Source organism: Macrotis lagotis, chromosome 7, assembly GCF_037893015.1.
Source record: "Macrotis lagotis isolate mMagLag1 chromosome 7, bilby.v1.9.chrom.fasta, whole genome shotgun sequence".
NCBI classification, from domain to species: domain Eukaryota; kingdom Metazoa; phylum Chordata; class Mammalia; order Peramelemorphia; family Peramelidae; genus Macrotis; species Macrotis lagotis.
This window is the reverse complement of record NC_133664.1, coordinates 106,473,514-106,761,871: the sequence shown is the minus strand read 5'-3', so window position 1 is coordinate 106,761,871 and position 288,358 is coordinate 106,473,514. Positions and strand designations below refer to the sequence as shown.

At 35.9% G+C, this 288,358-nt stretch overlaps 7 protein-coding genes and 4 pseudogenes across 13 annotated transcripts in view; 4 read left to right on the top strand and 7 right to left on the bottom strand.

Annotated features, from left to right (window-relative positions):
• LOC141494123 (taste receptor type 2 member 3-like) overlaps positions 1-2,924 on the bottom strand; it is a 22,078-nt pseudogene extending 19,154 nt beyond the window's left edge.
• Positions 2,925-9,495: 6,571 nt separating this feature from the next.
• On the bottom strand, positions 9,496-10,404 carry LOC141494122 (taste receptor type 2 member 3-like). The gene has a single exon (XM_074195267.1). The coding sequence runs from the start codon at positions 10,402-10,404 to the stop codon at positions 9,496-9,498; it is 909 nt and encodes a 302-aa protein (XP_074051368.1).
• A 12,417-nt stretch (positions 10,405-22,821) lies between these two features.
• LOC141494121 (taste receptor type 2 member 3-like) lies at positions 22,822-23,748 on the bottom strand. Its single transcript, XM_074195266.1, has one exon. The coding sequence runs from the start codon at positions 23,746-23,748 to the stop codon at positions 22,822-22,824; it is 927 nt and encodes a 308-aa protein (XP_074051367.1).
• Positions 23,749-43,050: 19,302 nt separating this feature from the next.
• TAS2R4 (taste 2 receptor member 4) lies at positions 43,051-43,990 on the top strand. The gene has a single exon (XM_074195120.1). The coding sequence runs from the start codon at positions 43,073-43,075 to the stop codon at positions 43,988-43,990; it is 918 nt and encodes a 305-aa protein (XP_074051221.1). The 5' UTR covers positions 43,051-43,072.
• A 16,479-nt stretch (positions 43,991-60,469) lies between these two features.
• On the bottom strand, positions 60,470-66,410 carry LOC141494120 (putative inactive serine protease 37; annotated as a pseudogene).
• A 10,181-nt stretch (positions 66,411-76,591) lies between these two features.
• LOC141493783 (putative inactive serine protease 37) lies at positions 76,592-81,622 on the bottom strand. 3 transcript variants are annotated; one of them, XM_074195118.1, is made up of 5 exons: positions 81,591-81,622; positions 80,303-80,608; positions 79,327-79,580; positions 78,204-78,340; positions 76,592-76,822 (listed from the first exon to the last, which is right to left on the bottom strand). In XM_074195118.1, exons 2-5 carry the CDS (start codon positions 80,497-80,499, stop codon positions 76,682-76,684), a joined length of 729 nt encoding a protein of 242 aa, XP_074051219.1. In that variant the 5' UTR covers positions 80,500-80,608; positions 81,591-81,622; the 3' UTR covers positions 76,592-76,681. The 3 variants fall into 3 exon arrangements, with proteins under 3 accessions (XP_074051219.1, XP_074051217.1, XP_074051220.1); XM_074195116.1 differs by lacking the exon at positions 81,591-81,622 and adding an exon at positions 81,271-81,582; XM_074195119.1 differs by lacking the exon at positions 81,591-81,622 and adding an exon at positions 81,271-81,582 and having other exon boundaries at positions 80,303-80,444.
• A 59-nt stretch (positions 81,623-81,681) lies between these two features.
• LOC141492850 (S-phase kinase-associated protein 1 pseudogene) lies at positions 81,682-137,549 on the top strand (annotated as a pseudogene).
• Positions 124,902-179,607, bottom strand: CLEC5A (C-type lectin domain containing 5A). Of its 5 annotated transcripts, XR_012470063.1 has the most exons (9): positions 179,428-179,607; positions 178,551-178,658; positions 175,667-175,735; positions 174,165-174,221; positions 173,254-173,322; positions 169,730-169,866; positions 166,922-167,028; positions 125,599-125,681; positions 124,902-124,997 (listed from the first exon to the last, which is right to left on the bottom strand). XR_012470063.1 is itself a non-coding variant. In XM_074193537.1 (8 exons), the coding sequence occupies exons 2-8, from the start codon at positions 178,636-178,638 to the stop codon at positions 125,663-125,665; spliced, it is 546 nt and encodes a 181-aa protein (XP_074049638.1). In that variant the 5' UTR covers positions 178,639-178,658; positions 179,428-179,607; the 3' UTR covers positions 125,595-125,662. The 5 variants fall into 5 exon arrangements, 4 of the variants coding, with proteins under 4 accessions (XP_074049638.1, XP_074049636.1, XP_074049637.1 ...); XM_074193537.1 differs by lacking the exon at positions 124,902-124,997 and having other exon boundaries at positions 125,595-125,681; XM_074193535.1 differs by lacking the exons at positions 124,902-124,997; positions 125,599-125,681 and adding an exon at positions 164,299-164,756.
• LOC141493549 (putative inactive serine protease 37) lies at positions 146,787-154,576 on the top strand (annotated as a pseudogene).
• A 6,399-nt stretch (positions 179,608-186,006) lies between the features above and the next one.
• TAS2R38 (taste 2 receptor member 38) lies at positions 186,007-186,948 on the bottom strand. The gene has a single exon (XM_074195115.1). The coding sequence runs from the start codon at positions 186,946-186,948 to the stop codon at positions 186,007-186,009; it is 942 nt and encodes a 313-aa protein (XP_074051216.1).
• A 9,982-nt stretch (positions 186,949-196,930) lies between these two features.
• Positions 196,931-288,358, top strand: part of LOC141492847 (uncharacterized) — a 319,801-nt gene continuing 228,373 nt past the window's right edge. The window contains exons 1-40 of the mRNA XM_074193534.1: positions 196,931-197,043; positions 213,798-213,915; positions 217,242-217,450; positions 226,882-226,999; positions 228,526-228,635; positions 229,668-229,819; positions 230,490-230,661; positions 231,330-231,429; positions 233,110-233,222; positions 235,731-235,856; positions 242,314-242,445; positions 242,540-242,647; positions 244,568-244,681; positions 246,711-246,795; positions 249,470-249,587; positions 258,717-258,888; positions 259,221-259,337; positions 261,476-261,630; positions 263,230-263,314; positions 263,717-263,773; positions 264,762-264,886; positions 269,219-269,307; positions 269,887-269,936; positions 271,792-271,959; positions 273,816-273,968; positions 274,274-274,474; positions 274,591-274,745; positions 275,614-275,782; positions 276,075-276,171; positions 277,776-277,888; positions 278,379-278,504; positions 278,848-278,976; positions 279,226-279,336; positions 280,497-280,559; positions 282,426-282,560; positions 283,783-283,870; positions 286,829-286,967; positions 287,455-287,588; positions 287,860-287,894; positions 287,990-288,106. Of these exons, the coding sequence (XP_074049635.1) occupies positions 213,798-213,915; positions 217,242-217,450; positions 226,882-226,999; positions 228,526-228,635; positions 229,668-229,819; positions 230,490-230,661; positions 231,330-231,429; positions 233,110-233,222; positions 235,731-235,856; positions 242,314-242,445; positions 242,540-242,647; positions 244,568-244,681; positions 246,711-246,795; positions 249,470-249,587; positions 258,717-258,888; positions 259,221-259,337; positions 261,476-261,630; positions 263,230-263,314; positions 263,717-263,773; positions 264,762-264,886; positions 269,219-269,307; positions 269,887-269,936; positions 271,792-271,959; positions 273,816-273,968; positions 274,274-274,474; positions 274,591-274,745; positions 275,614-275,782; positions 276,075-276,171; positions 277,776-277,888; positions 278,379-278,504; positions 278,848-278,976; positions 279,226-279,336; positions 280,497-280,559; positions 282,426-282,560; positions 283,783-283,870; positions 286,829-286,967; positions 287,455-287,588; positions 287,860-287,894; positions 287,990-288,106 (4,758 nt within the window). The 5' untranslated portion in view covers positions 196,931-197,043. The remainder of the gene's footprint in view (positions 197,044-213,797; positions 213,916-217,241; positions 217,451-226,881; positions 227,000-228,525; positions 228,636-229,667; positions 229,820-230,489; positions 230,662-231,329; positions 231,430-233,109; positions 233,223-235,730; positions 235,857-242,313; positions 242,446-242,539; positions 242,648-244,567; positions 244,682-246,710; positions 246,796-249,469; positions 249,588-258,716; positions 258,889-259,220; positions 259,338-261,475; positions 261,631-263,229; positions 263,315-263,716; positions 263,774-264,761; positions 264,887-269,218; positions 269,308-269,886; positions 269,937-271,791; positions 271,960-273,815; positions 273,969-274,273; positions 274,475-274,590; positions 274,746-275,613; positions 275,783-276,074; positions 276,172-277,775; positions 277,889-278,378; positions 278,505-278,847; positions 278,977-279,225; positions 279,337-280,496; positions 280,560-282,425; positions 282,561-283,782; positions 283,871-286,828; positions 286,968-287,454; positions 287,589-287,859; positions 287,895-287,989; positions 288,107-288,358) is intronic.

Sequence of the window (288,358 nt, the reverse complement as noted above, 5' to 3'; positions counted from 1 at the left end):
TTGCAGATGTTTTCAGGGACACTCTCCAGGAATCTGAATTCCTCCAAGGTCTTATGAGAGGCTCTGACTACTCTCCTGCCTATGCTTTTGTCTGTGGATGACCACAAGCCCTCCCCTCTGCCCTGGAACTGTGAAGAGGGTCCCTGCTCCTCTATGGCAGTATAGAACCTCAGACTTCAACCTGACTGAGTATGGGCAAAACACCAGAATACTGCCTCAAAGATAGCAAAAAGACCTCTGCAGTCTCCCCTGACCCCTTTATTGTCTGTTGGCTGAGTGCTCTGGAAGCAGCTTCCAGGTGGTTCTCCAGGCCTGCTCTGGGTTCCAAGGAGCTGGGTCTGTGTTGAGTCCTATGCTGGACTGGGTTCTGTTTTCATTATGGTGCAGCAGAGATTTCCTTCTAAGCTTCCCAATTAGACTCAGGTACCCCATGGTTTGTTTCTGGATGGCTGGAGCAGGTTTACCCCAGTACAGCTGGGTTGCTCTGTGGGTCCTTTTTAACCCCAGTGTACCAGATCCTTTCCATGGATCTTTCAAGTTGTCTTGGGATGGAAAATTGTTTCACGTGATCTTTTTGTGGATTTTGCCACTCTAGAATTTGGTTAGAGTCATTATTTAAAGGTATTTGGAGTGGTTTAGGGAAGAGCTTGTGGGAGTTTCTGTCTCCATTCCTCCATCTTGGCTCTGCCCCCCCCCCCCCAATTCTGCCTTTTCTCTTCAGAGGAGGGGAGTCACAATAGTTCGTAAAAACATCCCAAGGAATTTCTCATTGCCTATTTCTTATGGCACAGTAATAGTAATATACCACAGTCAATCATTCCCATTGATGGGAAACTTTTATGTGAAAATTGTATGATACACAATAAGAGTTTAAAAAATGCTTTTTTCATTCAATATGTTGTTCATTCAACTTTTGAAAATGCTCTGTTAATGATCCTGATGCTGAAGAACAGATGAATCAGTGTCTGTCTTTAATGGTTTCAAGTGGAATCTGATGATAAAAGGTCAGGTTCCAGACTGAGCCACAGGATGGCCAATTCCATTTCTGCTTTCCAGACTTATCTATGGGATGAAGGCCTGTCTTTCAGATCCTATCTGGAACATCCTCAGGAATGCAAATTTCAGCTTATTGTTGTCCAAAATGAGGATCAATGAGTGTACAGAAGGATTGATGGCTGTAATAACCTCCCCAATCATCCATGACAAATTGTTATCTGGCAGGAAATCGCTTAACATAAGTATATAAAAAGCGACAAAATATACTAGGTAGAGAAAGAAAAAGAGAGAATGATTCTGGTGGCTCTTAAATGTGCCTCAATGATTGGATCATTGGAGCCAGTGATATTGTTCTTCATCTGCTGGGTATGTTTCCTCAGGGAAATAATGAGCAGGAGAGATGAGCATAGAATTACAACAAGGGGGATGACCATCCAGAAGGCACTAAAAATTAATTGGAATGAAAAATTATTTTTCTTTATTTTTTTCAGTACAGTTTGTTATGTGTCATTTGTTTGCTGCTACAATTAACAATGAATCGGAGATACTATACAGAAAAAAGAAAAGCACAGAGCTAAGCAACATCCAGATAACTGCACAGGAAACTCTCCACTTGAGCCAGAGGAAAGAAGAGTGGGAGAAATTGGCAATCTTCAGATAATAATAGACACTGAGGCAAGTGGTCAGACAAATACTTAAATGGTTAATAAATATCCAAACAATTTCAAGAATTTGATATGCTGTTATTTCCTTATAAAAGCTGGGATAGAATATTGTTAATATATCAATTATCAGAAACCAAAGCAAGCATATTCTGGACAGGACTAGACTGGTAATAAGGAAATCTGACAAAGTTATCCTCTTGCCCTTGATCCAGTCAATGCAATTCATCAGCCCTATGAAGCTATTACAGCAAAAACCCAAAATTAACTCAATGAAGAAGACCATCAGATAAATACTTTTTGACTAAATTCAACATGATTGAAACAGGATAATCAGCCTTGATTTTTGAATTTCCTATTGATCTGTCCCCACCTTTTTTTTTAAAACTTAGATTTCTCTGACTTGGGTCTAGAAGTTTAAGATACCTATTGTTCCATTCTCATGTTAATTTTTTCTTTTTTGTGTTGGGTGGGTTTCAATGTTTGATCAGAGTGTTGTCAAGCTTGAAGTTATCCTTTGGTGATCTCCCTTGACTCCTTTCCGGCAGACCTGTTAGTGATCATTGGACTAGCCTCAAATCTTTCCTCTTCTTAGTGATCTGAGTTGACCCTTTTCATTATAGATGAACAGAGAAGCTCTTTGGTAAGATGCAAATAGATTCAGTGTCACATTGTGCAAGGAGAGATCAGAGTCACATGTGTCACCTAACAGAGGAGTATCTAGTTCTATATAAATCAATTAAATGAATTTCACTCTTATCTGAACCTGACAAAGAGGAGTGTGAAATCTATTATCTATGGAACAATGGAAAAATTCTAGAATATATTACTTAAGAAATGAATGGTAGGGGTGGCTAGGTGGCATAGTGGATAAAGCACGAGCCCTGGAGTCAGGAGTACCTGGGTTCAAATCCACTCTCAGACACTTAATAATTACCTAGCCGTGTGGCCTTGGACAAGCCATTTAACCCCATTGCCTTGAAAAATCTTAAAAACAACAACAACAACAAAAAAAGCATACAGTAATTTCCATACACTATTTTCAAATCTTCCCTGTTTATCTCAACTTGGTTCTGAACTTCTGCTCCTGTCTATGTAATTAAAATAGCTGTTTCAATAGTTCTATTTTTTAGATATCACTATTGCTAAACTCTCCATCCCCCTCTACAACACTCCCAATTAAAAACAGAGAAAAAGAAAACTTCATGTAACAAAAAAGCATGGTCAAGCAAAATGAACCCTTACAGTGGTAGTAGCCAAAAACATGTCTTTTCTACACCTTGAATTCATTACCTCCCTGTCAGGAGGTAGGTAGCATGTTCTATCAGAGGTCTTCTTGAGATCAATTTGATTATTGTATTTCTGAGTTTGGAGTTGTTTTTCTTTGCAATATTGTTTGCCCATATGCAAACTGTTCTCCTAGTTCTATTCAATTATTTATATAAATTTATAACACCCAGAATTTTCTGAAATTGTCTCTTATTACAAATACACTTTACTATTTCATTACATTAACAGATCATAACTTGTTCAATCATTCCAAATTAATGGGTAGCTCCTAGTTCCTGATTATTTGAATTTCTTTTTTTTCTCCTTTTGATTCACCTTTCAGAATCAGGAAATTTGTTTTGCTTGTGACTATACTCTCATCAATATTACAACCCCTTTTCTACTCAATCTCTGTTTATTTCTCTTTTGAGTTTGAAAACTTGCTGTACAAAAATAGTATGGGTCCCTGTGGATTTTAACAGAGAGTGAGGTTCATCTGATGCCCACTTCTTCCCCACTACACTTCCACTAACTCCACTCCTTTCACATTGTATACACTTTACTCACACTCCAATTATGAGAAAGAGTAAATTTCATCCCTTCCTTCCTCCTTTCTACAGTTATGCATTTCTTTTACCCTTCCTTTTTTTTGCCTTCTTAAAAATCTTCAGAAGGGACCCAATCCACCACTAGGTCTTCTGCTTTTCTCATTGTACTCCTTCAATACTCTAAGCAAAAAACACTAAGGATCTGATGTGACTTTTGTTCTCTCCTTCTTAGAGGGTTTTTACTGTGTTATCCTAAAATTATCTCTAAATACTCAGATGACTCTATTTCTATTTTTTAGATTTTTCAAGGCAATGGGGTTAAATGGCTTGCCCAAGGCCACACGGCTAGGTAATTATTAAGTGTCTGAGGTTGGATTTGAACCCAGGTACTCCTGACTCCAAGGCTGGTGCTCTATCCACTGCGCCACCTAGCCGTCCCAACTCTATTTATTTATTTTTTAGGTTTTTGCAAGGCAAATGGGGTTAAGTGGCTTGCCCAAGGCCACCCAGCTAGGTAATTATTAAGTGTCTGAGACTGGATTTGAACCCAGGTACTCCTGACTCCAAGGCCGGTGCTTTATTCACTACGCCACCTAGCTGCCCCCAACTCTATTTCTAATACATGAAGCATGGTGTCTTTTCTGGTATCTGGTATCTTTTTTGAATGAGCAGAGTTGGTCACTGAAGTGTCAGACCTGTGGGGAGAGAAACCTGGACCTGTATCACCACTTTTGGACCAGGGTTTTCCTTTCCATGCTGAGGTCATGATAGATACTTATTTTGGTTTCCCACCAGCAAGACCAGCAGTGGAACCCTGGAGTAGCTGGATCAGGATGAACTGCATCAGGTCTCTCTATCCCAGGCTCCTGGGAAACTTGGAGGCCATGGTTAGGGTGCTCCTTCCAGGGACTGATGAATTCCCCAATCATCCTGATGTAATCTTAAAAGATGTCAGCTTTTGTTTGTTAGCACTTGACTAACCTATTTCCTTGGGGTGTAGGTATGACTAGTGGTGTGTCCTGGTAGGACAAAGAATTCTCTTACATTGCTGGATAAGACTGAGGAGGACAGATGCTTATCCGAGTTGCTGCTGTCCTCTGCAGGCAATAGAAAACAGAACAGATTGTTCTCTTGGCTTTTGAAAGAATAGATTACTGGGTAGCAGAGTGAACCTAAGTTCAAGACAGGTGTATGAGAAAGGAGGAAAGAAAGAACTGTGCTTATATACAGTGTTCTATCTATATTAAGAAACTAGAGGGGCGCAGAGCCAAGTTGGCAGCAGGAGAACAGCCTTTCCTAGGAGCTCTCTCCAAAATATTCCAAAAATCTTAAAATTAAGGCTCCAACTAAATTTTTGAGACACAAAACCCACAGAAAGATCCAATGAGGCAATTTTCCAGCCCAAGGTAACCTGGAAGATTGTGAGAAAGCTCTGTTCCACAGGAGTGGAGGGGGCAACAGCACAGCCAGGAATATTGCAACAGAGCCAAAGGAGCTCCAGTCTTCCAGTAACAGCCAGCAAGGTGCCTGGGTGCCTGTATCATGTGGAACTCCAGCTACCGGCAGCAGAAGTAGTTTCCTGACCTGCCAACCCAGGAAGCACCAAGTACAACTTGGAATGTCAGTGAAGAAACATCTGCCAAAGTGAGTGGGAGCTGGCATGGCCCTCAGTACAGCCCAGATCCCAGGAAACAGAATCAGGCCCACAGAACTATCCAGCAGGATCTACCTGGCAGTTGCTTCCAGAGTTCTCAGCCCATGGAAGGTAAGAGAATGGGGGAAACTGTCAAGGTCTCTCCTTTGTCCCTGGGACAGGACTCTTGTGCTTGTCCATATTCAGACTCTGATTGCAGTCTGGGACCCCCCATTGTCACAGAGCCAGGGGCCCTCCTCACAGCTTTGGGACAAAGGGGAGGGCTTGTGGCCATCCACAGATCAGAGGACAGGCAGGAGAGTAGTCAGAGCCTCTCCAAAGACCTTGAAGGAATTGAAGTCCTTGGGGGGGTATCCCAATAATACTCAAAAGCTTGGGAAGCACCCCCAAACCAGGCACAGGCTGGGGAAATGAGTAAACAGAAAAAAAAGAACCTGAACATGGACAATTAATTTGGTCCCATGGAGGACCAAAACACACACTCTGAAGATGAGAAAGTCCAAGCTCCTGCATCTAAAGACTCCAAGAAAAATAGAAGTTGGTCTCAGAGCTCAAAAAAGATTTTGAAAATCAAGTCAGGGAGGTAGAGGAAAAATTGGGAAATGAAATGAGGAGATGCAGGAAAAACATGAAAACCAAGTCAACAGTTTAGTCAAGGAGATCCAAAAAAATGCTGAAGAAAACAACATACTAAAAACTAGTTTAGGTCAAATGGAAAAAACAGTTAAAAAAGTTAAGGAGGAGAAAAATACCTTAAGTAGCAGAATTGGCCAGACAGCAAAGGATATAAGAAAGCTCTATGAGCAAAACAAATCCTTCAAACATAGAATAGAGCTAAAGGAAGCTGATGACTTTGCGAATAATCAAGACAAAATAAAACAATATCAAAAGAATGAAAAACTAGAAGAAAATGTGAAATATCTTATGGAAAAAACAATGGATCTGGAAAATATATCTAGAAGAGACAATTTATAAATTATTGGGCTACTTGAAAGTCATTATCAGGAAAAGAGCCTTGACTTCATTTTTAAAGAATTTCTACAGGAAAATTGCCCCTAGAAGCAGAGGGCAAAATAGAAATTGAGAGAATCTACTGATCTCCTCCTGAAAGAGATCCCAAAAAATAATCCCCAGGAATATTATAGCCAAATTCCAGAACTCCCAAGTAAAAGAGAAAATATGACAAGCAGCCAGAAGGAAACAATTCAGATATCATGGAACTACATTCAAGATCACACAAGACTTTGCAACATTCACATTAAGGGTTCATAGGGCTTGGAATATAATATTCTAGAAGGCAAAAGAGCTTGGAATACAACTGAGAATCAACTACCCAGTTCAGGGGAAAAATGGACTTTCAGTAAGACAGGGGAATTTCAAATGTTTCTACTGAAACAACCAGAGCTAAACAGAAAGTTTGACCTTCAAGTATAGGACTCAAGTGAAGCATAGAGAGTGGAGGAGAAGGGTAAATTATGATGGATTTAATGATAATGAACTTCATATATTCCTGCATGGAAAGATGATACAGACAATACTCATATGAACCTCCTCATTTATTAGAGCAGTTTGAAGGAGCATATGTAGACAAGGCATAGGAAAAGAGCTGAATTTGAAGGTATAATTTTTTTTTTAAATGGAGTCATTGGGTGAAAAAGGAAATGTACTGGGAGAGAGGAAAGAAGAGGTAGAATAGGCTAAGATATCTCATGTAAAAGAGTCAAGAAATAGCTATTGCAATGGTATGAGGGTGATTGAGGGAGTCTTCATTCTCATCAGAAATAGCTCAGAAAGGAAACATGTGTGTGTGTGTGTGTGTGTGTGTGTGTGTGTGTGTATTTAATAGGGCATAGAAATCTAGAAGAAAAAGGGGAGAAGGGGATGGGAGAAAGGAGACGGGGAAGGGGGGTGTAGGGAATAGAAGAGAGGGTAGATTATCAGAGTGGATAGTCATATATAACATATTTTCTTTTTAAGTTTTTGCAAGGTGGTGGGATTGGATGGCTTGCCTGGGGCCATGGGGCTGGGTGGTTGCTGGATCTCTGGGATGGGATGTGGGCTTGGTGTCTCCTGGCTCCTGTGCCACTTGGCTGTCCCATAGTACGCTTTTGAAGAGGGACAGAATGAAAGGAGAGAGAAAATATAATTTGTAGTGGAGAAGAATGGATGGAGGGAATTACAAGCAGCAACAGCAACTGTGGAAAAATAAGGAAGTAACTTCTCTGATGGATTTAGGATAAAGACTATGATCCACCCCAGAGACAGAGCTGATGGTATCAGAACACAGACTGAAGCACATAAATAGGGGATTGGAAGGAAAGTACCTATGTGGAGGCATACTGACTAAAGAATTCCAGAGAGTCAGTAGTGAAACCCATAGAGGAATGAAGGAGTGAACAAGACTGACCTGAGCACTTTCCATCAAAATACAGGGTTCTGGGAAGAACTGAACAAGTAGAAAGAAGACTCTGGGGGAGGATTGATCTTTCAGGGTAAGAAGACTATTGGGAATGGTGGGAACAGAAGTTTGGAGAGTTAAGAGTGGCATTCAAAGAAGAATTAGGGTGTGAACATGAGTGCCTTAGATTCTCTATAGGAGGAGGCAAATGCAAATTAGTCCATGGGTCAGTTCATGCCTACATGGCTTGATCACCCTCCAGTAGATTGAGAGGGGTAGAGGCATTGAAAAGAGTGTGATATGCGGTAGCATTTTCCACTATTAATTATGAAGGCTGTTACCTTGTTGGGTATCTTGCTTTATTTTTTCTGTGAATTCAGCTGAAATTGTTGTACCTCAGCACATTTTTCCCCTCCCCCTCCCCCTTTCCCAGAGTTAGTAGGGATTATAGAAAATGTCTAGGTCTCCATTTTGTTATTCACATGACCCTAAAGTCCCAGAGATCAGACCTTTTGAGCAAAAAAGAGTCTCCCAATGCAGCAAAGCTCTTGGAAAAAGAAGAGCGTCACCTACATATTTTTTGCACAGCATCTTTCTTGGTGAGCAGTAAATGAAGTACTGAGACATTACAGGGCCAGTGGGGAAGATTCTAAATTACAAGTGATAATTTAAGTTTTGGTGGGGGGAGGGGTACAGTGAAGGATTCTAGGAGGAAGAAGATTCACAGGATTGTCAAAGGGTTGCTCCATAGTCACTCCTTTTTCAGTTCCCTTATGGAGGGAGCCAAGAGTTATTTGTGGGTTTTTTGTGTGTATTTGTTGGGGTTTGCTTGTACTTGTTTATTAACACCTATAATTTCTTTGTATCTCTTGCTTGTGTTTGTAGGAGTTTGTGTGTATCTATTTTATGTAGGTCTGTGAGTTCTTTGTGTCTTTTTCTTTTTTTAGGGTGAAATAAAGGTTCAAGGCATTGCTGTCTTGAGTGTATATTCAGAAACTGGGGAGTGCTTTTATTCACATTTAGAGAAACTTAGAAACGAGCTATATTGTGAGCATGCCTCTTCAGGTGGGAGCAATATGTCAAAGAGAAAAAAATCATCCTTTTGTTGTTGTAATCAGCTTCCAGGATCCTATTTGTTATAGAGCAATCTCAGCTTCCTGGTCACCTGGTATTACCTTGGGGTAAATATACTTATCTACCTTTCAGCATTGATCTGATGAAGCTCTCTATAAATATATAAATATAAAGCACTATATAAATAAGAGATAGTATAATTATTATTATTCTCCCCCCCACACACACCTGCTTATTTCAAAGACATTAGTCCTTGTCCCTGATCATTGGTCATCCTATCACTAGTATTGTCCAAATAGAGGAACACCATAATAAACTGTTCTGCCCCCAGAGGGGAAAACCCTTGATTTCTACCTATGTATTTAATCTAAATCTATATTACATATGTACATATATTATTTAATACATTTGAATGATTGGATAACAAATACAACCTTTTAAAATAAAATTCAGATTTTATTGAATGTCTCAAAACCATTTAAAAAGCTACTTTTTATAAAGGAAAATATGAACAAATGGTCATTATTCTGTCTCTAAATGCATATATGTTAAATAATTATAATAATAATAGTAGCCAGTATTTATCTGCACTTTAAATTTTGCAAATAACTTTAAACACATTTTCTCATTTTATTCTCATAACAATTCTGTGAGGTAGGTGCAAATATTGTCAGTTCCATTTTACAGATGAGGAAAGTGAGGCAGACAGAGGCCAAATGACTTGCCCGGGTTCATGCAGCTAGTAAGTGTCCAAGTCAGAAGTTGAATTCAGATCTTTCTGGCTCTAGGTCCAATGTTCTACCTTTTGTGCCACCTAATTATCCAGAATAGTAGAATTTTAAAGGACTTGCCAAGCCCACACTGCCCTCCCCTTCTCCCCTAATACACTAGGGGCTAAAGGATCCCCTTCAACCACAGAAGCCCCAGGAATGCTTGCTTCAGGTTTTTGTTTTGCAGAATGAGGATAACTGAATGTACAGAGGGATAGACAGGGGAAACCAATTCTATAATCAATATGATCATCTTGGTATCTTTCAGAAAATAGCTTGATGTCCCCATTAACATAAGGATACAATAAAAGACAAAGAAAAAGAGGAAGGAAAACATTACTTTGGTGGCTCTTACATGGGCCTCAGTACTTATGTCTCTAGGGTCAGTTTTGTAGTGCTTCATCATTCTGGTATGCCTCCTCAGGGAGAGGATGAGTAAGATACAGGAGAATAGGGATATAATGAATGGTATCAGTGTCCATGAGAAAGCAAGAATATGGAAAACTTTTAATTCGCTTTCCTTTCTTCTGACATTTTCAGTGTCATTTGACATTTGTAGGAGGTTAGAATATATTTTGAATTTTTGGATCAGAAGCATTGTATTGAAGAGACAGAGGAATACACTACACAGGAGAATGCAGGTAATCACCTGGGAAATCCTCCATTTAAGCCAAAGGAAGGCAGGGTGGGAAAAATTGGCAATCTTCAGGCAGTAGAAGATACTGAGGCAGGTGGCCAGCCAGATGCTTAAATAGTTAGTAAAGGTCCAACTAATTTCACGAATTTGATTAAGTGTCTTTTCATTATAAAAGTCAGGATAGATTACCAGGATAGTGCCATCAGAAGTGATCACACACTGCAGGATAATCCTGGAAAAGGCTAGATTCATAATGATGAAATCAGATAAGGAAATCTTTCTCCTTTTGATCCAGTGGATGCAATTGAAAAGCCCAAGAAAGCCATTCACCCAAATCCCTAGAATGAACTCACTGAAGGTCATAAACAAAAAAAAGGTTTGGAATGGGTTCAGCATATCTTCAGAAGGATTTTCCTGCCCTTTGTAATCCCTCTGCTAATCTGCAGCCTTGTTCTAGTCTTACAGCTTCTCTGCTCTGAGATAAAACACTCATAGATACCAGCTTTCCCCTAGTGTCCTTGTCTGACTTGCTCGTGTTCCTGCCTCTGTCCAGAGTACTCAGAAACTCTTTATGATCAGTCCTGCAATTGTTCCTTCCAAAAGTGATCTGTTATCGTTTTCTAGATCGGACCCCAGGCTTGGAGTTTTCTCAATTACTTAAGTAATAAATGTCATTTAGTGGATGAAAGACCAATAGCTCTTTGCTAAGATGCAAATGCTTGCAGGATTTAGTATCACACAGAGAAGGGAGGGGTCAGAGTCAGACAAAATGGAGGGTTCATTTTCATACAGAGAATATTTCTATGTTACACAGTATGTAAACTTGTGGGCTTTTTTCCCCTTAAAAACTTTTCCCTTCCATTATTTTGAACTTGATGAACCCCAACAATCATATCCACACATAAAGAACCAAAAAAGAGGATTGTATGCGAAACTAAAATTTTGATTACAATACAGTTTATGTATTTAAAAAAACCCCCATAAAATAAATTCACCACACTAGTTTCAAAGCTATCTTGTGTCTTCTCCACTTCCTTCTGTTACCTTTCTTGTGTTTAAAATAAATGATTCAATAACATTTTCCTTTTCTTCCTCTTATCTCCTCCTTCTCCTTCTTTCTTCTTTATCTTCAGTACTTCCTTTGGCCCCTTGATCCTTAAATCTCTTAGCCCCCTCCCCCCAATTTAAGAAAGCAAAACCAAGGATTTCTGTTATAACAGATATAACTAGTCAACAAAACAAAGTCACACACTTACCATGTCCAAAAATCTATGTTTCATTATGCTCTTCTGTTCTTTTGGTAGGCAGCACACTTCTTCATAGGTTTTCTGCAATCACGATGGGTCACTGCAATGGCCGGAGTTCTATAGTCTTTACAATGTTGTATAAAATATACATTTGTTCATACAAGTTTTTTTCCAAATTTCTCCGAATCCACACTTTTCATCATTCTTATGACACGAAAGTATTGTACTACACTCATAAACCATAGCAAGTTCAGCCATTTTTCAATTGATAGGTCCAGTTTTAGTTTCTAGTTCTTTGTTACAAATAAAAGGTGCTACTATGAATATTTTTGTACTTTTGAATCCTTTCTTTCTTTTTATCTTTTTGGGTATGCACATAAACTTACACACACATGTGTATTTATATCTCTACATACATACATATATATATATATATATACATATAGAATAATAATAGCTAGGACTTATAAAGTACTTTAAGGTTTGTTTGCAAAGCATTTTGCAAATCAAGATTAAATATACTTTAATGCTTTCAGCATAGTTCCAAATTGTTTTTCTGCATGATCAGATTAATTCATTGCTTCACTAACAGTATATTAGCATGATTGTCCTCCCCACTCCATTCAGCAACTTTCACCTTCCTTCCTTCCTTCCTCCCCCTTTCTCCCTTTCTCTCTTTCTCTTCCTTCCTTCCTTCCTTCCTTCCTTCCTTCCTTCCTTCCTTCCTTCCTTCCTTCCTTCCTTCCTTCCTTCCTTCCTTCCTTCCTTCCTTCCTTCCTTCCTTCCTTTCTTTCTTTCTTTCTTTCTTTCTTTCTTTCTTTCTTTCTTTCTTTCTTTCTGATGGATGTAATATGAAACCTCAGATTTCTTTTAAATTGAATTTCTATTATTTGCAATTTTTATTATTATATTAGTATGATTGTTGATATCCTGGATTTTGCTCTTCCATGTACCTTTTTAGTTCTTGTAGTCCAAAATTTTTTCTTTGAGTCATTTTTTTAATATTTAATATTTATTTATTCTCATTTTGTACAAATAATGTATTTTTATACATTAATAAAATATTCTTGTTTAAGAGTAAACAAAATACCCCCTCCCCCCAAAAATATAGACTCACTTGAGTGATAAGGTAAATGGGAGAGAAAAAAAATTAAAATTAAAAAATAATAGTAATAATTGTAGGTATGGCCAAGTGGCGCAATGGACAAAGCACCAGCCCTGCAGCCAGGAGCACCTGAGCCCATATCTTGCCCCATACACCCAACAACCCACTCGTGTGACATGCAAGTCACCCCAACCCCAGTGCACTGCAAAAACCAAAAGAAAAAAGAAAAAAAAGACCCAAAATAAAATAAAATAGTAATAATAGGGGTGGCTGGGTGGTGGACAGAGCATTGGCCCTTGAGCCAGGAGCATCTGGGTCCAAATCCTGCCTCAGACACTCAAAGAGCACCGTGTTATGTGTCCCCAGGCAGGCCACCCAGCCCCATTTGCTCTGCACCCCCCCCCCCCCCCAAAATAATAATAATAAAAAAATGTGCTTCAGTCTTTGTTCCAACACCAACAACTCTGTCGTGGGTGGATCACATTCTTTATGATAAGTCAATCGCAAAAGTTACTTCCATATTTTTCCACCGTTGCCATTGCTGATTGCAACTCCCTCCTTTCATATTTCTCCACTACCATGTACTATATTTTCTCTCTCCTTTCACTGACTCTGCTGTAGGGTAGCTGAGTGGCGCAGCAGACAGATTCCCGGCCCTGGGGCCAAGAAGGCCCAAGTCCCCCTGCCACTCCTTAGGCCCAGCATACACCTGGCCCTATGGTCCCAGACAGGCCATCCAATCCCAGCCCCTTGCAAGAAGTAAAAAAGAAAATGTGTTATATCTGACCACTCTCCCCCCATGGTCCATCCTCTCCTCCATCACTCACATCCCCCCTTCCCCCTGTCCCCCCCCCTCTCCTTCTTACTCCAGATGTCTCTACCCCATTGAGTATATACGCTGTTCCCTCTCCTAGCCACCTCTGATGAGAGCAAAGATTCCCTCATTCCCCCTTGTCTTCCCCTTCCATATCATTGCAATAGCTCATTGTAACAAAGAAAAATCTTATTATATGAAATATCTTGGCCTATTCCCCCCTCTCCTTTTTCTTTCACCCATTACATTTACCTTTTTTTTCTATTGACTCCATTTTTACACCATATTTTATCTTCAAATTCAGCTTTCTCTTGTGCTTCAAGTATAAAATCTCCTTCTGCATTCTCTATTAACTGAGAAGGTTCATATGAGTATTATCAGTGTCATTTTTCTATACAGGAATACATGCAGTTCATTATCATTAAGTCCCTCATATTTTCCCCTTCTCCTCCAATCTCTATGCTTCACCTGAGTCCTGTATTTGAAGATCAAACCTTCTGTTCAGCTCTGGCCATTCCAACAGGAACATTGTAATTCCCCTGGTTCATGGAAAGTCCATCTTTTTCCCTGGAAGAGGACATTCATTTTTGCTGGGTAGTTGATTCTCGGTTGCATTCCAAGCTCTTTTGCCTTCTGGTATATTATATTCCAAGCCCTATGAGCTTTTAATGTAGTTGCTACTAAGTCCTGTGTGATCCTGACTGCAGCACCACGATATTTGAATTGTGTCCTTCTGGCTGCTTGTAATATTTTCTCTTTGACTTGTGAGTTCTGGAACTTGGCTATAATATTCCTAGGGGTTGGTGTTTTGGGATCTCTTTCTCTGGGGGATCGGTGCATTCTCTCCATTTCTATTTTGCCCTCTGCTTCTAGGATATCAGGGCAATTTTCCTGTAGTAATTCTTTGAAAATGATGTCAAAGCTCTTTTCATGATCATGACTTTCAGGTATTCCAATAATTTTTATATTATCTTTCTTAAATCTGTTTTCCATATCAATTGTTTTTTCAATGAGATGTTTCACATTTTCTTCTAATTTTTCACTTTTTTGGTTTTGAAGTATTGAGTCCTGATTTCTCATAAATTCATCAATCTCCCTGAGTTCTATTCTTTGTCTGAAGGTTTTGTTTTCCTCAGAGAGTTTTCTTATCTCTTTTTCCATTTGGTCAATTTTGCTTTTTAAAGCATTCTTCTCCTCAATAACTTTTTGAACTTTTTTTATCCATTTGACCTAAGCTGGTTTTTAGCATGCTATTTTCTTCAGCATTTTTTTGGATTTCCTTGACTAGGCTGCTGACTTCATTTTCATGTTTTTCCTGCATCTCTCTCATTTCTTTTTCCAGTTTTTCTTCTAACTCCCTCATTTGATTTTCAAAGTCTTTTTTTGATATCTGTCATAGCTTGAGCCCAATTTCTGTTTTTCTTGGAGTCTTTAGATGTAGGAGCTTGTGTTTCCTCATCTTCAGACTGAATATATTAACCTTCTTGGGATCATAGATAATGTATTTCTCAATGGTGTTCCTCTTTTTTTCTCTGCTTACTCATTTTCCCAGCCTAAGCCTGTTTTTGGGGTGCTTCCTGAGCTTTTGGGACACTCCCACAAGGGTCTCAGTGTGTGAGGCTCTGTCCTCCCTCCTGGTCTGTGAATGACCATAAGCGCCCCCCTCTGCCATGGGGCTGATGTGGGGGGGCTGCTGTTCTATTGGGGGGGGGCCTAGACTGTGGTCAGGATCTGAATGTGGTCAGAGCCCCAGAGTCCTGTTCCAGGGGCAGAGGACAGAGCTCAGCAGTCTCTCTTCACTCCCCTCCCTCAGCTCAATGGGCTCATGCCATGGGGACTCCTGCTTACTGCTCTGCCTGCTTATGTTTCCTGGAATGCAGTGGCCACTCTGCTTGCTGTGTGTGCCCTGAGGGCTGGACTTCATGTGCTTGCTCTGGCAGAGGTCCCCCCTGCTGTTCCCCCAATTTGTGTCCAGTGTTCCCCTGGGTGTAACTCAGGAAACTCCTCCACTGCTGTGAGCTGCAGCTCCCAGTGCCCTGGAGCTGCTTCTGGGAGGTTGAAGTTCTTTCACTCTGGTGGGCCACCTCTCCAACCCCGGGGAGCAGAGCCTTTCTGCTCTTTTCCAGTTTACCTTGAGTAGGAGAACTGCCTCACTGGGTCCCTCTGTGGGTTTTGTCTCTTGAAAATTTAGTTAGAGTCCTTAGTTTCGAAGATTTATGAGAGTGCGCCTAAGACTTCATCCGCTCTTGTCGCCATCTTGGCTCCACCCTCCAATTATGAATTTTTAAATCCCCACCTATAAGACTAAATCCTTACTCTTTTAACTTCTTACATTTTGGAGAAACTTCGAGTCATTTTAAATATTATATGATTACTCACTTTTTCTAGGTACATCTCTTGAGTATCTATTGATCTATAATATTTATTGTTTGTTTTCTTTTTTTTGACTCATATCTCCAGCGTCACCTCCTGATTTGGGTCTGTATACTAAGGCTAGACTCTGAATCTTCTTGCAATGTTAGATGTCTGGTTAGATCCTTTTTGGTCCTGACCTTGATTACCTGGGCTCCTTTCACTGATTCTACCTCTTTTGATGTGTCTATCCTTAGTGTGTATGGATTCAGAATACTCTGGTCTTCAGAGTCCTCTAAGGTATCACAGTCAGATTGCTGGAGATTTCTGGCCCCTCAGATAATCTTGTTCAAAGTGCTGCCTGCCTCAGTGTTTCACATCCATAGTCAAAATTGTTATAAAAGTTATATTATGGTAGGTCATCGACTCTCCTGGGATCTCTTCGTCCAAGCACTCTAGACTTCCTGTACCTTGCTAATGCTTTACAAATATTTTATCACAAGAAAAATGGAAGATTATTATCATAACCATTTTAATTCAGAAAACTGAGGCAGAAGGAGTTTAAGTGACTTGTTCATTATTATACCACTGGGAAATATCTGAGGTCATATTTGAATTCAGATCTTTCTTATTCTTGGACCAGTACTCTTCCAATACATTGAGCCACCTAGTTGCTTCTAGGGTTAAGAGAATCTAGACAATACACACCCTTTAGCATCTTCCCCCCCCCCCCCAATATCTTTTTTTATTTATTTTTGTTAAATATTTCCACAGTACTTGTAAAATTTTTTAATATTCATTAAAAATTTGTTTTTGAGTTCCAAATTCTCTTCCTTTTTTCCTCCCCCTTCCTTGAGATGACAAGCAATTTGATATTAATTATACATGTACAGTTATACAAAACATATTTTCATATTAAGCCACATTGCAAAAGAAAACTGATAGAAAACTCCAAGAAAAATGGAGAAAGTATGGGGTGGCTAGGTGGCACAATGGATAAGAGTACTGGCTCTGGAGTCAGGAGTACTTAAATTCTAATCCAGCCTCAGACACTTAATAATTACCTAACTGTGTGGCCTTGGGCAAGCCACTTAACCCCATTGCCTTGCAAAAACCTAAAAAAAAATGGAGATAGAAAAAAAAAAGTATACTTTAATCTTCATTTGGACTCTATCAGTTCTTTCTTTGAAGGTGGATAGTATATTTGGAATTGTCTTGAATCATTGTCTCGATCAGAATATCTAAGTCTTTTATAGTTGATTGTTGTACAATATTGCTATTGCATGTGCAGTGTTCTTCTGGTTCTTTTCCTTTTATCTTGCATGAGTTCATATAAATCTTCCCAGATTTTTCTGAAACCATCCTGCTTGTCATTTCTTATAGTACAATTAGATTATTCCATATGCCAAGTCTTGTTCAGCTATTTCCTAGTTGATGGATATACCCTCAATCTCCAATTCTTTGCCACCATAAAAAAAGAATTTCTGTAAATATTTTTGTACAAAATAGTCATCTACTTTTTTCTTTGATTTCTTTGGAATCCAGATCTAGTATTGGTATGTATGGTTCTAATGCCTTTTGAACATAGTTCCAATATTTTTTTCTAGAATGGTTGGACTACTTCATAACTCCACCAGCAGTGCATTAGTGTCCCGATTTTTTCCACTTTTCTTCCAGAATTAGTCATGTTAGTCAATCTGATAGATATGAAGTGGTATCTCAAAGTTACTTTGATGTGCATTTCTCTAAGCAGGAGTGATTTAGAGTATTTTTTCATATGACTATTGATAGCTTTGATTTCTTTTTCTGAAGACTGCATCATGCTTGATAGTATCTGCAGCTCAATTCAGATAAACCTGCATCTACTTGATGTACTAGTAGTTGCTAGCATTGCCCTAAATCCAACAGAAGTGGCACTCTGTGGTCTGACAAATAAAATCCAAAATCCAAATTTCTTTGACTGATATCTAAGATCCTCCAGGTTCTGGTTCTATGTTACATTTCCTAACTTATCTCATCTTACTACCAAGGCATAGTTTGTTCAAGTCATAGTGGTCAGCTTTCTTCTCCAACATGTGTCATGAATTCTTCTTTCTTTATTCCTTTCTCATGTTGTGCTTCTTCTTCACCTCTCCTCTTCTTCACCTGTTGAGTTCCTGCGAATTCTTTCATATATAATAAAAAATGCCACTTTCAACATGAAATTTTCTGGGATTTTTCTCAATTATAAAAGCACCTCATACTTTACTTTGTAACCCTCAGATGCACATATTTATTTACATATTTATTTATTCATTTATTAATTAATTTATCCATTTATTTATTTGTTTGTTTATTTATTGATTTATTTTTAGGTTTTTGCAAGGTAAATGAGGTTAAGTGGCTTGCCCAAGGCCACACAGCTAGGTAATTATTAAATGTCTGAGACCGGATCTGAACCCAGGTACTCCTGACTCCAAGGCTGGTGCTTTATCCACTACGCTACCTAGCTGCCCTGCACATATTTATTAAATGTTGTGTTAGTTATTTGTGTTTGTGTCTCTACTAGCTTATAAATTCCATAAGAGCATGGACTGGATCTTAATCTAAATTTATACTTCCCTTAGAACTTAGCATAGAGTTCTGTCCACAGTATATTCTTTACTGGTATTTGGCAGATGAATAAAAATGGAAAGAGTGAATGCAATCATTGAATGGAGAGCTGAAAGTAAAAAATTCATCAATATTTATTACATGCATTCTCTATGACAGTTGCTGTGTTGGGTGGAGGAATAGGAAAGATTGAAGAGTTGGGGATGATTTCTCAATGGCAAATCTGAATGACTAGAAAAAACACTGGTTCTCCCTTGGCAGGAAGAGGAAGAAAAATGGGTTCAGAGAGAAAGAGAAAGACTTCAGTTTTGTATGCACTGAGTTTGAGATGCTCATGGAACAACCAGATGAAAGATTCAACAAACATTTGGAAATGCAGGTTTGGAATTCAGGGGAAATGAGGCTAGATATCTAAGTTTGGGAGTGATCTGTAGGAGATGATGAATCCAAGAGAGCTGATACATCACTGAGAGAAAGAATGCAAAGAGAAGAAAGACGAGGTCTTAAAATAGCAATCTCAGACATCATTTAATCTAATGCTTCATTTTTGTAGATGAGGGATCTGGCACCTAGAGAACTTAAAGAGGGTTTTGAATCATTTCTTGGAATCTCAATATAAGAGGCCTAGAAATTGAAAAACTAGGGCATCCAATTGAGTGAGATATTTCAATCTCCAGGTAATACACTTATAACCACAATCTCTAATCTGAGAAAGCTGAAAATCAATGTACACCTCTCCTTTATTTATATTCTTCTTATCTATCATGTCAAAAGGAGACATTCTTTTTTTTTCTAAATTTTATTTATTTCCAGCAATGGGGTTAAATGACCTGCCCAAAATCACACAATTAGGTAATTATTAATTATCTGAGGTCAGATTTGAACTCAGGTCCTCCTGACTCCAGGGCTGGTGCTCTATCCTCTGCACCACCAGCTGCCCCTGGATACAATTTTTTTTGACAAGCATTAATTGTGAGTATTAAGACCACTTTCAGTTTCTTTCTTTTTGGTTTTGGCAAGGCAATGGGGGTTAAGTGACTTGTCCAAGGTCACACAATTAAGTAAGTATTAAATGTCTGAGGCCACATTTGAACCCAGGTTCTCCTATTTCCACAGCCAGTGCCCTATCCACTGCACTTCCAAGCTGCCCCTTACTTTCATTTACAATAATTTATTGTCTCTGTGCATTCATTTCAATTTGTTTTTCAATGCCAGAGGTGGAGAAATGCACCTTCAATTTTAGAATACTCAGAATCAGCAAATCTGTCACATTTCTGATGGAAAGCTGCCTTTTTGTTCCTTAATTCCTACTTGGGGTATTTCTTTTTCTATGACTTTACGTTCTGGCAGCGAATAATTGTTAGTGGCTTCATTTAATAACTGGAATACAAACATCTGTCTCTTCTTCCTACTGCAGGGATTCTTTTTCTTTCTTTTAGGTTTTTTGCAAGGCAAATGGGGTTAAGTGGCTTGCCCAAGGCCACACAGCTAGGTAATTATTAAATGTCTGAGACTGGATTTGAACCCAGGTACTCCTGACTCCAGGGCCGGTGCTTTATCCACCTCGCCACCTAGCTGCCCCTTAAGTTCTTTTTTTAAACTCTCTCTACTTGGCAACTGCAATGTCTCTGGGTACCTTGATTATGAATGATTGAGTTTTCTCTTAGATAATATCAACTTTCAAATCAGGAACACATGTAAAAATATTTCAAATCATATTTAGTTTAGTCAGTATCATATAGATATTTTTTAAATGACCTCATCAAATAGACAGCATGTTTGTTAAATGCATTGAATGCCAATAGATAAACATTTAGTTAGAATCATGGAATTTTAAAGGTGGAAGGAGTACTTGAAATTATGTTGTTCAAATTTCTGGTCTTACAGATGAGTAAAAGTAAGAATAGAAAAATGAAATAACTTGTCCTATTTCCCCAGTTAATTGGACCACTCTCTGTGGCAATTAGAATAAAGGCTCTCTGATTTTCAGGAGTTTAAAATGAGAAAAAGATTTAAACTATTTCTCCTACTCATTTCAATTCCTTTTTGAGGGGACAAATACCTCTTCAATGATATGGTCACCCAGCATCCACATTAAAGAGAGAGGAAAAGAAAAACTTACACAACAGTTATGTGTCCCAAATTATTAAAGGATTTCTGTTGTATTCTGGAGTTGGAAATGGGATGCTGCCAATCTCTGTGCATAATGGTGTGGCAATTCCCTTAATGTGCACTTCCAAAGATGGTTTCTTAGCTTTCCTTTTTATATGGAATAAGTCCCATCTCCAGCATTTCAGAAATGTTTCTTCTGTAGGATTCCAGGATGCTATGGGGAAACAAAGTGTTATCTGCTACCTCTTCTTCCAAATCTATTATTGGAGAAAAGTCCGGGGGAGGGCACAGAAGATTTTAGGAATGAACCCCCCCCAACAAAAAAAAATCTAGAAATAATGAACATCAGTCAATTTTTGATATAAATATAAATTTCCCAGGAAGTTCACTTTCTAAACTTCCTTGGTAAACACCAAGGTTAGTAAAATGAACTTTGATCTTTCTCTCAAAGTGAGTATTAGCAACTTAAGGAAGTGTTTATAGGTTTTCTCCCTTGGGAATCTACATATGAATGCTAATTGATTCTGTAGGGGATGGAAAATGACTTTCTAATACACAAAGATCCATATAAGGAAAAAAAAAGACTTTAAATATTAATATGTGTTTGACTGCATATATTCTATTGCAAGCAATATTTATTAATTTATGTTTTCCAGAGAGAGAAAGAACAGCACCTATAGCTGCAAAATTATAAGAAAGCAAATATACTCATAGATACATCTTAAGAAAGGATTATAAAACTATGAACTGGATGCTATGAAATGAATTGCAACAGTCATAGTTTAACAGTCACACTTTATAGCTTTGTACTTGTGGTGGTTTTACATGTAGCATCCAGAATCACCCTAACTCATAGGCCTATAGAAAGCCTGAAGTCTGTGAATAATCAATTCATTCAAAACCATCTCTCATTATATATGACAATTATACATACCAATAAATAGCAAAATCTGAGTGGTTTGTAACATATTTTAGTTAGTAAAAAGCCTCAGTGTTCCTAAATGTTTGTAAACAAAGTTTATTAAAAAGCAAGAAGTATATTTCATAAAGTCCAAATATTAAAATCTTAGTGTGATGATTCTTTTTTAAATTGGAATCTTAGATGAGATGAGGCTACCTTCTGTTGTTCCTTGTTCACTCAACTGACTCCAATGATGGACTGCTTTCAGCCATGAACTCTTTTGCATAGCTTGGCTATGAGGAGTGGCTCTGTTTTGTTTCTAGTTGGTGACTCTTCATGTCCTTTCTCAGCCATCAAGGAATTTGATCCATCAACTCATGGTGCTACTGGAGAAGCAGAAGGACATTAAAAACATTGTTCTTTGTCTGGGCAGGTGACAGCTCTCCCTGACTCTAGTTTATGAATAATAGAATTTTAGATCCAGAGATGCCACTTGCCTAGGGATAGAACAAGGATTCTTCTTTGATGAATTTTATCCTTTTCATGCACACAGACTCAACTATCAGAATGAGATCCACTTTTGCACCTAAATGCAATAGGAAGGAAGAAGGAGAAAGGGAGAGTTGAGTGTTGCAAAAATCATTTATATCTTTCCTATTGTGGTTGAGATTGCCTCTTGTAACTACACTGCCACCCTCCCATCCAGGAAGCATGTTATTAATTATTAATTTTATCTCCAGTGGTGCTATGACTTTATCAATTCATAAATCTTAACAGTCCTGTGCCTTATCTACAGCACAATTAAAGTGAATGATTACAATCAGAGTTCAGTACAGAAGAAAGAATCTTCATTGTCCACAGCTACATGGTTATAGGACTGTGTTCAAATATTGCCTTTGATGCTTAATGTCTGTGTGATCTTGAACAACTCTTTGGTTGCCATTTTCCTTTTTGTTAATGATGGCGTTGACCTAGTTGACTTTTAAAGTTCCTTTGAGCTGTAGGTCTATCAACCCTCTCTAAACCTAAGAAGTATACTCTTATGACTTTCATGTTGTAAATAGACTCAGTATGACCATATTATAATGATTTTCATTAAAATATAATTTCAATGGCTAAAGGCAATGGACAGAGTTAAATTTTTTGGTGTTTTTTTTTTGTTTGTTTTTTAGATTTTTTCAAGGCAATGGGGTTAAGTGGCTTGCCCAGTTTTTGGTGTTTTCAAGGACTTCTTTCAGAGAATTGGAATTTGTGTTTTCAAGTACACTGAGGTCCATTAAGAATCTGTAGGAAGTTTGGACTTTACCCAGGTTATATTCACTGGAGAGGGAAGAAGAGAGAAGGAAATGGACTGAATCAGTGTCTCTGTCTTAAGAACTTAGAATAATTGGATTTCAAAATTACAAGGGATTATAGGGATCATCTCTTCCAATATTGTCTTTTTGTCGATGGAATGAAGGCCAAGAGTTGTAAAATAACTTGTCCAAGGTCACCAAGCACTCTAAATCTTCTGAATTCAATCCCAGGATTCTTTCCATTATATCATACTACCTCCTTAATTTTTGTCAAGTAGAAAGTCTTATGAAATGGGAAGAGACAATGGAGGAAATGACAGAAGAACCAAGTCTTGAGACAGACTGAAAGACAATGAAACTCTTTTTCTCAAGCCTTGGGTAGAAATTTCCAAAGTTTAAAATTTCAGCCTCCATTTTTTGACTTGGAACATCCCAAAGAATGCTTGCTTTAGCTTCTGGTTCTCTAGGATCAGAATGAAGGTTTGAACAGAGGGATAAAGGGCAAAAATCAGGGATCCAGCCATCCCTGCCAACTTGGGATCTGGAAAAAAATGACTAGCCATAGCAAGAAAGAGGGCAAGAAGGTATCCAATGAAGAGGAAGAGAGAAGAGAGGATGACTTTGGTGGCTTTCACATGGGCCCTGATGCTGAAATCTCTCATGCCAAAGGCATAATGCTGCATTTGCTGGGTATGTCTCACCAAGGAGAGGATGAGCAGGACAGAGGAGACCAGGGAGATGGAGAGGGGAATGACTGACCAGAGGGCCCCAAGAATGTGCATGATGTAATATTCAATTTCCTTTCTTTTGGCGTCTTCAGTATAGTTTTCTGAGAGTTTCATCTGATCCATGTCAGAATAAACACTGAAACTCTGGATCAGTGGCATTGTGCTGAAGAAAGAATAGGGCCCTGAAGCCACAAGAATCCAGACAACCACATGGGAAACTCTCCACTTGAGCCAGAGGAAGACATGGTGGGAAAAATTGGCAACCTTTAGGCAGTATAGGACACTGAGGCAGGTCATCAGACAGATGCTCAAATTATTGATAAATATCCAGAAAATATCAATAATTTGCATCACTATGCCAATGTCATGTAAATGGGGATAGAACACTTTTAAAATATGGTCAAACATTAATAAGCTCTGAAGGATGATCCTGGAGAGAGTCAGGTTTAGGATAATGAAGTCAGATGAAGAAATTTTCCTGCTCTTGACCCAAGTGAGACTTAGCAGCCACCCAATGAAACCATTTACCCAAATTCCCAGGAAGAACTCACTGAAGGACAAAAATAAAGTCACCTTTGGAATTATACGCAGCATGTCTGCAGAAGGGCAATGATCCCTGATTCTGGTTCTCCTTGTAAGTCTTCTGCCTCCTCACAATTCAATATCTTCTCTGACTGGGATTAGGAAGACAGAAATACCTGCTGCTCTATGCTAGTTTTGCTTTCCTCTTCTCAGTCTTGCAGGGTGCTTCTATCACTGACCAGAAAGGGACCAGAAATCCTTGTGACCTGCCCCAGTTTCTTCCAAGAAAGTCAACTGGTGTTTCTGGAGTCCAGATTCCAGATTCAGTTGGTCAGGAAAAAGACTAAGCCGCTTTTCACTGAGATGCAAATTGGTGCAGTGTCACCTAGAGAAGGGTTGGGTCAGTCCCTTGGAAGATGGTGTTTAGTGTTTGAAATTCAAAAGGTTTCATTTTCACATAGAAGGTAGGGTTTCATGCCACCTAACCAGAAGGAGAAGCACCAAAGCTAAGAGACAGAGTGCTGATCTTGGGATTAGGGAGATCTGAATTCAAATCTTACTTCAATTGCTTTATGTTAATATGACAGGTACAAGTTATTTAACTGATCTGAGTCTCAGGATAATAATTACACTTATTATATAAGGTTGTTGTAAGGATCAAGAAAGATGATTTATGTATGTATGAGTGAATGAACAAAACACTTAGCATGCAAAAACTGGAAATACAAGTAGAAAGACAAGATATTCTTATAATTAAGGAGAGCATATTCCAATAGGGAGAGATAATACATGTTGATTTTGGCTGCAAGTTATATGGAATGAAAAGCCCAGTGATCCTTAGGGTTGCTGGCAAGGCAGCTTGTAATCCATCTTCTTTAGTATCATTTCAACTAATAAAACCTTATCTGTTTATTATTTTAAACCATTTTCATAGTGCCAAGGCTATTCTTGAGAAAAACAACAAAAAGTTTTGCAAATCCTAGAACACTACATAAAAATTATTTCCTTAGAGTACTCTCTCATAGTTTTAAGGTGTGGAAGAGTCACATTGAAGAATCATTAATAAGAGTGATTCCTATTGTACACAGGAACAGCAATATTATACTAAGATCAGATGGAAATGACTTACATACTCTTAGCAATACAGTGATCCAAGATAATTTCTTTCTTTCTTTTTTTTTCTTTTGGTAAATAACATTTTATTCCCTGCCCCCAGTTATGTATTTTTTCTTTTTAAAGATTTTATTTATTTTGAGTTTTACAATTTTCCCCCTAATCTTACTTCCCTCCCCCCACAGAAGACAATTTTCTAGTCTTTACATTGTTTCCATGGTACACACTGATCCAAATTGAATTTGATGAGGGAGAAATCATATCCTTAAGGAAGAAACATAATGTAAAAGAGATAGCAAGATCAGACAATAAGGTATCAATTTTTTCCTAAATTAAAGGTAATAGTCCTTGGTCTTTGTTCAAACTCCATAGTTGTTTCTCTGGATACAGAGGGTATTATCCATTGCCAAGAACCCCAAGGTTGATCATTGCCCCTATATTGCTGTTAGGGTGTACAATGTTTTTCTGGTTCTGCTCATCTCGCTCAGCATCAGTTCATGCAAATCCCTCCAGGCTCCCCTGAATTCCCATCCTTCCTGGTTTCTAATAGAACAATAGTGTTCCATGACACACATATACCATAGTTTGCTAAGCCATTCCCCAGTTGAAGGACATTTACTTGATTTCCAATTCTTTGCCAGCACAAACAGGGCTGCTATGAATATTTTTGTACAAGTGATGTTTTTACCCCTTTTCATCATCTCTTCAGGCCCAGTAAAGGTATTGCTGGATCAAAGGGTATGCACATTTTTGTTGCTCTTTGGGCCTAGTTCTAGGCTGCTCTTCAGAAGGGTTGGATGAGTTTGCAACTCCACCAGCAATGTAATAGTGTCCCAGATTTCCCACAACCTTTCCAACAAAGATCATTGTCCTTTCTGGTCATATTGGCCAGTCTGAGAGGTGTAAGGTGGTACCTCAGAGATGCTTTAATTTGCATTTCTTAAGTAAGTAATGATTTAGAGAAATTTTTCATATGACTATGGATTGCTTTGATCTCCTCATCTGTAAATTACCTTTGCATATCCTTTGACCATTTGCCAATTGGGGAATGGCTTTTTTTAAAATTTGACTCAGTTCTCATATTTTAGAAATGAGTCCTTTGTCAGAAACACTAGTTTTGAAGATTGTTTCCCAGTTTACTACATTTCTTTTGATCTTGGTTACAGTGGTTTTATCTGTGCAAAAGCTTTTTAATTTAATGTAATCAAAATCATCTAGTTTGTTTTTAGTGATGTTCCCCCAGTTATATGTTTAGATAGTTTTCAACATTCATTTTCATAAGATTTTAAGTTTCAATTTTTTCTCTCTCCCTCCTTTACATCCCCCTCCCCAAGATAATAATTAATCTGATATAGGTTATACACATACAATCATATTAAGCATGTTGTGAAAGAAGAAACAAAATAAAAGGGAAAAGCCAAATAAAGCAAGTGAAAATAGTATCTTTTGAACTGCATTCAGACTCCATAGTTCTTTCTCTGGAATTGGATAGCATTTTCCATCATGAGTCTTTTGGAATTGGATCCAAGACATTTTCAAAGAATTCATGGTGAAAAACTCTAACTCCAGAGAAAGAAATGATGAAGTTTGAATGTAGATTGAAGCTTACTATTTTAACTTTATTTTTCTTTTGCTTTATCTATTTAATCTATCTAATCTATCATCTATCTATCTATCTATCTATCTATCTATCATCTATCTATCTATCTATCTATCTATCATCTATCTATTTGGTCTATGTTTCTTTTATAATATGATTAATGCAGAATTGTTTTACATGATTACACACATTTAACTTGGCAGCTAAGTGGCATAATATGTAAAGCTTCAGATCTGGAGTCAGGAATATATCTTCTTGAATTCAAATTTGGTCTCAGATACTTTACTAGCTATGTGACTTTGGGAAAATCACTTAACCCCATTTGCCTCAATTTCTTTATCTGTGAAATGAGTTTAAGAAAAAAAATGACAAACTATTCCAATATCTTTGTCAAGGAAACCCCAAAGAAGGCCAAGAGTTGGACAGATTGAAGCAATTGAATGACAACAGTACATTTATAACATATATCAAATCGTTTACTTTTTCAAGAAGAGGATGGGGAGGGAGGGAGACAATTTGAATTCAAACTTTTAAATAATAAATTCAAAAATTGTTTTACATGTATTTGGGAAAAATTAAATATTATTCTAAATAAACAAAGAATGAGTTCTAATTTTACTATAAAAAGTGAACTTTTTTGTCAAACATACAGGGAGGTAGAAATAGTATTCCATAGGATCATACTGTCCATGAGATTTTCTTGGCAAAGATACTAGAGTGGTTTGCCATTTCCTTCTCTAGGGGAGAGATAAGTAAATGTCACAAAGAAGAGAGGATAGTGTCATAAACACAGAGTAGAAGGCTAAATGTCGCACAAAATAGAGTACTAATGAAATACCAGAATAATGGGAGGAATATTGTTTAATCTCTAATTTTAACTTTTAATGTGATACATAACAGTACAAAATTTAAAGAAACATAAACATTTAGGTACAACTCAGGGGCTTCCATATACTTTGTAATCAATCAAAGACCAATGTGGTATAAAGGACAGAAAACTGACCTCAGATCCAAGAAGACTTGGATTTTGATGCTACATTTGATACATCCAGGCTGGGTGATCTTTAACCTTCCAGTTCACTAGGCCTTTAAATTTCAGAGAAGATGGTGATCTGCCCAAGCAGAGGACTATTCCTAGTTTAAGAGTTTCCTATAGCAATGAAATCCAAGTCATATTGTATTTGGTATATTCATATTAGAGAGTATTAGAATTGGAAGATTCTTCAGTAGTCATCAGGTAAAATCTGTTAAATCTGAACAGGAATTCTTTTTACAACATCCTTGATAAATATTTAGATAATTTTTTGCTAGAAAACTTCCAGTGATAGAGTTACCATATGAAGCATACCATTCAATTTTTGAACATAGTATTGGTTAGCAATATTTCTATTATATAAAACTGAAATATGCCTCCCTCTACCTTCTAACCATTCCTCCTATTTTTTGTCCATTGGGGTCAAGGAGAACAAGTTTGATTTATTTTCCACAGGTAAGTAGCAACCTGATGCTATAGAATCACAGAATGTCAGACCAAGTTGGAAAGTGTCTCAGATGCTAATTAGTCTAAACCAAACCTAATAAATTAGGCTCTTTTCTGTATCACCAACTGATGGCTATCCACTGTCCACTTGAAATCTTCCCTTAACTCATTTTGAACAATAGTCTTCTGAAAGTCTATCTACAGGACTATGCTTTTATTTTTGTCTTCTTCCTCTGTAATTTTCCCTGGCCTCTCAACTTTTATATGCCTTTTAAAAATTTTAATTGGATAATACTTTTTTAGACTCTCTTTCTCTTCATCAGAATCATTTCTAGTTATGTCTTTAGTGCAAGTCATTCTTGAGACTTTCTTATTCCTCTTGGGTTGACTAACCCCATAGTATTTTAGTGCATGAGAGTCTTTCTCTGAGCTCTGAAATTTTAGAAAGTCTGTGTCTAATTACAAGAAGCTTTCCTATAATAACTATAGAATACTGAAAGTCTTGGACTTAGGACCATAAAAGCATAGGATCTAGTGCTAGACCTTAGAGATCAACTAGTCTAATGCCTATATTTTTCTAGTAAAGTTGCTGAAGTTGTGATGAAAAGTGACTTTCTCAAGCTATACAAGTAGTATGTGTGATGTGCTGGGAAAACTAAGATTGATTCCCAAGTCTTGCAACTCTAAATACAATATAATTAAAAAAAATCAAAACATTTCTTGTTAACAATGAACCAAAATAAATCCAAGTAGAGAATGATATAACTACAAATGCTCACTACTAACATTCGTCTCTATTTTCTTCTTCCTCCTTCTTCCACCAGGCATTTAAAATAATTTTATTTTTATATTGCTTTATTTCTCCTGAGAGCTATAAGGTCTCCATCTTATATCTGATTAGGCTTACAACTGACTAAGGATATCATCTGTTTTCATTATTGGAGTTTTCTTCCCAGACATGGACATCTTCATTGAACCTAGTTTAGTTGGGAACTCCTCAATCTTGTCTTTAATCCTATGTTCACCTGTTTTTTTCTCCCTGACATTACTACTGACATGCTGCCTTGCCTCATCTCACTCCCTGCCTTTGACTATTTAGTCTTCTTTCTTTTTTTAAAAATTAATTAATTTATTTTTCATCCATTTGTACATGCATATTTCCAAGTTATGAAATTTCCTTCCACCCTCCCCTGAGCAGGGAATTTTACATACATATTTTGTTAAATATATCTACAAATTATTAATTTTTGGCATGAGGAGTTAGGACCAAGGGAAAGAGACACATAAGAAATACTTTTTAAGAGTGTTAATCAGATTCGGAAGGTTTTTTTTCTGTGTGTTTTGCGTTTTTTTCTTCCTCTGGTTGGGGATAATATAGTCCATAACCAGACAAATACAGTTATCCTAGCTCTCTGGACTATTGAGAGGAGTTGCTTCCATCAAGGTTGTTTATCTCATAATGTTGTTGATGTGGACATTGTTCTTTTGGCTCTACTCCTTTCACTCAGTATCAGATTCCGTAAGTTATTCCATGCTTTTCTAGAGTCCAAACATTTATGGTGTCTTATGGAACAATAATATTCCATAGTATTCATGTATCATAACTTATTTAGCCATTTTCCAATTGATGGGCATCCCCTCAATTTCCAGTTCTTTGCTGCTACAAAAAAAAGCTGCTATGAGTATTTTGGAACATGTAGGACTTTTTCCATTTTTTACAATTTCTTCTGGCTATAACCCTAGAATTGGAATTGCTGGGTCAAAGGGTATGAACAGTTTTATTGCTCTTTGGGCATAGTTCCATATTTCTCTTCATAAAGATTGAATCCCTTTGCAACTGTACCAGCAATGCATCAATGTCTCAATCTTCCCACACTCTCCAACAATGATCATCTTCTCTTTTTCTCATCTGGGCAAATCTAATAGGCATGAGATGATACCTCATTGTTGTTTTAATTTGCATTTCTCTAATCAATAATGATTTTTTCATATGATTATATATAATTTTAATTTGTTTATTTGAAAGCTGTTTGTTCATATCTTTTACTTAGTCTACTTTCTACTTGATTGAATCAATTTCTAGCTTTAGCTTTTGAGGTTTTGCTGCTTTTCTCCTTTTCCACATCTGGCTTTTGCATTATTTCTGCACTTCAGGATTGAGTAGTTACTGATTTTAGTTAGTTGGTTTAAAATTAAAAAAAAATGAGCTGACTTAAAATATCCCAGAATCTAAATCCTATTTACCTTGTATCTTCATAGAGTCAGTTGATGCATACTTTGAAGGCTGTGTTATCTGAGAAATCATTGCTAGGTCCAACTAAACTCAAAAAGCTTTGAATATAGACTTCAATTGTCTTTTGCCTAAGAACCAGAATCAGTAAGTTTAGAGAGGCTATTCTTCAGAGACTGATTCTATCAATCAATTAGAGATCTTTACTACATCCACAGCAGTTCTTGAAGGCATCTACCAATGTGCAGAGATGTTGAAATCCCCTACCAGTTGATGCCCATTGGCATGAAATCATGACTTTTTGAAGTATTGATGATTGTGATCATAAAATATAATTGCTAAAAACACTTAAAACATATTATAATGATATTTAAAATCTGAGTCACAGTAAATTATAAGATTTTAAATTAGACCTAAAGTGAATTCTCCATATTTAGATATAGGGGAATAGTTAGTGAAATAGTTTGCCATAGTGGATAGTATATTTCAGCATTGGACTTTTTGAATCATGCATAATTGTATTGATTGTACTAACAATTTTCAAAGGTGTTTGTATTTATGATATAAAGGTTATTGTATAAATTGTTCCCACGATTCTTCTCATTCAGATTTATAAACATTAAAACCATTCCCTAATTGATCAATGATCTAAGAATATGAATAGGCAGTTCTCAAGCAAAAAAATTCAGATTATCTATGTTTTATGGAAAAAATGTTCCAAATCACTGCTAGAAAAATACAAATTAAAGCAATTATTAAATTTTTGAATCATACTCATCAAACTGTCAGATTCCAAAAAAGAAAAATGAAAGATATTGGTGGGATTGCAGGAAAATAGGTACATCAATGCATTATCAATGCACTTGTGAATACAATCATTCTTTAACATTAAAGCATTATCAGTGCACTTGTGAATAAATACAATCATTCTTTAAATCAACTTGGAATTGTACACAAAAATTTACTAAGCAGAGCACGTCCTTTGACTCAGTTCTACTACTGCAAGGCCTATATCCAAAAGAGAGAAAAGAAAAAAAACAATCCTCTCCCTCTGTGTGTGTATATATATATACTACAGTACTGTAAATATTTTCATATATAAATGATTTTCATATATATATATGAAAATATTTATAGTGATTGTTTTTGTGATTGAAAAAATAATTGAAGTGTCCATCAATTGAGGAATGGTTGAATATTTTCCAAGAAATGAGGAAAATGATTTCAGAGGTGTGGAAAGATTTTAATGAACTGACACAAATATTTTTCTGCTTAATCCATAAAATGGAACCAAGATAAAAATTGAAAAGCATAGCCTTTTCTCTGTCTTCAGTTATCTTGGTCCCATGCACTCTATGAAAGGTCTTATCTTTCTTTAGTCCTCGATCTATCTCCTCTCCCTTCCCTATGAACACACCCTAGCCCATAGTCCTTAGTTCACTTTTGCAAACCTCAGTTAATTCTGAGTTTTGGATCTCCTGACACTATTTTTATAGGATTGTGCCTATAAAAATTTTATTCAACTTCTGCTCTTACTTCCTTTTTCTGTACATTTCTTTTAAAAATCTAAGTTGGTCAGCAACTTTTCTTTGCAGCTAGATATCTTTTCATATAAGTCCTATTTTTTCTTCTCATTCAAATTGTTTTCTTTTATACCTTTAGAATATATCTACCCTGTCTTCATTTTCATTTCCCACTGCCTCCAACTTTCTCGAATTAGTTCCTTCAAATCTTGAATTCTTGTTCTAGTCTCCTTTTCTACTATAGCTACATTGGTTGATTCCTTCTGTTTTTGCTTCTATGTCTCTCCCTTTTCTTCTTCTCTCACAATACTTGAACACAATTATCTTTTCAATGGTCCCAAGACCTCTATTTTATCATGAAAACCAATTAGCTTTTGTCAACCCTTATCTGTGCTGGAACTTCAACTTACTAGAGGATAATCTTGACCTGGAATAATAATGCCAGTTCAAGGTATCTTCACCTATAACTGAAAAACATGGTTAGTTTTTTTCATGAATAGGGAACTTTATGATTCTAGAATATTCTATTGTTAGGGCAGAGGTGTCCTTATTGGTGGGGATGAATAAGTTTTGCCCATCTAAGAAAACTGTTCTTTTTTTTTTTTTTTGGTCAGGGAAAACACATTCTTGACCAAGAAAGGCATATCTTGTTTTGCATCCAATATTCTCCAAACTCTGCAATGAGGTGAGTATGTGTTAACCCCAAGTGCATTGACTTAGCTTCTCTCCCTCAACCATAATGAAGATGAAGCCAAATATAGGGTGGGAGACTTATAAGTCCTATAAGACTCTATGAGAAGTGTTACATCAACATCAATTCTGCACTCCTCCTTCTGAACTTTCTTGTTTCTGGTGGCATGCCAGATTGTTTCTGGTTTTTTATAATTATGACAAATCTAAGGAACACAGAAAGTATAAATGAAGAAACAGTAATGTAATTCTTAGAAGACTGGCATCCCACAAAAAAAAATCTAGTCTTTTAATGATTGATGCTGCATCAATCTCATTTGGATCTCTGGGGAGAAAAGATGTAAGACTTGGCTCTATCTTGTTTGGAACCAAGTACAAACCTGATCAGTCCCAGCATTTCTCCCTTAACATGAAGTGGGGAATCCTGGGCAGACAGGGATGCTTCTGTCCTTTTCTATTTTCTTTGAGATATTCTTCAACTTATTTCCACCAATTCAGCTCCTCATAGGGATCACTGGAAATCTGTTGATGATTGTGGTTAATTGTAAGACCTGGGTCAAAAATTAAAAAAATAAACTTTCTTTGTTAGGATGCTGTCTAGTTTTTCCATCAGCAGATGCATAAGTCTGAGTCTAATGTTCCTGAACTTAATGTCCATCTGTTTTCTTCTAAAAAACAAATGGTCAGAGCCTCTTGCCAAAATAATTTCATTTTCTTAGACTTTTTGGATTCTTGCAGCCTCTGAATTGTGACCTTATGCAACAGCTGGTGCTTTATCCACTGCACCACCTAGCTGCCCCTTTTATTTCTTTTCTTTACAAATCTTATATAATTCTTGCTTGCTAAAAGCCTTACCTCAACCAGTTTCACTCAGGATCATATGAGAATATGATCATACTCAATACAATAGTGCCTTCTTCTTTTTGGGGTTTTTTGTTGACCTGGGCTCAAGCTTTGAGTTCATAATCAATTTGGTTTCCTTTCTCTCCTTATTTCTTCTTAGTCCTCTAGGGTCCTTCTTCTGTTGCTCGGGTATGGATTCCTAATTTCTGTGTAATTATCACCTCTGATTACTTTCCAGGTTATATTTTCTTCATTATTCTAATACATCTTGAACTAAAAGAGAGAATGAAGAATGTTCTATTGTGCAACAGATGGTGGCATTTCATGAGGAAAACTTGACTTGGGCATCCAGACCAGTCTTCTACTCAATTCTTGAAGAGTTCTTTCCGTATTATTTTAGGAAATAATTTTTATTGTTTCTGATTTCATATCTTTCATCCAAGCTTTTTAGTTTAGTTGTTCAATACAATTTGATTTGATTCAATTCATCAAATATTTAGTTAGCTCCTTGCATGTGAAAGAAACTATGCAAAGTTCTGGGGGATAAAAAAGTTGAAAAGACTTTCTCTCTTTGTCACATAGATTCATGCATTATCTTTCACTTTGCTACTTCCAGAAAAATCAATAATTCCCCCCCCCCCCAGAAGTTCTGGAATGAACAGTGTACCTTGGTTAGTCATTTAGTGTCTGCACTTTGCCACTGGAGAAGCTACTACCCCACAGCATTCCACTGATGATTTAATAAGAACCTCCCTAAAGCTGAGATATTGCTTAGGAACTTAAACATCATTGAAATGTGGTAGGGTAAACAAGCTGGGGCCCTTAGTGCAGATCAGTAATGATTTTATGATGGGGAAGCATTGAAAGTTACTTGCAGATTTGAAGTATAGACAGGGAAGGCAGAAGAAGAAGAGAAAGAAGAAAATAGAATGAGAAAGAAACATGGAGGGAAAATGGGAGAATAGTGTACTGGAAGGATCTGTTTCAAGTTAGAATTCTGTTAAAGATGGCTTTTGTCCTTTTGTTTAGCAAATGTTTCATATTTAAAACTTCCAATGAAGAGAACTGAAAAAATTTCAGAAGGCAACACAGATAAGTAGCACAGTTTTGAAAGTAACATGTTGAATTTATTATATACTTTTAAAATAAAGAAAATCAAGTTATAAGTAATATTCACTTATTCATAAATCATTCTCTTTTTCTATTCTACTTTGCATATGTAATATTCTTTCTTGGTATTTGTTAAATTCATAATTAAAAAATAAAATTGAGACAATGTGTTATTGTGATTGTTTTGTGTGAATGGGAAGTATACTGTAGCTCAGGAGCTACAGTGTAGAATAGTGGATATGTATCCTTGCCATAACAGGGTTATCCCTAGAACCTGAGAGAATTTAGTCATATCCTATTGGCTACTTCACTGAGGACACTGCTCCAAATTGTCAGAAGAGAGTACAGGGAAGGTGAATGTGTCAACACCTAGGGAGAGAGGAAAGCCTAAGAAGAGCTGTGCCCTTGTTAACAGAATTTTACTGGACCATTCTGTAACCCAGAAATGTCTGGAGATGAGACAGAGCTGATCAGAGATAGGAATACTTAATCAAGTAGTGGTTTAATTAATTAGTTTCAGAGTAGGGAATGGAGTTTGCAAAACTTAGAATTTTCCTTAGAATAACTCCACCTGCTGTTGTAAAGGCAGAGGTTGTATACAAACATCAGAAGAGGGAAGGGAGGAAGAAGATGAATTATAAAACAATCATTCCAAGGACTAGCAGTCAAATTTACAAGTGTAGGATAATACAGGTATAATAATTCTTGGGGAACAATTCTTCTCAAGTCTTGGGGTCATTACTTGGGTAGGGCAAAGAACTGTGATGGGAACAGGTTCAACAGTTTTTGATATACTTCACTTAATATACAAAGATACAATAAAGCACAAAAATGTAGTTATTGCCAAGAATTGATAGATTACTTCAATTTTCACTGTGAATTTCTGACTTCCAAGTCAGAGTCTGTTGGGACAATGAATCTCAAAAAAAATCTAAATTATTAGTAAATTAATTACACATATATCAATCAATATGAAAATCATAATTTCCTTTTACACCTTTTATATATGCCACTTCTGCTTCTGGTTTTCTTCAAGATTTAAATACAACCTCCTTCACAAAACCTTTCTTGCTACCTCTGGTTGATAGTGCCTTGTAACCCATTGCATGCTAAAATTACTTAGTACTTTTCCTCTATTTTTGTTTGTATTTATATATATATATATATATATATATATATATATATATATATATAAAATTATTATTACTTCAAAATACAGTGTAAACTTATTGAGAGCAGAGTCCATTTTTTTGTCTTTGTGTTCCTAGCATCTCTGATAGTGTCTAAAATGTAGTAGGTTTTCAATGAATGCTTGTTGAATTAAATGCAACTGAATCAGAAATTAGATACTTAAGGGCACCATTTCTTGATTTAATGTAGAATTTCCCTAGCAATGGGTTGTGTGTTACATTGAAAACTTGACTGGAGCACTTGTGATCAGAAGTTGAGACTGTTAGAAATGTACCTAATTTATAGTGAAGGAGGAGTCCTTGGTGATAGCAGTACTAAGTTTGTCCAGGAACTGGTCTCTGGCATTCTATAAGTTACCAAATAGAATAGAAGTATTCTTGGATGATAAGATATCATGAGATGAAATAGGAAGAAGATGAAGCTTACAAGGTTTGATAGCGCTTTGAGCATGTCATAAAATACTGAAGACTCTAATTATCAGTCCAGTGTAATTAGGTGATAGGCATTTTTCTGAAGGAGGAAGCTAAGGTGGCTCAGTGGATAGAGCACTAGATCTTGAGTTAGGAAGACTTGAGTTCACTCTGTCCTCATACATTTACTAGTGTGTGACCCTGGGCAAATCACTTAACCTCTTGTTTGCCTGAATTCCCTGGAGATATGTTGTGTACTGTTCCACACTTTTCTGTCTGGATGATTTAGACTACTGAGACACTGTAACTGGAACCATATTCCTGGCCCCTGTCTGTAGACTGCTGCTGCTGGAACTGGGTATGATTTCTGTCTTTGGGAGTTTAGATCTCTGAGACTCTGAGGGGAGTGTGTTGTGATAGAGGATTGAATTCTGTTGCAATCCCAGACATGTGTGCAGATGCTTTCCCTCAGTTTATCTTCTCTCTTGCAGAGATCCTATCCATCACAGAATGCTTACTCCTTGGTGCTCTTGGAGGTCCCAGCAAGCTTCCCAGACAAACCTGCATCCTGAAGCTGGGATCTCCTCTATCTTGGGAAGAGGAAAGGGAGACTATGGATAAGATTGGGTATTATTGCAAGTCCCTGTGTTGGATCTGTGGATTAGCTAGTTCACTTTTGCTTCCAGTAGTGGGGGAGGTGGGAAAGGGGTGCCAAGTGATTGCAGGATAAAAAAAGTTTCTTTTGGATTCTGAGTGTTCTAGATCATGGAGACAGCTGAAGTTACTTTACCTTTGACACTTTTTTTTAAAGTTTGGTGTGGAGAAGTTTGATGCATAATAGGAATCAGAAAAAAGATGTCTTGTCCTCATTTGTCATGTAACTTGGAAGTATGGTGTTGGGTATTCAAAATTGTGCTCCCTAGGATTTTTTTTTAAATTTATTTTTATTAAAGATATTATTTGAGTTTTACAATTTTCCTCCCAATCTTACTTCCCTCTCCCCACCCCCCGCTGAAAGCAATCTGTCAGTCTTTACTTTGTTTCCATGTCATACATTGATCCAAATTGAGTGTGATGAGAGAGAAATCATATCTTTAAGGAAGAGACAAAAAGTCTAAGAAAAAACAAGATCCGACAATAAGATATCTGTTTTTTTTCTAAATTAAAGGGAATAGTCCTTGAAATTTGTTCAAACTCCATGGCTCTTTATCTGGATACAGATGGCACTCTCCTTTTCAGACAGCCCAAAATTGTTCCCAATTGTTGCACTGATGGAATGAGCGAGTCCTCTAAGGTTGAACATCACCCCCATGTTGCTGTTAGGGTGTACAGTGTTTTTCTGGTTCTCTTCATTTCACTCAGCATCAAGTCATGCAAATACCTTCAGGCTTCCCTGAAATCCCATCCCTCCTGGTTTCTAATAGAACAATAGTGTTCCATGACATACATATACCACAGTTTGCTAAGCCATTCCCCAATTGAAGGATATTTACTGGATTTCTAAATCTTTGCCACCACAAACAGGGCTGCTATAAATATTTTTGTACAAGTGATATTTTTACCCCTTTTCATGATCTCTTCAGGGTATAGATCCAGTAGTGGTATTGCTGGGTCAAAGGGTATGGTCATTTTTGTTGCCCTTTGGGCATAGTTCACAGAGTTCACAGCTCCACCAACAGTGTAATAATGTCCCAGATTTCCCACAACCCTTCCAACAATGATCATTATCCTTTCTGGTCATATTGGCCAATCTGAGAGGTGTGAGGTGGTACCTCAGAGAAGCTTTAATTTGCATTTCTTCAATAAGTAATGATTTAGAGCAATTTTTCATATGGCTATGGATTGCTTTGATTTCCTCATCTGTAAGTTGCCTTTGCATATCCTTTGACCATTTGTCAAATGGGGAATGGCTTTTTGTTTTAAAAATATGACTCAGTTTTCTGTATATTTTAGAAATGAGTCCTTTGTCAGAATCATTAGTTGTAAATATTGTTTCCCAATTTACTATATTTCTTTTGATCTTGGTTACAGTGCTCCCTGGGATTAAACAACTATTATTAGTGTAATTTGAAGGTGCAGACCAGTTGGTATCTTCCATATAATAGGGACACATTTTCATATTCATTGAATGAATGAATGAATGAATAAACTTATAAGGGAAAAATGTTCATGAATGGAACTGATTATTTCATGATGTTATGATAGAATTAGTCAAATGGTTTAAGTTTAGGCTTCCTCTTCAGCAAAGGCTTCATGGATCTAGTAAAGACCACTTTTAAATTAAAGATCTTTGAACCTCTCAGTTCAATGAAATTCAATTCTTTTTTCAGTATGGCAGTGGCTACCAGATGGAGCAGCGGAAAGAGTACAAAACTCAGTCAGTAAAAATCTGAGTTTGAATTCTGCCTCAGATACTTCTGGCTATGTGGCCTTGGGAAAGCTATTTAACCTTATTGTGCCTTAGTTTTCTCATCTCTACAACAAAGAAGTTGTATTACTGATGTTCTGCAATATCTCTTTCAACTCCAAAAGTAGGAAACTATTAACTTAAAAGAGAGGCCAATAGATGGAGAAATCTTTCCATAAAAATATTGGCTGTAGTTTTCAAAAATGATTAAAATCCTGCATCCTGTGAATTGGAAGATGCTCACTCTGGGAAGGCCCATTTTTAATGGTCCATGCAAAGACAAAATGTACTCAAGATAATCTGTTGTCAGTTGAATTCACATTTCTATCTTGATATATAGTTGGTTCTAGAGAATCATATGTGTGTGTGTGTGTGTGTAATATATAGGTTTCTTTTCACCTTTTAAATTTCTATTATTTTAAGCCCTAAACAAAGTTACCTTTTTTTTGATCCTCTCTGTAGGTAACTGCATTCCCTTTTCACATAGCACTTAAACAAAAATGACCTTTCTGATACACTTAGCTGAGTATTATAGACATCCGTGCTTGTGTCTTATATTTCTGTTAGATAGGAAACTCTCATGAAAGCATGAGCTCTATTTTATTTAAATTTTACATTTCCCTCAGGGTTCTATCACATGGCTCCACAAATAGCAGGTGCTTAATACATGTCTAAAGATTTATTTTCAGGTACTATATAACAACAAGCATAAGAAGCGATAGTATCTAACATTCAAATGGCACTTTAATGAGTTCCAAAGTGTTATACATTTTGTTGATAACTCAATATTCCTTCGATATTTGCAGTTTGGACATTGTGATCCTCAATCAGTAAAGAAGGAAACCCAAGTTTGAATGACTTGTCCAAAGTCATATAGATATTAGGGGGCAATGCAGAATTGGAAATTTGGTCTTTTGACATCAAATACAGCTTTCCAACTCAACTGCTGCTGTGTATTGTTTGTTATCTCAACAAGCAGCCTTCTGTTTCTTGTTTCTTTTTTTTTGTTTGTTTCTTATGTCAACAAACAAACCTAACTTGCTTCCTATTAGAAGTTAATTAAGACCCTTAGGGATCAAAATCATTCTCTGCCATTTGTCCTACTTTTTGCCCCCCTTGAAGTTTTCTATTAATAATCAAATTTTGATAGATTTTTTCATTCTAGAAAATACTCTGTTGAATATCATATACTAAGTATTTTTATGTTAGTTGCTAAATAAGATAGCTTACCCTGAGGTTATCCTGAGGGCTTTAATGTTGACTAGATGAATAGGTGAGGGCAAATAGATCCCTTTTCGTCCTCCTCACTTTTTTCTACCTCACTTAGAGGTAGGGTATAAGTCCATCAACCTCTTAGTTCAGGGCAGTCTCTTAGACCTTGCCTAAGGTTCTACCAGTTAAAGGAAGGGGGAGCTCATCACATTTTCTCTGAAATGTCCAATTTCAGACTTTGAGAGGACCAGGCAACAACTTCAAAACTCATTATGTTCTACTTAGCACTATAGAAATGAATGTAAAATGAGTCAGGAATTAACATAGGTAGAGGCAACAAATGAAGGGTGGGGAGTGGGGATTGTAGGAAACTATTGATATACTTTGTTTAAATATAGTTTGAACAAAGGCAGTTTCTCAGTTTTAATCAGGAAACACACAAGTATTTAAAAATTTTCTAGGTTCTAAACAAAGAGCTTAAATTCATATAAATGGTCCTACCTTGGACAGGTTTCAGTGAATTCCCTATTTGGATTGTCCTCATGTGATACTGAGAATTCCTGCTACAATTAGCCATAAAATAGCTCTGTTGTTAAAAGTAAAGGTTCCTCAATTCCATGAATCTTTTTCTATCCCTTTAATAATGTCCATTTTGCTACTACTTTGAAGTTTTTATTGTCTTTATGGTCTGAATGTTTCCTGGGTGTCTGTAAAAGAGAAATTTGGTGTATTCTGATTGCATGCAGATTGGTAGTTTCTTCACCATGAGCAGCTTCATTTTCATCATAAATGGTTTAAAATCACCTCAAACATCCTTGATGGCAGATTACCTGTCACTTCAAGATAATGGAGAATAAACAGACAAAAGATAGAAGTCAACAATTAGACAATGGTAACAAAACTGGATTTATTTAGGAGACTTCAGTTCCATTTGTGCTAAATATATTTTATATAGATATAGGTGTTTGCATATTGTCTTTTCCTCTTAGACATGTGAGCTCTTTGAGGGCAGAGAAAATGTTTTTGGTAGAGTTTTTATATCTCTCCCCCCACCCCTGCACCACCCCCCCCCCAGTACTTAGCACCAGATACCACATACTTAGCAAATGTTTGTTTACTTTTACTGACTAGTCTTAGTAAATAGGTGAATAACTTTTGGAAAATCACTTCATCTGACTTTTCTTTCTTTTTCTATTTTTCCATGAAAATGAAATGAGAAAATGAGACTGAATCAGTGTAAATCTATCATTCCTATTAGAAAAATATTACATAATGCTTTCCATGCTAATTGTTGATTTATAGTTATTGTTATATACACACATACACACACACACAAACACTATGTAAAATTGAAAATCCCAGAGTGATTGAGAATTGAGATGAACAAGTATGATATCTGGCAACCTATTTCAAAGTACACCTACAAAGTAGATCACTAACTGAAGACTCCCAATGGTCTGAATAGAATGCTAGATAACTCAGCGAATAAAAGGCTGGACCTAGAATCAGGAAGAATTGAGTCCAAATCAAGAATACCATAGTGGGGGTTCCTGTACAAGTATGGTTTGAAATAAATGATTTCTGAGACCCTTTCCAAATATGAGTTTCTTGTTCTGTAAGCTATAAAATAAATGGATTTGACTAGATGATCCCTAATATCCAGAAATTCAAACTCACATAACAAGCAAGATTTTATGCTAGGTGCTAGAGATACAAGGACAAAATGAAGGAGCATCCTCATACTCAAATAACTTTCATTCTTCCCTCTGCTTCTGTCTCTCTGTCCTTCTGTGTCTCTTTCCCTTTGTCTTTCTATCTCTGTCTGTCTTTCTCTGTCTTTTGGATATCACTTCTACCCTTGATATTTTATACTGTCTTTCCTTTAGGAGTATCCTTTGTTCATTAATGCAGTAAATATTCACTGAATTTCTAAACTTCATTCAGAATTATATTAGAGGAGCTAGTTTGTAGGAGGAAACTAATGAAGGGGACTCAATAGAAGGTGGAGACAAAATCTGTCTGAATTCCATCATTTCTGACCATGGACAATGCCAAGACCAGATAGAAAAATTCACAAGTTGTTAAGAATGTTGTTATCAATGATTTTTTAGTATAATACATATCATGCAACCATTCCTTATTCTCCATGCCCAACATTTGCAACAACTTATAAGTGCAACTTGGGGTCACAAGGATTTGTGAGGGATCTGCTTTGCTGCCACCCTTGTCAGATATCTTGATTATTTATTTCTCTACTTCATTATTTTAGATTACCTTTGATAGCTCTCAACTCTTAGCTTGTAATGTAGAAAGCATTATGAGTTTCAGGGGAAGGAGATAAGTAGCAGGCATGGGGACAGGTGACATAGCTAGATTGGAATCAGTAGACATGTTCTTGGCTATTTTATTTTTTCTGTTTTTCTCTTCATTTGGAGTGCAGATAGAAGGGAACAACTCTGCATCTCCTCAGGCTTCTGGCTTTATGTGTAAGAAGGGGAAGAAAAGACAGGGGAGCAACATGCTCCTTGACATCTCAGTATGGAAGGTGAAAAGGAATGCCTTTCAATTTCTGTTTGTGTTCTTTTTTGGCAGGAGGAATGGTCAGCAATCTATCTATCTGTCTATCTCCCTCTTTCTCTGCTATGATTTGAAAAGTTAGTGTAGCCTCACACATCAGACCTAGTAGAGGTAATGCAATTTCATTGTCTCCTCAGGAATACTTGAGTATCTTATAACTATAAAACCTATACCTGTGATTTCACTAATATAGGGAGCTCAAAGTGAGAGAATCCCCTCCAACTACTGTCAAATAATTTTACAGCTCTAGAGAGTTGCTTGAGTCACCAAGAGTCTACTTGATTTGCCCAGGGTAATACAGCAAGTAAGTATCAAAATCAGGATGATTTCATTAATGTGTTACTGGGGAGAGGACAAAATCCATCCCCAGTGATACATATTCTTTGTTATTTTAGTTTAGAGAGTTACATGGCCCAGGGTTACATGGTGAATATGACTCATAGGTAGGACTTGAATCCAAATTTTCTTGACTTTAAGATAGAAACTTTATTCTCTACATCACAGTGCTTCTCAAGATACCAATAAGAATTATAACTAAAATTTATAAAAACTATGAGACATAGACTAGTCAATATCTAATATTTTCTTTCCTCTGCAGTAAGGAAGAGTTGAATTTATACCAGCTATTCTGACTAATCTTTTACCATAGGAGCATGAAACTAGTACAGGATGAAAGATTGAAAGTATAGTCTTAAAGGAAGAAAAGGATAAACCCTAACTCTGACACTCTTCCAACTGACATGTTCCTTCCTTCATGCCAAGATTTTCCTTGTTTGATATAATTATATTCCCCCTAAGGAAAATAGAGAGGATGTGAATGAAGGAGCAGTAATGTAATCCAATCCTTGGAAGATTTGCATCCCAGAAAAAGCAGCTGGTCCTTAGCTAATACCCTAATCTCATTTGCAGTTCTGGGAAAAAAGAATAGTTTTGTCACATGTGCAGATCTGAACAGTACTGGAATTTCTCCTTTTACATCACAACAAGTTGAGAATCCTGGACCCACAAAGATGCTTCTGCCCATTTCATTTTTCTTTCAGATTTTCTTCACACTTCTCTGCCTAACTCAGCTTCTGATAGGAATTGTTGGAAACCTATTAATCATGATAGTCAATTTTAGGACCTGGATTAAAAGTAAAAGCCTTTGCTCCTTTGATATGATCCTGTCCGGTCTCTCCATTACCAGATGTATAAGTCTGTGCCTAATGTTCCTGCACTTATTGTTCAGTTTAATTTCTCTAGACAGTGAGTATCATGAATTTATCACTGTGATAATATTGAACACTTGGATATTCTTGGATTCCTGTAGCCTCTGGATTGTAACCTTGCTCAACATTTTTTATTGTGTGAAGATTGCCAATTTCAACTATTTTTTGTTTTGCTGGCTAAAGCGGAATGTATCCTTGAAGACACCTTGGCTATTGCTAGCATGTCTACTGGTTCCTGTCTTTCTGAATTTTCTGTCTATCTTGAGCAGCAAAATCCCTAACTCATTTGGCTCCACTCAGGAGAATGTGAGAAACAGCACCATGGTCAGCACCAGGGACTCCATCTTCCTTATGTTTGCCCCTGTAGTACTGAGCTTCAGCCTTCAGTTTGTCATCAATTTGGTTTCCTGTTCTGTGTTAATCTCTTCCCTGAGGAGTCATATGCAGAAGATGCTGAAAAATGCCAACAACTTTTGGAACCCCCAGACCGAAGCTCATGTAGGTGCTATGAAAGTTATGATTTATTTTCTCATTCTCTATGTTCCTTATTCCATTGCTCAAGTGATTATCTTTCTCCCTTCCTTTGGGATAAGAAATTATTGGATCAAAGTCATATTGATGATGATCAACTGCACTTACTCTCCAGGACATACTATCTTTATTATTCTATTGCACCCTAAACTCAAAGCAAGAATAAAGAACATTCTTTGGTGCAATTGAAGATAGCATTTGTGAGAAAATGTAGACTGCAATGAGCCACCTCTAACCTGAGTATCTAGACCAATCTATTCCATCCTGCTTCTTCATATCTTGGCTTCCTTCTACCTTTCCAGTCCACCAAAAACCCAACTTACTTTGTAATTTAGTGACACTGACTTACCTGCTATTCAAAGAACAAGACACTCCATCTCCAGACTATAGATATTTTCACTGGCTGTCCTCCATGAATGTGATTATTTCCCTCTTCAGCTCTTTATCCTGACTATCCTGGATTCCTTCAGGTTCCAGCTAAAACTTGACCTTCTACAAGAAGACTTTTCTAGTTCTTCTTAATGCCAATGCCTTTCCTAAATTGACTATCATCAATTTATCCCACATATATCTTTGTACATTGTTGTCTACATGATATCTCTCCCATTAGAGCTCCTTGAGAGCAGAAACTGGGGTTTTTTCCCTGTCTTTCTTTGTATATTTGAAATTTAGCACAATGCTTTGTACAAAGTAGGTACTTAATAAATATTTGTTTGCTTGTCTCCAGCATAATTTTATTCATCTTATGAAATTATTTTTATTTCTAATTATTCATATTTTTATTAATCTTTTAGCATTTATGTTCATTTTCATTTGATTTGATTCATTTTGGGGAACATTTAATTGGTACTCAGTAAGTATAAAATTCTATGTATGTTCTGGGGTTATTAAAATTGAAACAGCAAAAACCCTGATCTAAAGGAGCTTAAATTACTCAACAAGGTTCTGAATTATGAATAAATTTGTCTATGTTCTTTTCAACTGTGTCACTGGTAGGCATAAAATTTATGCAAGGAAGTGAAAAGGGACAAATGAAGAAGAAATGGAAGTGAAAGAAGAGGAAAGAAGGAAGTGATAAAGGGAAAGAAGAAAAGAGAAATGTAATAGAGAAATATATAAACAAACAAATTTCCAGATTATTGATTGGAAAGATGGGGGTGGGGGTGGGGGGGGTAGGAGGTAAAGTTGAAAATAGAAGAGAATATCTTCTCTAAATAGGAAGATTCTTAGGACTTTCTTGGTCCATAGATCTTAACTGAAATCAGAAATAAATATCAAATATTAAAATAATACAGTATTAACAAGTTCATTTAAAACAAAACTTATTCTCCAGAGAAGTGATAAGGTACAATGGATAGTATGTGAGAGAGTCTGGTGTTATTGTCACAGCTGTCATCATTGTTACTGTGTCCTGCTCATCATCAATCTGTATTGATGCACTATGCAAGTGGTATGCATCTCCTTTTTCTTTCTTTCTTTTTTTTTTTTTTTTAAGGTTTTTGCCAGGCAATGGAGTTAAGTGGCTTGCCAAAGCCACACAGCTAGATAATTGTTAAGTGTCTGAGGCCGGATTTGAACTCAGGTACTCCTGACTCCAGGGCTGGTGCTCTATCCACTGTGCCACCTAGCCACCCCAGTAATAAAATATTTAATGAAACTGCACAGTAAAGATTGGAAGACAATCCAGAAGGCAATACAGATAAGTGAGACAGCTTTGAAACTAATGTGCAGAACTGAGTGCATTCTGTCTTTAAAAGTGCCAAATTTTATCTAATAAGCTATATAGTTTCATATACAATTTTCTTTTTTTTGTTCTTTGTATTATTAAAACTTTTGTATTTGTGGATATTTGTCAAATTCAGAGTAAAGAAAGTTACAATAAAAATTATTAAACTTTAAGAAATGATGAGAGTGACAGATTCAAAGAAATTGAGAAAGACTTATAATGAACTATTGCGGATTGAAGTGCAGAACTAGGGCAAGACTTTATACAATGAGTACAATATAGTAAATTAAAAACAACTTTGAAAGATTTAAGAACTCTGATCAAGGCAATGACTAATCATGGCTTCTCCTCTCTTGAAAGAGCTGATATGATGTTGGAACAGAGTGAGATTTAAATTTTCAGACAACAGATGTAGGAATTATTTTTTTGCTAGATTCTATTAGAAACAAAGACTTTCATTTTTTTTTTCCTTGGGAGGAGGGCAACGGGAAGAATTGAGAGAGAAAGTGATAATGATTTCAAAAATAAGAAAAGAAGGAAAAGAATGTCAATGTCATTGAAACATTGGAAAAATTCCATGGAAGTGAGAAGGAAGTTCAGAAGGGGACACAGACAATGCAATGTGGATATTATTATGTTAAATTTAATAAGTATCTTAAAAACATCTGTATGTAATAGAGAATCTCAGTTTTACTTTCTTTTACTTTCTTTCTGCTCTTCTTTGTAAATAGAAGTATTCATGCTTGTTTATATTTGTCAATTTAATTATAAATAAAAAACCAGGGGTGGCTAGGTGGCGCAGTGGATAAAGCACGGGCCCTGGAGTCAGGAGTACCTGGGTTCAAATCCTGTCTCAGACACTTAATAATTACCTAGCTGTGTGGCCTTGGGCAAGCCACTTAACCCCATCTGCCTTGCAAAAACTGAAAAAAAAAACTAATAAAAAAACCAAATGTATGATATAACTATGGAGATTTCCTGTTTCTATATTTAATATTTTTTTCTCTGAAAATCTAAAATTCTTTTTTTAATGTCATGAGTTCTTTTACTTGTGGTCTTGGTATGTGTTAATGTGACCTTTCTGGGGTACCAGACATCTATTTGCTGGCATCTTTGGGGCTAAGATTATGGCTTTGTTTCATAGAAGGCTATAAGGGAGTCTATGGCTCATGTGGATGCAAATCAAGGAAAGATTGTTATCTCAGAGACTGCTTTCCTTGGATACAGCTTTGTGGATCTAAGATAATAGCATTTAACTTAACTCATAGTCTCATCCAGGCTTGAGGAGAGGGAAAGTTACATCTTAATGGACAATTAAGGACTATGCCATTCCAAAGAGTCCTGGAATCTTAATTGGAAACCTTCTGTATTCCTATTTATAGAGTATCATCCATGAAGAACACCTCTTGGCTGGGAATAGATGAGAAAATTGCTTTTACTCTACCCCAACTATGCTGACTGCATCACAAAACTTGCAGTTTGTAGTGGCTATGGCTGAATTTCTCATTTCATTTGTGGGGAATGGAATCCTAGTGGCTTGGAGTTTCACAATTGGTTCAAATGCTGCCCAACATCCCCTTGTAACCTCATTGTTCTGGGACTGACATCTGCAGATTTCAACTCCAGTGGTTGATCCTGATGGACTTAATTTCCTACTCTTACTTTTTAGGAAGTTTCTGGTTATACTATCCCAATATCTGTTGGGTCTTTTTATGCCAGGTAAACCTATGCTTGGCAACCTGCTTCAGTATCTTTTATTACATAAAGATCACAAATTTTGTTCATCCTGCTTTCATGTGACTGAAGCAGAGAGCCATGGGATTTAGATTCTGTTTTCTTCTGGGGTCATTCTTGACCACTGTGTTCCTTGTACCCATTCTAGGATGCAACAATGTTCCAAGAAACATGAATACCCCACTCCTAATCATTGATCAGCATTATTTCCAAATACTCTGGCTCAACATGAGAAGATGGTCTCTTTCATTGTGTTTCTCCTTTCTTCCAGCATACTGATCATCAGTTTGAAAAGACACCATAGTAGAATGTGACATCACACAGAGGATAGGATTGATGCTCCAACAAAGACTTATGTTGCTACTCTAAAGTCTCTTATCTCCTTTCTTCTCCACTATGTTATTTGCTTCCTGGCTACTCCTTTCTCCCTTATCTCCAAAATTGCTCCTGCTAATCTCACTGAAGTGCTGATCTTGGAGATATTCATGACTGTTTACCCCTCCTTTCACTCTACCATCTAGATTATGAGGAATCCTGAGATGAAACAGCAATTTCAGAGAATTCTGTGGAAGATGATGTGTCTTTGGAGATCTTAGCAAATGTGATTTAGGAAGAAAGACTTGCTCATAGCAGGTCAATCTCTTCACTGTTTTGAATAGCTACCAGAAGTAAAATAAATTTTATGTATAATAATTCTCCATTTTCTTCCTTAATCCTATATGAATTATGGGGGACTGGAAGGAAGAATAGACATTATAAGCAAAATACATTCTTGTAATTAATTTTGAAGATCATGAATGGATTAAGATCCTGGATGGAAAGCTCTTGATATGTTTGAATTATACTCTTATCTTTTCTAATATAAACAAGTTTTATCTTCCCATATGAAGAGAGGTGATGAATTAACCTAATTAATTATAAAGACATCAATTTTTTTTCTTAAAATTAAAAATTTTTTCCAATGTAAAGATAGTTGTCAACATTCTTTTTTGTAAGTTGTTGAGTTCCACATTTTTCCCCCTCTCTTTCCTCCCCACTTTCCTTGACAATGAGTAATCTTGTTGCCATGTACAACTATGTACATGTACATAGGAGGGGACAGTAATAAATGCACAACTATATTAAACATATTTTCTTATTAGTTATATGTGAAAGAAGAATCAGAAAAAATGAGAAAAACCATGAGAAGGAAAAAAATATAAAACATTTTAAAAAGTGAAAATAGCCTGCTTTGGTTTGCATTCTGACTCCATAGTTCTTTCTCTGAATGTGGATGATATTTTCCATCACAGGTATTTTAGAATTGTAAAGGCATTGATTTAGAAATCAAGTTGTACTCTTTCATCAATTTCAAACATTGTAAGCAGGCAAGCTTATTCTGAATTGCGCATCTTAATATAATTTCTTTTTTTGTATGTGTGACTATAGCCTTGAATTTCCTATGTCAATAACACGGTGGCAAGGGGTGAGCTGGCAAAATTTTTGGTGATTGGTTCTCTGGAAAAAAAATATACAGTACACTTTTAAATTTAATTTGCATTATCAACATGTAAAAGATAATGTAATAAGATTTATGATTCAAATCCCAATAAGAGAAGGGATGGCACTCTTATTCACTGGCCCTGGCAATTGTGCAGCCATAAGCTTATCTTATGGGTGAGTGTGATATAGGTATGCTGGTGGTAGAGGGGAATTTTCTCAGATGTTGCAGTGGGAGTCATTTATCAGGGGAGCTTGCATGGTAGTGATAGGAGGGGACAGACTGGGGAAGTGTTTGGTAATATTTGGGTAGATTTAGTCTAGGATGTTACTTTGAGTCATAGATATTTATAAGATAAAATAAGATAGGGGTGGCTAGGTGGCGCAGTGGATAGAGCACCAGCCCTGGAGTCAGGAGTACCTGAGTTCAGATCTGACCTCAGACAATAATAATTACCTAGCTGTGTGGCCTTGGGCAAGCCACTTAACCCCTTTGCCTTGCAAAAAAACTAAAAACAAAACAAAAAAAAACACAACCCCCCCCCAAAAAAAAACCCAAAGATAAAATAAGATATTGCTCTAGTCTGAATTTAGGAGCAATATACATAGTCCAAAAGAGGGAAGAGCTCTGGTGCTAGCTATAGAGGCATAAGCAAGGAAAGGCAATGGGGATGTAATCCAGGTTCTAAGTCTCCTCCAACTACTTGGAAGGTTCTACTATGACTGTAAATAGCCTTGGAGAAGATGCTACCCTCCTATGAGGTCCCAATCTTGTCTAGTCAAACTCTCCAGTGGTAAAAATAGGATCATAGGAATTGCAGCTGGATGGTTTTAGACACTGACTAATCTAAATTCTTTATTTTACAGATAAACAAACTTAAGTCCAGAGAATTTAAGTCATTTGCTATGGTAGCAAAGTAGGAGCAGAATGAAGATTAATCTCTCAGAAATTTGACTATGGATTCTAGTTTCTTTCCATTACACTGAACTCTGTATCTAAAGCACAAGAAATGAGGCACTTTTTCTTTTTCTGATATCTGTGATAATCTTTCCATCTCTAGGCATTCAGATATTCTCTTCTCTTAGCTTTGCCTCCCTCATGTAACCACTGAAGTGAGAAGCACTACAAACAAATTTGGAAGATTAGTCCTAGAGTGAACTTTTATTCCACTGAAGACGTTGTCTGAGTATGAGTGGGTATAGTATCTCACTTTCTCTTTGGTTCTACTTTGAGAGAGCAGAAAAAACTTGGACCGGGGCATGAGACCTCTCTGTAAGTATTTGATGATCTTGTCTTATGGAAGACTTGAGATTAGTGTGACTTTTCAGAGGACAGAACCAAGGAGGATCATGGTTAATACATTTATCTAGGCTACTTATAAGGCAAAATGACGTAATAATGAGAGACGTTTAGACGTTTAGAAAATGTCTCAAGGTAATGAGTTCCCTGTTACTGCAATTCTTCAAATGAAGACTGGCTACTATATGGAGATGTAAGAGAAGAGATTCTAGGTCAATTAATGGTTAGGCTTAAAAACTTAAGATCTCAGTTCTGTTATATACAAAGAGAATGCTATTGGTCCACTTTTAGTAAGTAGCATATGAATTCTAAATTGTATTGCTCAATTATCTTCTTTATAAGTTAAGCATAAAGATAGTTAACCTGGATTCAGAGTGTAGCTCCCTGAGCTAACATCATTAAAAATGTAAACTGACCAGGGAAAAGAACTGCAGCCTGATGATTCCATGGTCATGGGATTCTCTCAGTATTGCTCTAAGGGACCGATACCATTCTTTACTTGACCGCAATTTAGACTGGTATAGTTGGTGCAGGATTGCTGTTTATTTTTAGCACAGGAGAAAGTGATATTGTTGTTTTCTCTTAGGAATGGATTAGGCAAATCTGTATTTCTGAAAGGGTACATTGGTAACTAGAGCTTCAGTGGTTTGCATCCACTAGAGTAAAAAACTTGAGCTCGTTTGAGGGAGCCAAGAATTAATGAATTTGAGATTGAAAGAGACTTCAACAAGTCAATTAGTCTAGGGTTTGACAAATGATGACCTGAGTACCAAATCTGACCAACTGCCTGACTGTGTATACCTAAGCTAAAAATGGTTTTTATTTTTTAAAATACAACCAAATTTAATTTTAAAATGTTAAAAAATAAAATTTCTTACTTTGCTTATTGTACAAAAGTGGGTGGGCCATGATTTGACATCCCCTGATTTAGCCCAACCCATAGCTGAAGAAATCCCCATTATAATAAACAGCACTTGTGGTTGTCCAACTTGCACTTGAAGGCCTCAAAGGAGGGAGAACCCATTACTACTTGAGATAGCCAATTACACTTTTAGAGGGAGTTTTTTTCTGACATTTAGTCAAATTTTACTTTTTACCTCCATCCATAATTCCTGGTTCATGCTCTCTGGGGCTATGCCAAACAATTCTAATCCCTCTTCCAAATAAATGATGACCTTTCAGATTCTAGAACAGTGACTATAATCCTTCCTGAATCTTCTTTTCTCCAGCCTAGACATACCCAGTTCCTTCCAATGACCTTCACAGGCCATGATCAGAATGCTCTTAATCCCACATTACTATTATAACTACTTACCAAGCTTCTTCCCTTCAGATCTGCCTCCACTTAAGTTTTCCTTTATGATAATGTTATCTCATCTGACCCTTACAACAATCCTGTGAGGTAGGTACTATTTTTATTCCCATTTTACGGATAAGAAACTTAAATTGAGAAGTCTGGGCATTCAAAGACAAACTTGCTAAGGATGATAGAGTTAATATATGCTAATATAGGATTGGAACTCAGCTCTTAACTGACTCCAAGTCAAGAAGTATTCCACCCACTATGCTACTGAGATGATTTTTTTTTTTACCAGGGAGTTGTTGAAACCATTACTCCCTGGGGTCTGTGAAGATGGTTATGAGTGATCTTATTAGATACACTGGAAATATTTTTCTACAGATCACATGTGCATATTATATTCAAGTGTGATAGCTCCATAATTTTATCTTAAAATCCTAAATGCTTTCAAAGCTCTCAGTGGTGGTACCAACACCACCAGATTGGGAAGATGGGCTGTGGGCCCTCCCCTGCTCACTGAAAATTAGTTTCTGATTTCTTAGGGCAATTAACTGAACTTTCTAAGGGAAATAAACTATTATTACAAAAACCAGTGATTTGTGTACTTAACCTGTGTGTATATGCAAACCTGTGCTTATTAAAGTCTGAGAGAAAAAGAATCCTCACCTAATTTACATGTATTTTGATACCTTGCAGTTCCTCTAAAGGAAAATCATCCCAAAGAATATTTAACCCCTGCTGAAGATCAGCTGTGCTCCAGGGATAATCTGGACATTTTGAGACTGCTTATTGGAATTGACTGTTATTGATGGCTCTGTGGATTTCTGTCTCACTTAAATCCAATTCACATACAAGTTAAGACACCATCCTATGATGTCATTGGTCTTCATAAATAAATCAACCATAAAGATGATGACAATGAAGACTGACTGTGTAAATGACAAAAAACCAACAAGGAAAAAAATCATCTTGGTTTTTCAATTCTGGTAACTGGAGCTCTAGGGAAGAACTGAGATCCAAGGTGTAAAACCAATTACTCAATAGAATTTATTAAGAACCTACTACATGTTATGTTCCATAGTTTGAATTAGGGTCACAACAAAAAGCAAAAAGAGCTCTTGCTCTCATAGTCTGTACATCCTTTTTTTTTTTAAAGAATTTTATTGTTATCTTTTACTGCCAAATTTCTTTCAATATTCCTACCCTCCCATCTTATATAATAAACAATACTTTTAAAGAACAAAAGTAGAAAGAAGGGAAAAAAGTTAGCAAAACCAAACACTATGGAAAACATGAAAGTAAATGCAATGTTTCACATCCATGAACTTCTTACTTCTGAAAAAGAGTGGGGAGAAGTATCTTCTCAATTGTCATCTTGAGGGGCATGCTTATTCTTTGTAATGCTATGATATTTCAATTGTTTCAAGATTGTTGTTATTTACATTTACCTTATTGTAGTCATTGTTCATATTGTTTTCTTGCTTCTGCATCAGTTCATGTAAGTTTTTCCACAATGCCTTAAGGGTATTTGTCACATTCATCATTTATTACAATACTAATATTCCATCATATTAATATTCCATAGTTTGCTTAACTGTTCCCCAATCAATGGACATCTTTTCTATAAGGAGCTTACATTCTAAATGACTTACTTGTCAGTGTATACAAGTAGTATATGGCTGAACCAGAATCTGAATCTAGGTTCTATGACTCTGAAACCAGGGCTTTTCCCATAACTCCAGGGTGACTCTGCATGTTTTCTCCATCGATGTGAATCATGAGATTTAAAGCTGAAAAGAACTTTAGAGAACATCACATCTGATGTCTTCATTTTACATAGTTTAATGAAACCTAGACATTTAGTTAATTTCAACAAGAATTTATTGATTATATTATCACTATGCCAAACACTGTATAGGGAATAAAAAGATAGAATATGATGTCTTCCCTTGGAAAATTTCCAGCCTCATTGACTAGATAAAGCTGACAATCAAATATAATTTAGTACAACCAAGAAAATCAAATGTCATTAAGAGAGTAGACAAGGAAGTAGATAAGGAAGACAGCTTCTCTGAATTGCAATACAGAATTGACTTCCAGGAATTCTTTTTGTTTTCTATCAATTTCATTATCTCCTCTCTTGCCCCCAGCATAGAATATCAAGTGAAATCCTACTCATAGCTTAGTACTCACTGAGCATTTATTAAATAAATTATACCTCTAAAAGACTAACAATAACAGTATCTTATAACTTGTTAGTACTTGAAGGTACCTTAAAGATTGTTGCCAACTCTCATACCTGTGAGATTTTCATTGTATACTGGTTTTTTTTATCCTAGAGAATCCTAAAACAATCTGTAGAACTTTAAGGGGAAGGGGAATAGAAGTAGGGGGAGAATAATTCTGAACCCTTAGGGAGTTGTTTATTAGTGATAGGAAAAGGCCCAGGATGTGATAAGTTGTTTATTGAGATTCTAATCATGTTCTCCATTTCAGTCAATCTGTCAGAATTTCTCTCTCCTAAATTAAAAGTTCCATTTCCCATCTCTGTGCCTTTGTATATGATCTCCTTCATTACCTTTACTAGAGAGAATCTTTGGATTCCTTCCTCATTGTGACTCTTTGGGGTACTAGTTCAACTCTATACTGTTTTCTTTTCCCAAACCCCCTTCTACTGTAACCAATCTTCCCCTGCCAATCCTCGACCTTGAATTACTATAATTTGCTACCTTTGCTCCTATTCAATATACTACTGAAAGGAACTAGAGAAAATCCTAGAACTGTACTAACTGGATCCATCACAAATATACTTTACATAATCTCAATCGGACCCCAATCCAACAGGACAATCTTTTTTCACTTCCTTCTGATTTACCACAGAAGCTTTTCCAAACATTTTCATCCTTCCTCAAACATCCCTTTCTCTTTCCCTCCCTGCCCCCATCAGCTAGAAATCCTGCTTTATATTTCATTGAAAATAATCTCCACTCATAGAGAGCCTCTCTCTTTTCCTCCTCCTCAGTTTACATATACCTTCTACCATTATCCCTTCATTCACCTCTCTTGAATGATTCTTTTCCTTTTTGAAGAAAGGCAATCTAGATGTATGAGCAATCCAATTTCTCCCTTTCTTCTCTAGTCAATTGTCCCCTTTATCATCTTCAATCTCTCCTTGTCTTCTGGCTACTTCCTTGTTGCTTATAAACATGTCCATGTCTCCTCCATCCTCAAAAAACCTTCAATTGACTCATCCAGCATCACTTTCCTTTCATCTTATCTTTCCTTGCTTTTGTGACTAAACTCCTTGAACAGATCATCTACAAAAGGTGCCTCCATTTCCTTTCTTCTCACTTTCTTTTTTTCTACAGTCTTTTTTTTACCTCATTATGCAACTGAAACATCTCTCTTTATTCATCAATTATCTTTTAACTGACAAATAAAATGACCTTTTCTTAATCCTCATCCTTGATTTGCTGCTTTTGACAGGAATGATTACTGACTTCTCTTTGTTATTCTCTTGTCTCTAGGTCTTCATAGCATTATAAGCAGGTTCTTCTATGTGACCACTCATTAGTCTCCCCAGATGTCCCTGAGGGTTCTGTCTTGGACTCTCTTTTATTCTCTCTCTATAAATCATCACTTGGTGATGTCCTTAATTCCTGTCCCATACAATTTTGTCTATGTTGATGATTCTGAAATCTCTAGCCTAACTTCTTTGCTGACCTTCCACCTCACATCTTCAATTGCCTATTGGATATATTTAAATAAATATCTTGTAGTAGACATCTTAAACTCATCATGTCCAAAACTCAACTCATTATCTTCCCATTCCTCCCCTATTCTGAACTTTCTATTGTCAATTATATCACCATTTACCCCAATCACCCAGGCTTACAACCTTACTATTTTTCTTGATGCCTCACTTTTCCCCCACCCCTCTTATCCAATTTAGTGTCTGTCATGATGATTTTACTCTGTCAGAATTTCTCTCTCCTAAATTAAAATTTCCATTTTCCATCTCTGTGCCTTTGTATATGATCTCCTTCATTATCTTTGCTAGAGAGAATCCCTGGATTCCTTCCTCATTGTGACCCTTTGGGGAATCAATTCAACTCTATCCTTCTATCATTTATGTACCATTCTCTTCTCTGACAATGACACCACTCTGGTGGAAGCCTCATTACTTCACACCAGGATTATCACAGTAACCTTTTGGTTTGACTTCTTGCTTCAACTCTCACCTCATTCCAGTGGATCCTCCACTTAGCTGTCAAAGTGATCTTTCTAAAGCATAAGTCTGACTAAGTCTTACCCTGCTCATCCTCCAGTACTACTCAATAAACTCCCATGGTTCCCTATACTTATCTAGGAGCAAATATAAAGTCCTTTCTTTTGCTGTTCAAAGATCTTTATGATATATCTCCTGCCTACTTTTCCATTCTTCTAATACCTTCCTCATCACCATGTATCCTATGATCTCCTTACTATTCCTTGAACAAGATAATCCAGAAATTTTCACTGACTATATGAAATATCCTAGGTCACCTCTACTTCCTGACTTCCCAACTAAAATTTCTTCTACAAGAAGTCTTTCATAATCCTCCTTCATTCTAGTGCCTTCCTTCTGTTGATTATCTCCAATTTATGCTGTGTGTAGCTCAAACATAAGTTTTCATACTGTTTCTCCCTTTGGACCATGACTCTTTGAGAGTAGGAACTGCTATTTGTATTCCCAGTGCTTATCATAATTCTTGGCACAAGTAGACAGAAACCTGGTTTGTAAGTCAGAAAGACCTGATTTAAAGTTTCATCTCTCCATATATTTTATGACTTTGGACCAGTCACTTAACCTTTTGGTGTCTTGGAAACTTCCTAAGACTGTTGTTTGCAGAGAAAGTCTCTTAGGGAGAGGAAGTTCTTCAACCAAAGTTCCCTCCCCCAACACAATCATAGGTCTAGTGCCACCCTTATTCTCCTTTTCTCCCCTTTAAGTATCTAAATCTGATTCTTAAATTGTTCAATGATTCAGAAGGTAATAAATGCTTAAACCATGTGACATGACCTTCAAGGGATCTGTGAAATTTAGTGCTGCCTGGTACATGGTTGATATATCTAGTTTGTTCTAAAATGGTTTTATGTATCTTGTCTCTCCCTCTTAATTATAATGTCCTGGTGGAAGAGAATATGTCAAATACATCTTTTCGTAGTTTCCTCAGCACTCAAAACAAAGCTGGGTCTATAGTTGGTACTCAGCAATAGTTGACTTTTAACTTTTGTTCTCTCACTCCAATCCCTCACCGCCCCCCCCCCAGTATAATGTGCCTTTGTATATATGCAAATATCAAACTTTTATATTTATACAGTCCAGGGGCCTTCTGTGAAAACCATTTTGATGTTTTGATGTCATACATTCTTTTCCACTTGGCAGTTTAAGATAATTCAACTTGTGTTAATGCTTGGATAATTTAGGTCTGTGTAATGAAATCTATTGAACTGAATTCCCAGCCCCTTGAGAAACTGTGATCTTGTTTCCTAATCCCAGAATTCAGGCCAAAATCCATGTGGATGCAATTCAGGGAGAAATTGTTATCTCTAAGGACACATTTCCTAAACATAGCGTTGTATTCTTTGTCAGAAGGCAACATCAAGAGAAACCAGCAAACTCATCCTAGGTTTGTGAAAAGGAAAATTCCACTTTGATAGACTGATGTCATCCCAGGGGAACCTAGAATCTTAGCTAAGAGCTTTTCATCTTCCTACTTCCAGAACTTCATCCTTTAACCATCCTTGCTCCATGAGTGAGAAACTTGTATTCACCACTCACCCTACTCTTCCCCCACTAGCCATGCTGTATGCACCACAAGACTTGCTGACTGCTGTCACCACAGCTGAATTTCTCATCGGGATTGTGAGGAATGTATACCTTGTGGTTTAGAGCTTCAGATCATCTCCTTATGGTCTTATTGCTGGAATTGGTCATTTGTAGATTTCCCTACCATGACCATGGTAGACTTAAGATTGAACTCATTCTTCTGTGGAGTTTTTTGTTAAACTGTCAATATTTTCTGGCACTTTTTATAAATGAGGTCAGCTTCTGGTTTGCTACCTGCTATCTTGTTTTCTTTTGCATAAATCACATTTGTTCATCTTGCCTTCAAGTGACTGAAGCAGAGGGTCATGGGATTCAGACTGTTTCTTTCTGGAGTCTCTCCTGGCCATCTTGATTACACTGGGCCATCTTGATTACACTGATGAGCTTAAAACCTTTTTACCAAGTTCCAGGAAATAACAGAACCTTATTCTTTTTCCATAGGCCAGCATTATTTTTCCATATTTTGGCTTGACACAGGGATTTCAATCCCTTTCACTGGATCTTCTTTCTTTTGAAATGTTAATTTTCCCTTTGAAGGGATAGCACAAGAAAACCATGACATCAGGGAGATGACACCATGACAAACATGTGAATTGGATTTGAATGAGGGGGCACTGGACTAAAGGCCTCACTTTTCTCCTCTGGAGCCATCTGGATTCAGTGGCCAGAAAAGAATCAAGACAACTGGAAATCACCCTGGATGTGAGATAGTCAGGATTAAGTGACTTGTCTAAGATCACATAGTTAATAAGTATCTGAGGTCACATTTGAACTTGGATCCTCCTGGTCCAAGGTTCAATGCCCTATCCACTGTATCTCCAGTTGCCTACAGTACAGATAGGTGGGATGCCTGGACAGAGGCTCATATTGTTGTTTTAAAGTCTTTCATCCCATTTCTCCTTTATTTTATTGACTTTCTGGCTACCCCTTTCCCCTTCATTAAGTTTGGTCCTATTAACCTCTTGTTCCTCCTTATCCTTGAGGAGGACCAATGGCATCTGAAAGTGATATGTTGATTTGCATGTGAATTGGATTTGAGTGAGGTAGAGAAGGGTAAAATCATTAGCTTCACTCTGTCCTCCAGAGTCATCAAAATCCAGTGGCAAGACAAAGGTCAAGATGACTGGCTGATGGCCCAGGTTACAGTGAATTACCTTCATCTTTCTAAATTAAGGCCTTTCTCAGGTTTCAAGTTTGTCTGAGGCCATGCCCATTCAATGTCTAAGGGTTAGGTAAGAACTGAGATAAGAGATGGTCCAACTTACCATCAGAAAGATTGTCCTTCAAAGAAGATCAAAATGACTTCATTAAATTAAGAGTCAAATTGCAGTTCATCTGTGACTGATAAGACCATTATGAGTTTGGAATACTCTAGTCAAATTATAGCTTGTCTAACTGTGACTCATCAGATCATTATGAGTTTGAATGCTCTACCACAGGTCAGGCACAAATAGTTCATGTGAACATTTGATGTGGATTCTCTTAAATTTGTGCATCTCATGATGTCTTTGAGCTACTTTAATTCTGTTTTGCTTATAGAGTATATAGCACCTTCTTTGATGTAGGTACAATATTGTGGGTTGTCCTTTGTCAATGGCTCCCATGTCACACAATCAATTCCAAAGTTGTTCTGAGACACCTCCAGAGTGTCTTTGCATCACCTTTTCTGACCACCAAAAACTGGGAGAAGACCCTCTGTTAACTCACCAAGGTACCACTCTGAGATTGTGAATACTTACACTTCCTTTCTTTCACATTCTGTCTTAACTAGGGGAGTCCCAAGATGAAACAATTCCAGAGAATTCTGTGGAAGACAGTGTGCCCTTGGAGATAATGTTATCTATAAACTATTTTAGATTACTGATTACTTTACTGTGTGTCAGTTCATAGAGATCTTTCTGAAATAGCTCATTTTGTCATCCTATGTCACAATCATAGTGTTATATTTACAAACCATAAATAATTTTTTAGTCTGGCCATAGATGCTAGTGGTTTGACCTTGTTCAAGTCACTTAGACCTGTTTGCATCAGTTTCCTTAATTGTAAAATGAGCCAAGAAGGAAATGGCAAACTCCTCCAGGCTTTTTACCAAGAAAACTCCAAATGAAGTTATGAAGAGTTGAACAACACAACAGCAATAAAAGCTTACTAACTAAAACAGATTGTGGCCATTCTGGAAATAAATTTTGAATTATGCCTGCAAAGTTACTGTTTTGACCCAAATACTTCTAGCCCTATACCATAAGAGATTAAAGAAGTAGGAAAAGGACTTACATCATTGTAGTTCTTTTTTTGTAGCACTCAATTGGAAACTTAAGGGATGGACATCAGTTATAGAATGGCTAAAGGAACTATATATATATATATAGTACATGAATGTAATGGAATATTATTGTGTTATAAGAAAGGATGAAATAGATCATTTCTTTTTTCTTTTTGAAAGGCAATGGGGTTAAGTGACTTGCCTAAGGCCACACAGCTAGGCAATTGTTAAGTGTCTGAGTCCGCATTTGAACTCAGGTCCTCCTGACTCCAGGGCCAGTACTCTATCCACTGCTCCAACTAGCCACCCCAATGAAAAATATTTAGAGAGTAATAGAGGATGGTGCTGGTAAATGTTTAGTTTAGTTTAATACACATACACATACTTTTCAGTTTAATCTGCATTATTAAGACTTTCCATTCCTTTGATTTTTGTTTTCCAGGGATATTAATGCTCAAATGAGAATTTAAAGGGTTATAAAAATACCAGTTATGTCTCCCAATCTGGTAATGACTTCATTTTCTGAACCCTCAATTGAACTACTGCTGAGCTCCAAGCCATGTTTATATAGCAATATAGGGGTATAAGCCCCAGGAAAAAAAATTGTTAAGGCACACATTTCTCAGTTTAATTTACAAGGACACAATCTTAAGTCTAGAAATCATTACAACAATAAATCAAACCCTGATTTGTAGCTTATTGCTAATTTCTTAGATGTAAATGCTTACATTGAAAATTTAATAATAACTATCTCTAGGTTTTTTATTTCTAGTCTTTTCTGGGTTTCTTTACATATGGCCACATTTTTTGAGTATATGATAAAAAATTAGATCCAATATACTATAATTGACACATTAATAATAAGAGTTCTGGAAGGATGACTACTGAGTCTTTAGACTGATTAGTAGTCCTTTTAATACAACCCCATGTTTAGTCTTTGGTGATTTTTTAAAAAAATTTCCGCCATATGTTAGAGGGAACAGAGGGACAGGGTTCATCTTGTAGATTCAATATTCTGTATCCAAGAGAGGTATTTGTAAATATTAGTGTAGATGCCAATATTCTCTCCTATGAACTGCCTTGCTTCTATACCTTGAATTGTGTCTTGTCATATGACAGTAGCAATGGCAAGCTTCTAAAGGGAGAAAAAATAGAGATCGTGATAGTCAATTCTCAAATTGAGTTATCCAAACCCAGAACTAGAAAAGGGACCAACTTCTCTATCATTCTTAACCTCCAATGGAAGTATAGAGTGAAAGTTATGGAAATTCTATTAATTTTTTGATTTTTATGTTTTGCCATCATAGATTTTGTTTTCCTCATTGATCCAATGTGTTATGATCTCTTGAGGGTCATTGTCCACATTGGAATATTCTACAATTCTATGATGCTTCAATAAGAGGTCTAGGAATTGATACCACATTGTTCCTGTAGAGAAACCTGGTGATATGAGAGAGTCACAGTAAGAACAGCATTAGTTACCCCCATTCAGCCTCAGTCTGAAGTATAGCTGGAAGTACTGAGAATAATCCATGGGTCTCCTTTGCTTCCAACTCCCCCCAATCCCCATATTCTATCTCTACCCAAGTATCTAAATATGTGTGTTGTTTAAATATGTATATATATGTCCATAATAACCTTGCATACATTTACATTCATAAGCAATATAAAGTCATGTAGTTACACATTTATATAAATATACACATGTACTTATAGATACATTTGTTTATACCTATACATTTACAAAAACAAATACATAAATACCCATATAAGTACACACACACACACACACACACACACATCTAGGCCTGGATCTGCGATTCTATTAATACAGTGATTTCCTGGAATGGAAACTCTTGCCCCATTGACAGCATATTGACTAATTATTCATCTACTTATAGTCTTAAACAATTGTTAGGTGACTCGTCCATAGTCACAGATTATCAATCAACAAAATTATTAAGCATCTATGTGTTTAGCAGCATGTATGAAGACTTCAGAATCTCTAAAAACTACTTTTGCCCTTGATAAATTAATGAATTTACAATCTAGTTGGTATAGACAAATAGATACATATAACTGGGGGAAGGAAGAAGTCTTAAGTACAGCTGTGGGCATTAGAAAAGTCTTCACGTACAATCTAGCACTTGAACTGAGCTCCAAAGAAAACCAAGGCTTCTAATAGACAAGAAGGGACATCACTCCAGTCACAAGTGATAACCACTGTAAAAGTGTGAAAAAAGATTGAGTAAAATGTAAGAAAATGTAAGAAAGGAGGTTTGATGGTATCAAAGTTAATAGTTGTACATGGAGGTGAGTGATATGGAATAAGGCTGGAAAGGTAGGTTGGAACCAGGTTGTAAAGGGAACTGCTGTAAATTATTGATACAACATGTCAGACCAAAATGAGGAAAATCACTTTGGCAACTGAGTATATTGGAATAGGGAGAGACTTGAGGAATTATCAGTTGTAGAGACTCATGGAGAGCTGATGAGAGCCTATCCTAGTTTGGTTGTATGGTTTTATGAATAAAGAAAGAAGAAGAGAGATGCTAGAGAGACTTGTGACAAAGATAGTTTCCATTTACATAATTATCCTTCAGTGTTAGTATCTCAGCAGATTGACCCTGTGTATCAATAAGAAGACTTAAAGACACTCAAGATTTGCTATGTTCAACAAGGGAGAGAAAAATGCCTCTCATTCCAAAATGAGCTTTTGATGATCTCTTAATTCCAGTACTCCCTGGACAACTTCCCCCACCCCAAACGTCTAATATCTTCATTAAAGAAGAATCTAGACCCTTGATGAAAAATGAATTGCTAGCATTGCAGAAATAGTTACTCAGGAAAGCCTGTGTGATATATTTACTCCTTTGTCATGGTTACCTTCGAACTTCATTGCTCTTTATACCTAAAGGCTGGGGTAAGGTAAGACTGATGGAAACATTTATAGAAGTTCATAACCCAATTCCATTTAATGGCTCCATGATGCCAGTTTGGAAATGCTAGGCAGCTAAGTGATATCATAGAAGAGGAGAGTACTGAACTTGAAGTCAAGGAGACCTGTGTTAAAAATACAGTCTCTGTACTTACTAACTATAATCACCCTGGGCAAGTCATTTAAGCCACTATTCTGCTAGTTTCCTCACTTGAAGAAAATAGTAATGGTACCTACCTCCCAGGGTTGTTAAAAGGATAAAGTGAGATATTGTAGAGAACTTTGAAAACCTTAAAGCACCATATAATTGCAATTATTTTTTTGTTGCTGTGGCCACTGTTGTTATTGTTACAAGTCTATATGAAGTTGCAATGTGAGGGCACAATTTAATTCAGATTTTATTCCAAGATATTCTAATGGGAAACAGTATCCTATTCATGCTAGTTGATTAAGGTTGTAAGAGACCTAAGAAGCTACCTCTTCCAACTAATGGCAGGTTTCCAACCACATTTTTCAACAAGTGATGAAGCAGCCAATTCCAAGTATGACAGCTGTTAAGTGTTAAATATTTTTTTACATCAAATCAAATCTGCCTCTCAGTAACTACCACTTATTGTTCCTAGTTGTGTTTTTAAGGGGCTGTGTAGGACAATTTTCATCCCTCTTTTACATGCTGGTTATTCAAATATTGTAGGACAGCTATCATTTGCCCAGTTACCAGCTATCTTCCTTTTTCTAGGCTAAAATATCCTTAGCTCATTAGGTACCTAGATTTAGAGCTGGAAGGCAATTTAGATAATTTAATGCTCAATTCCCTCACATTGTATATAAGGAAATTAGGGCTCACATTGTTGGGAGATCAAACAGGTAATGTATTATGGGAAAACTATTTCTTTAATGTGTTAGCATGGTGACTTCCCATTTTTGTTAGATGGTATTTCAGAGTCTCAGAAGAGAAATCTTACTGAAATACATTGTCAGATCTTATTCATTTAGATTAGATAGGGAGAAAATGGAGTCAGTTCAGTTAATAAAAATGTCTGAATGATATAGTAAATATTGTTCTTTGTTTTATGATACATGCTGATATGAAAAGAAATGGCTGGAAAGATTCTGACCCGGATTACCAGAAATTCTTTCTATAAGGTGCATTTTTTAATGGACAAGGATAGCTTGGAAGAAGTACATTAATTGACAATATGCAAATGAGTGCTGCTTGGTATGCAATTGCTATTCTCTTAAATAGGTTAAAATTTTCCCTAGCAATTGGTTTTCACATAGCTAATTTGCTTAGCAAATTCTTTCTTTACAGAGAGTGTGTAGTTTTAAATTTCAGACCTTCCAGGACCTACATTCTCATAAATTTGAAAGTTGTGGGAGCTAGTTAAAAAGGAGCTAGGTATTGTAGCCATAAGACCGCTGAAATACAGTTAGGAAAGTTTGAGTTTAAATTAAGCCTCAGATACTTACTAAATGCATAACATTGGGCAAGTTACTCAACACCTCTTTCTGCCACAATTCTCTTAATTATAAAATGGTGATGACAATTGCAATCACCTCCAGGTAGTTGAGATAATCTTTCATTAAGTGCTTGGACACAGTCCTCCCCCTCCTCCCCCCCACTTCCCTCTCTCCCTTTCCTCCTTGCCTCCCTCCCTCCCTCCCTCTTTCTTCTCTCTCTCTTTTCCTCCCTCCCTTCCTTCTGTGAGAGCAACAGAAAAAATTACTACGAAGTCTATTTAATGACTTCAAAAATTTGGCACATATTCCATGCTTGATGATTTGTCCTTGCCTGGTTTTCTTGCAATCTTTTTCAGAGATCAGAGATGCAAGTCTTGGTGTTTGCCTGAAGGCAAGATGGAATTTCTTCAATGCTGTTGCCACTGTCCAGACCAATTTTTCCTTTTAATTTTTCATGATTCTTTTAAAATGTTCTTTTTCTGTATAGAAGATATAAAATTTATACCACATTACCATGATTAGAATGAACCAAGGCTAAGTAGATTGATGGGAACAAGGAGGCAATAATTGCTGCCAAACATTTTTAAGAGGACACCATGTTTTCTCTATTCTGAAGCTATCTGTAAGAATTGTAAAGACACTTTTTGGCTGAATAAGCACATACATGCACAAATATGTCCTGTTGTTCAGGCTGATCCTATCATCTTATAGTTGTAGCCAATTGAATGATTTCAGTTGATTAAGTATCTGAGGCTAGACTTAAACTCAGGTCCTCCAACTCCAGGGCTGGTGCTCTATCCACTGCACCACCTAGCTGCCCCAGTTCAGATCTTCTTGAAGCAATATCTAAGGCTTTATTTTATATCATCTAGCTGCCTCTATTTCTTTTAACCCTTAAGACATTAGTTTTCTAAAGCATTTAAAAATAATCAACAAATGATGATCACTCTCAGAATCTTGTATACTATAGCTTTAAATTACATAACAATAAAGATGCAGTCTGCTATAAAATGTCATCGGCAAAAGTATGACTTTCCCCTTTCCCCTTCCCCAATTATCTGTAAAAACAATTGAACATTTAAAAAAATTTTTTTGAGTTCCATATTCAGATATTTCCTGCCCTTCCTTTCCCCTTCCCTGGGATGATAATCAATCTGATGGGTTATACAAACATGTAAAATATTTATAAATTAGTCATTTTGTGTAAGGAGTATTGAATAAAAATGAAAAAAGAAATAAAGAGAAAAATAGTATGCTTCAGTCTGTATTCAGACAACACAGATTCTTTCTCTGGAGGTGCATAGCAATGAATCCTTTGGGATTGTCTTGGATCATTTTATAGCAGAGAATAGTTAAGTCATTCACAGTTCATCATGTGATATTACTATTACTGTGTACAATGTGCTCTTGGTTCTTATATTTCACTTTGCATCAGTTCATGTATGTCTTTCTATGTCTATAAGACACGTATGCCATAATTTCACTTTGTATCAGTTCATGTATGTCTTTCTATGTCTATAAGACACGTATGCCATAATTTTACTTTGTATCAGTTCATATATGAAATCATCCTTCTTGTAATATTCCATTGCAATCATATACCATAACTTCTTCAGCCATTCCCCCAAATGTTGGGCTTCCCCTCTATTTTCAATTTTTAGTTACCACAAAAAGAGCTGCTATAAATATTTTGTATAAGCAAATTCTTTCTCTTTTTTTAAAAATCTTTTTTTGATGCATACCTAGAGGTTGAATTGTTGAATTAAAGGGTATGCCCAGTTTTTGTAGCTGCCTCCTTAATAAGGATCTGAGTACATACATCACTTAGGGTAAATAGCAGTGAGAAGCTGCCAAAAGCCATTGTTGATGAATAATAAGGGCTCCCACACAGGAATTTATATAGGATCAGAAGAATACCAGGTAGGGGGCAACATCTTCTTTCTGTTCAGCCTTGTCATTAGAAGAAAATGCACCTGGAAAAAGAAGGGAGAAGGTAGTCAATAGCATCAAAAATAAAATGTTAATTTAGGTGAACTGCTGGAATTGTGGAAATGTTTCCCATATTGGAGGTCTTCCAGGGGGAGCTAGATGACTTGTCCTAAAATAAATTCTTGTTTAGGTATGGATTAGATTAGATGTTTGGCAGTTCTGTGCTTCCTCTTAGCTTATCCCAGTGTGTGTCATTGTAGCCTTCAGTTTAAGAAGGGGAAAAAATGGGATAGTGGAATGGAATTACTTCTCCACTCCCTGGTCCTCCCCCTAGACCATCTCTGCAGGTAATCTCCAGAATTGGAGGGTGGGTGGATAGAAAGGAAGGAAGCAGTGTCTGAATCAGGTTTTCTGAACCCAGGTTCTCTGATCTCAAATCCAACCAAGTAACACTTTATTGTTAGATACCTCTTGCCCTGATCCCCACTCCAATCCCCATGCCCTAAGTCAATGCCCATGCTCATTTTTCCTGAATCTTAAAGATAGAATCACCTACTGATTACTCACCAGCAAAGAGAACAAAGACAAGGATGGACTTCATAGACATGTTAGAATCTTATTTTATTGCGGACACTGGAGAGGAAAAGAGGAAGGGAAGCAGCAAAGTCTTAACTTAACCTTTCTCCTTTACTGATACTGATGGAAGCAATGCATTGAATCAGAGAGGGAGTTCTAAATGGATGAATGAAGTTTAGAGCCCAAACAGGGGACTCCAGGATTCAGAGGTTTTTTCCCTCCTCCAGAGAAAAGAGTTCCAGAGCCAGGCAACCTCCACCATTCTTTTTTTTTTTTTTAAGATTTAAATTTAATATTTATTCTCATTTTTGTACAAATAATGTTTTTTTACATTAATAAAATATTCTTGTTTAAGAGTAAATGAAATACCCCTACCCCCATAAATATAGACTTGATTGCATGATAAAGGGGAGAGAAAAAAAATTAAAAAAAATAATAGTAATAAATGTAGGTATGGCCAGGTGGTGCAATGGATGGAGCACCAGCCCTGGACCCAGGAGCACCCGAGCCCACATTTGGCCCATACACCCAACAATCACCCAGCTGTGTGACATGCAAGCCACCCGAACCCCACTACCCTGCAAAAAAAACAACAACAATAAAAAAAGAAAAAAACCCCAAATACAATAAAATAGTAATAATAGTAGGGGTGGCAGACAGAGCATTGGCCCCTGAGCCAGGAGCACCTGGGTCCAAATCTGGCCTCAGTCACCCAACGATCACCTTGCTATGCAGCCCCAGGCAGGCCACCCAGCCCCATTTGCCCTCTACCCCCCAAAAATAATAATAATAAAAAATGTGCTTGAGTCTTTGTTCCAACACCAACAACTCTGTCACGGGTGGATCACATTCTTTATGATAAGTCCATGGCAAAAGTTACTTCCATATTTTTCCACCGTTGCCATTGCTGATTGCAACTCCCTCCTTTCGTATTTCTCCACTACCATGTACTATATTTTCTCTCTCCCCCTTCACTCTGACTCTGCTGTAGGGTAGCTGAGTGGCACAGCAGACAGATCCCCAGCTCTGGGGCCAAGAGGCCCTGAGCCCCCATACCACTCCTTAGGCCCAGCATCCACTTGGCCCTATGGTCCCGGACAGGCCATCCAATCCCAGCCCCTTGCAAGAAGTAAAAAAGAAAATGTGTTATATCTGACCACTCTCCCCCTATGGCCCATCCTCTCCTCCATCACTCACATGCCCCCTTCCCCCTGGCCTCCCCCTCTCCTTCTTACTCCAGATGCCTATACCCCATTGAGTATATATGCTGTTTCCTGTCCTAGCCACCTCTGATGAGAGCAGTTTCCCTCATTCCCCCTTGCCTTCCCCCCTTCCATATCATTGTAATAGCTCATTGTAATAAAGAAAAATCTTATTATATGAAATATCTTGGCCTATTCCCCCTCTCCTTTTTCTTTCGCCCATTACATTTACCTTTTTTTCCTATTGACTCCATTTTTACACCATATTTTATCTTCAAATTCAGCTTTCTCCTGTGCTTCAACTATAAAAGCTCCCTCTACCTGCTCTATTAACTGAGAAGGTTCATATGAGTATTATCAATGTCATTTTTCTATGCAGGAATACATGCAGTTCATCATCAAGTCCCTCATATTTTCCCCTTCTCCTCCAAGCTCTATGCTTCACCCAAGTCCTGTTTCTGAAGATCAAACCTTTTGTTCAGCTCTGGCCATTCCAACAAGAACATTGAAATTCCCCTGGTTCATTAAAAGTCCATCTTTTTCCCTGGAAGAGGACGTTCAGCCTTGCTGGGTAGTTGATTCTTGGCTGCATTCTAAGCTCTTTTGCCTTCTGGTATATTATATTCCAAGCCCTACGAGCTTTTAATGTAGTTGCTGCTAAGTCCTGTGTGATCCTGAATGCAGCTCCACAATATTTGAACTGTGTCCTTCTGGCTGCTTGTAATATTTTCTCTTTGACTTGGGAGTTCTGGAACTTGGTTATAATATTGCTAGGGGTTGGGTTTTTGGGATCTCTTTCTCGGGGAGATCTGTGCATTCTTTCCATTTCTATTTTGCCCTCTGCTTCTAGAATATCAGGGCAATTTTCCTGTAGTAATTCTTTAAAAATGATGTCAAGGCTCTTTTCCTGATCATGACTTTCAGTTATTCTAATAATTTTTAAATTATCTTTTCTAAGTCTGTTTTCCATATCAGTTGTTTTTTCAATGAGATATTTCATATTTTCTTCTAATTTTTCATTTTTTTTTGGTTTTGGAGTATTGATTCCTGATTTCTGGTAAATTCATCAATCTCCCTGATTTCTATTCTTTGTCCAAAGCATTTGTTTTCCTCAGAGAGTTTTCTTATCTCTTTTTCCATCTGGCCAATTTTGCTTTTTTTAAAGCATTCTTCTCCTCAATAACTTTTTTAAACTGTTTTATCCATTTGACCTAAGCTGGTTTTTAACATGCTATTTTCTTCAGCATTTTTTTTGATTTCCTTGACTAAGCTGCTGACTTCATTTTCATGTTTTTCCTGCATCTCTCTCATTTCTTTTCCCAGTTTTTCTTCTAACTCCCTCATTTGATTTTCAAAGTCTTTTTTGATCTCTGTCATAGCCTGAGCCCAATTTCTGTTTTTCTTGGAATCTTTAGATGCAGGAGCTTGTGCTTCTTCATCTTCAGACTGAGTATTTTGATCCTTCTTGGGATCATAGATAATGTATTTCTCAATGGTGTTCCTCTTTTTTTCTCTGCTTGCTCATTTTCCCAGCCTAAGCCTGTTTTTTGGGTGCTTCCTTAGCTTTTGGGACACTCCCACAAGGATCTCAGTGTGTGTGAGGCTCTGTCCTCCCTCCTGGTCTGTGAATGACCATATGCACCCCCCTCTGCCACAGGGCTGAGGTGGGGGGGGCTGTTGTTCTTTTGGGGGGGGCCCTAGACTGCTATCAGGATCTGAATGTGGTCAGAGCCCCAGAGTCCTGTTCCAGGCGCAGAGGACAGAGCTCTGCAGCCTCTCTCTCTCTTCACTCCCCTCCCTAGGTTCAATGGGCTCATGCCCTGGGGTATCCTGCCTACTGGCTCAGCCAGCTTCTGTTCCTAGAACTCAGCTGAGGCTGCTCTGGCCATACTGCTAGCTGTGTGCCCTGAGGGCTGGGCTCCACATTCTCGCTCTGGCAGAGGTCCCCTGCTCTTCCCCCAGTTTGTGCCTGGTGCTCCCTGGGGTGTAGCTCAGGAAACTCCCCCGCTGTTGTGAGCCACAGCTCCCAGTGTCCTGGGGCTGCCTCCGGAAGGCTGAAGTTCTTTTGCTCTGGCAGGCTGCCCCTCTGGCAGGCCACCCCTCCAACCCCAGGGAGCAGAACCTTTCTGCTCTTTTCCAGGTTACCTTGGGTTGGAGAACTGCCTCACTGGGTCCCTCTGGGTTCTGTCTCTTGAAAATTTAGTTAGAGTCCTTAGCTTATGAGTTTTATGAGAGAGCGCCTAAGACACGATCCTTTCTTGTCACTATCTTGGCTCCAACCTCCACCATTCTTAAGATGACTTTCTGCTTGCTACCTTCTGGTATCTATAAGAGTTATTATGCTGTACCCTGGTCCCTCTCCTCTTTGTGACAATGACCCCTGTTGCTATCATCATCACTACCATCATCTCCTCCATCAGCCCCTTTTCATCCTCATCATTTTGACCCTAGACAAAGAGATTAGGCTAAAATTAGTATGACCCCTAAAAGAATTGTGAAGGCATGTTGGAAATGACCCACGGTGAAGTCAAATCAGTTCTTATACATTAGTCAGGCTTTTTCTAGAATTAGGGACCTCTTCTCTCTGGATGGTTATATGGAAGATAACATTTCTCGGTACCATTAAATTACTTGTATTATAACTAATAGATTTCTATTCCAATGATAAATCATTGGAATTGTCTGTGATAATGAATGCTTACAAGTTCTGAACTATAAATAATAAAAGACTAGTTTACACCTCATAAGAGTTTACTTGCTCATGAAAACATGCTAATAGCCAGTGCCTCGTTCCATTTTCATAAGCAGCTTGACATAGTGGATAGGACTGGCCATGTAGTCTGAAAGATCTGATTTCATGTGTCATTTCTGACATATATCAAGTATAAGACCCTGAGCATCTCATTTAACCTCTTTGTTCTATACCAATGGTGCCAGCTCAGATAGAGATAGGGGCTACTAATCTATGCATCAGGATCTCCAAGGAGCTTTAGATTAATTTAGTTTTTAAAATGTAATTTTATCTATGTTATACTTCAATTTCCTTTATTTTGTTAAATATTTCCAAATTCCATTTTAGTCTGGTTTTAGCCACACTCAGGAATGTTGTAGGCACCTTTGTAGTGTCCTTAAAACTTCTACATTTTGAAACAACTTCTACAATTCTAAAACTGTAAATTGCAGAGATAGAGTGGACTATAATGGTAAAATGAGCTTTCTTGTACAGTAGTTCCTTGAACCAATGAAATTATAAGTTAAGTCTCTATCCTCTCTTCTGGGTCTCCTGTCCCTCCCCACTCCTACTCCCCCACATCCTCCAAGTAGGTCAGTGATATTCAAGAGATGTAGTGGGCTGAGGTGGAAAGTATATTAGAATAGATTGTAATCAGTAAAATCTAGGTTTAAATCTCAACTTTAACCTTGAGAAAATCCCTTAACATCCCTGAGCCCTGGTTTATTTGTCTGTAAAATGGAGATATTACTAGTAGTGCCTACTTCAGAGATTTTCCTGAAGCTTAAATAAATAATTCAATGGAAAGCATTTTGTAAACTTTACAATGCCATATAAATGTCAGCTATTGCCATTATTCTCCCCAAGGTGATCTTTCTAAAGTATGATTCTGATTAACTTCTCTCAATAAAACCTAGTGGCTCCCAAATTGCCTCTAGAATCAAATATAGATTCTGTTTGACATTTAAATTTTTGAATAACCTTGTCCTTTCCAGTCTTCCAAAGTATTCCTTTCCCATATACTTTTGAAGCCTAGCCATCCTCACTGATTCACTTCAGACCTGATGCTCTACCATCCAACTCTATGCCTTTGCCTCTCCTTGAGCCACATACATGATGCTTCTTTAGGACAGGCTGTCTGTTTTAGCTTTTCTTGAGGCATCTGTCTTGCACTATTGGTTCATCTTGAATTTGTGTTTTTCTAAATCCCCTCTCCCCTACTGGGTCTTTTTCATTAAATTATTACCAAAGTAGGTTGTCTTCCTGCAGTACTTGTATGATTTATTTTCTTAATCTCACTGAGTATGTGTTTTGGGTGAGCTTACTGTTTTCAAGAGAAGAAAAATGCAATCCTAGTTGGAAATAAAAACCAGCTTCCATTGGAGAAGGGGTCTCTACAGGGAGATCTCTGTTAAAAATAAAAGAAATTTTTCTTAAAGCGACAATACATAAAGAGAAAGAACACAACTTAAGGACAAGATTATGTTTTTAAGACAGTAAAATCTCACAATTCCATTCTAGAATGTGCATTCATCATTTTCTGAGGAGATAGATATATCTGATGCACCAATAAGCATGCCAAGACTAAGTTGGGAATCTCTAGATCAGGGATTCTTTTTTTTTTTGTTTATAGATTAGATTAGACCTGGTCCATGTGAGTGCAGGTGGTTAACTTTAAACTATGGGTTACATGTTATTTTGTTATGATTTATTATAAAAGTAATTTTCATTTTGGAATTCTGGTAAAATGAATACTTTAGAACAAGATGCTTCTCTCATTTCACTAACATATTTTTTTCTTTTTAGTTTTTTTTTTGCAAGGCAAATGGGGTTAAGCGGCTTGCCCAAGGCCACACAGCTAGGTAATTATTAAGTGTTTGAGGCAGGATTTGAACTCAGGTACTCCTGACTCCAGGGCCAGTGCTCTATCCACTGTGCCACCTCACTGCCCCCACTAACAATTTTCTTAAAAACATTTAGTGATGTTTTTTTAAAAAATTTTATTTGCCAGTACCCTATCAATTAAAGTTTCCCTTGAAAGAAGTACATTTAAGCAAAGCAAGCCAACATGCTGATCTTATCTGACAGTATTTATACCTCATTCTGTATCAGTATTCTTAGAAGGAATATTTCAGCAGTTCTTTGAATTCAAAATTAATTATTGCATTGATGAGTTCTGATATCTTTTGCTTTCTTTTATGAGTGTTATTGTAGATTGTTCACTTAGTTTAAGCTTATTTTGCTCTGTATCAGTTCATATTGAGGAAGTTGCTCTGAATTCTTCAGCTTCATTGTTTTGGCTACACAATAATATTCTATATCTTAATTGTTCTTAATCAATGAGTACCCCTTGTTTCCAGTTTTTTTCTACCACTAATTCTGTGCTTTCAATAATGTTTGTCCTTCATTTTTTTTTTTTTTTTTTAGGTTTTTTGAAAGGCAACTGGGCTTAAGTGGCTTGCCTAAGGCCACACAGCTAGGTAATTATTAAGTGTCTGAGACCGGATTTGAACCCAGGAACTCCTGACTCCAGGGCCGGTGCTTTATCCACTACGCCACCTAGCCGCCCTAAGCATCTCTATATTTTTTTAGGTTTTTTTCCCAAGGCAAATGGGGTTAAGTGGCTTGCCCAAAGCCACACAGCTAGGTCATTATTAAGTGTCTGACACCAGATTTGAACCCAGGAACTCCTGACTCAAGGGCTAGTACTTTATCCACTACGCCACCTAGCCGCCCCTATCCTTCATTTTTGAAGAAGACCATGACATCAGGGAGGTGATGCCATGACAAGCGTGTGAATTGGATTTGAGTGGGGGTGGGGGGGAGTCTGTGCTAAGTCACTTGCCTCACTTTCTCCTCCAGAATCATCTGGGTCCAGTGGCCAGATATGAATCAGGATGACTCAGGGCAGCTAGGTGGTGCGGTGGATAGAGCACTGACCTTGGAGTCAGGAGTACCTGAGTTCAAATCTAGCCTCAGACACTTAATAATGACCTAGCTGTGTGGCCTTGGGCAAGCCACTTAACCCCATTGCCTTGCAAAAAAAAAATTGAATTAGGATGACTGGAGATGGCCCTGGATGAAGGGCAATCAGTGTGCAGTGACCTGCTCAAGGTCACACAGCTAATAAATGGCAAGTGTTTGAGGCCAGATTTGAACTCCTGTCTTCATGAATCCAAGGCTAGTGCCACCCTTGCTCTTTAAATATTTTGGCATCTATCTTTACCTTCTATCTTTAACTTCTTTAGGGGTAAATGCTGGAAGTAATATTTTCATGCCAGAACACTAGCCATGTTCCTAATATGGTTTGAAATTGTTTTCCACAAAGTTGGATCAATTCATACCTTGACTATCAGTATTAATGTGCCTATTTTCCCACAATTCTTTCAACCTTTATTATATTCACATTATATTCACATCTTTGTCAAATTCCTGGGTGTGAAGTGAAATGTAGAGTGTTTAAATCTGCATTTTTTCATTATTATTTATTTGGAACATTTTTCTTATAAGTTTATTTGTCATCTGCATATTATCTGGAAACTTTATAGACGTAGGCCATGTATTATGCAGGAATGTCTCCACTCTTGTTGAGACAATATATTTGTTATAATTTTTGCTTCTCTTCTTCAGATTGTGGCCTTCGCTTGTATATTTGTACTCCCAATCAGTTGTTCTTATCATTGTGGATTCAGATTTTTCTATTCTTCCAATTATTTCTGCTGGACAGGTCATAGATTCTGTTTTCAAAATTCTCATTTCTATTTTAAACCACTTTAGAAAGTCTGTTGTGGTTCCATGTTCTCCTCAGAATTCAGAGTCTCTTCCTCATCAGATGAATCATTTTCCTTTGTTTTCTAGTATTTATTCATAGATGCCTGAATTTGTTTGCCAGATTTGGAGGTCTTATTTTCTTATGTTAATATTTTCTCTGTTTTCTGTCTTTGCTTAAGGTCTTTGTTTTATTTTCCCTGAGATTTGTGGTAGTTTCAGTTTTCCCCCTTATTTTTTTGCCTATCACTTTTTTTACTTTTCCCCTTTGAGGATGGATCTCAAAGCATTCTCAACCTTTTCCCATGTGGGTAAATTCATGGTTCACCAGCCTAGGTTGTTTCTGCCTCCCTTTGAAGAGACAAAACTGGTCTCATCTGGATGCTGGGTACTTCCCTCTGGCTTGACCACATAGCCCCTCATGATATCTGCCTTGTTTTTTCTCTTCATTTATCTGTAGCATCCATATAGAATGTTGCCACACTGATGTTATTGCATAGAGACAGAATGCTGCCATTTGAAGTCTGGATCTCTGAGTTCCCAAAAGGATATAGGGTTAAGAATATAGATTGAAGCATGTGTCTGGACCATTTTTTCTTTTCATCCATTGGCTTATGGAATTCTTTTGTAGCACAGAATACTGCCATGGCACTATTGCCGTCTCAATAAATTTCTGCAGTTTGAAGTCTGGCACTGGAAAGGACGAGGGAGGGAGTGTTAAGATATAGAATTATGCATTCATATGAGCCTGTGTTAATGCAACTTTGCTGCTGGGAGTGTGATGGGTCCTGAGGAAAGGGATGATGAAAGAGTATTAGCCATTAGTCAAAGGAGTTTCTACTTTTAGATTCTTGGAGTCTGAGACCATGGAATTATTTGAAACAGCTGAAATTGCAGCTGAGATTGCTTTCTCTTTTGTGTGTAATTTATTTTTTAGAGAGATTTAGAAGTCTTGGGGATCAGAGAAAAATATCTAGACTTTAATCTTGCTGATTACAATCTATATATTTGTTTCTCTTCTAAGTCTAACTATGCAAATTTTTGTTCATGGAAAGTTTTTTAGTTTTATATAATCAAAATTGTTTATTTAACCTCTTGTGGTCTTTCTTGTTTGATTGTGAATTTTTCCACAAACCATAGATTTGTAAAGTTTGTCCTTCCATTTAAGTGATTTGACTAAGATCCGCTAAGCAAAAAAAAAAAAAATTAGTGAAAGTAGAAATTGATTAAAAATTAGAACTAAACAAATTTCTCCATCAAATCTCATGGAAAAGATACAGACCAAATATAGAAGATTAAGATTCATTTCCAAATAGGCAAATATTCGAAGGATACAAACAGGCAGTTTTCAAAGGAAAAAATCCAAGCTACCAAAAATGTGAAAAATGTTTTCAATCACTAATAGAGAAATGAAAATTAGAACAACTCTGAGGTTTTACTTCATATCTATTAGATCGACAAAGATGACAAAAGAGAAAAATGACAAATATTGGAGACTTTGTGGAAATGCAACATGTTTTTGATGAATTGGTCTAGCCATTTTTGGAAAGTAATTTGGAACTAAAACCTAAAATATTGCTGAATTGCGTATACTCTAACTCAGCTATACCATTACTAGGCTTTATCTTAATGCAGTTAGAGTAAGATTTGGAATCCCAAGATGCAGTAAAAGGAAATATGGAACACTTAATAAGAGAGAGTCAGCAGAGAGAATGTAAATCAAGTCAGTTTTATTGAGGAGAAATGCAATAAAGAAAGAAACATGTCAGATTCCCTTGACCCCAGTGGAAGGGAGTACCCCAAACCAGAAAAGGCAGAATTTCTTAGAGTTGCTATCAGAGTCAAGCAGCACTGGGTATTGGGGAAAAAAAGAGTGAAGAACATGGATTGTCATTCATGTTGTGTTGTGGAGAGATAGCTAAGGAAGGCTAGTTGATATTCAAAAAGGAGGGGAAAAGGGGGCTTTAGACTGGGAAGGGGGGTAGGGAGGCTTCTGAAGTCTTTGTAGGCTAATACCCCAAAGAGATAAGATCTTGTATGTACTCAAATATTATAGTAGACTTTTTTATTTTGTTTTTGTTTTTTCAGTAGCAAAAAATGGAAACCAAGGAGGGCAATTCATTTACATCTAATGAACGAAGGAAAACACTGGTCAAGAAATTCTATCTTATTTTTAACCACCTCTCTTCTACTTAAATCATCTTCTTCTTACCTTTACTCCTTCAGGGCCAAAAAGGAACATCTACTTCTTCTTTTCATATAATCCTTTGATTTTACTTGAACATGATATTGAAGTCTTCCATTAGCCATCTTTTCTTCAAGCTAATGAATAAAGATAGTCTTCTAATTTTTCCTAACCATTTAACATCTCTTCCCTATTATTTTCTAGAACTATTCTACACTCTACACTCATCATTCTTTTGGGAAAAAAAATGGTGTCCCCAAATTAGGCAATGTATTAAGATGCTTGTATTTAAGGATATGTTCAATGGAAGGATTCTTTTCAGGGTCTTGAATGTCATAGTTCTTTTAATAAAAATGAAATATCACATTAATTTTTCCCTCATAACAGCATAACTCAGGGGAAAAAAACAAAGGAACTTATCTTGTAGACATAATTTTCTGGATCCAAGGGATATAATGGAAGATGTTAGTATAGACACCAATGTTATCTACCAGGAAATTCCCAACCTCTATCCCTTGAATCTTGTCTTTGCAGACCACTGCAGCCAGTACAGCTTCCTGGGAAGAAAGAAAAAGAAAAAACAAGAAAAAGGAATTGGAACTTCTCTTTGAACTTGGAGATCTCCAATTAACAAGGTTGGGCATGACACTTTGCCACCTTCCATCAAATCTATCAATATAGTAGTATAGCAGACAGACTATTATAATAAGAATGAGGAGATGAATTAAGATTCCCCACTCTGCTATTACCAAAGTATTTATCCTGTAAGGTCTAGTTAAACCAAGTATCAGGTAAAAGGATTAGATACCCCATGGTGCAAAGAAATCTCTTGAGCATTTTTAAGGTTCTGAAACTTGCATTACTTTGTGAAATCCTAAACAACAGGGGTCAAGGATCAAGACTTACTGTCACTATAAGAGGCTAATGTTGCTGGGATCATACTGAGACAAGCTTTTTAGTCAATCCTAGTGATCTTACACCTGGAAATAATTTGAGAAAAAGCATGTACTCCTTCCTATAGGTCTACTTGCCCCGAGACTTGTCCTATAACTCACCAGTGAATATCTGTTCTCAACACAAGGATGGGAGGACAACACTATTTCCATCATATAGTCATGCACTACTATAATGTCACTAATTAGTTTCATGAAAATTCAGTGTTAGTTAAAACAATAGTACAGGTTTAATGAATAATGGGAGATGTGGTTTTTACCAGGACAATGTTATAAGCAGGATATATGTTTTGAGTAACCAAAATCAGTATTAGAAAAATAAAGGAGAGAGAGATGTGACTGGAACACTGCTATTCTCTTGGGTAATAGTTTTCTTTGGAAAACCATGGCTTGTTTCATCACCAGATAGGGAGAAGGTAGAATCATTTTTATTTTTGCTTTTGTTGGGCAGTGGGGTTAAACTTGACTTATCCAAAGACCCATAGCTAGTAAATATAAAGTATCTGAGGTTAGATTTGAATTCATGTCCTCCTGACTCCAGGGTTGATGCTCTATCCACTGTAACACCTAACTACCCACAAGGTAACTTCACCTTCACGGTCTTTACTGACTGGGATTTCTGCCTAACCTCACACAAAGCCTCAGAAGTACAGAGAAAGACAAGAATGATAATATTTATTGGACATTCAGAGGTCATGGAAGGGACCTCAGTTGAACCCCTTTATTTTATAGGTGAAGGAAACAGTCTAGAAAGGTTAGGAGACCTGTCTAAAGTTTTGGACAGCCTTGGACCTAGGTCCTCTAACTCCAGAACCAGTATTCTTTACAAAATACTTCATTGCTTCTAGTCTTTGATAGAGGAAACTGGTTGCTTCTTGTCCTTTATTAACTAAGAGAACCAAAGTGACATCACTGTGTTAGAGATGAGTTACAGAGTGTCTGATTCTGAGTTCCTGACAAATTGTGAAGAGAATAGATAAATTACCACAAAAAATCTCTCAAATGTCTTTGGGAATTTCACACATATTCTGTTCTTGCTGACTTTTCCTTGTTTTGTTTGCTGGCACTCTTTGTCTGATAGCAGAGGGGCTGTGAGGGTTTGTCGAAGGTCAGGGTACTTGCCTGAGAGATAGAAATAGAAATAATTTCTTATTACTCTCTGATGATTTACCATTATTCTTTTCAAATGATTCTTTTAGTTCTCCTCCCCCTTTCAAATTATCCCATGTTTAATCTTTTGGATTTACTTGTATTTATTGTCTTTAGATTTTTTTTAATAGATTCTTGTATTCTCCCCTCCCCCCCATTAGAATGTAAGTGCCTACTATATGCTAGGTGCTGTGCATAGGCAATCAATTTTTATTAATTGATTGTAATCTAATGACAGTTTTTGAACTAGAATGATGAGATCACACATACATCTTGAAGCTATATAGGCAAAATTTGTGAGAAAGAAAGGTGAGAGAGAGAGAGAGAGAGAGAGAGAGAGAGAGAGAGAGTCCAGTCAAAAACCTATTCAGAAACAATGTCTAAAGTCCAAATTAATGCTAATGGAGGGATTAAATGGGGTTATGTAGTAGCTGCTGGCCTTTTGGGTTCAGTTCTACCTATGAGGAAATCATTATTCAGACTTGGGAAAGCATGGGTGAAAATAAAACAAAAATTTATTAAAAAGGTTACAAGACATAGGAAGGGCTAGGAAGAGAGAGAGAGATAAAGATACAAGAACAGCCAAGCAGTGTTGGCTGGGCCATTGTCAGAGAAGAAGACTGAGGTGACCTTGAACCAGGGTCCAACCCAGGTTTTTATGTCTTGCCTCTCATCCAGAGGGCAAAAGGTGAACTCCCTTCCCCTATACTGGACCCAGAATTAGGTAGAGAGTAAAGCCCAAGGAGATCTGGATATAAATTTTACATTAAACAATGAATCAATGGTACATTAAGAATGGAGGAGGGAGGGGGTCTCTACCCCAAGCAACTTTTAAGATTATAATTGTTTCTGTTACAATTATAATTCTCTACTTCTAGTCAATTAATATCTTAAAAGTGGGTGGTAGACAAAAACATCTCCACCCAAATTCTTTCCCCTGCATCAATAGGAGTACTCACCAGTATTTTTTATGCTCCAGTCTAAGCCTGAGATAACACACTTTGTGCCTGCAGGGATGTTTTTAGTGGGCAGGGCCATGGGCTGGACTTTCTCATTGAGAACTGCAGGTTTGGATAGCTTAATGAGCATGAGGTTGTGTTCAGAAGAATCTGTACTCAAATTCCAATAAGGAATGATTTGGACAGAATTAATGGTCTGCTCGGTCCCATCCCTAACTCTTTTCTTGAAATTTCCCAACTTCACTTTGAGGCTTCTGTAATAGTGATGGAAAGATTAAGTGTAAGGAGATAGAACACTTATGAATCTACTCATAACCACACATCTTTCTTTGAGGCTTTCTTAAAACATACTTTAGCTAACTGTCCTCTGACTTAGCTCTACTTGAACTATCTTCATTTTCTACATTCTCTATTCTTCTCAATTCTAGAAAGTCCTTTTAATTAAAATAAAATTTTCCTTATTTCTTCTGTAACTGTCTCAGCACAGAGGCTGTATGTTCTCATTAATTGACCTTACAAGTTCCATGACCTCCTCAACTCTTATCACCTCCCATCTTAACTTGGTTTATTAAGCCTCTTTTTTTGCTCATCAAGCTCAGAACTTTGCCCACCATCCTCACTCCTCTTTTATATAGTCTATTGATCTGTTCAAAGATGTGTGGTTATGAGTAGATTAAAAAATTAATAAGACACAAGTAAGCCTTCTATTTGATCCTGTTACTTCTTGGATACTTCTTGGGCAAAGGAGAATGTGATAACTTTAAAAATGTTTTCCAGGGGTGGCTAGGTGATGTAGTGGAGTCAGGAGTACCTGGGTTCAAATCTGGTCTCAGGCACTTAGTAATTGCCTAGCTGTGTGGCCTTGGGCAAGCCACTTAATCCCATTTGCCTTGCAAAACTCTAAAAAAAAAATATGTTTTCCAGATAGAATTCCCACAAATATAGGCTGAGAGAGAACTATATTTTGGGAACTTACGGTAAGTAGCAATGAGCAGCTGCCAGGACCCACTGCTGATGGATGAGAACACCTACACAGGGCCCAAATTTATTTTTGATATTTACAAGGTACGGTGCAGGATCATCATTCTGCTCATCTGTATAACTAAAGGAAAATTCACCTTGGGGGAAAGATAGAGAAGAAAGCCAGGTTATAGGATTAGAAAAATAGAGCATTCTTCTATTCACTCAGTTGCTCCAGTTGACAATAGTCTTGATCTTGCTTCTTCATTGCTTCCATACTCTACAATCTATCAATTGAAGCAGCCAGGAAGATCAATGGGACCTAGGATGATGGGAGGAAGAGAATTCAATATAATCTTTTCAGCTACTAGGATTTGGAGATGGGAATAATGTTCTGAGTTTCATTTTGCTGATACTGAAAAAGGAGTTCCCCAAAGAGCAATGGGAGCCATCTTTTGAATAATCTTGAATAGAATTGGGAAAGAATATTGTGCTCAAAGATCTCTAAGTTTCCTTCCAACTCTAAATCCACGATCCTAAATTTTTATACTATTTACACACCACTGGCTTGGGAGCATGAAAATGTGTCTGACACTTCACTAAGGTGGGGAGAGTCAAAGAGTAGGAAGCATACATCTCTGCCCATAACTTTCTCCACATTTTCCTTATTCTTCCCGCCTCTAATACCTCCCAATCAAGAATAACTCAGACTTTTCCTATCACATAAAGGAAACTAGTTGGTATAGAGGTTAGAATATTCAGGAGACTAATCTTCATGAGGTCAAATCTGTTCTCAGACACTTACTAGCTATGTGAATCTGAACTTAACCCTATTTACCTCAGTTTTCTAATCTGTAAAATGATCCAGAAAAGGAAATGGTGAACCACTTATTTTTGCTGATAAAACCTCAAAATGGGTTCATAAAGAGTTTGACACTACTGAAACAACATGATAGAAAAGGATAGAAACTCATGAACACTCACCAGCAAGGAGAACAAAAAGAAAAATGTACTTCATATTTAGGCCAGGATATTTATCTATCCTAATGATGAAGCTGAGTACTACAGGAAAACATGGAGTTCAATTTTCCCTTCCACATCTGTTCCCCATAGTACTGAATAGAAGTGGATGATATTGGAAAGGAGTATTCAGTGGGTTAAGACTCTGAGCATGAGCTGGGAATTCTAAGGCTTAGAAGTATTTCCTTCTTTTTCAAAATAGAGCATTACAGAGGCAGGTTAACCCTAACTTTTTCCTTTTTAAGTAGTAAGAAAGTTTATACCTTTCTCTTTATAACACTCACCTCTCCATTCCCTATATCATCACCATACCCATTATCAACATCACTACTGTTGTCCCAAGCAACAGACCACACATTCTGAATGGATCTCAAACAGGGCAAAGCTACATGTTGGAAATGAAATAAAGTCAAACCAGTTATTTGCTTAATTAGAAGTAGTTTCATGGATATTTTAATAAACCAGAAGATCTGTCATGATGGGTTATCAATTCAGGGAGGTAATGCCAAAGACAATGTAATATGATCGAAACAATTCTACACTTGGGAATCTTACAGATCCTTCAGGTATCTTGGTTCTTGTCTCATCTCAGCCCATCCAAGAAGTAGCTGTGTCACAATGTGCTAGAAATATTTAAGCTTTCTGGGACTAAAGTTTTCTCAAATAAAAAAATGTAAAGGATGGATATTTTATTTCAAAATCTCTTATAACACCAAATTGTTATGATTCTATAATTTCTCTCATCCTCTGAAAACTTGTCTTATCTTCATGAGATGTCTATGGTGATGGTGCCATTTTTTTGTTGCCCTTAATGTCTCTCATTCTCTCTGATTTTTCAAGAATTTCCAACAGTGACTCCTAAGAGTTATTAGGATTTCCAACAGTGACTCCTATTAGAGTTATAAATTATTTAAGTATCTTGGGAGATAACTCATTACTGTCCAGTGATCTCCAGACAAAGGATTCCCAGATTTAAGATCTAAGGACTTGCAAAAGACAATTTGTCCCAGCCCCATCAGAGCTTCCTTTCTATTCTGAGGATATAACATTGTCTCACACATCTGTCCCAGAATATTACAAAGAAGGTGAAGATACAACTCTCAGCAATAACTCTTTTGGGAGGTGGGTTCATTTAAGGCAAGAGTGAGGCTATTTCAAATGCCTCGAGGCACTCATTTAAAAGGCTCAATAGAATGGTCTGACTGCTGCTCCACGTGCCCCGGGGCCTTGCTCTCTTGTCGCCCACCCTGTAGTAGCCCACCTGGCCTTCTGGGCTCTGCCAGCTTGCCCACCGGGGTCCCCGGGGATCCGGAACCATGTCTTCAATTAAGTTGCAGAGCTCTGATGGAGAGATATTTGAAGTTGATGTTGAAATTGCAAAATTGCAAAACAGTCTGTAACTATCAAGACCATGTTGGAAGATCTGGGAATGGATGATGAAGGGGATGATGATCCAGTTCCTCTACCAAATGTTAATGCAGTAATATTAAAAAAGGTAATTCAGTGGTGCACCCATCACAAGGATGATCCTCCCTCCTCCTCCTGAGGATGATGAGAACAAAGAGAAGCAAACAGATGATATTCCTGTTTGGGACCAAGAGTTCCTGAAAGTTGAACCCTTTTTGAACTTATTCTGGCTGCAAACTACTTAGACATTAAAGGTTTGCTTGATGTCACATGCAAGACTGTTGCAAATATGATCAAGGGGAAAAACTCCAGAAGAGATTTGCAAAACATTTAATATCAAGAATGAGTTTACTGAAGAGGAAGAAGCCCAGATACACAAAGAGAACCAATGGTGTGAAGAAAAGTGAAGTTTTGTGCCTGTCGACACTGTAACAATGTAAGGATCATTCCAAATAACTAGTTGCACAGCTCTGTTTATAATTGTTAATATTAGACAAATGCAGCAGCAAATCCGTTGTATTAGCAGGATATCAATCGTTCCCATTGCATGTGTAGTGTTTTTTGAGTCCAGAGTCTAATCCTATGACTGTTTTAACCAGTATAATCAAAAGTCTTTTTACTTTGGTCTGAATAAAACTGAAACTGTGTGGGTTCTGTATGGAAAGTGGCACTTTTGGCTTTCCTTTTACTTTGTAAAGCAATTTGTCCAGTTATTGTCTAGCTTTAAACTTCAGTTTTCTTGCCATCTGACTTGCCCTTTAAGGAACATTGGCATTGTAAATAAAACCACTTGGAAAAGTTTTCCACAATAGAATTAGCAAAATGTTATCTTTATTCATGAGCTTGAAACAGGCAAAAGGCTAATTTAGGTAAATGTTTTGAATGGTTTTTCTCCATGGATTTTTTTTTCCAGTTCCTCAGAGTGAAAAAATAGAGAACTACTGGTATAGATTAGACTAGCCCTGAGGTTTCCTTAAATGGGATGTATCTGTTTTGAATGCTGTCAAACTTAAGAGTGCTTTTTGCAAACTGGAGGCCCAGTTACTAACCAGCAAGCAGCTTGTGGTTATTTGGCAGAAATGTGAATTAGATAAAGTTGTTAAGTTTTTCATAATTAAACAAGACACTTACCCCACCCCCCAAAAAAAAAAATAAAAGGCTCAATATCACACCAAAATCATACCTCATCATTCTTTTCTCTAGAGTGAAATCATTGAATTGTTGCCTAACTTCTAGGTGTCTTTCCTTTCCATCCCCTAATTCCTTTTATTTCTCACTTGTTTCTTGTTCAATTACCTCTATTTGCTTTGTCCAGTATATTTGAAGCCATCTGAGAGCTAAATCCACGTTATTTCCATCTTAGTAGTAGGAGTGGAATCTTAAGAACTGGAAAGAATCATCTAGTTCCATTCATATACCTTCCCTTCTCCCAACAAATAATTTTTCCCTTCTTAACAAATCTAGCCTTTGTTGGACACCAGACTGAAGCAGCTAGGTGGTAATAGGGAATAGAGTGTTGGAGTAAAAGAGACCTCAGTTGAAATGCTACCTCAAGCACTTAGTAGCTGTGTGAATTTGAACGTATCATTTACCCTCATGTTTAGTTATCATTCTTGTTGCTGTGGTGTGTGTGTGTGTGTGTGTGTGTGTGTGTGTGTGTGTGTGTGTGTGTGTAAGTGTGTGTGTTCTTCTAGTAACTGATTTAGAGGATAGTGAAGTTTATGTACCTCACCTTCTCCCACCCATTTCTTCGTTCATAAATATCCATTTGTATGTTCAAATTTTAAGATAATTCCTTCTTATTTTTTCCTCTTCTTTTTATTGGATTCTTGTTCTCATTCTCCTCTTATTCTTAAGGCCATCAAGACATAACATAACCCTTCCCACACCTTGTCTAATTGGACATCTTATGAATCCTGATAATGGCAGAGTTTAGAGAGGACACATATGTATCATCTCCCTATATTTGAATATAAATGATTTATCATTGTTTAATCCTTTATCACTGTTCATTTATGTTTGCCTTTTTATGTTTCTCTACTCCTGTGTTTGAACTTCAAAATTTCTCTGTAGCTATGATCTTTTCTTTAGGAATGCTTGTAAATCTTTAATGATCCATTTTTACCTTCTAGTATTATATAAGTTTTTCTGGGTAAGTCATTCCAAGTTCTCTGATACTTTTTAGTGGTGGATCCTGAATCACATTGCTTCTCTAGTGCTTCTTTCTTTCTGACTATTTGTAGTATTTTGTTTAAACTGGAAGCTCTGGATAATGGCTGATCCTGGAAGTTTTCATTTTGATATTTCTTTCAGTGTCACCTAGTCACCCTTGAGGAGCTATTCTTAACTGAACTTCCTCCTTAAAATATTAAATAGGGGTGGCTAGGTGGTACAGTGGATAGAGCACCTGTCCTGGAGTCAGGAGTACCTGAGTTCAAATCCGACCTCATACACTTAATAATTACCTAGCTGTATGGTCTTGGGTAAGCCACTTAACCCCATTCCTTGCAAAATAAAAAAAAAAAACTAAAAAATTTATTAAATATACTATATTAGGTGTGTGTGTGTGTGTGTGTGTGTGCTTAAGCATTTTTTTTCCTGAAAGACTACAATAAAAATATGAAGGTGATGTAAAAAGTGCATGAAATGATATAAAGTAGCAGAGTCAAGTGAATATTGACTTTACAACTTTAGAGGACCAGTCAGAGGGTTAAAATTTTATTCTCAAAGAGAAGTAAAGGTTACACTTTCAATTCTTCCACATAACTCTTATAAAAACTGTTTATGATTGCAATTGATTTTTCATATTTATTAAACACATACATTTAAAAAGTTTATCACATATAATTAATTTCAACAGAAGTCTTACTGAATATGGGATATGGATAGGGATTAGAGGCTGCTGTCATAAGTGGTTGTTTTTCCTACATTACTCATTCAATGATAACAAGCAATGAAGTGCCTTCTAAAATAAAAGGAGAAAGAAAAAAGGTTGTAGTGGAAATTTTTTCTTCATTGATCTTCAACACTTTGAATTTGACATTTCTGAATATGGGTAATCCTCTTCCAATAATGCAAATTGGAAACCCATTCATATCATATCACTACATGTGACTTTCATCAATTGTATTTCCATCAATTCTTCATAAGATGGTTGATTTTCTATCAACAGTCTGAGGACCTTTGTCAACCAAAAAAAGAGGTATTTATTAAATGCCAATGGCATCAGCTACCTTCTGGTGTGTTTTTGTCCATTAGATTGCAAACTCCTTGAGGGCTGCACTGTCTGTTTTATTTGTAGCCTTAGTGCTTAGCACACTCCCTTGGCACATTAGTAGGATCTTAATGTTTATTGAATTGAATCAGGTATGTACTTTGAATTAGATTCAAAGAATACAAAGGTTTCTTTACATTGTGCAGGATTGCAGTGTAGATGTGGGCTGACCATTGGTTATCTCATTTAGTCTAGTGCTCATTTTACTGACATATTTTTTGTCATCCTTTATGCTGCCTCTCTGTTCATTCTTGGTTAGCCCACTCATGCCTATCAATCCTCCTCCTTTGCATTTTGGGTGATCTGTGTTTTATAAATTTGATGAATTAAGAAATAAATTAAGAAAATAGTACTATTTGGAGTCCTAAAGCATCTTTTACAGTCTTTTGGTTGCTTCTGCTAGTCTGCAGAAAAGAAAACTATTCACACTAAATAAATGTAACACAACTTCTATTACCTATTGTAGTGCCAGACTCTAGACATTAGACAAGATAAAAACTGCTAATTCTCTTTTCTCTAAAGAAACTTATATTGTATTTGGAAGAAGTGGTACACAAATATAAAAGCAAGATGGAATCTAGGGGCTTCCTCCAAGTGATGAAGAGGAGGTGCAGGAATTTTCTAGGTATGTTTGGATATTGTGCAAAGACTGACAAGAGGTGGAATATCACTGTACTAAAAGTTTGGATCCTAATTGTAAAGAGTCTGAAATGTGCAACAGTATTATTTTCTCCTAGAGAATAGGAGACCCACTAACACTTTTCTTTTGGACAGAAGTCACAGTGAGATGAGACATGTTCAAGTGTGTGTTCTAGGAAACTATATATGAACAATGTAGGGAGATGGTGTTAGGTCCAGGGAGACAGACCAATGGAAAGGTTATTGCAGTAATACTCCAAGGTGTCTTATTCTATTGATAACTGAGGTAGCATGAGATTCAGGGAAGATGGTTTTGAAATATTTTTTTTTCTGCAAGATGGTCCATATAAACTAACTGAAAGACTTTTAGAATTTATTATTGTCTGACAAAATTGATGTAAGGAAATGAATGTATAAAATATAAAGTGGCATCTTATAGGGGACTAAAAAAACTTCTAAGTAACTGAAGCTCTTGAGATGGAGCTCCTACTCCCCAATCTCAATTTCATATCAACAAGTCTTATAGAGCATCTTGTCTGAGCATCTATTCTGCATTGTCTATGTTCTCCTTAGTTCTACATTCTTGGCTATAATTCAGATTCTGGAATTCGATTCTACTTGTCTCATTCTTTGAATCTTATTTCACACCCCCCCCCCCCACCTTCCTTATTCTCACAGCCTGATATCAATGAGTCCCAATAATATTTCTTCAAAGCTGCTATTACTACTATGATTATTACTACACTACTACTACTGCTACTGCTACTGCTACTGCTAATGCCACTACTATGGCTACTGTTACACCACACTACTACTTATACTGCTGCTGCTGCTGCTGCTACTACTACTACTACTACTACTACTACTACTACACTATACCAATACTATTGATGCAACTATGACTTCTGCACTGTACTACTAATACTATTGCTGCTGTTGCTGCTGCTTCTCCTTTTCCTCTTTTTTCCTTCCTCCTCCTCCTCCTTTTCCTCCTTATGATTTGTCTATTGTAGAAAACTCTTATTAGCACACCTCCTCTACTAATATCCAGATTGGAATCAGCTTCAACACCAGTCTTAAAGAGAGTTGCCTGGGGCATGCTGTTAAGTGATTCAAACAATCCAGTTCGGTTCAGGACTTTCTAGGTTTTGTTCACATCAAGAAAAGGCATCTTTCTGTCTCACTATGTATGCACATATTACATTGATGCCTCTCAGCACTTCAATAATAATATTTAGAATGCAATATAAAAATCTTTGAGACTCAGATGCAATCTCACATCAATATCAGTATGTTCTTTTTCCCTAGGAAAGCAACCTACTAAGTGCTTCATTTGGTGTGTAGAAAAGTAAGTCAATGTAATTTACTGCCAGTCCCTGGAGAAACAGAAATGAGATCCTACAGATAGCCTTTCATGTTATATTACTTTTAATATGACGTTTCTTTTTTTTCTGACAACAGTGTAAGTCAGAGGGAATAGAAGCAACTCATCCTGTAGACAGTTTTCTGTATGCAGAAGATATACTGGAAGATATCAATATAGAGACTGATATCTCCCAGGAAATGCCTACACTTTCTTCTCCTAAATCTTGTCACCACAGATGATATCAGCCAATACCACTTCCTAAAAAATAAGAGGGGGGAAAAACAATGGTCAGAGTAATTTCTTCTGGCTGAGAGAACTCTTCATCTCCCAAGAATGGGAAAAAGAAACCTTCCAAAGTTCCATTTCTTTATAACCCCCAGAGGCAGCATGTAATGGAAAAATACTATATTGAGAAAATTAGGAGAAGATTTAAGTTTAAATCTGAATTCTAATATTAACTAGCATTTTGGTTTCTGAGCTTGAGACACTTTATGAGAACAGTTTGTCTAAGGAAAAAATGTCTAAGGTTTTGTTTAAAATATGAATTTATTAATTTATGATACCCTAGGGAGCTTATAAGAGTATGAAAACTGAGTTCCATCATGGGTTCTGCATTTGAGCACCTTCTCAGTGACAATTTTATCATTCATTCCTAAGGAGAAAAATTTCTAAGATTAAATTTTAATTTAATTAACTACATATGCTAACTTTGATTTTTCTGATACCCTAGACCATAAGGGTATTGTACATTTTATGATACCTACATATTTTCTGGTACCCTAGAAAAGTGGAATTATGGGAATCTTTATTTTGAAATGAGATTGCCCACAACTCAATTCATACCAGACTTTGAGACTTCCAAATACCAATCTAGAAACAGCCAAATATTTCTCTGATCCCTAAGTATTATTTTACCTTCTTTATCTCTCCAGAAATCTTCCCTGTCTCTCAATGCAGGATAGCCTTTGGAGAATTAAGAATAACACCTCATCAATAGTCAAGTACCATTTATGCCATTGAAGGATCCTACAAAAAAAAAAACAACTGGTGGACCACCCAATCCCAAAATTAACAATGATAAAATGAAAACTTCATTACTGGACTACAGTCCTCCTTTAAGTTATATAATAAAAAGAATAGAGGAGAGAAACTAATTAAGCTTGAATACAGTACAAATTGAGTACACAAATCTTTAATCTTCATACCATAGAGTCAAATTTGAAACCAGTAGAGTATTAACTTAAAAACATATAAACACATTTCAAGTTGAGAAGAGACTAGAATGTAAGACAATTACCAGGTTTCCACACAAAGTTTCTTGAATGATTTTAAGAATTCCACATCTCTCTTGCTTTTGCAGCTGACTTTTCGGAGGTCTGGTTTCTGACACTCTTTCTTTGTGATTAGGGAAACTTTAAATTTTTTCTTAAGGTCAAACTGCTTTCCTAGAGAAAAGATTTTTCCATATTGTACACTGTAACACCCAATACATCCTCACCCCCTTTCCCCTTTCCCCCAAATTACTATAATTCTTTCTACCTTGGTCTTTTTTTTTGGTGCTCAGATATATAGAAAAAAAGACTTTATTGTGGTACCATGAAAAAATATCTTTATAAATTTTACTTCCCTTTGCTGCCATCAATTCCTCCTCAAGAGTCATATCTGAAAGCTATATTTTGCTAGTCTTTTGATCAAGAAAGTGACATGATCTGATAATGTCTGCCTTTAATTTTGTTGAGTTGATGGGGTTTTGAAAGGGGACAAACTTGGGAGACAGAATGATCTATTTTTAAAATGCTAATGGAAAATATTTATATCAAATGCTAAAAGCCCAAGAATTGCCTTCAGAACTATCACTTTGATATCCATTAAGGACAATCTGTTGTGCTGAATATTAAGTAGCTTAATATTTCAGGGAACAAATCCAGATAGCACATTTCATTGCTGGGGTATAATCCCTGCTGAGTTTCATGGATCATATTTTCCCAAGGAAGACAGTTCCAAGTTTCTTACCCTGATAGGGGTCCCAGGAAGAAAAGGAACTTGTTTCTTCAGGAATCTAAGGAAATTGAGAGGAGACATAGCCTAATGGGGATTTGGAAGCAGGGTAGATACACAAAGCTCCTTGCCAACTTGTTTCTCTTCAGATGTCTCTTTCCTGGAATTCCATCCCATTGTGCAAAAAATGAAGTAATTTGCTCATGAACAGTTTATGAAGTGTCCACTGGGTGTCTCCCAAAACCATTGTGGCAGATAGACTAAAATCTAGAGACCAAGACATTCTTTTCACTATGTATACACAATGCAATGTATATATTTTTTCTTTCTTCCTCAGCAGGAAAGTTCATTCTATTGGCTATGGATTATTTTGAAAGGAAACACATTTATTACCATTGTTGTTGTTGTTGCTTTTTCTTTTCTTTTTTTTTTTAATGAAGATTTTATTTTTGAGTTTTACAATGTTTCCCCTGATCCTACTTCCTTTCCTCCACGCCCCACAGAAAGCAATTTGCCAGTCTTTACATTGTTTCCATGTTGTACATTGATCCAAATTGGGTGTGATGAGGCAGAAATCATATCCTTAAGGAAGAAACAAAAAGTCTAAGAGATAACAAGATCAGACAATAAGATATCTTGTTTTTTTCCCCCTAAATTAAAGGAAATAGTCCTTGGACTTTGTTCAAACTCCACTATCTGGATACAGATGATATTCTCCATTGAGGACAGCCCCAAATTGTCTCTGATTGTTGCACTGATGGAATGAGCAAGTCCATCAAGATTGATCATCACTCCCATCTTGCTGTTAGGGTTAGTGTTTTTCTGGTTCTGCTCATCTCACTTCATGCAAATCCCTCTAGACTTTCCTGAATTCCCGTCCCTCCTGATTTCTAATAGAACAATAGTGTTCCATGACATACATATACCACAGTTTGCTAAGTCATTTCCCAATCGAAGGACATTTACTTGATTTCCAATTCTTTGCCACCATAAATAGGGCTGCTCTGAATATTTTTGTACAAGTGATGTTTTTACCCTTTTTCATCATCTCTTCAGGGTATAGACCCAGTAGTGGTATTGCTGGGTCAAAGGGTATGCACATTTTTGTTGCCCTTTGGGCATAGTTCCAAATTTCTCTCCAGAAAGGTTAGATGAGTTCACAACTCCACCAACAATGTAATAGTGTCCCAGATTTCCTACAACACTTCTAACAATAATCATTATCCTTTCTGGTTATATTGGCCAGTCTGAGAGGTGTCAGGTTAGATATCTCAGAGAAGCTTTAATTTGCATTTTTAAATAAGTAATGATTTAGAGCAATTTTTCAATATGACTATAGATTGTCTTGATCGCCTCATCTATAAATTGCTTTTGCATATCCTTTAACCATTTGTCAATTGGGGAATGTTGCTGTTTTTAAAACTCTTGAATTTTGAAAGAGAAGAGAAAGCCAGGTTGGAGTCTTAAGAGGCATAAAATAATTACAAGAAAAGCCTATAGTGTTGAGTCCCCCCCCCCATTTCCTCCCCTGTCTAAGTTTCTCCCCTCTCTAAATAATTACTAGTCTGCTGCCAGATGAATAGAACTACTTACCTGCACCGTTTTGTGTGCTCCAATCCAAGCCAGAGACTGTGCACTTGGTGATGCCAGGGATGACACTGATTCATTTGGGTAAGATCAAGGGCACCTTGTTGAAGTGCTTTGAAGAATCTGTAAAGTTCCAGTAGTGAATGATCTACATGGAATACATTTTCTCTATTCTGTCCTTAAATTTCTTTTTGAAATTTTCTATCATAACTTTGAAGCTTCTGTGTGGATGAAGGGGGGCAATATTTGCAGGGGGTTGAACATGGGAAGGGGAATGACTTTTTAACAACTTAATATCTTATTCCTTTAAAATTTATCACCATATCTCTATTGCTCAATGCCTATAAACCAGACCCAACAAACTTGACTTTCTCCTCATTCAGGTTACCCTGGGAACTTCTTTTTCATTCTTACAATTCCACTGAAAATAGCTTTATCTTCTTTAAAAAGAAAACCTAGGACTTCTAAAGGCCTTCTTTGTTTCCTTCTGAATAAATAAGAGCCCTTTGTAGTCATTTTTTAGCGTGAAAACTATATTGAATATCTTCACATTTCCAAGTGAACCTTGAATCACTGTATATGTATATACTTATATAAATTTATAAATATATACATTACCTATAAACCTATGTATAAATGTACATATTTATAATCTATGAGGCATAATGATCATTAAGGACAAAGATTAGAATTGTGACTATATCATTCTATCAATCATCTATCTCTATCTATCTATCTATCTATCTATCTATCTATCTATCTATCCATCTATCATCTTTTCTAGCTATTTGTAGATATCTAGAGTGTGTGGAGGCTGAAGGCATGGATGTCCATTGGCTGTAAGGTTGGAGGCCTCCTTCACTCACGGTAAGCAGCATTGTGTAGCAGCCAACGGAGATTGTTGATGCAAGAAAGCAGCTATGCAGGGGTGAAAATGGTTTTTGATAAAGACCAAGGAAGGTCTTCCTCCTTTTCTGAATTATAATTGAGGAAAAATGCACCTGTTGAAAAAGGGGAAAAAGGTAAGATTATAGAAACAGAAGAAACACATCCTCTATTTTGTTTTCCAGTACATTTTGGTTAATCACATTCCAGTCATCTTGGTCTCTGGTCTTGCCTTTCATTGGTTATCAAAAAGTACAATGTGGTTCTCCTATGCACACAGAAGTACACACACATATCAACATACACACACATTTGTGTGTGTGTGTGTGTATGTTGATATGTGTGTGAATCTGTTTACAGCCATTCTCATAAATGTAGGGGATAGAGTTTTAGGGGGACCAACTACTGGTTTGTGAGATTAGAGAAGCATCAGAGATCTTGAATTTCGTTTTCCTGTGATCAAGAGCAGGATTTCTGCAGATAGTTGTGTGATCCATGTTTATAACCTGAGCCTTGGGAAAAAGCATTTTTCCCCCTAGGGCAAGAATGAAATTCAAAAGGGACATGGAGACATCTTACAAAATTCATAACTGTCTCCAGATTCTCTTTATACCTTTTGGATATCTTGCCATGTACACTTCCATTCCTCCTAACTCAGATTATCTTGATAAAGATGGAAACCCCTAAATAATTACCTGAAAGGAGAGTAAAGAGAAAAATAAGGAGGAATAAAATGATGGTAGATACTCATCACTATCTCTATAACTCTTTTTTTTTTAGTTTTTTTTTTGCAAGGCAAATGGAGTTAAATGGCTTGCCTAAGGCCACACAGCTAGGTAATTATTAAGTGTCTGAGACTGGATTTGAATCCAGGTACTCCTGACTCCAAGGTCGGTGCTTTATCCATTACGCCGCCTAGCCACCCCCTCTATACTCTTTATAGCTCTCCACTTTTTATTCTATATACCCTTGCTCTTCTAAATCCATTATTTTTTGATAAGATAGGAAGCTATAGACACTCAAGACACTCACCCATAAGAAAAGCAAAAAGAAGAATAAACTTCATGATTATGTAAGATTCAGCCCTAGAGTTGAGACTGGGGAGTTCAGGAGAACATGGATCTTAGTTTCCCCACATCCTTTTCAGTGGTAGTGGGTTAAAGAAATGGAATGATAATGGGAAGAAGTTTTCAATGGGATATCTGGGCTGGATATCCAGGGCTTAGAACTCTTATTCCCTGAGTAGACCATCCCAGAGTCAAGCTTTCTACAGCTTGCCCCTAGGAACCTGTGGTCCCACTTCTCTTCCCACTACCTTTCCCCCTAACCACATGGATTACTTACATTCTACACTGAACTCTCCCTTCCTTATGACACTGGACCCTCCCATCCCTGTTAACCTCATTGCAACCGTTGTTCTGAGTAAAAAGACTATAATGTTTCTCAACAGCAAGTCCAATGCAACATGCATGTAGTAAATCATCTCTAAGAGTTTAACTAGGGTTCATGTGGGAATTGAGACACAGATCAAGCCAGATAATTGCTTTGAGGCTTTTTTGTTTACAGTTATTTTATTTTTCTGTTAATATTTTTCCAATTTCATATAGTTTTCAACATTCATTTTTTTTTATCAGATATGGGTTCCAAATTTTTTCCCCTCCCTCCCTTCCTTCCTTCTCCCCTCCCCAAGACAGTAAGTGATCTGAAATAGGTTATACATGTTCAATTATGTTAAACATATTTCCATATGTCTTTCTTTGAATGTGGATGGCATTTTCTATCACAAATGTTTTGGAATTGTCTTCTATCATTATATTGCTGAGAAGAGCTAAGTCTTGGTTACTTTGAACAGGAAAAGTAAAATGGAAATTTAACAAAAGAGAATTTGTTATGGAGGGGTGACAAGAAGTTGGTATTTGTCAGAGGCAGTGTAAATGTAGCTAGAATAGTATTGGATTTAGGAACCAGGAAATCTTGGCTCTTTCCCCAGCCCTTTTAAAAAGTATGACTTTCAGCAGGATTATTAGATTTTCTGAATCTCAGCTTTTTTTTCAACTGTAAAATTTAAAGTCTGAACTATAGGATTTCAAAATCTGATAAATAACTCCAAAGTTCTATGATTTTTTGGTTTTTATATATATATATAGGAACTTATCATATTGCTAGGACAGTTCTTTTTCAACAATACATTTTTTGCATTGATCTTTTATGTCTCTTCTGTTTTCCATGATTTGTTTATTTCTTTTTGGGAGAAAAGGGTCCTTTTAAAAATATAAAACATTAGCCAGATGAAGTAAAATATGCAATACACAAGTTATCACTGATCAAAGCTCTTTTAAAACAACCATCAAGGGTTGTAAAATATTTAAAAGTTCTATTTTCTTTTAGATTAGTAGTGATTCTATTTTCACAACAACAATATGCTATCTGCTTTACTAACTGCCCTCAGAGACTGTTGCTGTTTTCTAGACATGATGTCTTTTAGTTACAGCAAATATATCAGCTTTATGAACATGGAAGATTCAATTCTTAGTATTAATTTTATTCATTACAAATACTTGTGTGAAATGTGCACATAATCTGACATAGACTGGGAATTGACCTTATGATGTTGGATTACATCCATTTCATTGGGTTCAGATGTTTAAATTCTAATTCTTAAATGACTTATTTTTATCAACATTTTGGTAAAGATTTGGTTTCATGATCAGAAAGTATAGAAATTTTATTATGAAATTGTTCTTTTTTTTGAAATATGTTTAATTCTTCTTATAGGTGTCATTAGGTCTGCAAGAAATCTTGAAAAGTATGGAATCCAACCTTGGGTTTTATGGGGAGGATGAAGATCATAGATTTAGAAGTAGAAGGGACCTTAGAAAATCATTTATTCCAATTCTTTCATATTAAGGAGAAAAGAGACTTGCCCAACAGCAATAACTAATTTATGCCAGAGTCATCCCTTTTGATTCCTGATCATTTTATCTTCTTCCACATCATGCATGCTGCTTCTTTCTATTTCTTTGGAAATGATTCTTTGGAGGTGTAAGAATTCCTATTGCACATAGAATGAATTCTTATATCAAATAAAACCATGCAGCCAGTAAAGGTTTCCTATAATTCGTTTCTATAATATGATCTCACTTTTTCCTTCCTATTCCAATGCTCACTCTCTCTGAACCTCCTCTTTGCTATCATGATCACCTCCAATGTCTTCATTGCTCCTTAATAATTTTAGCCCATTATCCCTATTCTTTATTTCCTTTACCTTGGTCTTGAACCTTGATTCATGCATTGATTTTACCTATTTCTACCATGAAACCCAACTCTTGTATCTCCTTTGATCTTCTTTCTCTTTTCCTATCTCCAAGTTGTTGAAATCTGCTGGACTTCATATCACAAAACAAAGCTACCAGGGGTTTGCTATAAGTTTTGCAACCTACATTCGAGTGAGCCTATACTGTTGTTGAATAGGAATCTTACTAATCATCCTCTGTTCTTTTAACTGTTAAAATCTGAACATTATTTTCAAATCCCTAAATCTCCTTTCTCTTAGCAGAGACATTTTTTCATTTTGCATTATGAAGAAGATCAAAACTCTTCGTGAACAATTCATTCCCTCCCAACTTCTGCCTCACACAGTTCCTAGTTTCCTTCAAAAATTAGCTCAAGAGCTACTTCCATTATGGAGTATATCTTGTTTTCCTTTCTTTCTAGTTGGTAAGAGCCTTGGAAGATCTTGCAAGTTTGTTGAATTGAATGACATCCATCCATTCCTTCTTTCTTATCTCAGGAAAAATATGTCACTTCTGGCTAAGGCTATTATTTCCACTTGATCTTTTGGTCGTTAGGACTCCTATTTTCTCAGGCAGTTGACTCTCTATTACCTCTTTCTCTTTCATCTTTTATTTCTCCCTCTCTACTGGATCTTTCTCTTGTGCCTTCAAACATGCAGACCTTCTTATCCTAAAATCCTGATACAATATCAGATTATTCTCTTTGCTCTTTCCTTCTATTCACTGTCAAAATTTTAGAAAGAACCTTATTCTATACCTTACTTTCTAACTATCCACTTTTCAATACCCAACAAATGTCAATTTTGGCCCCAACTACTCTTTTGAAACTGCTGCATCCAAAATCATTCATGAGCAGATTCTTATCAAGCCTAATGCTCTGTTCTTAATTCATCATCTTTGATCTTTCTGAAACATTTTAAAAAATTGATTCTGCCATCCTTATAAAGTTTTATCAATGTTTTCAAAATATCAGTGCTCTCTTCTCTCAAGAATTCTTTCTTGAAGCAAAGGAAAATGGTTAAAAACAAATCAGCAGAGGAACCTTATGATGTTATATATGTATTTGACAACCAAGGTATAATATTTCTCTATTGAAAAGGATAGAAATACACACACACACACACACACACACACACACACACACATACTAAGACACATGCATATATATATATATATTATTTTTAGTCCTTTATAATCAAGATTATTTGTTATATCAATTTAATTTTTTTGTCTTTAGTATAATTTTCTTTTTTTTATTGTTGTGGTCCTTCTGACCTTTGAACCTGCTGAACCCAGAAAAGTAACACCTATAGTAGATAAAGAAGTCAGTTAACTTGCATTTATCAAGTAAGCTCTTCCTATGAGTCATGCTATGCTAAGTGCTGGGATTGCCAAAAAAAAGATAAAATGCCCTTACAGAGTCTACATTCAAGTGGGAGAGACAACACTGAATTGTAAAGTATGTGCAAAATATATTATTATATGAAATTATTACAAGAAATTGTTATGTACAACAAATTTTCAGAGGAAAAAAGGAAGATTATCTGAAAGGAAAAGGAATTTAAAGGCATTTAAGGAGAACAAGGAAAGAAATGGTAAATGGTGACTCAATGCTGAACATAACGTAATGACTATTTGTCAGACGGACATACACTGTGAAAAGTCTAGTGTGTTCTGGGTCTTCACTTTATGTCCTCATGAATATATTGGAAAGTATCCTAAAATGTATCCAATCTGATAAACATTGAATCAGTCCTCATTGGGGTTGAGTAGTCTTCAAATTTAGTATGTCAATCAGAGGAACAAGTGAACAGAATAAGGATGGTGATCCTGATTAGACCACATCATCAATATTATGTTAGGTTCCAGGAATCAAAATGATGTGGACAAGCTGGGGTGTATCCAAAAGATGGAAGATAGTAGAATGAGGTACCAAAGATGACACCATAAGGACAGGTTGAAGAGGTTAGCTTGAAACATGCTCAAAGTTTTCCAAAGAGGCTTTTACTTACATGGACTCTAATTTTAACACTCAGATAGCCTATCCATTATTCTTTACTCTCTCTGCATTTTGAACTTCTCGTTTCCAGTCATATCTCTCCTGCATGATCTCATTTTTGCTTTTTATTGCTTATAAGACCTCACTGATAACATACTATGTTTTATTTTATACATAATATGAACCTTTACATTGACCTTTGAGTCACCCACAATTCTGATTCTTTGGAGGTTGGTTGTGATTTTCCATGATTCCTAGCTGTACAGTATCACCAGGGTTAAATTTTGCTTCAGGGAACAGATTGAGAGTGTTAAAAGTACTCTAAGAGGTCAAAGGTAATAATGATGTGTAGCAAAGCTAACAAGTTCTTCAAGATGATTGATTTCCCAATTATTAGTTTATTGGGAGCACGATGGAGAAGTTTAAGTAGTTCAAAACCACAATGAGTGCAGCCAAGTAGAAAATGAGATGTCTGAACAAAGAAACTATGAGTAACGATGGTCAGATTAATGGGTATTTTTTATAAGACTCCTTTAAAGGAATTTGTTTGCCCAACAAGCCAGACTTCGAAGACAGAATCCCAAATAGTCATTTCAAGAATGTTCTCTAATCTTGTAGGATGAATATTTTGCAGCTGCCTCTACTTCTATCTCTGAGTGATGGTCACCCATATCTGTCTGAGTTTATCAGTAGGACCTCGGCTGTACCCTTTATGCAGAAAAGTCTCCTGGTATATATGTTATCCAGGATCCAGACAGAGAAGGAAGAAAGGAAGAACTTTGAGGACCAGTTGTGTTGTTGGTTGGTCAAGTATCTGGCTATTTCCTTTTCTTTCTCTTCCTCCCCCCCCACTTTAATTCTGTGTCTCAGTTTATCCTATCAGTGATAAAATTCTCTTCCTTGGTCAGAAGGCAGGTATTTCCTTTGTAGAGAAGGCTGACCCATCTTTGTCCAAAAGACTGAATATTTAGAAAAGCTAATTAAAATCCCCCAAGGATGAAGATGAGATTTATAAGTTCCACCTGTTAACTTTGAGAGACATGGAAGACCTCTGATTTCATGGAAAAAAAAGAATGATGATAAATTTTAACAAATGTGTGAAAATCTTTAATGCCATGTTACCCCTTCCCCAAATTATTTCACATATTTGAGAAATTTGTAGGTTTAATAATCCAGTTAATGTTGAAAATTGACTAACCCTAAAAATGTCAAAGTGATTGTGGATTCAATTATGAAATAAAGGCAATTTGACACATTAAAAAAAGAAATAGTAGTTCTATGAAATTTCTCAAAAGCAATTCACCTACTCTCTCTTATATAGAAACTGGGACAACCTTAATTTTCCATCTTCAGTATAGTATGTTCCTTACATATATCTACTCATACATAGGAATGTATGTATGCTTGCAGGTATAAATGTGTATGTATAAAATAGAAATTTCTTATAGGTGATGAAGTCCTGCAGATGCTCTTGTTTATGGATAATATTATACTGATTGCATAAAGTTGAAGAGGATAATATCCATGAGTTTTTTACCTTTCAAAAGAGTTTGGGTTTAATCCAAACAAGAAATGCCATGAAATGGATATGGGTGGACAGTATAGTGAGTAAGTTTTACAGTTTGTATGTGATTTTGTATATACTTGACTATATTCAAAAGTGATCCTGAAATAAGAAAACAAAATGAAGATTTATTGATTTGTCAGTAGACAACAGTTCTGTGTATATAGAAGTCAGCTAGGTGGTACCCTGGATAGGGCCTTGGACTTGGAATCAGAAAGGCTTTATGAGTTCAAATCTAGCCTCTGACACTGACTAGCTGTGCAACCCTGGGCAAGTCACTTAAACCTATTTGCCTTAGTTTTCTTATCTGTAAAATGAGCTTGAGAGGGAAATGGCAAACCACTCCAGTATCTTTGCCAAGTAAACCCCCAAATAAGGTCACAGAGAGTCTAATACAACTGAAAACCAAAACAAAAGATAGTGCAGTGAGATGTGTAGTAGATGGAGATCTGAGCCTGGAATCAGAAAGAACTGAATTCAAATCCAGCCATAGATCCCTACTAGCTGGATGATGCCTTAGTTTCCTCATCTGTAATATAGGGATAATATGAGAGCATCAATCTCCTGGGATAGTTGTGAGAATCAAATGACATAAGTTTAAAGTGATCTGGCATATTACTGAGCACTAAATAAATGTTGACCACCAAAATCATTCTTACATGCAGGTAGTATATATGTGTGCATGCACATGTTTGTGTTTGTGTAATATTCACTTGTGTAAATATAAATATATACATGCATATCCTGAAGATCTATTTTATCCTTTGCTTAATATTGATAGTCAGATGATCACTGCCTATTTGGAATGTCTGGTCCAAAGTGTCAGCATAAATCATCACAGATTATATTCTGTCTAATGCTTTTATGGAAGCAGTGATTATACAGTTACAATACTGAAAACAGTTTTGAGAGAAAGGGATGAAGAAGACAATATAGTTCTATTGGGAAGGGCTATAACAGGTATGTTAAGGAAGCCACCCCACCACCCATCTCTTGTTTCAAATTGTATCTACTATCTAGTGTCATATTTTTAGGTACCATGGATATAACTTTCATGGTTGCCCCCAATTTTTTCCCATGCATAATATTTTTAAAAAGCCTTTTAGTTTTTAGTTTTTGACAGTAAGAATTTTTAACATTGGGTACTTTTGTTTTTATATTATCTTTATTTCCTGATATGTTTTTGTCCTTTCTCAAAGAGATAATACAATAACAAAGATGACATTAAATATAACAATATAATAACAAAGATGTTAAAAAATCATTTTGGCAAAAGAATCACATCATGAAGCCTGACATATACTATTCTATACTTATAGTTCCCTACTTTTACAAGGGAGGGGGGAGAGAGATACATCCTTATCTCTTTCTTCTTTGAGACCAAGGTTGATGCTTTTAAAAAGCATTTAGTTTGCATTTTCATTTTTTCCTTGTTATTATTCATTCCATTTGCATTGTTGTAGTCATTGTGTATTTTTTTTCTGATTCTAATTACTTCAATTTCACATCTGTCCCTATAAATCTTCCCATGCTTCATTGTCTTCTTCTTAGTATTATTTTTTACAGGTCAGTAATAATATTACATTGAATTTCTGTATTACAATTTCAACTCCTTCATCATTTGACAGGTAAGAGTTTCAGGAAAGTTAAATAACTTTCCCAAGGTTACACATCTTGGACCTATAACTTGCTAGAGAGTGGGAAGCATCATAAGATGAACTAAACCTACAAAAAAAATATGTTGTGGCTGTAGTAGAATTAACCCTTCCTGAGATGGATAGAGAACCTCAGAAAAAATTTGGATTAGATTGAAGATTGAACCAAGGTGACATAAGAGAACAGACTTTTCTTTTTTTTTAATTAAAGATTTTATTTGTTTTGAATTTTACAAATCCCCCCCAATCTTACTTCCCCCCCCAACTCCCCCAACAGAAAGCAATTTGTCAGTCTCTACATTGTTTCTATGCTGCACATTGATCCAAATTGAGTGCGATGAGAGAGAAATCATATCCTTAAGGAAGAAACAAAATATAAGAGATAACAAGATCAAACAATAAGATAGCAGATTTTTTCCTAAATTAAAGGGAATAGTCCTTGAACTTTGTTCAAACTCCACAGTTCTTTCTCTGGATACAGATGTTATTCTCCATTGCAGACAGCCCCAAATTGTCCTTGATTGTTGCACTGATGGAATGAGCAAGGCCATCAGGGTTGAACATCACCCCCATGTTGCTGTTAGGATGTACAGTGTTTTTCTGGTTCTGCTCATCTCACTCAGCACCAGTTCATGAAAATCCCTCCAGGCTTCCCTGGATTCCCATCCCTCCTGGTTTCTAATAGAGCAATAGTGTTCCATGACATACATATACCACAGTTTGCTAAGCCATTCCCCAATTGAAGGACATTTACTTGATTTCCAATTCTTTGCCACCACAAACAGGGCTGCTCTGAATATTTTTGTACAAGTGATGTTTTTACCCTTTTTCATCATCTCTTCAGGGTATAGACCCAGTAGTGGTATTGCTGGATCAAAAGGTATGCACATTTTTGTTGCCCTTTGGGCAAAGAGAACAAACTTTTTCTTAGATCCAAGGAGATTAGAATCTAGATTAACTGGCTTAATTTAATAAGAGGAGACTAGAATTGATGGTTGATGATTTTCTGGTAAATAGTTAATGTGCCATTAAAAATAGAGGTCCTACAATGATAAATGTTGGAAGGGATGTGGGAAATCTGGGACACTAATACATTATTGGTGGAGCTGAGAACTCACCCAACCTTTCTAGAGAGCAATTTGGAATTATGCCCAAGCGAGTGATGACAAACCTTGAAGGACTTGCTCATTCCATCAAATGCATCAATCAGGGACAATTTTGGCCTGTTCTGCATTGGATAATACCATCTGTATCCAGAGAAAAATTGTAGAGTTTGAACAAAGACCCAAGACTATTACCTATAATTTAGAAAAGAAAAAACCATTATCTTATTATACAGTGCTGCTATCTCTTATACCTTCTTTTTTTATCTTAAGGATCTGAGTTCTCTCTCATCACATTCAATTTAGATCAATGTATACCACAGAAACAATGTAAAGACTAACAGACTGCCTTCTGTGGGGGGGGGGGGAGGGGGGAAGGAAGATTAGGGGAAAAATTGTGAGACTCAAAATAAATAAAATATTAAAAAAATAGAGGTCCTAGCACATGCATTTGGAATTTGATGAAAACCTCCTGTGATATTGCATCACCTACTACTGGTGGTTCATGTGGAAATGAAGGATAACAATAAGAAACCAAGAATGCACAAGAAGTTAAGGAGCAAGAAACCAAGACCTTAGAGGAGATGATGGAGTTTTTTTTTCTTTCTTTTTTTAATCATTGTTGACAATTAAATGTAGGAGATTATTTAGATATGAAAGGTAGATTAGGGAAGTAAACAGTGCTTTAGAGATGATAGTACCAGAAAGCAGATTATGATTATGTCACTTAACAAGGTTTGGTAATGATATATCAGCTGCTTTGTTCAATTTTTCAGTTATATTGAATTCTTCATGATCTTATTTGGAGTTTTGCAAAGATCATGGAGTGCTTTACCATTTCCTTCTCCAACTCATTTCACAGATGAGGAAACTGAGGCAAACAGGGTTAAATAAAAAACCAGGGTCACACAGTTAGTAAGTGATTGAGGTAGGATTTGAACTCAGGAAGCTGAGTCTTCCTGATTCCAGACTCAGAACTTTTATCCTTTGGACTACCTAACTGCCCAGTATATTGATTTAGGAACTTAAACATCTGAAAAGGCTAAACACTAAATAGGGAGAGGGAAGAAGAAAAGTATCTATCTATCTATCTATCTATCTATATATCTATCTATCTATCTATCTATCTATCTATCTATCTATCTATCTATCTATCTATCTATCTATAGTCAATTGTACCTAGCAGGTACATCATTAGAAGAATATGTTTAAAGATAGCCAAAGTTTCACAGGAACCAGGAATAAAACAAGTCACACTAGAGATCCTAATGTAATGAGACAGATTTGGCCCCCAAGATATCACTCAGACTAGATAGGGTAAGACCCATGACTGAAGAGTGTGCCTTATTCATGAGGATGGTAGGTGAAGTGGGTGGACAGGAGCCTAGATTAGAAAATTAATTTTACAAGTTTAGGATGGAGTAGACAGGAGTTCCTGCCTAGTTAGATGGCAGTTTCTCTAAAGGTTATGTAGGGATCTTAAGTGATCTGTTATCTCAGTGTGAGGGAGATATGGCTCATAGGAAACATAAAACAAACTGATTGCTTAAATAAGACCACCAGCATCTAGGCACAAGGATTATACTCTGCCCTGGTCAGCAACATACCTGGAATATATGCTCACTTTTCAACATGCCAATTTAGGAAGACACTAGAAAGATCCATTAGCTATGTGGTACAGTGGATAGATAGCTGGACCTGGAGTTAGGAAGACCTGACTCCAAATGGAGCCTTAGGCATTTACTAGTTGAGTGATCCAGGGTAAGGCCACTCTTATTTTTTGCTTGTTTCACTTATAAAATGGAGAATTTTTGTTGTGAAGATAAAATATCTATAAAGTATGTTGTCAATCTTAAAGTGATAAATAAAAGCTAGTTTATCAGCATAATTATTATTTATTATTATTAATATTGTCATTCTAATTATTATTTAGGTGAAGGTAGACAGGCTAGAGAAAGGTGCCTTCTGTTCATGTCATGTGATGATTGACTGAAAGAACTGGAGATGTTTAACCTGGAGAAGATATATAAACAAATAAAACTTTGGAGGTGGAGGTGGAATGGGTTTGGATATAATCTCACTGTCTTTAAGTGTTTGATAAATGAACCCAAGACAATATCTAATAACTTCTTCTGTGAAATTCCAAAGGGCAGAACTAAGAGCAGCCCCTGGGAGTTCTGGATCCTGAATTCCCAAAAGACAGCTATTCTTCTCTAGATTCCCCCTTCTCCCTTTGGGAGTCAAGGAACATCTCTTCAGTAGCACTCAGCCCCACAAAACACTTCTTTCACACACCTTGTAATGAATTCCTTAACTATGATATATTGCATGAATAAATCTACTCATGCTTCATCTTTTTATTCTCACCACCCTCCAGGAAGTCACAAAACCTCACAGACAGACCATATTCCCAAACTCATAATTTCTTCTTTGTTTCCCTTTAGCAAATCTAGAAAGCCTCTCTGCTGCCCAGGTTTGGAGAATTCCTAATGTATGTGTCCCTGATTGGTTCTGATTTCCAGAAGAAGTGAGCAGTATTCAACACCCATTGTGGGGCCTCATAAGACTGAGGGCTGGATCTCAGGCAAAAGAAGAAAGACATAGTATTATTATCAGTATAGGATGACCAGACAACTAGAAGGAGAAACACATTTCAAAACCTAGCTGAAGGGAATTATTCATAATGGTTACAGAATGTTAACCATTACCCCCCCCCTTCCCCAACATATTCCATATTCTCCCTCTTATTTCTGGTCCTTTCTTGTCATGATATCCTACTTTGCTAGCTCACTGCATTGTCCTTAGGAGTACAAAATTAATTTCTTTTTTTTTTAGGCATTGGGGTTAAGTGACTTGCCCAAGGTCACATGGCTAGGCAATTATTAAGTGTCTGAGGCTGGATTTGAACTCAGTACTCCTGAATCCAAGGCCAGTGCTCTCTCCACTAGGCCACTTAGCTGCCCCTAGAAATTAATTTCTTAAAAATTCTTTATTTTTTTCCTGGCCTACCCTCTATCCAATAACTGTCAGGAGAAACTGTCAGGAGATAGAGCAAAAGGAACCCCAGATCTTGTCCTGCTGATGAGACCAAGAGAGGGTGCTAGCAGATTAGAACTTAACTGCTTGCCTAGGAAATTGCAACAATAACAAAGAGACTGGAAAAGCCTTAGGTTGTGGTAACTCTTTAGACTTAGGAGAGCCAGCTGGTCAGCTGATAAACCACACTGTCTTTTTTTTTTAAATTTATTTTTAGTAAAGATATTATTTGAGTTTTACAATTTTCCCCCAATCTTGCTTCCCTTCCCCCACCCCCACCCCAAAGATAGCACTCTGTCAGTCTTTACTTTGTTTCCATGTTGTACCGTGATCCAAATTGGGTGTGATGAGAGAGAAATCATATCCTTAAAGCAAACAGAATTCTCAGAGGTAACAAGATCAAACAATAAGATATCTTTTTTTTTTTCTAAATTAAAGGGAATAGTCCTTGTACTTCGTTCAAACTCCACAGCTCCCTATCTGGATACAGATGGCACTCTCCTTTGCAGACAGCCCAAAATTGTTCCCAATTGTTGCACTGATGGAATGAGCGAGTCCTTCAAGATTGAACATCACTCCCATGTTACTGTTAGGGTGTCTTTCTGGTTCTGCTCATCTCACTCAACATCAGTTCATGCAAATCCCTCCAGGTTTCCCTGAAATCCCATCCCTCCTGGTTTCTAATAGAACAGTAGTGTTCCATGACATACATATACCACAGTTTACTAAGCCATTCCCCAATTGAAGGACATTTACTGGATTTCCAGTTCTTTGCCACCACAAACAGGGCTGCTATAAATATTTTTGTACAAGTAATGTTTTTACCCTTTTCCCTCATCTCTTCAGGGTATAGACCCAGTAGTGGTATTGCTGGGGCAAAGGGTATGCACATTTTTGTTGCCCTTTGAGCATAGTTCCAAATAGCTCTCCAGAAGGGTTGGATGAGTTCACAGCTCCACCAACAGTGTAATAGAGTCCCAGATTTCCCACATCCCTTCCAACAATGATCATTATCCTTCCTGGTCATACTGGCCAATCTGAGAGGTGTGAGGTGGTACCTCAGAGAAGCTTTAATTTGCATTTCTCTAATAATTAATGATTTAGAGCATTTTTTCATATGGCTATGGATTGCTTTGATCTCCTCATCTGTAAATTGCATTTGCATATCCTTTGACCATTTGTCAATTGGGGAATGGCTTTTTGTTTTAAAAATATGACTCAGTTCTCTGTATATTTTAGAAATGAGTACTTTTTCAGAATCATTAGTTGTAAAGATTGTTTCCCAATTTACTACCTTTCTTTTGATCTTGGTTACAGTGGTTTTATCTGTGCAAAAGCTTTTTAATTTAATGTAATCGAAATCATCTAATTGGTTTTTTGGTGATGTTCTCCAGCTCTTCCTTAGTCATAAACTGTTCCCCTTTCCATAGATCTGACAGGTAGACTAGTCCTTGATCTTCTAATTTGCTTATATTATTGTTTTTTATGTCTATGTCCTGTAACCATTTGGATCTTATCTTGGTAAAGGGTGTGAGGTGTTGGTGTAATCTAAGTTTTTTCCATACTAACTTCCAATTATCCCAGCAGTTTTTATCAAAGAGGGAGTTTTTATCCCAATGGCTGGATTTTTTGGGTTTATCAAACAGCAGATTACTATAATCCTCTCCTGCTTTTACACCTAGTCTGTTCCACTGGTCCATCACTCTATTTCTTAGCCAATACCAAACAATTTTGATGACTGATGCTTTATAATATAATTTTAGATCGGGTAGTGCTAAGCCACCTCCATTTGCACTTTTTTTTCATTAAGCTCCTGGCAATTCTTGACTTTTTATTTCTCCATATGAATTTACTTACAATTTTTTCTAACTCATTAAAGTATTTTTTTTTGGAATTTTGATTGGTAGGGCACTAAACAGATAGTTTAATTTTGGTAGAATTGTGATTTTTATTATATTAGCTCTCCCTATCCATGAGCAGTTGATATTTGCCCAGTTATTTAAATCTGATTTAATTTGTGTGAGAAGTGTTTTATAATTGTTTTCAAAAAGATTCTGAGTCTGTCTTGGCAAATAGACTCCCAAATATTTTACACTGTCCGAGGTTACTTTGAATGGCATTTCTCTTTCTAGCTCTTCCTGCTGTTTCTTGCTAGACATATATAGAAAAGTTGAGGATTTATGGGCGTTTATTTTATAACCTGCAACTTTGCTAAAATTGCTAATTGTTTCCAGTAGTTTTTTAGATGATTTCTTGGGATTCTCTAGGTAGACCATCATGTCATCTGCGAAGAGTGAAAGTTTTGTCTCTTCCTTCCCAATTCTAATTCCTTTAATTTCTTTTTCTTCTCTAATTGTTGCTGCTAACATTTCTAATACAATATTAAATAGTGGTGGTGATAATGGGCACACTTGTTTCACCCCTGATCTTATTGGGAATGCCTCTAGCCTCTCCCCATTGAATATAATGCTTGTTGATGGTTTCAGATAGATACTGCTATAATTATTTTAAGGAACAGTCCATTTATTCCTACACTCTCTAGTGTTTTTAATAGGAATGGATGCTGTATTTTGCCAAAAGCTTTTTCAGCATCTATTGATATGATCATATGATTTCTGATGGGATTGTTGTTGATATAATTGAGTATACTAACAGTTTTCTTAATATTGAACCAACCCTGCATTCCTGGAATAAATCCTACTTGATCATAATGTATTATCCTAGTGATAACTTGTTGTAATCATTTTGCTAAGATTTTATTTGGGATTTTTGCATCTATATTCATCAGGGAAATAGGTCTATAATTTTCTTTCTCTGTTTTAACTCTTCCTGGTTTAGGTAACAGTACCATATTGGTTTCATAGAAAGAGTTAGGCAGAGTTCCATCTTTCCCTATTTTTCCAAAGAGTTTACATAGGATTGGAACCAATTGTTCCTTAAATGTTTGGTAGAATTCACTTGTGAATCCATCAGGCCCTGGAGATTTTTTTTTAGGGAGTTCAATAATGGCTTGTTGAATTTCTTTTTCTGAGATAGGGTTGTTTAGGTATTTAATCTCTTCTTCATTTAACCTGGGCAACTTATATTTTTGTAAATATTCATCCATTTCACTTAGATTATCAAATTTATTGGCATAGAGTTGGGCAAAATAATTTCGAATTATTACTTTAACTTCCTCCTCATTGGTGGTGAGTTCACCTTTTTCATTTATAATACTAGCAATTTGGTTTTCTTCTTTCTTTTTTTTAATCAAATTGACCAGAGGGTTTAATCAATTTTATTGGTATTTTCATAATACCAACTTTTGGTTTTATTTATTAATTCAATAGATTTTTGCTTTCAATCTTATTAATTTCTCCTTTAATTTTTAGAATTTCTAATTTGGTATTTGATTGGGGATTTTTGATTTGTTCTTTCTCTAATTTTTTTTTAGTTGCATGTTTATTTCATTGATTTCCTCTTTCTCCAATTTATTCATATAAGCATTTAGAGCTATAATATGTCCCCTGAGAGTCGCTTTGAATGAATCCCATAGGTTTTGGTATGTTGTTTCATTATTATCATTATCTAGGATAAAATGGTTAATTCTTTCTATAATTTGTTTTTTTGTCCACTCATTTTTTAAAATGAGGTTATTCAGTTTCCAATTTGTTCTGGGTCTGTATCTCCTTGGCCCAGTATTGCATATGACTTTTATTGCATTGTGATCTGAGAAAGATGTATTCACTATTTCTGCCTTTCTACAGTTGATCATTAGGTTTTTATGTCCTAGTACATGGTCAATTTTTGTATAAGTTCCATGTACTGCCGAGAAAAATGTATATTCCTTTCTATTCCCATTCAGTTTCCTCTATAAGTCTACCATATCTAATTTGTCTAACAATCTATTTACCTCCCTAATTTCTTTCTTGTTTGTTTTATGATTCGATTTATCTAGATCTGATAGCGGGAGGTTGAGGTCTCCCACTAGTAGAGTTTTGCTGTCTATGTCTCCCTGTAGTTCTTTCAGTTTCTCCTCTAAGAATTTTGGTGCTGTCCCACAGGGTGCATATATATTCAATATTGAAATGACTTTATTGTCTATGGTACCTTTTAGGAGGATAAAGTTTCCTTCCTTGTCTCTTTTAATGCTATCTATTTTTTCTGCTGCTTTGTCTGAGATAAGGATTGCTACCCCTGCTTTTTTTTACTTCAGCTGAAGCAAAATATATTTTGCTCCAACCTTTTTCCTTTATTCTATATGTATCTCTCTGCTTCAAATGAGTTTCTTGTAAGCAGCATATTGTAGGATTCTGGTTTTTAATCCACTCTGCTATTTGCTTACGTTTTAAGGGAGAGTTCATCCCATTCCCATTCAAGGTTATGATTACTAACTCTTTATTGCCCTCCATGCTATCTTCCCTCTGTTTGTATTTTTAACCCTTTCCCCCCTTTTATCCATATTCCCCAGTATTTTGTTTTTGAATACCACTCCCTTCAGTGTGTTTGCCCTCCTATATCACACCCTCCCCTTTCTTTCCCCTTTCTCTTTTTCCCTTTTCCCTTCCCTTCCTTTTGTTATTTCCCCCACTCCCCTTCCCTTTCTTCATCCCCCCTCCCCTTTTCCCCTTTTAATACTTGAAAGGTTAGATGTTTTATAAGTTAACTGAATATGTGTAGGTTGACTTTAAGCCAAGTCTGATGAGAAGAAGACTCAGGTGTTTCTCCTCTGCTCCCTTCTTCCCCTCTATTACCATAGGTTTTTTGTACCTCTTAGTGTAATGAGATTTGTCCCATTCAATCCCTTCTGTCCTCCTATCTCTTTCCTGTCCCCCTTTTTAGGGAGGTAGTGTATTTTTTTTAGATCATTCTATCTAAGTCATAGAAAATTCTGAGTGTTTGTCCCTTCTAGTTCAGTATATTCTATTGAATAGAGTCAAAATTCCTGAGAGTTATTAGAGTCTTTCTCCCAAGTGGGGTTAAAGCCAGTTACATCCCATTAGATAGCAGTCTCATGGATAGGTCATGGATGTACATCATTTCTGGCTAGGTATATTCTCTCTGTTAGAGTTACATTTCTCAGGATTTATGAGAATCTCTTTTTCTTCTCCCCCCTGCCCATGCTGGGATATAGCCAGTTTCAGCTTACCGGATTGCATTTTTTTTCCCTTTTACCCCCCCCCTTTTTTTTTTTTACCTTTTCATGTGTCTCTTGAACCTCCTGTTTGATGTCCAAATTTTCTGTTTAGCTCTGGTCTTTTCATCAGAAATTTTTGGAATTCTTCCATTTTGTTAAATGTCCACCTTTTTCCCTGGACGAGAAGGCTCAGCTTTGCAGGAAAGTAGATTCTTGGCTGCATTCCAAGCTCCTGTGCTCTTCGAAATATCTCGTTCCAGGCCCTTCTATCCCTTAAAGTTGATGCAGCCAGGTTCTGCATGATCCTTACTGTGGCTCCTTGATATTTAAATTGTTTCTTTCTGGCTGCTTGCAGGATTTTCTCTGTTATCTGATAGTTCTGGAGTTTGGCCACAACATTCCTTGGTGTTTTCATTTTAGGATCTTTTTCTGGTGGGGATCAATGTACTCTTTCAATAACTACTTTGCCCTCCGATTCCATGATATCAGGGCAGTTTTCCATCACTAGATCCTGTAATATTAAGTCCAGGCTTTTTTTCTCTTCAATGTTTTCAGGAAGTCCTATAATTTTCAGGTTGCCCCTACTTGATCTATTCTTGAGGTCAGTGGTTTTGTTGATGAGGTATTTTATATTTGCTTTCATTTTTTTCTATTTTTTGATTTTTGTTTAACTGACTCTTGCTGTCTCATGGAGTCTTTAGTTTCTGTAGACTCCATTCTTTTTTGGGGGGAGGAGTTTTCTTTATTAACCTTTTGCAACTCCTTTTTCCAATTGGTCAATTCTACTTTTGAAAGAGCTTTCCATTTGACCAATTGAGGTTTTGAGAGAATTAATTTCTTTATGCATTTGCTCATTTGAGGATCTGAGAGATTTATTCTCCTTTTGTGTTTGTCCAATTGTACTTTCTAAGGTTTTGTTTTCTTGTTGCAAGGTATTGATTGTCTCTACCAAATTTTTAAGCTCCTTCCTTATTTCTTCAAGGAAATCTTTCTGTGCTGGAGACCAGATTGTATTCTCCTCAGAGGTTCCAGGTCTCTCTGAGTTGGGGTCTTTCCCTTCCAGGAATTTTTCTATGGATCCACCTTTCCGCTGACCCTTCTTCATTATGCTAAGACCTTGAGTTGGGGGTGGGGCTGGTTCATCTGTGCTTGAGATCGCAAAGGCTTTACTGAGTGCAGTTTCTCTGGCTGGCCAATAGGAGGTGCTGGTTGCTTTCTCTGGAGTGTCGGTGACCTTGGTTGGGAGGCCTTCTCCCTTTGCTTGAGGGAAGGAATTGGAGCTATTGAATGGTGGGCTTTACCCTGGCCTGAGGTCATTCCTCAGCTGGGCTGGTTCTTTTGCTTATACACCTGGGCCTGAGGCAGAAATAGTTTGCATTTGTTTGTTTTGGAGGAGGCGTCAGTGCAATGGAGGCTTGGAATCAGAGTTTCTCAGACCTGAGGAGCCCAGTGATGGTGTCTGCAGCTCTCCTGCACCAGATCTCTCCCTACAGCCCTTTCCCCAAGCTCCAGGGGGGACAGCACCAACATCAGTGCCTCTGCTCCCCAGCCCCACCGCTGATCCAGCAGGTCCGGCTCTCAGGCCCTCAGACTCCAGGTTCCAATTCAGCTGTTAATCTGGCTGGTCCTGGGATGATCCTCCCTCGGAGCCCAGACTCACCCACCGGTACTCAGCCAAGGCTGCTGAGGGAGACAAATCCTGAAGTATATGTTCCTTCTCCTGGCTTTTCTTTCTGGGTTTCCTGGTCAGATTTCTTTTAAGAGGTTTGTTTCATGTGATAGATGGGGAAAAGATCAGGAGACATTAGAACTGTGCCTGTCTTCTCTCCACCATCTTGGCTGGAAGTCCAACCACACTGTCTTAAAGCATCCTGGTTACAAAGAAAAGCAAAAGACAACTCTTGCCCGCAAGGAGCTTGCAATCTGTTGAGGGAGACTACATACTAATAACTAGGTTCCAAAATAAGATATATTCAAGATAATAGCTAGGCATTTATATATCACTCCTAGCTTTGTAAAGAAACTCTATATGTTTGATCTCATTTGATCCTCACAATCATCCTGTGAGTAAGATGTTATGTTATTGCTTCCATATTAAAGATGAAACTATGGCTCAGGGAGAATGTGATTTTTCTAGTGGTTCAGCTCAGAATCTAAGACAAGATTCAAACTTAGGCCAACTTGACTTCAATGAGTCCAATACTTTATATCCTGTGCCATTTAATCATCAAATTTAACTCTTAATCATCCTGAGAGGTACATACAGAAACTCAACAGGCCCTCACCAGACACTGTCAGGAGATGGAGCAAAAGGAGATGCCACATAGTGAACCGCAGATCTTGTCCTATTGATGAGACCAAGAGAGAGTGCTAGCAGGATAGCTAACTTGTCCCAGAAATTCCAGCAACACTAAGAGACTGGAAAACCTTGAGTTGTGGTAACTGTTTAGACTTAGGATTCCAATTAGGGCATCTATCAGTGATGTTAACAGAACTGGCAGAAGAGAGGAAACAGAGATGTGGTTCTGATCTGAAAAATTTGTCTGACCAGGAAATACGTTTTATCCTCTTTTCCCAAAGAATAATAGTCCTCAGAAAAGAACAGATGGATCTCCCTGTGTTGCCATCTTCCCTCCTCACTACTCTTCCCCCTAAATGTATCAGGTCTCCCCACTGAGCAACATCCCTTACTTCTCTGTAACACTGGCCCTCTCCCCCCATGTGACATCACTTCTTTGGCAAGGTATTTGGTCAAAGTCATGGCCATTTCAACTTTTTATAGAGCAAAGCCTTCAATATGGAAAAGAGCTGGGCCTCAATTAAATCTTTGATTTCATAGGACAAGTAACTTCATTTTTCTGAGCTTCAGTTGCTTCTCTGTAAAAGAAGCGATAGGTTCATATAAGATAATGAAGATAAAATGATTTGAGATTCTTTAGGACTCTAGTCATAGTTTTTTTTTTGTAAATTGGGTTGTTATAAACTCAAATAAGATAATGAAGATAAAGTGATATGTGGCCCTTAAAGAGCTCTAAACATATCAGTTAATATATATGTATATTTATATACATATATATATATATATATATATATATATATATATTTTAATTTGTTTTGATCAGCAAGTTTAATCTAGTTCCTAGTCTGTGACTGAATAGTCTTAAACTTATGGTCAGACATTTTATTGATCCCTTAGTCATCTCCTTTGTAGAAACCTTCATCAGGTGGATGCCAAGTCTTGCTGATTGTGATGACACAATCACACTATTTTTAGAATTTTTTTTTTATCAAAGTGTTAATTATTTAATCTATAGAAAATGAGACAGTGATGGCTACAGGAAGTTATGAAGTACAGTGGATTAAACACTGGGCCTAGGGTCAGGAGAACTTGAGTTCAAATCCAGACTCATACACTTTCTAACTGTGATCCTGATCAAGTCATGTAACTTCTATATGACTCAGTTTCCTTAATTATAAAATGGGAACCCCTCTCCCTATTTTTGTACCTATCTCCCAAAGTTATTATGAAAACCATCTTAGCACTTAGCACTTGCTAGTCAGAGGATAGATTTTCCTCTGTATTTCAAAGAACTGATATCATCTTATCAAGATCAAGTCAAAGAAGACTAACTTCATTTTCTTTCAAGGTTGAAATCAGGAGATATTACAGTTTATGTAGCTTCAACAAAACATTTTAAAAGAATATACCTTTTATTTTAGCTCTCTTTGATAGTTAAAGATATACAAATGTAAACATTGATACAGCTCCCACAAATATTTTAAACTCCAAAGGACTGGACTTGATTCTAGAAATTGATTTATGAGGTCATTACAGCTTTTGACTCAAGGACTACAATCCAGGGCTAGACCATTTATTTGCATAAGACTTTCTTTTTCAGTAGAGAAAATAATTACTTGAAACTCTGTTTGAAAGGTGGAGTTGATGAAAGCTTGGAAAGGAGAGTTTCCTTTTTGTGGCTTTTGAGTTTGAGAGAGGACATATGTGGTAAACTGAAGTTCCTGGATTTCTTTAGTGGAAGGCCCTTGGAGGGAGAGAGATACTCTACTATATCAAATTGCTTGCCTTCTGGTTGAGGGGGAAAGGGAGAGGGACACAATTTGAATTACAGATTTAAAAAAATCAGGTAAAATTGTTTTTTTATGTATAATTGGAAATAATTTTTGTAAATTTAAAGCACTCTGGCGGAAGCTAATATATAGTGCAGTCAGTTCCTTAAGTATTTCTCCATTTTCAACTTGTCACACTAGCAGACTTTGGTAATTTCCTCTTTGAATTAGAACTCTATCAGTTGAACAGAAATAACTTACTATCAGTGGGAGAAGCTCATTCACTCTTGTGAATGTCTGAAATATTCTAAATAACTTCTCTGATTTCTGTTTGCCATCTGTTCAGATAAATAGAATTATTTGCATTTCAGTATGTTGATGATTTTTGTGGAAATGGCATTTGTTGGAAAGGGAGTCAGATATAGCTTAAGGCACTCTTTTGATAAGGAATATTAATCAGAGTGGTTGAAACCTAAAAATTATTTTCCTGAGCAATATTTTAAGGGAGGGACTTTGTTTTTTTTTCAGATCTGTCTAAATCTTGGTGATCCATTTGGGGTTTTCTCAGTAAATATTCAGGTGTGGTTTGTCATTTCCTTCTCTAGTTCATTTTACAGATGAGAAAACTGAGGCAAACAAGGTTAAGAGACTTGTCCAAGGTCACATATCTAATAAGTGTCTGAGACCAGATCTTTATGACCATACATATAATCTACATGAATGGGATATAAACCTTATTGTCATCTCTTATCTATCTCTCAATTTCTAATTGAATTAAAAGTATTATTTTTAAATGCTCCCACATGAGAACAGAGGAAGCAGAGCTGAATAGTGGGATAGCAGATTAAAAACAATAGATGCAGAGGAAAAAAAAACATTGCTTCTTTAGAAAGTAACTAGGGGCAGCTAGGTGGCACAGTGAATAGAGCACTGGCCTTGGAGTCAGGAGGATCTGAGTTCAAATCTGACCTCTGACACTTAATAATTACCTAGCTGTGTGACCTTGGGCAAGTCACTTAACCCCATTGCCTTGCAAAAAACAAACAAGCAAAAAAGAAAATAACTAAATTGAAGAAATAATTCTGGTCTTGGATCAGATATGCCTAGCTTCACAGTGAAGCTTTTAATCATAGACATAGAGCCAATAAGCTCTATGAGCTAGAAAATACAATTAGTTTAACACCTTGGTAAACACTCCTCTAGAGTGTTTTTTTTATTATTTTAAAAATCCTGAACTCAGAACCAAATGAGGTGATCATTTCTACCCACAAAACAGCATGGAAAAAAATTATTTATGGCCACAAGTATAAAACAAATTTAATATGCTATTTTCAAAGTTGTCCTGCTTTTTCCTATAGTCATATCTTCTGTGTTTAAAAATGCTTATCTAACCTTCTTTCTTTAATTTTCTTTTCCTTATTACTTACTCCTTTCCCCTCTCCTAAACTGTACCCTAAAACCCAGTGAAAGAAGAATCAAATTCTTGTATCAAGTAGGTGCAAAATCAATTAGAACAAATCCCCATGTTGTTCATGTTCAAAAACATGTCTCATTCTACATCTTGAGTTTATCACCTAACCTTCAGGAAGTAGGTAGTATTTTCATCATAGGTACTCTAGAATCTTGCTTGGTCATGGCATTGATCAAGGGTTCTTAAGTCTTTGTTGTGTTTTTTAAACAGTAATTGCTATTTTATAAATTGTTTTCTTGGTTCTGTAAACTTCACTTTATATCAGTTCATTCAAATCTTTGAATTGGTTTGTCTGAAATCCCCACTTTTATTGTTTCTTGTAGATAAACAATGAAATCCCATTACATTCACAAACCATAATTTATTTAGCTCCTCCCTGATTGGGAATCCTCTTAATTTCCAGTTCCTTGCCATGAAAAAATAAACAAAATTGCTATAAATATTTATGTATATTTTGGCCTCCCCCCCTTTCTTTGATCTCTTTGGGATCTAATGGAATGCTCTATATTGGTCATCAAAATGGACTTTGAACCTAAAGACATTTGTGACTTATCACATATAACAGATTCATATTGAAAATGTGTACCCTGGAATATAGTAGTTATAGGCAAGAATCCTAGAATCTGAGAGGTGGAGGAGCATCATAAATTATCTGTTCCCATCCATACTTTATGGGAATGTTCTCTGCAACATACCTGAAAAGGGGTCATCTAACTTTTTTTTAAAAATCACATTGAGTCTAAAATTGCCTCTTTGTGACTTCCACACATTGCTCCTACTTCTTCTACCCTCTAGTGTTAAGTAGAACAATTTCGCTTTCCTCTTGGACATGAGTAGCTACTCAATGGGGAGGTCTCAGAATCTTGGTAATACATAAAGAGGGGGAAGGGTTATAGTCTTAAGGCTGTATCCTGAAGGGAAGGTTCGGTGTTGTACATATAGAGTATAGAGAATAGTGCCACATAGCAGGTAGGGCCAATTTCACATATTTGGGATGGTCTCTCACATAAAGGACATGGTGTGTTTGTACATGGTGGGTTAGGATGAAACAGAGAGGAAGGATAATTGATTAGGAGAAGAGCAGAGTGATGCTGCCTTCCTAGAGACTCAGAGAAACCCACCTGTCCTCAATGGGGAAATCTCTCCCTGGAAAAAGAGAGGGAAAACTCTTGAGTTCTGAAGTTTATTTCTTCATCAGTACAGGCTTCTTTCAGGCTGGGGGGTGATATCTAGCCCTGTAAGGCAGAGAGGTGTGATTAACTCTTACCTCTTGGATTTCCTCTCCTCTGAGACCATAAGATCTAGTTCTGGAACCACCTAGAGGTTAGCAGATCCTTCTCCTTTCCTTCCCCAGAACTTATAAGTAGGGGACTAGCCAGTGTGAGGACCCAGTGTCCCACTCTCACTGGTGCAGGATATGGATATCACCATCAAATATATTATCCTCCTCAATCTCCTACCAGTGGTTGATGAGTGAATGTGGGCATCTTATGGATGTGAGCACAGCAGAAGGAGTATTTCAAGAATAAATTAAGTATAAACAAAAACCAAACATCTTTGTCATGATAAAAATCTGTGACACAGAGTTTTAAGCATGATCAGTTTATTTGTACGGCTAGCAAATACCAACAAATTGGTAGTCATAGTAGTCAAGGATAAATCTGACAAGCAAAGCAAATCTTTTACAGCATTTTCATAGTGATTATATAGATGTATTTCAGTCCTGATTGCTTGGTGGTGTTGAGATCAGTTCCTCAGCAGGTGGACCAACATTCTATGACTAAGATCCTCTTAAAAGTTTCATGTAGGGAAACAACACCAGATTGATTTATCTCTTTTTGTTGTCAACAAAAGTTCCTGGATTAGAAATTTTGTGGTTGGACTTTAGCTCCTAGAATTAGGGAAGTGTTTGATTAAGGAGTTTTAGTTTCATTTCACTCCTACAAAATGATAAGTTTACATCAGCAAAACAAAAAAAAAGAGTGATTATAAAACAGGTAGTAATAAATCAGTTTTACAGCAAAAAGTAACCAATAAGTCCCAATATAATAAAAAGAAGAGCAATGCCTACATAAAGATAGATATTAAAGGAAAACATCACCAATTGGGGGAGTACCAACATCTGAATCAACATCAGCTGGGGAGTTATGGGGGGGTGGGTACAGCCTTCAGAGTCCTGATTGGGAAAATATCCCAGGCAAAGCGTCCTTTCCATGGATGAAACTCTGAGGGCCTGCTCAATGCTAGGGACTTTTAAGGGGTCCCAGACAAAGGTGGCGCACTGCCAACAGGCTTATATGAACTTTTTTAGCACTTAACCAGGACATGTGAAGAGAACGTGCATGACCTGGGAAGACTTGTGGCCAAAGTTCTGAAATTAATTAAACGTTGAACCTCTGGGCGGGTAGCCAACTCTCCCAAGATTCAACCTCCAGGAATGGCTAGTTCCTAAAGGGAGTATCTGGCACATGCAAAGGTGATAGGGGACCTTGGGTGGGGCAACCAGCATATGACCTTGCCCAGGATCAGAATGGGTATTAACCCTTAAGGAAGTTAAAATCTTACCAATTTTACTAACAGGGCCATCAAGTCTTAATTGATTTACAAATATTGATTCTGACTGGATACATTGATTAGATGCAATTATCAGTCAACAATCTTGGAATAAATATCAAGCTTCAAATTTCACAACAGGCAACTAAAGTTACAGGATTAAGGGGCTCAAACTCACATAATGAATGAATTAGCCAATAGACTGATGAAATCTTAAAATCCTACAAAATAAAGTGGGGTATCAGTTTTCAATTTCTCAGCATCTAGGCTTTGATATGATCAGAACTCAAAGATTTCCCTTTAATTTCAAAGCAGCAAGAAGGAAGCAGATAGTTAAAGAGGAGTAGAAAACTCAAGAAACCAAAGAAACCAAGAAACTATCTTCAATAATTCTACTGTGGGCCTCAAAAAGAATTTATTTGGGTGAGGGTTAGTCTTGATGATTTCTGAGGTCTATTCTATAATTTAGCAAAGAGGCAGATATTCACAAATGGAATTTAACAATGTTCTTAGCACATAAAGGGTAGAGAAGAAAAGACAGCAGAGGAATTCAGTTTCTTTGGGGCAAAGTATATTGATTTTGAGGCTTATTTAAAGTATAGACTATATTAAATGTATATAGATACATATATATATATATATTAAAGGCTATAGTTTAATGTTAAGGAAAGATTAAAATGGAAAAGCAAGACCTATAGGATACTGGCTCTTTCAAGAGAGATAGAATTACTTGAGGAAGTAAATAGGTGGAAGTAAGAGAGCAATTAAGGAAAAACATGAGTAAATGTAGTAAAAGGCCTAGACCAGGAGGATCCAGTGCTCCATTAAGTAGGATTGTTTCACCAAGAATATATAGCTCAGACTTGGTGAAGAATAGGATACAGTGACCAGGCAAGATCTATTATTTTCTTTTATTTAGCTGCTGGGCTTAGCAGGAGTTGAACCTGGCCCCAAACACAACAAAGCAACAAAGAAGAGGAATGATACTTGCTTCATTGGGGGAAAAATAAAGGTCAGGAATATACTGGATAGAGGAATCAGAAAGGAAGAAGTTAAATTATTTTTATTCATGAAGTTATAAGATTTTTCACAGATGAACAGTAGAGTTCTTGGGTTGGAAGAAATCTCCTGAGATCATTCATATATGACTTGGAGTAATGATAGACCCTAAAGTTCCACTAGGCTAATCTTTTCATTTTTATTATAAATGGAAAAACTAAGAGGCAAAAAGATTTCCCTAGGATGGCACAGTGAGATGCTATTTGCACGGATTAGAACCCAGTTGTACAGATTAGAGCCCAGTATCTCTTCATTTCCAGACCGCTGTTCTCTCCACTCTACTCCATTCTATTATCTCATCTCCAAAGTTACATAAAATGGATGTATCTATAGCATGTGTAGCTTGCCTATATTCCTCTATATTCTCATGCCTACAGTAAAATTGATTTTGTCGAATTTAAGATGACTAGCCTGTGAGTTGGCTAATAATTCTATGAGGAATAAAGGAGTTAGGGGAAAAACATTTTTGGACCTTGGTTTCCTTGTTTGTAAAATGAATGCATTGTATAAGAGGATCTCTCAGATTGCTCCTAGCTTTAAATCTATGCAAAAGAACTCAGAATACTCAGACAATGAATCAGCTCTGACTGTTGTAGTTTGTCTTTTGTTCTGAAAGAGGACCATGACAATCATGACTATGCCATGACTTGCAAGTGAATTGGATTTAAGTGAGATAGTGTTGTGCAAAGTCATAAGCCTCCCTTTCTATTTTGGAGTCATCTGGGTCCAGCAGCAGCATCATGTATATCAGGATGATTTGAGACAGCCCTGGTTGCAATGGAAGGCCTTGGCTTTTAAAGCTAAGATCTTTCCTAGGTCTCAGTTTGACTGAGGCAATACCTATTTAGTGAGTAAGGCAAGATAAGAAATGAGGAAAAAGAATAGCTTCTTTTACCTAGTCAACTCCACCTCATAAAAAAAAAATCAGTTTGGGAGGGGAAGACTCAGGGTTTTGGACAAAACAGAAACAGAAATAGGAAAGATTAAAGAAAGAAAAAAAAGTTAATTGTTTTTTGGTTTAGTAGCATGTATTATTTTTCAATCTTCATTATCATTATGGGTTTAATCAGGCATATTCCATCTCCTAAAAACTCTTTGTTTCTTTCTGATTCTCTGCTTATTCTTTAGTTTTTTATCATGACATGGATTATATGGATCTGCCAACCTGGTCTACATGAGATCTAACGTACAACTTTGCATTAGGATTCTTATTCACAGGGGTGGCTAGGTGGCTAGGTGGCGTAGTGGATAAAGCACCAGCCCTGGAGTCAGGAGTACCTGGGTTCAAATCCAGTCTCAGACACTTAATAATTACCTAGCTGTGTGGCCTTAGGCAAGCCACTTAACCCTGTTTGCCTTGCAAAAAAAAAAACCCTAAAAAAAAGGATTCTTATTCATCCACAGTGAGTTGCTACTTACTGTAAGTGAGAATATCTCAGTCAAACTTCTCTAGGAATTCTGGAGGAAAATATAAAAAAACTCAGGAATTTCCCTATACTCAGCAAGATTGAACAGATTTAGGAGTCCAAATAAGGGAATCTGGAGAAGGAAGGTTAATTTTTGAAACTTTGTGACTTTTCTATATATGTTTTTGAAGCAAAACACTAGACTAATATTGGAGATATGAGATGATTCAGATCCTACCCTCAAGGAATTTATAATCTAACAAAAGGGGGGAAAGCTGCACATGTAAATATTTGGAATACAGTAAGAAAGGTTCCAGACAAAAATGGTAATTGTCTTTAGACAAGGGAGAGGGAGGTTGCCTCCTGCATGGGGTGGGGTGGGGTGCTTGAGAAATCATTTAATCTAATTCTTGCAGAAGAGGAAGGAGAGTTGCAATAAGCAGAGAAGTGAGAGAAAGGCAAAGTAGATGAACAAAATAGTGAATTCAAGGTGTGGAAGCAAGAAAAATATTGGTCACATTCAAGGAGGGCAAATATTTGATTTGACTAGAATGTAGGAGCATATGAGGGAATTGCATGACATAGAAATGGAGTAATAAACTTGTAGCCAGACTATGGAATCTTTTAAATATTAAGCTAAAGGAGTTATTTGGATGATTATTAGATAGCATTAAAAATTTATGAACAGTGGGGTGGCATGATCAGACCCATATTGGGTAGATTAAACTGTGAGGAATGTGTATGATAAATTGGAGTTATAAAAAACAGTAGGTAGGAAGATACACATACACATACACACACACACTTTAAATAATTTCATATTGTTTTTAAATTTTTATTTATTTTTGTTACATTTTGAGTTCTGAATTGTGTCCCTCTCTCCTTTTCCTCCCAACCCACATTAGAAAAGACTAACAACTGATGTAGAGATGTATGTGGAACCATTCAAGACATGCTTCTATATATCAGTCCTCTCTCTGTTGATAGAGTTTTTCCTTCATAAGTCTTTCATAGTTAATTTGAATGAATATATTATCCCAAATAGCTTAATCATTTACAGTTACTCTTCCAAGAATATTGTTGTAACTGCATATAATATTCTCTTAGTTCTGCTCTTTTCATTCTGCATTATTTCATGCAAATCTTTTTGTCTAAACCTGACTTGTTTGTCATTTCTTATAGCATAGTAGTATTTCACCACAATCATATAAAACAATTTATTCAGCTATTACCCAATAGATGGGCATCCTCATAATTTCCAGTTTGCTGTCCTCACAGAACCACTATTAATATTTTAGATCATAAGGGTTCATTTCCTTTTTCCCTTATCACCTTGGGAAACAGATTCAATAGTGGTATTGTGGGTCAAAGGGTATAAATTGTTCTCCAGAATCATTGAATCAGTTCACAATTTCACCAACAGATTATTAGTGTTCTATTTTTCCCACATTTCCTTCAGCATTTTAAATGAACTATCTCTTACTATCTCTTCTTAGAGGGAGTTATTGGTAATCTATGGAATGCTATGTGGGGGATACTTTTATATCCTGCTACTCTTCTAAACCAGGGTGCTAAACCAGGTTGAGGGTAACTGAGGGAGTCTCAAACTCTTTGGTGAGTATTGGGGAATGTCTACTGCAAGCATATGAAGCTGACCATAAAGCCAACAGAAGCAAATGCTGTGGATCTTGGTTAGACACTGAAGACACCAAGGTCATCCACTACATCTAGAGTCATTTGCCTTGACTTTGTCTTGCTATACTGGGTCATGATGACTTTGGAAGAGAGTGAGGAAGACAGGTAGGTTGATGTTCACTACTTCACTTAAATCCAATTTATACACTCAACAAAAGACCACCTCACAACCATTCCTCAGACCACCTCATAACCATTCCTCAAAGCCCAGTGGTGACAGGCAAGTGATGAAGCAGCAGCTGGATACATTGGTGGCTGTAGTCACAACCCTGCACACAGGGGGTCTAGGCCATAGGGTCGTTTCTCCACTGAAAGCAGCAGTGGGATTCGGCAGCCCTCAGGGTAACTGAGCAGCCCTTTTAAGGACTGCACTGCTCACCTCCTGTTGTAATGAAGGGCCTAGAAAAGATGCCTTAAAATTGTCTGCTTACCCTGATCTGATTGCTGCAGCAGTTGTGGAATCCCACAGTGTGGTTAAGACACCAAAGAAAATACAAACACTTCTTCAAATAAGATTCCATTCATCATCAGTGCATGGGACATGTGCACACTCATAGCCAACATGAGGTCCAATAGACCTGAAAGATGGACAGCTCTTGTTGCAAAAGAACTCAGTAAGCATGGTATCTAAATAGCAGCCCTGAGTGAAACAAGACTGGCAAATGAAGGCCAGCTTACTAGTCAGATCTCGAAAGACATTTTTCTGGAGTGACCACAGTGAAAGAGAATGCCATGAAATTGGGGTAGGTTTTGTAATCAAAATTAATCTTGTCAACATTCTTGAATGCCTACCAAAAGGAATGAATGACAGGCTGATAACAATGAGATTGCTACTTCCAGGAAAATGCCATGCCACCATCATTAGTGCTTATGCTCCCACCATGAAGAAAACTGATGAAGTTAAAGAAAAAATTATGAAGACCTGGTGACCCTTATCATCAATGTACCAAAAGAGGACAAGCTTATACTTCTGGGTGACTTTAATGCTAGAGTAGGCTCAGATTATCAGACATGGCAGGGAGTCCTTGGGAAGAATGGAGTTGGAAACAGCAATAGCACTGGTCACCTTCTAATGAAGACTTGTGCATCTCATGACCACCTCATCACTGTTTTCTGTCTACATAAATACAATAAAACTTCCTGGATTCATTCTCTTAGCAAACATTGGCATCTATTAGGCTATGTGATTATAAGGAGGAAAGACAGACAAGAAATGAGAGTGACTGTGTTGCGCAGAGGGCTGGACTGATCACAGATTTATTCCCTCTAAACTAAATATTCATATTCAACCAAAGTTGTGGCATCAAGGCAAAATGAATACTAGAAGAATTAATATCAAGAGATTTGAGTATCACTGAGCAGGAACAGTTTGTTGCTAACTTGGAGGGAAAACTAAGCCAACACACAGTTGGCAACAGTGGGGCACAAAAGGAGTGGACAGCTTTCAGAGATCTGGCTTATAAGACTGCATTTGCTCATCTGAGTCAGAACACTTGCAAACATTAAGAATAGTTTGGTGAAAATGACGGGGAAATATAGAAGCTGCTAAATGAAACCTCCACAGGTTTTACCAGCAGGATAGTTCATCCATTTCTAAGAAGGCAGCATTTAATTCCATCGAAAGTAAAGTCCAAGTGAAACTTAGAGCCTATTAGACAGGATTATCTGGTAGAAAGGTACTCAAAAGTTTAGGTAAGAGATGATGAAGGTTTCAGGTTTATAATGGCAAATGTGGTGATCATGGATGCCAAATAAGGAAGTGACCATGGGGATGCCTAGAGAGATTGTCAAAAAACAGGATAAGTAAGACTTGCAAATTGATTGAATAAGGGAGAATAAGGAGTCAAATCAGTAACCCTTAATTTTAGAGACTCCAGGACTCTTGACTCAGTCAGAAGACAGACGAAATTCAATTTTATGCAGACAGTTACAAAACAAAATGCTTTTATGATACCCTGAAGGCTATTTATGGGCCAAAGACATATGGTGCATCTCAACTACTCAGTGCTGATGGGTCCTCATTGATTAACGATAAAGACACAATCCTAGAGAGATAGGCTGAATACTTCCACAGTATTCTTAATAGACCATCATCAATCTATGTGGAAGTCATTGACTGCTTACCTCAAGTTGAAATCAATCAGTCCCTACTGAAGAAGAGATTTTGAATAGGCTCCCTTCAAGTGACAAAGCACCTGGTGCTGATTCTATTCCAACCGAGATCTACAAGGTGGGGGGCATCCATTGCTCATTCAAAAACTGACTGAAATTTTCCAGGTTATATGGTAGGAAATGATCCTCCAAGCATTCAAGGATGCCTCCATCATTCATCTCTATAAAGATAGAGGGAATAGATTGTCCTGTGACAATCACAGGGGTATTTCTCTTTTAGTCATTGCTGATAAGATTCTTGCCAGAGTCCTTCTCAATAGGCTGATCCTTTACCTGGAAGATGGTCATCTCCTGAGAGTCAGTGTGGCTTTAGAAAGGATTGAGGAAGAGTCGATGTGGTATTTGCTGCCAGGAACAGAACAGAGATCAACATTTGTAGATCTGACCAAGGCCTTTGAAACCATCACTTGCAAGGGTTTAATGGAAAATTATGTCAAAATTTGGTTGCCTGGAGAAGTTCATTAATATTGTACATCATTTCATGATGGCATGCATGCCCAGGGTTCTGGATAATGGATGATGTTCTCTAGATTCCCTAGTCACCAGTGGAGCAAAACAAAGATGTGTCCTTGCTCCCATACTTTTTAGCATAATGTTTTCAGCCATGTTATCAAACACCTTCACTGAGGATGAACATGGTTTCAAGGTCAGCTCCTGCATTGATGGCAAATTCTTCAACTTGAAAATGCTACAAGCCAAGACCAAAATGGAGGGAGTGTTGGTGCATGATATTCTGTTTGCAGATGATTGTGCACTCAATGCAGCCTCTGAAGCTGAGATGCAACAAAATACGAACTGATTTTCTGCTGCTTATGCTAATTTTGATCTAACAATTAACACCAAGAAAATACAGGTGCTCTATCAGCCAGTACCACACCATTCACATGTGAAACCATCAATTACATCAAATGGGGAAGTTTTGAGTACTATGATCAAGTTCACTTACCTTGGCAGTATCCTTTCCAAGGAGGTACACATTGACAATTAAGCTGACACTTGCATTGCCAGAGCTAGCTCAATATTTGGAGGCTGTGAGAGAAAGTGTGGGAGAGAAGAGGTATTAGACTGACTACCAAATTGAAGGTCTATAGAGCCATTGTGCTGACCTCATTGCTATAAGCCTGTGAAATCTAGATTGTCCAGCTCCATGTCAGGAAACTGAATGTCTTCCATTTAAATTGTCTTAGGAAAATTCTGAAGATCACCTGGGAGGAGAAGATACCAGACACTGAGGTCCTTTCTCAAGCTAAACTGCCTAGCATTCCAATCTTACTACAGAGTGTAGTGACTATGATGGACTGGACATGTTGTTAGAATGCCAAATGTATGGGACTTCCAGGATGGAGCCAAGATGGAGGTTTGAAGCTAGCATGCTCCCGGAGCTTTTCCCTACCAGATAAGTGAAGCCTCTATTCTGACATTCTAGCTACAAATCCCACCAAGAAAAAGAAAAGATTCAAAGAAATTTTCAGCAGCAGACATCATGGAAGATCTTCACTGAAGGTCTATCTCTTAGGGGGAAAGGGAAGTAAAGCCTAGGAGAGTGGGAAAGCCAGTAGGAGACTTCAATTCAGGTTCTGACAGCCTGACAACAGTAGAGGTCCTGGCAGCTAGATAGCAAGCCAATAGGGAGGATCCCAACCCCAAACAAAGTCTGAATTCTGGGAACAGTGGGACAAAAGACAGGACTGGGTTGGGAGCCAACCACTGCTAAGTTGGAATCTGGATATATAAAGGAGGAAACAAACCTCTGCAAAGGCAAGGCCTGAGCTGGATGGGCACCATCCTGGCTAATGAAAAGCCAGGATCAGACGCCAGTCCCAGAAAATAAAAAGCTTGAATCTATGCTCCCTTTACCCCAGAAGCAGAGCTAAAACAACAAAGATGTGCAAAAAAAGCTAAAAGAATGCTGACTATAGAAAACTACTTTACAGACAAAGATGATAACAATGCCATGTCTGAAGAAGAAACTAGTGAAAAATCACTCATAGGGATGTATCAAAGCTGTCTATAAATATGACCCAAATACAAAAGTTCATCAAAGAGCTTAAAAAAGAATTTTAACACCTCTAAGTTTTTAGACTTTAGAAGTGTTATACCTTGCCTTTTAGAGTTGTAAATCATTTGATGGTCTTGACCAACATTTGTTTTGTTTTGCTTTTTTCCTTCTCCCTTTCATTTACCTTTTTTTATGCAACTCTTGAGTCATGTATTTGGCAACTGAATTCTCTGTTCAGTTCTCGGAAGGGGCGGGTAGAGTGTGAAAGAAAATAGTTCTGAGGGGGAGGAGCACAAATAGTTCAAGAAAAGGTATGGCTTTGGAAGATACTTTGGCTCATGAGGAAGACTGTGTGTACTTGGAGGGTATTTGAAAAGGGGGTTATAGTAACAATGATTGCAATTATAATTTGATGTAATTTGAGACAATACTACTTATCAAGCAATCAAGCAAACAATTTCTGATGGTACCCTGATAACAATATGAGTTTATCAAGCAATCAAATAATCAAACTGTGCTTGATGATACCTGATTAATAGTACTAGAGCAATAAATAACAGCAGGGAAGAGGCACAAAGATTTACAGTTTTAGAGAGAAAGAAGGGAGAATATAAATGCTGAGTAAATTCTATTCAATAGATTTAGCCCACAGAGGGAATAAGATATATTCTCACTCAGTTTTTAAAAATGTACCTTAATCTACAGGGAAGGGGGAACAGAAAAAGGAAAAGATAAGGAAGAAGGGAAGGCAAAGGTATAAGTGAAAATAAACTGAAAGTTAAATTTTTAAAAGAAAAAGTCAAAAGGGGAAAGGTAGTAAAATTTTGGTGAGGAGGAATAAGAGGAAATGAAAGAGAAAAATATAAATGGAGATAACATGGAGGGAAATACAAAATTAGTAATCTTAACTATAAATGTGAATGCGATGAACTGTCCCATAAAAATGGAAGCAGGTAGCAGAATGGATTAAAAACCAGAATCCTACAATGTGTTGTTTACAAGAAACACATTTGAAGCAGAGAAATACACAAAGGGTAAAGGTAAAAGGCTGGAACAAATTATATTATGCTTCAGCTGAAATAAAAAAAAAATCAGGAGTAGGGATCCTGATCTCATATAAAATAAAAGCAAAAATTGATCTCATTAAAAGGAATAAGGAAGAAAACTACATCTTTTTTTTAGATTTTTTTTTTAAGGCAATGGGGTTAAGTGGCTTGTCCAAGGCCACACGGCTAGGTAATTATTAAGTGTCTGAGGCTGGATTTGACTCCAAGGCCAGTGCTCTATCCACTGCGCCCGCCCCTAAAACTACATCTTCTTAAAAGGCACCATTGGTAAATGAAGCTATAACAACACTAAAGTTGTATGCCCCTAGTGGTATAGCATCCAGATTCCTAGAGGAAAAGGTGGGTGAATTACAAGGAGACATAGACAGCAAAAGTTTAATAATGGGAGACCTCAATCTCCCTCTCTCAGAACCAGATAAATCTAACCACAAAATAAATGAGAAGGAAGTTAAGAAGGTAAATGAAATCTTAGAAAATTTAGATATGATAGCCCTCTGGAGAAAACTTAATGGAGATAGAAAAGACTATCCCATTTTCTTAGCAGTACATGGCACCTATATAAAAATTGACCATGTACTAGGGCACAAAAACCTTATAATCAAATGCAGAAAGGCAGAAATAATAAATTCACACTTCTCAGACCATGATGCAATAAAAATTACATGTAATAAAGGGTCATGGAAAGATCAACCAAAAGCTAATTTGAAATTAAATAACTTTATCTTAAATAATGGTTGGATTGGGGGCGGCTAGGTGGTGCAGTCAATAGAGTACTGGCCTTGGAGTCAGGAGTACCTGAGTTCAAATTCAGCCTCAGACACTTAATAATTACCTAGCCCTGTGGCCTTGGGCAAGCCACTTAACCCCATTGCCTTAGAAAATCTAAAAAAAAATAATGGGTGGATCAAACAACAAATAATAGAAATAGTCAGTAATTACATCCCAGAAAATGATACTAATGAGACATCATACCAAAATTTATGGGATGCAGTCAAAGTAGTTTTGAGGGGAAACATTATATCTCTAAATGCCTATATGAATAAAATAGAGAAAGAGGAGATCAATGCAACTAAAAAAAAAACTAGAAAAAGAGCAAATTAAAGATCCCCAATTAAATACCAAATTAGAAATTGTGAAAATCAAGGGAGATATAAATAAAATTGAAAGCAAAAAGCAATTGATCTCATAAATAAAGCTAAGAGTTGGTTTTATGAAAAAACCAATAAAATAGACAAACCTTTGGTTAATCTGATTTTACAAAAAGAAAGAAGATAACCAAATTACCAGTATCAAAAACAAAAAGGGGACAAATAACCACCAATGAGGAGGAAATTAAAGAGATAATTTGGAGGTCCTTTGCCAAACTGTTTGTCAATAAATTGGATAGCCTAAGTGAAATGGATGAATATTTAAAAAATACTAACTGCTTATATTAACAGAAGAAGAAATAAATTTCTTAAATTACCCTATTTCAGAAAAAGAAATTGAAGAAACCATTAGTAAACTCTCTAAGAAAAAGTCTCCAGGACCAGATGGATTTCCAAGTGAATTCTACAAAACATTTAAGGAACAATCAATTCCTATTCTACATAAACGATTTAAAAAATAGGAGTTCTGCCAAACTTCTTTTATGACACCAATATAGTGCTGATACCTAAAACAGGAAGAACCAAACCAGATAAACAAAATTATAAACCAATTTTCCTAATGAATATTGGTGTAAAAATCTTAAAATTTTAACAATAAGACCACAACAAGTTATTACTAGGATAATACATCATGATCAGGTAGGATTTATACCAGGTAGGCAGTGATGGTTTAATATTAAGAACACTCAACATAATTGAACATTATCAATATCAAAACCAACAGAAATCATATGATTATCTCAATAGATGCTGAAAAAGCCTTTGATAAAATACAACATCATTCCTATTAAAAACCACCAGAAAATTTAGGAACAAATGGAGTTTCCCTTAAAATAATAAATAGTATCTCTATAAAACCATCAACAAATATATGTAATGGGAATAAACTCAGAACATTTCCAATAAGATCAGGTGTGAAACAAGAATCTCAATTATCACCATTACTATTCAATATAGTATTAGACATGCTAGTAGTAGCAATAAGAGAAGAAAAAGAAATTGAAGGAATTATATTGGCAATGAGGAAGTAAAGCTTTCACTCTTTGCAGATGATATAATGATATACTTAGAAAAACCGAGTAAATTATCTAAAAAATTCCTTGAAACAATTAACAAATTCAGCAAAGTAGCAGGATATAAAATATACCCAAATAAATCATCAAAATTTCTATATCTGAACAACAAAAGCCAAGAACAAGAGATTGAAAGAGAAATTCCATTTAAAGTAACTATAGACAGCATTAAATACTTGGGAATCTACCTCCCAAGACAAACTCAGAAACTGTATGAACACAGTTATAAAGCACTTATCACCCAAATAAAATCAGATCTAAATAATTGGAAAAATGTCAATTGCTCATGGTTAGATCATGCTAATATAATCAAAATGACAATTCTACCCAAATTAAAATACTTAGTACCATACCAATAAAACTACCAAATAATTACTTTACTGAGCTAGAAAGAAATAGTAACAAAATTCATCTGGTCAAGAATAGCATGGGAACTGATGAAAACAAATGGAAAAGGTGTCAAGATCTAAAACTATACTATAAAGCAGTAGTCATCAAAACTCAAGGGATTTTTTTTAAAAGAATAAGCATGATTTAATTATGTTTATAGGAAATGGAAATAATGGAGAGGGGGAGAGGTTCAGTATGCAAAGAGAGATGCAAGGATTAGAGAGCAGTACTCCATAGATCACAGGAGATAAGGAATTAAGAGTACAGACAGGAGAGAAAGGAAGAACGTCTGGTTCAAAACATCAAGTGACTTTGAGGTGAAGAAGACTTTGAGAAACTATGAGAAAGCTTCAATTAAAAAATATAATGAGGAAGTAGTATCGAAACCTAAAAACATGAGGGACAATGAATATTAGAACTTGAAGAGAGACAATATAGCTTGTTCTACCTGGGGTTCATAGCTTCGCAAAGACTTTGGGCTCACAATAGACTGGCTTCAGTCCTGGGAACTTGATCAAAGGAATTGTTTTTCTGTCTTGTGTGTGGCTCAATCCTAGAGTTTTCCTTGGGAGAGATCTTCAAAATCAAGTGTAGATATATGTTCTGTAAAAGTTAGATTTCTTTAATCTTATATTTATGATAAAAAATTAAGTTTCTAAGCCTCTAATTGGGGACTCTGCCCTCCTCAAGAGCTGTGCCTCTCTGGCTTTAAATCTGAAAATGGGCTCTGACTGCGTGAAACAGCTTGGTCCCCCTCTAGTTGCAGCTACAAATTTGGCTTTCACAGTTGTGTTAACAATTAGTCAAAGTTCATCCTGAGAAAGCAGAAAACTGGTATCTTATCACTATAGAAGACTTAAATTCTTATAATTAAAACATTTTGCAAATAGAGATATTCCAATCTTTTATGCATCTATACCATATCTTATAATAACATAAAATATCAAGTCAGAATAGGAAACAGTGTTCTGCTGTTAATTGGATCTTTTGTCAATTCTCACATAGAATAGACTTTATGGATGGATAAGTGGATCACAAAGTAATCAATGACACCTTTATGTACTAATGTATAACGTGATTAGTTGATTCCCTCCAATTTTAGGACTCTGAATGATTTTTAAGAATACTTTTGCCCCATTTAACTCTTAGTAGATATCTTCTTGGAACTGAGACCAGTTCATCAACCTCTTACAATAAGGTTTCACATGTAGGCATTCTGTCACTGTTTTCCCCTTCTGAGATGACGGATTATTAGCTGCCAGTGGTTGGTGCTCTTAAAAATTTTTATTTTTTGATCATTTTGTCAATTGAACTCTATTCCTGTGGTACAGTTGCATTGTTCCAAGCTTTTTCTTTTCTTTTCTTTTTCTTTTTTTTTTTTTTGCTGGGTGTCAGTGTTCTAGTCCCTGGCTTTCTGCTCTGGCATTTCTCATATTCCTGCTCCCTGCACTAGGGTAGCCCAATACTACATCAACTTCTCAGGGCTCAAAACCTTGCTTTCCTAGCTGGGGTTGGGACCCTCATAGCTGGCAGAGCTGCATGGAAACCTTAACCAAGAACAAAGCTTCTCTCTGCTTTCCTGGTTCTCCAGCCTAGATTGGGCTATACTCTCCTTTACCCATGCAACAAATCTTTTCCTGAGGTTCTTTCAAGATATCTAATTGAAAATTTATTTCATTTTTTTGATGGATTCTTGTAGATATCTTTGATAACTTCCACCTAAAGTTTTTAAGTAAATATTAAATAACAATACTTCATTTATAGCCTAACTTTTTAAAATTTCATTTTTTAGCTTAAAATAATTAAGATTAGTGGTTCATATCTAGGTTTCCTCAAATCTTATATAAGCACTCATTGAATACACTATGACCAGAGATTCTCAGGGACCCTTTAATATTGAACATGAAAACGCTGATTGGGAAACCCATGAGCAAACCTAGAAACTAACAGCCTTCATAAAAGCCCATTAGGCTCTTTCCAGAAGGTAAACACATTTGGGAAAGGGAGTTAATTAACACAGAATTCACATTATATTAAAATTGCTGTGTGATCTGACCGATCACAGCAATGGCAAGTGTGACAAAGTTCAACTTTCTACACCTTCTCCTCCCATCTCTCAACTCCTACCCAACATGATTTCAGCTACAGTTTGTTGTTCAGTTGTTTTAATCATGTTCATTTCTTCTTGACCTATTTGGAATTTTCTTGGCAGAGAATAGTATCCAGTCAAGCTAACTTATTTTAAAGATGAGGAAATGGAATCCCATAGAGATTTATTGACTTTCCCAAGATTGGACAGGCTAATGCTGGGATTTAAATCTGGTTCTAAAGGATTAGTAATTAATTAATCAATCAGCAAATAGGAGTACAAAGACAAAAATGAAACCATCTCTGCCCTCAAAGAAATTATATTAAATCCAGGGGAAATAAATATAAGCACACAAACTATTCTATTGAGAGAGACAAATGTACATAAATAAAAATATGCAAAATAGATGTAAAGTAATTTTGGCTGGGGAAGACTCTAGAAACTGATGGGGATCTGAAATGGTTTCATGTGGAAGGTAGTGCCTGAGCTAAATCTGGAAGGAAACTATTAATTAACTTACAGATTTGGGGTCATTATAGAGGATCTCTATAGCTTCATCTGTCTCTAACATTCTCCAAAGTCAGGTGTTCGAAAATTCCCTTCTTATTCCCATTCAAGATAGATTCTTCCAGCAGATGCCTTCATCTGTCAAAGGAATTCAGACTTGAATGAGGACTAGGGTTCTTTGATTGCTTTGACAGGTCCTTGATTTGACTCATTTTTTGAAAGTAGGAGTAGAGAAATTCAACTTCCATTTTGGGTAATATTGATGGCATAAGTCGTTAAAGGATAAGTGAATAGAGATAAATGAATATTTTCATGGGGAAAATATGATTGATACACATCTGTGTATGTTTGTATACCTTCCACCTATAAGTTTCTAAGTAAATCTTAAATAACAAAACTTCATGTATAACCTAACTTTTTGTTTGTTTGCATATATGATATAAATGTGACAGTTATGTATTTCTCACCCTCTTCTTCTAGGTACCTCAAGATCATCTGGCAAGATTAAACCCTCAAATGAGTAAGAGTTACCTTATGAAAAAGGTCATCAGTCACCTCAACTTCTTTTAAATATCCCATTTCTTTTAAATATGACATCATGCTGATCAAGCTGGCCACATCCATTCAATTAACAAAAATACTTCCAAAATAGGGAATAGACTTCTGAAGATATCAGTATGGATACACACTGCATACTTTCAGTCATGGAGTGATAATAATTTCAGTGAATGAATATTAGGTGATAGTGCTATTTATGCTAGAGGCCAATCTAATCAGTTCAATTCAACAATCACATACCTAATGTGGGTCAGATACTGTGCTAGGTCTTTTGACTACAAAGACAAAGTAGTTCCTGCCTTCAGAAGGTTTACATGTACTGGAAGGAAAGAATGGAACTTCACTGGTGTAGGACTGGATTTCTGAGCCCTATAATAATAGCCAATAATATCCGTTATTTATATATAGAGCTTTAAGGTTTGCAATGTATTTTACATATAGTGGTAACTTAGAGGTAATTACTAACCTTCTTTTGTTAAAGTGGGCAGTGATATTAATATTTTTGAGCCCTGGTTTTCCTAACTATAAAATGGAGAAAATAATTTCTGCTTTATGCTTGGAAAGACTTAAATGAACTGATGCTAAGTAAAGTGAGCAGAACCAGGAGAACATTGTACCTACTGTGTACACATTGTACACAGCAGCAAAATTGTGCTATGATCAAATATGATGGACTTGCTCTTCTCAGCAGGAAAGCCAGTCAAAGGACTTATGATGAAAAATATTATCCACATCCAGAAAAATAACTATGGAGTCTAAATGCAGACCAAAGCATACTATTTTCCATTTAAAATTTTTGTTTTATGCTTTATGTTTCCTTTTTTTACTCTCATGGTTTTTATTCCATTTGTTCTGATTTGTCTTTCACAAAATTACTAATATAGAAATATGTTTAATACTGTCAAGGGGAGGGGGGAAGAGAGAGGAAAAGGAATGGAACTCAAAATTTTACAAAAAATGAATGTTGAAAACTAACTTTGCATGTAGTTGGAATAATAAATAAGTTTTTAAAAAAAATTTCTGCTTTACATCAAAGGTTTGTTATGAACTAATAGATGTGAAGTAATTTTGAAAACTTTTGGGAATAATAATAATAATAATAACAATAATAATTATTATTTTAATTACAAATAGCAGTGATAATACTTTTGGAGGACTGATAGAGGGAAGGGGAGCTGAATTTCTTAAATAATGGTTTTCAAGTGAAATTCCCATAGGAGGGTTTTTTAAAAATTATCTCTAGACTTTGGCAATTTTATTAGGGGAAAACAGATTCAGAGAGCAACTTGTCCACAATCATCAACTATTTATTTATTAGGATCTGAATTTCCTCCCAGGTCTCATTTCTGTTTTGAAAAATATTTTTGAAAACATCTATAAATCCCCTAAATAACTTGTTTGGCTTTCATCTGTTTCAGTTCTTGCATGTATTCAGTTCTTGCATATCCTTTCTGTGGAATATGAGATCTGTTGCTAAGGATAACAATGATGATGTAGATAATGGAGATAATAAGGTAATAAGGTAGAGAAGGGCCAGTATGTGTAGTACAAATGACCCTTATCATTAAAGAGGAACTGTGGTGAGGTGGCAAAATAGTCCAGATTTCTTTTGGGAAAGCTATAGATAATCTGCCTCTGGGTTGTTCTACTGTGGTGAAAAAGGAAAAAAACAACTTTGAACCTGGGAACCCCCTGCTCAGACTCAAGCTCCTGTCCTACAGAAAACGCCTTCCTAAGACCGCCAGCTTTCTCTTTAATACTATTGGGGAGGGGAAGAGAAGAGGAGGGAGACAGGGTTCTCCTATCCTTTTCCACCCTATTACTAGGGAGAAATCCCGACCACAACCATGAAATTCCTTATTGTCTTCAATCTCTTTGTGGGTGAGTTTCTGTGGATTTATGTCTTTATTTGCCAGAAAAAAAATTTGAATTAATCCAGTTTGGGAGAGGGAGGAGTGAAAGTAGGAGTGGAAAGTATGAGGATGATCTAGAATTTCTTATGGACATCCTTTATTTTCTTTGCCCAAACTCTACCTTAAAAAAGGATCAAGCACATCTCCCTACAACCACCACCCTCAAACCACTCCCAACTCAATACTCAATTCCAACAACAAAATATTGTTATCCTCAAAAATTGAAAACATTGTGGGATCTCTCTTTTGAACTCATTTTACTACAAAACATGACCTCATTTCCTTTTGGTGACCCCATTTCCTATTCTAATAATAAAATAGATCTCAGCATCTTTTCTTCCTCTTAGATTTTTAGAAGCCTATGGTAGATTCTTTTCTACCTTCTCACCTAGACTACTGTCCTTCTGAAAGTATCTCAGGGATAGTTTGGTGGTGTGGGACCATTCCTTTTTCCTTCTTCTTTGCTCCTTTCTGTTTGATAGTAGAGTGAAGTCAAAAGTGAGAGCAATCCAGATCTGGGATGAAGGTTGGTTTGGGGTGGAAAGAATGTATTGGGAAAACCAAGTAAATAGATGAAGACTGTACTCTTTTTTTTTGATCCTATAATCTGCCATTCTCCTTGTTCTTTCCCTCCCCTCTCTTCCTCAACCAGATTCATTTTGCTTGGGACATGAAATTGAGCAAGATGAAGGTCTTGACCCTACATAATGCAGATGGAGAAACATTTTAAGTCCTGTGAAAGTGTTTTCATCCATCAACAATGTCTGCCAGTAGCTGCTCACTGTTCTTTATGGTGAGTGTTAGGGGCTCTAATCTTTAACTTCCATTTACAAACTCTTATGTAGCATCCCTTAGTCTGTTTTGTCTGGATTTGCTGGTTTATAAAGCAATCTCATTTGAAGTCATCTCACTCATTTTCCCTTAAGTAGGATAGTTGTTGATCCCAAAACATAAAAGGCTAGTTGGTTCTCATCTAAAAAAGGATGAAAATTAATAATTAAGAACAAAATGACAACTGTGAGAGCAATGATCAATGTAATTACTAACCACAATGTCAATAGCACTGATGAAGCACATGCTGTTTATCTTCCTATTGAGAAGTAATGGATTTAGGGCACGGAATGAGATTAGACACACATGCATATGTGCATATATATACATACATGTGTCTATCTACATATACATATATTCCAAGTCCTTAGGTCATGGGACTAAAGAATTTTGTTATGTCAATTAGCCAACTGGCATTATATGACCAGTTCTGTGAATACAAAGAAAGGTAAAATAATAGTTTCTAATTTCAAAGGGCTCACAATCTAATGTGACCATGACAATAATGAATGGAAATCCAGGATGTTACATTTAGCTATACTTCTTGAATCATGGTTGGTGATCCTTGAGAAGACATGGAATGTTAGAAGCACCAAGGGCTAGTGATAATTCAAACAAATCTCCAAGGAATTTTTCCACATGAATTGTCGACTTGGCATTATATATGTATGTATACATGCATACACATATACATTAAATATATATATATATATACACATAAACACGTATATATTTACAAAAAAGCAGTCTAGAAAAACAAATTCCTTATTGACCGTGTTCATATAATATATGTGACTCTACAAATTCATCAGACAATTAGGTAGGGTAGTGGACTGAGAGTGTTGTCTTGATTTAGAAAGAACTGGGTTCAAATCCAGTCTCAGATATTATAGTTTTGTGATACTGGACAAGTCACTTCACCCTGTTTGCTTCAGTTTCCTCATTTGTAAAATCAGTGGAGAAGAAAATAGTAAGTCATTACAGTATCTTTGCCAAAAAAAATTCCAAATAGAGTCATAAAGAGTCTGACATGAGTAAAATGGCTGAACAACAGCAAATTCATTCTCCCACTACACTCAATTCTTTCATCTCCTTTGCAGAGACATCAAAGTGATATTGGGAAATTCCATGAGGAGGATTAGGAATGGAAAAGAACCAATCATCAATCCCAGACAAATTATTCAAAACTACAACTTCAGCACAGATTATTCCAGGCTCATCAGGTATAATCCTGTGGTTCTCCATGATATTCAATTCATGTCCCTACTCAAAGTGTCTCTACAGACATTAAACATATGATATTCAATGGTGGTGAGTACTTATATGGAAGGAAAAGGGAGCCTAGAGGGAGGTGAGTAGAGTACCCATGTGACTAATAAACTAATGAGTTCCAGTTTTATTCAATTACTCTTGGGTTCTCTTCTTTTTTTTTTTTTTTTTTTGAATCCAGTTCTTTGAAAGTATTCAGGGTTGCTTTTCCAGGGCCCCTTAAAAAGCAATCTCATTTCCTCCTGATACCACCCCATTCCCACCAGTGGTTAGCTAGGGATAAAGGAGCAGAACAAAATGTTTCTTAATGAATTTGCTCAACTGTCAGGCACAATTTTGGGGTATCTGTGATGGAGAATGCCATCTGTATCCTGAGAAGGATTATGGAGTTTGAACAAAAACCGAGGACTATTACCTTTAATCTAAAAAAAGTGTTGTCTTATTATGTAATTCTTCTATATCTCATACTATATGTTTCTTTTTTTAGAATATGATTTCTTTCTCATCACATTCAACTTAGATCTATGCATGCTATGGGAATGATTAGCAAACTGCCTTCTGTGTGGGCGGGGGGAGGGAAGTGAGATTGGGGGGAAATTGTAAAACTCAAAATAAAAAATTTTTCTGGATGACAGACAAAAATATATGGAAAAATATCTTTGGTCTCTCTTAAGTCAGAAGACAGAAATCTGAGAATTTAGACATGCAAATAATTTTGTTTATTTTGCCTAGACATACATTATTTCATCTCTCTAGCTTTGTGTTCTCTTCTGAAAAAAAAAGTCATTCTTTCCATTTCTGTTATTGCCACTAGACCCAGATAGCTCCAGCTTAGAAAGTGAGACTGGTGACTTTGCACAGCCTCTGTCATTAAAATCTAATTCACTTGTGCATCAGGGCATCATCTTCCTGATGTCATAGCCCTCTTCAAGAAAGAAGGACAAACAACAACAACAACCTATAGTCACTTGCATATTGTTTTCTTGGAATTGCTCACTTTACTCTGCCATCAGTTTATGTCTTCCTATGCTTCTCTAAATTTCTCATATTCATCTTTTTTATGTCATAAAATAATTAATAACATGCATGTATCCATCAACTTTGCTTCCAGTTTGTTGTTATAATAACAAAAAAAAGTGCTGCAAATATTTGGGGTATCAGTGACCTTTTCTTCCGTCTTTGACCTTACCTGGATTATTAAAGTAATTTTCCAGTAGATTTCCTGTCTTTAGTGTCTTCCTCCTTTTGTCCCCATGAATCTTTTCTATACCACAGCTGATGAATGAAATTTTCCTAAGGCATAGCTCTAATCATTTTATTTTCCTGATCAAAAACCTCCAATGGCTTCCAAATACATTATGACCACAAAACAACTTAAACATTAAGGTATTGTATCATTGTTGTTATGGATGACCAAGATCTTCTCTCCCAATATCTTAAAAACATGTCTGGATACAAAAAATGTTTGATTGAAAAAATAATGGTTAGAGGAAAGGAAGAAACTTGGCATCTGATTAACTATGGAAACTCCTTTTTTCCCTTCAGGCAAACAGCATGGGCTACATTTTAAAGCCTCTCTGATTGAAGCAAAAAAAAAAATGCCAGAAATTGGAGCTAGGCAAAATCAAACAGAATAGGAAATACACAAAATTCTTTAAGTCATTCAGGAAGCTCTGCATGGAAACCTGGTAACTCTTCTTGTGTCTTGCTTTTATGTGTCATGTAAGGCAATATTTAATTGAATGAATTCATGAATTAACCACAGAATTCTCATTTCAAAATTGCGAGAAAATGTCCCAGACTCATCTGAAATGTATATATACCTCTCTACTCTCTGAGAAATTCAGTGAAATACAGGTGGTGTTAGGAGCTGGCAATAAAATTGGCCTAGAATCTTTACATTTTTAGCACATTTCTGAGTTGATTTTCATAAATACATGTGCTGCAAAGTAGTTAAGAAATCTATTTATGATTAAAGCTATTCTCTTATTTGTTCCTCCAGCAACTGCTTTTAAGCACCTGTATTTAGAAACTTTATGCTAATGGAAGAATATGAAGATAATTAAGATAGGATCTTTGCCCCTAAAGAATTTACTGTATAACAGGGTGATATTGTACATTAAAAATTATGGACTGGGGTGGCTAGGTGGTGCAGTGGATAAAGCACCGGCCCTGGAGTCAGGAGTACCTGGGTTCAAATCCGGTCTCAGACACTTAATAATTACCTAGCTGTGTGGCCTTGGGCAAGGCACTTAACCCCATTTGCCTTGCAAAAACCTAAAAAAATTTTTTTTGTACTGATTTGGAGTAGAAAACAATATAAATCTGCAAGTTGCAAAGTTTTGTTCACGTTCTGATGAAAGAAAAATCATTTCTGATCAGGGAGGTTCCTTAAAATAGGCCTTCTCTTTGTTAAGTCTAAATTAGGGGTTTTTTACTATATTGTATTTTATTTTCTTCTCTCCCAAGATGAAATTTTCTATGGCAAGGGCAGTGACTTTTTCTCCTTGAATCCTGGCATTGCATTTATTCAAGGGCTATGTAAAAAGATATTTGTCTATGCTTGTCTGTTTCTTATCCTCTGAAGACCTGCATTGGAAGTAAACATGGCCATATAGCAATCCTAAAATATGTTTTTTATTGTGATGAGGTTTAGGATCAATCTCCTTAGAAGAATATAACTTTTGGTATAGGTTGCGTTGTTGAATCCTATTATGTCTCACTGTCTTTTGTCTTTCACAATTTTTGTGCATAAAAGGATACACTGGATAGTTTTCTATTCCCTCCTTGTACATACGTAGACAAGAGTCAGAGTCTAAGATTTAAGCAAAATTTTAATAGGGAGAAAAGGGTGATTTAACCATTCATTCAGGGCCATGCTCCTGTAGACCTGAATCCAGCCTGTACTATATGAATTGGTCCAGAGTAAAGGGTTGACACAGCCTCAGACCTCTGCTAGACTCAGCAGCCCTTCTTTTAATTAGATTTGGGGAATTCCTCCATTTTGAGGGGCTCATTCTAGTAAACCTCAAATGTTTAATCTCTTTGGTGATGTCCAAATGTGATCAGGGATCTTCTGGTTTTGTTTTATATTTTACTCTATTTTTCCTATTGTCAAATGAGCTAGGAATTTCTCAGTAGAGCGGCAGGAATCCATTAAGGAAAATTTCAAGTGTTCTATGTGTTCAATGATCCAGAGGAAATGTTTTATCCAGTTTTCTAATGAGATCACCTGATGTGTTACTGGAATCCTTGGACAAATTTCATTGTGCCCTGTATCTCGAAGAGATATTTTGTTTGGATCTCTGGTTGGGTTGCCCTCTTTGATGAAAGGGGAAGCTAGGTGTATAGAGTATTAGGTCTGGAGTCAGGATGACTAATCTTTAAGAGTTCAAATTTGACGTCAGACACTTACTAGTTGTGTGGCTCTAGGAAAGTTACTTAATCCTGTTTGGTTTCATTTCTTCATTTATAAAATGATCTGGAAAAGGAAATGGTAAACCACCTCAGTATCTCTGCCAAGAAAATCCCATGAGGGCTCAAGAAGAGTCAGACATCTACAATGACTGAAAAACAAACTGATGAAAGACATCATTGAAGAATGCTTATCCTGAAGGGTTTGGTTTCAGGAGTCTAGTTGATGTTGAGATTCCCAATCCTGTGAAGAGAGCTCCATATTATTCTGGGAATTGAGAGTAATTTTTTCTCTGAGAAAGAAAGCTTGATTTTTCTTTTTTTCCATTATTTCCTTTGAATTGTTTTATTATAATTTTTCTATTCTCTGTTCTTGGGTTTGGATGGGCCTTTTAAAATAAGTTTTGTAGGGGTGGCTAGGTGGCACAGTGGATAAAGCACCGGCCTGGAGTCAGGAGTACCTGGGTTCAAATCTGGTCTCAGACACTTAATAATTACCTAGCTGTGTGGCCTTGGGCAAGCCACTTAACACAATTTGCCTTGTGAAAACCTAAATAAAATAAAATAAATTTTGTGAAATGGCATGTAATTGTTGAATTCACATAACTTTGTATTTGAGGATAATTGTGGTCTTCAGATCAGTTGTGGTTTGTCTAAGATCATATTAAAGGTTGGGAGAATATAAAGGACTATGTTGAAGGACTGAGATTCTTTCATACTATTTAGGGGACAATTAAGAACTGTGCTATATGAACTTTTTGAGACTGTTAGAACATAGCCTGGAGAAGACACTTGAAGGAGTAATTTGAGTTTCCCTCAAATCCTTCTCCGTTCCCCTACCTTTGATAGGCTGAGCACTCAAGGCTCAGTTGCCTGGGGGCTCCTGCTTACCGGCTTTGCCAGCTTCCATTTCCTGCATTTGGGCTGGCCAGGCCACTGCTGCTCACTGAGTGCCCTGAGGGTTGGGCTTTACATGCTCCTTCTGGCAGAGGTTCCCCCTTACCATCTTCCAAGTTGTATCCCACCCCCCTGCAGTGAGTCATGCTCCCAGGTGCCCTTCACTCTGGTGGGCTGCCCCACCCCCAACCCAGTGGAGTGGAGCCTTTCCACTATTTTCCAGGTTACCTTGGGGCTGGAGAATTGCCTCACTGGATCCCTCTGTGGTTTCTGTCTCTCAAAAATTTAGTTAGAGGTCATAATTTTATGATTTTTGAAATATTATGGAGAGAACACATAGGAGAGGCTCTTCTCCAGTCGCCATCTTGGCTCTGCCCCAAAGGACTCATTTCTAAAAATATACAGAGAACTGAGTCAAAATTTTAAAAAACAAGTAATTCCCCAATTGACAAATGGTCAAAGGATATGCAAAGGCAATTTACAGATGAGGAAATCAAAGTGATCCATAGTCATATGAAAAATTGTTCTGAATCACTATTTATTAGAGAAATGCAAATCAAAGCACCTTTGAGATATCACCTCACACCTCTCAGACTGTCCAATATGACCAGAAAGGACAATGATCAATGATGGAAGGGATGTGGGAAATCTAGGACACTGATACATTGCTGGTGGAGCTTTGAACTCATTCAACCTTTCTGGAGAGGAATTTGGAATTACGCCTGAAGGGCAACAAAAATGTGCATACCCTGTGATCCAGCAATACCACTACTGGGTCTATACCCTGAAGAGATTATGAAAAAGGTTAAAACATCACTTGTACAAAAATATTCATAGCAACCCTGTTGCTGGTGGCAAAGAACTGGAAATTAAGTGAATGTCCTTCAAATGGGGAATGGTTTAACAAATTGTGGTATATGTATGTCATGGAACATTATTGTTCTATTAGAATCCAGGAGGGATGGGAATTCAGGGAATCCTGGAAGGATTTACATGAACTGATGCTGAGTGAGATGAAGAACTAGAAGAACATTGTACACCCTAACAACAACATGAGAGTAATGATCAACCTTAATGGACTTGCTCATTGCATCAGTGCAACAATCAGGCACAATTTTGAGCTATCTATGATGGAGAATACCATCTGTATCCAGAGAAAGAATTATGGAGTTTGAACAAAGCCCAAAGACTACTACTTTTAATTTAGAAAAAAAATCCCATTATCTTATGTAATTTTGCTATCTCTTATACTTTATTTTTCTTCCTTAAGGTTATGAGTTCTCTCTCATCACATTCAACTTAGATCAGTGTATACCATGGAAACAATGTAAAGACTAACAGACTGCCTTCTGTGGGGGGTGGGGGTGAAGAGAAACAAGATAAGGGGAAAAATTGTAAAACTCAAAATAAATAAAATCTTTCTTTTAAAACAAAGAAATGGTCTTACCATAATAAGGAAAAATGGTGTGAAAAGATGTAGAAAATTTTTCTTCAAAAAGAACTAAATTTCATTTTGTTTTCAGCCCTAGATTTTCTCCTTTTCCTTCCTCCTCCTCTACTGAGAAAGCAAGAAAAGTTTCTTTCAAAACAGGCAAACCTTTAGTTTTCAGAAGAGACCTTGAAGATGGTGAAAAATGAATGCTCAAAAGAGAAGATATTGCTATTGAGAGTAGTGGCACATCCTTGCATCCCTGGAAACTGAGTTGGTCTATCTTAAACTAGGGAGTTTTGAGCTTCAGTGGACTAAAGTAATATGTTGTCTCCACCAAATTTTGCATCAATATGGTAAACTCCTAGGAGTCCAGAAGTAGAAGAATCCACCAGGTTGGGCAAACTGACCCTGATAGGAATGAAAGCAGGTCAAAGCTCTCATGAAAATAAGAATGCTTCTGGGCCTGTGATTAAGTCCTGTACTTTTAGCCTAGGCAAGATAGGAAAACCTACTCTTTCCCAATCTTAGAGAGAGATGGGAGTGGGGGAAGGGGGGGAGAGAAAGAGAGAGAGAGAGAGAGAGAGAGAGAGAGAGAGAGAGAGAGAGAGAGAGAGCGAGCTTCTAAAGACAGATAAAAAAGACTGATAAGAGTTTTCATGTAGCAAGGATTACATTGTGAGTTAAAATTTTTCTAATTTTTCTATTTCTGTTCAATAAAATTGAATTAAAAATCCTGTTTATCTTTCTCCTTTTCTGGTACCATTTGTTTAATCCCTCTTTATAAGAACTTAATATCAATTGGTTATCATGTAGAGTTTTCTTTGTTTAACCTCTTTCAAGGAATTTTCTATGATTTTGACTTATGGATGGAAGACACCTTATTTGAGGACAGATTTTAAAGTAGCATTGCATGTTACTGAATAATTTTAAAAAAATAGTCCATAGAGGGATCTTGCAATATTTATATCTTTTAATTACTTGTGAGGTGATAAAAAAATGTTCTGCTGTGATATATTTTGTGAACATCTGCTGTGTATGTATTCTCAAAATTCTATAAAGATGGTGCGATAAGAGTAACATCCTAACTCCCTCCCCATCATGCAAGTTAGCTTAGTTTTTCTTTAAAAGCTATTTGAGACTTTCTTTGAGATTTAGTTGGTCCATACTCAATTCATCTCCTGAGTACAAAGCAGCCCTGATGGGTTCCAGGAATCCTTTGATGCTAAACTGATGGATAACAACAGATAATTCAGGCCACAGAGCTTTGCTTAACTGAAACACTTCTGGATGTCCTATCTTTGTTCAATAGTTCTTTTCCTTTTATGGCTAGATAATTCTCTGTTTGCTATCTATTGAAAGACCTACCAGTGTTCCATTTTGTCCTGTCAAACCTAAACTTTCATGGAAGTGACTTAAGTATGACTTAGTCCAGAATAAATGGTAAAGTGGGCATATAGCTCAGTAATTATTAATGTCCCATTGATTTCTTTTTTTGGCAGGATAATATCTAGTATTCTTTGTGCTTTTGATATACTTCCTTTCATATGCCTTGAAATTATTGTCTTCATGCCATACCTCAGCAGCTGTGGAATGTTGAATATCATATCAGATATGTTTGCTCTGTCAGTCATTCTTGTCTTAAATGTTTTTCTTTGTTACAAAGAAGGTTTCAATGGAGAGACTAGAGATATTAAGAAGTGAAGCATGTTCTTAAAAACTCAATGACACATTTTAACATAAAACAAAAATAGACTATGTTAGAATATTTCTTTTTCTGATAGGGTTACTAAATTGATCTGGGGAATAATGTATTTAATGTAATAATATTTATTTATATTTTAATAAAACATATAATAAAGTCCATCATATTTTTCTTGTGGAAAAGATAGAGAGATTTGAGTTAGGTGATAGTTTGATTCAATGGACTGTGAACTTACAATGATTGAAATAAAAATATAGTCACCAGCATATTAAACTGACACTGATATCATCCTTTTTTCTTTCCTACTCTCCTTCCTCTAGATTTTCATGATGATGTTTTCTCCAAGTTCTCTTTCTAACAGACTGACCATTCTTTCTCAATCTCCTTTGTTGGATCTTTATGCCACAGCCACTAATCATGGGTGTTCTTCAAAATTCTGTCTTCTCTTTTTCCTCTATATATTCACTTGCTGATCCTATCAGCTCCCAATAAATCAATGATAATTTCTTGTAGATGTTTCCTACATATATATGACCCCTGTTTTACATTTCCAACTGCTTAGTAGATATATTGAATGTCCCATAGTCATATCAAACACAACATATCCCAAATTGAATTAATTTTTTTTCTTCTTTAGCACTACCAGATTTCTAACTTTTCCTTTCATTGTCAAGAGCATCATTTCTGATATGAGTAGTCACCTTTGACTACTCTATATATCTTTCATGAGTAATTTGTTGCCATATCTAGTCTTGGTGATTTGACCTTTACAACATCTTTGACATATTGCCCCTTCTCTCCTCTGACATTTTCACCTCCCTGGTGTAGAACCTTATCACCCCATGCTTGGACTATTGCAATAATCTTTTGATTGACCTACTTGCCTCAACTTTGTCCCCACTCAAGTTCATTCTCCACTTAAGATTCGGTTATTAAACTAATCTTCTTAAAGAATAAGCCTGACCATGTGATAGACCTTCCCTACCTTCCAATAAATTTGGGTGACTCCCTGATGCTTTAGGATCATTAAATTTTTTTTTTGTATTTTGAAGGCCTTAATAACTTGTTTCTTCCCTGCCTTTTCAATCTTATAAAATTTCCCCTCTCTAGATGCTCTCTATCTGATTGATCTTGCCTCTTTGTTATTTCTCCTACTTGGAAGGTGATTTTTAGTGGGATGTCCAATGGATCTATGTTTGGTCCTGTTCTGGTTAATATTGTTAACAATGGCTTGTTAAAAGATGGCATACTTGTTAGATTTATAGATGAAATAAAACTAGGAACTGCTATTGGGCTGAATGAATGAGGATTCAGAAAATCTTAACAAGCCAGGTCAGTGGGTCACATATAAAATGAAATTTAACAGAAATAAAAGTAGAACCTTACATTAAGTTATTGTATTCAATGGATATTGAGTCTAATGTGCTTTTTTATATGTCTCACTTTCCACATGTATCTTGACTGTACTGCAAAAAAGGTAAGTACTTATTTGATCTGTTCCTCAGGACAGCTAGGAGGATAGTGATAACTGGGATGGGAGAATGGGTGTCATAAAGAGAGGAGGGTCCTATGTAAAGTATAAGTATATACATATATATATATATATGTAACCCATATGGTTGGTTACTTGGAGAGGAGTAATGGAGATTACCTGAGTTAGAACATCATACTCTGGGGAAGAAGGGAAAAACTCTGAGCCCTGAATCTCTTTCTCCCATTTTCTCATTAAACTCTCCTCAATACCATTCACTATTTCTATGGAATACCATTGTTGGAGGGAGGAGAGAGGAAGATCATGAGTTCCATGTCTTCCCATTCTGATCACTGGGACAGATTCTTGAAACAATGAAGTTCATTCTCTTTGTTCTCTTTATGGGTGGGTGTCTTTGAATAACTAGGAAAATCTGGATTGGGAGGGATCACCCTTGGGTGGGAGATGGTGGTTGTCATCATTGTTTAACCTTCTCAAAGAGGACCAATGGCATCACAAGATATGAGTAGAATCAAGAGACAATGCTTATGAGCAGAGAGCAGGTTTTCTTCACCTGAATTTGCACCTTAGGGAAGGGACAAACAAAACTCATATTTCCAGGATACAGAGAAAGTTCTGCTTTGAGTCCCTTTGAATGGATTACACCTAATCTGGAAAATTGTAAATAATCTGTGTCTATGGTTATGAGAACACATGGATCCCACTCCTTCCTAGAGATGTCTTAGACCCAATCACAGGAACATGAATCTTAGGTAGAACCTCTGCCTTTTCTCAAATCCTAGGATCATAGATCTAGAGTGTCATTGAACCTTGGGAGATTATCTGTCCTACTTTACTTTCAAGATGAGTCACAGAGAAGTTACATTATTTGCTCCAGGTTATGTAGGGAGTAAATAATAGAAACACAAACCTAACCCAGTGGTGGCAATCGTCAGGGCACTTTCCACTATACCCAAGTTCTCTCTTCCCATTCTCCACCAAGAAACTTAGAATCTATCCCATGCTGAATTCACTCCTTCTGGTCCATTTATATTTATGGTAGTATCCAAAGATAGCAAGTTTAGTGATGGGGTAGACATTCCTCCTTAACTATTTGGATTCATATTCCTGCTTTTTGTGTTTGTTATTTATCATAGAAATAATGGGGTAATAATGAAGTAGACATACTTAGGCCTAGGACAAGGTACCAGGAGTATTTAGAAGACTACCAGGAGGTTTGAGAAATGTTATACTTTTGATCCTCTAATCTCATCTTCCTGCTCCCTTTCCCTGGGTCCATTTTATTTCGATAATATAGCCAAACATTATGAAGAAGAACTTACTCCCTGCCTAGTGTGCATCAAAAATCACTTCAATCCCTGTGTAGGTGTTCTTAATTCTGGACAGTGTTTATTGGCAACTGCTCGCCATTGTTTGCCATGAGTAATTCAACTTCCACATACATCATGAAGTGTATCTTCCTTAATCTGCTTTGTTTTCTGAACTTTAATTGAAAAGGTCTTTACTTTCTCCTTCTTCTGGGTAGGATATTCTTTGGTCCAAATTGTCAGGCCAATGAAAAAAAACATTTATTTAGTATCTAATGAGCAGCTAGATGGTGCAATGGATAAAATGCTGATCCTGGAATCAGGAAGAATCATCTTTCTGAATTCAAAAACTGGTTTGAGTCTCACTAGTTGTCTGACCCTGGGCTTAAGTCCTAAGGATTTAAGCCACTTAGTCCTATTTGCCTCAGTTTCCTCATCTGTAAAATGAACTGGAAAAGAAAATGGTAGAGTACTTCAGTATCTTTCCAAAGAAAACAAATTGTGGACAGAGAATCAGATATCTGAAAATGACTGAACATTTGCTGAATATGTGGCAGACGCTGTACTAAGCACTGAGGAAACAGTTTAATGGGGAGATATAAAGTGTAAATAAAGGGTAATGTCAAAAAGAAAGAACTAATTGTAGAGTGCTCAGAAAAGTCTAAAAGTAAGCCAGAAAATCCAGGAGGTGGAGATGAAGAGGGAGAGAATTTTAGGCTGAATTTAGGTGAAAAGATTTGGGAGTGGGAGGTGTACTATCATGGGAGAAGAACAGCAAGGATGACAGTTATGTAGAATTGAAGGGTATGTGGAAGAGGAGTAGTAAAATGTAAGAAGAGTGGAAAGACAGGAAGGGCCCAGGTTATGAAGGACTTTAGAAACAAATTTTTGCTTTGATGATGGAATTAATAGACAGACACTAGAGTTTAATGAATTCAGTCAGAAACATGATTGAGCCTGCACTTCAGGAAAATCAACTTCATAAATGGAAGATAGATTGGAATGATGGAAGACCAATCAGAAGGCTATTATAATAACCCAGGTGTGAGGCGATGAGGCCCTATATCACAGTCTTGGTTGCATGAAAGAAGAGGATAACTATATGTCTATACTTATGTAACACTGTGAAAATAGACATGTCACTGAGTAGTTGAGACTGACATCAAGGTTGTGAAGCCTGGATGACTGGAAAGATATTCAGTGCTGGTTTCCTCAGTAAGAGGGGAATTCAGAAGAGTGCATGAGTTTTGATAATGATTTATGTTTTGAGCATATTGAGGTTTATAGAACAATAGTATCTAGTGAGAGTTTTTAAAGGATAGATATACATTGGTGGGTTTGTAGGCATCAGGAAAGTATTCAGTAGATAAAGTTTGTAGATTAACAAGAGAGTGGGGGATGGTAGAGGGTGTAAGAGGCTAGAAATGATAGAATGTGGTGGGATTAAGGGTGTGATTGGCGAAATTTTATCTTAACATCTGAGATGGAGCTGGGTGGTGATAAGGAATAGATGGTAGGGGAAGATAGTTATAATCTCTCCAGTGATGTGAGAGGTTTAGGAGGGGAATAAAGCTGGGGGAAACACCTTATGGTTTCAAGGCTCTCAGTTGAGAGGATGGAAAGAGGTGGTGTGGGGGTAGAAGCTTGAGGAAAAATAGCCATTGTGGAGAATCAAATGGAGTTAACTGATTAAGAAGTGAGGTGAAAAGGATTTTGCCTTGGCATCAGACAGGGTCCAGTTGGGATTATGGAATATATTATTTTTAGAGGAAATATGATTTTTTTCCCATTCCTCCCCAGTAGTCCATGAATAGGAACAATGGTGGCAGATGGTAAGAGTAATCAAAGTTGGAGTTTGAAAAAAGCATGATGTTGGAGATAGGATAAGGGGACAAAAGTCTCTCAAGGGCAGAGTTAAACTGATTCCCCTGGGGATCAAGGTGAGGAAGGGAGAAGATTGCCATTAAATGCACTACTCTACTTTTCACCTTCCTTTGTATTATCTTTGTCTTTGGAATGTAAACTCCATGAGGACAAGAACTGTCTTTCTTTTTGCTTGTATTATATTCCTGTTTCTTAGGACAGAGTCTGGCACATAAGTGATTAATAAAATTGACTATTGATACTTGATTGGCCAGTGTAGGGCTGATGCCTTGGGAAGGAACTGGAGGATAAAGGGTTTGAGGTTACACTGAAGAAGAACAAAATTAGGAGTCATAAGGCATAAGGAAAAGTTAAAATGTAAAAGTTTATGATCAGATAAAGGAATTTTGGAGCTCATGAACATGAAGGTGAAACAGTTAACTTAATACGCACTATTTCAAGTTTCCTAATAGATTATTGTATATATATATATATATATATATTATATATATTAACATATATAAATATATTATATATAAATACAAATATATAATATATAAATATATAAATACATAATATATAAATATATATAATTTTTCCTAATAGATCTCTTAATTCATTCTTTTTTCTGTCTAGGTACGAATTTACTGTATTTAAAAGGAAGTGAGGTGGCAAGATCTCTATAACCATCTCTATAACCATCTCTCTATAACTAAGGGTGAAGGATAGGAATAGGAATTGGTGGTGGGAAGGCCTAATTGCTTCTTTCTCATCTTATTCCAGATGTGTGTGTGTGTGTGTGTGTGTGTGTGTGTGTGTGTGTGTGTAAAGACAGTGTGTGGTCTAGGGGTTGACAGATGATTATGAAGGCTTAATGAGAATAAAGCAGGTTGAGATAGAAAATGGTAAGATCAGTGTTCACTGCCTGGTCATCTTGATGTCACCCAACTACCTGAGTTTCGGAAGTATCTACTTTGTAAAATGAAGTCTATTGAACTAGCTAGTCTCTTAATTTTCCTAACTGGTCTCAAAATTTATAATTTGTAATTCTGTGATCCTATGGAAGATTCATGGGATTGTGAGGTTAAGGTATGAGGACAATTGACTTCATTCAGGAACAGGGTTGTGAGGAATATGGGTTTCCAGAGATCTGGTAAGAAGTATGCTATGGAACTTTAAAGAAATTTTGGTTTTGAAATAGTGGATTCCAGAAAAATGGTGAGGAAATATACTACCCACCTCCTGATAGACTGAATGAGATACAATTTTGGAAATGACAATAAGAATTCTTCATTTGTGTGCTTTGCTTTTTTTCCCCCCAATGAGAGTGTGTATAATGGGGGGAGTGGGGAAGGTGGGAGGAAAAGAAAATAATTTGCCTTTAATGGAAAAAAATAAATTTAAAATTTAAAATAGATGAAGTGAACAAAAGAATAATTAACTGGGATTTGCTAAGAGAACAATAAACAAATAGGTAAAGATTATTGTGGTTTCATCATGTTTCCCTTACTCTCAATACTTCACACCTCTTGCAGAAGTCTCAAAATGATTATGGGAAATTTCACAAAGAGAGTTAAGGATGCCATAGAGCCAATCATTAATTCTATACAGCTGATTCATGGAAATTTAAGCACAAATCCTTCAGAGTACAAACTCATGGTTACATGTACTTGAAGAATTCCTGATGGTACTATTTTTCCTGTCTCTGATATGGACAGATGAGTATCAGATGATGGTAAGTGTTCATCTAGCAGCAGGAGTCTGGTGGGAAAGTTGCAGAGCTTGAAATCAGGCTTCTAGTTGTGATTATATCTTATAAAGAATAGACTTTATTTTTTAAAAATTCATTAATTTTGTTTTTGTTTTGACTTCATTTCCAAATATAGCCCTCCTCCTTTTATTCTTCAGTCTCAATTCTTCTAACAAAGAATTTAAAAACAGGAAAAATAATTCAACATAACAAAATAGTCAACACATCAACTAAATCTTACCCTTTATGCAATGTTCTATACCTCATAGTCCCCCATCTTTGCAAAGAAGGGAGGCAGGTGCATTTTTTCCTCTTTTTCAGTACCAACCTTAGGGATTCAGATTTTCAAAGAAACAACTAAAAGTCTAGTGCCCTATATGACTTGGGTTAGTTATAGGAGCCAGGATAGATGATATGTTTGCCATCCTACCCCAAATCCACATTCCAAAAGTTAAAAAAAACCCCTCTTTTCTGAGGTTTAATAAGATATCAATATGAGGTTAATTATATTTCAAGACACACACACACACACACACACACACACACACATTTATTATTCTAACTGGTACCTTATCTGACCCTCTCCTCTAATCCCTTATTCCTTCCCATAAAAATGTAGACATTGTCCCAAGGCTCTTTCTTTAGCTCTCTTCTTTCTCTTCATTCTTTCTTATACAATCTTAGCCACTCCCAAAGCTTCAACTATCATTTCTGTATCATATCTTCAGCTCCAAAATTTACTTTTCACTGAAATTATTTAACTACAAATTTCAGTTATTAAGAAACTACAGTGAAAATGTTCCCAATAACATGAAGTAATATCAAAGCTTATCTTGTCATATTTTCTACTAAACTTTTCTTTTTGATTTACCTAATTCTGTTGATAATGTCACCCATCCTTCTGGTCACCCTTATACCAAACTTCAAAATCAGCTTTAACTCTACTTCCAAAATATTTTTTTGTTTCCATTGATTCTTCATAATATCTTTAAAAATTTACTTCTGCCATTTTCTCAATTGATTCAGCTCCCCAATTAACATTCATATGTACTATTTCAAGTTTCCTAATAGATCTCTTAATTCATTCCCTTTTCTGTCTAGGTACAAATTTACTGTATTTAAAAGGAAGTAAGAAATCATGTGCACCAATAATATTTTTCATTTTCTTTCCTTCAGATAATAACACTGACTTCCAGCAAAACTGTAAGATCTTTATGATTATAGAAAAAAAATGTCAGAAAATGTATGTAGGAAAAGGCTGCAAGAACAGGTGATGTATGCATTTCTTAAATTCATTCAGAAGACAGTGTGTAGAAACTTGGTAAATTTTTTTCTCTTCTTCATTGATTTTGCCATATAAATTTATATATAATTATGGTTGTTGCTCAATTGTTTCAGTTGTTCCTGACTCTTGTGACCACATTTGTGGTTTTCTTGGTAAAGATACTGAGGTGGTTTGCCATTTCCTTCTCCAGCTCTTAAAGAACTGAGTAAAAAAAGGGTTAAGTGACTTAAGTCCAATGTGACAAAGCTAACAATTTAACTGAGGTCAGATTTGAACTCAGATGAGTCTTCCTAACTCTAGATAGATTGGTGACTCTATCCACTGTGTACCCTAGTTGCCCCTTATAGTGCTATCTAATAAAGCAGTTCTTGAATTCAGAAAACTCTAATTTCAGCTTTGGTAAGAATTAATTAGATTATTCATTCATTTTCTCTACAACAATTGTTAAATGCCTTAATTTTTAAATGTGGTTTTAATCCAGGGAGAAAATCATAAAAACTATCTTCTTGGAGCTTATAGTGAGGTGAATACAAGATATACATGAGTGTGTACTAACTCTATGATAATTATAAGACAGAATGGATATGATAAATATATTCAAGGTACACTGTCATTCAAGGTCTTATTTAAGGATTAATTCTGATGGAGATGGGATGGTATTTGGGAGTGGGGTTCAGGAATTCTTCATGGCTCCTTAATAGTTGTCCTCTTCAGGTGGTCTTGATTGATGACATTTTACATAAGTCTGTGTTATTTTCCTTCCTGAAGTTGTGAAATATTGTATGGTAAGGACAGCACCACCTTCTTCCACTTCTCTCTGTAGTGCCATTAATACTCAAGAAACATCATAAATGGTATTAAATGCTCATTTTTATTTTTCTGTCTCTATTTTTTCAGAGACCTGCATATGGGTCTGAGCAGAAATGCAAATTGTGTTGGGGGGAAACACAGAAAAGAAGTTATGTCCTCCCCATGTTAAAACATTTTAGTATGAAATTTGGTATTGCAGGGAAAACTGTCACCTGGGAAAATTGAGGCTTCCTACTTATAATTATTCTTTTTTACTCATATTAGTTTGAGCATTCAGAACATATATTTCATTATAACTTTGTTTTGATGGAAATACCTTCCCCTTGCTATATTTCATCTAATATTGTGTTTACATGGAGCCAAATACTGACATTATAGATGATATATGATTGTATATTAGGCAGGCTGTCACCCTCCATCCTTCTCTGAGTTGGAGACTTAGTTCTTATAGGCAGATTAAAGGCATAGTATGCTTTTACTGTGACTTCCCTTAGGATGAATTTACTTCGGGATGAATGGTGTGAGGGTCACTGGAGTGGATCTAACACATTTATGAGAGCCTTACATTACAAGTTTCCTCAGTAAGGGACAATGGGTCTTAATTACTAGGTCATTTTGTTGGGTTATCATAAAAGTTTCAAAAATCTTAGATATTGTTCCACCTTAAAGAGTGCAAAGTCCTCATTTTACAGATGATAAAACCGTGTCTAGCAAGATTTAGGACTTTGCAAAAGACTATGTGTCACTTTGTAAGTGGCAGAAGTGGGATTCAAACAAGTCTTTGGATTCTTAGTACTAGTACTCATTGTTTTCTTTCTGGGGGACATTAGGCTATGTCCTAACTAGAACTAAGAATTTCTCAGCTAGAAGAATAATTCTGATAATTTGTTATTTTCTTCTTCTTCTTCTTCTTCTTCTTCTTCTTCTTCTTCTTCTTCTTCTTCTTCTTCTTCTTCTTCTTCTTTTAGGAAGTGGTATAGGCTACCATCATTTGCAACAACAAGATTCAGGGCAAGAAAGGTCAACCATCTTCTTGGAGATAATATCAATGTCTACATCAGTATTTTCTGCTGCATCTTTAGTATTCAGAAATTGTTCCTCAAGATAAATTGCAGCTATGTTTTTTGACCTATGCTGTCAGAAAAAAGTCAGTGGTGATACTGGATTGTATTAAAAGAAATATGACATTCAAATGCCTCAAAATAATCTTTCCACTTAGCATTAAGCAAATCAATTTGAGGAGCTATTTTATATTTAATTTTAGTAATCATATTTTCAAAAGAATGAAGAAATAGAACAAACTTAGATATGGAAAAAAGATAGAAAAAAGTTCTATGATAAAAGATTAACATAATATTGAGCTTCATTACTCAGAAGAAGGGATAAGTGACTAAGGGATAAAATTTACTCCATTCAAATAAATAAAAGGTTTCTGTAGCTTAAAGTTGGTAGGTTCTCCATTAATAAAGTCACACAATGATAGCCATAATTATTTTGTTGCCTGATGAATTTATCTGGTTTTTAGTTTTCAAGGAACAGGAACATAGAACTATATTCCTATAATCTTAACTACATTTTTAATTGATAACATATAAACTCACCTATAATATATTAAAAAATAAGAAAGTTGCAAAGGTGGATTGCTAATTAGTCTCCCCATATATTAGCTCTCTGATTTCTGAATGGTAAAGCAGGAAATATGGTAGTACTAGGGAATTAGCATTTCCCAGAGCTACTGGCTGGTTTTGAATAACTCAATAGTTAGGGCTAGTGATGTTTTATACATACACAGGAGGACAAAAGAGATCTGTATGCTTTTTTACAAATGTGCCAGTTAATTAGTTGTTTTCCTTCATACTAAAAGAGGAACAAAATTGACATCATGATACCAGGGTCATATAGAATATCCCATCTGTGGCTAATCAGACCAATATGAACTTAGAAGACTCTATCTCAGGGTGGGCACAAATAGATCATTTAAACATTTGGGATGGAGATGCCTCTAACTTTGCATATCTCACATTTATTTTGATCAACTGCAATTTGGAGTATGGTTTATTTTCACAAAAGTCATCTTCTAATTTCTTATCATCACATAGAATGACCTTGGATTCTTGTAATTTATACCAATGGAATATAAACTATGACAAGTCTTATTTTTCTGGAAAGAAGGCAAATCCAATAACATTTAATTAGGTCAAATTGGAGGGAGGTATCCAGGAAAACATTGTCTTGGGCCCTTATGCCATTCAATAATTTTTATCAATGATTTGGATGAAAATATAGATGGCATGATTATTACATTTTTCAGATGCTATGAAATTTGGAGAAATAGCTAAATATTGGATGACAAAAATAAAAAATCAATAGAAGTCTCAACAAACTTGATCAACTGAAAATTTAATAGATGTACATGTAAAATTCTATATGAGTTTTACAAGTTCATCTTCATCAACATAGAATCAGGGCAGGGAGTGTACCTAGACAACAGTTCTATGAAAAAAATCTAAGAGTTTTAGTGGACTGCAAACTTAATGTGAGTTGACAGTATAATCTGATAGCCACAAAAGACAATGCAATCTGAGGCTACATTCAGGGAAGTGTTAAATCCAGAATAAGGGCAGGAAAAGGTTCTGACATACTCTGACCTTTTTAGAACGTTTTTGGAGTAAAGTTCTGAGAAACAGTTTAGAAAAAGCCTAGATAAACTCGTGTATGTCCAGAAAGTAATTAGAATATTGAGTAGACTAGATAGATAGCATAAGATGAGCAGCTGTAGGAACTAAGCCTGTAGAAGCGTGATCCTCAAATATTAAAAGGGTTAATATAATTTTTAATTATTTTTCCATTTGTATATAAAATAATTATAACATTTAAAAAAATTTTTAAGTTACAAATTCTCTTCTTACTCCTTTCCCCTCCCCCCAATTAAAAAGGCAAGGAAGTTGTTATCAAATATACATGTGCAATCCATCTTAGTCATGTTGTAATAGAAAATATACATACCCAAAATCAAACCAACCAACCCCTCCAAGAAAAATAAATCTAAGAAAAAAATATGTTTTGATTTGTATTCAGATTTCATCAGTTATTTCTTTGGAAGTGAGCAGTATTTTTCATCATATAGTCTTTAGAACTATCTTAGATCATTCAATTGCTGAAAAGAGCTAAGTCATTCATAGCTGATCATCTTACAATATTGTTGTTAATGTGTACACTCATCTCCTGACTCTGCTCACTTCACTCTGCATTAGTTCATGTAAGTCTTTCTATGTTTTTCTGAAACCATTCTATTCATTATTTCTTATAGCATAAACAGTAATTCAGCAAAATCATATACTACAGCTTGATTAGTCATTCCTCATTTTTGACCATATAGGTCCTCCCCACCCCCTTTTTTCTACTTTCTTTTTTAATCTCTTTGGAATACAGATCCTAGTGAGATTACTTGATTAAGGTGTGCACATTTTTATTGCCCTTTGGGAATAGATGCTAATTGCTCTCCAGAATGGTCAGATGTTTCACAACTCCATCAACAATGCATTAATATCCCAATTTTCTGAAATACTTTCCAGTTTTGTTTTAAATCTATCATTAGTCGAGGTAGGAATTTCTCATTGGAGTGGTAAGGATCTATTGGGAAAAAGTTCAGTGTCAGATCCAAGGAAATGCTTTGTCCAGTTCTCTAGTGAAAATACCCTTTGTGTTAACTGAGATCTTTGGAAAAATCTCAGTGTGCTCTGTATGCTGAAAGGACACTTGTAGATATTTTGTCTGGACCTCTGGATAAATTAGCCTATGTGATGAAGGGGGCAGCTTGGAAGCATAATGGATGGTATGCCAGGCCTAGAGTCAAGGAAGACTTGTCTTTCTATGTTCAAATCTGGTTTCAGTCAGAGAGCTAACTCTCTGCTAGCTGTGTGATCCTGAACAAGTTATTTAGTTATTCTCAGCAATTCAGTCAATTCTGAAGACAATTCTGAAGGAATTAATGATGAAAAATGTTCTCTACCTCCAAATAAAGAACTGGTGAAGTCTGAATGCATATTGAATTCAGATTTACTTTCCTGTTTTTTTTTAGTTCATGTTTTCTTTTCATAACATGAATATGGAAATGCATTTTGCATGACTGCATGCATAACTTTTTTTTTTCAAAATGCTTGCCTTCTTAAGGGGGGAAGGAAGGAGTGGGAAAGGAGAGAATTTGTAACTAAAATTTTAAAAAAATAAATGTTAAAAGTTGTTTTTGCAATGTAATTGGAAAAAATTTTGAAAATAATTCAAAGTCACCTTAGTGTCATGAAGAAATATCAGAAAATGAGTTTTTTAAATTTTAAAGCATTCTTCTTCTTCTTCTTCTTCTTCTTCTTCTTCTTCTTCTCTCTCTCTCTCTCTCTCATCTCTGTGTCTATCTCTGTCACACTGTCTCCTCTCTCTGTCTCTTGTTTTTCTATAGCTCTATCTCTATCACACACACACATACACATGCACACACACACACACACACACACACACACACACACACACACACACACACACACACACACACACACACAAACACAATCCGTTTGAGATGTTCTCTGGACTCCCTACAAACTTTAACTGCTTGGGGGCTTTTTCTCTGGACCTTCTCAAACAGTTTGAGTCTGTTGAGATGGGAGGGTCACTTTCAAAGCAACAAGGAAAAACATTACTCCCCAAAATGCCAGCTGAGAACTCTAGGATCTAGAATTTAATTAGGAAGAAAAAATGCTAAAGTAAAAGGGAAAAGTGCAGAAAATGATTAAATACTGTTGACTAGCTTCTTCTCTGTAATTCTGTGCTGCCATAATGCTTTTCCTTCCTCCCTCCCCTCTCTGTCACTTGTAACTTGATGCTTGCGGCCTTTGCCCTGGCTCTTATCTCTCAACCTTGAATGGGAGCAAAAAAGGAATTTATTAAGAAAAAGGCTTAAATGATATAGAGAGGAAATTGTTTCATGAAGCCTTGGTAAAACAAGTGTTAAATATTAAAATCTTTGAATGGGAAGGTGTATTGTGAAAAATAGAATCATGTATTACAATGTGGTATATATATATATATATATATAGCTGTAAAAATAAAGTTTTAAATAAACTATAGGAATCTAGTTCAGAATATCATGTACTAAAATCAAAAGGAAAAGAATAGTGGAATAGTATATTAAGAGAAAATGTAAGTTGATTAGTCTGAATAATGGGTTTAAAGACTTGGAAAGAGAATAAAAGGGTTGCAAGGAAAAATGGAGGGATAGAAAAGGTTGGGGTCTTGAACCATTTGTGAAGTATAGAACTTTGTGAAAGCATGTAGAAAGGCATGAACAGGTTTGACTTTGTATAAGTAAAAAGATTGATTTTGGGAGCTTTGAAAAATCAATGTAAAAACAGAAAGAGTATGGGGGCCAGGTGGCGTAATGGATAGATCACTGGCCCTGGAGTCAGGAGAACCTGAGTTCAAATGTGGCCTCAGACACTTTAAATAATTACCTAGCTGTGTGAACTTGGGCAAGTCACTTAACCCCATTTCCTTAAATAAATAAAAAAGAAACAAAGTATAGAGAGCTATAAGTCAATAGATAAGTTTTAGGCTAAATTAAGATGTGTTTTTAAATGAGGTTGGGGTAATTTGAAAATTGCATCAGACTACCACATTTGCAGTATCTGGCAGTGAGTTGACTGAAAAGTAATAACCCCCTATAATATGAAAAGCTCGACATGAAAACAATTGTTAGGTAAATGTTGATTTTTAAAAAATTTTACTGTTTAGCAAACTGTGGTATATGTATGTCATGGAACACTATTGCTCCATTAGAAACCAGAAGGGATGGAATTCAGGGAAGCCTGGGGGGGGGGGGGATTTGCATGAACTAAAGCTGAATGAGATGAGCAGAACCAGTAAAACACTATACACCCTAACAGCATCATGGGGGCAATGATCAACCTTGATGGACTTGCTCGTTCCATCAGTGCAACAATCAGGGGCAATTTGAGGCTCTCTGCAATGAAGAATACCATCTGTATCTAGAGAAAGAACTGTGGAGTTTGAACAAAGACCAAGGACTATTACCTTTAATTTAGGGAAAAAAACCCTGCTATCTTATTGTCTGATCTTGTTATCTCTTATACTTTATGTTTCTTCCTTAAGGATATGATTTCTCTCTCATCACATTCAGTTTGGATCAATGTATACCATGGAAACAATGTAAAGACTGACAGATTGCCTTCTGTGGGGGGTGGGGAGAGGGAAGTAAGATCAAGGGAAAAATTGTAAAACTGAAATAAAATCTTAAAATATTTCTCAATTACATTAAAATTTTTTTATTGTTGTTTCTTCAATAGTAATGGGCTAATTTTCTGTGTAAAGTAATATGAAAATATATGTAACTGAAAAAAAGGGTATGTAAAAATGCAAAAATCTGGTATGATGTGATGTTCCTAAATGTTCTAATTTTAAGAAATGTTGGTCAATGAAGATAAAAAGCTCTTATAAGTTAGAGCATTGACAAGTTAGAATTGCACTGGTGAAGATAATAGAATTTGCAAACTTTTAGGTTTTGAAAAGAAAATAATTTAAGGTTATTTTGGATATGACTTTTGGAATTTAAGAGAAATATAAAGAAAATCTTGTAACTACAAAAATGGATTCTTAGAAACATGTGGTCTTAAGAATTTTTCTATGTTGAAAAGTTCTAGTAAAGGGAATATACAAGAAACTGAAATATGTTATGTATAATTAGTAAATTTTTTAAGAACAGATTCAAACTAAATTTTTTGAGAGTTTAATATTGTGTTATAATAACAAAACTGAACTTTCATTTATCATATTTGTAAAGTTTTTTATGAGAAAACTAGAGAATGTCTTGCCAATGGTCTGCCTCTCTCAAGGTCTTTTTGACCCAGAGAGTTTGTGAAAAGCTTTGTTTTTTCCAACTTATGTTTATGGAAGAGGGAATATATTTGTGTGTTCAAAGTGGCTTACTTAACATCTATCATTTAAGAAGAAGAAAATGTATCTTGTTCTGTGTAAATATAACACTGGCATAGGTAAAAGTTTACATTGGGTTTTGAAATTATCATGTATAAGACTAAACTCATGGAGAATCATTTTTTTTTGAAAATACGTATTTGGAATAAGAGGCAAACAAGATTATAAGAATTTTATATATGTAAAAGAAATTTATGTGTAAAACATATTCAGATATAAGGTTACCTTTAAGAGAACCTGTTTTGTTTTTCTTTGAGAATGAGATGTCAGCATGGAAACCTTATGTGTCATGTAGGTTAAGAATTATCTGTTCAATTTTAAAGAAAAAAAATGACAAAGTCAGGAGAATAGTGTATAGGAGATTGGGAAGTATATTCTAACTGCTAGATACCCTTCCAAAAATATTGAGTAAGTTTGAGGAACTCTGAAAATGATTGGGAAATTAAAAAGAATGTTACCCCTAGTTAAATAATATTGATGAGTAAGATGATGAAAAATTTCTTTCAGTCATGTGATCTACTTTTGTAAATATAAGCTATTTTACTGTAATGGTGCCAAAGCCTGGAATTAATAATTGATTTCTTTCTAGGGATAATGAGGGGAAAATATTAAAAATCATGACCCACTGTGATCTCTGAAATTTTTAAGCTATCTGTTGGACCTTGCTTTAGATCTGTAGTTTCATATATAAATGCATTAATGGAAAGATTACTTGGTAAAATCTAGTAGTTAGTGTATTATTCTTATTACTGTTTTGTTACAGAGTAACATGGGAAAGATAAAAATAATAATTTTGATATTTTCTGTGACAGTCTCTGGCTAATTATTAGCCAGATAATTCTGGAGTTAATCTCTAGCCAAAGAAGGTATTTTATTTACTGTATAATACATAGAAGGGAAGGGTCCTTAGTCAAAAGGCCCCTGACACAGCAACTTTATCTAGATTTCAGACAAAGTGATGTGGGTCTGAAGATCAGAAGTTAGTGCTATCAGGAGAGATGCACAGAGTAGATATATGTGAAGGGCATGGGGCTGATTAATTGGGATCCCCATCCAGATTATAATTATTATTAACCCTTGTGAAATAAATTCACTTGGAAGCCGAATTAGACAGAGTTACTATTTTAGATCATGGGACTTTTAATTGTATTGTCAGGTATGATCAGCAAAGAAAGTACTGTTGGATCAATGCACTTTTGAAGCTAGAAGCCCAGTGGAGGTTTGGAGACTACAGGTGACAGATGCATCGGGATAAAAAATAGAAGGGGCAACTTTTTAGTGCAACCTGAGGTTAGACCCTTTCTGACTTGATGGAAAAAATCTAAAATTTGGCTTAAGGCATTTGACTACACACATGACTTCTGCCTGAAAAATGACACTCAATTAAATCTATAAATTAATTTTCCTTTGATGTCCTGGATGTTTATAGTAAATCTCTATTAGCAAATCTGATATAGAAATTTTAGGTCAGTTGGAGTTTCATAGCTAGCTAGGTTAACATGCAGTTTTTACTTTTGCTAGTAGCTATATGTTCTGACAAGAATTCAGATCCCTTGATTTTTCTATGTTAGGGAATATTTAGGTAAGAAGAATAAAAGTGTTTTGGAAATCTTAAGATACAACTCTGTGCAATAGGAGTTTCAAATTCTACTCTAAGGAAGGAAATGTAAGTCAGGAGTGTATATCAGGAGAAGAATCACTTATGTATATTTAGAAACATTTTAGGACAAGAAATTCATTTTAGTTAAGGATGCTTGAATTATTATTTTAATAAGGAACAAGAGGTTAAGACTATATGTCACTTGCTGGACACTCTTTGCACTAAGATGATCATCTGATGTACATGTTATAAGCAAAAAGTAATCTGGCAATTTTTACTGAATTCACTTGGGCAGTGAAAGTTTTATTTTGTTTAAGTGAAGTATGTATATCAACATGACAGTGAGTAAGTAAAAATATAAATTGTAATAGCTCTAGAGTTTTATTGTCTAATGATGAAAACATGAATCTAAATCTGATAAGATATTATGTTAAGAATTTCCTTTACCAGAAGAGAAGATCTCAATAAGTCACCCAAACTGGAGAAAACTTTTTGAAATGGACTCTGAAGATATGAAAGTAAGATATTGAATATCTCCAGGAGAAAAGAAAAGAGATTGGACCAGTTCCTCTTCCTCCATCTTGTGTCTGTGTGTATATGAGTTGTTTGCTCAGAGGAGCCTGCCCCTTTTGATATCTGTAACTTTCTCCATGACTCTCTAAGTGTACTACCCTTATCTATGCTCCATCTTGTGTTTGTTGCCTGTCCATTGCTGAGAAGATAGGTCCCAATTGGACAGGAAGAGAGAATGAAACCCAAGGTGGGATGATGAATGTGAGAATCTTGTTGAAGGGATATATCAAGGATAGTGTGAGAGGACTTCAGATACAAATCAATAATCAATCTCTCTCTCTCTCTCTCTCAAGGGAATATATATATATATATATATATATATATATATATATATATATATACATATATATGTATATATAGTGAAATAAGGGGAGGGATTATGTGGGGAAATTTATGGTGAAGTCCTCTCAGGATTAAAGAAGTTTTTATGTCAAGAAAAACCTTGCATTCCAAGGACCCAGGACATCCAGCTTTTGCAATAAGACTGTTTTGCTAACTGAAGCACCCTATCATGAAAATCCTACTTTTTCTAGTTAAAACAGTTATGAAGGTCATCAGGACCTCTAAGAGGGTCCAATAACAGATCAGCCCACCATCTGGTGAGATACATATTTTGAAAATATAACATTCTTTCTTTGCCTCTGTCACTGGGATAGATTTCCATGAATAGACTGTACCTCCTGAAACCTAGCCAATGGGATAAAGGGTTAGGGGATTTAGAGCATGACTCTCTGAGACACTATCTTGAGGCTAACCTTTTCTCAAGTAAATAAAAAAATTTTCTTTTGCTCAGACCAGTGTCTGAAAATTTCCTTTAGTGCATTTTTATCACACACATTAAGAACCATGAAGGGGCAGCTAGGTGGTACAGTATAGAACAGTGTCCTTGGGGTCAAGAGGATCTGAATGAAATTTCAGCTTCAGACACTTACTAGGTGTGTGACATTGGGCAAGTTACTTAAACCCTGATTGCCTCCCCCAGAAACAAAACAAATAGTCATCAAAGTCAATGTGTTGATGGATGTTCATAACTGGTCTAGAATACTTAGCTACCCACACAATAAGTTTTAAAAGGATGATTTTCAAAAAATATTTTTTTCCAATGGTAGCTTTTAATCAACCTTTTTTTTGGGCAAGGTTTTGAATTGTACAATTTTTCTTCCTCCTTATCTTTCCTTCTTCCTCCCCCTGACAGAAAGCAATCTGATATAGACTCTACATTTATGACCATGCTAAACATAGATCCATATTTATCATATTGTGAGAGAAGAATCAGATCCAAATGGCAGAAAGGAAGTATTAGAGAGAAAAAAGTGACATAATGCATAAGACAAGTTTTAAAAATTAAAGATGATGTTTTGGTCTTATTTTAAACTCCATAGTTAGTTCTCTGGATATGGATGATATTTTTTCAACCACAAATCTTTTAAAATTTTTAAAGGGATGATTTTAAAAAACTATCCTAAACTTAAAGGATGAATAGTACTCTTAAACAAATCTCAAACCATTATGAAAGAAATTTTCCTTATTTTCTAATAAGTCAAATCTCTGAACTATTCTGATAACACTCTTGCTTCCACCACTCTTTGCCTTGTCTCTGTAGAATACCTGTATTTCTGTAGCTTTAGTGACTAGAAAAGATGTAAGTAATTTTTTAAAATAGTCAGGACACAGTTGATGTGGAAGAGTTTTATTAGGCAATTAAGAAAAGAATAAAATAAAACATAATAAAGTACATAAAGTTAGGATGATCAAGTTTGCAGAAAGTGCACTTCTGAATTTTTTTCTCATGAATCTCTCTGCCTTCAATTCTCTTTTTCTAAGTCCTGAGCATTTCTGCCTCATCAATGCCATCCCTTCTGAGTTTAGAGCAGATTATGTATTACCTCCTAGATGGCTTAGAAATTTCATAGATATTCCTCTGAGTGAAGAAAAGTTTTGAGAGGCACTTCCCCAGGAAAGGGCTCCCTTTGGCTTTGGTGTATGTGTGGGAGGCAAGTCTCTCTCTCACTGCCAAAATATTGTGCTCACTTCTCACATATCCATCGATGAGGAACCTCACAAGATGCCTCGTACACAGTTTGACTGACCCCTATGATCCCACACTCAAAATTTTGTGGGTCATTTGTAATGCTGGATGGAGAGAGAGAGAAGGGAAGGTCAGGATAGTTACATTATGAGGGTTTAAAACCTTGACTCAGACTCTCACTTGGAGCTCCTTCTTTGGTACTTATTGTTAAGCTTTTTTTTAGGTCACTCTACACAGACAGAATTACCTACATCTTCCCTGCCTCTCTTTCCCCAGTAATCCATGGATGGCCCTTGTTTGCTTTGAAACTTGGCTCAAAACTTACCTTCTTAGTTCATATGGACAAATACTTCTCAAAGTATAATGGATGGTGTTTTAAAAGCTTGTCAATCATTGTTTTGGATTCAGAATTTTCACGTATAAATGTTATATGGGTAGGTTCTCAGGATTTTCCTCCCAAACCTATTTTATAAACAATGTAGCCAAAACGTAGAAGCAATTTTCTAGCTTTGGTTTGCAGGTCTTGGGAAAGCAAACCATTCAGGAAAAGGAAACCAAGAGTGAAGAAAAAAATACAGTAAGGAAAGGAATACAGTTTGTCTTTGGCACCTTTCCTTTTCTTTGTACAATCATCCCTCAACTCCAAGACCCTTGCTTGACTCTTCATGCACTTATCTGCCTCTCTCCTCCAATAGTACTTCACTTAGGTTTGTGCTATCCTGAAAAGTGTTCCATGCTCCAAAATAATCCACTTTTCCATCAATCAGAAGAACTTCCATTCTATTGTTATTCAGTCATGTCTGACTCAATAACTTCATCTGGCAAAGATCCTGGAGTGGTTCCTTCTGCAGCTTCATTTTACAGATGAGGAAATTGAGATAAACAGGGCTAAGTGGCTTACCCAAGGTCACACAACATGTAATTAATTGTCTGAGATCGGATTTGAACTCAGGAAGATGTCTTTCTGATTCCATGATTGGCACTTTATCCACTGTGCCACCTAGCTGCCCCTCATCACAATAGAATCCATAATCTTCAGATTTTTTTGGAAGAATGCATTTTGAGCAAAATGATTCACATAAAGTCATAAATCACTCCTTATTCCTGCTTAAATGAATCTCTGATAGAATTGTAGAAAGTATAATAAAATGAAGGGAAAAAATTCAGGGGGCTAGGGGTAGCTAAATATTTGTAACAAAAAGACCACTGCTTGTGGTCCTGCCCCTCTGTCAGTTCTTCTGAGATGTTCCTGCTCTTTTTTCCACTTTTGAAACAAAGAATGAAAATTTCCATTGGAATCCAAGGCTATATAGTTAATTAGCAAGGGTGGATACATAATACAGAGAGAAAAGGACAGCAACACCTATTTGTAGGTGGGGTAGATAGAGAGTTGGAAGAAACCTTAGATGTTATATAATCAATCCTCTCACTTTAAGATGGAAAACCAAATCAAGTGGCTGTTTAGGATTATAGAAATAATAAAGAGCAAATTAAGGATTCAAACTCAGGTCCTCTGACTTTAGAACCAGAAAAGTGGCTAGAGCACTGAGTTCATTCCGATCTCAGACACTTCCTAGCTGTATAGCTTGTCTTCCTCAGTTTTCTCAACTGTAAAATACAGATTAGAATAACACCTAGCTCTCAAAGTTATTGTGAAAATCAAATGAGACATTTGTAAATCCCTTAGCATACTGTGTGATTTAATAAATGTTTTTGTGACTGTGTCGTGCTGGCTCAATAGACTTTTTTTTTTTTTTGCAAGGCAATGGGGTTAAGGGTCTTGCCCAAGGCCACACCTAGGTAATTATTAAGCATCTGAGACCGGATTTGAACTCAGGTACTCCTGACTCCAGGGCCAGTGCTTTATCCACTGTGCCACCTAGCCCCCCCCCAATATACTTTTAACATATTATATACCTCAGTCTTGTCATCTCTACAATGATATCATCACATTTATTCACTGACTCATTTCCAAGGAATGCTGTCATTAAACTAAATAATTTCTAAACTAAAGGCTCACCTCTAAAGAGCTCTTTACATCTTCTTTTGTTGGAGATTCTTCATCTGGAAAAGATACTAGGTCTATAGAACCTTGGAGGAAAAGGCAACTAAGAGATGGGTCAGGGAGATGGGTGGGTAAGAGGAAGATGAATGAAAGGGATCTAATCTGTCTAAATTCTATGTCTTCTGAGAAGTTCCTGATGGCAGAATCATGGATCACGTCCTTTGTATTATGTCAAATGAAATCTCTAAAGTCTGTCTAACTTACCTGACCATGAATCCTGAGCCATCAGTCCACTGCCACCTTTTTTGTGCTCTTTGGTATCGAAGGCCAATGAAATATTCTTCTAAACCAGCTCTGCTCTGAAGAAAATTCTGGAAAGGAAATTATAACAATGAAACACCAAGCCTTACTACCCCTAAGACCATAGATGTTACTGTCCCTAATACTCTGAGGGGTTATTTCTCAGTTTTACAGTCAACTCAATTACTAATAAAAGGTACCATTAAAATACAGAAACCAAATTAGTGAATAATTCAGATTATTTGGATTGACAGCCTCAATACCATAACATTTTAAAATAACTTGATATACCCTCCAAGACTCTCCACCAAACAAAAACGAAAATAAGCAATAATAAACATTGGCAACATTATTTTCATTCTATGTTTCCTGGACATATTCTAAAATAAAATATCCTGGAGTGATATAAAAATTTTCAAATAATTCAGAAAAAGATAATAAATATGTATTGCAGACACGGTTCAAATACTGGGTATGCTACTGATTAGCTAACTCTTGGGATAAGTCATTAAAATCAAAGGATCTCAGTTTCAGTGAGAGAGAGGGTCTCAGTGTACAATGAGTATATTGAATATACACTGAGTGTAAGTCTAGCATTTAGGTTCATAAAATGAGAGTAAGGAGAATCCCTAGCAATTATCTGATGAAATCTCGGCTTAGAGAGGTCAGTGATTAATTCAAAATCATATTGTAGATAGTAGAGTTGGATTTGAATCTATGTCCTCTATTCACTTTCTTTCTCCCTTTTCCACATCTGTTCTTTTCTTTATATAGGAGAGTACCTAACCTTTAGAAATAAGCCTGTCCCAAAGCATCTCTCTTTCAACTTATTTGACCCAGTAGTACAGTCCTACTCTTCCTGGCCTTTCTGTTACCCTAGCTCAGGGGTCACAATTTCATATAATCTTAAAGTTGCCATGGGCTTGAGAGGCCAGTGATTCCAACCTCTTCAGCAACATGTGGTCATCTGCTGCTGCTTTTTGTTTAGTCTTGTCTGACTCTTTCTGACTCCATTTGGGGTTATCTTAGTAAAGATACTAGAGTTAATTTCCCTTTCCCTTTTCAACTTATTTTACAGACGAGGGAAATTTTACAGATCAGGGTTAAATGACTTGCTTGGGGTCAAACTGCTTGTAAAGTGTCTGATGTTGGATTTGAACTCAAATCTTCCTGACTCTGGACACTGCCCTCTATCCACTTCATCATCTCACTTTCTCAAATGGTCTTCTAGTCTCTTTTTAAAGGCCTCAAGTGAGAGTGAAAATATGTGCTTCTGAAGGTTGTTTTGTGAGGTGGGAGGTGTAGAATGAAGATTATCATTCAAAGCCCTTCATAGTTTTCTTGCCCCCAGTCCTGAACATTTCTAGTCTTCTTATACCTTCTACTCACCAACACTAAGTAGTCTTTGATCCAGTGACACCAGCCTCCTTGTTTCTCATACAAGATGCTCCATCTCCCAAGTCCACTTTCACTGATTGTTCACTACTTCTGGAGTGCTCTCCCTCCATTTCTCTCTCTCTCCTGGCTTTTTTTCAAGTTCCAACTAAATTTCCACCTTCTACAGGGACTCTTTCCCAATCTCTCTTAATTCTAATCCCTTCCCTAGGTTAATTATTTCCAGTTTAACCTAAAGATTCCTTGTTTGTATATAGTTGTTTGCATACTATCTCCACCCCCCCCCCCCCAACACTAGACCATCATGATCTCCTTCAGGGTATGTAGGTGATGTCTTAAACCTTTCTTTGTATCCCTAGAGGCTAGTGATTTAGCACAGCCTCCCCTTACCAAATCCAATTCATGTCATGGCATCATCTCCCTAATGTTGTGGTCTTTGAAAATGAAGTACAAACATTTATTTTATAGTGATTAGTCAGTATCTGCTTAATGTTTTTTTGACAGACTGAGGTAAGTAAAAGTCAAATGAATCAATTTAAAAGATTTAGGGCCGTAAGGGAACCCTAAAGCCATCTATTCTAACTCTCTCATTTTGCAGATTAAAAAAACAATTGAGACCCAGGAAGTTTATGTTTTGCCCATGGTCACACAAGCAGTAAATGTTGATAGGAATGTTAGTGTTCTTTTATTTTATTTTTTTAATCTCATTTTATTTAAATTAACATGCATTTGAAAATAAAAACAATAACAAAAAAGAAAAATAAAACAAATCTAAAAATAAAACAAATACACCAAATCAAGCAAAATTGTATTTGTGCTTCATTTTCAAAAAGCACTACTGGCATCATGATTGATTGTCTTGACTCCTGTCTGAATTAGATATAAGTGAAGCTGAGCTGACTCTTCCAGAGTCATCAAAGTTCAATGGCAAGACAAATCTCAAGATGACTTGTGATGGCTTTGGGATATTTGATGTCTGATCAGGCTCTAAGGGCTCTAAGTGCCTACTTCAGCCACTTTCATGGTCAATGGAATAAAAATGTTCTCAACCACCCATTCTAGTATTCTTTCTGCTACATCAGGGTAGCGTCTCAAGTGTCTTTTCTGATTCTCACATTCTTTTCCCTCTTCTCTATCATCTGGCTAGAATGCCACTCCCACTTCTAAGTAGCTGGGCATGCTCCTTGAATGTCAGGGCCATTGTTCTTATAAGAAAAAGACTAAACATTTTAAGAATCACTCCATTCACTGAATTTGGTGTGCACATCAAATAGGTAGGGGGGCAGGTTCTCACTCCTGCTCCAAAAGAAGATACAACTATCCTAGCCAGGGGATATAGAAAGTTGTTCTTTTCTTCTTGTAGTATGATGTTCTCACCTGCTCCTCTATGTTGTTGATAATTGCCAGTGTAGCCCCTTCGTTAAAGCATTGGATCTGACTATTGTTCCAATTTAGTTCTTTGATAGAAAAGAAATAGCATCTCCCTTTTTCAGAATGCCACAGAATGGGACAATCTGGAGGATGAGAAAAAAAGATATAGGGAGACTATGAACAAGTAGTGATTTGGGGAAGACATAATCTATTAGGTTTATGAGGAATTAGATGAATGAAACAAAGAGGGAACAAATAAAGAAAAAAATTAACTGTTATTATAGGTGTTTATTAACTTTTCTATTTGGTATTTTTTTGTGTGTTTCTATCTTAAATTTTAAAATAAATTGTAGGTTCCTTGAGAACAATGACAGTTTTAGTATTTGACTTTTGCACATTGTAGTTGTTTAATACACGTTTATTGAGTTATATATCATTGTCTCGCAGTCCCCGTCAACCAGCATCTAACAAAGTTTGAAAGTGGAATATATATTTATTCATAAGGCAAAAAGCCTGAGATCACATTAGAAATCCCCCCCCCCCCCAACTGTAGTTCAAGTGCTAAGTGTTAACAGTTTGAATTTACATAGCGATAGTAAAAATGAAAAGGAATACACAGATCTCGGAGGCATTTTGCAGAAAGAATAAAAATAACAGTGATTAACTATAGGGAATGAAAGAAAGGTTAAGTCCAAAAGGTCTGGAGACTAGAAATGTTGGTACCATTGACAGAAATTAATAATTTGGAAGAGGGAATTAGGTTTTATGTGGCTGATATTGAGTTTGGTTTTGAATAGATTATGTTTGAAGTGACAATGAGTCATTCAAGTGGAGATGTCTAAGGAAAGTAGGGGAGAGGAGGCTTTTGGGAGAAGTTGGGAAATAAGGGAAGGAAAAGGATAATTAAAGTCAGGAAAGATAAAGGGGAAGATCTTGAAGAAGCAGTTTGTAGTACGACAGAAAGATTAAAGAGAATAAGTTCAAAGAAAAATCCATTTTAATTTATAAGCAAGAGATTACTGGTGACTTTCTTGAAAGTAGTTGTAATATGTTTCAAATGGAAGCCAAATTAAAGAGGTAAAAGAGAGATTGGTTGGTGAAGGAATGGAAATACTGGCCTAGTTCACTAGTTCAGGAAGTCATCGAATAATTACCCTTAAATTTCCCTCATTCATAACTATATCTACTATACTGTAATAGACAGCAGAGTATCTAATAGTGTAGAGACCATTGAACTTGGATCAAAAAAACTGGTTTGATACTTGTTTCTGATACTTATTATAAATTTAATTTCTCTGCTTCAATTTTCTCAAATGTAAAATGACTAAATAGTAATTTTACTATTTTATTAGTAATCTCTCTCTTCAGCTTGATCTTCTAGCTTCCTTGAAGTTGAGTGGGATAAAGTCTGAGATTTCTTAAGTAGAATATTATAGATTAGAAAATAGTTGAACTATGTGCCCCTCTTCCCTTGACAAAGCAATTTCTGGGATATTGGTGAAGAATCAACTGGTCCCATCTTATCTGTTGAAGTCAGGATGGCCATTTAATTCCTGGAGTTGAAGGGATAATCCTGTTTTGGTTTGAATTATTTGCTCTTTTCCTTAGATTAATTTTTGAGTCTAGATTGTGAAGACCATATTCCTCATTAATAAGGGTGGGTCAGTTGGGGGGGGGGAATTGAGTTACGATAAATGTGATTCTTGGGTCATTTGCTTTGGCCTCAGTCTCTCTGATTGGGGTCAGTTCCTCAAGAAATGAATAAAACTTTCTCTTCATACCTTGAGAAATCTTTGAAATTTATTTAAGTGGCATTTGTTCCACACAAAGTCTCAGCTAAAATCCCACTTTCTGTAAGTAACCTTTCCCAACTGCTTTTAATATTAGTTTCTCTCTTCTAAGATTACCTTTACTTAGTCCTTTTCATAGTTTATTTGTATGTCGTTGTTTCCTTGTTCTCTCCCCACAAGACTGTGAGCCTTTTGAAAGTAGGAGTTACTTTTACCTTTCTTTTTATTCCCAGTGCTTAGCATGGAGCCAAATACATAATAGGTCTTTAATGAATTTTTATTGACTCGATTAATGTAATGCTTATTGTTTTGGGCAAAGTGTTTTGTGAACCTTTAAGTGCTATCAAGTCATCTATGATTATCTTTCCCAACAAAAATATCCAAATTACCCCTGACAATAACCAAAGAACTCTAGGAGAAAGGAGGAAGGAGGGATAAGATATATGCATAAAATCTCTCTTTTCCTAGGCAATAGGAAAAAAAAAAAGCTTTCACTTGCTAATTCCTTTCTGAGAAATTGTTTTCTTCCAGGTGATTTGGTAGATTAGGAAAGTGATTTCTAACCTTAGTATTTGAATGTTATATTTGAATTCCTTAGTGATGAAATAACTTGCATACCCTTCTTGTTTATTAGAAGGAAATATATTTTTAGTTTATACAAAAAGTTTTCTTCCATATCTAAACTGATCCTGTTCTCTTTAGTACTTGAGAGATAGTAGACAGAACTAATATGATATTTTATTGATGCTATCATTGGAAAGTGTAATATGATAGTTATTGAATCATTTTCAGTAATGCTAGACTCTTTGTGACTTATTTAGGATTTTCTTGACAAGGATCCTGGAGATGTTCATTGTTTCCTTCTCCAGCTCTTTTTACAGATGGGGAAAGAGGCAAACAGGTTTAAGTCATTTGCCCTAACTTCCTCATAATCTTGTCCTTAGAACTGCCTGTGCAATGTAGCACTCTAAACTCATTCACTAAAATTCAATGAACTGATTATACAATCTGCTCCTCTGTTTATAATAAATATGGATATTTTCAGTATTGAATTTTTTAAAACTTTTTTTAAACTTTTTTAAAAAAAGTAAATTTAATGAACTTCTAATGGCTGTTTTTGACTCTCAATTTTGTCATTTATTAACTCTCTGAGTGTGGGCAAGGAGGTAATTTTATAGAATCACAGTTAGATTTAGAGTTCAAGGGTACCTTAAAGACCATTAAGTCCATTTCCCTTCATTTTATGGACAAGAAACTGAAACCCAAAGAAGATAAGTGACTTGTCTAAGGTCTTACAGGAAATAAGTATCAAAGCCAAGATTTAACCCAAGTACTCTGATTCCAAATCTAGTGCTCTTTTTAATGTACCATATATCTTTTCTGAGCTTTAGTTTTCTCATCTGTCATGTGAAGGGGTTGTCTTTTATTTTCTCTAAAGTTCCTTCCAATGATGATATTTTATGATTCTGGAATGGTTTTGCTCTCTTTAAAAGTGATTATTCCTGAATTTCTTTATCTTCTTGATCCTCTGAACTTCTCCCTAATTTCCCACATAGAAATAAGTTAGGAACTGAAGGAAGGAAAGAAGGAATGAAATAAGAAAGGAAGAAAGGAAAGAAAACAGGAGTGGCAGTAACTTGATCTTAAGATGAGAAGGATCTCAGAAAAGGGATATTGAGAAGAGTTCATTTACAATTCAGATCATTGAAGTCAAATGCTGATGGTTCTCTTAGAACTTACCTGTTATGCTTTTCTTTGGGGTAGTGTTTCTGAAGTTTCCTTCAGAAGTGGTAGGTGAGATCCATGGAACTGCAAATAGAATCAATTGCTGATTTTTGACCCTGAAGACCAGGGCTCAAATCTTGGCTTTCCTATTTGCTACATATGACTTCTCTGAATGTTCTCATCTATAGAACAAGAGCTGGAGCTCTAGGGTCTCTTCCAGTTCTAAATAAACCTAGCTCAATAATTATCTTTTTCAAGAAATCCTTCACTTCTATTCATCCACAATCTTAGAATTTTCTCAGCACTTTATTAAGGGTACTGTGCTCTATGATTATTTTGAATGTTTATGCTTAGTGTTCTGAGTGCTTGAACTGTGTTCTTTTTATACAGCTATTAGCACTTATAACTATTGACATTTGGAATGTTAAGGTTCCAGTCACTTGTTTTCTCATTAACTAGGCTGACATTGATTAGGATGCCAACCCTGGTTCACAAAGCTGAGGATGGCAAGGATGTTCTTGAAGTCAGAAAAAAGATAAGACGTGGAAGATGATGATGATAGTTGGTCTATATATCACTAAAAATAGGCAGGTTAGTTTTTACATACATTTAAAACTATAGAGTTCTTTATCTAGTGCATGCTCAAAAATGTTGAAACAGGAAGTCAAGGAGTGAGAGACTGAAGTCAGGGGAAGAAGGGGGAAGGGAATGGAAGGAAAGAGATGGGGAGGGAGGAAAAGAAGGAGGAAGAGAGAGAAGGAAAAGAGAGGAAAGAGCAGGGGAAAGAAGAGAGAATAAAATTTGAAAACAAGGGTGGCAAAGATTGAACAATTAGGAGAACAGGATTCATGAAGGTGACAATGGGAAGAGGTCACCAAGAGATCAGATCATTGAAGTCAAATGGGGATGATCCCTCTAAAAGTTACCAGTTCTGATGTATTCAGTGGTGGTGTATTTGGAGCTCTCTTCAGAAGTAACTGACACTGTAGACAAAAAAGTTGTTGGTTTGAACCATGGTCTCAATTCTGAATTATTCTGTTTTTTTTTTCAGTTGTGTGTCCCTGGAGAGATTATTCACCTCTACAAACCCCAATTTCTTCATTTGTGAAGGAAGGAGATGGAACTCTAATGTTCCTGCCAATCAAAAATTCTATGAACTTTTTTAAAACCTAGTTTAAGAATTGTCTTCTTTAAGTTATGGTATATGAATGTTACGGGAGTACTATTGTTCAATAAGAAACCATGAATCTTCGGAATTTATAGAAGGATGGATCTACTGTTACAAGATCTGATGCTGAGTGAAGGGAGCTGAATTAGAGAACAATATACGCATTAACAACAACATTGTGAGATGATCACCCTTGATGGATGCAGCTCCTCTCAGCAGCCCAGAGAACTACGACAACACTAAGAGACTGGATATGGACAATGCTATCCCCATCCAGAGAAAGAAAAACCAAACCAAATTAAAAAAAAGCCCTACAATATCTGAATAAAAACTACATTCACTTTTTAAAAACTTCTCTTATGTATTTCCTTCCTATCTCATGGTTTTCTTTCTTTTCCCTTAATCCTAATTCCTCATACCAAAAATGACTAATCTGTAAATGTGTTAAATACAAATGGGTATGTACAATATTCACTTTATTATTAGCAGCTGAAGGAAGGGGGGTAGGAATGTATGACATCACCTTCCTGATGTTATGGTCTTCTTCAAGAACCAAGGACAAACAATAACTTTCTTTCTATATAATATTAATGGTAGTAGTAGTAGTAGTAGTAGTAGTAGTAGTAGTAGTAGTAGTAGTAGTAGTAGTAATGACTAGCATTGATATAGGACTTTTTAATATTTCTTTTTATTCTTACAACAACCCTTTATGGGAATCACTATTATTATTTCCATTTTACTATTGAGAAAACTGAAGCAGAGATTAAATTTTATTCATTATGTCATCTAACTTGAATGTCCTTCAGTCATCTCAAGGTCAAAATATACAAAACAGAATTTATTATATTTTGACTCCAATTTGTATCTTCTGTCAAATTTTCCTATTTCACTTAGAAACCACTATCTGGTCAGCTACATGGGTTTACAACCACAGTGACAATATTTTTGGGAGGGGAGGAAAGTCTACTTTTCTCTCACCACCCACATATAATTAGCTGCCAAATATTATTGTTTGTCCTCCAAATATCTGTCTCATTTGTCCTCCTCTCTTTTATACAACCTTTACTTTAATTTAGAACCTCTTAACCTCTGGCTTGGGCCATGGAAATAAACTCATAATTGTTTTCCCTGCCTCAAGGGTCTCACTTTTCCAAGGAAAAGAAGATGACAAAGGAGGGGGGCTAAAGCAGGAAAAATCTCCACCAACAGTAAAGAAGAATGTCAGGAAAGAGATAATGGGAGGAGTCCACCAAAAATTACCTGTTACACTTCTTTCTGTGCTGATGGAGTTGGAATTTTCTTTGAGGACAGGAGGGAATATCTCTGGCACTGGAGACAGAGTTGGCTGTTAGTATCAACCCAGAAAGAATTGCCTTCAATTAATCCAGTAACATGACTCAATTGTTGTCTCTGTCTCTGTCTCTGTTTCTGTTTCTGTCTCTGTCTCTGTCTTTCTGTCTCTCTGTCTCTCTGTCTCTCTCTCTCTCTCTCTGTCTCTCTCTGTCTCTCTCTCTCTCTCTCTGTCTCTGTCTCTCTCTCTGTCTCTGTCTCCCTGTCTCCTTCCCTCCCTTCCTCCTTCCTTCTTCCTTTTCTCCTTCCCTCCCTCTTTTCTTCTCTCTCTCTCTCTCTCTCTCTGTCTCTCTCTCTCTCTCTGTTTCTCATTTTCTGACTGTCTCTCTGTCTTTGTCTGTCTGTATCTCTGTCTCTGTCTGTCTTCCTGTCTGTCTGTCTCTCTCAAAGATAACAAGTCAAGGTCTTTCATTTTTGGTCAAAGGGTTAATGGGGATTGGAAATCAATTGTGAAAAGTCAGACATTCTAAAATATTTTTTCTCTGTTCCTCTTCCACTTTCCACTCAAGGATGTCTATTACACCACATCCTTATTCCCTTTTCATCTCCACAGGCATTACAATAGATCTTATGCATGAAGAAAAATGAGGGAAAGGCAGGAGAATGGTGGAAAAATTCTGAATGGGGAAGTAAATTCACTCTTTCTTACCACTGTCAGCTATGGCCACCACCAAATATCTCCTCAGTATATGACAAATCCAGATGCCACAACCCCTTTGTATTTCATCCCTTCAGTTCTTAATCTCAGGGTCCTAAATTTTATTCATATCAGTATATCTCTTTAGTAAGGGGGTTCTTGTTGTAATAATTTCTTTTACAATACAGATTACCATCAATCCGTAAATTATAGTATTAAATTTTCCTGAGGCTTGAGATGTTTAAAACGATTGACAATGTTGAAAGCTAAAACATATACAGTGCTTGAAGGTTTGTGAACACTTTATATAGGTTATTTTATTTGATTCCCACAACAGCCCTAGGAGGTTATTGTTCCCATTTTGCAAATGAGAACACTGAAACTGAGATAGGTTAAAAGTTTTGTGCAGTCACATAACTAATAAATGTTTGAAGAAGAATTTGAATCTAGGTCTTTCTGACTCTGTTCAGTCCTTTATTCCCTATACTACTTAGTCTTTCTTAATTTAGGAAAGATAATATTAAAATTGTGTATATATATACATATAAAAATGTAAATTAATATTCATTTTTTATCCTTTAACTTAAAGAATTCTTGTATTGCCTTTGCCTCCCTTATCTATGATCTTATTTGAATTTGTCCATCTAGGATAGCTCAACCAGGTACATTTCTTTTTTTTTCCCCTCTCAGTTCTTAGCACAGCATCATGTAAATAGTAATAAATATTTGCTCATCAATGTTTTTGTCATCTTCTTTTCCAGTTAATAGGTATTTATTAAATACCTACTATGTGTGAAGCCCTATAGACAGTCTCTGCTCCCAAAGAGCTCACAGTCTTAATGAGGGAGAGAACAAGTGAACAATTATATACAATTAGTTGGTGATGTTCAATAGAGGAAAGGTCCAGCATCAAAGGAAATGAGGAGAGGCTTCTTGTAGAAGATAGGGTTTTTTTTTTTTTTTGGTTTGTTTTGAATTAAATTGGATTGGATTAAATTGGATTAAATGACTTGTTCAGAATCACAAAGCTAGTAAGTGTCTGAGATGAGATTTGAACTCAGGTCCTTCTGATGCCAGAGCTGGTACTCTATCCACTGTACTACCTAGCTAACCCAGAAGATGGGAATTTATCTGGAACTTGAAAAAAAAATCCAGGGTAGCCAGGAAGTAGAGATGAGGAGGGAGAGTGTTCCAGGCATGGGGGATAGCTAAACATGTCGCCCAAAGCTGAGATATGAAGTGTCTTATTTAAGGAACAGAAGAAAGGCCAGTGTCACCACAGTAAAAAGTACGTGGTGGTGTAAGAAGACCAGAAATAAAAGAAGGATCTAGACTGTGAAGGATTTTTAATGCCAAATAGAGGATTTTATATTTGATCCTGGAGATCCTGGGAGGCATTGGAGTCTGTTGAATTGGGATAGAAGGTGCCATATACCTTTATTGCTCTAGAGTTCTAGGGGTGGCCAGAGGCAGGGGAAGAAAATTCCAGATTGGGTAAGGAGTGAAGACTGCCTCTTGCACAATTTCTAATTCTTAATAACATTTCCTTCCTCATTTTTTCCTCCATTGGGTTTGGAAGAGAACTTTGGCATTTTATATATATATATACAATTTTAATATTATTTATCCTAAAGCTCCTGAACTTCCTATAAGACCCTCTCTCAGTTAAGATGCCTTTTGTAACATGACTTTGGTATATGGGAATGTTTTGGATGACTCACATCATACCCCTTGTCTACTTAGGTTTACATTACTTTGATCCAATATAGTTCCCATATCCTATGATATGGGTATGGTACCTTGTGCCAGCTTTATAATTAGATAATACTGAATCTTCAAAATTCAAGAAAGAAAAATAAAAACTGCTTTAGCCCCAATTGTTCAGATAAATAGAGAGAATAGAAGGTATAGATATTTGGGACCTGAATTACTTGATTGTATTGTCTATTTAGCCTTAATTTATTGAATTCTTGTCTATTCCACACTTCAATTCACATAGAATTGACCTAGAACTTTCTTGCCCAGTGTAGGCAGTTACAATTTCATAGATAGTCCCAGAGGTAAAGGATTGAATTTAACTTATATACCGAGTCTTCCAATCCCAGGGGAGAAGCATGAATAAAGGAAAAAGGGATGGGAAGGTCACCAAGTACTTACAATAAATGAGAAAAAAGGTTGTGCCAACAACTTTGACAGTCACGACAATGGCTGTAGATATGATCATGTGACAGTTTACAAAGGCCATGGTAAATTGTGTAGGGGTGCCTACATGGGTCAGAGAGAAATATCATTAGGCATATTGCTATTTATTGCAATAAAAACTTTCTTAAATAAAGATTTCTGAAAGTTGTAGGGACAAGCAATCTATAGATACAGAGAGATAGTCCAGAGCACAGTTAAGAATCTGTCCTCACAGAGAGCCTTTAAATCCCTTTCTGCACTTCTGCCATTCTTCACCATCCCCCCAGCACCCACCTTTCCTAATTGAGGGATAGAGATTGGGAACTTTCTCTCTGGAACCCATTTTATGATCTCCCATCCCCCAAGCACACACACGTTTTAAAAACCCCAACCTCAACTCCAGAATAATACCCTGGCCCTCAAAACACTTAATCTATAACTGTGATATAGACTCGAAGCCTTTGGAAATCTAGGCTGCTCAAATACAAACACCAAAAATGTCATTGAGGTAAAATAGATAGAAAAACAAAATTCAAGAATCTATCGTCTATAAAGAACACATCATGAAGATTAATTCAGTATGAAAATGAAAAGAAGAGGAAAAAAATAGTCTATGTTTCATAAGGTTTCAAGAGAGCATGAATTGTCATCAGATTACCAGAGAAAACAAAAAAGGAAAATTCAAATTATCAAGAGAGTTACATTATGTTTAAGGAATCACTGCATCAATTCTATATGCACAAGTGACATAGCATCAAAACTCATAAAGCAAAACTGAATTGCATTTTAGAAAGTGTCCCTGACAGATTCAGGAAGAAGGTAAAGTTTTGTAAAGGAAAAAAGACAGATTTACCTAGTACCTCCCCCTGGGAGGCAGCCTGGGCTGTGTTGGGCTCAGGAATGCTCCTCCCCACCCAGGTGGTCTTGTTTCTCTGGGAGATTCCAGACCTCTGATCTTTATCTAAGTTATGATGCTTCCTCTGAGACCTCTTCTTGATCTTTACAACATCCTTTTCTTCCTGTGCCTCTTCCTCTTAGGGCTTTTGGGGGTGGAAAGAAAAGGGGAGGCAATCTGGAGGGAGGAGGAAAGAGGTTGTCTTTTTTTTTTTTAACTCTGGTAGGCAAGTGAGGGGAAGTATCCACCAGATGGATGAGGAAAGCAGCCCAAATGTTTGAATTATGCTGCTATAACCTCACCCTGATTGCTTTGAAAAGAGATTCAAGCATATTTACTGAGGTTTGTAAACTTTTGCCCATATGAGAAATGAAAGACTGCTTTCCCCAAATTCATGTGAATTAACAATAAACTCTAGTCTGGCTAGAGTTAGAGTGTTTGAAATATAGAGAAATGTATATGAGTTTAAACATAAGACTGATGTTTGAAGTGAGAATGAATTAGATTTGAGGAAGTCTGGTTGGAATAGGGAAAGTCCAGAAGTGAAGTAATGGAAGACAAAAAAAAATTTTTTTAAAGTAGAAATCATGACTGATTAGGTCATTGAGGAAAATTGATCTCATTTATTTTTCCCTCAGTTTCTTCATTTAAAGGTAATTAAGTGGTATAATGGATAAAGTGTTAGACTTGGAGTTAGGAAGTATTCAAATTCTCCCTTAGACAGTAGCTGTTTTAATCCTGAACAAACCACTTAAACTCTCCCAGTTTCAACTTCCTCATCTGTAAAATGTGGAAAATAATTGCATCAATATCATAGGACTATCATGAGGATTGAATGAAATAACATTTGTAAAACAAACCTTAAAGAATTACATAAATGCTTGCAATTATTAATAGCAATAAAATTAATCAATAAATCAAACAAATTGATTTTTAAAAATAATTTGTGATAGTAGTAACAAAATGACTAATAACACTAATAAAATTAAATTTTATTCTTTTTCAATGCACCAAATCTGTCTTTTCTTCTTTTTTCCTGTTTCCAAATGAGAAAGAAAAACAAAGCTCTTTTATAAATATGTATGTACATTTTTCACAAAGGCCATTCTAAAAAAAGTTCTCATTCTATATCCTGAGTTCTTCACCTCGCTATCAAAAGGTAGATAGCATATTTTATGATTAGTTCTTTGGAAATGTGCTTTGGCCATTGAACTGAACCTAAATCCTAGGTTTTTCAGAGTTGTTTGTCTTTATAATATTGTCATATAAATTTTCTCCTGGTTCTGTTCACTTCCTTCTGTATCACTTCATAAAAGTTTTCCTAGGTTCCTCTTAAATTATCCCTTTCATTGTTTCTTACAGAACAATAGTTCCATCATTTCTATAATACCATAATTTTTTCAGCTATTTCCCAATTGATGAACACCTCATTAATTCCTAATTATTTGCTACCACAAAACCCTATAAATGCTTTTGTACTTTTTGTTAGTATTTATTTTATTTATCCCTGCCTTAATCTACTCTTTCTTCTTCTTCTTTCTCTCTTTTCCCTTCTATTTCCTCTGTTGAGTGAAATGTATTTCTGTTCCCAACTGTCTGTGTGCATTTGTATTTAGGTGTCCTTTCCTTCTTTGACCAGTTCAAATGAGAGTGAGGTGCAGGGATTCCCCCTTTGCTCATGGCTTTCAGATATCTGAAAATAAGTTTCTATGAGCCATTTTCAGGTCAATTTATTTTTCCTACATTTTATTTAATTTCTTCAGTCTTTTGACTTTGCTTTATTTCTTTTTATGTCATGGAATCTTCAGTTTCTATTTGGTTCATTGTTATTTTCAGGGAGTTTATTACTTGGGTAGGGTTTTGTACCTCTTTTACCAATTTATTAATTACTTTTCTAACATTATTTCTCTCATCCTCCCCTCCATTTTTTTTCTCTAGCAGTCTCATTTCATTTATTAATTTTTTCTTAATTCTTTAAAACTAATTAAAAAAATCCAATCCACCTTTTGATTCATTTTTTCCCAGAAATTCTAGTTGAATTTCTTCTCAAATTATATTTTTTGACAGCTTTCTTATGTATGCTTTGGTATCATCTCTTCTGGAATTGTGTTTTGTGCATCACTGTCATCTCAAATAATAGCTTTTTATGGTGATAGTTTTAAAGAAAATGCTTAATCTTGTCTATTTTCTGATTTTAGATTTTGTTTGGACCAGGTTCTGTGTGCTTCCAATAACTTGTTCTGCTATTTTCTTGGAGATACTGAGTATTTTGTTGTTATAGAGTCTCAGGTACAGCTCAGACTTGGAACTTGTAAGCTTTCAGTCCTCCCAAGATAGTTGAATTTAGAGCAAAGTCCATTTTTGTACCCCTAGTCTGAATTCTGCAGGTTTGAGTTTGGGACTCAATAATAGGTCTGTGGGCTTACCTCACTTAGACTTTTAGTAGAATGCTATTGAGTTCAATCATTATTTGCAAACTAGAAAATTTGCTGATTCTCAAGTAATAAACCTTTAGGTTTCCCTATCGTACGGTTTAGCAGGCTTTCAACTTGTCTAGAAGTTGGATCTGAGATTCTTCTCTGCTCCTGGACCCCGAACTACACTACTGCTGTTTGCTTTTGAACTTTCTCCTGGACCTAAATCTGCTCCTCAACTGGATGCCATACTGAAGCACAAGTCCCTTTCTCAGTCCACCTTGGATTTATGACTCATGAGTGACAGACCTGCCTATTGGCATCTGCTCTTATACCTAATCAAGTGTGGGTCCTTCTATACTGTATCTTGTACCTTTTGTCTTACATACAGCTTCTCCCTTGCTCTGGAATGCTCTGCAAAGTATGCTTCTTTCCAGATCCTGCACCCATGTCCTCACACCTATCTGTCTCCCTTTGCTGACATGAGCTGGAAAAATGACTTGCTGTGATTTTATCCCTTTAATTTCCAGATTAGAATCAGTCAGGTACTTTTTCTATATATGTTTGGAGGAGGTTTTTTTGGTTTGTTTGTTTGGGAGGATAGGGTGGGAGGAGCTTCCTATATTTATTGCTAGTCCATCATCTTGGTTCCATCTTCTCTGGCTTATGTGATCTTTCAGATCATCTCAAATTCTAATAAATAAAATTCTACATCGTTTCTTATTTTGTTTGCTTGTTTGTTCATTTATTGTCTCTCAGTGGTGGGCCAATGGCATATGCTACAGACTGCTTTTACCAGAAAAAGAGAATATCCATCTAGAGAAATGGAGGAGAAGAATTCAAGAAAGTTGAGTTATGAGTGGCTATAATACTCTTTCCCCCTGATACTTAGAATTATATCTGATGTTCAGATGGACAAGTTTTGATTTCTCAATGACTAAAATAAAATCCATAATTAGATTGGTGGGAGAAGTAAATGTGAGTTAGAAAGTTCCATGGAAGATAACTGGTAATAGTCTGATTTTTTAAATTTAAACTGTTAAAATAATAACACTGCTTTTATGAAACTTTATATGAAACTCTCACTACTATACTGAGACAAATTTTGGGAATTGTCACTATGGTGTGCATGTCCTTGATATTGCAGGAGGAATTATGAGAGATAAGAACTGAGGGAAACACAAGGGATCAGGAAAAGAGAGGAAGTACTGTAGCTAGATCTCATGTCTACAGAACAGATCTTTTGGGTAGTTTCTAACAGAAAACATTACTAATATCTGGAGTTCTCTTTCTTTTGGGACTTCCCTGAATCCAAATCATTTTTTGGGGTTTTCCTCAATATTTAAGCACCTATTTTATACTTTATGTATGCAATAACTTTGAGGTATTGTTTTCCCAGGGGCTGGTATACTGCTTCAATCTGTCTCCAATCATTCATTTTGAGTCATGTTCAATTCTGGATAAGCTTGCCTCTAATGAAAAGGGTTCTCATGCTTGTTTTTAGCTGAGGTCACACTCCCTACATATTTAATTATAATAAATTATATTATGGCTCACATCTTAGACTTTACTAGAAGGTGTGAGTTTAAAAATGTACACAATATACAAGAAAATCAGGTAAGGAAAAAATGGTTTATTCCTAGGAACAAGTATTTCATTCTTACATACACACAAAAAGAATTCAAAACACAGAATATTCACAAATATATAACAAGATTCAGTAGCTTAGCTTATATCTCTGCTATAATATTCTGCAGTTATTTAAACCACAGAAGAACCAAAATGAGTCCATAAGACTGCCAGTTAGGATTTTTACATTTCATCTTGATGCCATTCAAATAATTTCTCATATATGTCTGCCAGTAAAACAACCTTCTGTGATCCTCTGTTGGTTGGTGGCTATTTTCTGATTGAAGGAGCTTCTTCTGCAGTCAGCTAATATCACTTTGATGGAAATTGCTATTTGGTGGACATTATTACACACATAGACTTCCTGACCTCTCAAAATCACAAAGTCATTTCCTAGCTTATTCAAATCTATCCAGAGTTTACTGATCAGTAATATCTGTCAATGACACTTGGTGAAAACACTTGCTTAAACTTCCTTTAGGACTTTTCTTTAAGCACCATGAATTGAGGGTATTTTGATAAGCCTAAATACGTAAATGAACTTGCTTGTGTCATCCCCTAAGGTCAGACCTAGTATGTGTTCATCCAAAACTTTGGGGGAACTTGGGACATAAATTAAATATATATATATATATATATATATATATATATAATTAAACTTTATACATAAGTGAAAGTTACTGTTTTTTATTTGCTTGCTTGTTTTTCATTCATTTTTGTACACACACACACACACACACTCTATCTCTTCTACTCCCAGAGGGAAGGAACCTTATGAGTTTATTAAAAATGATGAGGTTTGAAAAAGAGTGTACATTTACATTTACATCTAGGATCAGATATTTTCAAATACTGCTTCAAAGGTCCAAGGACTTGACTCTATAAAATAGATTGGGTTATATTAGTTTTTTCTTAATATTCTTTGGAAGACATAATTTGATCCATGGTTTATCTGACTTCATGTTATAAGTATCTTCTAACTCACATTGAAAATGACCTAATATTACCCACTATTTTATTTTTTCAACTCGGAAACAAATACAGGGTACATGTGTTATCCTGTCTGCTTACATTGACCATGGAATCTTCTTTGTGCTATCACTGGAAGCTCTATCTTTCTCCAATAATCTCCTACTTACTCCAAGTCCTTCCTGACTGCCCTAGTTGTTTCCTTCCACATAATGGCTGGTAGTTAATTGCCCTTTCATAAGATTATAGATGTGGATGCAAAAGGTGCTTATAAAGCAAATTAATCAATTCCTTCATTGTATGATGAAATTCAGGTGGATTAAATGTCTTGTCCGAGTTCATGAAACTAGTAAATGACAGATCTGGTATTTGAACTCAAGTCTCAATACAGTTTCTCAATCCAGTCTCAAACTCAATTCAGTTTTCTTGTTGCTGTACTATTTTGCATCTCTTGTTAGAATGGAAGCTCCTTGAAGGTAGGGACTGGTTCTTGTTAACAGCTAACGCAGTATCTTTCAAATACTAAGTGCTTAATAAATTTTCAAAATTGTATTCTTCTTGGATGCATCCTGGAAAGTTTGTCAGATAAGGGGAGAAGATTCTTATTTTCTGTTATATAGGAGAAATATATACAGAAATGAAGAAGCTTTGTGCAATAGAATCAGTTTCTAAAGGGTAACTCATTATCCTGCAATGAATAATGGACAAATTCTTTCCCTAAAAGGTGAGGAAGTCATCTCCAAGAATCTGCAAAACTTTCTAGTGACCTTGAGTCATGATGACAGTGGTGAACTTTCTCTTTATCTTGTCCAGAATCAAGTTTCTACACCACTTTCTGGACATATTCTCTGGACTTTATTTCCTCTCCCCATTGCAATTTTGCTCCCAGGCACCATCTAGTCAGAATCAGACCCCCAAATGACTTTCTAGCCATCTCTTCAACATGCCACCAGGTACATTTCTCCTGTTTTGTAGTTCTTTATATAGTATCTTCTTCCATTAAATTGTAAGCAACTTGAGGAAAAAGCCTTGAATTTGGAATCTTAGTATTTAGCATAGTGTCTGGAAACCTATTACACACTTATTAAAAACCTCTTCTCTTTGTCTCTCTGTCTCTCTGCCACTGTCTCTCTATTTTCGTCTATCTGTCTGTCTTAAGGGCATATGGAAGCAAATCTGGTATGAAATCTGGCAATGAACATAGTCTGCCCTAATGAGCATATAGGTTTCTGCTTAGAAATAGGGGCAGAAATAGGGGAAGTTCATCTACCCAAACTAAGTGATGTATCTTTTCTATGCTATGGCTAAATAATCCTGCTTTTATTAACTATTGAATGTCCTAATAGTATCTCCTTTCATTCTAATATTGGAATGAAATGATCAGATGACTGACCTGAATGAGGTCCATTCTATGATTTTTCTCAAGATCAAGTGATAATTCCAAGGGTAGGAATCAACTAGTCAGGTCTTTCAAAATCTATTCCAGAATTTTTCTTCACTAGGCTATGCATATCTTTTGGAAGCACTAAACCCAATGTAAAACATTTTTGAGAGCTCTTTTCAACTTGGTGTTGCTAAGAATCAGAATGATCGAGTGCACTGTTGGGGAAGTGGACATTAGCCCAACACATACCATTACCCCAGCTTTATTGGAAAAATTTACAGTCAGGGGAACTGAAGCTAGTGCAGCTCCAAATCCTATTACATAGAAAAAAAGGAAGGAAATCAAGGACCTGAGGGCTGTGAAATGAGCCTCCAGACTGGGGTCTCCAGAGCCAGTAGTTTGAGCTGCCATTGTCCTCATGTGTCTTCTCAGGGAGAGGATAAGAATGGTGGAAGATGCCAGGAAAAGCACGAAGGGAAAGATGTTGCCCAGATTGCAAAGAAGGTAGAAGTAAGGAAAAGCAAATCTCTCCGTCATGTTTTTCTCTGTGATGTTCCCAGAGAGTGAAACTGTACAGTTGGAATATAATAAACTGAAATGTTTCCATAGACAAGGGATGATGCTAACCCAAGGGAAAATCAGAGAGCCTAGTAGCAGATGAGGGATAGCCATGAGGAACCAGCCTTTTAGCCATAGTAGGAAGGCATGAGAAACTCGGGCAATCTTTGCACAGTAGAGAATGCTAAGCCAGGTGGCAAGCCAGAAGCTGGTTTGGTTGACAAGCATCCAAAATATGATGACAGTTTTGTATTTGGTGCTCAGTGGGTCACTCATCACTTGGTAATGGGTGAGATGAATGGCATCCAGAAACAATAAACTCTGGAGAAAGATCCGAGAAGTGCCAAGACTTAGCAGCAAAAAGTCACTTTTAGATAACTGGTGTCTCCTCACCAGGTCCCAGACATTTACCAGCACAATGAAACCATTGCTGAGGATCCCTACTGCCAACTGTAGAATTGAGAGGAAAAAATATATCCACTTGGCTTCATAGGACACTGTGATGGCTGGGGTGAGAGGGGCCATGTTTCTTCTTCTCTAGATGGATAACGCCAGGCAGAATGAATAGAATACCTTCTCCCAGCACAGAATGAAACAATTTTGGGGGGGTACTGTATAACTTGAGAACTATTCCTTATAACTTGATCTTACTCTCTTGATCTGGAATAGAGGGAAATTATGTGGTGAGGATGGGTGACACAGGATAGCTGATCTTGGAATCAGGAAAACCTGAATTCAAAACCTGCTTCAAATGCTTTCTATATTCTTCAGTTCCCTCATCAGTAAAATGAGGAGAGAGATTTCAAAGGGATGGAGAAAAACATAGTTCTCAAATTTTCTTTAGAATATAAAATGTTTGGGTTTTTACCTTTTCTTTTTGAACTGACTAGGCTCTGGATGCTTTGGTCTTCAGAACTTTTATCAAATCAAAGTGCTACAAAGAATATCATTTCCCTAGGAGACATTGGCATGGGGATGCAAAGAGGAGAATGTCTTGATTTCCTAGACCCAGCTATGCATGTGTCCACTAGATAAGGACATGTGGGGGGAAAAAGATTGTAATTTGCTTATGGATTCTCATGGGAGATGGCAGAATGCAAAACAAGTGCTCTGGGCGAATCTAATATGAAACTCGTATCCTCGTTCATTTGCATGCTTTTCACTAGGTCCAGGACTTTCTTCTTTATTGGATGGTAATCAGGTTATAGCATAGAATTTTTTTTCTTTGGGGTTAGATTGGAAGACTAGTTTTAACTGCCACCACTTGAGGGCTTAGAGGTTCTCTTTTGTGACTGTAGGATGCCACCTTTCTTTATCTACCTCTCAATATTCTTGCAAGGAATGTTTTGTCAATCTTAAAGCAATAAAGGTGGTAATAAGATTAAAAAGCCACTTATAAGACACTCATAAGTGCATTTTATGTGGTGCCAGCATGCTTTTGGTTGCAACCAAAATATTTGAAGTTAGATGACCTGGATCAAAATCTGCTCTCTGCTACTCACTTTGGATAAATTGATTAACCACACTAAGCCTCAGTTTCCTCACCTATAAAATGAGGAGATTGGATCAGATGACTTCTGGGGGAGGGGCCCTCATAGTTCTAAATGTGAAAATTTATAATAAAATTACACAGAGACAAGTAAACACAGGATCACAAGAATTCAATTATATATATATATATTTTGTTCCAATTTACTGAATTTTAAAGAAATTTTTCAATTTTAAAAAAAGGTTCAGCATCTTGAATCCAAACTATTCTTGGTAAATGGTATCTCTTGCCTAGCTTCTTGATAAGTTGATATTCTTTTCCTGTTGCTCTTATCTGAGATTAGTCCTTGGTTGTCCAAAGAAGTCTATCTTCTTGAAAGTTCTAATTTTGTTCTGAATAAATTCTCTTTCTCTAATTGTTCACCTTGCTACTTTCCAGTCCTGAAAGATACCTTCTTCTTCCATATAGTGCATTTCAACAAAATTTATTGATTATTAGATTATTATTAGATTTTAAATATTTGATTTTCTCCCTTCTTTTCATTGCCAGAAAGACCTCTTTTCAAATACTATGAAGATAGTATTTTTTTTTTATTCAAGGCACAGTTGACTTATTACCTATTATCATTACAGAGTAGATTTAAGCCAAAATATAATTTCACAATTAGTTTTTGGTGCAATTTGATTAAGAAACCAAAGGTCATTTAAAGAACCATAAACATGTTAATGAAGATTAGCAAATTATTATTTTTATCACCCTATATGTTATTGATAGAGCACAAAGTAATTTTATTTAAAGGTTTTATGGCATTACCAATACCAATGATAAGAGGGGGTTGGATCTTGGAATGTTGGGAAATAATTGGTTCAGGATATTCCATTTTTTTTTACATTACTCAAAAGAGAATATAGTATTTGGAGTCGGAAAACTTGGGTTCAAATCCAAGTTCTGCTGCTTACTATCTGCATGATATTATACAAATCACTTAAAATCTTGGGTTCTCAATCTCATCTGAAAAATGAGGAAGTTGAACTAGATGTTCTCTCATGATCCTTCAAATTTTAAAATAATGATCCTGTGATATTTCCTAATGTTCTTTTGTTTGTTAATCAAGCACCAACTTGTCATATATAAAGGTATCAAATATAAATGTCAATAACTGTCTATTATAAGCTAGTCACATTATACTATATAAATATATTTTCACTTATTTATTATTATTATTATTATATTTTTAAAAAGTCTACAAAGGGATCAAAAAAGAGGAAAAGAGCTCAAATGTATAAAAATGTTTAGTACCTCATTTGGTAGTTGTGAAAAACTGGAAGCTAAAAGGGTATCTTCCTATTAGAGAATGGTTAAACATATTATGGGAAGAAGGAAGGAAATAAGGATTTAATAAATGCTTGTATTAAGTTAGAAACTATGCTAAATGCTGGGATACAAATAGAAGCAAAAATGAAGTCAGTTCTTCCCCTCATGGAGCTTACTAAGGAAGATACACAAAAGAGAAAAGTTTTGTGTGTGTGTGTGTGTGTGTGTGTGTGAGAGAGAGAGAGAGAGAGAGAGAGAGAGAGAGAGAGAGAATATACATGTGCACGTACGTCTGTATATGTGTGGAGGGGAAAGTAAGGAATTGTAAAAAGTGGAATCAAAAGATTCTACACAGGCAACATCTTCAGAATCTCAGCCAACAATGTATTGGCTTGACAAACAAGTATTGAGCAGATTTGTCCCTTAGGATAGAAAGGTTTATGATAGCAATTCTGGACCAAGTCATTTGTACTAGAAATTGTTGTTGTTTTTTGAAAGTTATATTTAAGAATTAAAAGAGCTAGCATTTATATATTTCCAAGTGCTTCATACATGTTTTATTATACTAGGGAGGTAGATGCTATTATTATTTCTATTTTCAGATGAGAAAACCAAAGCATACTGATGTTAAGTGACTTGCCCAAGGTCAAAAAGCTAGTCAATACCTAGGGATGGATTTGAACTCAGATCCTCCAATTGCCAAGTACTACGGTGTTTCCTAGTTGCCTGTTTGCATTAGCAAGGAATACTACTAAAGTAACTAATACTTGTAACACTATATCTTTGTAGCATTTTTTTTGTTTTACAAAATGTTTTCCCCTCAATAATCTTATATTCCTATAAATATCATATCTGGCAATATGTTCATCTCAAAAGTAGAAAGATTGTCTATGTAATGCCTGCAGATAGCCCTGCTTCCTGATGAATATTTATGTGGTAACCCATTTCTGAATATATGGAAGGTTCTACCACATGATTTTTGTTGGATATTTTCAGCATCCAAGGTTAATTTTGTGTATTTGTTGATGTGCCTGAACTTTAGGCAATTGTTCTTAGGCGGCAATAATGTGCCAGCCTCACTTGTAAAGGGTGAGGGTGTGTGCTCAGTCCAAGGCTAACTTCAAAGGCTACTTTAAGATAAAATATTAGAGGTACAGATGGGTGTCTCTCTGACTTGTCCTTATTTTTTTTATTACCACTTGCCCTTGCCTACAGAGTGTACCTTGACCTTTAGAATTTGTTTTAGAACTTGGAATTGAAACTCTTGACAATTTGACCCTCAGCTTCTAGCTTTGCTATCTTCTCCAGCAAAAAATAGCTCTTTCCCTAACTTCTTCTAGTAAATTATTCTCATTAATAGTGGAGAGACCTAATGCAGAGAATGATGACTGGGATAAGATGATCTGGGCATAGGTTCTGCCTACTGTTGAACCCTCTTTGGTCTTAGACAAGTCACAATTGCTCTGAGCCTGTTTAATCAAGGATGGAAGGGAAAAGAAGCTACTCCCACAATTATTGTTGCCAAAATCAACTGAGATTCTTATCCTTTCCTCTTTTTTTCTCTTCATCATATCTCTTTCCAACTTCTCCCCACTCCTCTCTCATTCTCTTTCATGATCTTTCAGTCTATCTTTCTATCTATGTTATCTATTTCTATCATCTATCTCTCCAGCTAGCCCTCTCTCTTTATCTTTTTCAGCATCTATCAATCTACCTGTCATCTATTTATTTCACTACGGGGTATTATAACATAATGGTCAGAGAGTTAGTGTCAGTATTGGGAAAACCTGGCTCAAAGTTAACCTGGCTCAAAGTTTACCTGTCCCATATCTGGGCTGTGCAACTCTAGACTATGTTGCTGATATGCAGCACCAGGAGTTCCAACACCAATACAATTAAATTTCTCAACAGTAAAGCACTATATGCTGTTTCACACACACACATACAGATAGATAAATAGATGAATAGATAGAAAGATAGATGGATTAATGGATAGATACATAGATGGATTGACACATGGATGGCTAGATACATAGATACATAGACAAATGAGCTGATCCATCTTCCAGGCTAGTTTTCTCTTCACTCTACTTCATAGCAGCACAGGGTAGCAGGTGAAACTGTGGATAGAATTCTGGGCCTGGAGTCAGAAAAACTCATTTTCCCAAGTTTAAATCTGGTCTCAGACTCTTACTAACTGTATGACCTGGAATAAGTCATTTCACCCTATTTGTCTCAGTTTCCTCATCTGTAAAATAAGTCGAAGAAGGCATTGGCAAACCACTTCAATATCTTTGCCAAGAAAACCTCAAATGGGGTCACAAAGACTCAGTCATGACTGAAAAATGATAGACAGTTACTAAGTGCCTACAGTGTGACCAGGAACATTGGTAAGTGCTGAAAATACAAAGAAAGACAAGACAAATCCCTGTTCTTATGGAGCTTACAGTCTAAATGGGGAGGCAAGGTACATTTTATTGGAAGAATTTAAAAAAGTTGAAGATTGATTGAATTTCTCCAATGAACTAAAAGAACTAAAATCTAACTAAATTAAAATAAAATAAACAACTAAACTCTACCTTAAAATTAGACTCTTTACAATGCCTCCTTTTAATCAAATTCTCCCCCTGATCTTAAAATACAGGAAAACCCTTTTTAGACTTAACTTCTTATTTATTTTTTTAAAAGCATCTTTCTAATTAAATCCTGCTCCCCTAGCCTGAACTTTACTACAAAGGATTGTTGGTGGACTTTAAAGTCTGGTGACAGAAGCCAAGCCTAAAAAAATTAATAATAATGTAAAACCAAATGAGCAGAACCAAGAGAACATTGTATACAGTAATAGCAACATTGTCTTTAGAAGGACTTTGGAAGAATGAGTTATTCTGAGTATGATAAATGCTCAAAATGAACTATAAAGGACTTAGGATGGAAGATGCTATCTGCATACAAAGAACTGAGAAATAGAAGTGTGTACAGAATAATTTTTCATATGTATAGACATATATATGTATAAAGATACACACTAACATCTATTTGTGTGTAATAGTAGACATGGGGGAGGAAGAAAATTTACATGCTAATTTTATTGGATATTTGAAAGAAGGATTAAGTTTTGCATGGTAAACTTGCAATTTTCTATGTAATTATCCATTTTATTGTATTATGTTTTGGAAATGCTTGTTTCTTTAATTAAAAATAAATTTTTAAATGTTTTTATGAAGGCCTTTCTTTGCCTCCTCAGAACTTAACAAAGTTTCTGGCACATTGAAATTGACTTCTTGGCCCATCCCAACCAAAAACCCCAGGTTGGTACTATGCACTACAGACTGAACCCCAGACAACCAAGGCCCCTTGGGGCCTCATTGCTTTTGCTGACCCTGGACTGGAGAGGAGACTTCTGGGGGCAGGAGGCAAAGGGGCAGACGACCTCCCTCGCCCTCACAGGTGCTGAGCTCTAGCAAGCTGTGAAGCCCATGACTCCAGGTGGAGAGAGACTGAGGTGGGGGCAGCTCTGACACTCGAGGCTCCCCCCATTCCTAAGGGGGCTTCTAGAGACTCATGGGACAATGAAAGCATGTGGGAAGTGAAAGAACACAAGACTTGTGGAGTGGGGCAAGTAGGGACTCTTCAGACACTGGGAGGGTGACTGGCCTCCCTGGTTGGGCACAGGCAGCCTCCCTGGCCCAGGCACACCCTACTCCACTCAACCTATTTGAAGTGGTCCAAACAACTTGAAGTTTTCATTTGCTGGCCCTGAAGCTTGGATACTCCAGCCCCCCCAGCCCCCCAGCCTTGTTTTTATGAGATTGACCTGAAGAAAATCCTTCCAGGCTGACATTCCACTTCTCTTAAAAAAAAAGTGTTATCAAAAGCATAAAGGCTAGAAACCTTGAGTTTTCCTTGCATATAACGTGCCACAGGGACAAGAGTGGAGAGGCTACAGAGAGCATGGGGAAACTCCCAGCAGGGTAAGGCTTTCCTATCACTTGGGCTGCTGCTGACCCAGATCCGACATCCAGGCTCATCTCCTCCTTCTACCAGTTGAGTCAACAAGGGAGCTGCGAAAGACCATGAAAAACTATGTTGGTTGCTCAGTGAGCCCCTAAAACGATGCCAGATCAGCAGGATGGGGTCAGCAGATGCAGAAAGGGAAAGGCTGGAAGAGATTGGTGTCTGTCTTGAGGTCCTTCAGTTACCAGCAGATCAATGGAACAAAGTTGTAAGATCTGGGTACTCTCCTTGTGTTTCTTTCAAGTTCTTGCAAAGATAGTCTTGTACAGTCAAACTCTTATTTAACTCCTTCCCTTAAACCTTTTGCCCCATAATCTGGGAGGCAGTTAGTAATAGCAGAGGAGGGGCTATGTGCTGGAAGACTAAAGGGTCTTCATGTAAGTCCTTTGAATGAAGTCAGTGGTTAACTGACAATTTCCCTAAGGAGAAATGGGACTTCAGTGGAAGTGTGAAATTTTCCTGTTCCAATTGCTTTTTTGAGCATATTCCTCATATTCCTGCATCTCCACAGAACATAGGCCAATACACACCCAGGAGACAGTGATAAGAGAGGAGGATAGTCTAAGAACTTGTAAGCAAGCAATGATTGATGAGCAATGGGAAACTGCAACTATTGGGCAGGCCTACCTAACAAATCCCTTGTAGACAGGTGCAGTGGATAGCATGCTAGGTTATAGAGTAAGGAAGACTCATCTTGAGTTCAAATCTAGCCTCAGACACTTACTAGCAGGACAACTCTAAGCAAGGCACCGAACCCTGCTTGCCACAGTTTCCATATCTGAAAATGAGAAGGAAAAGGCAAACTATTCCAGCATGTAAAACTATAATAATTATATTTTCAAATTTACATAAAATAGATATTGTCAAAGATGAAATAATAATTGCTCCTAGAGTCAGTAGGAAGTCTTTAGGAAAATCACTATGGTAGCAGAGTGGAGGATGGAATGGAAAAGGGAGATAATTGAGGTTGGGATATCAATTAGGAAAAAATTGTAATAGAAGCTACTAATATATCAAGAGGTGATTAGAGGTACAAGTGGTGAATATGAGGAGTGTGTGTGTGTGTGTGTGATACTAATGGTACTAATCTAAGATGAGATTCAAGGATTGTGACTGAAATATTATCATATATGCTGTAGCCCTGAAAATATGATATCAATAATTTTTTTTATCACCACTTCACATTGGGAGTCTATAAACTGAAAACATTTGGCATCACTTGATACCTAGACCAGATCTTCAAGAGTTGAAACTTAATTCTTCTGAAGGTTGAAAATGAAACTAGGGATTTCTGATGTTTAATCAGGGACCATTACAAAGCTTTCTTTTTTTTTTAAAGCTAACTTTCTGTTTTAATTTTTCTTTTTCCTTCTCTAATACTATCTAGACTAGATTTCTCAAATTTCTGAGGTCAAGATAGCAAAATAATATTGTTAAAAGCATTTGAGTGGTGAAAAGTTCTTCCAATCAAGGGATGGAATATGTTAGAAATTCTGTCTTTCATTTAGTCTATGCTATGTTTCCCACCCCTTAAAAGGTATTGAAATCATTCCTCAGAATTTAGTGGGTTATGGGTGTTGTGCTTGGACCATTTAGAGAAGTTTTCCCTGGATTTTATATAAAGATCCAAAATACAAGGGGTTAGAAGCATCTTCCTCAAGCTTCTGATTGATAGACTTTCATAGATTTACAAAGAATAAAAAGGCAAAACAAGTCAAATGAAAATCAACACTGCTCTTAAGATTTTTCTTTTTCTCTGCTGTTATCTGATTTGCCAGCCCTCCGAACAGATTTGTCTTCTTCCCCCCCCCACCCCTGCCAATTTTCTCTCTTAATTCAGTTTAATTCAACAGGCATTTAAGTGTCAACTACTGGACCTAGCATGAGAGATATTAAAAAAAAAAGAAAAATGGAAGTCTCTAAGCTCAAGAAACTTCTTTTTTTATGGGAGTAAACAAGTATTTAGACAATAGTCAGTTAAATACAAATTATATGCTAGGAATTTCTGAAGGTAGGGCACAAATTTGAAATGATGATACTGGATATCATTGCCTTTTTTTTTTTAGTTTTTTTTGCAAGGCAATGAGGTTAAGTGGCTTGCCCAAGGCCACACAGCTATGTAATTATTAAGTGTCTAAGGTCGGATTTGAACTCAGGTACTCCTGACTCCAAGGCCAGTGCTCTATCCACTGTACCACCTAGCTGTCCCTATCATTGCCTTTTAGAAAGGAAGGATGGAAAAAGAAAGAAAAAGAAAGAAGGAAGGAGGGAAGAAAAAGAGGGAGAGAGGAAAAAAGGGAGGAAGGAAAGGTGAGAGGGACAGAACAAGAAAGGAAGTAAAGGGGGGGAAGAAGGGAGGGAGGAAGAAGAAAAGGAAGGAAGAAAAGAAGATGCCATTGACTTGAGTTCGTCCAGATATTCCCATGTGAGAAAGGAGAAAAATGTGTTCAAATATAAGAAAACAGTGTTTGAAACATTTTGACTTATTTATTCATTAATTGGTTCATTTATTTTTTAAAGGTGAACATTTCTACTAGAAATAGGAGAGCAGAGATAGTAGAATTCTACATTTCTCTCTTGTTCCGAGTATTTACTTGTTCACTAATCCATGTCTTTAGATCTTAGTTATTAAATGAATGGTATTGTCTTTATATATCTTCTTATGTTGCAGATGATTTTGGACTCTCAGATTTAAATCTTCTTTTCAAATTCTCTCAGTTTACCTATAAACTATGAGCAAGGAAGCAAAAACCACCCTCTACAGGTCCTGGTCATGACAGATTAACCTCATTTCCTTTTTCATGCATCCTGGTTCAAATCACATACCACACCCTGATACTCTGGTATGTATTTGCCCACTACTGGGACCCTGTATAATGTTCCCTCTCTTTTTCTTTCCTTTTCCCCCCTCTTCTTAAATTACCTCTTATTTACTTCTTTGCGTATCTATTGTATCCTTCAGATTCCTCATAGGCAGGGATTGTTTGATTTTTTGTCTTTTTATTTTCATATTATGTCACACATAGTAGACATTTCATAAGTGTTTGTTGAAATGAATTGATTCAATGGTCCATGGTCACCCATGAAGAAAAGAAAGTCTTTAGTGGAGGGCTCAAGGCCTCTTTTCTTCTTGACCTCTTTCCTTTCAATATTTTTATTGATGACTTGAATGAAGTCAGAAAGGGTATGGAAGAAATAGGAAATATGTTGAATGATAGATACAGGATGTAAAAAGATATTTATTTCCTATAATTGTTGGCTAAAGCAGATAAAATTAAATTTATTTGGGATAGCTATAAAGCCCTACACTTTTTATTAAAAGCCAAATCTGCCTCAGTTGGTCCAGGCTAATAGCTGAGCTTAGACTTCAGATTAAAATGAAATGAAATACTTGAAGATCATTCAGGAATTAACAAAAGAAAAGTTTACTTAGTCACAGAATAGAATGAATAATTACCAGTGATACTTGGCTTTTATAGGATATCTCTCCAGTCTAAAAAGCAGTGACTCTATGTGGCTAGTCTCTTTTATACCCTTACGTGACTATTTGCCTTTAGGAGGTAAAGGGTAGGAGAAGAAATAGGTTTGTTGTAAATCGCTCAATGAAGGATGTTACTCAACAAAAGGAAATACTGTAATATTAAGTGCAGGTCACTTCTGCTCTTATGTTCCACTGAACAGTTTTGGTTATCTAAAATTACCCCAATTCTAGACCTGGTACATTCTTTCTCTATCAGGACGGCCTATGGGGTAAACAAAGGGATCACTGCTGAACAGGAGAAAGAAAGAAGGACTAACTCAAGGTAAAAAGTAATTAAAATTAAAAATTTGCTGGAGATAGTGAAAATATGGGTTGAAGGTAAGAATATTTTAAGAGGTATGGGAGAGGTGAAGGGAAGAGTACAGAGACTCCCTGTCCTTCAGGGACAGGAGTGCTCTCCTAGAAAATCTTCTCCAGGTTGACGATCCATACTCAATCCAGTTCAACATAAATTTATTAAATACATAATTTGAAATAAAAAGTCAAAAACAAAACAATCCCTGTCTTCAAAGAAGTCACAATCTAACTCAGGAGACAACATACAAAGAACTATGTTCCACACGATCTACGTATTAATTGTCCAAAATCTCAGAGATATACTCTAGTCAATGTATTAGGGATGGAGAGACAAATTTTTAGTTGCCTGAAAGAGCAGTTCATTTCAAGGATCTGTGATTAATATAACTAAGCTAGACTTGCTTTTTTAGGACTTAATGGAAATGAAATGAAGTGATCTTGGTGATGGCATTTCTAGAGATTTTTGAGTTTGAGAGAGGATGCTTGACAAAATTTTGCTTTGAGTTTTGAAATTTGAATTTATAATGTTGCTTGCAGGGTTCTTTTTTTATCGAGTGAGTGAATGAACTAGGGAACAGGAATCTACCCCTCTTTCCTTATATCTCTTACTATCGCTAATTTCCTTCAAATCTCAGTTTAGGATCAGCTCCTAATGCATCTTCCCTGAATTTTTCCTTGTATTTATTTTATCTAATCTTATATATGAACATGTTATCTAAGTTCCTTGAGTCCAGAAGAATTTTATGTTGTCCTTGTCTTCACCTTTTTTATGATCCAGTGATTTTGGCTTCACTGCTGCTCCCTACACAATTCATCTCCCAACTCAGTGCATTTGCATTGGGTGTCCTCCAGTGAATTCTTTCCCTCTTCTTCTCTGCTTGAATTTCTTGATTTGCTTCAAGTCTCAGCTAAAACATTCCTTTCTAAAGAATTCAATTCGTTCAATACCAAGAGAATTTGGAGCAATCTTCTGGGAAAGGAAATCCTATCACCTACTTCAAGTTGGAATCTTTTTTTAATCAAAACTAATCACCAACTGTTAACAAACCAACCTTGCTGGACTCAGTACAGTAGTCAATTCAAGGTTCATATTAGGGACTGGAATACTTTTGATTTCATGAGAGGGGGAAGGCAGACCTAAATCAATCATCTGATTGAGTTCCCCCTGTATACAGGACAGCTAGGTGACACTGGCTCTATGACCTTGATCAAGTCACTTAACTCAGTTTCCTCATCCATAAAATGAGCTGGAGGAAGAAATGAAAAATTACTCCAGTCTTTGCCAAGAAACTCCAAAGCAGTTACAAGAAAATATAGGGTAAATATTGGTATAAGGAGTATAAGATGTTGTTTCTGACCTCAGACAAATTTGCAATCTTATTGGATCATTAATTAAGATACTTGAAGCAATTAGAGAACAATGAGAACTGGCAAATGTGATGTTACTATAGACTGGAGTAATGAAGGGAGACTTTAAAAAGATGATAGAATTGAACTGGACCTTGACAGACTATGATGAATGTATGGATCAACAGAGAAGGAAATGTGAATTGGTATAGTAGAAACCATACTGGTTTGGAATCAGAAAGTCTGAATCCATGTTTAATATGTTGGACAAATAATTTTACCTTTCTGGGTCTAAGATATTTCATTTGTAAATTAAAGATGGGGATAAGAATTACATAAAAATTATGGTTTACAAATGAAAGAGAATATTATGTAAGAAGATATAATAAAATTATATCTAATAACTAATAAAAGAGATATTTTCAGACAAACACTGAGTGACTTGTATGACATGATGTAAATTGAAATAAGTGGGACCAGGAGAAAAAGTTATGTAATAACAGCAACATTGTAAAGAAAAATCAAAAGACTTGATCAATGCAAAGACCAACCACAATTAGAGAGGGCCAAGGATAAAGTTCAGTCCTCACTTCCCAACAGGGAAATGATGGTCTTGAGATGCAGAATGAGACCCATATTTTGGGAAAATGCCAATGTGAGAATCTATTTTGCTTAACCATAGATATTTGTTAAAAGTTTTCTATCCTTAGTGCCTTATACAAACCCTGGCATTGATTAATTAATGCTGGTTGATTAATTGATTAACCAAAAATGCATCATTAATTAAAAGATTGGAGGCTTGGGTTCTGATAGCTACTCTTTAACCTTTTTGTGTTTTAGGATTATCTCAAAATGGACAGGTGATCATTTTAAGGTATATATAGAGGATTGTGAGAATTAGATGACATAAAGTCTCATATAAATGGGAGGTATTATTATGATGACAGTTATAATTTGGTTCTGAAGGTAATAAAAAATAGACACAAATGCAAAGATATCTGGAATCAAGAGATCCAAGTTCAATTCCTCCTTGTATACTTGCCAGCTGTAGGATTCTGGGCAAATTGCTTAATCTCACTGGAACTCAAATTCCTCACCTGTAGAATGGGGGTAATTATCTACCTAACCTCTTCAGATTATTGTGAGAGAAATACTTTATAAATCTTACAGCATTAAATAAATGTGAGCTATTATGAGTACATCAACAATATATTCTGTGGCAGACACTATGCAAAGCCCTCAGGATACAAAGACCCCCCCCCCCATAATGGTTTCTGTACTCTATACAACAATTCTATGAAACCAGTTGTAGAAATGACATAGCCAAGGTCATTTAGCTAATAGTAATGGGGCATTTAGAAGGTGTAAATAAAGCCTTAGATGCTCAGTAGTTCTGTAACTGTGCAAATTACTTAATCTCTATCAGTCTCAGTTTCCTCATCTGTAAAATGGGGATGATAATCATAGCACTCTCAGGTTTGTTGAAAGGATAAAATGAGTTAATATCAGTGAAGTGGGATTCTTGTAGAAAGTTTGCCTTTATCTCCAGAACCATTTCCATATAAGTTCATTTCTTTCAGTTCTACAGATAACTTTCTCTTTAATTTAGAAGTAATGGATGTCCTTAATAATTTGTGACTGTCCAGAACCTAGAAATGAAAGAGTTAAAAGGATAGGATTTCTAAGTAATCTTTTTTTTTCAAGTTCAGGGTGGAAGATTTTGTGTGTGTGTGTGTGTGTGTGTGTGTGTGTGTGTGTGTGTGTGTATGTGTTTGGATGAATGGATGTTACTATCAGGGACAATAATTACTAATTAACTAGATATCTTGCCCTGGATTGGAGTGAGGCAGTCCCAGTTTTTCAAATTTGCATTTCTCCTGACCAGAGGGTTTATTTTCATCCAATCAGTTTGCTGCATCCTGGGTTTAGGACTGGTTTATAAGCTCTGTGCTATTCTTTTGCCTTTACTCCAGGACAAAAGAGAAAGTTTTCAGGAAAGAAGGGGAGGAATGTCTTGAGGTATGTACAAAAAAACTGTTCCTTCAACATTTGTTTTTAATTGTACTTTATTAGTTTATTAGAAATCTCCTGTCCTACACCTCCTTCCAACCAGAAGAGATATCTGAGCTGTGATGAGGTCAGCCAGACACTATGAAACAATGACTCCTGAAGGGTTTGAAAAATGGTTGTAGGGGTTGAGAGGAGTGTCTATTTCAGGCTTTTCCAATTCCTTTAGAAAAGGAAAGAAGTCTACTTGACATTGCAAAAGCAAAGTGAAAGATTTTAGAGAAGCTGAAGGACCCTTAGGATGTCTGATTTGGAGTTTATTTGGAGTCTTTGCCCTTTAAAGAGAGAAAGATGCCCATAGAGGAAAGATGCTCTGGTGCTGAGCCCAAACTAGAAGAGAAGGAAGAAATGAAATGGAAGTGAGAAGGGGAAGGAGAGTCTCAGATCTATGATTTAGAGGAGGAGAAAGAAAAGAAAGGAGAAGAGTATGGAAGTTCCTTGTGAGTAGGGATTATTTAATTTTTTTTTCATATTTGTATCTCTAACCTAGCTTTATATCTGGTAAACAATGGGTGCTTAATAAATATTTGTTAATTGAATGTGTGTGAGTGTGTGTGATGCTACAGGTTGGAGAATGGGTTGTAGTAGAAGGAATAGATGAGTTTTATAGAGAAGTTAAGTGCTTTATTACGTTCTTGGTAACTTTCTATCATGAGAGGAAGCATGACATAACTAGCCTAGTCAGGAGAACTGGATTCAAACTCTGCCTCAGATACTTACAATGTCATTTAATTCCTCTGTTATCTGTAAAACAAGGGGTTTGGATTATTTGAACTCTGAGATGTCTTCCGACATTGGATCTATGTGTAGGGACAAATGACTTCTTTTAAATCTGTTTCCTACTACATGAGAAATTTTCTTTTTTTCCATAATAACCTTGTATTTTTGGGAAATCTAGGAGTACCGTACAGCAATGAAATATCATGCCCATTCCCTATCCTCATTTTTTATTTTTACTCTCTTCTGCTTTTATTTCAAGACAAAGCAGCAAGCTTCAAGTAAAAATGTGAGCAATTTGAGCATAGAAAGTGCTTTATTTTTTATCTTTATTACTTCAGTTCCTATCATAGTTTGGCACTAATCTATCTATGTGTCAAAAAAAAGTATAACAAGTTGGGGATGGGAGGAGTAGAAGAATTAACTTTATTTCCTCTAGGGCTTCTGAGACTCCAACTTTACTCAAAACTCCAAAGTAAATAATTCTAGAAGCCCTTCCAGTTCTGGAAGACTAAATTAAAAGAGTAGCTTATTGGAGATCATACTAGTCTTGGAGTCAGAACAGAATACCAGAGTTCTTGCTCCATCTCTGTAAATTGCTAGTTAAATGACCTTGGACAATTTAAATTCTCTTGGACAATTTAAACTCCCTGTACTTCAGTTTCCTTAGTTGTGAAACAGATAATAATTGGATCTGTGAATTTGTTTGTGTAGGGAACTCTTAGGTAAGGGAACTTCTACTAATAGTCAGTGTCTTCTAGTTAACAAAGTATGGTCCAGGGACCAAATTTAACCTGTGTGAGTCAAGAATGGTTTTTTCCATTGTAAAATTATTAAATCATAAGTAAAATGAAAATTACTTAAAATTATAATTAAAAGTTATTGAAACACAACCATGCTCATTCCTTTACATTATCTATTTTCTAGCTACATTAGCAAAATTGAGACACCTTATCTGAAACACATTGTTTATCTTGCCTCTTGGAGCTCTATAAATCTCAGGGACACAGTTGTAACTTATTTAATTCAGAAAATTTTCTGTTTGGAAATAATTACTCTCAAACCCTTCTGAATATATTTTGAAATTAGTTTCTTGATAATGTTTCTTAATGAATTAACTTAAAATTATAAAGTAAAATAATCCATGTATGTGCTTATCTGCAATAAAGTCGACTCCATGACAACTAAGGAAGTTTGAGTCTCAAGTAATTTCAAACTGTTTGATATACTTCCACTATTGTCAAAAATTAAAATTAGAAGTGAATTTCTGGGGCAGCTGGGTGGTACAGTGGATAAAGCACAGTCAGGAGTACCTAGGTTCAAATCCGGTCTCAGACACTTAATAATTACCTAGCTGTGTGGCCTTGGGCAAGCCACTTAACCCCATTTGCCTTGCAAAAACGTAAAAAAAAAAAGCGAATTTCTATTCCCACACAAATTTGCAGGAGATATGTGTTCTGAGCTCAAACTACAGTTCCAGTAATGTGTTTCAAACTTTGATACTATTACAAAAGAAATGGCCATATTTCAAAATCTGTTTAACAATGCAATTGAGGAACTTCTAGCTAATCTTCAACTGGAAGTAATTAATCTGCAATGTAATGTCTTGATAAAAGGAAATAATCAATAGAAAAATCTAATACAATTCTTTAAATGCTTCCCAAGTGATGAAGATGCTCAATTAAAATCATGTGCTTTATATTTTGGTAATGATTTTTAACTTCTGATCGTACCTCTCTGTGTGAAGTCATTTTAAAAGATGAAATATATAAAATATCATTACATATCAGCATTAACAGATTTATAATCAATTTTGAGAGTAGGGAGCACTAGTTTTGAACCCCAACTAAGTGATATTATCTACTCAAAAAAGTAATGCTATTCTTTTCATTTGTAGCCCTATGGTATAAAAAAATTATAGTCTTATTTTATTTTGAATTTCATCAATAAAAATTTGGTGGAAATTTATTTTTTCTCTTTTTATATAGGTACCTACATGATATCCTTAATTTTGTAACTTGCTCCATAAAGCCTAAAATATTTACTCTATGACTCTTTACAGAAAAAGTTTGCCTGTTCATTTCCTGGAGCATTGAGGTGTTAAATGATTTGCCCTAGGTCACATGGCCAGTTTTTCTGCAGAGGCAAGATTTGAAAACAGTCTTTCTGTCTTCAAAATTTGTTCTCTATCTTTATACTTTGCTGTAAAAGAAGAGTACTAATAGTTAGATTTACCAATAAAACTATAAAATATATATGAAGTACAAAGTAAAAATTGAGATTTTCTAGTCATACATGTTCCCTTCAAGGGTTGGGAGGAAGGAAAGGGAGATAAGGATGAATAAAAGACAGGACATATATGGATAGTGATTGATGGATTTATCATATATGTAGGTTGATGTGTTAATTTAGCTGTATATGACTCTTTTTGACCTCTTTTGGGTTTTCTTGGCAAAGATACTGGAGTGGTTTGCCATTTCCTTCTCCAGATGAGGAAACTGAGGCCAACAAGGTGAAGTGACCTGCCCAGAATCACATGATTAGTATCTGAGGCAGGATTTGAATTAAGTAAGATGAGACTTTCTGACTCCTGGTCCAACTCTCATCACCTAGCTGTAGGTGTTGATTTCTAAGTGACACTTGCAGCCTTCTCTTGACTTGCTGCTGATCAGCATTTACAAAGTCTGGTTTGATGTGCTTGTTAAGAGAGCTGCTATTTAAAGTCTACTTACATTGAGTCTGTATTCCTGCAGAATTGATCACCTGTAGCACTTGCATGAGCTATAGCATAAACTAAGACCTAGAGGATTATACCACAGGCTGGCATATGCATCTTCACTATAGCCTTTGTTTTGTTGTAGTATAATGAAAAGAGGTTGTCTTTGGTTGGATTCAGCCTTTCTGGGTTGCATTTCTGACTCTGCTCTTAAACTTATGATTTTGGTCTAGTCACAATCTCTTTGACTTATATTTCCTCATCTATAAAATGGGAAGTTGGGCTAAAAGATCTTTAAGTCACCTTTCCACTCAAAACTTATGATTTTAGTGGACCAATAAATGGACACATGTCTCTCTTCCTTGAAAATGAATTCTTTTGGATCAGGTTTAAAACAATATCCTTTTGACAATCAGTTTGTTGGTAAAATACCATAGAAGTCTCATTTTTTTCAGGTGTTATTCAGGTAAACTAGAAAAGAGAAGAGAGGGACTTTATTTTCCCAGGCTTGAAGATATTAAAGTAGTAACTATATTAAAGGACAGCTAGATGACATAGTAGATAAAGCTCCAGACCTGGAATCAGGAAGACCTTTCTTCAATCTGACCTCAGACACTATTGACTGTATAATCCTAATCATACATTGAGTAACAACTTATTAAGAACTTTTTCACTTGCTTTTTTTTTAGCTTTTTGCTTGGAGAAATTGGTAAAAAAGGATATTGGTTAAGTATTTATTTCTTTAGATTTACCTATATATACTTTTTTTTACATATGAGCAAAAAAGGAAATATCTAAATAGGTGAAACAGGTTAATTTTCCTAATAAATTGATAATAATATATGAAATATCAATAGAATTTGACCTCTAGGAATCATGACTGGAGTGGTTTTCCATTTCCTTCTGCAATTCATTCTACAGATCAGAAAACAGGTAAAAATATGGAAATGACTTGCCCAGGTTCATACAGCTAATAAGTGTCTGAGGATGACAGAAAGATGAGTTTTTCTGACTCCAGGTCTGGGACACTAACCACTGCATCACCTATCTGCTAAACATATTCACATTTATATTTGCTGACAATGATAAAAATAATTAGCTTTGCATTTTGAACCAATTAATGGATTCATATTGCAGTATGACATTCTAGAGTGCTGTAGGTTAGAGTTATAGATTGAGCAAGATTTGGATAAATCATGGATAGTAGCTCCAGAGAGTTATTAGGAGAGATGAGTCAATGCTAAATCTAAAAAGTAAGAAAACCCAGGATTCAAGTCCTGAGCCCAGAATTTACTAAATGTGTGACCATGAAAAATCACAAGCTCTATGAGCCTCATGTTCCATTATTTCACTTCATTCTTAAAACAGTTTCTTCATTTGTAAAAATCATATATCATATAAAGTAAGGAGGTTGGGCTAAGTGACTTTAAAGTTTCTTCTTCCTTTAATTTATGATGTCTTACCTATAGAAATATACTTCTCCACTGCCATTCTCTGATTTTAGATTGGCTCAGGAGCTGTTATTGAATAATAAATGCCATATATTATAATATATTCATAAATACCATACAGTAATAAATACCATACATCTTACGGTGTTTTATTATTAATGATTCTTTAATGAGTTAATTGAATTTGATGATCAGACTTTTTTCCTTTAAAAATAAATTTATTGATGTCATTTGTTCTTATATAGGATTCATTTACAGTATACCTCTCCTCATTTAGATACTTATTTAATTGTTATAGAATATAAAATTAAAAAGAGGAAAGAAAAAACACCCCTCCCTTCCCCTCTCCTTTCCTTTTCCTTTTCCGTTTTCTTGCCTTTTGCCTTGCCTTTCTTTTCCTTTCCTTCGCCCTCCCCTTCCACCTCCCCCTCTCTGCTCTCTTCTCTTCTCCTTTAATCTCATTTTCTTTTTCTTTTTTTTCTCTTTTTCCTTTTCACTCTTTCTTTTCTTTTTTTTTCCTTTTAGATTTTTTTGCAAGGCAATGGGGTTAAGTGGCTTGCTTAAGGCCACACAGCTAGGTAATTATTAAGTGTCTGAAGCTGGATTTGAACTCAGATACTCCTGACTCCAGGGCTGGTGCTCTATCCACTGCGCCACCTAGCCACCCCTCCTTTTCACTCTTAAAAAAGAATGTTATTATTATTATTATTATGCTTTTTTAAGGCAACGGGGTTAACTGACTTGCCCAAGGTCACACAGCTAGGTAAGTATTATGCGTCTGAAGCCAAATTTGAGCTTAGGTCCTCTTGACTCCAGGGGTCAGTGCTCTAACCCTTTCCACCTAGCCACCCCAAGAATGTTACTTCAAGTTAACTTTGTAGTTTTGAGACCCTTCACACATAGTCTGAACTGTTTTTTTTTAATAAAAGAAAGATTTTATTTATTTTGAATTTTACAATTTTCCCCCAATCTTGCTTCCCTCCCTCCACCCTCCACAGAAGGCAGTCTGTTAGTCTTTACATTGTTTCCTGGTATACATTCAACATAAGTTGAATGTGAAGAAAGAGAAATCATATCCTTAAGGAAGAAACATAAAGGATAAGAGATAGCAAAATTATATAAGATAATGTTTTTTTGAAATTAAAGGTAATAGTCTTTGGTCCTTGTTCAAACTTCACAATTCTTTCTCTGGATACAGATGATATTCTTCGTTGCAGATACCCCAAAATTGTGCCTGATTGTTGCACTGATGGAATGAGCAAGTCATTAAGGTTGATCATCGCCCCCATGTTGCTGTTAGAGTGTATAATGTTTTTCTGGTTCTGTGCATCTTGCTCAGCATCAGTTCATACAAATCCTCCCAGCATTCCCTGAATTCACATCCCTCCTGGTTTCTAATAGAACAATAGTGTTCCATCACTACAGATACCACAGTTTCACAATTGATGGACAGTCACTTAATTTCCAATTCTTTTCCACCACAAATAGGACTACTATGAATATTTTTGTACAAGTGATGTTTTTACCCTTTTCCATAATCTCTTCAGGGTATAGACCCAGTAGTGGTATTGCTGGATCAAAGGGTATGGACATTTTTGTTGCCCTTTGGGTGCAATTCCAAATTGCTTTCCAGAAAGGTTGGATGAGTTCACTACTCTACCAACAAAGTAATAGTGTCCCAGATTTCCCACATCCCTTCCAACATTGATCATTGTCCTTTCTGGTCATATTAGCCAGTCTGAGAGGTGTGACGTGGCACCTCAGAGATGCTTTAATTTGCATTTCTCTAATAAGTAGTGATTTAGAGCAATTTTTTTTCATGTGACTATGGATCACTTTGATTTCCTCATCTGTAAATTGCCTTTGCACATCCTTTGACCATTTTTCAATTGGGGAATGGCTTGTTTTTTTTAAGTTTGACTCAGTTCTCTGTATATTTTAGAAATGAGTCCCTTTATCAGAAAAGCTAGTTGTAAAAATTATTTCCCAATTTATTACATTTCTTTTGATCTTGGTTACAGTGGTTTTGTCTGTGCAAAAGTTTTTTAATTTAATGTAATCAAAATTGTCTAGTTTGTTTTTAATGATGTTCTCCATCTATTCCTTGGTCATAAACTGCTTCCCTTTCCATAGATCTGACAGGTAAACTAGTCCTTGATCTCCTAGTTTGCTTATAATATTGTTTCTTATGTCTAAATCCTGCATCCAGTTTGATCTTATCTTGCCATAGGGTATGAGGTTTTGGTCTAATCCAATTTCTGCCAAACTAACTTCCAATTCTCCCAACAATTTTTACTGAAGAGAGTGTTTTTATCCCCCCAAATGATCTCTTTGGGTTTATCAAACAGCAGATTACTATAATCATTTCCTTCTATTGCACCTAGTCTATTCCATAGAAACACCACTCTTTTTCTTAGCCAATATCAGACAGTTTTGATGACTGATGCTTTATAATATAATTTTAGATCTGGTAGGGCTAAACCATCTTCTTTTGCACTTTTTTCCATTAAATTCCTGGAAATTATTAACTTTTTATTTCTCCACATGCATTTATTTACATTTTTACCTCATTAAAGTAATTTTTTGGAATTTTGATTGGCAGGATATTAAACAAGCAGTTTAATTTTGTTAGAATTGTCATTTTTATTATATTAGCTCAGCCTATCCATGAGCAGTTGATATTTGCCCAGTTATTTAAATCTGATTTTATTTGTGTGAGAAGTGTTTTGTAGTTGTTTTCAAAATCTGAACTGGCTTTTACAAAACTCTGTGAAATAGGTAGAAAAACTATCTTTCCCCCCCATTTTTGCAGTTGAGAAAACTGAAACTAAGAAAGTATTAAAGTGCCTGAGTCAATAAGTGGAATAATCTAGGCTCATACTCAGCTCTTCTTCCTCTAAGTAGGAAATCAGTGCTTAGTATGTACGTTGTTAAAATTATTTATATATTGACCAGAAATCAGTTTGTTTTATATCAACCCCCCCCCCAATATCCATCTAAAGAAGAACAGGTGCACTTCTCTACTAAATCTGTACTGTGACTCTGTCTTCATCATAAATACTTGGGAAATGATTCCTACAATTTGGAAACCTTTCAAATATGTTTTTGTTCTTCTTGATTTCTAAAAGATCATGAAGAAATAATTTAACTTTTTTCTTGAATGCTCCAGGTATTATTTATTTTGCATGTCAATTATAACATTATGCCATAATCAAGTGAAATTCTTAGGAGGTATTGAGGTCTCTTTGTCCACTAAAAAGTTTCATCTTAAAAATGCTGTTCCTTTCTCACTTCTCTTTTTCTTCCTGTTGGATTTTACATCTCAGTGTTTCAACTTCTAAATAATAACAATAAAAATGGATAATTATGACAGTAGAAGTAATAATAAGAGATTGAACTCCGCAGTGGAAAGAGAACTAAATTGGGAGGTAAAAAAATAGATTCTGTTCTCAGTTCATATTCCTTCAGGTATTAATATCATTTCAAACTATGAACCTTAAGGAATAAAGAAATTAGCCAGAAAAGCACTTACTGAGTGCTGAGTGCTGGTGATTCAAATAGAAAAGCAAGATTTTCTCTGCCCTCAAGGAGTTCATATTCTTATAGAAATAAAAAAAAACATATTTAAGAGGGTTTAGCTGAAAGTCCACATGGAAAGGCTCTTTGCCATAATCATTAGGGTGTATTGGTAAAGAAGAGGACAATGTATTTCTTTTATTTTAAAGGATGTGAAATGACTTTATTAACTGTTAACGGTCATATGAAAGGGAGGTGTTTTTATTAGATAACCAATCGTCTATCTTAAAAGTCCTTTCTACTCTTTTGTTAGGCTTTTAAAAAATAAATCTTTCAGTTACCTTTTCTTTCTTTTCTTTTTCTGACAACCCCTCCAGCATCTTTGCTAAGAAAATTTCAAATGGGGTCATGAGGAGAGAGACATGACTGAAAAATGACCGAATAACAATAGCAAAATCCCCATCACCATTTTTATAGCACAATTCTATTGCATTCACATACCATAATTAATTCTATCTTTCCTCAAGTGATGAGTACATCTTTGGTTTCCAGTTTATTTATTTCTATTTTTATTATAATAAAGGAAAGTTTATAATAATGTGTATATATATATATATATACATGTATGTATGCATGTGTATAATACATATGGATCCTTTTTCCTTTCTTTGATTCCTCTAGTGTATAGGTCCAGTAGTGGTACATTTGGGTGAAAAGTATTAATGATTTTGGGGACATAATTCCAAATTCCTTTCCAGAATGGCTGGATATGTACAGAGTTAAACCATCAATATATTTGTGTACCTATTTGCCCACAATTCCTCTAACAATTGTATTTTTTCATCTTTGTTTAAATAATGCCTTTGGAAGTGAAAACTCAGAATTACTTTAATTTTCATTTCTTGATTAGTGAGTTGTAGCATTTTTTCCTACTTTGAAAACTGCCTAACCATGGCCTTTGGCCATTTGTGAAAAAAGCTTTGATAAAATATGGTCTTTGCCCTCCTGAAGCTTATAGTCTGCTATAAGATGATAACATTCATAAGCATATTGTTATATAATATTTATAACTATAGTACTCTATAATAAAACATAATGAGGTGACAAGAAGGAATAAAGATTATTAATGACCAGAGAAGTCTTTCTAGAGGGGTTGGTATTTAAGCTGGTCTCTAAAAGAATGGTAGAATTTCAGTCATTCAGTCTAACAACATAAATTTATTAAATACCTACTGTGCTTAAAGTGAAACATTTTTTGGTTTTGAGGAACTTATATTTTAGCCAGGGGAGACACCACATAAATAGCTATATATAAAATAGGTACAAGTAGATTGAGGGGGGGAGATATCAGTAACTGGGGGCATCAGGAAAGCTTTTATGAAGTTGTTGGCTCTTGAGCCAATTCAAGCAGAGGTGAGGCATTCCAGAAAAAGGGAATGTGTGAGCAAAATAAAAGCTGTGGGGAAAATGTTGATGTGTTTTATAGGTGGAGCATGGGAAGGGATTAATGTGAGATAAGGCTAGAAAGGAAGGTCAGAGCCTGACTGTATTTGGCTGGCAGGGAAGAACCTTTAATGAGATATGATCTTTGCATGAATTATAAAATATAGATTCAGTGGAATAGGGACAATGTGAAATCAGGGGGACTGTATTGAAGATTAAAGATGGGTAGCAATGGAAGCATTACTACATGGCAGTGAAATTAAAGAAGGGGGAAGTTGGAAAAGATGTTGCAGTGATCTAAACAGGAATTGGCAATGACTGGTAATCAGAAGTGCAGAGGGAAAAGAAGAGTCAGAGACAGCCCCAAGGTTGCAGATCAGGGAGAATGGTGATGCCACTGACAAAAGTAATAAAGTCAGGAGGAAGCATTTGAGGGAAAAGATTAAAAAGTGTTTTTGATTATGAAGAGCTTTGCTACCACAATCAGAAAAGTTGTACAATAATTGTGCCATATTGGGAATTTATAAGATAAAAAGAAATAGCCCTGATTTCTCCTAGTGTTATAATACTGACCCTTATACCTTCAAGATGGATTGTTATTGTTTATCCTTTGTTCTTGAAGAGAACCCTGATATCAGGGATATGATGCCATGGCATACAAGTGAGTGTATTGATGGGAAAGAGAGAAGGAAGGAAGGACCAGGGGAGTCTTCATGGTGGTCCAATGGTTCCTTGACTGTCTTATTCTTGGTATCTGCTTTTGTGTCTTCTTGTTTCATGTGTATTCCTAGGAAAAATCTCATTAACAAGTCTATACTGTGAGTTGCTAGAGTCAAGTGAAGTAGTACAGAGTGGGAAAAGAAAAGGGCCAGAAGGTCCAGGACAGGTTTGTGGGCATGATCTGGAGCAAAAGAGTGAGAGAAGGGGCAGTCAGAGAGGTAGGAGAAAAACCAGGAGAAGGGGATGCCCTGAAAAACGTTATAGATACTTGGAGATGCAATACAGATTCTGGAAGATAAATCAAGTTGAAGCTATAGATTTGAGATAAGTGAAATTAATAAACATCATTGTACATCTAGTTCTCAGTTTCTCTCTGGGTTAGAGTTTTAGAGAGCTCTTGAGAGATCTAAAGATGAAAAATAACTTACCTTTATGTCAACTCTGCTTTTGAGGACTTTTCTCTTTGCTTCTGGGTTGTTTCTTTTAGAGAATATTGAGGTTATTGGAGGCTTGATTCTTGAGAAAGTGGGATATTTATCTTACTCAAAATATTTTCCCACATTTCCTGAATTGTTAGATTTTTTTCCCCCTTCAACTGATAAAATGAAAAAGATTGCTGTAAAGTGATCACTAACATGTACTAATTTGTAAGGTTAAAAAAAAGATGCTATAATTAGATGAGAAGCAAAGAGTGGTCTATTCAAGGAAGCCCTGATCTGGGAGACAAGAAACTTAATTGCTAAGCTTTTTAGTGAGTTTTTTCTATGTGAATTTTGGAAGGTCAAAGAACCAAAGCTCTTTTGATCACTTTTGTCTCTGTAACTAAATGGGGCACATAGTACTTGACCTTTTAGTTTTGTGGTGGGGATAGAATGAGATTATGGAAGTGAAAATTTTGGTTAATATCAGGGTTTAGCCAAGTCATAATGAGTTATTCTCATATTTTAAGTGCTTCTCTTTTAAAAGATAGTAAACATTACCTAAAAAGTATAGTTATATTTTAACTGTAATGTCCAAAGTATACATTTTTAGCTAATGTTTGATATAGTGGTCAAAAAATTATCCAGGAGTATGCTTTCTTGAGAATGATATTTTTTAAAAATCTTTTTAAAGAAATGGAAGTAAAGGAGGAAGTTTAAGAATGAGGGAAGCATTGACTAAATATGTTACTTGGGCAAACTTTTGGAAGGAAATGAGAAATGTCTTTGAATGACTATGTTGATATAACTTAGATACCACAGCAGACTAATGGGTGGTGACTTAGAGTCTCTTTTGTTCTTCAGTGTGACCCACACTTCATGACCTCATATGGGTTTTTCTTGACAAAGGCGCTGGAGTGGTTTGCCATTTCCTTTTCAAGCTCATTTTATAGAAGAGGAAACTGAGGTAAAGAGGGCTAAGTGATTTGCCTAGGGTCACCCAGCTAGTAAGTGTCTGAGGCCAGATTTGAAGTTAGATCTCCCCGACTCCAGATCTTCCAGATTTGGTTCACTGAGTCACTTAGCTGTCAGAATGTCTCTAGGCAAGAACAAAGCACAGTTTTCAGAGATCCGGTCAATGAAAAAGGTTCTTTGTGAGAATGATCTTTATTTTCAGCTATGTTGATTTGTACAGTGACAGAGTATTGATGAGAGCAGCTAGATCTCTGGGCTTAGAGTCAGGAAGACAGCTCATATCTGGCCTCAGACTTACTAGCTGTGTGGCTCTGAGTAAGTCATTTAGTCTTTCCTCAGTTTCTTCATCTGTAAAATGAAATGGAGAAGGAAATGGCAAAGCACTCCAGTATTTCTACCAAAAAAAATCCCAAATGGGTGTCACAAAAAGTTGGACATGACTGAAATTATTGAACAACAGCAAACTGAGTTATGAGTGGGTATGGACAGTCACTGTGCATGTGTGTGTGTGTGTGTGTGTGTGTGTGTGTGTGTGTGTGTGTAGAATTGTGATGGTTGCTTTTGACTGCAACCTCAGCCTTTTACAGCTTGGAATATTTTTTTGTCACATCCTTCTTTGATCATTTATTTGTTCTACTTGGGATAATTCAGGACAGGGTGACAGGAACCAATACCCAGGGAATCAATTGTCTTTTCCCAGGAAAATATTTTTCTCCAAGCACAGAAATTTCCTTTAACCCTATTTTGTAGGACCATGATGTAAGAGTGGGGTGATATAATACAATTCTTCCTGACTATTAAAGAAAGGGTAATATATTTAGATAACCAAGGCTTATCTTCATGTTGTTCTAGCCACAATATTGGCTAGAAAAATATTGTAAATGTAAATTAAAAATTTTGAAGCAATGAGGACCTTGAAATTGATGATTCATGTGTTCCAAAACCTTCCAATATTTTTTCTCTATCACTTAGATAATATTTTAATTGTTACATTGTTGGTAGATTTTTCTCATTGCTTCTGGTAGAAATACTTTAGTGTAAGAACGCATACTTTGGCCACATTAGCTAAAATATAACTGTCTATTTTAGATAATGTCTATTGTTTTCTTAAAATTCAGAACAAATAAATAGTGATTAGATTTATATTGGCTATTTCTCACATGGGCTACATATGCTTAGAATCACAGGATCTCAGAATTGGGAAAAGCCTGCTGAGGTATCTCATCTATCCCATATCTTAACCAAGATATGGTTTTCTACCATATGTCTGGTAAAGGATTCTATAACCTCTACCGTTACAGGTCTTTATAGTATTAAAAATTCTAATTTCTTGCTTCTTTCTGTTTAGATGGCGAAGAAGAGTTTTACCAAATTGGAGATAATCCTTAGTTTTCTGTTCCTGGGATTGTTCATCATCTCTATTGCCTTGATTGTGCTTTTAGCTACAAAAACTTCAGGACTGACAGGTAACAAGATAAAGAATAGTGTTATCCTTGTCCTATGGTCACCTATCATGCCCTAATCTTTTCCAGAGTAGATGGTATCTTCCCTAAATTCTTTAGGGTCGTGATCCTCAAATTGTGCTCCACAGAATCTTGATTTCCGTGAAACATGAATATAAGGTAGGTGTCAAAAACATTTGGCCTGGAATTTTGAAGATATGAAAAAAAAAGGCTCAATTTCTTTTTTCTAGCACTAAAATTTTTCTTCTTCCCTTTTATTCATGAGGTATTTAATGTTCCCAGGCTTTCCCAAGCATTATATTTGGATGGTAGCATATTACAAGCCTCCAAATATTCCATGGCCAAATTAGTTTGTGAAGTACTGCTATTATTAATGTGTAGATTTTGACATTGCAGATTCAAGGATTCCATAGCATGTTTCTTTTGTATCTTTCACATTACTTAAAGTGCCAATTTACCTTGTTAAATATTTGTCAAATTTAATTGAATGGTATAGAATAAATGATCGTATAAATAATAAATGTATTTAACCAAAGTTTGCACTTACAAAATAGATAGGTAGTCCTTTAAGTATCTAAATATTTTATCTTTTAGGTATATGTATGTGTGAGAAAAATTATTTCAGTCTTATCAGTACTGCATTACTTTTCTCATACTAGAGTTGGATTATGCTAAGTTATTCAGTCTCTCTAACTGCCCTTTTATGATGTATGGCACCTATTTGTGGTCTAGTTGAATGGGTGTAAACGATAGTTGGAGACTAGGGAAGGGGTGTATACAGAATACAGCAATGGGCAGAAGATAAAATTCAAGATCAGATATATTTACTAGATACCTGCTGTATGCAGAGCTCTGATCTAGGTATTGGCAGAGAAGGTTTAGATAAAATGATCTGACCCTCAAGAAACTGAAAATATAGGTTGGGGGTATGGGGTATTGAATGTGTATACTAGGTGCTTCAAGAGAGACAGTAAGAAAAAAAAAACATATAGTTTACGATATACAGCATTATATTGTTATAACAAGAGTTATAATAACCCAGTATTGCATGAATGAATTTTGGAGTAGAGTGGAGTCTAAATCTGTGATGTTATTGATTGTAGGGAACTCCTAGGGAGGAATCTCCTTTCAGAAGTTTAGATAGTAATGGTTCTGTGACTCTTATTCTTGGAGTTTCTTTTTTTTTCCAAGCCAAGGGGGTTAAGTGACTTGCTCAAGGTCACACAGCTAGGTAATTATTAAGTATATGAATCTGGATTTGAACTCAGATCTTCCTGACTCCAGGACTGGTGCTCTATCCATTGTGCCAACTAGCTGTTTCTGGAGTTTCTTGGGATGTTGAGATGTTAAGCCAGTGTACAACTAAGTTGGGACTTAAACATTCTGACTTGGCTTTTAAAAAGAAATCACTTTTGAGTAGGAAAAAATTCAAAATTAAATTTAGTAATCTTGCTGTTTTAAAAAATATCATTCAGTATAAAGTTATTGTCTTTAGTGAATAAAGAGTTGAAAATTTTTAATTTCATTATTTTTAACTCAACAAATGCTTTGAGCTTCATTTAGGTTTTTTTTTTTGTTTTTTTTTTTTTTGTTTTGTTTTGTTTTGTTTTGGGCAGCCAGGTATAGTACAGTGGATAGAGTGCTGGGCCCCGAGACAGGAAGATTCTTCTTACTGAGTTCCAATCTGACCTCAGACACTAGATGAGTGACTCTGGGCAAGTCACTTAATGCTACTTGCCTCATTTTCCTCATCTGTGAAATAAATTGGTGAAAGACATGGCAAGCCATTATAGCATATTTGTTACTAAAACCCTAAATGGGATCATGAAGAGTCAAGACATAGCTGAAAAATAACTGAACAACAACAATAATTTATTTTTAAATTCTAAGTTATATTTTTTCCTTTACCTGGTTCCATTCAGATTCAAAAATCCATTTTCAAGGAAGCTGGTTTCTGCATGTAGATCTTACTATTTATATATTTATGCAATCATTATAGAGGAATTCAGAGGAGAGTTATCATTTGTATTGTTAAAATTAAGGCTATGATATGGCTACCTCTGTGACCTTCTTAAGTCAACAGTCTTTCTGGGCCTCAGTTTTCTTGTCTGTGAAATAAGGAATTAGGTAAAATGAACTTTAGGGTTCTTCTAGTTTCAAATTTATAATTCTTTGTATTGAGGCTTTCCTCTTGATTTGTCAATTAACATTTCTAAGAATAGTTTTCCCAATTATGAGCTTTCTGGGGCATTGTGGAGAAGATAGACATTCCAAAGCAGTGTACCCAGATGAATAATGAGGTGTCCTGAGTTGATACCCCTCTTTCAGTGGAAGTTTTGGAGTTCATGGCTACAGCTTCTAGAAAGATAGAGATGGAGTACAAGGTGGAGTACCAAAATTGATGGCATCGTATAGGATGAAGAAACTGTGCCAACTTCATCCCTCATTAGCTTACTTTGAAACTTTGAACAAGTACCCCAAAGGCCCCTCAACTTCAGTTTCCTCACCTAAAAAATGAAGGAGTTGGACAAAATAACTTTTAAAAGTCATTTGAATCCTAAATCTATGATTTTATAACCTCTCATTTTATTTTAATGCTCTAAAATTTAGAAAGCACTTAGCTTCATGACTAAGTAATACTAGTTTGATTATTCACATTTCACAGCTGAGGAAGCTGAGGTTTAGAGATATTAAAATGATATATATCAGATCTAATCTGATATTGGAACCTGGGACTTCTGACTGAGTAGCCTGAAGTTGGGAAGACTCATCTTCCTGAATTCAAATAGGGTCTCAGACACATCATCTTTATGACCCTGGACAAGTCACTTCACTCTTTTTGCCTCAGTTTCCTCATTTGTTAAATGAACTGTAGAAAGAAAGATCAAAACCCAGTATTTTTGCCAGGAAAACCCCAAATAGGGTCATGAAAAGTCAGACAAGACTGAAAACAACAGTCCTTCTGATCCCACAACACAGATTGACTCTTTTTTTTATTCATTTAAGGCAATGGGGTTAAGTGACTTGTCCAAGGTCACACAGCTAGGCAACTATTAAGTGTTTGAGGCTGGTTTTGAACTCAGGTCCTCTTGACTTCAGGGACCATGCTCCATTCAGTGCACCATCTAGCTGTCCCAGGCTGGACTCTTAAGACATTTCTTATGGAATGTATAAGTACTGAGAATCATAGAATAAAAGTCAAATCATCAATAAATCCACTGAAAAATGATAATTACTAAGAACAGAATGGGATTGAAAGTTTTTGATGTGTGTATTTTATTTATTAATGTATTTGTTTGTTTTTGTTTTGGGGGAATTTGTCTTATTAGTTGATTCAGAAAATAATACTACTCTAATACCTGAGACAAGGACAACAGCCTCCACAGCAGTGACCTCTACTACCACCTCTACTACCACCTCTACTACCACCTCTACTACCACCTCCACTTCCATCATTTCCACAACTTCAACTCCAGAATGTCCTGTAATAAATTTGTCAGAAAGGATCAACTGCATCCCAGATGAAAAACCAACACAGGTCTGTTTTAACATATGGTTTTATCTTTGAATTATTCAGACTTTTTGTCCTTTTGCCTTATTCTTCACAAAAAAGGATGATAGAAATGGAAGGGTCCTTGGAGCTCATCTGGTCTAACACTTATACTAATTCAAGTTAAGAGGTGGGAGGCATCAGGGTTCTTCTTAAGTTTCCACAGAGTTTTGTTGGAATGTGAGCTGTTGGTGAGTTGTTGGTCTTGTGGCTTAATATTCTGCCTTTGGTTCTAGGATGATTCAGTTTGGTTAGATGAGTGGGAAGGAGTGAGCCTTGTTTCACGAGGCTGACCAGAAACTAAAGTCAAACTGAATTTGAGTGGGTGACATTCATTTCATGATAAATACAATCCTGTTTTCTGAGTAAACCTACCATCTGGGTGAAGAGAGTCAATTTTAACTCTGTCAGAAATCATTATCTTCATGCAGATAACTCCTGAATCTACATATACAGTGTCCATTTCTTTCCTGAGATCTGCCAACTGGGCACCTCTATCTCCATGTCCCATTGGCATCTAAAAACAGAACTCATTACCTCTTTCTCTTCTTCCTAATTTCTGTATTTCAAAGGCTTCTGCAACTCTTTATGCTTTCTCTATTCTCCTCATTCCCCCCTGCCTATTCTCCATAGCTGAACAATTTCCAAGTTGACTTGATTCTACTGTATATTTCTCAACACTTTCCTCTTTTATATCACTACCATCATAATTCTAGGCTTCATTATATTTTGTCTGTACCATCACAATAGTCTCTTAACTGGTTTTCCAGTTTCTCCCTCCTCCATTCCATTTTCACATTGTTGCCAAGCTGATATTCCTAAAGCACAGTTTTTACCATATTACTCTCTTATTCAAAAAGGAGTTTCAAAGACTCTCAATTATCTCTAAGATAAATACAGACTCTTCTCTTGGGCATCTGGTGATGCAATGGCTAGAGTGGTGTCCTTGGAATTAGAAGGACCTAGCTTCAGATATTTGCTAGCTGTGTGATCCTGGGCAAGTCACTTAGCTTGTTTTCCTCAACTTCCTTAACTGTAAAATGGGTTAAAAGTAGCAACTACCTCATAAGGCTGTTGTTTGATTCAAATGACATAATATTTGTAAAACACTGAACACAGTGCCTGTTGAGTATTCAGAACTCAATAAATGTTTGTAAAGGAGACTAATTAGGAAGCTCTTGTGATAGCACAGATGAGATCTCTTAAGAGCCTAAAGGGATATGAGGGAATTGAGAATAGAAAGAAGATGGATGTGAATGGTGATGAGAAGTTGGAAACAAGATGTGTGTGGATATGTGATCATTAAGCAAGAATGAAGAATCTATAATAATACCAAGGCTGTAAAACTGGGTGACTAGAAGAATGATTTCTATAGATAGAAGTGGGGAAGTTTGAAAGAAGAGGGAAGAGAAAGGAATAAATAGTTATATATCATTCCTATCTATCTGTCAGAGACTGTACTAAGTGCTTTAGAAATATTAATTCATTTGACATGCACAATATCCCTCTGAGGTTGTTGTCATTTAATAGATTAGTTGTGTCCAGCTCTTTGTGGATCTCATGGACCAATTGTCTATGGGATTTTCTTGGCAATAATATTGAAGTGGTTTGTTATTTCCTTCTCCAGGGAGAAATAATTCTTTTTGTCAGGCAAGAAGACATTAAGCCCAGGGTCACACTAGCTAGGAAGTATTTGAAACTGGATTTAAATTCAGATCTTCCTTACTCCAGACCCAAAACTCTATCCATGGAGCCACCTAAATAGATTTGAGAGCATCAATAAATCCTATTTTGAACAGATTGAACAATGGTGCATCTGTCCAGGCTGCAATGTCTAGTAGGAAGTGGATGTTTAAGGACTGGGACTTGAGAGATAGACTAGGATTGATTAGAGAGATCTAGGAATCATTTATCTGCATAGAGATGATCATGATGTTCCTCAACTGATAAGATCAGCAAGTCCATGAGTGTAAATGAGAGAGAAGGCCCTGGATTCAGTTTTGGAGTACATGCATATTTAGAGTATGCGACATAGACTATGATCCAGCAAATCTGACTGACAAGGAACAGTCAGACAGAGGAGAACCAAGAGAGAAAATTATTATAAAAATTCAGAGAGTAGAGAGTAGGAGCAGAGGTTGCCATTCAGAGACTAAGGAGAATTTAAGAAGGATGAGGATCATGAAAAGTTGATTAGATCTGACAAGTTAAAGATCATTGGAGACTGAAAAGAACATTTATGTAAAATGACTCAATAATAGTATTTATAATTGTAGTTGCTTGTTACTGATAGTATTGGTAGCAGTAAAAAGTCCTAATGGCAAAGTGGGATGCTTATCAAGTGTTCATAACAAGTTTGTGAAAACCTAACTTCCTAAAAAATAACATATTCTTTGCTCTAGAAAATACTCGTTGACCTAGTAAGTTCATGACTGGACCCAAAGGAAGTGATATAGAAGCAAATTTTTTCTCTGTCCTAAAATAATCATAACTGGAATCTTTATGTTAGAAAAGAAGTGGAAATAAAATGAATGTCCATCAGTTGGAATACGACTGCAGAACCTTCAGTATAAAGCTGTAATAAATGTTATAGTGAAAATAAGTTTTGTTGCATATGAGACATTCATAAAAACATGGAAAATTTAAAAAAATGAGCTTATGCAATGAAATAAATAGAATCCAATGATGATAACAATGAAAATAAAAGCCCTCCTTAAAAGAAGATAGCCTTTGGATGGTTAAAAAGTAAAAAATGATTAAACATTAAAGCTGTTTCCTTCATCTAAACAGGGAGGAGGGAGAATATTGGGGCATAATGCTGTGTATATTATCAAATAACATTGTTTCTCATGGCAGAATTTGTCACTTAATTTTAATTCTTTGTTACAAAGGAGGATTTAATGAATTGGGAAAGATAGAGGTTGGTTTGTGTATTTTTTTCCTACCAGAAATTACTGATGTAAAGACAAAATTAAATGTATTTTTATAAAATTGTTTTTCCTGTTACAGTTTTTTCTTAGGAAATCTAAGATCCTACCCCAATCAATTTTAACATTAGAACTTGCTGAACTTCAAATAGCAACCTAATTTCTTTAATTGCACTTCCCTTTTTCTTTTGTTTTATTGCTATCATATATGGACAATAAAATAATATTCTGTTAATACTTGATCATCTTTATTATTCTTTAAATGAACTTTGCTTTCTTTAATCATGCTTTGACACAAATTAATTAGTTCAGAGCTTTGACATTCATACATATTACCCATTCCTGTTTTCCTTAGTCAGAATATGAAACTCTAAATGTATTATTTTTATCACTATCTTTGACATGAACATTACCTTCAGAGGACTTTATGATTAGAGAATGCAAAAAAAAATCCATATTCCAAGGATACACAAGGACACAGTGTGAGATAATGGAGTTTGGAAGAGGAAGTTAGAAGTTGTGTTGAAGGATGGAAGAAGAGATTACTGGGTTGCCCATTACTTTTCCTAATGCTAGGGAAAGTCTAGGTGAGAGCTATCAGACTGGTGGAATATTATTGTAGTCTTAGAAATAATGAGGCACCTAGATAGTTGAGTGGATAGAAAGGCAGACCTGGAGTCAGAAAGACCTGAGTTCAAATTTCGTCTTAGATACTTATTAGCTATATGACCCTGAGTAAGTCACTTAACTTCTGCTTGCCTTAATTCATTGGAGAAGTAAATGGCAAATCACTCCAGTATCTTTGCATAGGAAACACCATGGAAAGTATTTGCATACTGTGGTCGATATAGTCATGAATTGAACATAACTGGATGAATGAGTATCGACAATATTGAAGGATATGGTTTCAGCAGATTTGTATGAACTGGCATGATTTGTTACCATGGAGTGAGCAGAAACAGGAGAACAATATATTTCATACATAATAAAATGTACAATAACAACAATACTATAAAGACAAAGAACTTTGAAAGATCTAGGATCTATCATAGTTCCAGAGGACTCCTGAAATATGCTATCTATTTCTAGATAGAAAAGTGATGGACTCAAAGAGTGGATTGAGAGATAATTATTTTGGTACATGGTCAATTTAGGAATTTGTTTTATTTGACTATACAAATTTGTTAGAAGAGTTTTGTTTTTCCTGTTTTCTCAGTGTGGACTCAGGGGGAGAAAGGAGAGAAGGAAGGAGGATCTTTTGAATATAAAATGCAATGTAATTTTAAAAAATAGAAAAATTGCAATCAACAAGAGATTAACAACCATATTTGAAGAAGGGTTTTCAGCAAGGATATGAATTAATTGAGCTGTGTGAATTATCCTTGCCTCTGAATTTCTTAATATGGTAAGCCAACTAAGTATCAGAGAGAATTAGTGTTCTTCTAGGCTGTTGTAGATTTAGGAAACAAGATGGTAATGTCAAAACCCTGAGTCTTTAGTCTTTGGAAACAATCACGTTCTAAGAATGGTTTCTGTACATTTTGAGGGGGAAAAAACAAACAAGAAAAATAACTCTAGGTTGCATGAAGATATATTAAAATATTGTTCCCACCATGAGGTGGAATGTGTATAATGATGTTGACATAGTCATGAAAGTGGTTAGCAATTCTGTATTTGAATGTTAATTATAGATGTGATCTCCTTTGGAGAAAATTTCTCTAACAGGAATGCATTATCTATAAACTCTTCAGAAGCTATTAAGGAAGCTATTAATTGACTACATCAACTTTTCATTAATCAAATTTGGATGAGTAAGGGAAGGGAACAAGTCAAGCACCTGTTATGTACCACGCTAAATACTTTGCAAATATTATCTCATTTGATCCCCACAACAAACCTGGGAATTAGATGCTTTTATTATCCTCATTTTACAAATAAGAAAACGGAGCCAGGAAGAAGTTAAGGAATAAGCCTAGGATCATGCTAGTAGAATTGAACTCAGTTTTCTTTACTCTCGGTCCAGTGTTTTCTATTCACTATGTCATCTACCCATCTGCAATATGCATTGTGCATTATCTACCATAGTAAATACATATTAACTTCAAAGTTAATTTTTCTACCCTAGTGATATAGCCATAATTTAAAAGAGTTCAGTTTATAGGGCAATCCCCTAGCTCTTCATAAGCTCTAAACTTACTATATATGAAGCAGCTGCTAGATAGGAGGCTATTCTCTCAGGTATGACTGGAAGATGACTTCAAGAATTTTGCAAACATAATTTCGTATATCTTTTGCTAGAAAACATAATTCTTTATTAAGATAATAGTTTAGATGAAAATTCCTTATTCAACTTAAGTGAAAATTTTTTTGAAGTGAGATTAAAAAATATTTCACTTAGGCTTAGATTTTTGTTTTCTCTCATCTCAAATATATTAAGTATATTCTTCTTTTAATTTTTTATTTATTTATTTTTTAAATTTATTTTTTATTCTCATTTTGTACACATGTTTTTCTTTACATTAATAAAATATACTTGTTTACAAGTAAACAAAATACCCTTCCCCCCATGAATATAGATAGACTTGCTTGGGTGAAAAAGTAAAGGGGGGAGAAAAAAATTGAAATAAAAAAATAATAGTAATAATTGTAGGTATGGCCAGGTGGTGCAATGGACAAAGCACCAGCCCTGGAGCCACGAGCACCCAAGCCCATATCCAGCCTCGCAAACTCAATAATCACCCAGCCATGTGACATGCAAGCCACCTGATCCCCACTGCCCTGCAAAAACCAAAAAGAAGAAGGAAAAAAAAAGACCCAAAATAAAAGAAAATAGTAATAATAGTAGGAGTGGCTGGGTGGCAAACAGAGCATTGGCCCTTGAGCCAGGAGCACATGGGTCCGAATCTGGCCCCAGACACCCAATGATCACCCTGCTATGTGGCCCCAGGCAGGCCACCTAGCCCCACTTGCCCTGCACCCTTCCCCAAATAATAATAACAAAAAATGTGTTTCAGTCTTTGTTCCAACACCATCAACTCTGTCGTGAGTGGATCACATTCTTTATGATAAGTCCATCACAAAAGTTACATCCATATTTTTCCAACGTTGACATTGCTGATCGCAACTCACTCCTTTCTTATTTCTCCACTACCATGTACTATATTTTCTCTCTCCTTTCACTCTGACTCTGCTGTAGGGTTGCTGAGTGGCGCAGCAGACAGATCCCTGGTCCTGGGGACAAGAAGCCTTGAGCCCCCATACCACCCCTTAGGCCCAGAATCCACCTGGCCCTATGATCCTGGGCAGGCCATCCAATCCCAGCCCCTTGCAAGAAGTAAAAAAAGAAAATGTGTTATATTTGACCACTGTCCCCCCATGGTCCATCCTTTCCTCCTTTATTCACATCCCCACCCCTTCCCCCTGCTCCCCCCTCCTTCTTACTCCAGTTGTCTATACCCCATTGAGTATATTTGCTGTTTCCTCTCCTAGCCATCTCTGATGAGAGCAAAGGTTCCCTCATTCCCCCTTGCCTCCCCCCTTCCATATCATTGCAATAGCTCATTGTAATAAAAAAAATCACATAATAGTGAAATAGCTTGGACTATTCCCCCCTCTTCTTTTTCTTTCTCCCATTCCATTTCCCTTTTTTTCTTATTGACTCCATTTTTACACCATATTTTATCTTCGAATTCAGCTTTCTCCTGTGCTTCAACTATAAAAGCTCCCTCTACCTGCTCTATTAACTGAGATGGTTCATATGAATATTATCAGTATCATTTTTCTATACATGCAGTTCATCCTCATTAAGTCCCTCATATTCTCCCCTCTCCTCCAATCTCCATGCTTCACCTGAGTCCTGTATCTGAAGATCAAACCTTCTGTTCAGCTCTGGCCATTCCAACAGGAACATTTGAAATTCCCCTGGCTCATTGAAAGTGCATCTTTTTCCCTGGAAGAGGATATTCAGCCTTGCTGGATAGTTCATTCTTGGCTGCATTCTAAGCTCTTTTGCCTTCCGGTATATTGTATTCCAAGCCCTACGAGCTTCTAATGTAGCTGCTGCTAAGTCCTGTGTGATCCTGACTGCAGCTCCACGATATTTGAACTGTGTCCTTCTGGCTGCTTGTAATATTTTTTCTTTGACTTGGGAGTTCTGGAACTTGGCTATAATATTCCTGGGGGTTGGTTTTTTGGGATCTCTTTCTCGGGGGGATCGGTGGATTCTCTCCATTTCTATTTTTCCCTCTGCTTCTAGAATATCAGGGCAATTTTCCTGTAGTAATTCTTTGAAAATGATGTCAAGGCACTTTTCTTGATCATGACTTTCAGGTATTCCAATAATTTTCAAATTATCTTTCCTAAGTCTGTTTTCCATATCAGTTGTTTTTTCAATGAGATATTTCACATTTTCTTCTACTTTTTTATTTTTTTGGTTTTGAAGTATTGATTCCTGATTTCTGGTAAATTCATCAATCTCCCTGAATTTTATTCTTTGTCTGAAGGATTTATTCTCCTCAGAGAGTTTTCTTATCTCTTTTTCCATCTGGCCATTTTTGCTTTTTAAAGCATTCTTCTCCTCAATAACTTTTTGAACTGTTTTATCCATTTGACCTAAGCATGTTTTTTAGCATGCTATTTTCTTCAGCATTTTTTTGGATTTCCTTGACTAAGCTGCTGACTTCATTTTCATGTTTTTTCTGCATCTCTCTCATTTCTTTTCCCAGTTTTTCTTCTAACTCCCTTATTTGATTTTCAAAGTCTTTTTTGAGCTCTGTCATAGCCTGAGCCCAATTTCTGTTTTTCTTGGAGTCTTTAGATGCGGGAGCTTGTGCTTCCTCATCTTCAGACTGAGTATTTTGATCCTTCTTGGGCTCATTTGCAAAATATTTCTCAATGGTCTTCCTCTTGTTTCTTTGTTTGTTCATTTTCCCAGCCTAAGCCTGTTTTTTTGGGGTGCTTCCTGAGCTTTTGGGACACTCCCACAAGGGTCTCAGTGTGTGAGGTTCTGTCCTCCCTCCTGGTCTGTGAATGACCATAAGCGCCCCCCTCTGCCAAGGGGCTGAGGTGGGGGGGCCCTGCTGTTCTATGGGGGGGGCCTAGACTGAGATCAGGATCTGAATGTGGTCAGAGCTCCAGAGTCCTGTTCCAGGGGCAGAGGCCAGAGCTCTTCCATCTCTCTCTCTTCACTCCCCTCCCTCAGCTCAATGGGCTCATGCCCTGGGGGCTCCTGCTTACAGGCTCCACCTGCTTCTGTTTCTGGGTCTAGGCTGCGGAAAGACCAGGCTGCTGGCTGTGTGCCCTGAGGGCTGGTCTCCACGTGCTTGCTCTGGCAGAGGTCCCCGGCTGTTCCCCCACTTTGTGCCGGTGCTCCCCGGGGTGCAGCTCAGGAGACTCCCCTGCTGCTGTGAGCTGAGGCTCCCAGTGCCCTGGGGCTGCCTCCGGGAGGCTGAAGTTCTTTGGCTCTGGCGGGCCACCCCTCTGGCAGGCTGCCTCTCCGACCCCGGGGAGCAGAGCCTTTCTGCTCTTTTCCAGGTTACCTTGAGTAGGAGAACTGCCTCACTGGGTCCCTTTGTGGGTTCTGTCTCTCGAAAGTTTAGTTAGAGTCGTTAGTTTATGAGTTTTTATCAGAATGCTCCTAAGACTCGATCCCTTCATGTCGCCATCTTGGCTCCACCCCCGAAAGTTATTTTTCTAGGAACTCTATTAAGTATATTCTTAAATTAATCTTAGGTTTAATTTCTATTTTATATGTTTATTGGAACTATTCATACCTCTCCTCATCTCTTCTAATAATGCTCTGTAATTTAAATCTTTCTAAAATGTCTTAGTACTTATATTTTTTCATCTTTATCTAGAAGAGAAAAAAAAGATTGGACAAGAAATTTCACTGTCTCTTTCCCCATTTTCTATATAAATTTGAATCTAATAGTGAATCATATACTCACTATCCTTTGAAATATATATTATACTAAAAAATCATTTCTTTAGTTGTGTGTTTGTTTATATGTTGATCTACACAAAGATATTCACACATACATGAATGTATGTATACAATTCCTAAATGAAGTTTACTCCCTCTTCTGTTTTGGTCCTTTAAAAATATTTTGAAGTGACAGAACAATTCTCAAGTACAATCTTTAGCCCAGTTCTGGGCTGTTCCCATATTGTATCTGTCATAGCACAGGGTCAGAGAAATCCATCTATTTTAATGTCAGCCTGAGCCAGATATCATTAGCAATGTAATTCTCTTTCCTAGAAAAAACAAATCAGGGAATCATATGAAGCAAAAGGAAATATAAAATGATGGACGATCTGACATTTTGTATTATTTGTTTCATTACTCCTCTGAATTGGGAACCATATTTCTCAAGAATACTCATAACTGTAACTCATCCCAGACTCTATGTATGAAAGGTACCTAGGACAGGAGGTGAATAATATTAAGGAGCCGCTGTTGACACTATTAGTCTGACATAATTCTTTTTGTTCCAGGCCACATGTTACCAACGGGGTTGCTGTTGGAGCCCTCAGGGATCAGTTGATAGGCCGTGGTGTTACTTCTCCAAGAAATATGGTTATCAGACAGAAAGTAGTACAAACACCAGCGCGGGTGAGTAAGCCAAACCCAGCATAGGAGAGTAGTATCCATAACAATGCTGGAGGAGGACTCAAAAGTCAACCAGAACCTTCAAGCTTAGGTTGCATCTCCCTGCATTGTCATATTCACTACAGAAGATTAGAGAGAACTTCTCATGGATAAGGGTTAGGATGCAGAGGGGCAATAATATTGGAGGCATGACTTCAACTTTGAAGAAAAATCTAATTTACAAGTGCGTTTTTGTGAACTATGAAGTACAAAGACAAGGTCATTTCTTTATTATTGGTAATGGTAAAGACTAAGCAGAACCACCCCTACCCCTAAAGCAAGACAGGTTGGAAGAAGGAACACAAATAGATCTCAATCTCTGAAAATATTTAGTATAATTATTATTCTCAGAGAGTTCCTAATCTTGAAGTTAACTTGTAGCTTAATTGGATTGATAAGACCAACATGCATGAAAGACTTTGGATCATAGATATAAAAGGGACATTAGAAAGTAGTCTAACATCTTCCCCCCTCATCGTTCATCTGATGAAACTGAAGTCCAGATTGTGAAGTAATCTTCCTAAGATTACACAGGTAGTAAATTAGTCAGGATTTTAATTGAAGTCCTCCATCTTCAACTCCAGTTCATTTTCTACTACTATAGGAAAATGTCTTCTTTAAACATACTAACAACATATAGGTGGAAGGAAGGAAAATTCAAAGTGAATCCATAAATGCTGAGAGAACATGTACTAAAGGAAATCAAAGAGGATTATGTGATTTCACCCTGGGTTTAATGCACTTTCTGCAAATGGCTTTTCCCAGCATCTTCTTCCTGAGCTTGTCAGCCATTTCCCCTCTCTCTAATTTGTTTTAGTTTACTTAGATGTTTCTCCTAATAGAATGTGAGTTTCTTGAGGTCAAGAAGAGTGTTTTTAATTTTTCTTTGCATCCTCAGCACATATGACAAGTGCTTATTGACTGACTGACCTTATATAACCTGGATTGGAAAATGACTTAAAATATTAGTATATGAATGTTTTGAAGTAGACTGTACTGGTAGAAATGATGAATACAAGGGATTTGGGGAAACATGGGAAGACTTACATGAAGTACAAGTGAACATATGCAGAGTAAAGTATTCATAACCAAAGCAGTAATTATTGTAGGATAAACAAAAACAACACTAGAATGCCATTGAATTTAGATGAATTGGTGCCAGAGAAGGAAGAAAATAAGTATTGATTAAAAAGTATGTGCTAGGTATTATATCAATATTATCTTACTTGATCTTTTACAATCATCTTACTTTTCCTTCCTTCCTTCCTTCCTTCCTTCCTTCCTTCCTTCCTTCCTTCCTTCCTGCCTTCCTGCCTTCCTGCCTTCCTGCCTTCCTGCCTTCCTGCCTTCCTGCCTTCCTGCCTTCCTGCCTTTCTGCCTTTATTTATTTTTCTTTTCTCTTCACATTGGGTTGTTTATGGGTAATATTGCTGAAATATAATATTTATCCAGGACATGTCAACTCTTTCTTTTCCTCCTCCCACCTCCAGGGTTCAAAGCCCAGTTGAGAAGACTGCCTTCTCCCTCCATGTTTGGAAAAGATATTGCTAATGTTGTTCTTGAAGCAGAATACCAGACATCCAATCGCTTTCACTTCAAGGTTTCTAATTTTTTTGTTGTTTTTCATCTAATTGAAAGTACAAATGTCCCTGGAAGACTAATGGATTATTAGTAACTATCAGATCAGTAGGATCTTGGGGCTGGATGGGGCCTTGGAAGTCATCTGATTCCAACTCTCAATTTAAAATGAGATAACTAAGGCCCCAAAAGATTAATTGACTTATTCTAGGTCACATAGTTATTGAGAAAGAGGTGGGACCATGATTCAGCTGATTCACAGTCTAGCTGTCATGATATTAATTATTCTTAAAATACAAACCAGATGATGGAAAGTTTTTTCAATTAACGGCGTCAGCAACACCACAATCAGGAGACACCTATTTTACCCCATATTTGATGAGTGAGATGCAATTTGTACTTTGTGCTTGTTATAGGAAGAAAACTGGGAAGTTGAGAGTTTTTAAAATGTCAGTACTTTTTACATTGTGTGTCTGGACCTTTGATTCTATTAGTCTAGGAAATCTCAGAGATGAACATATCTCTACCAATACAGCTCAATAATCCTCATGCAAATGAAATTTGAGAGAGTTGCTTAGAGGCACTGTGCTAAATTCAGGACTTGAACCCAGATCTTCCTTACTGAAGTTAACTCTCTAACCATTGCTCAATATGGCCTCTTATATACTATTGCTATGTACTCTATTCATTGAATTGAATTGAAAAACTATCTGGAGAATCATAGTGTTGATTGGTAATGAGAAATGATTTTCACTTTTATGAGAAATATTTACTTAAAACAAATAAACAAAAATGGTTTCAGGATTTTGGAAGCCATCTAGTTCAAATTGTGTCTATAAAAGCATATCATCTAAGTTTCCTTGAAGATCTCTGGTGAGCTCCTCCTGAGGTAGTCTGATTCATTTTTTACAGCTCTAAATATTAGGATGTTTGAATTTGCTTAAATTTGCCTCTGTAAAAAAAAAATCAAAGACAAAAACAAAACTCTCTAGAATTGTTGAATTTTCTGAATATATTTCACTTTAGTTTCCTGCTTGTTCATTCCTTTGCATAGATCAGTGATCCCAGTGATGTGAGATATGAGGTCCCTCATGAACATGTGCAGTCGTTTACTGGAAATGCTGCTTCTAATTTGAACTATCGCGTAGATGTTGAAAAAGAACCATTTAGCATCAAAGTTATTCGGAAAAGCAATAACCGTGTTTTGTAAGTTCTGTAAGCCTGTGTGGTGATTGGGGCACTGGAAACTATGAGAAGGGGACACTAAAAATTTGAGAATGACTCATCATTGTGTCAGGGCTTCCAGATATACATTTTTTTTTTGTATTTTTCCCCCCTACTCTCTTCCCTTTTCCCTTTGTCGTCCTCAGCACTCTTTCACATTTAGTGATTAGGTATGGTTTAGATCTTTGTTTTGTTTGGAAGACAGAGATGGAGACACTGATTTTAGAAATGAGAAGACAGTATCTGATGGATTATTCTTTGCTCTTTAAGAATCTGAGTAAGTTATATCACCATATCTTAGAAATGACTTGTTAATTGGAGGATAGGATACAATTTCAGGGGATTAAAACTGTGATACTTTAAAAATGTAATGATAATCATTGAAATGGGTCTTAAAAACCATGGGTAGATGAAGAAAAACAAGGTGCCTGTCCTGAAAATTAATTATGTAGAGAAGAAATGTTAGGTTGATAAAGCGTTATGACAAAATAGGGATGCTTATTCACTGAGATATAAGTAAAAGTTTTCTAATACAGAAATGCCCTTTGCCCCTTACCTTTCTATATCTCCCTCAGATTTATCAGGTAGTTAATAGTGGTTTGTTATTTGATCCAAAATATTATTTTTTCCTTTCTTATTCATCTGATTCCAGATTTGACACTGGTATTGGACCCCTCCTGTTTGCTCAACAATACTTGCAGCTCTCCATCCAATTACCCAGTGCTAATGTATATGGCCTTGGGGAGCATGTGCACCAAGAGTACCGCCATGATATGGCCTGGAAGACCTGGCCCATCTTCTCTCGGGACAATACTCCTAATGATGTAAGATTTCAAAAAGTTTCCTTTCTACTCAGGCTCATAATCTTGCAGAATCCTAAAATCTCAGAATTCATCTTGTCTAACCTATAACTGAATAAATCTCATTTCTAGCATACTCTGAGAAACTGTTAGCTCCACCCTGTCAAACTCCCAAATCAATCTTTAACATTTTTTCTTGTCTTTCCTTTGCTTTTATCAATTCTGAAGAAAATGGGATTAATGTATTTGGAATATTTAACTATTCAAAATGTGGCAGTTACATGTATGATATTACCTATAATATATAAAAATCACTTCTTACTCATTGTGTTAGTTAAAAAGGCTACTAGCCTAAACATTGGATGAAAAAAAGATGCTTTATTTGAGAGATAAGGATGGAAGGATAGTAAGAATATAGCAGAATGTATTCATACTATTAATAAAAATAAGAACTAGAGTTTATATAATCTTTAAGGTTTACAAAACACTTTATAAATATTATCTTATTTTATCTTCATAACAACCCTGAGGGGGAGGTGATATTATTATCCCCATTTTATAGATAAGGAAGCTGAGACACTGAGAGGTAAAATGACTTGCCTAGGGTCATATAGTTAGTAAATAAATGAGGGACACAAACTTCCTAGTTTGTTGCTTTGTAACTTGATTGTTGATTTGCATTTCCCCCCCAGCAAATGACTAACCTGTATGGAGCTCAGACATTTTTCTTGTGCCTTGAAGATGCAAGCGGATTATCTTTTGGAGTTTTTCTGATGAACAGCAATGCCATGGGTAAAACATTGGATATTCTTAAAAGGGGGACAATTTAAGTATTCTCATTCCTACAGTGAGTTAAAGGGGATGCTTGTCTTTAAGAATCCCCTTCAAATTATCTGACAGATTGAGTAATAATTGAATGACCCTGCCAAACTGTAGATTTGTTCAGTTAAGACCTTTGTCTAATTGAGAATTCCCAGGAAGATTTCACATAGAGAAATTGTTCAAACACAGGTGGCCTTAAAGTTTTCTATTATCCACTGATAAAATTGTCTTTTTCTTTAAAAATGCAGAGATATAGACTTCATAAAACATATCAGCCTTTGCTTCTGCACGATTCTTCTATGATGGTAGAGTAGGGAATCTAAACTGCCAAACAAGTATAGATTAGTATGAGCTGTTTTAAAGTTAGGAGAGTCAATAGTAGTACTAAGAGAGACCAGGCAGAGATCCATGTCAACTGGTCTAAGGTTATGAGAGTTCCAGCTGGTAGAAAGGGATGAGGTAAGAAGCTGAGTCAGTCAACCAGAGGGCTCAGGGAACTACTTGTATTTTAATATCAAGAAAGTTTTTTGTCCCTAGTCACTAAATCTAAAACTTGACTTCACTCCACCTGAGCCCCATCATAAAATATGCTTATTTTAAAGGAATACTGGCCAATTATAATGGTCCCTTTGATAGGAAATCATCTAAATTAGTGTCTAAGCTTTCAGCTTTCATCTCTAAAGTCAGAGTTACAAACTCTGAGAGCTGGATAAAAGAAAATTATAATGAGTAGCAATTGTGTTTGGGAGAATATCTATCTATCTATCTATCTGTTTATCCATTCATTCATTAATTCATTCCTTCATTTATTTATCTCTTATTTTTTCATTTATCTATCCATTCACTTATTCATCCCTTATTTCAAAAATTTATTCATTTTCATCTACCTATCTTTCCTCTATCATCTATCTCTATCTATCTATCTATATCTATCTCTCTATCTCTCTATCTCTCTATCTCTCTATCATCTATCCATATTATCTATCATCTCTCTATCTATTATCTTCCTTCCTTCCTTCCTTCCTTCCTTCCTTCCTTCCTTCCTTCCTTCCTTCCTTCCTTCCTTCCTTCCTTCCTTCCTTCCTTCCTTCCTTTCTTTCTTTCTTTCTTTCTTTCTTTCTTTCTTTCTTTCTTTCTTTCTTTCTTTCTTTCTTTCTTTCTAGCTTTCTGCCATCTAAATATTTATTTGATGGGACATAATTGGCTTTCCAGGAAAGGAGACTCAATTCCCTAGAGATTCTAGCGCTTAGGCTCATAGAATTTTGGTAAGAAAGCCTAGGAGAAGTTCACAATGCTGATGGGACCTTGTAGGTTGGCATGTGAGAAATGAGTGTTAAGGCGCACCTAACAAATGAGTATTGTGATAGGAGGAAGTACACACCCAGAAAGACATTTTAGTTAATGTCTAATTATCACTCTGATTATAAGTTATTGATATCTCTCCTACTGACAAGTATGTGCTAAAGTTCTAGGTGTCATACTAGTCAAAAGCATTTTTATTTATTCATTTGTATCTAAAACTAAAGACTGGAAAACAGTGTTACTGTGTTAAATATTCAATTGTTTTCCTGATATACATGTTACATCATTGATTTTTTTCAATATTTGCACAATTATAATTCTTAATTTTTTCATTTTACTTCCTTCTAGAGGTTACCCTTCAACCTGCCCCAGCAATCACTTACCGAGTCACTGGGGGTGTTCTGGATTTTTATGTCTTCTTAGGAAACACTCCAGAAGAGGTTGTTCAGGAATATCTTGAGGTATGAAGAAATATGCTTAATTGGGTTGAGAGGTAGAAGGGAGCTTAAACTTAATTGAACACAGAGATGAGGGAATTGAGGTTGGGAGACATGAAGTGATTTTTCCAATAATAACAATGAATAACAGTGGCAGAGTATAATCAAAGGGGGTGGTTATTTTAAAAATATAAGAACATCAGTTTGATAAAGCTTATTCAGAAATGTAGTATATGGACATTTGTAATTACAAAATTCATCACTTGATGTGATTTGTTGGAAAGTAAACTGAATTTAGACTCATAAGACTAGGGATTGAGTTCTAGTTTTAACATTTACTAGCTGGATGACCTTGGTCTAATAATTTTTTCTTAATTTGGTCTTCATTTTCCTTATCTATAAAAGAAGAAAAATAATGCTTGTATTATCTACTTCACAAAGTTATTGTTTGGAAAGTATTCTGTAAAACACCACAGACATGAACTATTTATTTTCATTTGTTATTAGTTGGAGGTTGGCTTTATACATGCAGATTCTCCTGTTTGTTTTCCCCAATAAAAGTGTTCCTTTCTTTGTTTTCTCCTATTGTGATTTGAACCCTGAAGATTTTGTGTCCTATTTTTCCCTTTAAAACTATCTGTTTCATACTGGAAAGGCAATAATTTCTACAGGTATAAGGAGACAAGTTAGCTATAGAACAAAGGGTTGAATGTTCTTCTAAGTAAGGTTATAATTTGAAGGAATTTGCTAGAAACAGATGAGATTGTTCAATTTAAGACAGTGTCCAATAAAGTTGGTATTATACTTTTAAAACTATCCTTAAGTGTTGATGTCAACTGTAAACACACACACACACACAAACACACATTCCTTTTCAATAAGAGATTTTCAAGGTCTGCTAAAATTTTAAATGAAGCATTATTTCTTGAAACCAACTTTTTTTTAAACAGTAGAAATACATTTACATTTCCAGAAAATAAAATTAAATATACAAACCTGCACTTCAGAGACAACCATTACAAAAACATATTTATTCTATAAAGGAAAGTATTCCTTTAAAAATACTTAATGAAACATCAGTATGGTTAATTGTTAACCTTAACACTAAGGTCATTTGCCTTTTTATATACTGTGTTTTTTTAGTATGGTTTTCCATAGGGTACTTGAAATACTAATTTAAAAGATTGAATCCTTCATTCTGAAAATCTGAGGAAAGTCAGGCCTATATAATTTATTTATTGCTATAATTCTGATAAAACATGGTGGAACAAGAAACTAAATAATATATACAGAATAGAATAAGAGAGTTGAGATCTTATGCTATGCCTGAGGTGCTGTTTTTTTTTTTTTTTCACCTAATAATGTGTGGGATCTACTGACAAAAAAAAGTAGGAATAGGAGAAAGGAAAATGAGAAGTCATGAGATTAACTACATTAGATAAATCAGTTTTTGGTGGGGAAGAGCTGTGTGTTTGTGTGTGTGTGTGTGTGTGTGTGTGTGTGTGTGTGTGTGTGTGTATGTGTGTGTGTAGGGGGAATGGTATTACCATTTGTGTACATGGTTGTATGTATGTTTGTATAACAGAGAGTGTTGATACATAAAGAATGTGTGATTTAATTCTTTCACCAAATTTATAGCAATAAATGGCACCACTCAGATTTAAGAAAAGAAAGAATGGATTATGAAAATGCTTTATTATTTGGTAGTCTTCTTTGCATTCTATTCTGTTCTTTCTGTATTATATTTTATCTTACATTAAAAAAAAGACAAATATAGAAACCAGATGAAGGAGATTTTTTTTCCTGGTGAAGGAGAGGGTGTGGTATGAGTTGGGAAGCTCCCAAACTTTTTTTTTTTTAGGTTTTTGCAAGGCAAATGGGGTTAAGTGGCTTGCCCAAGGCCACACAGCTAGGTAATTATTAAGTGTCTGAGGCCGGATTTGAACCCAGGTACTCCTGACTCCAGGGCTGGTGCTTTATCCACTATGCCACCTAGCCGCCCCCAAACTCTTATTTTTTAAAAAAACCCATCTTTTTTATTTATTTATTTAAGCAATGGGATTAAGTGACTTGCCTAAGATCATACAGCTAGGCAATTTTTAAGTGTCTGAGGCTGGATTTGAACTGGGGTCCTCCTGATTCCAGGGTTGGTGCTCTATCCACCATACCACTTAACTGCCCCTGCTCCCAAACTCTTAAAGTTACTTTGGAAGTGATACGGATTAAAATTAATAGGTTAGATCATGCTCCCCAAACATTCCATTGAGTAAAATGCTAGTATAACCGGGTTAGTTTACAATAAGTAAATGATTTGTTTTATATCTGATTTTTTAATATCTATTGCCTACTTAGCACTAGGTTAGATTCTATGAGGAGGTTAGAGAGTGATATGATCTTTGTGTTCAAGCAACTGACAGTCCCTTTTGGAAACACTTTGCAAACTGTACAAGATAGTGTTGTAAAAGGGTCTACTCTGATTAGAATGGTTATAGAATATTTATTATACCTCATTTCTCTAATCACCACCTTTAGCTCATTGGAAGACCACTCTTGCCGTCTTATTGGAGTCTTGGATTTCATCTCAGTCGTTGGGTGTATGGAGGTTTGGATGGAATGAAGGAAGTAGTGAAAAGAAACCGAGTTGCTCAACTTCCTTGTGTAAGAAAGGCTTTTCTTTTAAATTTGGTTTTTCTTTTCTTTGGTAATACAGATATTACATGAATATTAACAATCTAATTATTATCTAACAGATAATTAGAATAATTTCTCCATTCTCATGAATTTTTGAAGTAAGGATTTTGTATTTTCAGAGTATTGGGCCCTGGTATTTTTCATAATTTTATTGTTTTTAAAATTAATAAACCATTAATGATATATGTTTTTATTATTTAATTTAAACAGTCAATTGTCTCTAGCATGATGGAATGTAGTGTATTCTGTTCTTAGGAGACTTTGTGTAATATTTCCTATGAAATTGAATTTATGCCCACTTGAAAAATGAACTAGGAAGATAGGTCTAGAAATATTTGAGAGGAACCTTAGAGGTCATCAACTACAGCTCTCTCATTTAACAGATGAAGTATCTGAGACCCAGAGAACTGAAGGAGCTTGCCCAAGGTCACCTAGATAGTAAATGACAGAAATGGGATTTGAATACATGCCCTCTGAATTTAAATCTGTAGTCTTTTCTGCACTGCTCCCTCACACAACTATTCAAAGTTTACTAATCAAATAAATAGTTTAAAAATCAGGTTGTTTTTATGTGGATCTTTTCGTTTTTATCTTGTTTATGAATATGCTAATATATGCAGGGTCTTTTGAAAATCAAGAAACTGGATAAAAAATAGAAATGTTTCTGCTTTTATGCATTAGGGGATGAAGGGAAATGCAGGAAGGAATGGTTGGTGTTGTACTGTGAGTTCCACAACAGTTGAAATAAATAGAATAATGCTTGGAGACTCATTCATCTAACCTTGAAATCAAGTGTACCTTTGGGAATTCAAAATGTTTATAATGCAAAGTTTGGGGCTATTAGGCTTTGGAAAGTATTTTTTGCAACTGTGTTTGAACATGGTTATCTCAGATGTTCTGGGAGTTCACAATAATGATGAAAAATGCTAAAAAGCTGACTGTACTGTTTCCTTGTCCTACTTCCTAAATTTGCTGCTCCACAAAGAGAGGACTCTATAATCCTATGCTCCTGCTTCATCCAACTAAACTCTGTGAACTTGCTAGTTGACTTTCTAGAAAGAAAAAATCAAATTTCTGTTTTGTTTAATCCTGTATGACTCTTCATGACTCATTTGGGATTTCCTTGGCAAGACTATTAGAGTCATTTGTCATTTCCTTTCCCAATTTATTTTACAGATGAGGAAAGTGAGGCAATCAGGGGTAATTACTTGCCCAGAATCAAATAACTACTCAGTGTCTGAGGCCAAATTTGAACTCAAGATGTGTCTTCCTGATTCCAGGCCAGTGTGCTAGCCACTGGGCTACCTAGATGCCTCCAAATAAAGTTACTTTGATTTAATACTCATTTTTCTCTTTCTTTTTTATTATCATTTATTATTTTTTACATTTTTATTTATTTACACATTACTAAAATAGTCTTGTTGTAAAAGTAAGGATAATTCCCCCTCCCCCCCTTGCAAAAATGAAAAACAGCACAAAAATAAAGTGAAAGAAAGAGAAAAAAATTTCATTCTGTGTCCATATACCATCCGCTCTGTCTCTGGGGTGTATTGCAATCTTTATCACAAATCCACCAGAGAAATTGCTTCTGTTTTTTTCCCACAGTTGCTATTGCTGATTGTATTTTCCCCCCATCCATTCCTCACCACTCCCACTTATTCTATTTTCTCTCTCCTTTCATTTTGTCCTTCCTCAAAAGGGCAGCCAAGTAGCATAGCAGACAGAGCACTGGTCCTGGATCCAGGAGGATCCGAGCCCAAATTCCACCCCAGACACCAACAACCACCCTATGTGGTCCCAGGCAGGTCACTAAATCCCACCACCTTGCAAAAAGACAAAAATAATGTATTGTATCTGAGTACCCTCTCCCATGATCTTCCTTCTTCTCTGTCACCTACACCTCCCTCTCCTTCCCCTCTACCTTTTCTCCCATCCCCTTCCTCTCCTTTTTCCTCTAGGGTAAGAGATTTCTATACCCTATTGAGTGTGTAAGTTATTTCCTCTCTGAGATATTTCCCATGAGAATGAAGGCTCACTCATTACCCCTCACCTTCCTCCCTTCCACCCTATTGCAAAAGTTTTTTTCTTTTTTACTCTTTTACATAAATATCTTAATCCATTCTACCTCTCCCTTCTCTTTCTCCCAGTACATTCCTTTTTCACCTGTTTACTCTATCTTTATAATATATTATACCTTCATATTCAGCTCCCTCCAGTGCCTTGTCTAAATATACTCTTCCGAACTGCTCAGTTAATCATGAGTTATCAGTATCATCTTCCCATGCAGGAATACAAGCAGTTCAACAACATTAAATTCCTCATAATTTGCCCTTCACATCTACCCTCTCAATGCTTCCCCTGAGTTCTGTACTTGAAGATCAAACTTTCTGTTTGGCTCTGGTCATTTCAACAAGGAAGTTTGAAATTCTTCTATCGTTTCCCCTGGAAGAGAATGTTCAGTTGTGCTTGGTAGTTGATTCTCAGTTGCATTCCAAGCTCTTTTGCCTTTTGGGATATTATTGTCTCAGTCCTATGAGCTTTTAATGTAGTTGCTGCAAAATACTGTGTAATCCTGACTGCAGTACCACGATATTTGAATTATTTATTTCTGACTGCTTGTAATATTTTCTCTTTGACTTGGGAGTTCTGTAATTTGGCTATAATATTCCTGGAAGTTATTTTTTTGGATCACTTTCAGGAGGTGATTGGTGGATTCTCTCAATTTCTATTTTACCTTCTGCTTCTAGGATCTTAGGGCATTTTTCCTGTCGAAATTCTTTAAAAATGTAGTCAAGGCTCTTTTCCTGATCAGGTAGCTCAATCAGTTTTAAATAGTTTCTTCTGGATTTGTTTCCTAGGTCAGTTATTTTTCCAGTGAAATATTCCATGTTTTCTTCTAGTTTTTCATTCTTTTGGTATCTTTTGCTGCTTTTTGGTTTCTCACAAATTCTTCAACTTCCTTTAGCTCCATTCTATATTTGAAGGAGTTGTTTTCTTCAGAGAACTTTCTTCTTTTTCATCTGGTCAATTCTGCTTTTTTAAGGTATTCTTCTCATTAACTTTTTGGACTGCCTTTTCCATTTGACCTAAATTGATTTTTTTAATATGTTGTTTTCTTCAGGATTTTTTGGTATCTCCTTGACCAAGCTTCTGACTTGGTTTTCATAATTTTCCTGCATTGCTCTCATTTCTTTTCCCAGTTTTTCTTCTACTTCCTTTACTTGATTTTCCAAATCTCTTTTGAGCTCTTCCATAACCTGAACCAAACTTCTATTTTTCTTGGATGCTTTGGATACATAAACCTGGACTTTGTCATCTTCTGAATGTGTGTTTTGATCCTCCATGAGACAAAGTAATTATCTAGGGTCAGATTCTTTTTTTTCCTGTTTACTCATTTCCTTAGCCTATGCTTCCCAAACTTTTGAGTGTTATTGGGGCAAGGACCTCAATTCCTTCAATGTCTTAGGAGAGATCTGATTACTCTGCTGGTCTGTTCTCTGGTCTGTGGATGACTGGAAGCACATCCCTCTTCCCCAGAGCTGTGAGGAGGGATCCTGCTCCACTAAGGCAATTCGTGTCCCAGGGATAGTGGAGGGACTTTTATAGTCTACCCCAACCCCTTACCTTCTGTGGGCTGAGTGCTCTGGAAGCAGCTACTGGTGGCTCCCTGCAGGGTGGTCTCATTTTTCTCTTTTAAATCCTTCTGGACTTAGGAAAATAAGAGTCTATATGTTTTAAGGAAAATAATATATGATAATAAGGAAATGAATTTGAAAGCAAAATTTGTGTATCTATTCATGACTGGATCTGAAAGTTGATCTTGTATTTGCTTTTTTGATGTCAAATTTAATAAATATCTATATTGTCATTAGTATTTCTAAAAAAGTTGTATCATTTAAGATGAACCTTAGTAGGATGTTTGAATGGAAAACCTTTGTCTAGAAATAAGAAGACCTTAATATGTATCTCCTTGCACAATCACTTTTTTATCCATTAAATGAAGTTCTCTGTGATTAGTGGAACTGCAAAGGTCACTTCTCACTCTTAGCTTTTTATGATTATGAATGATCAGTGTATGTTTGTGCATTGATACAATCAATTCTCATTTCTCTGCATGTGGATTATCCATAACCAGTTTTTAAACTGGGTTATCATCCCTTTGCAGTCTCAACATGTCTCAAGTGTTGTGTCTTGTCTAATGCCTAGCACCCAGTAATTTTAGAATTAACTTAAAGAAATGAAGAATATAAATCAGAAAAACAAGGAGAAAAAAGAAAACATATACTATGATCAGAACAACATATAAATTATCTTTGAATTGTCTGTAGTATCTAATTATAATTTTCATTGCTTCCTGCATTAGCACAAATATTGGACAGTTAATTTTTTTTAAAATTTTTCAACATTAAGAATTGAAAGTGCCATGTTAAATCTAGTCAAATCCTTTCATTTTGCAAATGAGGAAGGGAGGGTCAGAAAGGGTTAAATTACTAATTCAGTGTTGAGCTATTTGAGCTAGAACACTAGTTACCTAGTGTAGACCCCAGATTTCCTAATTCTTTTTTCTAGAGTTCTTTTACTGGCATTAGGGATGATGCTATTTTTTGTCTGGTAGCTCAGTAGATAGAGTGTTAGGCTCAGAGTCAGGAAGGTCTGAGCTTCAGAAATGCCCTCACTGTGTGACCTTGGGAAAGGCACTCATCCCTGTTTATCTTTAGATCCATTGGAAAAGGAAATGGCTGCAGTAGTTTTGCCAAGAAAACTGGATTTTGAACAGAAAAAATCGGGATGATAAACCATGCTACATACCAAGTTGAGGATGTAGAGAATGTTAATTGACAGTAATTATCATCTACTTGGAATGAGAGTGACTGAAAAATATATGTAGCATTGGGGAAGTAATTTAAAGTACCTTCACTTCCTTCAAGTGTAAAGTCAGAATTAGTTATCTTTCAGGGCTGCTGTGAAGAAAATATTTTGATACATTTATGTAAGCAAATAATTATTGTCGTTATTAGCAACTAAGGAGTAATGGTTTGGATGTTGGCAGATGTTAAAAAGGGAAGAAATTTATTTAGAAAATGAAGTTCAGAAAATCTTAGAAAACATAAAATCAAAAAGTAGAAAATAACAGACTAAGACAGGGATTCTTTTCTTACATTAAATATTTATCAAATACTCATTATATGCAAGGGTTTTGTTTTGTTGAGGCAATGGGGTTTAAGTGATTTGCCCAAGGACACACAGCTAGGTAAGTATTATGTGTTGGAGTTCGGATTTGAACTCAGGTACTCCTGTCTCCAGGGCTGGTATTATATCCACTGCACCATCTAGCTGCCCCTTATGCAAGGAATTTTGCAATGTGAGCATTATTGTAGATAGAGTACCATGCCTTTAGTAAGGAAGAATTATCTTCCTAAGTTCAAATATGATCTCAGACACTTATTAGCTCTGTGACCTTGAGAAAGTCACTTAACCCTGTTTGCCTCAGTTTCCTTATCTATAAAAATGAGCTGGAGAAGGGAATTACAAAACACTCCAATATTTTTGCCAAGAAAATCCTGAAAGGTGTCTTCGACTCTATGAGCCCAATTGATGCATTTAGCTTTGTCAAGGTAAAGTGAGTTTGGAGAGTTAGTGCTTATTTATTTAATTTAACAAAAGCTAACATTTAAATAGCACTTTAAGGTTTGCAAAGCACTTTATAAATATCTCATTTTGTCCTCAAATTAGCATTAGGAGCTAAGTATGATAATTATCCTCATTTTACAGATGAGGAAACTGAGGCAAACAGATGTTAAGAGACTTGCTCAGGTCAAACATCTAGCAAATATCTGAGGTCAGAAATGAACTCAGATCTTCCTGATTCCATTTGAAACAGTCTTCCCTCTAAACCACATTGCTACCTAATTTGTACATAAGTTTTTGTCCCAAAGTTTTCCCATGCCCTAGTCACTAAGTTGTAAATGTATAGCTGTATGTGTATATCATACTGGAGAGCAAGCTGTGAGTTTGAGGGAATGACTTAATGTAAAAGTAAAGTACAAAGGCTACAGATTTTCCTTGGAAGAGGACCTTTTATGTCCCTGGAACTGTTTCCTAAACTTTGCAGCTCAGATTCAATCACACTATGTCTCTCTTCTCAATGTTTTATAAAATTAACTCAAGTTACAATAAATCTCATGGATAGCATTGGAAAGACAAAATCAAACAAACAAACCCAACCAAACAAAACGCCCAAAAAAACAAATGGAATATCCCAAAAATGTTAGTTCAAAAACCGGGGAAGGGAGTAAAGTAATGAAGGGGAATGGAGTCTTTTGAATTGATTATATACAATTGGACTTTGCTTTTTTTTTTTTTTTAGACCCTATGTTTTTCTATTAATGTTTCATATATAGTGCTTTCTGTGATGTTCTTACAGGATGTTCAGTACTCTGATATTGACTACATGGAAGAAAAGAAGGACTTCACTTATGATAAAATACTATTTAGAGACTTACCTGCATTTGCTGAGGATTTACATAACCATGGCCAGAAATATGTCATTATTATGGTATGCTCTTCCTTTCCCTCCCAGCCTATAAACCTCTTCCTCTTCCCTTTAACTCAAGGATAGTTTCTCTACTCTATGTCTTATTTTCTTATAGGATCCAGCCATTGCCACTGATTATCCCAACTATGGCCCTTATATCCGGGGCTCAGACATGAAAATATGGGTCAATGCATCAGATGGAGTGACACCACTCGTTGGGAAGGTAACAACTGGAGAGAAAAAGATATTTTCTGAGGGACTGTGGAAGTACTAATGCAATGATGACATTCCTATAGATTTTAAATTACCTGATCCTTGGTTACAGAGTACAATCCTATTATAATGCATATTGCAATGCCAATTTTGCTGTTTTAAGCATCAAGGCATGTTCATTTATTCTTCAAAACTTAACCACAAATTGTAAAAACCTGATTTACCTTGCCTAGCCTAAGAAAGGTAAAGTCTACAAGATCCCAAGCATATATATAGAGATACAATAAGAATTAGGTTTATTTGTTTTGTGGGTGACACTTGTTGCATCTGTGGAGGGAGTACACACTCCAATGAAATTAGATTTATTAAAGAATCATAGTGATTCTGAAAAATATTTGCAACCTATATTATTTTACTGGCTTATAGATTTCCCTTTTATCCTGTCTTTGTCAGGGATGATTCCCCTGATGGGACTAAATTTCATAACAGAGTTGTGGGCCATATTTTCATTCTTTAGGAAAATTTTCAACCTGATATCATTCTAATTTGCATAGTTGAACTACAGTAAGAATGCAAAAAAAATGTTGGGTGTGTTTGGCTTCTTATAATTGACTAGAATAGATGGCTTCTAATAAGTTCAAAGATATTATAGGAAAACTTCCTATCTGCCCAAAAAGTCTAAGGAAATTTTACTGACTCTTGATTGAAGAAGCAACAATTTATTGACCCTTGTGACCTGGTACATTTTCTGGGAAAAAATAAAAGGACATGTCTATATTTATAGCTCCATTATTAATGTACCTTCTTACAAAAGCCCATCCAACAATTATCATTTTCCCTTTTTATGATTTTCACCCATCTGATGAGTGTAAGAACCCCAGAATTGCTTTAATATAGTTCTTTTATTGTTAGTGATTGGAATATTTTCATATGGCTAATGATAGCTTGGATTTCTTACTTTCAGAATTATTTGTTTCTATCCTTTTTCTATTTATTAGGGAATGGAGCTTGTTCTTTTATTTGAACCAACTTTCTATATACCTTGGGTATCAGATCATTATTATATATTCAGCATAGATTTCTTCCTATTTAACTCTCTTCTAGTTTTTAACTGTACTGATGTTATTGATGAAGACAATTTTTAAAAATTGTATGTAGACAAAAGAAAGGAAGAATAGTTAGGTATTTATTAACTGCCAACTATGTGCCTTAGCATTTATAAAATTGTCTATTTCATATCCTGTGATCCTCTCTATCCCTCATTTGGTTATTGTTCTAAAAGTATTCCCTTCTTTGTTCCTCTAATTTGTATAGGATGAGACTTTTTACATCTAGGTCTTTACATCTGGAATTTATCTTTGTATATGTTATGAGGTGTTAGTTAAAACTTAATTTCTTCCAGTTTTCTGAGCAGTGCTTGTTGAATAGTGAATTAATCTCTTTCCTTTCCAATGCATCCTTCACATAGCTGACAAAGTAATCTTCATAATGTCATTATGATTATGTCATTGCTGCTGAAAAAGTTACAGTTTTCCCATTGCTTTTAGGAAAAAGTATAATCTCTTTAGTTTAATATTTCAGGCCATGACTCTAGCTTTCCCTTCTAGCCTAATTTCACTCTACTCCCTTTCATGTACTTGAGAAATTGAACTAATTCTTTCCTGTAGCCATCTTGTTTTCTTCCACCACTGTTCATCTACCCATTTCTTTCCTCTCTTCCTCTGCCTTGGTATGTGTTTAATAGTACTATTTGGCTACATCAAATAATATTTGAAAAGTTTTATAGAATGTTTTGTGTTCCAATCTGAAGAAGTCTGGAGTCTAGGCAAGAGTATAATCAAACATTTTAGTTTCAATAGTACTCTTTGGAGTGCTGCTGTGCTTCCTTTTATTTTCATTATTTGTCACTGAATTCCTTTCTCTCCTGCAGGTGTGGCCAGGCCAAACGGTCTTTCCAGACTATACCAATCCAAAGTGTGCTCAGTGGTGGGCAGAGGAATTCAGACTTTTCCACCAGGAGATAAATTTTGATGGAATCTGGATTGTGAGTCATCAGGATGGGGGCTGTTGAGAGAATCAATATTCAGAATTTCTAAATATTTTCTCCTTTTATATTCTTATATTTTAAGTAGTAGAGAAGATAGGAGGAAAGGATAGGTGGAAAAGAGGAGTGAATTTCATATCTTTTTAGTGACGGTATTCAATAATGTTATCAAGATAAATAGTTTGGACAGAATTAGAACAAGAATCAAAAATCACTATATATATTTTAGTAATCCCTGAGGTACTAGGAAGTTTTTAAATTTAGTTATTTTCAGTGATATCTGACTCTTTGTGACATATTTTGGAATTTTATTGGCAAAAACATTGGGGTGGTTTGCCTTTTCCTTCTCTAGCTCTTTTTATAGTTGAAGAAACTGATAAGTGACTTGCTTAAGGGTGACACAGTTAGGAAGTGTCTAGAACTGAATTTGAACCCAGGTCTTCCTGACTTCTGATCCTCTATCCACTGTTCCACTGTGCTAGATACAAGAGATTCAAAGACTAAAATGAACCAGGTTCTGCCATCAAGGAGATTATTTTTCTGTTGTCTGTAAGAATGGGGTACATACAAACAGGTACATACAGAATATATACTAGATAAATCTAAGGTATTTAAGTCTACTAGATAAATGTAAGGTATTTTGTTTTAGGTTTTTACTAGGTAATGGGGTTAAGTGGCTTGCCCAAGGCCACACAGCTAGGTAGTTATTAAGTGTCCGAGACCAGATTTGAACCCAGGTACTCCTGACTCCAGGGCCGGTGCTTTATCCACTGCACCACCTAGCTGCCCCTAAAATGTAAGGTATTTAAGGAGGCCTTAGAACCTGGTGAAGAAGATTGGGGAAAGCCCCATGTATAAGGAAATATTTGAGACTGAGTTTTTAAAGAGTCTGGGGATTCTAAGAAGCAGAAGAGAGGAGGGGAATACATTTGTGGCATAATGAACAGAACAAAGATGGGAGATGGGGGACTGGATGCTGTGAACCACAGTCAGTAAAGAAGTATTTATTATGCACTTACTGAATACTAGCTCCTAGGAATGCTAATATAAACCAAAAAAGAAGATGGTTTATGCCTCCAAGGACCTTATATTCTGATCCAGTTCACAAAAGAATAGCTAAAAATCAGGGATGGAGTGGGGAATGGAGGAAAGGAAGCATCCACATGGGAGTAGATATTTAAACTGGGAGAATGAAGGAATGCTGGTCTGCGATCCCTTCTCCAAAATGGATAGGAACTCAACAGTGGGAAAAGGCACTGTAGCTCCTTGCAAAAAGACAAGTTTAGCTGGAATATAGAGTGGTTTGAGCTCTTATCTGAAGCTTTGGTATATAAAATGTCTGGAAAGGCAGAGTGTAGTCAGGTTGCATAGGGTTTTGCAAAAAATAGATTTTATTTGCTCTCAGAGAAAAACAGAACTACTAAAACACTTTTAGGTCAAACTCACTTATCTCACAAGTAAGGAAATAGGGGTAAAATGATTTGTTGAAATTTCCACAAGTTTGACTCTGGCAGAGCCAGGATTTACTTTCCCAATCTCTATTTTCTTAAACTTGGGTTTGTTCTGCTGCACTGTGCTCTTGAAGTTTAAATATCTTCTGTGAAGAAACAACATTTTTTCTTAATATTTAGGTTTATGTTTTACCTCATGTAGATTGAGGATAGGTGGTATGGGGTATAAAGTGCCAGGTTTGGAGTCAGGAAGATCCATCTTCCTGAGTTCAAATCTAGTCTAAGACACTTTACTAGTTATTTAATTCTATCTCAGTTTCATTATCTATAAAATAAACTGGAGAATGAAATGGATAATAAACCCCCAAAGAGATCACAGAGAGTCAGCCATGACTGAACAGTACTAAGGAAAAATACAGTTACTTTGTTTATAAAACCAGTCATCCATTTTGCAATAGGCTCATGAGACTATTTTTAAAGGGTGTAATTGGACAATTCCTCTGATTTCTTAAAAAACACAAATAAGTACTAAATACTCACACTATATACTTTATATTTCTCCATTTCTCTCTCTCTAGGATATGAATGAACCTTCCAACTTTGATGATGGTTCATCTACAGGATGCTCACATAGTAACCTGAACTATCCCCCATTTACTCCCAGTAAGTCATGGGTCTGGTCCTTTGGATGAGATGTAGATTTTTTAGCTATTCAAACATACTTGTCATTTAAAATTGTATAAGAAGATTTAGGGACCCCTTCTGCCAATGGATTCAAGCACAAAGGAGAAAATGGGTTGTTTTTTACCCTTTGCTAGGTGTAGGCAGCCCTAACCCAGAGAACTAAAATGGCAATCATTGTCATTATCATATTTATATTTGTATTACATAGAATACATATAAATTGTATTTGCAATTTATGAAACAGTTTTGTCAGAGGTAGGTAACTTTTGAGAACATTTTTCTAGATTAAAAAAATAGATCAAATAATTTAAATGACTTTCTCAATGCTGTTTGTAAATGATGGATGCTGAAACTAAATCCAGTCTAAGTCAAGTACTCTTGCCCCTATGCCATGCTATCTTGTAGTCAAAAGGACATGATAGTCCCTTTGCAGGTGAATTTATCATGGGAGGAATTGTGGGAAATTAATTAGAAAAACTAAGAATTGTCAGAGCAAGATTAAATGTCAGGTTAATTAATTTGAAGTTCTATTCCTTAGACAGTGGGAAACCATTGATTTTTGCTGCAGCTGGTTGTAACAAGTTCAGAATAAATTTTTAGGAAAATTAAACTGTTCATGATGTATGATGGATTGAAGGAGAAAGAATGGAGGTAGGCAATAATTTAGGCAAGAGGCAATGATGACTTAGATTAGAAGCAATGGGAAGGAAAAAAAATAGAAGAGTAATGGGGAGAGACAATAAATATTTAATGTTAGAATGGTAAATAGAGCACCGAATCTGCAATTAGGAAGACTTGAGTTCAAATAGAACCTTGGTCAATGTCCATATTTAGAAATCTGGATGGGGAAGATGTAACCAAAGAAGATACTAGAAATGAACAGTGGATGAGAAGCTAAAAGAAGGCTAAAAAATATAGTGTCAAGAAAGCTAAGAGTAGTTTGTAAGTTATCATCATCATCATCATCATCATCATCCTTACAAAGAGCAACAAAAATGAGAGACACTTGGTATGGTAAAGGTGGATGAATAGATGGGGAAAAACCATTGGATTTGGCAGTTAAAAGATCATTCAAGAGTGATGAATTGAGCTTTTATGTTTGAGGAATCATGGTGGGTTCTGGGAACATAAAGAGAGGTATAAGATATAGTTACTGTTATTTGAAGAGGTAGAACTTATATATAATGACTAATAACTATATGGAACTATATGTAAAGTGTCAAATGATTGGCATAGACTTGTATTTCAAATAAATTTTTATTGCTTTTGATTTTACATCATCTGCATTTCTTGCTATAGCCTTTCTATTATCTTTCCCCTGAAGGTCATCTCTAATATAATAATACCTGTTAGTCAGATAGATAAGCATTTGGAGAAGATATGCTACCTTATAAATCATCAATAGAATGGGTAACTCAAATTTTTCCAAGTTATTATTTGGCTGTGACTGTATTGTTGTTCAGTCATTCATTTGCGTCTGACTCTTTGTGACCTCATGGACCACTGTAGTAGTTTTCCATTTCCTTCTGCAGTGGATTAAGACAAACAGAGGTTAAGTGACTTGCCCATGGTCACACACTTAGTGAGCGAATGAGATCAGATTGAAACTCAGGTCTTCCTAACTCCAGCTTCGGTGCTTTATCTACTGAACCATCTAGCTGCCTTGAATTACATTTTATCATTGTTGTGAGAATGGTTGCAATAAGGATAAAACAGGGCTGGAGAGGGACAGGAATAACTGTTTTACTAACTGTTTTACAAATGTTATTTCATCAGTCACATAAAACCCTGAGAAGCAGGTGCTATCCTGATACTCTTTTTGCAGTTATTGCAACTGAGATAGACAGAGGATAAGTGATTTACTCACAGTCACACAGTGAATAAAGGACTGAGCCTGGTTTTGAACTCAGGTCTTCCTGACACCAATCACAGCATTGTATACATTGAACCTCTTGATTATATAGTATGTATTCCCTTCAGAACAAGTTAGTTTTGCTTAGTCCCATAAACCTAGACTGTAACTCCAAGCTAGATCCTGATTCAACAAACACAGAAGAGGAACTAGGTGGGAGTGTGAATGTTTTGGTCCACTACTACAGAAATACGTAAAAACGCACACTCTGTTGATATGTGGGAATAACAATAATCATAATAATAACAATAACACCACTAGAAGCGATTCTTAGTTCTGTGCTGCTTTGTTGCTTATGAAGAACTTTGTGTATATTGGATACACTATATCCTCTGTGTTCTAAATAGAGCAGGCATTATGAGAATGAAGAAGAACAAACAAGAACAGTAAGTATTATTGTCCTTAATTTCCAGGGAAAGATACATACTTAGAATATTAATGATTATGTTATTTACTCTGACTGGATATTATATGACCAGGCAAATCTTTTAACCCATCTGGCCTCGTTTTCTTCATCTATAAAATTAGTGGATTCAAATGGTCTTTAGGGTCTTTTCCAACTCTAAAATCTATAATTCTATGAAATATGATATTAATATCAAAGGTATGACTCTGTTAAACCACCTCTTATAACCCTAAACCCAGTGTTATTTTAGCTTTGAATTTTGGGTTATATTTTAGAGACTGACCAATGTTATAATGACCTAGGCTTTCATTGCTTACTTCTTCTTTCCCCCTTAGGAGTACTGGACAATTTTCTACCTGCCAAGACCCTTTGTATGGATGCAGTACAACACTGGGGCAAACACTATGATGTCCACAATCTGTATGGCTACTCCATGGCAATTGCAACAGAAGAGTAAGGGCAACTTTCATCAAATTACATTCATCAAAACACGTGTGGTTTCAATTTACAGTTGCTTGCTAAATATACCTTTTTCTGTATATGTAGCACCAGAGACCTAGGGGGTGTGGAGGGCAGAAGACTTTTGAATTTTTTTTGCAATGCAATTTGTGGGGCAGGGAAACTGTTTGAAAAAAAAGAAAAAATGCTAACAACCTAATGTATGCAAAGTATTCATTAATTTAAATAATTTGTTACACAATGGAGTAATGTTTTGCACCAAGAAGGGGGAATTAAGGTTAAGGACAAAGAAACATTTCTGCTGGGGAAAGATTGCTCCTTATCACTAATCTTTGATCTCTTTCTCTTATCATATTCTCTTTTATGGTAAATCATTTCCCTATTCAGTATTTAATTAAGTCATAAATAACCTTTGATCTAGCACCTTGTAAGTGGTTTTTTGAATGGTTGAGCACTGAGTTTGAATAAACATAGCAGTCAAGAAAGAGCATCATCAAAGGACAGAATTTTAAAAGGCCACCATGATCCTTAGTTCTGGTCCTTTGGCATCCAAGTGGAAAGACTGGTGTACAGGTCAGATCCCATGGCAAGCAGGAGCAAAGGACAAGAATCTCGGGAAGAATATTATTTTAAAGAAGTAGGAAATTAGTCATGATTTGGAAATAATTTTGTCAAGGATTGTCTTTTATTTTGTTTCACTTCTTAATTTAGCCTTGAGGTGGGTGATGAGGTAAGATTGTTGACCAAGAAGGAACCTTTAGTTCACTTTGTCCAAGTGTTGACTGGGATTGGTGTAGCCAATTTAAGATTGAGAGTCTTTGAATGGTGAAAGAATTCATACACAGCCCTGGGATTTTAAAAATTCTCAAGATTTATTATACAAGCCTGCAAAGTGTACAGATTAAAATATTTTCTTCTCCTGGAGAAACATCAACAAGTTTGTAAACTGCTAAAGGGCAGGAGAATAACAAAAGCTAGTTAAGGTTTGTTTGAGAGAGAGGCAGACAGACAGACAGACAGATGCATAGACAGTCAGACAGACAGCCAGGAGAACTGATTGGACTGAGACTCAGGTGATTCTGCGCCCTGAGGGGAGTCCAGGCCAAGTTTTTATAGTTTTGCCCACTCTCTGGATACAAAAGGGTCAGAAATTGCAGACAAAAGGGAAATCCCTCCTCCTCTACAACCAAGTTAAAAGACTGGAAGTTGGGGGGGGGGCGTAGAAACGAAGAGATGTTACAAATTTTCATATAACAATGGAACAATAGAAGTCAGTTTATATCACAGGAGCAGATAACATTTTTACAAAATTTAACAGTATAAAAACAAAAACAGTATAAAAACAGTACAAAATCTGTTTCCAATTACAAATCTCCTATGTCCATAGCTCCCTGCATCATATTACCTACTCAAATTATTGGGACCCAGATTCATCTGGGCCTTTAAGGGCCCATTTGGAGTTGAATGCCTTGCAGTGGGAACTCAATTGAGGCAAAGTTCACATGATGGAGGCTGTCAGAACTGGTACAGCTGGTTGACTGGTGTAGCAGATGTCACTATTGGAGATGTTCAACTGGCAGCCTAGAGAAATGAACCCCAGGGAAAAGAAGGAGCAAACAAAACCAGAGAGGGCCATTTAACAGAGGCCCAATAAGTGGGGAAAAATTACAAGGTCTATAAAGAACAAGAATTATACTTTATGGTCCTAAGCCATTATCAGAATACTCTTCATGAGAACATGGGTTCCAGTATAACACAGATTCATTAGTGGTTGTCACATTGAGCTGTAACCAAAAGCTCAAGAACAGTATAAATAAATACACTGGATAATCATTTTAGAACTGTACATGTTCAGTAAACAGTTTGCAATAAAATTTTCTATTTTAACTTTAATTGTATTTAGAATGAACAAAACTCGTTGAAGAATGAATTTCTCCCATAAAGCAGTTAAAAAATAGAACAATAGAAAACTAAATATTTGCTATTTGTTAAGGATTTTGAAAGATTCAATTCCAATGACTCTAATACTTAATTGCTGAGCACCTGGTATGATTATGGCCATTGGCTATAAAAAGTACACAGGGACAAAAGGACATGCTCCCTTATATATTAGCTGTCTGTTACAGGAAGAGGTCATACTGACAATCCTTTTCAATGAGCCAGGCTCTAAGTTTACCAGGTGAGGACTTCCTTTAGGGAATCCTATCTTAGCTGATGCTGAAGGTTGGCTCTCTTAAAGGTCACTCTACCTGCAGTATTAAACGTCAAATCCCATAGGATTTGTGGTTTCATTGGCATAGTGTTGTCTTTCTGTTTAACATACCTGATTTCTGACAGACCGATTATCACTATATTGTACTATAACAATTACCTATAACCAGTGCTTCGGGTGGTTTGAACAATAAAGGAATCAGAGTGTGCCAAGTTGTGATTAGGATGGGTGTCAGCAAAGAGACTCAGAGAAAAATTATAATTAATTCAATTGAATTTAATAAGCAGAACTTGGAATGTAAAAATACAACAATCCCAATTCACATTTAGAACTAGATTTTTATAAAAACAACTTTTTATAATGAACCCATTTAGTTATTAACCATATTTAAAATAAATAACATATATATCATTGCTTTCAGAATTTTTTAAAACATCATAACATTTTAGGTGACTTTAAATTTTCAACAGGCATTATTAATTCCAATGTAATAAAATGATAGTAAGAATAACTAGGTATTCAAGTCAAGAACATATAAATTATTAGATTTTACAGAACAATATTTCCATTATTAAACATTATTTAGTAATATCAGGAATCCTAGAGTTGGTCATGTTTTGATATTTCCCATTAATTATCCCTACAAAGTAATCAGTTATTAATTCCATGCTTCAACACTATTACAGTAACTCCAAATAGCTTATATTTTTCATAACAGATAACCCAAAATCACATAACTGATAGCATTTCTCAGCATCTTACTCATCAACAAATTACCTTACTATGGCTACATAATATTAAATTATACAATTAATTTTCAGAGATCCTGATTGGTTGTTATCTCTTCCTAGACTCTTAAAGCGTCTTGAGCACAGGATGTCTTCCAACATCCTGACTACTGTTTTTTCTAAGTTTGCAATTTACATAGGGAGAAGAAATGAGACAATAATAACTAAGTGAATTTTTCCAGGCATTTTACAATCACAAAGAGATGAAATAATAGATCACCTAGTCCAGTTAACAAAAATTTCAAATAGACACATTTTCACTTTTGCTTAAAGTTTCATTAATTAAAATAGGTTGAATATAATTGTTAATCAATATTAGGTTAACATTAAAAACAAATTAGCTCACAGGTGACAATATTTCATAAAGGTATCCATGACAAGGCTTCTAAATCACACACAAGTTCACATACTTTGAAATGTAAACTATAAGTGGAGATTCAGCATTTCTAAGGTAGTGAGACCCAGGAGCAGTTCATTTGTTGATTGTGTTGAGCTTTTAAGGAGTCCATTAAATTAAGTAGAAGGATAAATAAAAGAATACCATTCTGGGGTGGCTAGGTGGCTCGCAGTGGATAAAGCACCAGCCCTGGAGTCAGGAGTACCTGGGTTCAAATCCGATCTCAGACACTTAATAATTACCTAGCTGTGTGGCCTTGGGCAAGCCACTTAACCCCATTTGCCTTGTAAAAAAAACATCTAAAAAAAAAGAATACCATTCTGTCTTTTTGTCTTGATGCCAACAAGGTGTAGTTTGCTCTAAAAAGCTTCCTACAGATATTCCTCTTGAACCTGATTTACTTAAGATGTCTTTGCAGTTTATTTTTTTAATAATTTTTTCCCAATTATATACAATAGTAGTTTCTATGAAACATTTTTGCAAGGTTTTGAATTTTGTAATTTTCCCTCTCCCTCCCATTACTTCCTCCCTTCCCCCAAACAGAAGGCAATCCGATAGTCTTTACATTGTTTCTATGATATACATAGATCAACATTGAATTTGTTGAGAGAAAAAATATATCCTTAAGGAAGAAAGAAAATATTAGAGAGAGCAAAATTATGTAATTCATAAGACAACTTTTTAAAAAAATTGCAGATAATGACCATTCATCTTCATTCAAGCTCCACAGTTCTTTCTCTGGATATTGGTGTTCTCCATCACAGATCACCCCAAATTATCCCTGATTATTGCACTAATGGAGTGAGCAAGTCCATTAAGGTTGATTATCACTGCACCTTGTTGTTAAGGTCTACAATGTTCTTCTGGGTCTGCCCATCTCATTCAGCATCAATTCTTGCAAATCTTCCTAAGCTTCTCTGAAATCCCATCCCTTCTGGATTCTAATAGAACATTAGTGTTCCATAACATACATATACCACAATTTGTTTATCCATTTCCCAACTGATGAACATCCTCTTGATTTCCAATTCTTTGCCACTACAAACAGAGCAGCTGTGAATATTTTTGTACATGTGAAATTTTTACCCTTCTCAATGACTTTTCAGGATGTAGACCCAGTAGTAACGTTGCTGGACCAAAGGATATGCACACTTTTATTGCCCTTTAAGCATAATTCAATATTGCTCTCCAGAAAGGTTGGATGAGTTCATAGCTCCACCAACAATGCATTAGTGTCCTAGATTTCCCACATCCCTTCCAACATTGATCATTATCCTTTCTGGTCATATTGGCAATCTGAGAGGTATGAGGTGGTACCTCAGAGATTCTTTAATTTGCATTTTTCTAATCTGTAATGATTTAGAGCAATTTTTCATATGGCTACAGATAGTTTTGAAAATTGTCTTTGCATATCCTTTGACCATTTGTCATTTGGGGAATGGCTTTTTTAAAATATAAATTTGACTCAGTTCTCTAATATATTTTAGAAATGAGTCCTTTGTCAGAAAAACTAGTTGTAAAAATTGTTTCCCAATTTACTACATTTCTTTTTATCTTAGTTAGAGTAGTTTTGTTCATGCAAAAGCTTTGCAATTTAATGTAATCAAAATTATCTAGTTTATTTTTTATAATGTTCTCTGTCTCTTCCATAGTCATAAATAGCTCCCAGGTAAACTATTCCTTGTTTTCCTAATTTGCTTATAATATTGTCTTTTATGTCTAAATCCTATACTCATTTTCATCTTATCTTGGTGTAGAGTGTGAGATGTTGGTCTAATCCAAGTTTCTGCCATACTATCTTCCAGTTTTCCCAGCAGTTTTTATCAAAAAGTGAGTTCTTATCCCAGAAGCTGGACTCCTTGAGTTTGTCAAACAGCAGATTACTATAATCATTTCCTGCTGTCTCTTTTGCACCTAATTTATTCCATTGATCCACCACTCTATTTCTTAGCCAGTACTAGACAGTTTTGATGATTGATGCTTTATAATATAATTTTAGATCTGGTAAAGCTAAGCTGCCTTCTTTTGCATTTTTCATTAAATCTCTAGATATTCTTGACTTTTTGTTTCTCCATATGAATTTAGTTACAATTTTTTTCTAGCTCTCTAAAGTATTTTTTTGGAATTTTGATTGTATAGCACTAAATAAGTAGTTAAATTTAGGTAGAATTGTATTTTTTTTATATTAGCTCATTCTATCCATGAGTAGTTAATATAGATCTGATTCTATTTGTGGGAAAAATGTTTCTTGGTTGTTTTCATAGTTTCTGAGACTGTCTTGGCAGGTAGACTCACAAGTACTTTATGTTGTCTGAAGTTATTTTAAATGGAATATCTTTTTTCTAACTCTTGCTGCAGTGTCTTGTTAGTAATATATAGAAATACTGAAGATTTATGTGGCTTTATTTTATATCCTGTGACTTTGCTGAAGTTGCTAATTGTTTCCAGTAGTTTTTTAGATGTTTTTTGGGAGTTCTCTAAGCATACTATCATGTCATCTGCAAAAAAGTGAGGGTTTTGTTTCTTCCTTCATGATTCTTATTCCTTCATTTTCTTTTTTTTTTCTCTTATTACTGAAGCTAACATTTCTAATACAATGTTGAAAAGTAGTGGTGATAATGGATATCCTTGTTTCTTCCCTGATCTTATTGGGAATGCTTCTCCACATTGCATATAATGCTTGTTGATGGTTCCAGTTATACACTGCTCATCATTTTAAGGAACAATACATGTATTCCCACACTCTTTATTGTCTTAGTAGGAATGGGTGCTGTATTTTGTCAAAGACTTTTTCAGCATCTATTGAGATGATCATATGATTTTTGTTATGTTTGTTATTGATCTGGGCAATTATGCTGACAGTTTTCCTAATATTGAACCAACACTTCTGTTTTAGAATAAATCCTACTTGATTATAGTGTATTATCCTAGTGAAAACTTGCTGTAATTGCTTTGCTAATATTTTATTTAAGATTTTTTCATCCATAGTCATTAGAGAAATTGGTTTTTAATTTTCTTCCTCTGTTTTGACTCTTCCTGGTTTAAGTATCAGCACCATATTGATATCTTCACAATTTCTAACTGAGGTCAAATGGCATTTAAAATTTTCTAGTAAGGAGCTAGACTTTGGGATCTTAACTCAGTTATTGACTTAATTTTAAATTAGTCTTTTTAAAACAATTAAATCTAAAACCCAAAATAAAATGAATAAAAATTTCAGAAATTTCCTTTCATTTTGACAGAATATAAATGAACTCAGTCTTATAATCAGGAACCATTTAAGATCTGAATTACATATGTGAAACATATACACATACACAAAGACAAACAAGGATACAATTCTTTTTTTGAACAAAGATTATACATTGATCCAGTTGTGTGGTGAGATTTTAAGAGCTCTGGTCAGCTCATTTAAATCTCAAATCTAGAGATCTTTTGTCAGCCCTCCCAGTCATGGGAGAATATGAAAAGACTCACTGAAAACTACATAGAGATCTCTGATTTAAAATATATTTTAAAATATACACATATACATACATACATTTATATTGTTATTTTTGAATCATATCAATTAAGACCAGTCAAAAAAATAAATTTAAGATCAATTAGAATTTCTTGAGAAACCTCATATTTTTATTGGAATTTTAAAATAGCCCATCAGTAGTTAAAATTCCTTGATATAATCGAATACATTCTTATGTTGCTCTATGCAGAGATCCAACTGCAGGGATCTTAGCTTATTAGCACAGGGTTTAAATAAAATGGAATCTGGATTTCTCAGTCCCAGGAAGAGTTCATAAATTAACTTTTGGATTATCAGTTCTCATATAGAATATAATTTTTCCCTTTTAGTTTCTTCTAGCCAATTGAAGGCAAGGCATTAAGATCAATATATCTCCTCTCCTCCTATCCCCCCTCCCAAGGGTGGGGCTTTCCTCAGTGTGAAGTCTCAGTCTAAAGTTAAAGCCTTGATGGGATGGAGGATGGGAGATGGGATTGACCAACCATGTGTAGGCCCAGGGAAGAGGATGCTCACCCTCACTCCCTCCTCCCCAACCTAAGGAGAAGGCATGGGGGTTCCCTAAAGTAACCATGGGGCTAGACCAGGTTTTGGGAAATTTTTTTTACAGGAAGTACATAACTTTATATAAGTAACAGGATACCTTTTTTTTTTACATTTTTTACATTTATTATTAAATTTTTTGTTTATTTATTTTATATTATTACAATAATCTCATTGTGAAAATAAACATAAACTCCCCTCCCCTCCAAGAAAGATGAAAAACCTCAAGAACAGGGAGAGAAAAAAATGTACTTCAGTCTGTGTTAAGAGATGTTATAAATTTACATTTAATAGTAGACAATTTACATCACAGGAGTTGATAATATTTTTACAAAATTTAACAGTATAAAGGACTATAAAATATGTTTCCAATTACAATTCTCCTATGTCCATAACTCCTTGCATCACAAGGTCCTTGTTGCTTAGGCTCAAGGTCCTAAAATTTTTTTTTGAACTTTGGAAATGAATCAATTGAAAGAATTTCTCCCCTAAAGAAAAAGAATCTCCCCATTTGTCATTTTCTTTTCTTTGAAACTCCCAACAACTTGGAAATGAATTAGAGAAGTGAAAGTTATTATTATTATTATTAATATTATTAATAATAACATTAATATAACACATAATATAAATATTATATATAATATTAATAATAATAATAATAATATTCTGTCTCCCTGTGAATCTTGGGAATAAAAGGTAAGGCCCAATTGAAGACTTTTCCCCCTCCTAATCCCTTGAGTGTTACACTCGTTCAAAATAAATATATAATATTTAGTCATTTAAAAATGTTTTTTGTCTTCTAAGGTCTGAAGCTGCACAAATTCAAGGACTATGTCTAGACTCTGCATAAAACTAATGGGAACAGAGGAAATTTATCTTATGTAGTTCATTTAGCTTATGCCATTACAAGAAAAGTTTCTGTTTGAAAAAATTATTTGAATATCCTGACCAGTGGAATACTTGTTTAAAACAATATTTCATACAAGATCTTGTTTTTGGCTCTATTTCTGAGAGGTAGCAAAGTATAATTGCTACAGAGGTGGCTTCAGAGTCAGAATGATGTGGAAAATCTAAGTTCAAATCTGACCTCAGATATTAGCAGTTAGGTTCTGTAGACTTTAGTTCATTTCCTTCTTTCCTTTCATAAGACCTTGGGAAAGTCCCTTAAAAAGGCAACTGGGTGGCACAGTGGATAGAGTGTCAGCAAGACATCTTCTTGAGTTCAAATATGAACTCTAATATTTATTTCTTGTGTGATCCTGCACAAGTCACTTAACCTGGGCAAGTTACAAAACAAATCCTGTTTGCCTCAGTTTGTTCATTTATAAAATGTACTACAGAAGCTGAGAAAACTTCAAATGGGGTCAATGAAGAGTTGGTTACAACTTGGAAATGATTTAACAAGTCCTTTAACCATTTGGTGCCATAGATAGCTCTCTAAAATGAGAAGTTGTAGATCAATTGCTAAACTCTGTTGATAAAGGAAGTTTCTTCACAACAATGAAATTTTAGACCTGGACAAACCCAAAAATTTATGCCTGAGTCTATATGGGTTAAGATTTTTTTTTTGAATTAATAGAATCAGAATGAACATTGTTTTTGTTCAATCCCTGGAGGTAAACAAAACTGTTCAACTTCCTTACTCTTCATTTTTCCTTTATAGGGCTGTAAAAACTGTCTTCACTAATAAAAGAAGCTTTATTGTGACACGTTCTACCTTTGCTGGGTCAGGCAAATTTGCAGCACATTGGTTGGGGGACAATGCGGCCACATGGAATGACCTTCGTTGGTCTTTACCTGGCATGCTTGAGTTCAACCTATTTGGTATCCCTATGGTAAGCCCTTACTTCCACCTCTCCATCAGGTATAGGCTATAGAAAGGATTCCTTCCAGAAACTTCTCTCCTGTATCCCAGAATTCTCCTTTATTTCTAGTTTGAGTTGCTATCTAAGGGGAGTTCAGCAAAGTTCAAGTACTGAGATGTTATCTTTATAATAATGGAGTTCAAGAAGGGAATACTATGAGTAAAATATGCTTACATCATAGGAATCACCATGAGGCAAGAACAGGATGATAAAAATGTGGAGAAAATGCTAAAAAAAATTAAAACAAAACAAAACCTTATGCTCAAAAAAAGACTCACATCTGTAATTTGTGATGATTCCAGGTGGGTCCAGACATCTGTGGATATGCTAATGATGTCTCAGAAGAACTATGCAGGCGGTGGATGCAGCTTGGAGCCTTTTATCCCTTTTCCAGGAATCACAATGGTCAAGGCTATAAGGTAACCTTTACAAGAGATGTCAGCAAGAGCAATTTGGGATATATTAAAAGAGGATAGTTTCCCCACCATGGTGTTTGTTCATTGAAGTTCCTCTATGGTCTGTTACATTTGGGCTAACTTAAAAATGAAAATGACCCTATAGAAAACCCTAGTTATTCCTATCAGTCCTTATTGGATGGAGCTAAGGACCTGGAGTCAGGAAGGACTGAGTTCATATCTGGTCTGTTTTCCTAGCTGTGTCACCCTGGGCAAAGTACTTAACCTGTAGATGTCTGCCTCATTTTCCTCAAAGTGAAAAACAGAGATAAAAGTAGCACTTATCTCAGGATGGTTGTGAAGTTCAAAAGTATTAATATTTGTAAAATAGTATAGCATCTGGCAGATAATAAATAATACATAACTACCTGTTCCTTTCTCTTTCCTCTTCTTTCAAATTTCCCTGTTTCTGTCAAGGACATTATTATCCTTCTAGTCACCCATATTTACAACCTTAGTATTAGCCTACATTCTTTGCTCACTTACCCTTACATAACTAAGCAAATCTTAATTCTAATTGCATCATCTCTCATCTTCATCTTTTCTACTCCCATTGCCACATCTTATTTTAGGATCCTAACAGATCTCATCTGTACTATTATAAAAGCTCTCTGATTGGTCTCCTTTCCTCATATTTACAACCACCATTTCAAATTCCACACAGTCACCAAAGTGATTTTCCCAGAAAATATCTGTAAAACACTTGGAAATCTTAAAGTATATAACTTTCATTACTAATTCATGAGAGGATAAATTGGCTTTATTACTAGTTTCATTGTATTTATTGCCATTGTCCTAATTTCATTTCTAAAGGAATTAAGAAATTCAATCATAGAATTTCATTCAGTTGTCATTGTACAAGGTCGATTTTAGAAATGACTCTGTGACATTGCTCATAGTATTTGCCTTAATACATAAATGACAACTGGTGCAAGAGAATGAAGACTGAGAAGGTCATTGATTTGGTCCTTGAAGCCTTTGGAGAAGCCAGTTTGGGGAGAAAATGATGCTAGAAATAAGTATCAGGAAGCTGAACAGTCAAGGGGTGATAAAGAATTGGAAACAATGAATAGTCTCTTATTGAACACAGTCACAAGAATAGGAAGAGGCTGGGCACGTCACTCTAGCCCTTGAAGCCTCAGTTTTTGGATCTGTAAAATAAGAGGCTTATATTAGATAATGATTTCCATGATACCATTCAGCTGTAAGATATGGGGATTCTATGAAAAGGCAGTATATTCAAAAACCAAGGAGAAACAACACAAAAAGGAAACAGGGGAGTGAAAAATTGTCAGTAAACATTATTAAGCATCTACTATGTTCCAAGTGCTGGGGATACAAAGATAGAGGATGAGGGTGGGATGTGGTGAGACAATAGAAAAACAACTATGAACAGGACACATTAGAGATAACCAGTGGAGGGAAAGGGCATCTGGGTGTCATAGTGTAGTGAGCAAGACTTGAATTCAAATTTGACCTTTGAGACTTACTAGCTGTTTAACCCTAAGCAAGTCACTTAACCTTGTTTGCCTTAATTTCCTTATCTGTAAAATGACCTGGAGAAGGAAATGGCAAACCACTCTAGTGTCTGCCAGGAAAACTGAAATAAGGTCATGCAGGGTCAACCATGACTGAAATAATAAAAGAACATCAATGGAGGGAAGACTAGATTTAAGGGAGTTTGGAAAGACCTTGTACAAAATGAGATTTTAGTTGATACTTGAAGGAATCAGATGTAAGGAGGGAGGGAGAATATTTTATACAGCTATCAAAAAAAAGTTTGGAATTCAGAGATGGATGTCTTGTTTGAGAAAAAGCAGTGTAAGAGAATAGCTTCTTTTTAACTTCAAGGCAATTAATGTTTTTTGACATACATCTCTTTACTTATATATTTATATGTGTGTGTGTGTGTGTAGTTGTGTGTGTATTTGTATTTGTAAATATGTATCTAATTAGTAATAACATTAGTAGTTTTCCTTGTTCTCTAGGCTAACTCTAGACTAGTGTTTCAGAACATTGAAATATTTTACACAGAAGATACCCTGATTGTCTTTATGTCTTTCTATCTGTAATGTTAAAGATCTTGTCTCTTTTGCTCCTAGGATCAGGATCCTGCTGCATTTGGAGAAGATTCTCTTCTTTTGAATACCTCCAGACACTATCTGAACATCCGCTATACTCTGCTGCCCTATCTCTACACTCTTTTTTTCCGAGCTCATACTCGAGGGGACACTGTAGCCCGGCCCCTTCTACATGAGTGAGTTTTTCTGATCTACATTTTGAATTCTAATATGTTACAACTTGGTCGCTTTTACTAGCTCTGCATAGTATCAAATGTTTGGATAAAAACTGAAAGCAATTCCTAGCATTCATTACCAAGTGATTTCTTTTGCAAAAGAGATGAATAGATTATTATGGATTTGGTTGTCATCATCAAAATTAAACTATATTTCTACATATCGAAGACAGAAAAAAGAGGATGAAATACAAAACACTGAACCTACTGTGTACACTTGTTTTTTTCAAGCATATATCAAATTTTAAGCTGTCTAAGTATTTTTGAATTGGATTTCGGCAGGAATTTTCCAACTTAACTAATGCATAGGCAAACTATTAATTTGAAAAATCTAAATGGATAGACTATTTTATCCAAAGGCAGAGAGGGATTTTTGAGCAGGCAATTGACATGGGCATACTTGTGTGGATTATGCTGATAGTATTTCATGCAATGTAGTTAGGTGGTGGTATGGATAGAAGGCTGGTCCCAGAGTCAAGATTCATCTTTGTGAATTTAAATCTAACCTCAGACACTTTATAACTGTGTGACCCTGGGCAGGTCACTTCACTCTGTTTGCTTCAGTTTCCTCTCAAAGTAGTTTTACCTTTGTTGGGTCAGGCAAATTTGTAAAATGAGCTGGAGAAGGAAGTGGCACACCACTCCAGTATCTCTGTCAAGAAAACTCCAAATGGGGGTCACAGAGTCAGATACAACTGAAAACCACAGAAGAACAACAATATTCCATGTAAAAAAGGCTGGTCCCTATGTGCAAATTATCACATTGTCCACAGTATAGACATACACTACAGGCTACTTTGCCAGTAGAATTCAAGAACAAAGCTTCTTTTCCTGGGTTCATTGGTTCCACATAGGGAGACAGCTGAACATAAAATGTATTAGAAAAAAATCCCTCAGCCTGAAAATTTCTCCATTTTCAGTCTGATTTAGAAATTTGTTTTATACTCCTAGAGATTTATTCCTTTTAAGTAAAGATGTTGCTATCTCTGAGATTATATGCTATTTATCTTGTTTAAATTCATTATCTTTGGGAGCAGTGACATTTTTAAAAAGCCTATTTTTTTACCATTTCATCAAAATTCTTGTTGAAATTTTAAATTTCATTTTCACTTCATTTCATTTTATTTTTAATTCATCCCCATCCCCTCTTTTACTCATTGAGAAGGCAAGAAAAGTGATATCAATTATACATTTGAAGTCATTAATTTTTTGTGAATTAGTTTGATCAAATCTATTTGTTCTAACTGCCAGATGAAAATTTTGTGGGTTGGAGGGGATAAGAATTTGAGTTAGGGAGGGGTGCTAATAGGAAGACTCTTAGAAAAAGGGACTTTGCCTTGGACCTAGCCCTAGATAAGTACTACAGTAGGGCATGGAATCTGGGGAAGGGTGGGGATACGAAGAACCTCTGAAAAGGATGGTAATAGGTACCCAAAATATATTTTGATGTTTTGCTTAGAGTTGGTTCCATTTTGTGATGCTACATAATAACCCAAATCCTTGAGCAACACCAGAAATAACAAATGATGTTAATGATCCCCTCCTGTCTGTGGTTCTTAGATTCTATTCTGACAGTTACACCTGGGATGTGTATCGGCAATTTCTGTGGGGACCTGGCCTTCTCATCACTCCTGTTCTGGAGGAGGTAAGTTTTTCATAGGGACTCGGTCTTTTCTGCAACCCCATCCCCCCTGCTCTTGGGACTGATCAATCAATATTTATTAAGCACCTACTATGAGCCAGGCTTTACATTTGCAAATATTATCTCATTTGATTCTGTCAAATTCTGATGACAAGTCTTCAATTTGCTTGGATTTTCACTTCTTCAACCTCACTATTTGGAGATCTGCCCTGATTACTTCACTGAAGTTGCTTCTATTGTTAATATGGTGGGAGGGGAGATCTAGATGAGGATGCTTTGGATTACTGAGAGAATAGCTCTACTTCAGCAGGGAGTAGCAAGAAAGGAGGGGGGCAGTTGGGAAGTATGCTAGGGAAGGTTTTTCATCTCAGAGACATGAAAGATTATACTTTGCTTTCCTTTCAGGGGGCTGAGAATGTGATAGCTTATATGCCCGATGCCATCTGGTATGACTATGAAACTGTAAGTAGATATGATTATCCACAGATTCCTTGGTGAACATAGTTTCTTAAATAGGGCTTCCTGGATAGGGGAAGGGGGAGGGGAGGGGAAAGGAATATAAATATGAATCCTTTGGTTTTTAAATCATCTTTATTTCTGAATACATACATATTTCACCTACCTAGCAAGACTTTTTTGTAATAACAAATTATATATATATATATATATATATATATATATATATATATATATATATAGAGAGAGAGAGAGAGAGAGAGAGAGAGAGAGAGAGAGAGAGAGAGGTTGGTGGTAGTGATAGGAGAAATGGTTCATGAAAAAATCAGCAGACCAAATTGTATGTAATGAGGAACAGAGAAGACATGATATATTTCTTTGATCTAGGAGCAGACAATTCAGTGATGGTGATGACCTAGTGACTACACTTTAAGCTCTTTTCATGATGATTAAGCTGAATTTCAGCTAAGAAACTGAGAATAGAAATTAAAAGTAGTAGGAGTATCTTGAAAAATTTATTTCTGTTATTTCTACATTATCAACATTTCCAAATCTATCCCTTTCTCCTCCTTTGGGAATTCTTATAGATACATTTCTTAAACAAAGAAAATAAGCGGAAAAAGAGCAGTTCATTAAAACTTAATTTTTAACCAAGTTTCATAGTGTATATGCAATGGTTCATATCTTTAGTCTGACATCTTTGCAAAAAAGAAGAAAAAGCAATATTTTATGCATAAATATTATGGCTATTAGTTAGATTTTGGAAATTGCTCTTATAGTCAGATTATATTAATCTCTCTGAGTATGGTATAAACTTCCAGTATCTGAGTTTTTTCAAGTTGTTACCAAGATGATACTGGTTTTATAGTCTTCATGCTAAAGCTTGGGACCCAACTGAAGGGAAGAAGGATATGGGATGTTGTATAAATAATTCACAAAGAAGATAACTCAGAGTATTCCTAATACAAATTACATTTACTTCTGTACCAATCAGGGTGGTCAAACATGGTGGAGAAAACAAGAGGTTGAGATGTCACTCCCACCAGACAAAATTGGACTTCATCTTCGAGGGGGCTATATTTTCCCCACACAGCAACCAGCCATCACCACAGTAGCCAGGTATATTGTCGAAGGCTAGTCCCATTTTCAGGCTTGTCATTTCCCTGTTTAGATGTGTAAATCATCTTGAAAAGCGCATTGTGACTCCTTCATCCCAACAAGGAGTTCCGTGGGCAGGTGGTAGGAGAGAACTAATCAATGGATTTATCACCCAGTCTTGAAATTCAGTCTTGTTTCTTCTTGAAAAAAAGTATAGACTTGACACTTCAACCAATAGCATGTTTTTGAAATTCTTTAGCAGACACAGTGTGTGGCACTACAGAAAGAATGCATGATGTTCAGTCAAAGGATGTCATTTATTGCATACAAGTCAGTTAACTTCTATAAGCCTTAGTTTCTTGTGGTAAAATAAAGGGGATTTGCCTGATTATCTCTAAAATCCTCATCTGTAAAGCCATGGTTTTGTTTTTTTGTCTTAATTAAAATATCACTGTATGCTTTAGGTTATATGATCCTATAAGGCTATGACTTTCCTTTCTTATCTTTGAACTTCTTAATCACTAACTACAATTCTTATTTTTCTAGTTGTTTCATTGTTTTTTTGGTTGTGACTAGTTCTTTGTGACCATGTTTGGGGCTTTCTTGGTAGTGACACTGGAGTAGCTTCTCCATCTCATTCTACAAATGAGGAAACTGAGACAAAAAGGGTTAAGTGACTTACACAGGGTTATATAGGTAGTAAATATTTGTCTAGATTTGAACTCAAGAAGAGGAGTCTTTATGACTATAGTCCTGGTAGTCTAGCCATCTTGCTGCCTACGATTTTATAGAGGATATTTATAATATAATATAATTAATATAATATAATATAATATAATATAATATAATATAATATAATATAATATGATATGATATGATATGACATGATATGACATGATATGATATGATATAATATAATATAACATAATATAATATAATTAATATAATTAATATAATAAATATAATGAGCACTGAATTAGGGCACTCAAGACCTGGTAGAGATGAAAGAGAGCTTTGAAAGTATGGCAGGTGAAGTTTAGTCTTGAACATGAAAGAAGTAGAGAGTCGTTAAAATTTTTGAGTGGTAGAATATGACTTGATAGCTTTGTTCAAAGAAAAATCTAGAAGTGGAGTATAGCATGGATTAGAAATGTAGTACTCAATCAGATCTTTTTGAAAGTGTTTAGTGGCAATATCCTGAAAATCCTTGAGGTGGCAGGATTACTCCATGTAAACCAATGTCCTTTTCCCTTTGTAATATGAAGTGTCATTTTCCTCCTCTCTCCACCCCTTGAAAATTAGGGGGAAATGATTTTTATGATTTATTTTGCTTTTCAACTTTAGTTTCAAAAAAGAATAAAAATATTTTTATAATCATTTTTATCAAGTCTACATATTTACTTTGTTCTAGAGAATTATCTTTCTTTCCCCCAAAGATTATCACCAAATGAATTTGTGATCAACTCTCAGGGTCATTTTTCATCCCTATTGGTACCCTAGATTGGGCTCCCTGTCACTTCCTTTAATCACATGACATTCTTGTTGGTTGTGGGGTCCTTTGATGCTTAAGTAGTTTGAATATGTAAAGTTGATAAGCATTTATAACTGTCAAGAGTCATGAGTTAGTTAAATAAATCTACCAACTGTGATTATAGGAGCTTTTCTAATTTTGCACCAAGTCTGTTGGAGAATTCTGAAAACTGCAGAAATAATATTTTGGTGGAGATTTTTGAGAGCTGCGTTCCTATGCTTGAAACAGTAAGGTTTAATTTGTAAGGAGAATTGGGAAACAGCCTGAAGGAGATTCTAAAATCACAATTCTGTATAGGCAAAACGGTTACATTAAGCAGCAACAGTATAAAAAATAGGGGTGTATTCATACACACATTTGTGTATATGTCACTGTGTATATAAATGTTATTTTGATGATAATTACATATTGATTATATTATAATTATATAAGCTATACATATATTATATTAGGATGATTATAAAGATAGTTGTCTTGTTGAAGCTAAAAATAAAGCCTTTCTGGATCTAGGAACACTTGGACACAGGTATAGGAATAAGTGAAGGTGAGCAGAATGTTGTAGAATATCACATTTTATTGTGGTTATCACAGTAAGTCACATCTAAACATAAATGTTCTAAAATAGTTTATATCTTGTTAATTGCTATACATAGTAGCAAGTTAGTAAGTTAGTAGTTAGAAGAGTAGGAATGCTTTGCAATAAATTTAGAGCAACCTTTATAAAAAACAAGATTCAGATCATTAAGATCCAGAATCATCACACAAAAAATGAAGTTACCAGGGCAGTTTTGTTTGTTTGTTTGTTGCTTGTCCTTTGTTTTTGAAGAGGACCAAAGGCTTTACAAGGTGATTTAAATGGTAGAGTTTTGAAAAGCCCTCAACCTTACTTTCCCTTCCATTGTTATCAAATTCTAGTGATAAGACAAAAGTCAAGTTTTTTAAGGAAACCAAGAAGAACTTCTAGGATAGCTAGAGATCTTACAAATGAGAACAGAAGGGACCATCATAAATTTCTCTTCTGGTTGAGTTCTATTTACATCTAGTGTGAATTTATGGTGCTCTTCTGGTTAGAGCAGGAAAGAAAATTTGAGCAACAACTTCCCATATTTTAGCTTGTTGAAGCTAAAACTTTCATTCTCCTAAGGTTCTTAGGAAAAATGGAAGGAGGCGAAAGTGGGTGCTTCAGGGAAGAAGTCAAAAGGAAAATCATTTTGAGAAGCAAGAAGAAAGTCATTATTAAGAGATGAGTAGATAGAAAATATCACAGTGAAGAAAATGAGAATTGCTATGCTCTTGGAACTACATACCTAGTATAAAGTTGTTTTGGAGACTAATTACCAACATTGTGAAGAAATAGCACTATTCTCCTGATCCAGGGAACACTAAAATTTACCCCATGGATGCTAAGAAAGGCAGAAATTCTATTATTCTTTCCTGGCAGAGGAGAAAAATCCTATTACTATTACACAAAGAAAGAGTTATCATTGCTCTACTGGGAGGCACAAATATAGACTTAACAAAACAAATGTGATGGATTCTCCTCTTGTTATGAATCCAAGAGCAAAGAGATCATGAAATCTTCACTAGGCAATTGATACCATTTTTGCTGATAACTATCTGTATATCTATATCTATGTCTATGTCTATGTCTATGTCTATGTCTATGTCTATGTCTATGTCTATGTCTGTGTCTATATGTATATGTATATCTCTCTCTCTCTATATCTATCTCTATCATCTATATCTAAAAATGATAAAGTAAGAAACACCACTCTGGAATATATTTCAACACACTTTGAAAGATTTGGGGAGTGGTGTAATTGGTGTTTCAATCTCTTTTAAAAAAAGACCATGACATGGAAGAATTAAAAAGACATGGGAAGTAAATGGATAACTCTGGAAATGATGTAAAGAATTCATTTTAAAATATGATCACAGATGAGCATCAAAGTTTTTAACCCACAATTTCCAGAATACAGTTTCTTCCCCTTTATCAACATTAGAAAAATATTTTGCCATCTCTTCTCTGATGTTTTTTTTTTCTATTTCATTTGAAATCCTAAATAGACCAATAATGACTTAAAAAATACAAACCTAAGTAGAGAAAAATAAAATTTGATTTCTTGTTTCAAAATAAGCCATACATGCATCCTCACATCTAATGAATTTTTTGTCAGCTGATGTTCAATTTTTATTTATGACAGTAACTTGGATAGTTGGACTCATTGTAATTGAGAGGTTTTTGCTCTTTTCTATGTCAAGGAAAGAGATAAGAATTTATAATTTCATAGCTGTAGGAGGTAGTCTGGTATGAAAATTAATCTGGAGTAAGAAGATCTAGGTTCACGTCCTACCCTTCCTGTTTACTTGTATGATCTTTGCAAGTCACTTAATTTTTTAGTCTCAGTTTCCTCATCCATAAAATGAAGGGATCAGACTAGATAGCCTATTAACTTCATCCTATGTTTAGAACTTTGAGGTATACTGAGAACCTTTCCTGTAGTTGTTATTTAAGTTATGTAGTGCAAGTATAATTCTCATTTTGCAGCTGAGGAACAGCCTCAGAGAAGTTAAGGGACTTGTCTAAGATCAAACAGCAAATAGCAGACCCATAATTGAAAACTGGCACTTCTGACTTCAAATACCTTTAAATATTTTTAAACCTTCTTTTCACTCTACTACAATAGAAACCAAATTGTCTTGTGCTAACAACTTTTTTCACATGTGGAGGAAAATTTCTAATGTAGTTATTCCCAGATAATATACCAGTCTTTATTAGAATCAAGATCTTTAGTTCTTCAACTCTATCTCCCTTTCTGCAGTCGAAAGAATCCTCTTGGTCTCATCATTGCCCCTGATGATAATAAGGAAGCTAAAGGAGAACTTTTTTGGGATGATGGAGAAACCAAAGGTATGTACCTCCCTAGACTGTAATGTAGCCATAGTCTATGGTGTATCCTTCAAAACCCATAGTTTTGTTCTATAAACTCTGTTAACCCTCCCTACCCAAAATCACTAAACTGGGGTGATAATCTTTCCAGGCATTTAATTCTTTGAAAACATAATGTTCACCATTTAAGAATGAATAGTTTATGTTGTATGAATGAGATTCTGAGGAGAACAAGGTAAAAAATTTGAATTAATTTACTTTGTAATTGATTCTATATTGTATTGATTTCATGTTGTAATCGATTCTGTATCTACTTAAATTCTCTTTCTATGTTCTTTAGCTAAGTTCAGGAATTTAACTTTCCCCCTCTGAGCTAGTATAAAGGTCAGTCTGACTATATATCATTGTAATTAAAAGAGAAGATTTTTATGTTTAACTTTTTAAGGTAAGATTGGAAGGGCTTAGTTAATGTCCAGGACTGAGGCTTTTAAGGAAAATGAATTTTCCTTCCCTTCTATGTTCTTATCATGAATGAATAATTCTCTATAATTCAAAATTTCTACTATGTCCAGAGTCTGACTATATTTATCTTTCTTTCAGGTACTGTAGCCAGTGGTGCCTACATCTTGCATGAATTTTTCTTCACTGAAGTAAGTGACTTTTATTTTTTTATTTCTATTTTTTTTTATTTTTTTTTGCAAGGCAGTGATATTAAATGACTTGCCCAAAGTCACACAGCTAGGTAACTATTAAGTGTCTGAGGTTGGATACTTGAACTTAGGTCCTCCTGACTCCAGGACTGGTGCTCTATCCACTGCACCACTTAGCTGCCCCCGAGTGACACATAAAAATTGTTTCATGCCTATTATGTATGTTTAGTTCCATGTGTGAACAAAAGTATGTGTGTATGTGTGCATAGGTACATGCGTATCTTTATGGTACCTCTTGTTATATATATATATATATATATATATATATGTATATATGTATACATATATATATGGGTCAATATTCAAATGCATTATATGTAACATTAGATTTTAAAATTAATGCACTTCAACATTAATATATACATATAATATGTAACTCTGAAAGCAATTGCTTTGTTTAAATCAGGGATTCTTTTTTTCTTCCTACTAATTTTTCCCTTAATTTTTTTGGTTACATTTTAACTTGCAAACTGTCTCCCTCCTTCCCTCCTCACTCCACTCTAGAGAAGGTCACCATTTGACATAAAATTATAAATATATGCAAAATCATATTATATGTACTTTTTAAAAATCAGTTCTTTCTCTGGAGGTACATAATAACATCTTCTTTCATATGTCCTTTATAATGATTTGAGTATTTACAGCAGTCAGAATAACTTGGTTGTTCACAATTATTCTTTGAACAATATTGCTGTTACTGTATACAATGTTCTCTTTGTTTCTTGAAAATCAATCTGCTCATCATTTCTTAAAATGCAATAGCATTTTTACACAAGCATATATCACATCTTGTTTATCCAGTCCCCAATTGATGGCAGCCCCTCAGGTCTCCAGTTATTTGCTACCAGAAAGAGAGACACTAAATATTTTAAAAGCCTGATCATGTTGGGAAATAGGTCTAATAGTGGTATTGCTGGGTCAAAGGGAATATAAAGTTTTATTACTCTGAGCATAATTCCACATTGCTCTCCAAAATTGTTGGTTCAGCTCACAGTTTCACCAATATTCAAATTTTTCCACATTCTCTCAACATTTGCCAATTCCCCCTTTTTATCGTTTTAGCCAGTCTGATCGCTGTGAGTTGGTATCTCAGAGTTGCTTTAATTTGTATTTCTTTAATAATCATTTAGAGAATTTTTCATAATCGTTTAGAGCATTTTTTCTTATGACTAGTTTTGATTTCTTCACTTAAAAAATCACCTATTCATATCCTTTAATTAGATCAGGGATTCTTAACCTTTTTTTTTTTTTTTTTTGGTGTCATGGCCTGCTTGGATAGTTTGGTGAATCTTGTGATTCAGAATATTGACTTTAAATGCATGTAACAAAATTTATAGAATTATAAAGAAAATCAATTATATTAAATATAGCTATCAAAATATTTAAAAATTTTCCTGGACCTAAAATATTGATTAGATAATTATTTTTAATATTAGGAAATACATTATGAATTTTAATAGCAGATATACTCTCCTAAATATAACTTACTTCAGAGTAAGGTTCCTATCTTATTTTCTTAATGTTTTCTCCGACTCCTAGGAAAAGAAAAGACAAATAAGATATTTAAATTAAGGACTGATCAATGTATAGATTAGAATGGAAAGGGATGAATGAATGAATGAATGAATTTGTTTTGCTCTGGATAACATTAAGAAATTTTACATTCCTTGAATAGACTTTGAGACAACACAGACACATTTTGTTTGGCAGAAAGGAAAAATCATTCTTGGTTTCATAATTTAAAACACTTGATACTGAGTATGCACAATAGATCTCTTTTTTGGATCTCTTCTAGAACCGTTTGGATGTGAAAGTTTTGCACCAATCTTACAATGATGCAAATAATTTAGCATTTAAGGAGATTAAAATCCTTGGGACTGAGGAACCTCTCAATATCAGGGTGAAGAAGAATAATGCCCTCATTGCATCTTCTCCTAATGTCACATACATTCAAGAGTACAAGGTAAAGGACTAGTTTTTTTGATGTGATCTCAGGTGGAGTCTCAGGTCCTGAAAAATGCTTAGAGTGGTGATGTTTCCAATTTGCCAAGTCATTCATCAAGCTCTTAAAACTGGGAATCTTTGAGATCTGTTGGGGAATTGGTATCTTTGATCATGTGAAAGAATGAAAGTACAGAGGTAACCAGGACCAGGAAAGGCTAGGAATTTTAAAGAATTAGAAGAATTAGTCTAACACATGTAGTTCTCAGGTCTCAAGACTATAAATTACAGAGACATGTCCAACTGCATTGGGAGGCTTTACTTCTGTAAGTTTTTTATATCAAGGAAATCACAGATTCAACCCCTTTCCCAACCCATATTCATAGTTTGCTTCACCCTCCTCATTCCCTTCATTTCCCTCCCAATCTCTGTCCTCAAGGATAGTGCAGCCTTGAGAATAATTGTGGGGCAAGGAACAGAATGGGACCTGCAGCATAATTGAATGCAGAGAACTAAAGAGAGGGCTAAATTGGAAGGGAATGCCTGTGCAGCTAAGCTTTTAGGTCATTTAGTACAACCAGAATTTTATAAGTCAAGAACCTAAAGTTCATAAAAGTAAGTGATTTGCCAAAGACAGTGAGATTTGAACTCAGGTCCACTAACTTCAAATCCATTATTTTTTAACTTTGCTCTATGCTGTCTTGCATAAAGAGCATTCATTTTTGGAGTGGATCAAACAAAAGGTTGAGTGGACAAAATTAAATAACTGGACAAATTATTTAAACTCTCTGACCTTCAATTTCCTCATTTCTAAAATAAGGGCTATAATTACTCATGGAAGTTTGTTAAAGTCATTAGATTCCAGGAATTGATTCCATAAGACAATGGAAGCAATGTGATATGATAAAAAAGGTGATTTATGATGATTGATTTGACAGTGGAATATGGGAGGAATTAAGAGGAAAGAGAGTTTAAGAAGGTGAGAAAAGGTTATTAAATTAAATAGGATTTGTAAGAGGGAATGAGAATGAGAAGGATCATTTCCAAGAGAAATTTTAGAAAAAGAATTATCAACACAGAAAAAAGTTAGGAGTCACAGAAAACTCTGTTTTTTGAGTATGAGGGACTGTGGGTATTAGGGTGCCATTAACAGTAATGGAGAAATTTGGGAGATACTTTCTCCTGGGAAGAGGATAGTAAAGTTAAGCTTTTAATGCATCAAAATAGATGATTTACAGAGATAGAAATATTATTAGTATGCTGATAATATGAGATTAAAGAAGTGTAGATCTGAAAGTCACTAATTTAGAAATATTTGAAAAAATTAGAAGAGATAGAGTTCAAAAGAATAATATAGATTTGAAAGTCATTAGTATAGAAACATTTGAAATAAGTTGGAAGAGGAGACAGAACCAAGGAATATAGGTTTAGATTTGAAAGTCACTTGTGCAGAAATATTTGAAAAAGTGAGAATATATTAACTCTCCAGTGTTGAGGGCATAAAAAAACCAGAAAGCTGAGGACTCACCATTAAGGGAAAGATTGAATTACAGGAATAGGAAATTGACAAGGAGAGAGAGAAATATAAGAGAATACACAGAAAAATAGGAAAATAGTTTATAGCTATAGATTGGAAGACAGCTACAGTTTCTTCAGGAGATGGTGACATTTGTATAATACTTTCTTTGAGGTCTTCACAAGAAGGCAGTAACTGATTTTTTTTAGACTTTGTTCTGACTTTGAGACATCTGTTCTGGATTTTGAGTGACTTTTAAGGAAACCCTCATTACAGAAAGTGATTAAAAGAGGAAAGAACCTTGACAATGGCTTTGCCTTTTAAGTGTGACATTCTTGGGTACTATTCTGGTTTCTTCATAGGTTGCTCTCATCTCAGGACTTGAACTTTTCTTGGGAGAAGAATACACTGTGGAATGGAATTTCAAAATAAGAGACATAGATAAAATAGACTGTTATCCTGAAGACCAGGCAGTCTCTGAAGAAAACTGCACAGCTCGAAATTGTGCCTGGGAGGTAATAGCCATGATAATAATACATGACAAAGAAATCAGATAAAATGAGATTACAGTGATCCTAAGGTTAGATTTACCAACCCCATGCCTCCAGTCATTAGGAGACTCATTAAAAGAAGGAATTGTTAGGATTTATACTTGGGAAGTATTTGCAGGAGGGGCTTTGAGTATCTCAGTAAATCTTTTTGCTGCACAAAACCCCACAAATTTGCATTGTTACCAAATGATAATTATGGAGAAATAAATAATCAGCCAAACTTCAGTCTGAGGAAATTATCCTTACCTGACCTTGGTCTTGTTTTTCAGTTACCTAGTTCTCCAGGAGCTCCTAGCTGTTATATCATCAACTTCCTATATGATGCAAGTGACATTCAATACAACCCGACAGGGGTTACTGCTAACATTTTCTTAAATTCAGCTCTCTATGCTTCCAACCTGCCCTCTACCCCTGTGAACCCTCTCCACTTGGCTGTCACCTACCATAAGAATGATATGCTGCAGTTTAAGGTAAATTTCTTCTTCATATTTCATGAACCAGATCCATAACTCTGGAAATTTAGGATTCAATTTCTTTGACCAACAGTCTTTCCTTCAAGTTAGAACAAAATGTTTCCTTGCTCTAGATCTATGATGCCAATAACAAAAGGTATGAAGTCCCAGTGCCCCTCAACATCCCTAGCTCTCCCTCCAGCACTGCTGAGAATCGACTTTATGAAGTTTTAATAAAGAGTAAACCATTTGGGATTGAGATCCGACGCCGGAGCACTGGCACAGTAATGTGAGTGGAACCAGTTTGGTATGAAACTGAAGAATAGCTGACTTCCAATTCCTCAAAAATTAATTTTTGCTGAGATTAACTTGAGGGCTGTTCCTGCATTTATTACCTATATAACACCATAGAAAAATAAAGGAGACTCTATGAAGCTCTGTTTCATAATTGATAAAATGAGAATAAAAATCTTTGCATAACCTTCTTCATGAAATAGTTTAATGGAAAGTATTTTACAAAGTTTAGAGGTCTATATAAATTGAGTTGTTATTATGAAGACACTATCCTAAAGTGATAGTCTGGGTTTATGATCTAGAACATAGATAGAATATATATAGAGAGATGGATGGATGGATAAGTAGTTTGATAGAGCATTTTTTAAGTGCTTATTATGCTTCAAGCTCTTTGCTAAGTACTGGGTTATAAAAATATAAGCAAGACAATTCCTGCCCTCAAGGAACTTACATGGGGGAAGACAATGTATAAGGAGATACTAAAAAAGGAAGGGGTTATGAGTACTTGAGTATGATGTGGAATAGTCCTAGAAAGAAAAGAAAACTTCCTACTTATGGAAACTGAAAGATTGGGTGGCCATCAGGTAACCAGTGGTGGAGTGATGGTCTCAGTAGAGAAGATATGGTGGGGAACAGGTCAATGAGTTCTTTCTGAGGGATCTATTCTCATAATACCTTTAAATGTCTATACTTGAGAACATTCTTTGAGGCAGTCCCACAGAAGAGAAAAATAGATGGTGGCATATGTGAATTACAGAATTGCTTTTTATTTTAAAAAATCAATTCTATCTTAAATAAGGGAACTTAAAATACTTGATGATAGAATGTCTGCACTAGAATAAACATCTATTTTTATGTTTCAGTTGGGATTCTCAAATTCCTGGCTTCACCTTCAATGACATGTTCCTACGCATTTCTACCCACCTCCCATCCCAGTACATCTATGGCTTTGGGGAAACAGAACACACAACCTTCCGGAGAAATATGACCTGGCACACATGGGGAATGTTTACTCGAGACCAACCCCCAGGGGTAAGATTAAAACATTTTGAGGATCTGTCTGTCCATATTTGTTCCTATGTTCCCTCTCTTGGCTTTATTCCTCTAAATTCACTCATTTGTTGAGTTCTGCTCTGTCACAGAGGAAGTCAACTCTTTCATTCTCCTTTGGTTCTGATATCTTTCAGCCACTTTCTTTGTTATTTTTTTTTTCCTTTCAGCCACTTTCAAAGAAATCTGGACCCAGTTTTGGGATCCATTTTCATATGGGTTACTGACAAAAAAAATGGTCCCTAATGATCTCTTTGCTCTTCTGTTGTTTTAGTACAAGAAGAATTCCTATGGTGTGCACCCCTATTACATGGGTCTAGAGGCAGATGGCAATGCCCATGGAGTGCTTCTGCTCAATAGCAATGCCATGGGTAAGTTGGGAGCTTCCTTACTGGCCTTCTGGGCTTTAAGAGTTCTGAGCAATCTAAGAAGCCAGCAGGTTTCCAGTTCCATTAAATTTGAGAAACATTATTTGAACTTTTTCTTATGTGTACAATATTGAGAGAGATGAAAAGATAAAAAGAGTTAAGTGGAATGGTGGATAGAGTGCTGAACCTGGAGTTAAGAAGATTTAGTTTATATCTGACCTCAGACATTCATCAGCTGTATGACCTCGGGCATGCCCCTTAACCCTATTTGCCTCAGTTTCTTCATCTATAAAATGATCTGGAGAAGGAAATAGCAGATCATTTAGTATCTTGGCTAGGAAAACCCAGGGGTCATGAAAAGATGGACATGACTGAAAATGATTGAACAACAACAAAGTTAAAGACATATTCCCTGATTTCAAACTGCTTGCAGTCTAGTATGGGAGATTTTATTTTTATATAGACATGCATATATGATATATTGATATAATTGTTTTATGTATAAATATATATAAAATAATTATAATATATACAAATATATATGTAGAAAATAATTATCATATATAAATAATATAATGTTTTACTATTCATAATAATTACAAAACAAAAAGTGATTCTATAAAAGAACAAAATGCTGTAGGAATTTGGAGAGCTCAGTTTTGACCTTTATGGAGTAAGGAGATGGAAAGTACAAGGGAAGGATTCATAAAAGAATTGAAATCTTTGTAGAGTGGGGAGTGCTTCAAAAGGAAAAGATAATGGGGGTATCAGAGAAAGCATTCATTGAGCAAAGGCAAACAGGTGAAAAATATTAAACATTTTCAGAGAATTAGGAAGACTTCATATTGGGGATTATGATATTCATGTGGGGGAATGATTGAGGTATGATTGGAAAGGTATATTAAAGCCGGATAGTGAAGAGTTTTGAATGCCAGTCTGAGGTGTCTGAATATTATTTGAGCATTAGGTAGTGTCATTTTATGGACTGTGTATTAGGAAAATTAATTGGAAGCACTATTTAATATTTATTGGAAGTGGGGTGCCACTGGATTTAGTTACAAGAATCAATGTAACAAGATAAGGACTTTGAAGAGAGGGAAGATGATAAATAAAGAAAAGCTACAAAGGATGTGACATGTAGAATTAGAAGGATTTGTTACTGCATATGAGGACTGAAGAGAGGCAGGATTCCAAGGTGATTTTCAAGTCTGAAGCTAGCTTTCAAGCCTCAGTGACGGGTAGAGTGGTGTTGGAAACTGGAGTAATTAGGCAAATGGGGACAGAGGAGCAACACGAATGCAAAGCAAAGATATTAGCTTGGAGAATTTTCTGGAGATTAAGAATCTAGATCATTTAATGCTAAGAGAGGCAGGTTTCAACTTTACATAAGAAAAAAGTTTGGTTTTTAGAATTGACAAAAGGGAGAATGGGATGCCAGAAAAGCCTCTATCACTGGAAGTATTAAAATGAAATTTGGATGACCATCTTTATATGATGTTGGGAATTCTTGCTTGGATATGATCTGAACAAGGTGACTTGGATTTCTGTTCAACCTTGCAATCTTTGATTCTGAAGTTTGACCCTGAACACTTACTCTCTCTTTCCAGATGTGACTTTCCAGCCCACCCCTGCACTGACATACCGCACTACTGGGGGTATTCTGGACTTTTACATGGTTTTGGGACCAACCCCAGAGCTCGTCACTCAACAGTACACAGAGGTAGAAATTCATATAGTCTGTCAAGCAAATTTGCTGAACAAGTAAAAACTTATCTTTGTGAATGATGCAATGATTTATGTAGCTTGCTTGTGAGACCACAACTTTCTTAAAGCTTAGATAATAGTGGTAGAGGAACATGAAGCAAATTCAGAAGCAATTCTTTGCCTCTGTAAGATGACAGAGACTTTGAATGTATATTCCTGAAGCCCAAGAAACTGTAGAGATGGCAGAGATTTCCCATGATTCTTAAAAAGAAGCTTCAAATAAAGGAATTTCTTTTAGGAGTCTACATGATACTTCTTGTTTGAATTACAAACTACAGAACTATAGAACTATATTTCTATGGTCTTTTAGAGGGACTGAGTTGTATGACCCTCAGCCAGACAAAACTTTGGGAAAAAAGATTTCATTTGTTATGTTTGCTCCACAAGCATTTCTCTTCCCCAAGGAATACTTTTTGATTGAATTATTTTCTGTTTTTGCTTTTTAGTTGATTGGGCGACCAGTGATGACACCTTATTGGGCTTTAGGATTCCAGCTTTGTCGCTATGGATACCAGAATGATACTGAAATTGCTGAACTTTATGATGCTATGGTGGCAGCCCAGATCCCTTATGTATGACTCTTACTTTTCATTTTCTTATCTTTTGATTGTATTGAGAATATTGACTCAGAAAACTAAAAGAATTTTACTTTTTGTTTTAGAATTTTATGATATTTTTCTTCTAGATTTGCTTTACTCACTGTTTTTGCTTCCAAGTAATTAACATGATTTTGAATAATCTGAATGTGTACCAAGGGATAGTGGAGAGAGGCAGTGCACAAATGTTTCAGGATGCCAGTATAGAATTAAAATCATCATGGAAGAGAATAAACAACATACCCCTAACCTAATTGCAAATTGAGGATGCCAAGTATTTAAAGTAACACTCAGCCTCCTTCCTTTTCTTTTCCTTCAGGATGTGCAGTATGCAGACATTGATTACATGGAACGACAGTTGGACTTCACCCTCAGCCCCAAGTTTTCTGGCTTTCCCAATCTGATCAATCAAATGAAAGTAGCTGGAATGCGAGTCATCCTTATTCTGGTATGGGGCTGGGTTTGGGGAAGTCAGAATGATTGTGGTATAGTATTTTAATCATTGTTTTATAGTTAAGAAAACTGAAAGGAAAAGAAATATAGTTCTTAGAATTCATAGCAATTCTGAAATTCAATATGAGATTCTCAGATGTTGTTAATGTCTCTTTTTTTCTTCTATTACTATTATCCTTATTCATGAATACTTCTAATTCTGATACTGTCATTTCCCCAAGTAATCATTTTCCTTTGATTCTAGGATCCAGCCATTTCTGGCAATGAAACTGAGCCATATCTTGCATTCACTCGGGGACTCCAAGATAATGTGTTCATCAAATGGCCAGATGACAGTGGCATTGTTTGGGGAAAGGTAGAGTTTGGGAGTAGACACTCTGATTCTATTCTACTGGTGCAAATATGAAAAAAAGTTAGTGTTTTTTATACTAAATATAATCTAATCCAACAAGCACTGAATAAACTCCTACTAAATAATTATGTTGGATGTTGGAAATACAGTGAAAAAAATATCTCCTGACTTCAGAGAGCTCATATTCTATTAGGGGTAGGGTAGACAATAGAACATCTAAATGGATTGACATAAACATAATATTTTAGGAAGGTATATAGAGTATAATAATTAAAGGGAGTTTCCTATAGGAGATTTCATGTGATTTAGTTTTGAAGAAGTTAGGGATTTTCAGAAGTAGAGTCAGAAGATTAGAGGTAGAGTTTGCTCCAGACATGGAGACAACCTACACATATATAGATTCAGGAGATGGAACCCCAAGTTTCAGGAATAGCAAGCAAATTTTATGAGGATGTAGACTGCACAAGTATTTTCAGTGAGCCTGGAAAGTTGTCTAGAACAAGATTATTAAAGGTTTTTAAAAGCCCAAAGGAACTTATATTTTTATCCAAGAGGTACTAGAATGGAATAGGAGAAGCAACTAGAAGCTAGCAATCCAGCTAGGAGACTGCCATAATAGGCTAGGTGGAAGGTGACAGTGATTGATGGTTGCCAGAATGAGAATGATTCCCATGTATGTAGAATGTAGAGAAGAGATAGGATTCTAGAGAAATTTGGGGGTTAGACCTTGGAGTGAAATTAAGATGAGAGTGGGGAAGGAAGAAGGAAGAGTTGATTTTGACTCTTAGGTTGTAGACTAATGGGACTGAAAAGATTCTCTTCAACAGAAATAGAGAAGTTTGAAAGAGGAATGGGTTTAGGGATTTTCTTTTAGGTTTTACTTAATGATTTCATTTTGTGCATGTGGAGATTGAGATGCCTATAGGGATAGTCAACAAGTAATTGGTGATGTGGAAATGGGTCAGTAGAGATAGAAGCATTACCTATATAGAAGAGTCATTTCTATAGAGATGTAAATTGAACTCATGGGACTAATGATCTCGCTGAGAACATTCAAAATTAGAAAAGGAAGAGACCACCACAAAGTTTTGGGAGACATTCTTGGCAAATAATATGCTAAGATATCATTTTTGACACCTCTTCCCATCTCTCTTTCTCTATAGGTCTGGCCAGATTTGCCTAATGTGAATATCAATGCATCTCTTGATTGGGAAAGCCAAGTGGAGGTAAAACATTTCTTGGTAGTTTGGAATATAATGGTTATGGATATAGGATGGGGAACTCTATTAAAATCATTCAAGACCTAAAGCTATGGAAAAGATTGTAATTCTTTTTTCATTTCTTTATGCCTCTGGCATTCCAATTGAACATCACAAACATTTATTAAATAAATGAAGTTATTCTGTCCCACTGGCCAATTTTAACTACAAATTTAGATTGAGAGAATATAGAACCTATTTTTTTTGAGTCTGAACCTGAGCCTGATTTCTCTACTGAGAAGTTCTAGCTTTTATAGAAGGATTCAGAAAGTCGAACTTGGAGTAATGTACAATTTTTATAGGGAGAGAGGTTATAGCTCTGAGCTGTCATTGATTGGCTCTCTACTTAATTAGAGTACCTTTTGCTTCAGTTTAGTCTTCTTCCTTTGAAACACAATATCCTTAAAGGACTATACCCTAACTGACTACCCTGTCAGACCAACTCTACTAGTTTTCCCTGCATGTCTATGGACATGGGGGCCAAATTATACAAATTGACTACATTCACAATCATCGTGGGCAAAACATATTCATCAGGGGTTGGAATATTATAGATAGACATTAATCCACAGTTATCTTTCATATTTTACTTTTCCTGACTTACAATCAGTTGTCAAATGTCAATTGCACTCCCTCAATAGTTCTCTCATATATCTCATTCTGTCTGTTCTCACAGATTTATCCTCAATTAAAACTTGTCACTTCTTACTTGGATTATTTAAATAGTTTCCCAAATGGTTTCCTGGCTTTCCATTGTTATTCTTGCTCAATCTATCATTCACACAGTTGCCAAAATACTAGTCCAACCTTTTTTTTTAAAAAAAAATCATCAATGGTTCACCATTACTTTTAGGATAAAATGTAGTCTTCCATACTGATTTCATATTATTTCGCTGCACATACTCTTTGAATATAGCCACATATATTAGCTGTAATTGTAATCCCGACATTCTACTTCCCTATCATCTCAAAGACTGTCCATTCATAGAATGTCCTTTCTTTTTCAGCAAACTCTTATAATCCTAAATTTCTTTCAAGGTTCAGTTTGGGTGTCACCTCTTTTACTGAACCTTTTAAAAGAGTCTTCCAAAATTATCTTAGATTTGCTTCTCCATAGATCTTTCCAAGTAAAATGTAATCTCTTTAAAGACATGGATTTTTTTTTTACTTTTACAGGTCAATAACTTAGTATAGTGCCTCAGACATAATCAAATCTGCTATTTTTAAAATTTAATCAGTTTCAATCAAGAAATATTAATCAAATAGAATTTAATTAATGTGCATTAATACACTTGACATGATGGAGAAGGACCTGAACTTGGAATCAGAAAGATCTTAATTCTGCTCTTATCTCTGACACTTAGCAGTTATGTGATTGTGGGAAACTCACTTAACATTGATGAACCTTAGTTTCTTCATCTGTTAAATGTAGGCAATACATTTGTGATACATACTTCATGGGATTATTTTAAGGCTCAGTAATGTGCAAATGTTGTGGCTTACAAATACTTTCCATAGAGTTGTAGATTGTTTAGTACTTTGAATCCTAAAGATGCAAACACACACACACACACACACACACACACACACACACACACACACACACACACAGAAATGTTCATAGATCATAAAACCTGATTTATTTCAACAAACATATTGTAATTTCTTTGTAGGTAGGAAGTACTGCTCAAAGCTCTGTGGATACAAAGAAAAATATGATAACTGCCTGCAGAGTATTTAACATTCTTTTGAGAAAGTGAGCTATCTCAGAAGTTATCTGTACTGTTGAAAAATAACTTCCTGTCACTGACCTGGGGCTGTTTATTTTTGCAGTTATACAGAGCTCATGTTGCCTTCCCAGATTTCTTCCGCAATTCAACAGCCATGTGGTGGAAACGGGAATTGCTAGAACTTCATACCAATCCTCGGGAGCCACAGAAAAGTTTGAAGTTTGATGGAATGTGGATTGTAAGTATTTATGCCCGAGGAAGTGTGCATTCATGGCTATAGAAATGGGCACTATAAGATTGCCACATGTGTTGGTTTAATTGGTGTTCTGGGACTAAAGGGCCAGGAAACATTTTTTTCATTTAAGGAAAAATCTAACTGACTTGATCAATCATGGAATACTTTTGTTTCATTCTGTTGTTTTTGGGGGTTGTCTCTATCTTGTTCAGGCTGAAAATGCAACAGTCTCTCATAATCATGATCTCATCCATGATTGCCATGGAAATTTTGACCTGCTCTGTTTCTGACCTGCCTTCATAGGAAGTTTGATGGCTTCTATTTCTGGAAGAAGGGGTGTGGAAGGTTCACCATATCAGTGCCAGATTTAGTGCGGACAACCAAATAACTTAAGCTCCATTGTAGTTTAAATTTCCTGAGCTTAATGGATTCAATAACCAAATCAGTATTATATAGCAATGCACTTTCATGGCAAGTAAGAGTTCTAATTGTATCCCAGGAAAAACTCCTGGGTTTCAAAATCTCCTTTAAATTCTATTGTTTGAAATCTGTCTAAGAACTTTACTTTAGTCTTGCTTTTATTAGAACAAGCTCAATTATTCCTGTGAATGTATTTGATTCTTCAGAAGGAAAGAAACTATAACCAGATCCTTCCAAGTGATTTTCATTAGCATTTTAATCAACCTTCTTGTGTTTTTAGTGCCCCCACCTGCTGAGTGTATTAGGAATGACAATTTGTTCACTATTCCTTGAGGTGACAGGGTGATTAACACATACATACATATACATATACATATACATACATATATATATATATATATATATATATATATATATATATATATATGTATGTAGACAACAAGGTAGTGGACTGAGAGCTAGACTTGGGGTCAGGATAACCTAAATTCACATCTGGCTTTAGATATTTACTCTCTGTGTAGCAGTGGGCAAGTCACTTGACTTCTCTGCCTCAATTTCCTGTTCTATAAATAATAGCTCTTTTTTTACAGAATTGTAAAGATTCATTGAAATGCCACATTTAAAATACTTTGTAAAACTTCAAGTACTATTTAAATAATAATTTATGTATATGCGTATAACACAAAAGTATGATTGTTACCACAGATATATGTGTACATAAATAAGTATATATATAATATATATATATATATATATACATATATATATATATATATATTAACACAATATTGTTTCACATTTTTAGGACATGAATGAACCAGCAAGTTTTGTGAATGGAGCAGTTCCTCCAGGCTGCAGGAATACCATGCTCAACCATCCTCCTTATATGCCCTGTAAATACATTTTACTTTCATTTTGTACTTAGACTCTTGTTGAAGAGACCTAGGACCATTACTTCCTTTCATTCATCAGAAGCAGCCCAGCATGAACATGGTCATTTCTCTGGGAATAGGCACACTAGCATGCTAAGCTGTCTAGGTTCTTCAATCTAGGATGATTTCAACACTGGGAGGTCAAGTCTATAGGAGGAGTTTGGGAAGAAATGACAAGCTCCATTAAGTAGATCTTGATTTTTGTGGTGGCAAAAGCTTTATTTAATTTTGAAAATATAGTGAAAGTCTGAAGGGGATTTCCAATGGTCCAATTTTGCCCTCAATCCTAGACGAAGTTTAGCTGAATTCAGTTCTCTTGGCCAGGGTGCCATGAAGTCTTTCTCAGATAGGAGAAGGAATATACTTGAAGAATTTCAGGATGAAGATTCTCCCAGAAATATTTTGAATGTATCTTCTGTGATGTTGAGGGTATTATTTTAATGTTACTTTCAATTCAATTCAATTCAATTGCTTTTTTAAAAAAAACTTTATTTGGGAGGGTGTGGAGGAAGGCAAACCAGAGGCAGAGAGATCTGTTGCCTGTGAATAACCATTGAAAATCCTGGGATAAGAATGAACATCTTTCATCTCATATTTCCTTGATTAATATATTCTTTTGATAATTATATGCCTGGTATTGACAGCACATGTGGTTCAGAATAATGAATCCTTTAAAAAGTTCAGGACAGAGCATTGTGTTTACATGTTCTTGAGGGATAGAATAATCAGTAATTTTATTCAGGGTATAAAATGAATTTTTTGGATGCTTTATCATTAGTCAAATCATTGAAAGTCAAATCCTTGATAATTTATCAAGGCTTACAGTGCCTAGAAGGAAGATTGGAAGAGGCGATTGCCAAGACATCAAGTAGTTTGCTGTATCTAGTTTCCAACTCTACTACTCCATATAGTTCTTCCAAATCTTTCCTTATAGACTAATGCATTGGTCTTTCCTCATTCCTTATTCTTTTTCATTTCCTTGTAACATTGACATGATTGACACCCTTCTTTCTTGATCCTCTGTCTTTAGCTTCCCTTTTGCCTAATTCTCTTAAATTTTCTCCTCTTTTTAACTTATCTTATTGCTTTTCCTTCTTCTTCTTAACATAGGGATTTGTCAAGGGTTCTGTCTGAACCATTCTCCCTTTTTCTTCCTTCCTTTTTATACCAGAAAAAACTAGTGAACTAAGAGCTAGTAGGGACTTTAGGATAACTCTAGTCCCTCCTCTTCAATGTATAGCTTAGATCCAAAATTTATTTGCTTAACAGAACAATTGTTTTCAAACCAAGGTTTACTATTTACTTTAACTCCTTCTACTTTTTTTATTCTCTCTATTTCCTTTAACATGCATTTTCTTTGAAAATCTCAATCAGTCTCACTGATTCCAACTTATTTATTTAATTGAAGAGCTCCAAATTTTTTATCTTTAGTGCTGCCATCCCCCACTCCAATTTGAATCCTGAATTGCCTAACAGACATTTTCTTTTAGATGCTTCACTGATACCTTTATCTATTTAAGTGAATTCATTATTTTTGTTCTTCTCTGATTTTTTTTGTCTCTGTCAATGATTTCCCCATTTCCCCCATTCTCTCATTCTTTAAACTTTTGACTTCCTTGTACTCCACACATCTAAATTATATCAATTATATTCCTAAAAAGTGAATCCAGAATTTTAGAGTAAAGAGGGATCTTAGATTCTGTCTTATATAGGGCCTAGAGTAATGAAATTGCATCAGGAGACCTGATTTTGCATATTTGGTCCCACCACTTTTCCATATGACTATAATTCTAAAGTTTTCTCATAAATTGAGTTAATAAGATACAGGGTATCCCAGAAGTCTTAAAATCGAACTGAAACTTTTACAAGACCCTGTATTTGTACTCTTTGCATCATAGGATTTATGTGAACTACAAAAGAATATTAATATAATTATTAAGGGAAAAGGGGTAAGAAAATACAGTGGCCTGTGTCAATACACACGGTAGAAAACTTCTAGAACAGAAACTTCCTACCTGGATGCAAATCATCAAAACTTTTTTTAGCTTTTAATCTTATCTTGTTGACTGGGAGAATTGATGAACTAAGTGATGAATGTAGAGTCACACAACTTGTTATATCAGAGGCCAATTGGGACTCAGATCTTCCTGGCTCGGAAACTGAGCTTCTGTCCTTGTCTCCAGGCTACCTCCATGTTGAACTTAGAACACTATGGAATTGAAAACTATCTTTATCTAGCCCAACTCTCTTGTTGAAGAAACAGGGAGCCACAGAGGTGAAATGATCATATACTCACTTAGTGGTATAGGCAAGATGGAACACTAATCTCCTTCCTTCTTATCCTTGGTTGATTCCACTAAGTCAAAATATCTTTTGTACTTCTAACAGTTCTATCACTGCTTCAATTTTGTCACTAACTTTTTTTCTTTCAATGTTTATTATAAAAAAGCTTACAGATTGATCTATGTATCTCTAGAGTCTTCCTGCTATTTGACCTTATACACCAATAGCTTAATCTTTTTGTTACATGGGCATGAGCATTTCTTTCTATGAAATAGTGCAAAGAATACTATATTTGGAGTCAGAAGACTTGAATTCAAATCCCAGCTTTGTTGCTTATTAGGTTTTTCAAATCCTATGTTTCTTATTTAGCTCTTTGGACCTTTGTTTTTTCATATGTAACTTGAGGGCATTTGTACTGAATAGTCTATGATCTATGCTATGAAATCATCATCAGTTTTCCATTTCTTACTGGAGCTTGAAATTTATGGCTTGGTGTTCAAGGGTCGACATGTTCTAGCTCTGACCTGCTTTTCTCATACTTCATCCTCTCAGCTCCAGAAATCTCCTTCACCTCCACAAATGTGAACTACTTGCTGTTGTAGGGGTATTCTAATGTCATTGCATCTCTTTCCTCAGATGTGGAGTCAAGAGACAGAGGCTTGAGCAGTAAGACACTGTGTATGGAAAGTCAACAGTTCCTGCCAGATGGAAGCCCAGTGAGGCACTATGATGTACATAATCTCTATGGCTGGTCCCAGACAAAGCCAACATATGAGTGAGTTTCCATCTTCTCTTTGAAGTCCTTATAGAAGTTAGTAGGTGGACAGAAATGAAGTTGCAACAAATGACCAGAAAAAAGATTTTTCTCTTTTTTGTCCTCAAATTAAACACATTCTTTTTTGTACTTATATAATGGGAATTAACCACAATTGGTTATAATGATACTTCCACAAAGAGGTAAATCCATTAAAGAACTGAAGAAAATTTAAACCCACCCCCGATATACATAGTTCAATCAAAATGAAATATTTTTTCATTATCTGTAATTCATTTATAATGTACAATACATCCTGGTTCTATTTTTTTAAACTGGAACATCAGCTAAAGATTGTTCTAGGGTTCTGATCTTATTACTTGTCCAATTTTGTCAGCTAGGGAGAAGATCCTCAACTTATAGTCTCAGCTACACAAACCTTCTGATGGGGAAGCACTCTGGCTATCTCCAGATTGAACCTCATGTCACATTTTTGTTCTCTTATTAGAGGAGTGCAAGAGGTTACAGGAGAGAGAGGAATTGTGGTCACTCGTTCAACCTTCCCTTCTTCTGGACGCTGGGCAGGGCACTGGTTAGGAGATAACACAGCAGCATGGGATCAGCTCTATAAATCCATCATTGGTATGTATGAGCCTAATTCTAATGAATGGAATGAAATTTTTGTGGTCAGTAAATGTCAATCATTTTTCTGGATATTAAAGGCAAGAGAGAAGTGTCAGATCTTTGTCTATTATATATATATATATATATATATATATATATATATATATATATATATATATATATATATATCTTTGGATCTTTCTTGATGATCAACTAGTCACATCAATGAGATCAAGAGCTTAATTATTGGCAAGAGCTTCATCTAATAGAGCTGTGATTCTCATTACAGGAATGATGGAGTTCAGTCTCTTTGGAATATCCTATGTAAGTCTCATTTGGGTCAGCACTTGGTCAGATTTCAGACTGCTTCAGAACCCCACAATATCCACATTCCCTGTTTTTTCCCCTCTTATTATCAGACAGGAGCTGATATCTGTGGGTTCTTTGGAGATGCTGAATATGAGATGTGTGCTCGATGGATGCAACTGGGAGCATTTTATCCTTTCTCTAGGAACCATAATACCATTGGACCTAGGGTAAGATATCAGTTTATGCCTCAAATGTGTCCTTATGCCAGATCTCAGGTATTAATTCTTCCTCTTGGAATAGTGTGTTTCATGGCACAGAAAAATTCATAACATAAATTCTATGTTTGCTAGAGCTATTCCTGTCAGAAACTCTAAAAGAATGGTGATAGAGAGAAGAGATCTTTCAGTCGTTCTGGGAAGTTATAATGCCAGGATCTCACCATCCTTTCACATATATTTACTTTTTGCATTCCATTGTAA

Bases quoted from the DNA above. Each gene is read 5' to 3' on its own strand.
- LOC141494122 (XM_074195267.1), bottom strand. From the start codon at position 10,404: ATGCTGAACCCATTCCAAACCTTTTTTTTGTTTATGACCTTCAGTGAG.
- LOC141494121 (XM_074195266.1), bottom strand. From the start codon at position 23,748: ATGCTGCGTATAATTCCAAAGGTGACTTTATTTTTGTCCTTCAGTGAG.
- TAS2R4 (XM_074195120.1), top strand. From the start codon at position 43,073: ATGCTTCTGCCCATTTCATTTTTCTTTCAGATTTTCTTCACACTTCTC.
- LOC141493783 (XM_074195118.1), bottom strand. From the start codon at position 80,499: ATGCTCTATTTTTCTAATCCTATAACCTGGCTTTCTTCTCTATCTTTC. The intron at 79,581-80,302 runs GTAAGTTCCCAA...TCACTATTACAG, and splicing joins GCTGCTCATTGCTACTTACC to AAGCCTCAAAGTGAAGTTGG. The intron at 78,341-79,326 runs GTGAGTACTCCT...TCTATCTCTCAG, and splicing joins CTGGAGCATAAAAAATACTG to GCAAGTACCCTGACCTTCGA.
- CLEC5A (XM_074193535.1), bottom strand. From the start codon at position 178,638: ATGGCCTTTGTAAACTGTCACATGATCATATCTACAGCCATTGTCGTG. The intron at 174,222-175,666 runs GTAATTTTTGGT...TTTTGTCTACAG, and splicing joins CACAGAAAGAAGTGTAACAG to TGTCAGTTACTTCTGAAGAG. The intron at 173,323-174,164 runs GTAACTTTTAGA...TTCTATTTGCAG, and splicing joins CACTGAATACATCAGAACTG to TTCCATGGATCTCACCTACC.
- TAS2R38 (XM_074195115.1), bottom strand. From the start codon at position 186,948: ATGGCCCCTCTCACCCCAGCCATCACAGTGTCCTATGAAGCCAAGTGG.